The 250,951-nt window shown below is 47.8% G+C and overlaps 13 protein-coding genes and 2 long non-coding RNA genes across 33 annotated transcripts; 9 read left to right on the forward strand and 6 right to left on the reverse strand.

Moving 5' to 3' along the window:
* Positions 1-13,175: 13,175 nt before the first annotated feature.
* LOC148758586 (uncharacterized) lies at positions 13,176-39,606 on the reverse strand. Of its 6 annotated transcripts, none has more exons than XR_016020822.1 (6): positions 39,421-39,606; positions 38,034-38,258; positions 36,604-36,684; positions 21,456-21,639; positions 17,518-19,053; positions 13,176-17,343 (listed from the first exon to the last, which is right to left on the reverse strand). It is a non-coding gene; the product is annotated as an uncharacterized LOC148758586 (long non-coding RNA). The 6 variants fall into 6 exon arrangements; XR_016020821.1 differs by having other exon boundaries at positions 17,512-19,053; XR_016020820.1 differs by having other exon boundaries at positions 13,176-17,924; positions 18,916-19,053; positions 39,421-39,597.
* Positions 15,432-37,441, forward strand: LOC148758587 (myosin-7). Of its 2 annotated transcripts, XM_088796994.1 has the most exons (40): positions 15,432-15,520; positions 16,731-16,784; positions 17,218-17,426; positions 17,716-17,859; positions 18,152-18,308; positions 18,406-18,433; positions 19,040-19,148; positions 19,225-19,317; positions 19,421-19,484; positions 19,930-20,028; positions 20,250-20,353; positions 21,006-21,144; positions 21,247-21,365; positions 21,474-21,623; positions 21,912-22,082; positions 22,684-22,993; positions 23,275-23,342; positions 23,721-23,808; positions 24,441-24,558; positions 24,704-24,827; positions 25,523-25,659; positions 25,903-26,158; positions 26,816-27,058; positions 27,245-27,421; positions 28,212-28,357; positions 29,478-29,568; positions 30,308-30,697; positions 30,922-31,048; positions 31,239-31,357; positions 32,044-32,240; positions 32,787-32,970; positions 33,156-33,321; positions 33,455-33,579; positions 34,140-34,448; positions 34,662-34,865; positions 34,972-35,097; positions 35,200-35,475; positions 36,362-36,457; positions 36,583-36,717; positions 37,313-37,441. In XM_088796994.1, exons 3-40 carry the CDS (start codon positions 17,226-17,228, stop codon positions 37,328-37,330), a joined length of 5,808 nt encoding a protein of 1,935 aa, XP_088653120.1. In that variant the 5' UTR covers positions 15,432-15,520; positions 16,731-16,784; positions 17,218-17,225; the 3' UTR covers positions 37,331-37,441. The 2 variants fall into 2 exon arrangements, with proteins under 2 accessions (XP_088653120.1, XP_088653119.1); XM_088796993.1 differs by lacking the exons at positions 15,432-15,520; positions 16,731-16,784; positions 17,218-17,426 and having other exon boundaries at positions 17,491-17,859.
* On the reverse strand, positions 28,003-30,322 carry LOC148758588 (uncharacterized). Its single transcript, XR_016020823.1, has 2 exons — positions 30,184-30,322; positions 28,003-28,316 (listed from the first exon to the last, which is right to left on the reverse strand). It is a non-coding gene; the product is annotated as an uncharacterized LOC148758588 (long non-coding RNA).
* A 1,764-nt stretch (positions 39,607-41,370) lies between the features above and the next one.
* LOC148758589 (myosin-6) lies at positions 41,371-67,076 on the forward strand. Of its 3 annotated transcripts, XM_088796996.1 has the most exons (39): positions 41,371-41,690; positions 42,203-42,224; positions 42,565-42,783; positions 43,985-44,128; positions 44,290-44,446; positions 44,545-44,572; positions 44,855-44,966; positions 45,242-45,334; positions 46,027-46,090; positions 46,359-46,457; positions 46,900-47,003; positions 47,089-47,227; positions 48,674-48,942; positions 49,230-49,400; positions 50,605-50,914; positions 51,581-51,651; positions 51,939-52,026; positions 52,114-52,231; positions 52,377-52,500; positions 53,193-53,329; positions 54,640-54,895; positions 55,022-55,264; positions 55,410-55,586; positions 55,874-56,019; positions 56,247-56,337; positions 58,418-58,807; positions 59,199-59,325; positions 59,417-59,535; positions 59,882-60,078; positions 60,615-60,798; positions 60,984-61,149; positions 61,248-61,372; positions 62,299-62,607; positions 62,821-63,024; positions 63,878-64,003; positions 64,207-64,482; positions 65,674-65,769; positions 66,496-66,630; positions 67,000-67,076. In XM_088796996.1, exons 3-39 carry the CDS (start codon positions 42,583-42,585, stop codon positions 67,021-67,023), a joined length of 5,820 nt encoding a protein of 1,939 aa, XP_088653122.1. In that variant the 5' UTR covers positions 41,371-41,690; positions 42,203-42,224; positions 42,565-42,582; the 3' UTR covers positions 67,024-67,076. The 3 variants fall into 3 exon arrangements, with proteins under 3 accessions (XP_088653122.1, XP_088653123.1, XP_088653121.1); XM_088796997.1 differs by lacking the exon at positions 42,203-42,224 and having other exon boundaries at positions 41,412-41,690; XM_088796995.1 differs by having other exon boundaries at positions 41,672-42,224.
* Positions 67,077-69,270: 2,194 nt separating this feature from the next.
* CMTM5 (CKLF like MARVEL transmembrane domain containing 5) lies at positions 69,271-71,921 on the reverse strand. The gene is made up of 5 exons (XM_088797000.1): positions 71,624-71,921; positions 70,553-70,705; positions 69,904-69,996; positions 69,633-69,717; positions 69,271-69,534 (listed from the first exon to the last, which is right to left on the reverse strand). The coding sequence occupies exons 1-5, from the start codon at positions 71,747-71,749 to the stop codon at positions 69,521-69,523; spliced, it is 471 nt and encodes a 156-aa protein (XP_088653126.1). The 5' UTR covers positions 71,750-71,921; the 3' UTR covers positions 69,271-69,520.
* Positions 71,922-72,997: 1,076 nt separating this feature from the next.
* Positions 72,998-75,872, reverse strand: IL25 (interleukin 25). 2 transcript variants are annotated; one of them, XM_088796999.1, is made up of 3 exons: positions 75,745-75,872; positions 75,304-75,548; positions 72,998-73,395 (listed from the first exon to the last, which is right to left on the reverse strand). In XM_088796999.1, the coding sequence occupies exons 1-3, from the start codon at positions 75,751-75,753 to the stop codon at positions 73,140-73,142; spliced, it is 510 nt and encodes a 169-aa protein (XP_088653125.1). In that variant the 5' UTR covers positions 75,754-75,872; the 3' UTR covers positions 72,998-73,139. The 2 variants fall into 2 exon arrangements, with proteins under 2 accessions (XP_088653125.1, XP_088653124.1); XM_088796998.1 differs by having other exon boundaries at positions 75,304-75,838.
* Positions 75,873-82,795: 6,923 nt separating this feature from the next.
* On the forward strand, positions 82,796-91,586 carry EFS (embryonal Fyn-associated substrate). 3 transcript variants are annotated; one of them, XM_088797002.1, is made up of 6 exons: positions 82,796-84,249; positions 87,560-87,838; positions 88,059-88,199; positions 88,295-89,017; positions 89,345-89,434; positions 90,614-91,586. In XM_088797002.1, the coding sequence occupies exons 1-6, from the start codon at positions 84,232-84,234 to the stop codon at positions 91,046-91,048; spliced, it is 1,686 nt and encodes a 561-aa protein (XP_088653128.1). In that variant the 5' UTR covers positions 82,796-84,231; the 3' UTR covers positions 91,049-91,586. The 3 variants fall into 3 exon arrangements, with proteins under 3 accessions (XP_088653128.1, XP_088653129.1, XP_088653127.1); XM_088797003.1 differs by lacking the exon at positions 87,560-87,838 and having other exon boundaries at positions 82,797-84,249; XM_088797001.1 differs by lacking the exon at positions 82,796-84,249 and having other exon boundaries at positions 85,463-87,838.
* Positions 91,587-94,294: 2,708 nt separating this feature from the next.
* LOC148758593 (solute carrier family 22 member 17-like) lies at positions 94,295-96,175 on the forward strand. The gene is made up of 4 exons (XM_088796931.1): positions 94,295-94,311; positions 95,147-95,294; positions 95,474-95,974; positions 96,068-96,175. The coding sequence occupies exons 1-4, from the start codon at positions 94,295-94,297 to the stop codon at positions 96,173-96,175; spliced, it is 774 nt and encodes a 257-aa protein (XP_088653057.1).
* LOC148758594 (solute carrier family 22 member 17) lies at positions 95,034-101,302 on the forward strand. Of its 2 annotated transcripts, none has more exons than XM_088797004.1 (10): positions 95,034-95,294; positions 95,471-95,974; positions 96,068-96,171; positions 98,227-98,381; positions 98,958-99,123; positions 99,333-99,478; positions 99,647-99,752; positions 99,907-100,124; positions 100,414-100,525; positions 100,673-101,302. In XM_088797004.1, the coding sequence occupies exons 4-10, from the start codon at positions 98,318-98,320 to the stop codon at positions 100,959-100,961; spliced, it is 1,101 nt and encodes a 366-aa protein (XP_088653130.1). In that variant the 5' UTR covers positions 95,034-95,294; positions 95,471-95,974; positions 96,068-96,171; positions 98,227-98,317; the 3' UTR covers positions 100,962-101,302. The 2 variants fall into 2 exon arrangements, with proteins under 2 accessions (XP_088653130.1, XP_088653131.1); XM_088797005.1 differs by having other exon boundaries at positions 95,474-95,974.
* A 7,489-nt stretch (positions 101,303-108,791) lies between these two features.
* LOC148758595 (bcl-2-like protein 2) lies at positions 108,792-125,296 on the reverse strand. 5 transcript variants are annotated; one of them, XM_088797013.1, is made up of 10 exons: positions 124,768-124,896; positions 124,381-124,468; positions 123,475-123,914; positions 122,729-122,845; positions 112,683-112,797; positions 111,923-111,990; positions 111,512-111,618; positions 110,912-110,999; positions 110,669-110,820; positions 108,792-109,722 (listed from the first exon to the last, which is right to left on the reverse strand). In XM_088797013.1, the coding sequence occupies exons 3-10, from the start codon at positions 123,904-123,906 to the stop codon at positions 109,683-109,685; spliced, it is 1,119 nt and encodes a 372-aa protein (XP_088653139.1). In that variant the 5' UTR covers positions 123,907-123,914; positions 124,381-124,468; positions 124,768-124,896; the 3' UTR covers positions 108,792-109,682. The 5 variants fall into 5 exon arrangements, with proteins under 5 accessions (XP_088653139.1, XP_088653135.1, XP_088653138.1 ...); XM_088797009.1 differs by lacking the exons at positions 122,729-122,845; positions 123,475-123,914; positions 124,381-124,468; positions 124,768-124,896 and adding an exon at positions 113,139-115,165; XM_088797012.1 differs by lacking the exons at positions 122,729-122,845; positions 123,475-123,914; positions 124,381-124,468; positions 124,768-124,896 and adding an exon at positions 112,929-113,147.
* A 30-nt stretch (positions 125,297-125,326) lies between these two features.
* PPP1R3E (protein phosphatase 1 regulatory subunit 3E) lies at positions 125,327-133,841 on the forward strand. The gene is made up of 2 exons (XM_088797014.1): positions 125,327-128,995; positions 129,299-133,841. Exons 1-2 carry the CDS (start codon positions 128,579-128,581, stop codon positions 129,719-129,721), a joined length of 840 nt encoding a protein of 279 aa, XP_088653140.1. The 5' UTR covers positions 125,327-128,578; the 3' UTR covers positions 129,722-133,841.
* A 4,354-nt stretch (positions 133,842-138,195) lies between these two features.
* On the forward strand, positions 138,196-151,096 carry HOMEZ (homeobox and leucine zipper encoding). Of its 3 annotated transcripts, none has more exons than XM_088797007.1 (3): positions 138,196-138,411; positions 143,595-144,100; positions 144,425-151,096. In XM_088797007.1, exons 1-3 carry the CDS (start codon positions 138,372-138,374, stop codon positions 145,184-145,186), a joined length of 1,308 nt encoding a protein of 435 aa, XP_088653133.1. In that variant the 5' UTR covers positions 138,196-138,371; the 3' UTR covers positions 145,187-151,096. The 3 variants fall into 3 exon arrangements, with proteins under 3 accessions (XP_088653133.1, XP_088653134.1, XP_088653132.1); XM_088797008.1 differs by having other exon boundaries at positions 143,595-144,040; XM_088797006.1 differs by having other exon boundaries at positions 138,197-138,411; positions 143,595-151,096.
* RNF212B (ring finger protein 212B) lies at positions 147,208-161,586 on the reverse strand. The gene is made up of 12 exons (XM_088796932.1): positions 161,554-161,586; positions 154,463-154,578; positions 153,758-153,818; positions 153,034-153,062; positions 151,940-151,986; positions 151,678-151,720; positions 151,454-151,514; positions 151,014-151,062; positions 150,020-150,059; positions 149,633-149,733; positions 148,896-148,957; positions 147,208-147,392 (listed from the first exon to the last, which is right to left on the reverse strand). Exons 1-12 carry the CDS (start codon positions 161,584-161,586, stop codon positions 147,327-147,329), a joined length of 708 nt encoding a protein of 235 aa, XP_088653058.1. The 3' UTR covers positions 147,208-147,326.
* A 25,497-nt stretch (positions 161,587-187,083) lies between these two features.
* On the forward strand, positions 187,084-236,273 carry SLC7A8 (solute carrier family 7 member 8). The gene is made up of 11 exons (XM_088797016.1): positions 187,084-187,958; positions 200,885-201,089; positions 202,228-202,379; positions 220,736-220,861; positions 222,309-222,462; positions 223,416-223,539; positions 224,995-225,098; positions 228,630-228,726; positions 230,391-230,540; positions 233,423-233,600; positions 234,132-236,273. Exons 1-11 carry the CDS (start codon positions 187,808-187,810, stop codon positions 234,296-234,298), a joined length of 1,608 nt encoding a protein of 535 aa, XP_088653142.1. The 5' UTR covers positions 187,084-187,807; the 3' UTR covers positions 234,299-236,273.
* Positions 236,274-240,871: 4,598 nt separating this feature from the next.
* Positions 240,872-243,022, forward strand: CEBPE (CCAAT enhancer binding protein epsilon). The gene is made up of 2 exons (XM_088797017.1): positions 240,872-241,906; positions 242,491-243,022. The coding sequence occupies exons 1-2, from the start codon at positions 241,397-241,399 to the stop codon at positions 242,824-242,826; spliced, it is 846 nt and encodes a 281-aa protein (XP_088653143.1). The 5' UTR covers positions 240,872-241,396; the 3' UTR covers positions 242,827-243,022.
* Positions 243,023-250,951: the final 7,929 nt, after the last annotated feature.

Here is a 250,951-nt window from a genome sequence, read left to right on the forward strand (position 1 = left end):
ATAAAACTTCGTGTCACTTTTCCCAAGAATAACTTGTTACACTACCTATTCTTAAAATCAGATAGCATCACTTCCACCTCTAAAAACACATTAATGGCTGCCCAGTGCCTATAGGTTAAAGTCTTATACTTTAACCTACAAACTCCCTTAACTTGGTTCAGAAGGTCCTTCATGACCAGCACTCACTTGCCTTCCAGGCTTTTCTCTTGTCATACTTCTCCTGATTCCTTCCATTCTTTAGTCACACTGAATTCATTTCATTTTCTCTCAGACCTTTGGACATGCTGATCTCTCTACACAGCTCCTTCTTTTTTTGACCTATTCCAGCTCACCCTTCAAGTCTCACCTTAAGAGTCATTTCTTCCAGGGAGCCTTCCCTTACTTCCAGATTAGAGAGCTTTGCTTTGTGCTCCAGGACTTCTTCCATCATAGCACCTGGTACTTCTTCCATCAGAGTACCTATCACACTGTGCTGTCACTGCCTGTCTGCTTATCTGCCCCTCACAGTAATCTGTGAGTTCCTGAAGTCAGGGCTGTGCCTGCCACTTAGTTGGTGTTTGATCAGGACTGGTGGAGTGAGTATTCATCCCTGGGCTTTGGTGAGGCATGCTCCCATTAATATGGTTGTGCCCATGAACAGTAGCTGAACAGTCAAACTGGAAGGAGCTGGGATCTGGAATGATTAGACAGGGCCCACTGACATGGGGCAGATCCTGGAGGATGTTGTCATTGCAGCTGCTGGAAAGAAGTCCAGACCAGCCTGGCAGCAGATAAAAGGAGTTAGTCTATTAAAGCAGTCAGAATCAGGAAGATATTCTAACAAGAGGACACTGGAATAGGTTTGAAAAGCCAAGCAGGCAAGTGGCAGTAATAGTTACCACTTATTGTTCATTCACTGTGTTGGGAACTGGGTCTATAATTTCTTTGTTTTTCATCTCTATGGAGGTATATTTGATAAATAAAAATTGCATTTATTTAAGATGTACAACATCATTTTGATGTATGTATACATTGTGAAATAATTCTACCTATGATCAAAGTGATCGGGTAGTTACACTTGATCTTAGCCGAAAGGCCGAGCAGCTTATAATCAAGCTAGTTAACATATCTGTCACCTCATATAGTTACCCTTTCCTTCCTCCCTCCTTCCTTCCTTCCTTCCTCTTTCCTTCCTTCCTTTCTTTCTTTCTTTCTTTCTTTCTTTCTTTCTTTCTTTCTTTCTTTCTTTCTTTCTTTCTTTCTTTCTTTCTCTTTTGGCGAGAACAATTAAGATCTACTCTCTTAGCAAATGTCTAATACCCAATACAGCGCTGCTAACTAGTCACCATGCTGACATGAGATCACCAGAACCTATTCATGCTTCATATCTGAAACTTTGTACCCTTTGAACAACATTTCCCTCATCTCCCAGTCACTGGGAACCACCATTCTACTCTCTAAGAGTTCATCTTTTTTAGATTCCACCTATAAGTGATGTCATGCAGTATTTGTCTTTCTGTGACTGGCTTATTTCACGCAGCATAATGTCCTCCAGGTTCATCCATGTTGTCACAAATGACAAGATTCCCTTCTTTTTAAAGGCTGAATAATATTTCATTATATATGTGTGTATATATATATATATATATTTTTTTTTTCTTTACCCATTTATTTGTCAGTGGACATTTAGGTTGTTTCCATGTCTTAACTATTGTAAACAATGCTGCAGTGAACATGGGGTGTGGATATGTCTTCAAGATAGTGATTTCATTTCCATTGGATATGTACCCAGCAGTGGGATTGCTGGATCACATGTTAGTTCTATTTTTAATTTTTTGAGGAACTTTCATACTGGTTTTCTTAGTGGCTGTGCCACTTTTTAAAATAAATAACGTCATATACACAATCTTAAAGCCAAACATATGGGGTAGGCATTACCATCCACTTCTGACAGGTAAGACTCAGGTTTAATGCTGGGATTCAGAGCAAGATCTTCCAGGTTCCAGAGCCTGTGCTCTTTTCTTTACATTAGTGCTTCCCAAATTTTAAATCACCTGGATGGTCTTATTAAAATGCAGATTCTATTTCAGTAGATCTGGGTTGGGGCCTGAGATTCTGCAGCTCTAACGAGTTTCCACTGACATGGATAGATCACACTTTGTGTCACAAGACTCTGCATGATATTTCACTTTTTCTCAGAGAGGTTAAGTAACTCACCCAGGTCATTCAGCTGATCCTTTCTAGAACCAGTGTTTTTGAACACAGGTCTATTTGATGTCAGGAGCTACTCTCTTGGTCATTAAGACATGCTGTCTCCCTCTATAGGCAGAAAACAGGGCCCCCAGCCTCCATTTGGGGATTAAAGAAAAAACCTAATCCCTGGTCAATAGACAGGAGCCAGAAACACTGAGAGCGTTACCAAGACAGGGCGTCTGGCAGAGGGAACAAGACCAGGTCTCAGTTACCAGACTGGGGCACAGGGTGGGGCCCAAGTCTTGGGAACAAGATAGAAGCTGAGTTTCTAGAACAAGCAAGGGCACCGCAGCAAGGATAACTTGATGCTGAGACCCCAACTGTAGACAAGAGCTCAATCTATCCCTCCTGCCTGGGGCCTGAAATGGGGCCATATTTGGGAGCAGGAGTGACCCTACAGGTATGACGAGGCATGGGAGAGGAGAAAAAAAGTGCAGGGTGGGAGCCAGGCCACCCTTCATGCCCTCCTCCCTAGGATCCTTGGCTAGGCCTTTCTAAGACTACCAGCATCCTTTGGGGCTGCAGGCCCCATCCCCTGCATTCTCTTTTACTACCCTCTATTCTTTTGATTTCAAGCTTTCCTCCCACCGCAGTCCCCCACATGCACATTCCCTGTTTGCACGAAAGGACGGTTCCATTTTTCAGGCCCGTATCCTACTGACCTTGCTCTGTCAGGATCTATAACAATTGCCTTAGAATCTTCTTTCCTTTTTTCCATCCTGACTTGTTCCCTTTGATTGGCCAGGACATAGGTCTCTGGGAAGTGGCAGAAACCAGAAATGCTAGTATTGACTCAGTCTGGGGGTCTGCAGTGGGGAGCGGGGCACCCATGGGAGCAGCACAACGTAGGATGACAATAGGGAGCAGAGTATTTCAGATACTTCTGGGCTTATGCTCTCGCATCAGGAACCCAGCCATCCACGCTATACCAGCTGTCAGCTCAAGGGCTGCATCAGCGTCATCAACTATATTAGGAGCTTGGTCCGAACTTTTGATTGACTTTTAGCTAAAGGCCACTTCAGGACTTCCACAACAAAGGACAGGTACAAATGTGACCTAAAGGATAAGTTACAGAGCCCCAAACCAAAAAAATGACCAGTAATTTTCCGAGCATGAAAAATGTGACAATTCAGAACTGGCTTTGCAAACCAAATGATCAGGCATCATTATGTTAGTGTTACCATTGTGAGAGAAAATAAACAAACAAACAAACAAAAACCTCTTTTTCACAACAGAGACAGATAACAGCCTCTGCTATCTTACATGATTTCCCGTGATCTGAGAGCCCACCGTGTACCTACAATCGCTTCTGTCCCCAGGCAGAGTGTCTCTGTCCAAGTGACCCCTACTCCTGAAAGGAGAATGTCAAGGGGCAAAGAGAAGCTGAGACAGAAAGGGAGTGTTTGCCGCATCCTCTTACGGAGTCTTCCTCAACCTCTCTGATTCATTTTTCAACTCATTTTGGTTCATTTTTGAAAGCTGATTCCTATTCAGCCTCTCGAGATTCTGGTAAAGGAGGCAGCCTTGGAATCCTTCATGACTTGAGAAGCCTCCAAAAACTACAAATATTTCATTTTTGTATATCCCAGTAAAAAAAAAAATCCCAATATGTATTTTATACATTACATAAAAGGGTCTAGACGGGTATATTCCAGCTACTGACCGTGCTTACCTTTGCAGATTGGGACTATGAATAGTAGAAGGGGCTTCACTTCTTTTGCCTTTAGAACATTCACTGTTTGAATTTTTAAAGTAATGAACATTATGTTTTTAAAACTCATTTTTAATTATAGTTAACATACATTATATTAGTTTCAGGTGCACCACATAGTGATTCAACATTTATATACCTTATAAAGTGGTCACCACAATAAGTCTAGTAACCACCTATCAAGGTATATAATTGTTATATTATTTATTATTGACTCTATACATTACATCCCCGTGAGCATTGCTTTATAACTTGGGAGGAGGAAGGGAGAGAGGAAGGAAAGAGAAAGAGATTTGAGAAAGAGAAGAAAAGACAGAAAGACAAAAAAGCACAGAGAGGGAGGGAGGGAGCGAGGGAGGGAGGGAGGGGGAGAGAGAGAGAGAGAGAGAGAGAGGAGCTACCTCCACCCTCTCCCTGAATAAAGTCCAGGGAATCTCATCTATGTCCCATATCCTGCAGGAACAATTGGAGCCCTCATAGGAACAGAGAACAGCAGCTGTTCACGCTCTTTGGTACATTATTCATCATGTATTTTATTTAGATTTGTCAGAGTTGAAAGAGCTCAAGATAAAAATATACATAATAAATTTTGGCCATTTAAAATTTCAAAACAATGAACAATATTTAAGGAGACTAGAGGGAGGGCAGGGGGCAAACACAAAAAGAACGTATTGGGCCAGAAAGAAACAGTAGTTTCATACCAGCCTGCTTAAAAACCCTGGGGGCTGCTACTCCTTGTTTGAGCTAGTATGACAACCTTGCTTCCTTCGAGGCTGGGCCAGAAAGGTAGGCACAGAGCCTTTGTTTCCCTTATTTCCTCCAGAATGCTGACCGCACTGGCCATGGATGGGGCTGCTCGAGACCCAGCCCTTTCACAATCCACCTCTCGCTTACCTTCCACAGAAATCTCCCTAACTGCCCTTTCCCCTTCCTTGCTGCCCCGCTGTCAGTGACAGCGCCTCTGCATTCCTATATTTATATACTCAAAAATTCATTTTTTTGGTACATGTTAACTGTTTTCACTCTGGACCTGTGATCATGTTGGCCGTGTGTTCATTGATCTGAAACCTCTTTAAGGACTAAGAATCCTCGGACCTGCGTCTTTACCCCTTGCCATGTCTAGGTGCTGCCTGGTCCAAAGAGGGTGCGCAGTGACCTTCTCATCCCCTCCAGTCACCTCTCCACACTCTTCTCCAGTGACATTGCCAGAAGCCAGAAAGACCATTGTTAGCAGATGACCACGCAGGCACGTCTGTTTAATTCTAGCCAAGGTCATGGGGGAAAGGACGGAGCCTGGGGAACTGTGGCCTCTTCTCTGAAAGGACGCAGGGCTAATAATAGGAGGGAAGATTAGGGAGGGATTTGAACTGCATTGTTATCTCATAGGAATGGCTTTTGAGAGCCTTTTTTCCAAGCTCTTCCAAGAGCTGCTCCACTCCCTCCTCTGCCCTATGTCTGTAGGAGGGCTCACCGTCTTTCACCACTTCTTTCTCTTCTCTTTCCATCTGCTCTTCTCTGTTAAAGCCCATCCATTCCCTCTTCCTCCTCCTGTCCCCCTCCCCACCTTCCTCTCCAGTCTTGCTAATTCCTCATCCCTTTTTTCTTCCTATGCTCCTGTCTCCTGCACTTATTCTTCCTACTTCTCTGCCTTGCTCTGCTTCCTCCTACCACTTTCTACAGGTCCTTCCCACTTAGCCTTCTTCCCACTTATTACATCTCCCTCCTGCCACTTTGCCCCACTCCCTCTCTTCCCAGGCTCCTCACTGTCTTCAGCTTTAGGAGCCACATTTGGTTGTCAGGCTGGTGGCTTTTGTCTCCCTCTCCTAAGACATTTAGACCCGTTTCTTGTCTGCTCCTCCCTCTGCCCCGTGGCTGTGCCACCCCTCAAAGCTGAGCTGGACAAGCGCGAGTACCAGAGGCTAAGGGGCTGACAGCCTCCTCCCCTGATAACTAGCGATCATCACCACCAGACGCCAGGCATAGGCACACCTCTGAAAACAAGACCCAGGGTGTGCAGCCCATGGGAGACACCTCCCCAAGCCCAACCAGAGCTATTCTTAGGAACCTAGTACCACAAAAGGGCTTTTTGCTTTGTTTCACACCACCCCCACGGAGCTGCTCTTGACAGCCAGGGTTGTAATCTCAGAGACAAGGGGCCCAGGCACGGAGAGGCTGGGCTGGAACTTGTACCCCCTGCCCTGACTTCTCAGAGCCATGAGACTCTGCCCTTGGGGCAAGGTCACCTCCCCTCACAGCACACATAGACACACTGTACACAGCTCTGTCACTTTCTGCGGTCTTGGCCTATTCATTCCTCGGCTGAACCTTCAATCTGCCGGCCCCACTTTCTGCTCCTCTGCTGTACCTCCTGGTGTGCCCCTCTCTCCAGTTCCCCACGGACTGTTTCCTGGCTCTCCCCTTCCCCAACAAGCCAACTGCCCCACCATCTTGCTTTCTTCCCACTCTTCCTGCTCAGAATGAGTTGGGCTCTTTTTATCTAGTAAATCCAAAGCCCTTTGATAAAGGCTTTTCTTTCCTTGCTGCAGGTGGGGAAACTAAGACCCCAGCTCTGGTCCCTTGAGACACCAAGGAGCCTGACCAGCCTCGGTCCCGAGTCCAGTCCATGGTTCTGAGGCCATCGGGCAGCCAGGCTGCCTGCTGCCCCTGAGACGCTCCCACAAGAGAAAACAGCAGCCAGTTCCCCAGGATCCCCCGTTCCAAATCAGACCCAAGGAGGTCACTTTGCACCCCCTGGCTGGGAGGAGCTGCATAATGTGTGCGTCTCTGTGCATTCTTCATTAGTTTCTAATATTTGTGTAGAACTTTGGGGCACGTGTGGCAAACGACTGGATTTAAAGAGCTGCACGAACCCGGGTTTGCACACCCAGCAGCAGCAACATCAGAGAAGGGTCAGCCTTCCTGCCACCTTCTCTGCTCTTTGAACACCAGCAAGAGCCCCACTCCCAGAGACAGCAGTTAGCCCACGGCCCAGCCGTGGGTTGGGGCAGGTAGAGGCACCTGTACTGTCAACTTCAAAATACTGAGACATAAGCAAGAAGAAGGAGCCAAGTCGCTGGTGCTAACTGTGTTTCCAGTTAACTCTCCAGGGCTACTCCCTGCCCTCCAGCACTGCGTTAGTCAGTCTTCAGAATGCAGGAGGCCAAGACCTTTCTCAGGCCAGCTGAGGGCCAAAGGATAAGGGTCAGGGCTGCCCTGCCCTCTGCTCTGAGCTCCCTACATGTGTGTTGCACTCGTGTTTGTGTATTTGTATCTGGAGATGAGGAGCGAACAGGCTGAGCCTCCCATTTATAAGCGCACTTTATGGTACGGCGCTCACCTCTCCAGGCATTCCCAAACCACCCGTCAGGCTTCCAGAAAGAGAGATGGGAATAAGAAAACAGAACCAGAAAATGTAGAAGAGAATGGGGAAAAAAACAAGGGCATCTTTTATCACTCCCTCTTCATGTGTTCGGGATTGTCTGCTCTCAAAAACAAAACAAGCCATGTTACTTGGCTCTCTTCGCATTCTAGTTGCCATCTAATCTTTTTTGTTTCACTGCCAAGCTCCTCACATGCACAGTGTACACCCACTGCCTCCACTTCCTGTTCACTCATCCTTGTCTTAATACCTCACTGCAGCCTGGCTCTGCCTTCCGACTCGACAGAAGGCACTTGCTCCAAGATCATTCAAGCTCCTCTTCTCTGTCTCCCAGACACACTGTCTTTCTTCGGCCTCTGACACTACAGCCACCTGTTGTTCCTCTTGAAACACTTTTGGCTTCTAGGAAACTGCCCTTTTCTCATGCTCCTTGGCTGTCTGAGTCACCGTCTCGTTCTCAGTGGGCTTCTCTTCCTACTCCCGTCTTGGTACCATGCGTATCTCCTCAAGCTTTTCCTCTTCTCTCCAATCTTATGGCATCTTCCACTGTCCCCAAGGCAGTTGATCTCGTTTGCCAGCCCTATCTGCCAGTTTCATAATTCCAACTTCCTACAGAAATGCAAACCATCTTTTGTCAGCATGCGCAAGGAGAAGCGTCTATAGCCGCTGCGAGGTCTTCTGCAAAAAGGAGGAGGCCGGCAGCCCAGGGGGAGGGAGGGCCTAGCAGAGGAGGACACCAGGGACAGCAAGGTGGGGAAGTTCACGCCCAAGCTTCTGGGTATGTTCAAAAGCAAGCAGAGAAGCTCCTGGCCCACCAGCCCAGGCTGGGGTGCCATCACTGCCACCCGCCAGGTAGGGCACCTGGCCCTCACGCCACAGCAGTTTGGAACCTGGCTGAGCACAGCCAGAGCTCAGCTCTACTTGGGACTCAACCAGTGGACACCCTGCCTCTCGCCCCTGGCCCCTCCTCCCTTGTGGCTGCAGCCCCTCACTGCCCCATGCCTTACTCCCCCAACTCCCATCTCAATTTCTGGGCCCCCGTCTCCCCTTCTTGTGCATCTACCTCCACCATCTCTTTCGCTTCAGTTACCCTTCAAGACTTCATTCAGCTCAGGGACCCATCTCTTTTTGCCTCAGTCCCCGTTGTTTCGGGACCTGTTTCTCAGGGCTCCTGTGTCTCAGGGCTGCCCTTTGCTCACAGCCCCCTCGCTACACCATCTCTTTGCCGTCTCCTGGCAGCCCCATCCTCTCCCTCTGGGCTTCCCACTGCCTCAGGGCCTGCTGTCTCCATCTCATCTCAGGTCACTGAGGGCTCGCTACCTACCCTGCTCATCTCCTGCCTCCTGACACTTTTCTTGGTGGCCCATCCTTTCACTGTGGGGAGGGGCAGAGGACCCCTGAGGGACTTACTTAACCCAGAGGACTGAAGCTGACCTGGTCGCCTCTCCAGCAAGACCCCTGGTGAGGCGTAAGGGCACCAGGCTTCAGTGGTGGAAGATGTGTGGCCCCAGCCTCATGAAGTGTCCCCGCACACCCTGCCAGAAACCTTTGCAGCTGAAACGGGGCTGGCTGTGGAGTGCTTGGACTTGGAATAGGTGAGGGCAGAGGACTCAGCCCCCTGGTCCGAGGGGTCCTGGTGCCCCAGGAGCGCGCGTGGGCCTTACCCTGCAGGTGCCCAGCTCCATCCTGTCCTGCATTCTTTCCTCTGTCACCAATCCACAAGCTTATCTTTCTTGTATCTTTCTCACCTCCAGAGGGCAACTTTGGTTTGGAATAACACATTTGGACACCAAATACTTGGAAAGCCCCCCACCCCAGGTGCTAGAGTTGTGAAATTAGCATTTCTGCTATTTGTTCAGTTTTGTTTTGTTTTTTAAGGATAAGAAATCCCAATCACTCAGAGTGAGAAAGGGTTTAAGAAACAAGGCCCCTGAGCAAAGGCAGCAGTTCCGATTTGGGGGTCACTGTCTGGTTACCAAAGCCCCAGCCCAGGTAGGGGTGACCCCTGGGACTTTCGATCAGGTGGAAAAGGTCGTGGGAGTCCAGGGGAATGGGAGCGTTTCTTGGCCTTGATGTGCTTGCTGGCAAGTGCATTTCTGCACGGCCTGGAGCTGCTTGGAGCAGGCCGGTGCAGGCCTGGGGGTTAAGGGGAGCCCTTGCGGGAAGTGGAGAGGCCAGTGGCTGGCGCTTTTGGAGCCTCCTGTCTGCATCCCCCACATGCGGAATAAGACAGCTCCTCAAATGTGATTCTCCGCATTTTGGTATGAACAATGCTACACAAGCACAAGATAACAATGACAAACAAGACAACAAGACAATCATCTTCCGTCAGACGCCCCCTTGTTACCTCCAACTCCCCCCCGACCACGTAGTCCTTCCTCCTGCCTGCCTAACAGTTGGCGTCTTTTTGGCTCTGTCCCCGTCCGTGCCAAACATCATGTAGTCATGAGTCTTCCTTCCTCGTTTCCCGTGTCCATCTGTCAGCAAGGCATTTTATTTCTTCCTTAGAAATCCTCCCGGCTTTGCATTTTCTCCTCATCTCTGCTGGCCATGCCTCCTTCCCACCTTGCCGGCTACTCTGTCCTCCTCTCTAGTCTCCTTGCCTCCAGCCTCTTCTCCCTCAAAGCCCCAATAATAACCTTATGATGTCACATGGTCTGCGGTCACAGTGTCACAGTGATTGCCCCTGGTCCAGAGCTTTAGTCATTCTTCATTGCCTCCAGGATGCTGTCCATTTTGCTGGGCCGGGAAACATGGCAGCGTCGTAGAAAGTACCGTGTAGCAAGACAGACCTGGGCGTAAATCCCAGCACCACACTTGCTGCTTGATCTTGAACAAACATCTCAGCCTCTCTGACCCCCATTGCTCAACCATAAAATGCAACTTGGAACAGGCACATGTGGGCATGAAGGGAGAGAATGCCCGTCAAACACCAGGCGTGGGGCCTGGCAGGCACACCACGCATGAACAGCCCTTTCCCCTCTTCTACAATACGGCCCCACCTGACATCTCCAGACCCCTCACGTATCCTATGGGTCCTGACTACCTCACCATACCACCCCCTGCCATGGCTTGGGGCACGCTGTGATTCTCACCACCTAGACCACACCCCCATTCCCTCCCTCCAGGCCCCAGTTTCAGGCCCCCACCTTGAAACTTTTGACTGTCCCAGCCCACACTGAACAAGAGTTTCCCTGCCTCTGGGTTGTTCTGGACGTGAATCACACTGTTTAGCCCTGAACCTTCCTTCCTTGGTTTCCACTGTGTTCCTCGTGGTTTCCCGACCTGATTGGAATGCCTGTGAGTCAGAGGCCATGGGATCCTCCTGTGGCCCCCGCAGAGCTGGGTGTATAGCAGGGTCAGCAAGGCGTCTGAGTCAGCGACTGACAACCCAGCTGGGAGATGGAAGGAAGAATGAGATAGGTTAGAAGCTGGGAGGGAGACACTCCTGGCACGTTCATCAACCACCAGTGCTCCTTAACGTTGCTCCCACAGGTAGTTCAGACCCTGCGCCATAGGCATTGGTGCAGACATGTACGCATATACACCTATGTGTGTCCTCATCTGCATTTATGGTGGGGAGACAGGCGATGGTCCCAGGAGGCCTGCTTAAGGAAGTGGGACTTCTGACAAAAGGGATGAAGTACAGAATCCCCTCTCTCCCCCGAAAGGGAACTGCTGATTACCCAGCCCCTGGCTCCTCACTGAGCAATTACCATGCACTCCGAGTAAATCCCATGGTTACTCCATATCCGGGGCTGATCCAGGCCTAGCAGCCACAGGATGCTGCCCTTGGGTGCTGTGAGCAGAGCAGAGGTCCTCAGGTAGAGGAGCAGGGACTTGTGCTGGGGCCCTAGCTGGGGCCCCAGCATAGAGAAAGCAGTGTTCGGGGCTCCAGGTCTACACACCAGACTGTCCATCCAGGATGCCATTTTCAGTTTGTCCAATTATTTCACATGGCAATACCCTGGCCATTCTCCTTCCTAAGCCCCACTGCATCCTAAGTCTGGCTCCAGCCCAGGGGCGGCTGGGATGGCTGAAGGAACCTGGGTCATGCCCATCTCTGGGGGCCTCAGTTTCCTCTGCCTTCCCTCCACACCCCAACTCCCATCCCCTAGGGCCAGTGCAGCTCCACAGGCAGCACCACCCAGGATCCCTAAGATCTTAGGGAGGACACCCCCCCACACAAATCCAGTTAATGGTCGCCTCTAATGGCCACATAGCCTCTACCTCAGAGCCTCTGATCCTCGCAGGTGTCCTTGGCCAATGTCACCCCTTGACCTGGGCCACTCTGTGTGGGTTTCAGCTCAGCACATTGGCCTGTCATGAGGACCAGGTCATGCAGTCAGGCCTCTGGTGCCTCTCCCAGCCTCAGGGCTGGGCTCTGAGCCTAGACTGAGCCTGCGTCCTAGTCATGATGTGTCCAAGGGCAGCCACAACCTGGGTGGAAGAGACCACAGGATCGCTGGGTCTCTGATCCCCCCGGGCCCAGACCATCCCTGGAACCCAAATGGCTTTAGTGGGGCATAAGGGAGGTGTGGAGCAGAGAAGTTATGGTGGGGTAACGGCCCTACCTACCTGCAGTCGAGTCTGTGTTCCTAACGATAAAAGCTGCCACAGTGAGAACCCAGTCTGTGTGGGGGGCTGTGCTGGATGCTTACCTGTGCACACCAGTGGTCTTAACAGCCCTGGAAGGGAAATGTGACTATCCCCATGTTACAGACAACAAAACTGACTCAAAGAGTTTCTGTGACTGACTTCAACCACACAGCGGGACAACAGAGTGAATCTTTGTGACTCACCCCAAAGCTCACCAGGCTGCCCCTTGCAAGCCCTCTGAGGCCTCGAGCCCTGGATTCAAATTGGCCACACTCACAAAGCCGCCCTTTGGGTGACTTGTACCCCTCCAAACAATCCCTGATGGCAAGATCCACCTTCCCAAACACCTCAAACGGAACTGGGCCAGCCCCAGTCCCTGCCCCCCTCCGTTTTCCAGTTGTCCACTGTCTATTGTAAAGCAGAGACTCTGGACTAGGAAGGCGGGCGGGGTGCAGAAGGGGACAAAAGCTTTTAGAGCCAGGAGGAAGACAAAAGAATGACAAGGAGGAGCAGCTGTTTGTAAAGGGAAATCTGAGACAGGCACAAAGCTCAGGCGTAATCCCAGGCTCATGTGGAGGCTGGGTAGCGGTGCCCCCAAGGTCAGGGAACCTAGGGGCAGGCGGATAGGCGCACACATCCCCACTCCAGGGTGGGTCCCTTTTCTCACGTGCGCAAACTGGGACCTCATTCCTCTTCTTGGGCCAACCTCCCTGCCTCTTTCTGACCCTCTCCTGTTCCCATCACTTTGGGTTTGGGGGCTCCTTTCTGATTTCCATCTTTCTACATTGGGGTCTCCTGTAATTCGCCCTAGAGCACCCCTCCTCTCCCCATTCCTCGTAGTGATGTTAGCAATTTTTCCTCTGAACTCCCGCAGGCATGTTCATAGCAAGTGGCCTCTGTTTGGGCCTGATACTTGATCAGGGTGGTGACAGAGCCCAGACAAAGCAGGCACACGGCCGGGGAGGGGAGGGGAGAGAAGGGCCGGGGAGACAAATCACCTTCCTTCCACTCCAGGCCTTATTTGGTCTACCTTGGTGAAGCAGCCCTCCCTCCAACCCCTCTTTATTTATAGCATTTTGCTCTGCTCTCCTTTGTCTTGTCTGCTATCACTCCGTAGGGCACGCTGTGCGATCCCCACCCACCCCCACCCAGTGGGACCCTGGGCCCCTCGCTCCTCCCCACCAGGCATGTGCATGTGAGCAAAGACACTGACTATAAGCCCAGGCTTGGATTTCAATTCTGCAAACAGTTGGATAGAGCTGCCTAAAGGAGGAGTCTTTATTTTAGTCACCATTCGATCCTCATTGATTAGAGCAACGCCTGGTACTCATAGGAGCCACTCAGTAAATACTTGTTGAGTGAAGGAATCAGCACAGCTGCTCCGTCTTCAGACAATCGGGTGCAGAAGGAAGAAAATCCTGATGGAACCAAGAGCAGGTGCCAAAGGGCTGGGGAACAAGTAGGGGTCTTGAAGGACATCAGGCCCTCCAATCTGTTTCCAGATTAGATATGTGAGGCAGAGAGCCTAGAGGCAGGGAGGTGAGTTCTATTCTGCAATGGGGAGTAGAGAATAGTAACACTGTACCAGTGCCCCGCAAACCCGCCAAGAGGGAAACAAAGTATGATTGATTAATTTGTTAAAGGTAGAAAAGTCTTCCCAACTTTGCAGCCACAGAGGCTGGCCCATCGTGAAGACACTGACTTTGAAATGGCCCAGTCGTGTCCTAAGCATCGTTGGTGCCTCTCAAGTGCCTGCTTCTGTGCCCGAGCCCCGGGAAATCAGGGAGGGGCAGCAGCTTTGAGCTTGGGAAGCTGGAAAGGGTGGATGAAAAGAGGTTTTGCCCTTCATTGTGAGCCCTTGGGCCTAATTCCTCAGCACCTGGCAGGGCCCAGGAGGGACACCCAAAGTTTGTTTTGTGGGACATCTTAGCAGCTGGGCCCCAGCAGCTGTATACCACAGCACTGCAGAGCTGTGGCTGCACTGGACCAGACATCTGCATTTGTGGTCCACACCCCAGTTACCCGCACCCCCTCCACAGCTGCTCAATGCCCTCAGGCTGTGCCTTGGTTACCAAGCAGCCCCCACTGAGGCTCTCACCTGGACTTGGCCATCCCTGCTGTGCCCACCCCATTGTCAAAGTGCACCTGCTCTACCCCCATCCCTGAGGCCTGTGGCTCTCCTTCCAAGCGGACAGGACTGCTAATCAGATGGGTTAACCCACATGCACTGAAGAGCTGCGTTTGGGAAGGAGGGGGGATTTCAAACCAAACCACGCAATGGTGGCCTGGACACGGAGCCAGTGAGGCTTGCACCCCCGTCCCCCCCATTGCTAGAAGAGCGTGGCATTGGCTATGGCCTGTGCTCACAGACTGAGCCCCAGCTCCCCTTCCCCACCTCCTCTGTGGTGGCTCCTGAGGTCTGCAGGAAAGGGGGAGATCTTCCCTGTCCTTCTGCTCCACCTGCCAGAATACCAGTCGCACCAGGTCTGGACAGAGACGGCCCCACAGAACACAAGAGGGTGGGTGGCCAGCTGATGACTGTCTTGGTTACAGGTCTTCTACAAGTGCGGTGTTATCTGTGGTTCTGAGAATGTATGGCTCTGGGCTAGGTGTTTAGTACCCGTGGGCAGAGCTAGGAGGTTCCAACAGGTAGGACCAGCTGGCAGCCGGGCCCGCTCTCCGTACAAAGTGGGCCCTTGCCTCCTTACACTCCCAGCTCTCCTCCACAGACTGGGTTCCATCCCCAGTCTGCTGAGTTTTCTCCCCACCCTTGAATTGTGCTGCCCTGACTGACTACATGGCCTTAAAGAAGGCACTTCTCTTCTCCATAAAATGAAGGGCTTCGACCCATCACCATGGCCTGTCTGGCTCTGACGCTCAGTGACTCAACATATCACCTGGCGGGTCCAAGGAAATCACCAGTACCTGAGTCAGAGACCCCATCTCCAAGCTCCCTGGTTGTTGTTCTTTTCGCGTGGGTGGGAAACCTCCTTCCAGCTGCCCCAGTCTAGCCCACACCTTGTTGCCAGGTCCCAACTCTGCCCTACCCCTCTGCTGCTGACACTCAGCCCCCTCCCATCTCACAGATGGCTGCAGGACCCAAGCCAGGGAGCAGGGAGGAACCTGTGCAAGTGGGGCCAGACCAGTGCTGGGGGCAAGGGACTGAGGGACAGCAGTGTGAGGGGCCCGGAGAGCCCTGGGGAAGGGCCAGGGCCCTGCCTGCCTGAGGTTACGGTGGTCTGGTCAGTTGTGGTCAGTTCCCTCTTCTGCTAGCTGTGGAATGTGAGGCCTGGCCTGGGAGATATTTTGGCTGCACTTTGAGCCATCTCCGCCCCTGGAACTCAGACCCTGCACACTCCGTGCCATAACAATGACGACCACTTCCAATTGTTTCCTAGCTAGAGGGGGAGGGGAGCACTGTTTAGGAAAGGGGGGGAGCCTGGGGGAAATGCTTCTAGTGACAACAGCCCTTTCTAAATCCGGCTGGGGACTGGGTGCAAGTGGGGGTGGGGGCGCCCTGCTGCCCCATATATACAGCCCCTGACCAGGTCAGGCTCCACAACTCTCTCCAGCACTCTATCTGTCCTGGCTGCTCTCAGGTAGGAGTGCGGAGCTGGAGGCCTTCTCCTAGGATACGGGGGCCCCAGGTTTAGGAAGGGGCTCCTCTAGGAACAGCAAGCTGCCTGCAGGGCTTCATGCAGAGTAGTGGGTCTGGGCACTGAGCACACATGTACAGATCTAAACATGCATGTATGTGCCCCAGGAAAAAGGGGGGCGCATGTGTTACAGGGGGATATCTGTATCTGAGTATATGGGATCAGAATGCATTAGAGGGTGTGTGTGTGTGTGTGTGTGTGTGTGTGTGTGGTGTACACAGGATGCATGGTCTGAATGTATGGTGAGAGGGTATGTACCTCACTGACTAGGATATGGAAATATCGAGAGAGAGGTGTGTTTATGATCATGCCTAAGGACAAGCAGGTCCATGTGGGGGAGGAGGAGGGGATGAAGATGGCAGAGAAGAATTAGAAAGCGTGTGTGCTTAAAAGATAGTTCTGTGAGGTCTGCAGTGTGCCACTACCCATGTCCACGCACATGGAGGCATTTGTGTGCGCATCCAGAAGTCGAGACTGCCGCAGTGTGTGTACAGCCCGCAAAAGGAGCTCATGGGCACGCGGTGTGGCTGTGCCAGGTCTCTGCATACTCGACAGTGTACAGCGACGTGAGCCTGTCTCTGCTGTACACAGGTTCGACATGTGTGTCTGTTGCTGCGGTGTAATGGCACACTGGGGGGGGGGGTGCCAAGCTTTAGGAAGGAAGCAGGTCTGTGTGAGGCATGAGCAGTGTACAGCGAGGACATGTGGAATGTGTTCAGCTGTGTGATGAGTGGGTTTATGAAAGAATGCCCACAGGGTGTCCTGTCATGTCCACCAAGACTGACAATCAGAGGGGGACAGGATGGACAAGAACTGGCTTTAGAGTCATGAGACTTGGGTTCAAGTGCTGGCTCCACTGCTTACTGCTATGTGTTTTGGACAAGGAAGCCCCTTAACCTTTCATGAGATAGGTATAGGCAAGGGTGGGACCATCTCCTAGGAGGAAAGGGGATTAGGGCTCAGAAAACTGTTAGGACTAGTGCTCAGGGGGGAAAAGGGAATAGCTTGGAAAGCAAGAGAGAGGACAGGACCAGAGAAGCTGACTACCACGTCCCACCTGCTTTCAGGCCTGGGGGAGGGTGGGGTGGGTGCTGGAGGGCAGAGCCAGGCAGCAGCAGGGAGGTGGCCCTGACATAGCCTTCCCTCTCTCCAGATCTCCTGCAGGCTTGAGACACTTTCCTCTCATAGACATACTTGAGAAGCCAAGGTAAGGAAAGCCGAAGATGGGGTGTGAGGGAATTTGGGAAGATGCGGAACTCGAGTTTCTGCCTTGCCTTGGGGGAGAATGTCTCGGCAACCAGGAGTCCTTATCTGTGACTAGTGAGGGGGCCAGGGCGGGACAGGGTTGGAGATGGATACAGTCAGCTCCCTGCTTCCACAGAAGCTTAGGGCGCTCTTCCCTTTTCTAGCATAGCCCCAGGCTGAACAAATGTCTGCTTCCCCTCTGCCCAATAGATTTGCTAGGCATCTCAGGTTCAGGGATAAGCTCAAGGAACAAGGGACTTACAGGTGAGCCCTCCTGACTCCTGGGCATAGGGCTAGGCTCTGGGGTCCCCCTGAAGAGGAGAGCGCGGGGAGGAGAGCAGAGGGGAAGGAAGGTAGATGGGAGGGCAGCCAACTCCTTCTTCTGTGCACTGCAGGCACAGTCATGGGGGATGCAGAGATGGCAGCGTATGGGGCCGCCGCCCCCTTCCTGCGCAAGTCAGAGAAGGAGCGGCTGGAAGCCCAGACCAGGCCTTTTGACCTCAAGAAGGATGTCTTCGTGCCTGATGACAAAGAAGAGTTCGTCAAGGCTAAGATCGTGTCTCGAGAGGGTGGCAAAGTCACTGCTGAGACCCAGAATGGCAAGGTGAGTGGCAGGGCTGCCATAAGAGGCCATCCTGACACCCCTCAACCCTTGGGTGCAGAGTGGGATGCCACCAGAATTCACTCACACAGACCTGAAGACAGTCCAGTTTTCCCTTCCTTTGGGTAGGGATCCACACCTTCCAAAGAGGCCTTCCTGCTCCCAATATCCAGTCTATCTTCTCCGTGATCCTGGCTCCTTCTCTCTTGAACACCATTATCCTGTAACTTGCCCAACTCCTATCCCTGCTGAGGGAGGGTTGACAGGAGGGCCTGCATGTGGGCTGTTGCAGACGGTGACTGTGAAGGAGGACCAGGTGTTACAGCAGAACCCACCCAAGTTCGACAAGATCGAGGATATGGCCATGCTGACCTTCCTGAACGAGCCCGCGGTGCTCTACAACCTCAAGGAGCGCTATGCGGCCTGGATGATCTACGTGAGTGTGTCACCTGGGATATGCCTCTGAATCTGGTCGCTTCCTGGTCCCTGCATATCCACCACCTGGAGGAGACAAGAGATTCTGTTCTTTGTGCGCAGGCAGTATTGTACTCTGCCCTAGTCCCTACATCATTTGGTTTAGTTTTAATACCCGGGGGCAGGCATCACTCCGATTTTGTGCACTCATAGATTGTCCGTTCTCTTCTTCCTCTCCCAGGATCTTTTCTAACTCTGAAAACTGCCACCCCCCTCTTTATCACTGGCACCCACTGCTCCTTTTCTATACCTAGACCTACTCAGGCCTCTTCTGTGTCACCATCAACCCCTACAAGTGGCTGCCGGTGTACAACGCTGAGGTGGTGGCCGCCTACCGGGGCAAGAAGAGGAGTGAGGCGCCGCCCCACATCTTCTCCATCTCCGACAACGCCTATCAGTACATGCTGACAGGTGAGCCGAGAGCAAGGCAGCGGATGAGGGGTGGGGGGCACCAAACAAGAGCATCCTGTGTGGCTCCTGACTATTCCTCCCCATTTTCTCTCCACAGACAGAGAAAACCAGTCCATCCTCATCACGTGAGTATGGCTCCTACCCTATTTCCTCGCAGAATCTCCCTGACCCCAGCCCCCATCAGAGCCCCCAGTCTCTATGCACACCCCACTCATTACTCTCTCCAGCTTCACGCCAGCTCCTCTTTCTTCTCTGGCCTTTCCCCTTACCTTCTCTTTGCTCTTCCCCTTCCCTCTCTTATTTTTCCTCTCCCATCTCCTTCACTCACTCTCCCCCAACTCATCATTTATCCTTAAGCCTGGTATCAGCGTGTCTTCTTCACCTTTTCATGTTCTTTCATCTTTCCCTTCAGAAACCTTCCCCAGTCTTCCAGCCCCACCCATTCGTATTCAAAACAGTCCTGGCCCACATCTTCTGATTGCCTTTAACCAGCTAAGAGCAGGTTCCACGTGCCCAAATCCATCACCTTCTTGTGGCATCCTTCCTGGTTGCTACCCCTGACGCCATGGATGTCAGAATACAGCTGTGTGTTTGGGATGCATTGTACCTGCCAGCTGCCTGCATCAGGGCTCCCACTGTCCATAGGACCAGGCACTCTCTCCTGACTTGACGCTCGTTGGCTTCAAGCAGTGTTTGTGCACTGCTTAATGAGCCCCTTAATGTCCTGACAGCGGAGAATCCGGGGCTGGGAAGACAGTCAACACCAAGAGGGTCATTCAGTACTTTGCTGTTATCGCCGCCATTGGGGATCGCAGCAAGAAGGACCAGAACCCAGGCAAGGTAGGCCTGCTGTCCCTCAAGGGACCAAACTGCAAAAAGCGAGCCCTCTAACGTGGCACCTTCCCGACCTTCACAGGGCACCCTGGAGGACCAGATCATCCAGGCCAACCCCGCCCTGGAGGCCTTCGGCAACGCCAAGACCTTACGGAATGACAACTCCTCCCGCTTCGTGAGTGGTCCCTGACCTTGGACTTGGGATTTGGGCTGGTCAAGGAATGGTATCAAATATGAGCCTTCCTTCAGCTCATCACCACATTGCTCCATCTCTCCAGGGAAAATTCATTCGAATCCATTTTGGGGCAACCGGAAAGTTGGCATCTGCAGACATAGAGACCTGTGAGTGCCATGATTCTGCTAGGGCTCAGCCTGAACTCACCCTCGTTCTAACCATCTCAATCCCAACCTCTCTCTCCTCTCTCTCTGTCTCTTTTCTCTCTAGGTCTCTGGCTCTCAGTCTCTCTCCCTCTCTTTTTGTCTCTCTCTGTCTGTGTCTCTGTGTCTCTAGGTCTGTATAACATCTCTCTCTCTCTCAGACTTCCTATGGTCTTTCTCCATCTCTGTCTCTGCAGGTCTGTGTGTCTTTCTCTGAGACTATTTCTCTCCTCCTCGGTCTCAGTCTCCATCTCCACCTCTGTGTGTCTATGTATGAGTCTCCTGCTTTCTCTCTTCTTCCTCTCCCTCTGCCTTCTGCTTGCTAGCTACATTTGTGACTCATTTTCCTCTATTTCCTTGTACCTAACTCCTAACCTTTTCTTTCTCTCTTCTCCCTTACTGTTCACAGACCTTCTGGAAAAATCCAGAGTTATTTTCCAGCTGAAATCAGAGAGAGATTATCACATTTTTTACCAAATCCTGTCTAACAAAAAGCCTGAACTGCTGGGTGAGTCAGAGCTACCAACTGAGACCAACTATCTCCATGGCAACCTGGTCCCGTCTGCTCGCGGCTGATGGTCGGATGCTCTGGGTTTATGGCACTGCTGGATTCAGTTCTGGGGAATGTGGGGCCACATTAAGCCCTGTCCTGTGTCATGTGCTGTGGCAGGCAGCCCCAGTGACAACCAGGGTTTATGCCACATCCTAACCACACCTTCTCCCCGCCAGACATGCTGCTGATCACCAACAACCCCTACGATTACGCCTTCATCTCCCAAGGAGAGACCACTGTGGCCTCGATTGATGACTCTGAGGAGCTCATAGCCACTGATGTAAGTGTCTAAGGACTTAATCGAGAGGTGAGGAGAGTGGCAGTAAGGGGCAAATGGGGCCATTCCACTGGCCCAGGGGTGGAGCTGACACTGGCTGCCTGTGGTTCACAGTGGTATGGCCCCTCCCTTAGGGCCAGTATGTCCCTCTGACCAGGCTGTACTGAGGTATGGGTGTCATGAGACAAGGCTGGCAAATATTTGGTCAAACCAGAGAGGGCTGGAAGCCATGGGATAGAAAAGTAGACAAGACAAGAAATAAGGTGTCACCAAAGGAAGAAGGGAGGGGAGGACCTTCTATATCTGTCCGTGTAGACACCCTGGCCTGGGCAGGCTAGGTAAAGAACAGATATGGACAGGTATGGAAGGTCTAGGCAGCAAAGCAAGTGTAGGGCTTAGAAAAGGTGCAATAGTAGGAAACATGAGTGGGTAACCCAGAGGACCTCCAGAAAATAGCTGTGACCACTGACACTGGGGCTGAGGCAGCCTGCGCTCCACTCTTCACTCATACCTTTGTTTTGGAGTCCCCGCTGGATACGGGAGTCTCAGAACCCACAGGGATTCAGGAGATGAGCTCTCTCTACAACTGAAGAGGAAGCTCATTTTCCTGCCTTACTTCCTTTCCTATGGTCCCCAATACGGGGCCTGTCTACAGAATGCCTTTGACGTTCTGGGCTTCACTCCAGAGGAGAAGAACTCCATTTACAAGCTGACAGGCGCCATCATGCACTTTGGAAATATGAAGTTCAAACAGAAGCAGCGAGAGGAGCAGGCTGAGCCGGATGGCACTGAAGGTGGGAGTCTGGGATGCTGGGGACACATGTAGTGTCACTGAGGGCCGCATCTGCAGAGGAGTCATCTCTTTAACAACTTAGTTACCTGCCCTTTCCTTCCAGAGGCTGACAAGTCTGCCTACCTCATGGGGCTGAACTCAGCTGACCTACTGAAGGGGCTGTGCCACCCTCGGGTGAAAGTGGGCAATGAGTACGTCACCAAGGGGCAGAATGTCCAGCAGGTGGGTCATCTTCAAAAGACAAATGGTGGCGGGGAATGGCATGATGCAGTGGGAGCTCTAGAATTCACCCTACCCAAACACTCTGCTTACTTGGGTCTCTCCTTCCAGGTTTCATATGCCATCGGGGCACTGGCCAAGTCAGTGTACGAGAAGATGTTCAACTGGATGGTGACGCGGATCAACGCCACCCTGGAGACCAAGCAGCCACGCCAGTACTTCATCGGAGTCCTGGACATCGCCGGCTTCGAGATCTTTGACGTGAGTGGGCAGAGCCCTGGGAGTGGGGAGAACAACAACTCACTCGTTGGCACATGCAACAACCATTTGTTGAGTGCCAGCCATAGACTAGGCGTGGGCAATCAGTGGGGTTCAGCAGTGACAGAGGCAGTCATCATCCTGACTTCAGGGACAGCGCTCCCTTCCTGCCCTGATCAGGGAGGGGACCAGCCACACCCCTCGCTGGGCTGGACACAGCCCTGGGCTGACCCCACCGGCCACCTCGGCCGCCGGCCTAGCTGACCGGCTCCTGCCCTCACTCCTCTGCAGTTCAACAGCTTTGAGCAGCTGTGCATCAACTTCACCAACGAGAAGCTGCAGCAGTTCTTCAACCACCACATGTTCGTGCTGGAGCAGGAGGAGTACAAGAAGGAGGGCATCGAGTGGGAGTTCATTGACTTCGGCATGGACCTGCAGGCCTGCATCGACCTCATCGAGAAGGTGCTGCCCCACCACCTGAGCTTTCTACTTATACCCACATAAACTCCCAGAAAAAATGGCAGCCCCATCCCTTCTGGGGAAAAGATCTGGATAACAGAAGGATCTGAAGCCTAGTTTCCAGAGCCCTGTGTTGTCCTAGCCCCTCAGGACATGGTGGCACCTGGGAGAGTCAAGTTCCCAGGGGCTTGAAAGTGGACACACAAGGGAGCGCACATCCAGGATGGCCTCCCACACCAGTGTGTTTATCACCCCTGGTTTAGCCTTCCAAGGAACAGAAAGTCTGAGGGCAGGGTAGGGGATTGTAAGAGGGCACCTATTTTTCCACCCCAACATCTCAGGGACCCGGGTGATAGAGTGGTGTGTAAAGCACCTACAGCTTCCACATTCCCAGACTTTCAAAAAAGTCCCTCTGACATCAAACAAAGTCTTCCACCTGGGGAAGGCTTTAACAGGTGTCACTCAATAGATAACTGTAATCAGACCGGAGCCTGTTACCTTAACATCCAAAGGAGCATCTCCACAAGCAAATAGTGACCCTAGAGCAGGATCTATCTCCATTTGCATGAGGTATGCTCAGTGATGCTCTCCCTTCTACCCTCAGCCCATGGGCATCATGTCCATCCTGGAGGAGGAGTGCATGTTCCCCAAGGCCACTGACATGACCTTCAAGGCCAAGCTGTACGACAACCACCTGGGCAAGTCCAACAACTTCCAGAAGCCACGCAATGTCAAGGGGAAGCAGGAAGCCCACTTCTCCTTGATCCACTATGCCGGCACCGTGGACTACAACATCCTGGGATGGCTGCAGAAGAACAAAGACCCGCTGAATGAGACAGTGGTGGGCTTGTACCAGAAGTCTTCTCTCAAGCTGCTCAGCAACCTGTTTGCCAACTATGCTGGGGCTGATGCACGTAAGTAGAGACTGGGACCCAGGGGATTAAGGAGCAGGATTTCTGCCCTGGATCTGAAGCAGATCAATTGCTACACCCCACCATTTCCATGTCAGGCTGTGCCCAAGGGTTATAGGCTCAGTGAGATCGAATTGGGTGGAGAAACTGAGGCAACCACAACAAAGACCCTTACCTGGAGGCCAAATGCCAGCAAGGATATGAAGAGAGGCTGCGAATCTTTACCCCTACCCTAGCCTCCCCACATGCCCACTTGTGCTCCTTTTTTTGACTCTTTCCCACAGCTGTTGAGAAGGGCAAAAGCAAGGGCAAAAAAGGCTCATCCTTTCAGACCGTGTCAGCTCTACACAGGGTGAGTGTGTGACACCAGTCCCAGCCCAACATGGCTCCTTCCCTGCCTTATTCATCCTGACTCCTCCCACTACCCCCCACCCCCACCCCTCATTTCATTCATGATCCTTTCCACTCTTTGTCTTCTCATTTCTTCATCTCCATTCTCTTCACCTTCATCTGCTGGCCTCTTTCTTTATTCAGTTCCCATCTCATCTTTCTTTTCTTTCCCTCCTGCCTTCCATCGTCTATCTCTTCCTCCATGTCTTCCCCTAGCATTCCTTCATTCTCTTTAGCTCCACACATTCTCTGTATCTCTCTTTCCCTTCCTCCTTTCTTCTCTTTTTTGTTACTTCTCTTCCATTTTCTTTACTTTTCCCTTTTGTTTCTTGACCCACAGGAAAATCTGAACAAGCTGATGACCAACTTGCGCTGCACACATCCCCACTTTGTGCGCTGCATCATCCCCAATGAGACCAAGTCTCCTGGTGAGCCCCTGAACTCAGGCTCAGACCACAGCTGGAGATACACGACCCTGGGGACAGGACCTTCTAAGTCATCTCCTAACCTCTCAACGCAGTGCTTTCCAAATCACATTCTTCTCCTTCCGACCCCCATGAGGACCCACAGCCCACCCCCACCCCAGTACCTTACATTTGGAATGTGTAACTCAGGGTAATGTGTAAGGCACTTAGAAGGACATTACCTCGCAAATGCTTTACAACCCCCAATGAGATGTGTAAGGGTTGTTCATCCTTTTTTGACTGATAAGGAGATAGAGGCTCAGGGGCCTGTGTTCAAGGCTTGGCTCTGTTCTGATCAGCTTAGTGACCTTGGCCAGGTCCCTTACCAATCTGGGCTTAGTTTATTCTCTAGGAAATGGGATGTATCTGCCCTGGCTACCACCAATGATAATAGGCATAAACCATATAAAATAAGAAATGTGAAATCCTTTTGGTTACTCTTAAAAGTGGGCTAGAAAAAAAATTAAGGATCATCATTAACTGACTTGCTAATGTTACCAGCTAATAAGTGGCAGAGCCAGGATCAGAACCCGGGATTTTTTGGCTCTCAGTCCAGGGCTCTGTCCACATGCTCCTCTCCCCTCCCCCCGCCACAGGGGTGATGGACAACCCCCTGGTCATGCACCAGCTGCGCTGCAACGGCGTGCTGGAGGGCATCCGCATCTGCAGGAAGGGCTTCCCAAACCGCATCCTCTATGGGGACTTCCGGCAGAGGTGGGTACAAGGCCCCCCAGGGCTCAGGGAACAGGGGAGAACCCCAGTGGCCTTGGTAGGGAGGGAAGTCTGCAGGGGTCCCCGAGTTCTGAGGGCAGAGCAGAGGGGTGAAGAACGTGGGTGACTCCGGGAAACTCCCTCCCAGGTATCGCATCCTGAACCCAGCAGCCATCCCCGAAGGACAGTTCATTGACAGCAGGAAAGGGGCAGAGAAGCTGCTGGGCTCCCTGGACATTGACCACAACCAGTACAAGTTCGGCCACACCAAGGTGAGTCTAGAGCCCCATTGGGTGGAATTGTAGGCTGTGTGGCTGTCATGCAGAGTGTCATGCGGGGTCTCTGGTCCCGCTCCCCGCACAAGAATGCAAGACATGGTGAGGCCAAAAAGGAACACCCACGGAGCCATAGATGGTGGAGTCATACCTCTACATTCTCATTGGCGGCTGGGTTGGAGACACAGGAAGCAGGAGCCACACGATCCGCAACCTGCCGTCCGCTTCTCTGCCAACCAATCCCACTTGCTACCTGCAATCCCCCGCTCTAACTGCAATCCATGCTTGCTAGCTTAGCCACGGCAGTTATAGCAGTGGCTAATGGCTAACCAGTAACAGCTGATGGCCAACCAGTTATAGCTGATGGCCGTCTATTACCTGATCCAGCACTGTTCCACGTGAGGCCGAGAGCCTGGAAACTGCTCTCTGGGCCTCTGTCCCCACAGCGGCCATGTTGAGTGGAGCAACTGGGAGTTTGGAAGGCAGACCCTTGATTCCTGGCTTCCTGTATCAACCCAAGTGCTGGAAGCCAGGCCTTCTTTCTGTCTTGTCTGTCACATTTTGCTCCCAGGTCTAGGATGAGCAGGCGATGGGTCCCCTGGGAGCTCAGCCAGAGTCTCCCACCCTCTTCCTGCTCCCTGGATACCCTTCTCTGAGCTGTGGCCCCCTTGGCTCTTCCCCTTTGCCCACAGGTGTTCTTCAAGGCGGGGCTGCTGGGGCTGCTGGAAGAGATGCGAGACGAGAAGCTGAGCCGCATCATCACCCGTATCCAGGCCCAGTCCAGGGGTGTGCTCTCCAGAATGGAATTCAAGAAGCTTCTGGAACGCAGGTGAGAGATCTCAGGGAGGTTCCTAGTCATGAGGTACAGGCTGGTTCAAGGGCAGTGTCCGCAAAAAGCTCACTGGTTCTTCAAACAACAAGACTGGCAGGAGGGGTTCATACAGACACAGGGTGGGCCTCAGGCTCAGAGAGCGGAACAGATGAAGGAAAGGGCCACTACCTACTAGTGGGCCTCAGGACAGGAAGGAGGGAGGAGGGCGCTTTCACCACCCCTCTCACTGGGCCCCTGCAGAGACTCCCTGCTGATAATCCAGTGGAACATTCGGGCCTTCATGGGAGTCAAGAACTGGCCCTGGATGAAGCTCTACTTCAAGATCAAGCCACTGCTAAAGAGTGCAGAGACAGAGAAGGAGATGGCCAACATGAAGGAGGAGTTTGGGCGCCTCAAAGAGGCACTAGAGAAGTCCGAGGCTCGCCGCAAGGAGCTGGAGGAGAAGATGGTGTCCCTGCTGCAGGAGAAGAACGACCTACAGCTCCAAGTGCAAGCGGTGAGGCTCTGGGCCTTTGGTGGCTCTTCCACCCTGTTCTGCCTACATCTCCCACACACCCTGCTCCTCTCCACCCAGAGTCTCACAATCTTTCCCCTCACAGGCAGAGGATTCTGGGGTTAACACTTCAAAAACCTCCAAAGAGATCCTTCAAGAGAAGGAAAGGGAAGGGGGAAAAGAACTAACTTTTAAAACACAGGCTTTCCACCTGGATTCATTCTGGATCCACAGCTCAATAATTTCATGACCTTGGGCTAACCATGCATTGTCTTTGAATCTCAATGTCCTCATCTCTAGATAGGGAATAAAGCTGCCCATCTCACTAGATTATAAATATGTAAAGTTCTGGCATTCAGCAAATGTAGTTCCCTCCCTTCAATGTGAGGGGGGCGTTGGAGGGCCAGGAGCAGAGTGGAGGAGACCAGAGCAAGGGAGACAGATAGAGACTTCTGGTTTCCTTCTCCCTGCTCCTGGCCCTCCAATGCCCCCCTCACATTGCCCTAAAATTCTTCCCCTCCCCATCCTTCTGAGGTTCTTCTCAGCAGTAGATATCCTGGAGCTCGCCTCCTGTAGTGAGGACTAAGCCTCTCCCTCCCTCTACCCGCCACGCGAGGACTCCACCCATTGGACAGCCTGTCCTCTGTATCTCACCCTCAGGAACAAGACAACTTAGCTGACGCGGAGGAGCGCTGCGACCAGCTGATCAAGAACAAGATCCAGCTGGAGGCCAAGGTGAAGGAGATGAATGAGAGGCTGGAGGATGAGGAGGAGATGAATGCTGAGCTCACCGCCAAGAAGCGCAAGCTGGAAGACGAGTGCTCTGAGCTCAAAAGGGACATTGATGACCTGGAGCTGACATTGGCCAAGGTGGAGAAAGAGAAGCACGCAACAGAGAACAAGGTGAGGGCAGCTCCCTCTGGCTCCAGCCTAGGTCTCCTCGAGATTCCCAGACCACATTGACCTTACAAGACCAGGGCTCTCAGGGGATCCTGACAGCAGTGTGGTCCTTGGCATTAGAGATCTCCTTAGATGTCTCCAGGCTGGTGATCTTTGACCTTAATGGTGGTGGGGGTTCTTGGTCGGCAGGTGAAGAACCTGACAGAGGAGATGGCTGGGCTGGATGAGATCATCGTCAAGCTGACCAAGGAGAAGAAAGCTCTGCAAGAGGCCCACCAGCAGGCCCTGGATGACCTTCAGGCTGAGGAGGACAAGGTCAACACATTGACCAAGTCTAAGGTCAAGCTGGAGCAGCAGGTGGACGATGTGAGTAGATTGTCACAGGGCCTAGATATACCATGTCCACCTGTGCTTTGTGTGCGTGCGTGCGTGCATGTGTGTGTGGAGGGTGGTGTTAGAGAGTGTTCCCTTCCCTGAAACTTTTCTGTAAGAGAGTTTGGGGATAGAAAAGGGAAAGCATGATCAAATATGTATCTCATCTCACTGATATGTTCAACAGTGGAGATGGGCTTCCTTATTTCAATTTAGGTTCTAGCTTATACATCTGTCTTTAATCACAGGATTTAGAGGGTTATATCATAAAAACACATGTTTCTTGGAATTTTGTAAGGCTCCTCAAAGAGGACCTTTAGACTTTTAATATTTTAGGCAGGATCTGGTCCTCAGTGATCATTGTTCCCACAGATTGTTTTTTGTGCCTCTCTATTGAGTCACTTATCACTCTGAGTTATCATTATTGAAGTATCTGTCTCAGCCATAAGACTGAGCTTCCTTTAGGTGGAAACTTGGATTTATTCAATTTTGTGACTGCAGTGCTTAGCCTGAAACCCAGTAGGTTCTTAAAGGATGCAGAATGAATGAACACAGCTTTGGGGTTTCATCCCATAGTCATTCATTCAATCATTTATCAGCTACTGAGCATCCCTACATGCTAGGCACACTCACAGCCTCCTGGTAACATTTGGCCCACTCTGGGGAAGCTTTCCCAAGTCCTGGACATCTCTTGGGGTCCCCCAACCCTGGAGTGACTGAGCTTCCAAATCCCCAAGTCAGCATGCTTGGCCTCACGAGACGTGCTGGTCCTTCTCTCCATCAGCTGGAAGGGTCCCTAGAGCAAGAAAAGAAGGTGCGTATGGACCTGGAGCGAGCAAAGCGGAAGCTGGAGGGTGACCTAAAGTTGACTCAGGAGAGCATCATGGACCTGGAGAATGACAAGCAGCAGCTGGATGAGCGACTGAAAAAGTAGCGTATTCCCCTCGCTGTCACCTTTCCTTGTCCCTAGCCCAGCAGCCTATTCTGCCAATGGCAGTCCAAGGTGACCCAAGACATCCATCCTCAGGCAACAGCCTCATGCAGGCTCAAGAAGTGGGTACAAAACTGTGGACAAAGCCTCCAGGCAAAGGACTTTCCTCCCCCAGACACGTACATCAGGGCCAAGCAAAGAGTCTAACTTGGATCCCTCCAGTCCTTCCTTCCTGTTGGGCACTCAAAAGGGATGGAAAATAACAGCTCGCCCCCTTTATACACAAGTCCCTTTAGAGACCAGTTGCCTAACATGGAGGAAGGCTCCACACAAAACCTTTCAAGAAAGTTCTTTTAGGTCCTTTAGAGAGTGCAGAAGGCCACAGAGAAATGGGTCAGCTGTCACACTTAAGCAATGCAGGGTCTGGGCCATTTCTTTGTTCTTATAAACTTGTGGTTCTAATTCTTATTGCAAGTGCTTCCAAAATGTATAGCTCCATTTTCCAGCTTGGTAAACAGTGAACCTGCAGAACATATTTGGATAATCGAAGATATGACGGTACTTTAGGGTCAGGACTTTGAAAGGCGCTGAGGATCACCATGAGTCACATCTCCATCAGGCTGTCTGCCTGGGAGTCTTCACACTTCCCCAGGCACAATGTTTATGGAAGGAATAAATAAATATATGATCCCTTTGATCCTCAAACCATCTTTTAAAGAGGGTATTTTTAGCCTCAATTTACCGAAGAGGAAACAAAGGCTCAGAAAGGTTAACCAAATTCAAAGTAACAATGACAGAATTAAAGATCATTGGAGCTTAAAGGGACCTTTGAAACAATCTAGTTGAACCCATTCATTTTACAGACCAAAGAAGCAGAGTCCCTTAGAGCCCAGGTCTTACCACTCCACCTACAGTGTTCTTCCCATTACACTTCCTGTTGGACTTCAATCTTTCAGCACGTGGACCACCCTCTGCACACACCCCCCATTGGCCCTGGAAGCTTTTTTTTTTCTGATGAAATCCTGCTTTCCGTTTGTTTAATTATCATTTCCAACAACTGGTGGGCCTTCTTGGAACCAAAACAGCCTCCCTTGCCTCACCCTCCCTCCTTCCCCACAGGAAGGACTTTGAGGTGAATGCCTTGAATGCAAGGATTGAGGATGAGCAGGCCCTGGGCATCCAGCTGCAGAAGAAGCTAAAAGAGCTTCAGGTGAGATCTGGGATGCCCAAAGTGGGTGCTGGAGTCTCTGGGGGTGGTTCTCAGCTTCTCCAACTCCTTCCTCCAGGCTGTCCTCTCCCAGCATTATAGGTGCTCGCTGTGTGTCCATGAAGGGAGACACTGAGCTATCATAGTTCCCCTATGGAGCACCTTCAGGAGGGGCGGGGTAATCCAAGGATGGCATAGGAAGAGGCCTTGAAAAGCTCACAGGTCTGGGAGGGGCACAGAAATCTTGGCTTTCTGTCTCAGCTCTGGTTTAGCCAGTGATCATAGGGGAGCCCACTCCAGATCTCTGGGTCTCCCCTGTTACCCGGCAACTTTTAAGGTCCCTTCAGCCCTGATGATCTGTGACTTTGGTTCTTATTTCTAGAGCAGACACTGTGAGGTCTTTAGTTGTCTGGTCAGACAAACATGGCTCTCTCATTCTGACTTTTAACATTTTTTTGCCACTAAACTGCTTAAAATATCCCTAGAACACTTTGTCCCTCTTCAAGAGCAACCTTCAACCTCTTTCCTTCCAGTAAAGACAATGTGTAATGTTTTGGCCTAAAGGAAGGCTAACTTGGCTGTCTAAACCATCACCCACAAATCCTCTTATTTCCATACCTCCATTGGTAGAACTAAACTGACTTGCTGTTCCAGTCAAGCCAGGAGTCTTCTAGAGGCTGAGCAGGGGTCTCCCATGGAGGGTGCCAGGCGGTGGGTCTGAGCCCTTTGCGTCCCGGTTCAGGCTCGCATTGAGGAGCTAGAGGAGGAGCTGGAGGCCGAGCGCACCGCCCGCGCCAAGGTGGAGAAGCTGCGCTCAGACCTGTCCCGGGAGCTGGAGGAGATCAGTGAGCGGCTGGAAGAGGCTGGCGGGGCCACGTCTGTGCAGATTGAGATGAACAAGAAGCGTGAGGCCGAGTTCCAGAAGATGAGGCGGGACCTGGAGGAGGCCACACTGCAGCATGAGGCCACGGCCGCCGCCCTGCGCAAGAAGCACGCGGACAGTGTGGCTGAGCTGGGCGAGCAGATCGACAACCTGCAGCGTGTGAAGCAGAAGCTGGAGAAGGAGAAGAGTGAGTTCAAGCTGGAGCTGGATGACGTCACCTCCAACATGGAGCAGATCATCAAGGCCAAGGTGCTCAGCCTCTCCCCTCCTCCCACTGCCTCCACCCACCTCCAACATCTGCCCATGTCTCCTCTCTTCCTTGATGGTTCAGCTTCCCACTTTCTTTCTTCTACCCAGTTCTCTGATCCTCTCCTTCCTTCCATGCCTTCCCTCTTCCTTCTCATTTAATAGCACCCCTAATAACCCTTTCAGTGACCCCTACAACCATTGTATGACTCTCCTGCCTCTCTCAGGCTAACCTGGAGAAGATGTGCCGGACCCTGGAAGACCAGATGAATGAGCATCGTTGCAAAGCTGAGGAGACCCAGCGTTCTGTCAATGACCTCACCAGCCAGCGGGCCAAGCTTCAAACTGAGAATGGTGAGCCCCGGCCCAGCCTCCCCTGACTTTCTGAACCAACCCAGCCTTGGGTAGACACACACACACACACACACACACACACACACACACACACACCTCCAGACAATGGGGCTCAAGGGTTAGGAGAGGAGTTGGGGGGAGAGACGAGTGCCTGGCCTTCAAGAGTTGAGTGTGTCTTGCTCCTGTTCAGGTGAGCTGTCCCGACAGCTGGATGAGAAGGAGGCGCTGATCTCCCAGCTGACCCGAGGCAAGCTCACCTACACCCAGCAGCTGGAGGACCTCAAGAGGCAGCTGGAGGAGGAGGTTAAGGTGAGGCCTAGACTGAGGCCCCTTAGCCCACCCCAAGGAACATAGCAGCTGGCCTTTCATCCACATCATTTCCTTGAGGCTTATTGTCCATACATTATTCTCCCAGAATTCCAAAAGGAATAATAGCCTAGACCCCTCCACATGTCTCTTAAGTCTATCCCCCAGGCTGAGCCCTTTCTGTTGCCATCCCTTGAGGGGGTGGGGGATGGCATGAGCTAAGGGTGACTGTGGGCCCTGGGTTAGCAATCTGAAACTAAAAAAACTCACTGGAGCCTCTTTTTAGCATTTTGAGGGCCTCCTGAAAAAGAAAAGAATATGACTTTTAAAAAAGGTCAGGGCTCAAATCCTAATCTGCCTCTTAGAGCTTGGTGATGTTGGGGAAATCACCTAACCTCTGTGAGCCTCTGTCTCCTCCCCTCAAAATGGGGGTGAGAATGGTAATATCTGCTGCCGTGAGGAGCACAGGAGCGATGGGCCTAAAGTGTTTCATAAATAGTGTGGTGCTGTGTGGGCATTCTTTCTTACTGGTACTCAGCAGACCATTCCAGGTCTACTGGAGATTTAGAGATAGGTGAGTCTTCGGGGTGGGGGGGCGTTGCTGTTGAAAATAGGGTGAAAAGACAGGAAAGGGCTGGGGTTGCATTATGGAGAAAGCTGAGCCCACCTCCCGGTGCCCACGTCCCCAGGCGAAGAACGCCCTGGCCCATGCACTGCAGTCAGCCCGGCATGACTGTGACCTGCTGCGGGAGCAGTATGAGGAGGAGACAGAGGCCAAGGCCGAGCTGCAGCGGGTCCTGTCCAAGGCCAACTCAGAGGTGGCCCAGTGGAGGACCAAGTACGAGACAGATGCCATCCAGCGGACTGAGGAGCTCGAGGAGGCCAAGTGAGTCCCCAGTGCCCGCCTCTGGCTGAGGGCCTTTTGCAGGCAGGACGCAGCCTGCTCCCCAGTCCTCAGTCCATTGTAGATTCATGACACGAAACAGAACTCAGCTACGCTGTGACAACACAGAAGGACCCTGCCCTGGCCCCACCCCCTTCTCCTCTCAGGGAAGCTTTTTGCTCGCGTTATGTTTCTTATCCAAATATAAGACGAACAAAAGGTTTGTCTGAGGGCAGAATGCTCCCCATCTGGGGCAGGGTGCTGTGGCAGGAGGAACGGGGGTGGGCTGTAGAAGCCCATGCTCCCTCCATGTCTGCAGCCTAAAGGCTGGCTCAGAGGCTTGCCATCCAGAAGGCCCTCCTGGGTGCTGTGGGTCTTCACACCCTGCCTTCAAGACCCTCCGCCTGCCAGTTCTCAGCCACTTAGGGCCCAGGCTTCTCCCACAACGCTTCTGAGTTTTCAAGGATTGTTTTACAGAAGACTCATGTTGTTTCCCCTTGTCCAAATCCACACCCTTCATCCTCCCCACTCCCACCTTCCCCCTGGCAGGAAGAAGCTGGCCCAGCGGCTACAGGAGGCTGAGGAGGCCGTGGAGGCCGTCAATGCCAAGTGCTCATCGCTAGAGAAGACCAAGCACCGGCTGCAGAACGAGATTGAGGACCTCATGGTGGACGTGGAGCGCTCCAACGCGGCCGCTGCGGCCCTGGACAAGAAGCAGAGGAACTTCGACAAGGTGGTCCCTGGTGGGGGACACAGCCAGGGGGCAGAGCAGGGGGATTGGCATCAGTGTGAGGCCAGGGACATCATCCTTGGAGGCGGGGAGGAGGCTGAGCCCAGGCGAAGGGCCTGGACAGCCCTGCAGGTGGGGACTGGGCTGGGGCTGCGGCTGCGCAGTGAGCCCTACCCCTGTTCCCACAGATCCTGGCCGAGTGGAAGCAGAAGTATGAGGAGTCGCAGTCAGAGCTGGAGTCCTCGCAGAAGGAGGCGCGCTCCCTCAGCACCGAGCTCTTCAAGCTCAAGAACGCCTACGAGGAGTCCCTGGAGCACCTGGAGACCTTCAAGCGGGAGAACAAGAACCTTCAGGGTGCGCTGGGGCCTGAGGCCGGGAGGGGTGGGGCGAGTGCCCACTCGTGGTGCCACACAGGAGTTCCAAGAAGCATGCCCTCCCCTAATGGACCATGGCAGCCCCCAACTGAGTCACCCTGCCCCTCCCACAGAGGAGATCACTGACCTGACTGAGCAGTTGGGTTCCAGTGGAAAGAGTATACACGAGCTGGAGAAGATCCGCAAGCAGCTGGAGGCAGAGAAGCTGGAGCTGCAGTCAGCTCTTGAGGAAGCTGAGGTGTGTGTTTTGCGGGGAGGTGGAGAGGGAAGGTGAGCTCTGGGCTGTGGTCCCTATTCTCATCTCCCTTTTGTCTGATTTGTTCACTGATCCACTCTCGTAGCCTAGAACAGTGCCTGGCACATAGTGGGCACTCAACAAATATTGTGGAATGAATGAACAATTCACTCAATTCCCTTCACACAAATGTTTTACCTATTACATTTAAGACAAGATTTCCTGTTTCCACACTGCTCCCCTTTCCACCTCAGCCTCCCTCTTTGGGGTTTTTGCATTCTGTGCCTGATTGCCTGTTTCCTTGGCAACACCTTTCTGTTCATTTTCCTCTTTGTCTTCATTACTCGCTCTCCTCTTTGAGGGCCTGAATCATCTTCTATGAGGCCTATTTCTTCTTCTTTTGAATTCTCTTTTGTTCTTCCTCCTTCTGATTCTTTGAGTGAACCACTTACACCACTGTCAAACTCACTTTGTGTCCACAATTCATGGACAGACCCCTACCCCTGCCTGGTGCCCCGACTCTCCGCCTCAGACCCTCTGTCCCTGCCCTCTGCCCCCACTAGGCCTCCCTGGAGCACGAGGAGGGCAAGATCCTCCGGGCCCAGCTGGAGTTCAACCAGATCAAGGCAGAGATTGAGCGGAAGCTGGCCGAGAAGGATGAGGAGATGGAGCAGGCCAAGCGCAACCACCTGCGGGTGGTGGACTCGCTGCAGACCTCCCTGGATGCAGAGACGCGCAGCCGCAACGAAGCCCTGAGGGTGAAGAAGAAGATGGAGGGTGACCTCAACGAGATGGAGATCCAGCTCAGCCATGCCAACCGCGTGGCCGCTGAGGCCCAGAAGCAAGTCAAGAGCCTCCAGAGCTTGCTCAAGGTACATGGAGACTCTTGGATATAGGAAGGCAGCTCCCCAGACAGGGGACGTCTTCCATGTGGCCAAGTTGCCGATGGTGTCCCATCACAGCTCCAGATCCCTCCTGCCCCGGGGCCATTGCAGCGACAGCCCATGGGCTCCTCCTGAGCCACTGTGGTGGGCTTCCCGCCGGCATCCTCTTCGGTCTCTCATGCCCGTCCTCCTGATGCACAGGACACCCAGATCCATCTGGACGACGCGGTCCGGGTCAACGATGACCTGAAGGAGAACATCGCCATTGTGGAGCGGCGCAACAACCTGCTGCAGGCCGAGCTGGAGGAGCTGCGGGCCGTGGTGGAGCAGACAGAGCGGTCTCGGAAGCTGGCCGAGCAGGAGCTGATCGAGACCAGCGAGCGGGTGCAGCTGCTGCACTCCCAGGTGAGCGGCTCCCCTGGGTGTTCCTGGGGGGAAGCGCCGGCTGGAAGGAGCCAGTGGGTGAGGTTTGGGAACCACTCATGGATGCTCTGCTCACCCTGGTCCTCAGAACACCAGCCTCATCAACCAGAAGAAAAAGATGGACGCAGACCTGTCCCAGCTTCAGACTGAAGTGGAGGAGGCGGTGCAGGAGTGCAGGAACGCCGAGGAGAAGGCCAAGAAGGCCATCACAGATGTGAGTTCCCCTGCTCCACCTTCCTACTCCAGGGTCTGCTTGCCAGGCAGTGAGTGTGTGAGGACTGAGCCAGACCATATGTCACCTCTCTCCTCTCCGCAGGCCGCCATGATGGCGGAGGAGCTGAAGAAGGAGCAGGACACCAGCGCCCACCTGGAGCGCATGAAGAAGAACATGGAGCAGACCATTAAGGACCTGCAGCACCGGCTGGACGAGGCTGAGCAGATCGCCCTCAAGGGCGGCAAGAAGCAGCTGCAGAAGCTGGAGGCCCGGGTGCGGGAGCTGGAGAATGAGCTGGAGGCCGAGCAAAAGCGCAACGCTGAGTCAATCAAGGGCATGAGGAAGAGTGAGCGTCGCATCAAGGAGCTCACCTACCAGGTGTGGGCCCTGCGGCTGCTCTGGGGCTGGGCCTTCTGCACCAAGGCCTGAAGCCAGGGTGACAACCACCCAAAAGCAATGAAATGTTCTCTGTGAGCCTCTTCCAGTACAAGGGGTGGGAGTGCAACCCCTGGATGCCCATTTCCACATCGCCAAGCCCCGTCCTATCCTGATTGTCCCCTGGCTCAGAGGTCAGTCTCTGCGCCTCCTGGCTGAGAGTGCCCCCTCCGCCTTTAACCTCAGCCTGTCCCCTGGTGACACACAGAGAGCTCCAGACAGAACTCACCCTGCACAGGTTATCGGAAAGCAACTGATGTAGCCAAGCTTTGACCTGGTGACATCTCCACCAAAATACACCAAAAGTATATCAAAGCCATTCAAACAAATCTCATAACATTCCAGTTACACCGGGAGGTGTAGCCTTTAGCTCTATGGTGTTTTCTAGAATCGTATTGTCAATTAGATTTTGTTTCTGTTCTAATCCATAAAGTCCCCATCCCTCTATGCACACTTGTTCTTAACCTCAGTCAAGTCTACGTCATTTCCCTGCAGCCCAGGAGATCCCATTATACCGTGGGCTTTGTCCTTCATGGGGCTCCAGGATCTTGAAGGGCCTGCTTTCCAGGACAGTGCACACAGAATTTTGTGCACAATTTCAGGAGACCCATCAGCTCCCTAGACCCTTTTCTGATATAAAACATTAAAAATATTCATACTTTTTTTGGAGGGGGTAAAAAATTATAAGGAGAGCACAAGTGTTTGATGAAGATCAGAAAGTATAATAGAATTGGGTCAGGATGTTACATTCAGAATAAAGACAAGTGAGGGGAGGGGCATACCTCCTACAACTGTGTGGTCCTCACTCCTGACCACCCTTGACCCCCAGACGGAGGAGGACAGGAAGAACCTTCTGCGGCTGCAGGACCTGGTGGACAAGCTGCAGCTGAAAGTCAAGGCCTACAAGCGCCAGGCCGAGGAAGCCGTGAGTGACCCTGCTGGGCACTGAGGCTGGAGGAGGGACATGGGGGAGCTGGTGCTCTAGGCTGGGAGGCTGAGCACCACGGGCTCCCTCTCACCTCATTCTCTCTCCCCTCTGACCCCCCGCAGGAAGAGCAGGCCAACACCAACCTGTCCAAGTTCCGCAAGGTGCAGCATGAGCTAGATGAGGCAGAGGAGCGGGCGGACATCGCTGAGTCACAGGTCAATAAGCTGCGGGCCAAGAGCCGCGACATTGGCACCAAGGTGGGTTCCTCGCCCCCACTCCCAGGACTCTAATTGCCCCATAGCAGTGCTCCCCCCGACATCAGTGCGCTTTGGACAGAGCACCCTATACGAGGGGTGCCTCTTCTCCACTCATCCCCTACAACTGAACCACAGGCCCGAGAGGGCGAGCTGATTCAGTCCTCTGTGATTTCTACGGTTCTTCCAGCCTTTCACTTTCAATGATTTTGTGAACCCCAGCCCTAGGGTGGTCTGCAACCCTAGAAGAACCCACTTTATATACACCTAGTATGTCCCAATTTTCCGCAATCTCTAGTCTCCAGTTCTCTCCACCTAGTTTTGGCCTACAACCTTGTAACACAAACCTAAAATGGACATCCCAGAGGACCACTTGTCCTCAACCAGATAGCTGCCCTCTGACTGACCCCAGAGCCCTACACTCCAGAACTTACCCTCTACACTGATCCCTAGGACACATTTCCCACCACCATGGGGGCCCCTGTCAGGCCACACAGCAGTCCCCCACCCCACCACAGTCTCCCCTCTGTTTTCTGTGCCATCCCTGCCCAACACCCAACTATCCGGAGCTAAGTTGGACTTTGTTTCCTTTCAAAAGGGCTTGAATGAAGAGTAGCTTCGCCACATCTTCTTGATCTCCTATCCCTGAGGTGCCAACGGAGCTCCCGGCCCCGGAGCCTATTGAGCAGCCCTTTTGGAGGAAGCAGAATAAAGCAATTTTCCTCGATGTGAAAGCCTGCCCTGGACTCTTTTTCACTGCCTGCCCGCCACAGGAACACGGGGACATGGACACAGGGGGAAGGACACAGGGGTAAGGGGAGGTGGGACTCCAAAGGAGGAAGGGCAGCTTCATGGGCCAGACCAAGGAGGCCTCCCTCGGGAGTCTGTGGGGCTCTGAGCATCCCCAGTGCTGCACTGTCTGTGCTCCCCTTCACCTCCTCCTCAGCCGCAGACACCTCTTCTCCCAGCCCTCTCCCTGGCCCAGAGACACTCAGCGTTAAAGGAGATTTAGGGAAACCTTTAAGGATTACCTAGAGCATAGAGCACATCTGTTATAGACATACACCCCAGCTCTGATCAGTGCTACTCCCACCACCACCAACACTGGGACTGGACCATGAGGAGGAGGGTTAGTGTGTAGGGGTGCTCTCTGAGGTGTTATGCACTTTGGCAGTGGGGTAATGACCCCAAGGCAAGTCTTTGAGAGGGTACAAGGATTTGCAGCTGCAGCCCACTGTCCTTCCAGACACAACCACTACTGTCTCCAACCACCCCCAGAGGCCAGTGCCCCTCTCTCCACCAAACCAAGAGACATGTACCCTCAGCCCATCTTCATCTCCTCTTCATCTGCCAGGGCCTGGTTCCCTCCATCCAGGGCACTTCTTTCTTCTTCCTCATTTCTTCCCACTGTTAACTTCTGTCCCCAAGACCCTCCTCATCTGGGCTTCCTGGAAAATGGGGGATCTTTGGCCCATTGGTGGCAGGCCATCTCAAAAGGAGGCAGACAGAGGAGGGGCTGGGGAGAGTCACATGTGAGCATGACTCTGGGGAAGAGAAGGAGAGAATGGGTCACTGGAGGGCTGGGAAGAAGGAGCAAGCCCCCTCCAGCTAAATAAGCCTAGCCCCCCCCCCCCCCGGAGTCATTGCCAAACCTGGGCTGCTTAGCAAAGGCCTGAGACTGTGTGCCATAGAGGGCAGGGGCCTGGGAGGCAGTGGGACTCCTGAAGCCCTGGTTCAGCCCTGGACTGAATCTCCCCCACCCCACCACACACAGCCACTCCTAGCCAAGTTCCCGCTCCGTCCCCCACTCTGAGCTCTGAGCTCCAAATGTAGCAGCCACAGTGAGGGTCTGTCCCAGCAAGAAGGGATACCAGCGTTAGAAAACAGGAGCGGAAGGGAGAAGGAAAGGCCTGAGGAGTGTGGCAGTGGAGAGAGAGGGAGGGAGCTCAAGAAACTAGGGGACGGGGGGGGGGGGGGGGGCAGAGAAACCAACAAAGAGAAAAAATCCACAGGCCATCCCACTTTTCCCCTCACACCGTTCTCCATTCTCCCACACTAGGACCACACCTCTTCTTAGGAAGGACTTGGAGAATAATAAGGAGAACAGTAGAGAAAAGAGAGGGACACGCTTGAAAAGGGAGGTGCAGGGGACACCAGCAAATCTAAGCTCCCAGAGCAGAAGACAGTGCAGAAGATCTGGATGGTGAGAGAATGGCAGGAGCCAGTGGGTGTGAGAGAGTAAGGGCAGCTGAGTCACAAGAGAGGAGGGTGCTGAGAGGGGATGGAAGAGGAGAAAGGGAAGGCGAGTCTTGGATAGAGGAGCTGGAAGGGTTGAGGGGGGCAATCCCGGAAAGAATCCCCGGTCAGCTTCAGATGCAAGGAAATGCAGGAAAGCGAAGAACAATGAGATTAGAGAGGTGGACAAAGGCCCTAGACCAAAATGTGAGGCAGAGATGAGACAGGCAGAGGGTAAGTAGAGGTCAGGCTTAGAGAGGCAGAGACTCATGGAAATGTTGGCGTGTCAGACCCTGAGATGGGCAGAACCATGGCGCCAGGGAGAATCAGAGGCCAGGTCCTACTTTGAGAAAGGGAATCAGGCAGAGGGAAAGGGAAGGGAAACTCAGAGACAGACAGAAATACATGGAACCAGGCAAAGAGAGGCAACCTGGTGCCAAGGAGGCTGGCTCTGCCTCCTTGTCCCCTCACCTGTAGCAGGAGTCCCCATCCCGTGCCCTTGCACTCCAGGACTCCCAGCAGAATGAGGAGCTGCTTTGGAAGGCAGCTGAGAGAGGATGGAGAGCAGGTTTGGATGTGAGAGCCAGGGGAATGGAGGGGCCTAGGAAAGGAAGAGGAGGGCAAACCAGATCAGAAAGGGGGCAGAGCCCTGGAACCAAGTTAGCCCTTTCCCTCCTCCTCTTTCCATAGGGGACAGCGGGAACTGCCTGCCACCCCCCTCACCCCCCACTCCACTTACACTGAGTCTGGCCTGCTCAGAACACAGGGTTCCCTGAGGACAAAGCCTAGTCTTTGTCACCTGGACCTGACCCAGCCTGACCTGGTGTTCTCTGCCCCTTATTGTGTCCCCAAGCAATAGGAACCAAGCAGTGACGCACTGGGCCATGGGCTAACCCCCACCTTGCACACTGGGGCCTCAAGTGACCTAGAGCTGGGGACAGGTGGCCTGTATCCCATGGGGGTAACCATTTGACATTTGCACCTGCAGGAGATGGGGTGGATTCAGGTCCCCCCAAGGACACTGGGTATAGGGTATGAGTCCTCTGGAGACAGAGGTATATTCTTGAGTCCAATAATGGGGCAGCGGACGGTCCTAGGGAGTTGGAGACCTTGGGGGAGAAGCCACATATTTAATGAAAAGCTCTCTTATTCTGAGAAGCTGACCCCTGTCTGTCCTACCCACCTCCATACTCTAGAGCTATATTGAGAAGTGACAGGAGATAGGATAGGAGGGGGAACTGGGGGAATGTTCCTGGGTGTGAGGGTGTTGGGGGAAAGCCAGAGCAGGGGAGTCTGGCTTTGTTTCCTGAACACAATGTCCCCTTAGTCATAACAGGCACGGCTGCTGAAGACCTGACACCTACTGCCTCTGAGAGGTGGCATCAGTGGAGGTTGGGAAGGGGGCCCTTGAGGGCCTGGGGCACTTGGGGACACCCATGAAGAAAGGCATGTGAGCATGAGCCCCAGGAAGGTTGAGTGCGGACGCCAGAGTTCTACCTGGGCAGGGGGGAGCAGCCTGCAGAGCCCCACCCCCACCCCATGCAATGCCAGCTGAGCCTGGGGCCCAGCTGGTGTAAATCCCCAGGCCTGCCAGGACCCAGGCAGCCTCAACAGCACCTGCATCCTCTGGCAGCCCAGAGAGGCGGGAGGGAGCAGCCCCCCACTCCCAACCCTCTTCCTTCAGGCCCTGGGAATTAATGCCTCCTGCCTCTCCCCATCCCCACGCTGTCCCCCCACCAAGAGCAGAGGGTGGCAGTGGGAGGGCAAAAGCTTACATATGCAAATGTGGGTGTGCAAATGTGTGTATCAGTGTGCACAACAGCAAGTAGGAAAATCCACAAGCATAAGTGTGTAAGTAAAAACTCTGCATGTGTGTAGCTAAGAATGGGCACCAAGGTGTGGTGGTCAAGCCCGTACATGAGGGCACTAGACCGTGGGTTTGAGTGCAGATCTGCTGGGGGAACAGGAGGAACCCCGTCCCTGTTTGAGAGGCTGGCTACTGTATCAGGAGCATCAGGGGAGGGGCTGAGGGCTCCAGATGTGTCCCCAAGCCGTGCAGTCTCAAGTCCCTAGGAGGATACCTTTTGGAGACTTGGGGAACAGAAGGAAACCAGACATGCCTTTGTGCTGAGAGAGGGTAGCACAGAAATTATTTTCCTAAGAAACGGAAACGTAGTCATGCAGTAGACCCCCTCCCTGGTCATCCTAGCTCCAGTTTCCAGGCCCTAACACTGTGAGACTCCAGGGAGATGCTCCCAGCCTGAGGCTGTGTGAGGACAGACTGGAGTGGAAAGGAGAGGGTGGGGACGTCCATGGTTGGGGGGGCAGAGGACAAGCATCTGACCTGTGGGAGAAGGTGACCCTCACCCAGTGTGCTCAACTCACCCTTCAGGTTAAAAATAACCAAGGTAAGGGCCTAGCGGGGCAGGGGAGGTGGTGTGAGAAGGCCCTGTCTTCCCACTATCTGCCCATCAGTCCTTCGCGGGAGGAATGTGCCCAAGGACTAAAAAAAGGCCCTGGAGCCAGAGGGGCTAGGGCAACAGACCTTTCATGGGCAAATCTGGAGGCCCTGTTGTCCTCCTGTCACCTCCAGAGCCAAGGGATCAAGGGAGGAGGAGCTGGCAGGGGAGAGAGGTGGGAGGGAGGGTCCCTCCGGAAGGACTCCAAATTTAGGCGAGGGGAGGGCAGCTGGATATAAAAGGAGCAGACTGCAAGGACAGACAGATTGTCCTCTGAACCAGGTAAGAGGGGGTTTGGCTGGGACTCTGTGGCAGCTCTCAGAGCTGTCACCGTGAGGGACTCTGCCTGCACAGGGAATGGGCTGAGGTCTGTCGGAAGCATAAGGGTACTGCCTGAAATGCCTTTCTCCAGCCCCGGAAAGTTCCCACTGACAGAGGGGAGGGTTTTTTTTTCCTCCCATCTGCATTTGTTTCCTGCATCCGTCATTGCCCACTTTCTGTGTCCTCGGAGGGCTGTCTCCATCTTCCTCTCTCCCCTCACGACTTCCCTCTCTTTGTCTGGTTTTATTTTGCCTCTTGGTTTTTATCAACACTCGTCATCCTTCTTGTCTGTCTCTCCCCCTTGCCCTTCTTTCTTGGCTGTGTTCTAATCTTTTTGCCTCTATCTGTTTCCAACTCTGATCCCAATCCCGCCCCTCACTTCTCCCCATCGGCCTGCTTCCATTGTTCTTCGTCCTCTTTGTCTGTCCTTCTGTCTGCCTGGCTGCACCTCTGTGGCTCCACCCATGGTCCAGACTCTTCAGGATTCTCTGTGAAGTAAGTGACAACCAGGTGGAAACCACCCCAGTTTTCTCCTGGAAGCCAGGTTGCTTAAGGGTTCACTGTCTCTCCTCTGAGCAGCTCATCACCTCCCCTTAGCAAACTCCAGCGAATTCCACCCCCCGCCCCACAGACCCCTCACAGAGATGCTCCTTCAGCCTCACATCAGAGAGCAAGGGAAAGAGAAGCTGAGCAGGGAGGGCTGGACCTAGGCCAGGTGCTTCTCATGGGAGGTACAGGAAGAGAATGACAGGACCCAGGTGGTAAGGAGGTGAGGCAGGGAGAGGGGGTGCAGACGGCAGGGCCACCCACTGAAGCTTTGGCCTTCCTGTCTCAGCCCCAAAGAAGCGGCAAGATGAGCGATGCCCAGATGGCCGATTTTGGGGCTGCAGCCCAGTACCTCCGCAAGTCAGAAAAGGAGCGTCTGGAGGCCCAGACCCGGCCCTTTGACATCCGTACTGAGTGCTTCGTTCCTGATGACAAGGAAGAGTTTGTCAAGGCCAAGATCGTGTCCCGGGAGGGGGGCAAGGTCACTGCTGAGACCGAGAACGGCAAGGTGCGTGAGGCACGGGGTCAGAGGAAGGGAAGGAAAGGTCTTTTGTGGGGTGCAGGGGTGAGGCAACTTGCCGTGGGAGCTGATGGGACCTGGAGAAGAGCCAACACCAGCGGGGTTGCAGGACATGTGCCCTTGAGGCGTCCAGGATCTGAGTGAGAATTCTGACAGTGTTCAGATGGACCTGAGCAAGTACGACAGGACGCCAGCCCAGCGTTGCACACCCCTCGACAGAGAGGATGCTGGTGCAGAAACCTCAGCCGCTTTATTTTCAGAAGTGTCTTATAGATAGAGGACCCAGTCACAGCATCAAATGAATCTCCCTTCTCAAACTTGTACCTCTCCTCTCTGTGCCTCAGTTTCCTCCATAGACAAACTCTCCCAAATTCCCCTCACCCAAACCAAGAGCAAACTCTTAGACCTAGATAAATACAAACAGCAGGAACACTCGAGCTGAATGCTCAGTCCTGGGGCTGGTGACTGACACTCAGAAGCCCCCGGTCCCTGGTCCCTCACACCATCCATGAGAATTGCCATTGGTCACCAGCAGCGGCTCAGAACCATGCACCTTGCAGACGCTCTGACTGAATGCTACGTCCCATCAAGGTGTGGAAACCCCTCCACTGGAGGCTTTGATTCTGATGCCAGCTCTGCCACCAGCTAGCCACCAGGCCAGAAAATCGTTTAATTATTCAAGCCACAGCTTCCCCCACTGTAAAAAATGCTGGAATACCTGCCTGCAGGATCTTAGGGCATGGCACACTGACCAGTGCCCATCACACCACAGTGACAATGACCAATAGGGAGGTCGGGTAGATGGGCAAGATGTTCCCATAGAGGCAAAGGTTTGCCTTAAGCCTTGCCTCTAGGAGTCAGGGTAAGAGCACAGATGGCAGAGCTGCCAGTCCCTCTGAGTTTGCCCCTAGACACTTGAAGCAGGGACTGAACCATAATACTCATGAGCGGAGGGTCAGTGTACCGATAAGACACAGAGACTCTAGGATGGTCCCTAGGGTGGGAGAGACAGTGGGTGGGAAAAGTATCTGGAGAGCTCTGGGGAATGATCTGGACACTGGTCAGAGAAGAGCTGGGTTTGTGAGGCCAGGTCGTGGCCAGTGTTCTAGGAGGAGGTAAGTGAGCAAGGCCGATGACCACAGACTGGGAGTGTACACCTCCTGTCCTACTTCCCATGCTTCTTCCTCAGACGGTGACCCTGAAGGAGGACCAGGTGTTGCAGCAGAACCCACCCAAGTTTGATAAGATCGAGGATATGGCTATGCTGACCTTCCTGCACGAGCCCGCGGTACTCTTCAACCTCAAGGAGCGCTATGCGGCCTGGATGATCTACGTGAGTACATCCTGCAGGGAGAAGGTCAGAACTCTCCTGCCCTCTTCCTGCCCCTGGTCAGCTGCAGGAAGAGAGGAGCCAGCTAGGGTGACCAGGGACCCTCCTGTCTGCCACCACTTGTCTGGGCTCTCCCCTCCAGTCTGCCTTGTCTCCTCCTCCAGACCTACTCAGGCCTCTTCTGTGTCACCGTCAACCCCTACAAGTGGCTGCCGGTATATAACTCTGAGGTGGTGACCGCCTACCGGGGCAAGAAGAGGAGTGAGGCGCCGCCCCACATCTTCTCCATCTCCGACAACGCCTATCAGTACATGCTGACAGGTGAGCCTAGTGGCCCCGACCTGTGCCCCCTCAGCCCCACAGCCATGGGCCTGGACCCTCAGCCCCAACCCCATTGCCTCTCCTCTCTTCTCTTCCAGATCGGGAGAACCAGTCCATCCTCATCACGTGAGTGAACATCAGCACACTCACGTGGGGCTTGGGGGAGAGGCAGGTTGATTCCTGGGGGTACAAGGGGAGGAAAGGTTTAAGACTATGATTGCAAGGAGTGTGGGGTGCTGGGCTCTGAAAGGAGTGCCAAGGTGAGCAATGGTGGGGCAAATTCTGCAGGGAGCTGGGCACTGAGGCGGAGTGCAGATGGCCGGGACCTGAGAGAGGAGAGGGTAGTGTTGAGCTCTGAATAGAGAACAGGGGGAATCCTGAATTCTGATGGGTCCCTCTTGCCTCCAGCGGAGAATCTGGGGCAGGAAAGACTGTGAACACGAAACGTGTCATCCAGTATTTTGCCAGCATCGCAGCCATAGGTGACCGTGGCAAGAAGGACAATGCAAATGCAAACAAGGTACGGGGCGGGGCACAGGCTCAGCAGAGGGGCCTGGGGAAGACTGACTCAGGTGACCACAGCCCTGCCCTGAATGGTGGTGGCAGCACCACTGAGCCCAATACCCAAGACCTTCCTGGCAAAAGACATACACTGAGGTGCAAATTGGCCCTTGGGAGCTACAGACCCCCCAGCAGTCTACCCAGGCCTAGCCCCATTCCCCAGGACCAGAGCAGCGCCCTGCACTTCCCACCTCCGCCTAGAGGTGGCCCCCCAAGGTTCTGCTCCCTCTGCAGGGCACCCTGGAGGACCAGATCATCCAGGCCAACCCCGCCCTGGAGGCCTTCGGCAACGCCAAGACAGTGCGGAACGACAACTCCTCCCGCTTCGTGAGTGCCCTTGACCGTTGACGACTGACCTCGTTGGCCTTGACCAAAAAAAGGGGGTACTGTTTTGCCAACAGTAACCAAACCCAGTTGATTGCCCTATGTTTGGCTTTGGGATATCAACAAGTGTGCATGCGCCCACACACACACTCCAAACCCTCCCAACTCAGCCTGGCTCCATGAATTCTGGGAACTCAAGCAATTCTGTACAGAGTCACCACAGCTATTCTGTAGCCAAGCAATGGAACAGATTTGGTCACATTCTAGATTTTCCTTATAATTGTTCCCAAAGCTCTTCCACATGAGAGTAGGAAGAGCGTATAGACACTAGAGCCAATTCCAGGACTTTCCACTTGCCCAGCAAGTCCCCACACCTCTCTGAGTCCCAGTCCCTTCATCTGTAAAACAGAGGTAATAATAGTTACCCTGTAGGTAAGGGAGAGGATTACATGAGGTCATATCAGAGGTAGAAACAGGACACAATCTTTCCGTGTTCATTCCTGAACTGTTGTTTCTGTTCCAAGATCCCTGGGTGGCGTACGGGGGTGGACAACCTTTCTGTTTTACTGATACTAAACTGGGACCCCAAGTAGGTCACTTACAATTCTAGGGCATTGTAGGTTGTGTTGAGGTCCAAGATCTCCATTCTGTCGCTTCTGGCCAGTCCCCTCACTCTTTGTCCCCTCTGTCCCCAGGGGAAATTTATCAGGATCCACTTTGGGGCCACTGGAAAGCTGGCTTCTGCAGACATAGAGACCTGTGAGTACACAGGCAGCTCACCCACCCTTCCCAGTCCTTCTCCCCTGCCTTCTTTCCCAGGGGGGCGCCCCTATCTCATCATTTCCCCTCCATCTTCAGTCTGTCTACTCTGCATCTTGGCTTTAGTATTCTTCTTCCCTCAATTTGTGGCTTTTCCCCTAGCTTTCTCCATCTCGCTGTAGGAGCCCTTCTTCCCTGAACTCCACCCTTTTGCTGCATCGACTCTCTCTCCTCCCTTACCTGCCTTCCTCTCCTCGCCTCCCTTCAGATCTCCTGGAGAAGTCCCGGGTGATCTTCCAGCTCAAGGCTGAGAGGAACTACCACATCTTCTACCAGATCCTGTCCAACAAGAAGCCAGAGCTGCTGGGTGAGCCAGGCCCCATGTCCCTGCTGCCCAACTGCCCTCCTCCAGCAGGGCAGGTGCCCTCCTTCCCCTCACCCTGCCTCACCACCCAGCTCCCTCCATCTGCTCAGTGACTTTCTTTTCCTGCTTCACCTTGGGCCTGCCTGCCTTTCCTCTTGCCTCCCTTTCCACACTTTCCTTGTCATATTTTTCTCCTTTTCCTTGTTGGTTTTCTCTTTCTCCTCTTTACTTGCCTCCCCGTGTCCAAGGTGTCATTCCCCCAAAGTCCTCCCTCTCTGGGTCCCCCCACCTACTTTTTCATTTCTTTTGGAGTCTCTCCATGGTCCTTGCTGACTCTCCGCCTCTCTCCCTGCTCTCGGGCCTCTCCCATTCTCCCAACCTCTCTCTGCCCGTCCCCTGCCCTCTCCCGCCCCCTTGGCCCCTGCCCTGCCCCTTTCCTGGACAGACATGCTGCTGATCACCAACAACCCCTACGACTACGCCTTCGTGTCTCAGGGAGAGGTGACTGTGGCCTCCATCGATGACTCCGAGGAGCTCATGGCCACCGATGTGAGTGAAGAGGCAGTGCGAGGGCTCCTGAGGGCTCCTGGGCCACCCGCTCAAACCACCTACTTGTCTCGCTTGCTCTATGCAGAGCGCCTTTGACGTGCTGGGCTTCACCGCTGAGGAGAAAGTTGGCGTTTACAAGCTGACGGGCGCCATCATGCACTATGGAAACATGAAGTTCAAGCAGAAGCAGCGAGAGGAGCAGGCCGAGCCCGACGGCACCGAAGGTGTGAGGGACAGGAGGGCAGGTGCTGGGAAGGCCTGAGGTGCTGGGTATTCATCTGTCATGAGGAGACAGTCCTCTGGGAGCAGGATTGCCGAGGCTGTGTCCAAAAGTGGTGACTCTAACAATTCTTAAGGAGGTAGCGTTGTTAGGATCATGGTGGAGAAGGTGGGAGGAAACCAGAAATATGGGAAGCAGGGGGACAGAGGTAGCACTTTTTCCCAGGGGCAGGCTCTGCCTCCATCCCCTCCCCATCGGGCCCTGCCTCCAGGCTTTCTCTTCCATTACAGCTTAGCCAGGGACCTGAGGCTTATGGGGTGGATGGGTGTGGTAAGGGCTGAGGATGGGGGCAGGGACATGGGAGAGGTGGACAGACAGGGAGGCCCCCCACAATCCTGCGAACTTCTCAACCCCAGCTGCCTGGACCAGAAGTGAGTTGGGGATTTTCCCTCCTGTGCCCAAGTCTCACTGAAGCCCAGGAAATCACAGAGTCTGAGCTCTGCTCATCCCCATCACTGATGCAGTGTGTATGTGGGGAAGCCCTTGGATGAGCCCCTGGTGGGCTCTATGCCATCCTGTTTGGGAGGCAGCAGGCCAGGGGTCAGGACACAGCTCAGAGCATTGGCATGTCATCCACTTCGCTGGGCCTCAGTTTCTTCCCCAATGAAGTGGAGTGACGATCCTTCCTAGCTCCCTCCAGGGCTGTTGCAAGAATCCTTGAGAAGGTGATGTGAAGGTGTGAATCGTGCTATACAAACATCTGAGAACATTCCTCTTGGCCTGCCTTTGAGGACCTCTTCTCTGTATCTGTTCAGATCAAAATGCCAAGCCTGGGTGTCATGATAACCATGTCTCCAGTTATCACAAAGTGCTTGAAATTAAACCAAATAAATGCCCTCTAAATGGAGATGGTATGTTGGATGGCACATTGGAGAGCTGGAAGTTCAGGGAGAAGCTGTCCAATTTGCTACTAGGAACTTGAATTCCCAGCTAGTCAAGTTGGTCAATGCATGGATTGAGCAGAGTGTGCCCAGTCCTGGGCCAGTCCTGGCATGGGCACAAACGAGGCAGGGAGCAGAGCACATCTCCTGCCATCAGCCACAGTCCTTGCCCTGGAGAGATGAGGGTGTGCAATGAAGGCAGGAGACATGCAAATAGCAGTGCTGGGGAAGGGCCTGGCCCAGAGACACCCAGCAGAGATAGTCATAGGCCATCGGGGTTGCTGTGTGAGGGGAGGCTGTAGGGTGAGTGCAGGAGCCTAGACTCCAGCCTGACTCAGGCATGGACTGACTGGTTGTGTGACCCAGGCAAGCTTTGTGCCCTTCCAGGCCTCCACTTGCAGCTCTTTAATGAGAGGGGATTGGACCTGATGCTTCAGAAACGCTCTGGTCCTGGGGCAGGAAGGAAGGTCTGTTCAAAGTGCTTGCTTACTCCTTTCCTTCTCAACCAGATGCCGACAAGTCCGCCTACCTCATGGGGCTAAACTCAGCTGACCTGCTCAAGGGGCTGTGCCACCCTCGGGTGAAAGTGGGCAACGAGTACGTCACCAAGGGGCAGAGCGTGCAGCAGGTGTACTACTCCATCGGGGCACTGGCCAAGTCAGTGTACGAGAAGATGTTCAACTGGATGGTGACGCGGATCAACGCCACCCTGGAGACCAAGCAGCCGCGCCAGTACTTCATCGGAGTCCTGGACATCGCCGGCTTCGAGATCTTTGACGTGAGTGGGCAGAGCCCTGGGAGTGGGGAGAACAACAACTCACTCGTTGGCACATGCAACAACCATTTGTTGAGTGCCAGCCATAGACTAGGCGTGGGCAATCAGTGGGGTTCAGCAGTGACAGAGGCAGTCATCATCCTGACTTCAGGGACAGCGCTCCCTTCCTGCCCTGATCAGGGAGGGGACCAGCCACACCCCTCGCTGGGCTGGACACAGCCCTGGGCTGACCCCACCGACCACTCAGCCGCCGGCCTAGCTGACCGGCTCCTGCCCTCACTCCTCTGCAGTTCAACAGCTTTGAGCAGCTGTGCATCAACTTCACCAACGAGAAGCTGCAGCAGTTCTTCAACCACCACATGTTCGTGCTGGAGCAGGAGGAGTACAAGAAGGAGGGCATCGAGTGGGAGTTCATTGACTTCGGCATGGACCTGCAGGCCTGCATCGACCTCATCGAGAAGGTGCTGCCCCACCACCTGCGTCCCCTTTCCCGGCCGTCCCAGACAATATAATAGCCCCATCCCTTCTACACTCAAGAAACTAGAGTCTCCAGAATCCCAAACCTCTTTCAGGCCCAACTTCCACCCACTACGAAGTCACAGGCAAACACAGGACAAGCCCCTTCCTTCTGTCCTCAGGACCTACGACATTGTACTGTACGTTGGCCACCTCCCAGTGTCTTAAGAGGGGGCTATAGTGAAGGAAAGGACTCCTGGCCCCGCTGACACTCCATGAGATGCGTCATTCATGGAAAGATCCTAGGCTGTAACTAGAGACATTGGCTTCCCATGCCCTTCCTGTTCACTGAGAATAAGCCCATCTTCAGCCCCTCTTGTCTGTAGACTCAGGAGACAAGGACAGATCTGGTAGGAGGCTCTCAGTGCTGACTTGCTCTCAGGGCACCTCTAGGTTTTGCTGATACAGGCCAGAGTCCAGAGAAAGTGACCGTCGCCCAGCCCAGCCACTGCCCTTGAGGGAATGGGAGCTTCCCACAGGCTTTGGGTGGTTATCCAGGGTGCTGCTCTTCCAGAGGCCTTAGAATCCCCTGAAACTGTATGGGAAAGTGTGTGAGTGAGTGTGTGTGTGTGTGTGTGTGTGCGTGCGTGCGTGCGTGTGTGTGTGTACACGTTTTTCTGGGACGGCAGTCTTGGCTTCATCAAATTTTAATAAGGTTCCTACCCCAATAAAAGTCAAGAACCGCCATGCTTATGAAGAGCAGAAAGTTGTGCAAAAACTGGATCCCTCTTGCCATCCCTTGATGAATTCTCACCTGTCCTATAGACAGGGGTCTGGCCAGCCCTGCAGCCTGGCATCTCTGACATGCATCTGTCCCTGCTCTCATCCCACTCTGGGGCAGGGAGCCATCCAGGAAGGAAGGGCTGTGCTGAACGGCCTTGGGAGACTTGGGGGATGATTGGGGGTACATGGCTCTTCACTGGGTCATCTGGGCCAAAAAGAAGTTATATAATCCAGATTTGAATATTAATATAATTGGATTTAGTTTAATTCGAAGAACATTGGCTTCTTATATGGGTATAAGAAGGGCCAGCAAGCTCTCTGTGGCCTGCCAGCTATATTGGGGTTGATGCTCTGTCAAGGTGTAGGACTCTGGAAGCCTGATATGTACTCAGTGATGTTCTGTCCACCTCCCCACCCTGCGATTAGCCCATGGGCATCATGTCCATCCTGGAGGAGGAGTGCATGTTCCCCAAGGCCACTGACATGACCTTCAAGTCCAAGCTGTACGACAACCACCTGGGCAAGTCCAACAACTTCCAGAAGCCACGCAATGTCAAGGGGAAGCAGGAAGCCCACTTCTCCTTGGTCCACTATGCCGGCACCGTGGACTACAACATCCTGGGATGGCTGGAGAAGAACAAAGACCCGCTGAATGAGACGGTGGTGGGCTTGTACCAGAAGTCCTCCCTCAAGCTCATGGCCACTCTCTTCTCCTCATATGCTGCTGCTGATGCTGGTAAGAGGGCAGCCCCTGAACTGGACAAGAGCAGTTCTGGAGGTACAAGGCACGAGGGTCCTGCTGCGTCAAAGCACATGACTCTGCAGGCAGGAGGGAGCCCATGTGCCACAGGATGGGGGTCAGGAGATCCTGCAGCAAGCAGTCCATCTGCACCCCTTCTGTAAAAGTGCCACGTTCCACTTTGCGTTATGGATATCGGTGTACATGTCATGTGTCGCCTCAAGACTGTGAGCACCTGGAAGTCAGTGAGGGTGGCACACGCAGCATTGTACCGGGCCCAGCACAGGTCTCTGGAAACGTTGAGAAGATCACTAAACAAATGAGCCTCTAGGTCAGAAAAGGAAGAGGAAGGGTGTGGACTGAAATGAGGAGGATGAAATACAAGAAGAAAAGTAGAAAGTGGAAAGATGCAAGCATGAAGGGTGGGGTTAGAAAAGGGTGTGAGGAGAGCACTGATACTATTGCAGCACCGGCTAGTGACCTGCTTACATGCCGATCTTATCTAATCTTCTTCATACCTTTAGAGTAGTTACTATCCTCCACCTGGAAAAACTGAGACTAGGAGAATAAGAAGTCACTGCAGCTAGTGACACGGAGCCCTGTCCCTGCCCAAGGGCTCCTCTGTTCAAACCTCTTGCTCATTATTCCTTCTCTTGTTATTAGGGGATAGCGGTAAAGGCAAAGGAGGCAAGAAAAAGGGCTCATCCTTTCAGACAGTGTCGGCCCTCCACCGGGTAAGAAGGGTCAACGTTGCCAGGAGACCTGTGGGGGGCAGGCCCAGCCCAGAGCCTTTGGGCTGTAACTTAACCTGATGCTCTGAGTTTGGGGAGGAAAGAACCTACAGCTGCGTTTTCATTTTGGGTGTGTAAATTCTACACAAGCCTGAGTTCATGTCATAAACTATGTGTCAGCTCCCTGTCCCTTTGAGGGTTTGGGGTACAGACTGTCTGGGGCCCAGGACTCAGGTACCAAAAGGATGGTCCCTGTGGTTTCTGACTCCGCCCATCTCATCCACCCATAGGAGAATCTGAACAAGCTGATGGCGAACCTGAAGACCACCCACCCTCACTTCGTGCGCTGCATCATCCCAAATGAACGGAAGGCTCCGGGTGAGCAATGAGGAAAGGCCTAGTTTGGGGAGGGCACTTGGCATCACTTGCCCCAAGGCTGACCCCTCTCCCCTCCCCCCGCCACAGGGGTGATGGACAACCCCTTGGTCATGCACCAGCTGCGCTGCAACGGCGTGCTGGAGGGCATCCGCATCTGCAGGAAGGGCTTCCCAAACCGCATCCTCTATGGGGACTTCCGGCAGAGGTGGGTACAAGGCCCCCCAGGGCTCAGGGAGCAGGGGAGAACCCCGGTGGCCTTGGTAGGGAGGGAAGTCTGCAGGGGTCCCCGAGTTCTGAGGGCAGAGCAGAGGGGTGAAGAACGTGGGTGACTCCGGGAAACTCCCTCCCAGGTATCGCATCCTGAACCCAGCAGCCATCCCCGAAGGACAGTTCATTGACAGCAGGAAAGGGGCAGAGAAGTTGCTGGGCTCCCTGGACATTGACCACAACCAGTACAAGTTCGGCCACACCAAGGTGAGTCTAGAGCCCCATCGGGTGGAATTGCAGGCTGTGTGGCTGTCATGCAGAGTGTCATGCGGGGTCTCTGGTCCCGCTCCCCGCACAAGAATGCAAGATATGGTGAGGCCAAAAAGGAACACCCACGGAGCCATAGATGGGGGGTCATACTACATTCTCACTGGTGGCTGGGTTGGAGACATAGGAAGCAGGAGCCACACGATCCGCAACCTGTCGTCCGCTTCTCTGCCAACCAACCCCACTTGGTACCTGCAATCCGCCGCTCTAACTGCAATCCATGCTTGCTAGCTTAGCCACGGCAGTTATAGCAGTGGCTAATGGCTAACCAGTAACAGCTGATGGCCAACCAGTTATAGCTGATGGCCGTCTACTACCCGAGTCAGCACCGTTCCACGTGAGGCCGAGAGCCTGGAAACTGCTCTCTGGGCCTCTGTCCCCACAGCGGCCATGTTGAGTGGAGCAACTGGGAGTTTGGAAGGCAGACCCTTGATTCCTGGCTTCCTGTATCAACCCAAGTGCTGGAAGCCAGGCCTTCTTTCTGTCTTGTCTGTCACAGTTTGTTCCCAGGTCTAGGATGAGCAGGCGATGGGTCCCCTGGGAGCTCAGCCAGAGTCTCCCACCCTCTTCCTGCACCCTGGATACCCTTCTCTGAGTCTGTGGCCCCTTTGGCTCTTCCCCTTTGCCCACAGGTGTTCTTCAAGGCGGGGCTGCTGGGGCTGCTGGAAGAGATGCGAGACGAGAGGCTGAGCCGCATCATCACCCGTATCCAGGCCCAGTCCAGGGGCCAGCTCATGCGCATTGAGTTCAAAAAGATCGTGGAGCGCAGGTGAGGCACAAGGGAAAGGGAGAGGGGCTCCTGGAGATGTAAGAAACAGACAAGTAGTGTCCACTGGCATGGGCCAGGAGACCTGGGTTCAAATCCTGGCTCCACCATTTACCAGCTGGTTTGGGTAAGTAAGTGATTTTACCACTGTGGGTCTCATTTTGAATTCTTTTAAAAAAGAAAATTTCCATAAGGAATCACCAGTTAATATTCTGATGATGTAAAATTTTCAAACACTAGGTTGATAAACATCAAGAAGTCTGACCTACTGCTTACAGTGTGTAAATTACTGCAACCTCTTTGGGAAACAATGTGTTATCTTTTAAAAATGTAAATTTGCATACCTTTCCATTCTACCCCCGAGTACATGCCCACAGAGAAACTCCCGCACCTGTACAATACAACATGAGACAAAAAAATGAATCTTCACAACAGCATTGGTCAAAATAGCAAAGATCTGGAAACAGTAACTCAGTGTTGCATCCACTGAGGGGAATTTATCCAGGGGAATGGGTAAATAGTATACTGGTTTGGTGGAATATCACAAAGCAATGAAAAGTAGGGAACTACAACTACATGATGCAGTAAGTTTGGATCTTAAAAGTGTATTCTTGAGTAAACAAAAGAAAGTCACAGAAAGATACTACAGTGTGATACAATTTTTATAAAGCTCAGAAAGAATAAAAACAGTGGCATATTTTAAAAAAAGATATATATATATATATATATATATATATATATATACATATATATATAGTTAAAGTATTTTTGAAATAGCTAGGAAATGAGAAACACAAGATTGTGGGTAGTGGCTGCTTCTGGTGGGGGGACCAGGAAAGCAGGTAGGGAGGAATACACAGGTAGACCCACTGCTGGCAGTGCTCTAATTCTTGTTTGGATGATAAGTTCAAGGATAGTCATTTTTTTTCATGCTTCATAACTTATATATTATACATATTCTATGTGTAAAATATAATTTTAACATATTTGAGGTTCTTATAAGATTATAAGCACTGAACATAGTAGATACCCTATAAGTGGTAGGATCCACTACTCCTAATGCCCCAGTAAGGAAGATGTAAACTGTGCTTTCATTTAATTGGTAAATTAATAAATGTTTATTGAGCAGCTCCATGTTCAGTGTGGAATACCACACTGGGGTGGGGGTGCTTACCAAGGCTACAAGACAGGGATCCTGCCCATAGGTACCTACAAGCTTGCTTAGGTGGCCTGGGAGCCAAGTACAATTGGCCTCATGATTGAGAGGTGCTCTTTCATAGTTCCCCTTTTTCCGCCATGTTTTTTTTTACCAGGGATGCCCTGCTGGTAATTCAGTGGAACATTCGGGCCTTCATGGGAGTCAAGAACTGGCCCTGGATGAAGCTCTACTTCAAGATCAAGCCTCTGCTAAAGAGCGCAGAGACAGAGAAGGAGATGGCCAACATAAAGGAGGAATTTGGGCGCATCAAAGAGACACTGGATAAGTCCGAGGCTCGCCGCAAGGAGCTGGAGGAGAAGATGGTGTCCCTGCTGCAGGAGAAGAACGACCTACAGCTCCAAGTGCAGGCGGTGAGAACACGTGATAGTCTCTTCATCTCTCTCTTCTCCCCTAGATTATAACCCATCTCATCATCAGGGACCAAGGCCCTGGATCTCTCCTCCTTTTAATCACCAGCTCTCCTCTCTGTCTCTCAGGAACAAGACAACCTCAATGACGCAGAGGAGCGCTGCGACCAGCTGATCAAGAACAAGATCCAGCTGGAGGCCAAGGTGAAGGAGATGAACGAGAGGCTGGAGGATGAGGAGGAGATGAATGCTGAGCTCACCGCCAAGAAGCGCAAGCTGGAAGATGAGTGCTCTGAGCTCAAGAAGGACATTGATGACCTGGAGCTGACGTTGGCCAAGGTGGAGAAAGAGAAGCACGCAACAGAGAACAAGGTGAGGGCAGCTCCCTCTGGCTCCAGCCCAGGTCTCCTTGGGATTCCCTGAGTGTGGTCCTGGTCCTTGGTAATGGAGGTCTCTATAGATGTCTCCAGGCTGGTTACCTTTGACCTTAATGGTGGTCGGGGTTCTTGGTCGGCAGGTGAAGAACCTGACAGAGGAGATGGCTGGGCTGGATGAAATCATCGCCAAGCTGACCAAGGAGAAGAAAGCTCTGCAAGAGGCCCACCAGCAGGCCCTGGATGACCTTCAGGCTGAGGAGGACAAGGTCAACACACTGACCAAGTCTAAGGTCAAGCTGGAGCAGCAGGTGGACGATGTGAGTAGTAAGAACCATGCTCCATCTCTCTCAGGTCAGGATTTTGCAGGTGACACCAATGGCCCAGGGGTTCCTGATCCCAAGAAGTAACTTCTATGATTCCTTGGGTCCTCTTTGCTCTCTGTAGCTCCTCCCTAGGCTCAGTCTCTAAATCCTTTGTGCCTGCAGGGATTTCCCTGCTGGTTTGACTTCCGATCAACTGGACTTTGAGTTTAGGAGGGAGCAGACAAGCAGACACTGTGGATCTCAGGTTTTCTGTGCCCTGTTTGTTTTCTTCTCTCCACCAGCTGGAGGGGTCCCTGGAGCAGGAGAAGAAAGTTCGAATGGACCTGGAGCGAGCAAAGCGGAAGCTGGAGGGTGACCTGAAACTGACCCAGGAGAGCATCATGGACCTGGAGAACGACAAGTTGCAGCTGGAAGAAAAGCTCAAGAAGTAGGAGCCTACAGTGGCCAGGATGGGCTAATGGAGGGGTCTGGCCAAAGGGTTAGAGCACCTCTACTGGCCAGCACCTCTACTGGGCACAGTGAGGCTTCAATGACAGTCCTCCCTCCTATATCCTCTGGGTCAGTGGGGAGGGGACTGGTCCTGGCATGCCGAGGCAAGGGAAGAGAATGGGCACAGAGGAAGGAGACCACCTGTCACCCCCTCTTCTCCTCCAGGAAGGAGTTTGACATTAGTCAGCAGAACAGTAAGATTGAGGATGAGCAGGCACTGGCCCTTCAGCTGCAGAAGAAACTGAAGGAAAACCAGGTGAAGTTCTTCCCGGTGTAGCCAAAGGGGCGCTCAATGGCCCTGAGGTGTCTGAGGGTTCTAGACAGTATCTAGAACTCCAGGCCACCCCAAAGATCCCACCAGTCTTGATTTACAGGCACTTGGGAACACCGCCCTTCCCCCATTAGTGCAATAATGTTTTATTGCAGGAAGGCTATTGGGTGGGGCTGGGGACGGGATACAGGAGGGAATCATACCTACAGAAAGGGCTTCTCTTTCTGAGCTATGCTCTGTCTCATGGGTTTTCTGCTCTGGGACAAATGCTAGGGTTAAATTCTTCTCTAACTCTCCCTTTAGTGCTTCCCCCCCTGCATGGGTGTGTGAAGAGCCTTCATGGAGCATCTTCCCATGGGCTGCTTTGTTCATACTCTTCCCGGGCACTGACTCCAGCCACTAACCCAGGCTGAATCCCCATAGAGCACCCATAATATGGGGTCAACTCTTACAACCTTGAGCAAGTCAATTCCCCTCCCTAAGCCTCAGAGTCTCTTCTCATCTGTCAAATGGGACTTGTAACCTCTGGCTTATAGAGGGCCAGAGGAGAAAGTGTATATGAAACCACTCTGCTACTAGAAGTCAATCAGCCACTAGCAAGAAGGGGTTCTTTTAGTATTCCAATGGCCTTCTCATCCCTCTGCAGTAGGAGATTAAATTAATAGCCACAGTCTCCCTTAGCTTTAAAAATGCACCCAGAATTTTAATGTGCTTTTAGTCCTGTGTTTGTCAGGAGAGCCCCCAGAAACAAGGAAGGCAGGTACTGTCATCCCTGTTTTATTGCTGCAAAAGCTGCATGGCCAGGTCTGGACATAGTGACCCCAAAGACAACCGGCACTCAGCTACAGGGTGCTGAGAGGGCCTTATCCTCTCATTTTCTCGTCAGACAGCAGCTAGTGTACAGAGCTTATCTCCCCTCGGCATTCAGGGCCCATGGCCCAGGCTGCAAGTGACACATGAACACAATTCCACTCCTCTGGGGGCTGCTCAAGAGCTGGTCTGCCATCGTGATAATTTGTCCTCCCATCTTTTTGGGTGCTTGTTCTGGGTGGTAGTCAGAAAATCAGGATGTCCTCAGGTTCTTTTACCATGAGTCTGGGCAACTTCTTTGACTCTGGGACCCGAAACAATAGTACTGTTGTCTTCATCAGTTCTTGGCAACGGGCTGTGGCTCCTCCTTCTTCCTGCCCAAGCTCTTGCACATGATCCTACCTTTTCCATCCTGGGAGCAGAAGCATGGTGGTCCTCTCTCTCTCTTGCTCCCAGGACCCACCCACGCATGTTCCATTAACACTCTCCATAACCACACAGGAAGGGATCCCACTGATCTTCCTGGCTGCTCAGGCAACAGATCAAAATGGTGGATGGGACTTTCTCCCAATTTAGTCAAGGACAGCGCTAAGGCCAGAGGCAGAGGAAGGCACACTGCTAACAGTCAACTGGTCTAGAATGGAACAATAAAGCTGGAGCCCAGCCTTGGGCATAAATAAAACCCTGGGGAGTGAGGAATATGGTTGACTGGACTTTGTGGTCAACTCAGATTACAAAAATGTTTTATTGTTGTGAGGTATATTGTTGCAAATGTTTGTAAAATACAAGCACCTGGTTTCCTGCCTTAGGGTTAGCAGAGCAGAGCCTAGTGAGTGCATCTGTGGAATCTTTGAGATTCAGGATCTCACAGGATCTTAAGATCCACTTCCAAATACAGATTCTCAGGATTCAGGGCTGTAGATTCTCAGACTGGGTCTCAGATGCCCCTGAAAAGTACCTTGAAGCTTTGGCTTCAACCAAATTCCTACTGACGGCCTATGCATAATAGGATCTTTAGCAGCACCCCTGGCGTCTGCCCTCTAGATGCCAGTAGCAACTTCACTCCCCTCGTCATAACAATCAAAAATGTCTCCAGACATTGCTGGCTGACCCCTGGGGCACAAAATCTCCCCTGATTGAGAACCACTGCTCTATAGGACCTGAGTGCTTGAGCCAGGAGTCTTCTAGAGGCTGAGCAGGGGTCTCCATGGAGGGTGCCAGGCGGTGGGTCTGAGCCCTTTGCGTCCCGGTTCAGGCTCGCATTGAGGAGCTAGAGGAGGAGCTGGAGGCCGAGCGCACCGCCCGCGCCAAGGTGGAGAAGCTGCGCTCAGACCTGTCCCGGGAGCTGGAGGAGATCAGTGAGCGGCTGGAAGAGGCTGGTGGGGCCACGTCTGTGCAGATTGAGATGAACAAGAAGCGTGAGGCCGAGTTCCAGAAGATGAGGCGGGACCTGGAGGAGGCCACACTGCAGCATGAGGCCACGGCCGCCGCCCTGCGCAAGAAGCACGCGGACAGTGTGGCTGAGCTGGGCGAGCAGATTGACAACCTGCAGCGTGTGAAGCAGAAGCTGGAGAAGGAGAAGAGCGAGTTCAAGCTGGAGCTGGATGACGTCACCTCCAACATGGAGCAGATCATCAAGTCCAAGGTGGTCCTGTGCTCAGCCTCCCTCACCCTCTCCTCCCTTACAGCTTGCACCTTCCTTCCACGTTTGCTATCTGCTATCCCTCTTATCATTGTCGCTCTCTCCATCACCCTTTTCTCTCTGCCTCTCTCTCTCTCTCTCTCTCTCTCTCTCTCTCTCTCTCCCTGGCCCTTCCCTCACTCTCTATCCACGTCTCCGTCTCCTCTTCACGTTTCCTTTTTAATTCATGCACCCTCTTCAGATTGCTCCCCTCTAACACAGCCCCATTTCACCATCCTGCACTCTGTGCTCTCCCCGCCTTGGCCTTCCCTTCCTTCTAGTCCACCCAGCCTCTTCCCCTGACAACTCCAGCCCCTCCCACATTCACCCTTCCCATGTTCCTTACTGCCTGAAGGCAAACCTGGAGAAGGTGTCCAGGACACTGGAGGACCAGGCCAACGAGTACCGTACAAAGCTGGAAGAGGCCCAACGCTCCCTCAATGACTTCACCACCCAGCGAGCCAAGCTACATACTGAGAACGGTGGGTACCCCTAACCAGCCATGTCCCTGGCCCAGGATAAGGCATCATTTGCTCTCTTCGATGGCCCACAAACCTACATTCCCACTTCCAGGTGAACTATCCAGGCAACTGGAAGAAAAGGAGGCCCTGATCTCCCAGCTGACCCGAGGGAAGCTCTCCTACACCCAGCAAATGGAGGACCTTAAGAGGCAGCTGGAGGAAGAGATTAAGGTGAGGCTTGATGGCAGCCCTGGGGCAATTAATATCAACACCAGAACTGGCGCCTGGAGAGTGGAATGAGGCCTCTGTAATGGAAAGACCTCCAGTCTAGTTTCTTCTATTCTTCACCTAAGTCATACCCAACATCATCAAATGCCTCTTTTCTTATTTGTAAGGGGGTGGGGTGGGCAAACTGGAATGCTACTTCAGGACATCGAGATTCCACACCAGCCCTCACCCTGAACGAGGCTGAGGCTTAGTTGAAGTTCATAGGTATGAAAAGGTATGGAGAATGGGGGGAGGGCTTCCTCCCACCTTCTTCGGAGGTGAACTCACCTCCAGGTGCCCACGTCCCCAGGCGAAGAACGCCCTGGCCCACGCACTGCAGTCGGCCCGGCATGACTGTGACCTGCTGCGGGAGCAGTATGAGGAGGAGACAGAGGCCAAGGCAGAGCTGCAGCGGGTCCTGTCCAAGGCCAACTCAGAGGTGGCCCAGTGGAGGACCAAGTACGAGACAGATGCCATCCAGCGGACTGAGGAGCTTGAGGAGGCCAAGTGAGTCCTGGGCGGTCCCTCACCCTGAATCTAAGAGGTGAGGGAGTCCGAGGATATGGGGTAAGGCAGGTAGAGTGGGAAGGAGATTTGAGGTGGGAGAGACAGGAGGCTGGGGGAAATGTGGTGGACAGCAGAAGTGCTCGGAAGGGAGCCTGTATCCTGCACTCTGAGTGAACCTTACCTGGCCCTGACTTACTTCCTGTGACGGGCGAGCTTTTGGCCCGGGTTATACCTGATGCTCACGTATAAGACGAGCAAAAAGCTTGTTGGTCAAAGGAGCTACCATCGATCAGCCTGGCATGGGGATAGGTGTGGGCTGCCACCAAAATGCCACTGCATGTGAAGAGACTATTCTAGGCACCCGTAGCCTTGGCACCCTTAAGGCTGGGGTCCCGGAGCCTAAAGGGGCTGCTCATCGTCCCAAAGAGCAATGGGGACAGGGTGGTTCCTCCTCAAGTGGCAGTCCAGAGGAGGGGGTGGTCCCAAGGACCTGCTGTTCTTGGTAGAGTCATACACACACCCAACCAACCTGGCAGGAAGAAGCTGGCCCAGCGGCTACAAGATGCTGAGGAGGCCGTGGAGGCCGTCAATGCCAAGTGCTCATCGCTAGAGAAGACCAAGCACCGGTTGCAGAACGAGATTGAGGACCTCATGGTGGACGTGGAGCGCTCCAACGCGGCCGCTGCGGCCCTGGACAAGAAGCAGAGGAACTTCGACAAGGTGGTCCCTGGTGGGGGACACAGCCAGGGGGCAGAGCAGGGGGACTGGCATCAGTGTGAGGCCAGGGACATCGTCCTTGGAGGCGGGGAGGAGGCTGAGCCCAGGCGAAGGGCCTGGACAACCCTGCAGGTGGGGACTGGGCTGGGGCTGCGGCTGCGCAGTGAGCCCTACCCCTATTCCCACAGATCCTGGCCGAGTGGAAGCAGAAGTATGAGGAGTCGCAGTCAGAGCTGGAGTCCTCGCAGAAGGAGGCGCGCTCCCTCAGCACCGAGCTCTTCAAGCTCAAGAACGCCTACGAGGAGTCCCTGGAGCACCTGGAGACCTTCAAGCGGGAGAACAAGAACCTTCAGGGTGCGCTGGGGCCTGAGGCCGGGAGGGGTAGGGTCACAGTGGGCCACTCTGGAGCAGGAGAATACAGGGTTCAAGCTTTCTGGCGCTCTGACCCCCAGAGGAAATCTCCGACCTGACTGAGCAGCTGGGAGAAGGAGGAAAGAATGTACATGAGCTGGAGAAGGTCCGAAAGCAGCTGGAGGTGGAGAAGCTGGAGCTACAGTCAGCCCTGGAGGAGGCCGAAGTGAGGGCCTGGCTCTGCCTGCACCCCTGCCTTGGACCCTTCCATGATCCTCCCAACCCTACCATCTCTGGCTCCCCAAGTCTTCCTCACCTGGGGGTGACCCTGATTCCAAAAGAAAGCTATTAGCTCCTTATTCTTAGGTTGTCTACCCACTAGCTATGACGACCTCCAAAGCCAAAGTCTGCACAAAGGAAATGTCACACTCTGATCTTAGGCCGTAAGGTTTGGTTTCCCATCGGGTTTATAAAGTTGAAGCCTCGTCATCATAATAACACCTCAGACAGTGGGTGGAAGCATGAGCTGCAGAGTCAAACAGACTTGAGTTTGAAGGTTGGCTTCAGGACCTCCAGTGTGTTGTTGGGCAAGTTCCTTAACTTCTCTGTACCTCAGTTTTCTTACCTGTAAAATGAAATTAATTGTATATACCTCGTAACATTTATGCATGATTATTATGAAGATTAAATGAGGTAACACACTTAAGCATGTAATATATATTAGCTATTGTTACTGTTCATTTTTAAGAACCTAGGGATAACCCTGAGTTTTTGAGTTACTAACTTTTTTCACTAAAGGGCTCGGGGCCTGGGAAACAAAGGTAAAGGTTTGAATTTGAGGTTATAAATTTTTTTTCTTTTTCTATGATATTTTAGATAAGTCAGGATCATATAGTGTTGGTGCTGGGGGGGGTCTTGGCAATCGCGAGGTCTAAACACCTTGTGAGAAGAAGCCCAGGGCATCCTGCACCTCCTTTCCCAGAGTACCCAGGTGGCCTGGGAGGCAGGTCCCACCTCCCTCTCTTCCAAACTCTTCCTCTCTGGTCCGTAGTCCTGGCTGATACCCATATCCTCTCATCCTCCCTCCCTACCCCGTGCTATACCCTCACTCTCTGCCTCAGACCCTCCGTCCCTGCCCTCTGCCCCCACTAGGCCTCCCTGGAGCATGAGGAGGGCAAGATCCTCCGAGCCCAGCTGGAGTTCAACCAGATCAAGGCAGATATTGAGCGGAAGCTGGCCGAGAAGGATGAGGAGATGGAGCAGGCCAAGCGCAACCACCTGCGGGTGGTGGACTCGCTGCAGACCTCCCTGGATGCAGAGACGCGCAGCCGCAACGAAGCCCTGAGGGTGAAGAAGAAGATGGAGGGTGACCTCAATGAGATGGAGATCCAGCTCAGCCATGCCAACCGCATGGCCGCTGAGGCCCAGAAGCAAGTCAAGAGCCTCCAGAGCTTGCTCAAGGTACATGGAGACTCTTGGATATAGGAAGGCAGCTCCCCAGACAGGGGACGTCTTCCATGTGGCCAAGTTGCCGATGGTGTCCCATCACAGCTCCAGATCCCTCCTGCCCCGGGGCCGTTGCAGCGACAGCCCATGGGCTCCTCCTGAGCCACTGTGGTGGGCTTCCCGCCGGCATCCTCTTCCGTCTCTCATGTCCATCCTCCTGATGCACAGGACACCCAGATCCAGCTGGATGATGCGGTCCGGGCCAACGATGACCTGAAGGAGAACATCGCCATCGTGGAGCGGCGCAACAACCTGCTGCAGGCCGAGCTGGAGGAGCTGCGGGCCGTGGTGGAGCAGACGGAGCGGTCTCGGAAGCTGGCCGAGCAGGAGCTGATCGAGACCAGCGAGCGGGTGCAGCTGCTGCACTCCCAGGTGAGGAGGTCAGGGGCTGCCAGGGGGGAACCTGCTGAGTGGCAGAGCCCAGGACACTATAGATGTTCTAAACCAGAAGCTGTAAGTGAGCATGTCCAACCAGAATCACAAATTATTTCATCTCTTGGGCCAAGTCTCATCTGTTAGTCATGCCTGCAGAACCACGAGGACTAGAAGAGGGCTGGACTTAAAAGCTAAGAGTGTCATGATTGATTGGTGATGCCTGCCCAAGTCATAAATCTGAGAGTAGTGGAATGCATGCTGTTATTTGATATCCTTGATCTAGAAGACACCTCCATCCTGTTCTGTAAAGATGGGACTTTGGACTTTAAAGCAGCATACTGCATCTACATGCAAACCAATTCTTGACAGAACACCATTTTTCTGCAGTCTTATACAAACTGTTTTCAGTTATACTCTTCATTTTATTGTAGTGCTCTGTGGAGCTTTGTTTTGTCATCTAGTATGTGTGGGAATGACATCGTGCACTGGCCTTGTCCTCTCTCCCTTACCCTATTACATTCTTTCTATAACTGTAATTATTTCCAGGATATTGTCCTGGTAACAAAGTTATTTCCATTTTCCTTGGAATATTTTCATGCTTTTGCATAGACATGTTACTGAAGAGCTCAGGAGTAGAACTGCAGACCCTTTGCTGAAGTCTTTCTTCAGAGCTGGTAATTTTAGATATAACATCTAGAACAAATGTATATTCATAGGAAAAGGGAAAGAGGTAAAAACAAGGAATATACTAAAGGCAAGACATATGTTTTTACAATGACCAGTTTTAATTCTCTCTGGATAAAGATGTAGAATCAGTATCCATTCAACAGTTTTCTCTGCCCATATCTAGAACACCAGCCTCATCAACCAGAAGAAGAAGATGGAGTCGGATCTGACCCAGCTGCAGTCAGAAGTGGAGGAGGCAGTGCAGGAGTGCAGGAACGCTGAGGAGAAGGCCAAGAAGGCCATCACCGATGTGAGTGACCCCTCACCTCCTCACCTCCCCCAAGGACATAACAAGGGCTCCAGGTCCAGGCCAGGCCTCTGCTATAACAACTTGACTCTGCAGTTCCATGGGTTTGAGGGCCTCAGGGAGCAAGCACCAGGAAAAAAAGAGGTGATCCTTGAGGGGTGAGAGAACTGGGCCCCGATTCTTTTACACCTCTCTCCTCTCCGCAGGCCGCCATGATGGCGGAGGAGCTGAAGAAGGAGCAGGACACCAGCGCCCACCTGGAGCGCATGAAGAAGAACATGGAGCAGACCATTAAGGACCTGCAGCACCGGCTGGACGAGGCTGAGCAGATCGCCCTCAAGGGCGGCAAGAAGCAGCTGCAGAAGCTGGAGGCCCGGGTGCGGGAGCTGGAGAATGAGCTGGAGGCCGAGCAGAAACGCAACGTGGAGTCTGTCAAGGGCATGAGGAAGAGTGAGCGTCGCATCAAGGAGCTCACCTACCAGGTGTGGGCCCTGCGGCTGCTCTGGGGCTGGGCCACCAGGAGTGGATGTGGAAGCACTTTCCTAGCCCCACCTCCTGGCCTCTCAAGCAGAGCCACTGTCCAGGAATTCCACCTGGCCTTCCTGGCACCTACTCTTTGAGAAGCTGTCTTCAAATTAATTTTCTTTCACATTCTCCAGAGTTGGTTTGGATTAAGTCCATGAATTTTTCTAGCAAATAGAGGAAAATCTACTTCTGCTTCCTGAAAGCTCTTTAACCAGCATTTCCCCAGGTTTTTATAAAACCTGAAGGTCTACACTGAAGGCTTCAATATAGTGCAAGGAATCTTTCCATTTTCTACTGGCCTGAGTGGGAGGGACATTGTCTGGCACTTTAGGGATAAAAGTTGGAGAATGGGATAAGGCTCAGATCTTCCATGGAGCTTCAGGGACAACAGATAGAAGGCCTTAGAGAAAGAAGATCCCAGAATGTTCTCAGAGCTCTGAGCTATCTGCATAGCTCAGAGCTTTTGCCCTTGACCTGGTATTTTCACAGTGTGCCTAGGAATGAAAGACAGAGAAAGGGGTATTAGTCTATTCGACAACTAGAGATGAGGCACAGAAAGACATATAGATGTAGAACTGCAAGTATATAGTAGACATAAGTGGATATGTCTGCGTAACACATACAAGGATGTAGCGATAGGAAGGATCGAGTGACATTGGAGTCAGCGATCTTTACGTCCAAAATCTGGCCCAGTACATTATATTAGAATATTGGGTTATGATAGATTGGAATAATCCGGACTACGATAATACCCCTTTCTTTCTGCATTCCTCATTATTCCTTTCTGATCACTCTAGAACCACTGGCCCAGCGCATCTAGGGTAGAACTGATAGGTTAGAGCTGAAACAGCCCCAATGTCACCATATTATCAGATGAAGAAATTGTTTTGTTCTGAGCCCCTGCCCCCACTTCCAGCGGTAAGGCCACAGGCCTCTCTGCTTTTTGGATCCTGAACTGAGGACCTTGCCTTGGCCATTTGACCTACAAGTAGCGTCAAAAATGGACTCTCCCTACTACCTCTTTGACCTTGCCCATTGGAGGGAGGGGCAACTAAAGCATGGGGAGATGAGTGGAACGGTGAGGGAGGGAAAGATGACTGCACTTGTTCCTCCCCCAAAACTGACTTATCCTGTCCATCCACCCCCAGACGGAGGAGGACAGGAAGAACGTGCTGCGGCTGCAGGACCTGGTGGACAAGCTGCAGCTGAAGGTCAAGGCCTACAAGCGCCAGGCCGAGGAAGCAGTGAGTTCATGGTTTTCTCCACTCTTTCAACACACCTCCCATGTGTGAGAACCAATGAGTGTCCACCCCAGCATGGGGCCTGGACAAAGGGTTTGCTGTTCACTTTAACTCTCAAACATTTGTTACATGTGTCCCGTGTGCTCAGAGTTGTGTCAGGCCTTCTGATTTAACAAGAGCAATGCTTATTTGACCCAGGACCTGCCCACAACTGCTTATCATCCATATACCAGTAAGCCCAAGAGAAGGCAGTGTAGCTTCTAATGCAGGGCGGAGGCCAGATAGTGCTGGAGGCTGGAAGGTGGCAGTGGAATTGAGCATGGAAGGGGACCTGACCCTGCATAGCACAGTGAGGAAGACATCTGGGTGGGCAGAAAAGTGCGGCTGTGAGGTGTTGATGAGCATGCGTGTGCAGCAAACCCCCAGTCGGGGAGCATCTTTCAGAGTCACAGTTGGATAGGTACAGTAAAGCTGGATTTGAGCGGGGACAGACCAGGCAGCATGGGATTCCTCTTGGGCCATGGGTAGCCATGAAGGGTTCTGAGTGCTGGACAACTTTGAGGAGGGTGCCGAGCCAGGAGCAGGATGCCCTTGGCAAGACTGTGGCAGAAACATGGATGAGGGGTGAGAGCACTGAACCCAGCTCAGGGATTGGCAGTCCCCCAGACTAGGAGGCTGAGCACCGGGCTCCCTCTCACCTCATTCTCTCTCCCCTCTGACCCCCCGCAGGAAGAGCAGGCCAACACCAACCTATCCAAGTTCCGCAAGGTGCAGCATGAGTTAGATGAGGCAGAGGAGCGGGCGGACATCGCTGAGTCACAGGTCAACAAGCTGCGGGCCAAGAGCCGCGACATTGGCAACAAGGTAGGTCCCTCCCATGGGCCTGGCTAGTCGCCCCCACAGCAGTGTACCCTCCCTCATCAGTGCCCCTCTGAGTAGGCACTCCTCACCCTATGTTAGGATAGTTCTAAGGTTCTCATAGCACCTGTACCTGAGAACCCCCTCCTGCTCAGAGCACCTCTACAGATTGGAGCCTTTACAGACTAGAACCTCTACAGAAAGCCCAGTTATATGCTCCACAAGGACCCCTAAATGGGACCCCAAGATCCCTGAGGTCCAAACCCCTCCCTCTAAGGGGATCTCCCTTAGGCACCTGGAAACCTTAGAGATTCCTCCCCATACTTTTCCTCCCTCTGGCCAACTGCCCCCTCACACCGTTTATTCTTCTCTCAGCAAAAAATGCACGACGAGGAGTGATGCTGCCTTCGGGACCTTGCCCTTGCTAACCTGTAATAAATGTGAGTGCCAGACTCTGCCTGAGCCCCTGTCCTTTCTATCTGACGCTCCTGGGAGGAGGGCGGCCACATCCTGTCTGAGCTGTGGGAGCCAAGGTTTCCCATATCTATAGGGGAGGAAACTGAGGCCATGAGAAGTGAAGTGTCCGCCCTGAGGTGGCAGAGCCCTGAGTCCCAGTTCTGCTCAGTCAACCAGATAAGGGACAAGAGGGAAAAATTTCAAAAATGGAGAAAACAAGAGTGAGCCAATTCTAGACACTAGGAGACAGAACTTTAGTGCTGAAGCTGAAACCATCTTCCACCTACCCCACCTCTGAGGCCACGGGGGTTAAAAGAGTCCTAGGATACCCGTTTCCTCCAAAATGAATTTCCCACTGATGCCAGGAGAGACTCAGAGTTGGCTGGGGATGGAGAAGCAGATAAAGAGGTTGGGACAGGTCCCATTGTGGTCAGAAGCCCCTTAGAAGTAACACACAGGGTGTCCCTCTCCCCATCATCCCCAGGGACAGTCAGCTGGAGCCCAGGGCAGACCCCAGCCTCTATGGGTCACGGCCTCACCATGAGGGCAGCCTGAGGCTAGGGTCAGCAGATGCTAAGTCTGAACTGATACTCAGTGTGGACCAAACCTGGGTACTGCTTTTCTCATTTTGACCTCTCATAGAGACACAGATGCAGATGAGCATGGGTGCACAGGCAAGTACACACTGTAGACGGCACTTCTGCTCTCTCTGAACTCCCACCAGGGATAATTTGGCCCAGGTCACATAGCTGCTCAGGGGACAGGGCTGGTCCTGACCCCTTTCTGCTCCTAGCAAATCTCTGCTTCCTGCTGGCCTTTATGGCCAGGCTTTCCTGACCACCTTCTCATCACCTCACGTTGGCATCCCATCTCCTGGACTCTCCTGGCTAAGCCCCTGCTATGCCTGCTCTGCGGCCTTTACACCCCCCCCCACCCTTGCCTGCCAAGATGGGTCACCAGTCTTGAGAATAGGCTATGCATAAAGCCCTGAGAACTGTGAGCAGAGACCAGAGAAACACAAAAATGTTGGTTCCACCTCTGGTGAGGAGCTGGGACATGAAGCTAGAAGAACAGGAAGCAGGAGGCAGGAGAAATCAGACCAAGAGAGATTCGTGGCTATCATCAAGGGGAGCAGAACACCTCTACCAGAGTTCCAGGATCCAGGCAGGGCTCGGGGTCTGGGGCCTGCAACTGGAAGTAGTACCCCAGAAAAAGGAGGCATTTCAGGACTGGAGCAAACAAGCATTAGAGAGAGCAGATAGCAAGTCAGCTTGGATAAGCTGGGCTCTGTAGGGCTGGTCAGGGCAGCCTGTCATGGGCCAGACAAGGCTAATTCTGGGCTGTGTCAGTACCTGCTCCAAATTCCCCCTGAGCTGAGCTCTCCCAGAGCATTCATTGTGGGGAATGATGACTGTCCTTCACTAGCCTGTGAGACCTCAAGGAGGGGCCTGCCTACCACCTCTGAATCCCTGGGGCCGAGCCCAGGGTCTGAACACAACAGGAGATGCTCAGGAAATGTTTGGGAGTGCTGGCAAGCTGGAATGGTAAACCTCCTGGAGGAGAGAGCTCAAGGTGAGGCTGGGCCTTTTTTTCTGAGCTATGAGGGGGCTCTGTACAGTACGTAGAACACTGTTTGAGGTGTTAGGAACACTGGGTTCTAGTTCCAGCTCTGTCACAAATAAGAATGTCACTTCTAACTGGGCCTGTTTTCTCTTATGTGGAATGAGTGCATTGGACCAGCTGATATTTAAGGGCTCTTCCAGTGCCTGCCTTTTGGGAACCTCTGCCCTCATCTGATGCCACAGGTTGACCTTTCCCCTGCTGCCTGCAAGCCACATCCTCCCCACACCACAAGGGGGAGTGCTACACAAGCCTCAGGCAAGCACCTCACCGCAAACCCACTAACAAACCTGTGTGCGTAGGAGTGGCGGGTGGATACCTGCTCACATCTGCAGGCTGTGCCTTCTCAGAAACAGAACTCCAGGTGCCTAGCCATCAGGCACACCACAAAGTAGCCTTGCACCCAGAGAGCTGTGGCATGGAAGTTTTGAGTTGAAGGATGTCTACTCCCCACTTCCTCATTGCTCAGACCTGGTCTCAGAGAAGGGACCATGACCTACCTGCTCAAGGAAACATTTCTGTGAATACTCCTTGGATTCCTCATTTCTGGAGAAGAAAAAGACTGACCAGTAGGATTCAAATCTTTTAATTTGAGAACAGCCAGCTTCCTCCCGCCCCTCCTCCCTCCAAAATGTCCCTCCCCAGCTCAGCTTTGTCAAGAGCCAGGTCTCAGAGCACCAAGCCCACAGACACATCTCCATGATTTCTCAGGAGAGGCTCCATCTCTGTAGACCAGGGTGGGAGACGGTGCACTGGGGCACTAGTGAATCCAAGAGAGATGTGTCTCCACTGTCCCCTTTGTCTGGCTGTAGCCCTGGGGTCACTGCTGGTCCCCTATGAAGATGGAGCCAGGCAGGGAAGGGCATGTCAGGCTGGGGCAGCTGGGGCGGCTGCCGGAAAAGCGTCTCCCCTCCCAGAGCACAGGCACTCACCCTGGGTAGCCCTGGGCGCCATCTCAGTCCGGTAGATCTTGAAGGCATCATAGGCAAAGACAGAAACCAAGATGATACCAAAAACCTGTGGAGCAGGAGTGGGGATGGCACCACAAAGGCCATCGGTGTTGGGGAAGGGGAGATAGGTGTACAGGCAAGGGGTTAGCCAGAGCCCCACACACTGACTTGGGCTGGGGCAGAGGCACAGGAAGTGGGTGGCCACCAGCCAGAGGACCTTGGGAGCTGGAAAGCTCTAGGGGTCTGGACTCACAAAAGCAGCAATGGCAGCTCCATCTCGGGAGGTCACGGCCGCAATGGAGACCACCAGGAAGATGATGATGGCGCTGACACAGCGAAGGAAGTCCTGGGGGGCAGGGTGTAGGGTCAAAGGGGAGTCACAGGGCAGGGGCATCCCCCTGAAGTGTTCCAGGCTAGTGGGCACTTGGCCCTCTGGCCCTGAATCCCTGCATGGAGATACCCCTGGACACTATTATATAAATCACTTAGAGAGAAAGAGGGAAGGAGGGAGCTCATGCTCTGTCCAGGGAAGGGATGCAGGTGAATGCAGAATGACCAGGACAGGAGGCCAGGGGCCTCGGGGTGGGGTTGACCCAGTCTCAGCAGCTGAGGCCGAGGGCCACTGCTGCGGCTGAGGCTGGGACTGGGGCGAGACCTTGGGTGAGTGGGAGAACAGGTCTAAAGGTTGTGCACCCCTGTTGTCGTGACCCAGCAGCTGTGAATCAGTGTGGGTCAAAGCAGTTTTTGAGTGCAGGGCACAGCTTGGGGCAAAGCCCAGCTGGGGTTGGGGGCCAGACCCCAACTGACCCAGGAAAAAGACAGAGGCTGGGAGAGGAAAGGAATACTGAGTTCAGAGGAGAAGAAAGGGACCAGAATGGGGTGGGAGAGGCAGGGTCCCTCACCAGACAGGGCCAATTCAGCCGATCGAAGCGCTGGTAGTACTGAGTGGCGTAGAGGAAGAGGAAGGCGAGTGTAATGAAGAACTCAAGCAGCGCCGCAGCCATGTAGGCGGAGATGGAGGCCGTGAAGCAGATGAAGATGATGAAGGCCAGGGCCTGCAGGACCGAGTATGTGGACTCACCAGGAAGGGGACACAGGCATGGCCCGGCCCTGGCCTTCCCCTCCTGGGGAGCTCCCCAGGACCAGCCCCCACCACATATCTTTGGAAATCTCCCCATTCCTGTTGGCAGGAGCCACGTTCCAGGGCGTTTGCCCATGGAGGGCAGTTTCAGCCTCCCACCTCTGCCAGCCCAGGAAGGTTTGAGTCTTTTAATTTGGGGATGACCAGCTGCCCCCTGCCCCAGCATCCCAGCAGCCCGAGGAGTTTGGTGTCCTGCTGTGGCACAGAGCACAGTGTGAATGCAGCCTCTGCAGCAGCCTGCACCCCAGGAGGCACACCATACCCCACCATCTTTTCCCCACTCCAGGATGCCACTCATCTAACAAAGCCCAGAGCCCGCGGCTCCATGGCAAAAGACAAGGTTTAGAAGACAGATGTCCCATGGTGGATTTTGGGGGGGTCCTTTCAGCTCTAACACTGGAAGATAGCATATTGCAGAAGACTTGCCTTGTTAAGTGACTAGGGGAAGAGCATTTCCTGAGAACAGACAACAGATACAGCGGGGCTGCAGGAAGTCTGCCCTTTTTGATAGTTAGACTTCTTGGACATGCCAAGAAGTGGTCATCTTAGAGCTCGGGAAGACAGGCTGGAGTCACCGTTGCCCCATCCCTGTGCCTTGCACTCCTTCAATGCCCCAGTAAGCTGTCCTGTCTAACTTCAGTCCTTCCTGCCTCCACTGAAACCTGCTGTAACTGCCTCCAGATGCAGAGGCAGCAGGAAGGCAGGGAGATGAGGGAGGGGCAGCTGGGGGTAGGAGGGGTGTCCAGAAAGCCTGGGAAGGGGGGCGGGGGGCGGGGCAGGGGGGCCAGGGCTAGGAGACATGGAGATGCCAGGTTGGGGTGGCTGCTGTTACCAGCTCAGTTTCCAGCAGGATGCCTTTGAGGGAGGAGAGGAAGGTCTTGTCCACAGCGAAGCCCTGGAGCCCTGCAGCTGCCCCCTCTTGAGGGGGCTGGTCCCGGCGATCCAGAGCACTGAGCATCTCCTCGGGACTCACTGGGTACAACCCCTCACTGCCACCAGCCCAGGAAGGGAAACAGGAAGGCCAAAATGTGGCAGGATGGGGAAGCAGATCGGAGAAAAAAACGTACTGCAAGAAACCTGAAAGTGAAGCGTTCAGGCCTGCTGTGGGGTCCTAGGAGAAGGCGGCCACCAGGGGAGGCCTGCCCAGCTGCCCAGAGTAGCCCTGCTGGTGGCTGCACCGCCCCCCAGGAGGCACATGGGGAGGGGAGGGGAGGGGAGGGGCTGAGGAGGAGTGGCCAACCCTCCCCTTACTTGGAGAAGGGAGGAGGGGGTAAGGAGGAGGTCCATGGAGACGTGAGGAGACTGGAGGGGAGCCAAGAAACGGGCTGGAGTAGGAGCCCCCAAGAACCTAAACCTAGAGGCGTTTGTGCCCCTTCCTCTAACCTTAACCCTCTTCCTTGGCCCATCCTTTCTCCTTTTTCCTTTTAGGGAGGGTGGGAGCTGGAGCCGGCAGGGCAGCTCCCCCAGGATCCAGCTGTAGCAGCCAAGACGGAGGACAAAGGCAGATTGTTGGGGGACAAGGGGGCGCTGTGTGCCTTCTGCGGTGCCTCAATGGGCCTCTGTCTCTCCGCACACCAGAAGGGTGGCCTGACCCCCACCCTGGTGTTCAGGGCTGGGCCAGGGAGCCAGAGAAGGGGAAGGCTAAGAGGCCACAGCGGAAGCTCTGGAAGGCAGAGGGAGAGGGCTGCCTGTGGGGCAGAGCAGGGACCCGGCTGGGGACCACAGGGATGTTCAGGCACCAGGATGCCAATGACAAATGAGGCCACTTCAGAATACAGATCATTTATTTGGATCGGTTTCTCCAAACTAAATGACAGCCTCTTCCTCAGAGTGACCCGTGTCAGAAAACTTGTAACTACACCAGGATGTGTGCAAAATAGATGCTCACTGAGTGTTTGATGAATGAATGAATGAATGAATGAATGAATGAATGAATGAATGAACAAAGAAATGGAATGAGGGGCTCTCTGCTGGCAAGGGGTAAAATGTCAAGAAAGTGCCTATGCCGCACCAGGTCAGCTGGGGCTGGGAGGAAAGGAAGAGGCAGAGCGGTGGCCTCCAACAATGGGCAGAGCTTTGAAGACGTTTCTGAGAGGAAGTGCCAGCACACCAGCTTCCATCGGCCACAAGCAGCTGCTGCTCCCTTCACTTTGTCCTGCATGTTCTGTCCACTCCCAAAAGTGCAAAGTGCAGACCCCCCCAAAGGCCCCATCCTGTCCCACAGCCCTGCTGCTCCGGGTGCTGCTCTGGAGGGGCTGAGCACTCGGCGTCCTGCTTCACTGCGGCAGGTAGTTAGTTGGACACCCAGCTCCAGTGTTCTGACAGGGGACCAGCCATGAGCAGCATGACTAGGCCATCACACGGGGCCGCACACACACACAAGCCAAGGAGACGCGGTAGAGCCTGGGTTCTAGGCAGTAGCCACCTTGGGTGCCCTGTTCTCCCTGGCACGGTCGCCGGTAGAAGACGGTCTGGTTGTGGTAGATCAGCTCTGAATTGCCCCGGGGGTCCATGTGGGAGCCTGTGTGTAGGCTGACACAGTGTGGACACAGGCAGCGGGCGTGGTACAGGTCCTGGGGGAGCCGGTTCAAGTCCCTGTCCAACCTGTGGGGGTGGCACATGTTAGTCAGGCCCTGGAAGGGGAGGCTGGCTGGGCAGACGGGCCGGGCCAGAAGCAGGGAGTGCCCAGGGTGGGTGGAAATGCCAGAGGAAGGAAATGGTGTGGTCAGGAGACCTGGCTTCTTGCCCTAGCTCTGGCACCCACTTGCCGGGTGACTTTGAACAAGTCAACCGTGAGGGTCAGGATGGAAAGGTGGCTTTCCAACTGGTCCTGAAACCCTTAGGGAGGCAGGGGGAGGTGAGCAAGCTCCTGCCTCAGTCTCCACCAGACCAGCTCCATTTCCATCTGATATACACTGGACTCTGGTATAAGGTTTCTCTTTATAATTGTTATTACATTTTTAGGGTTTTTCTTAATTATTATTATAAATGTAAAAACTGCTTTTACATAAAAAAGTATAAAATGAAGACTAACATTCTGTCTCCCCACCAGTCCCACTCCCCAGAGGGCGCCACTGTCAACCACTGCCTGCAAGTCCTCCAGACACCGTCTGTGAATATATTATAAGCACATCTAAGATGACGCAGTGAGACGTATTTAGTTATTCTGAAAGGATCTCATGGCCAAAAAAAGACTTGAAAAGTAGGTGTTCCAAAGGTCTGGGACTCCAGAAATCTAGCAGGAGACAGCTGCTAGGTTGTAAGACCATTCTCCACGCAGACAAGCCCTTGCCAGCTGGGGCTCAGCTAGCACAGCATATTGCAAAGTGGATTCCCTAATAAGTACCCTGTAAGAGAGGGGTCGGTGGCCAAATGATTTTAATGGTTTCTTTTCTGTGGATTTCTTGCAGACTCTAATGTGCTGAGCACATTAAAGGGGTCGGGGCTGGAGCAACTTTTCCCACACTTACTTAATCTTATCACCTTTTTCTGAGTAGTAGCTTGTGGGATGACTATTACAAAGAACCCATTTTGGGGAAAACCAGTTGAGTGGTTATCAGGACTTCACAGCCTCCCAATGAGGGCCTGGACCCCCGCTGAGTCAGCCATCTGGCACCCAGCCTCCCCAAAGGGGTTCTCACCCTTCACATTTAGCCCAGGACCTGACCAGCTCCTGAGACCACGTCAAAAAATGGTGACCTGAAGTCTCCAGCCTGGATCTAGTCTCAATCAGAGCTGACCCTCTCCCTACTCACTGAACTTCTCCATCCATCTCCAAAGCCAAGGCTAAGCCAGAACTAGACGTACGGAGAGGGGGAACAGACACCCCATGAGGACAACACAGAAGGAGAAATATGTTTGGGACCCTAAAGTCCTAATTTTTAATATTTTGCTTCATTGCCCCTATTTCAGGGCTTCTTAATATTTTTCACATCATGGCACAAATCGAGAATTACAGTATTTGTGTGGCACACTGAATGAGAGACTAAGACTGTTCATGATCCAAAGTAGGTAGCTTGGGGCTCCAGCCACGACCCAGCTGCTTCCTGAGTTGAGGGTTTCATTATCCTGGAATATTTATAACCCAGGGCAGAGCATTTGGTATCGGGATGCTTCACGCCTGTATCATACAACGATTCCCTGATATTCTAGTTAGAAAAGCATGGCCATTGTAGGAATGAAAGAGAAGGGAGAGGAGGCGAAAAGGAGAGACATTTCATGTACTAAGAATAGATTTTACATAAGTTATTTCATATGATCTGCACGTTACCCTATGCAATATTATCTCATTTTGCAGATGAAAAAATAACTTGAGCTTTGAACCCTTGAGTAATTGGCCCGGGGTCGCCCAATAAGAGTCAGAACTAGGACCCAAACTAGGCCTTGCCTAACACCCAAACCTTTATGACCTCTCTGAAATCATAGGCTGGAACTGGGTAGAACTCCCTTGACCCATTACCCACACCCTGCCTGGCACACATGCAAGCATTCGGGAGGAGACAGCAGACTCACTCGTATCTCCAGGGGGAGATGGACCTGCTGTTGAGGGGTCCATCTTCGCTGGCCCTGCAGGATTCTGGGTGATGGGTGAGGCTAGCGGTCTCTGGGGGAGGCATGAACTCAGTGTTCGACTTCAGCCACTCCTCAGCGGGGTCCTGAATTTTGTTGGGGCAGCAGCTGGGCCGGTGGGTGCAGTCGTTCTGAAGCGGCAAACTGACGGTGTGGGTTCCCATGACTATTGCTAAGAAGGCAACCACCTGTAGGAAAAGGCCAGTGAGAGAAGTGCTCCTATCTAGTCTGGGTGCCCCTCCCCCAGCCGTTCCCTGAGATCTGGTTTGTAGCTCCACCTGACCCTCAGCCCCAAACCTGGGATCCCAGCCTCCCTTCACCCCCAGCCACATCTCTGCCCCTTTCCTGCTCAGCGATGTCCCAGCCAAGCCTCTGTCCACTCACCTGGTACATGCCGGATGCCAGATGCTGCTCGCCCAGCCGAGGTGCTGTACAGGCTGACAGGCAATGCCCTGTGGAAGTAGGCTGGCTGGAGCAGTTTAGGAGTCCTGGTTTTATTTTCAGCAAACCTGTTTTGTTTATTCAAATTTATTTCCACTACCTTTTGAAGGGAGTGACCTGAGATTAAAAAACAAAACAAAACAAAACAAAAGAAAACCTGACAGTGTTTCCAAAAGCTGCTTAAAATGCTGTACTCATGGAAGTTGTGATAAACATGTTTGTAAGCCTGGAAGCCGATTGGGTAAACTTTGTTTTTTGCATGTCTCTAGGCATGGGATCAAAGCAGTAGTATTCTACTCTGAGCCTCTGAGAACTGGCATTATGGGAAGTTCCCTGGTTGGGTTGGTACCCAACGTTAGGGAACGTCATCTGGCCTCTCTTCAGGAGGCCTCATTTCCATTATCTCTTCTGCTCCCACCCAGGGTCTTGTCTCCACCATTCCCTTTCTTCTTGGAAATACTCCTGATCACCCCCATCTTAGTGAATATATCCTCTCTAGCTCCTGTTCTATCTCCTATTGTTCTCTGGCCCCTTCCTCATCTTTAATGACCCCAATTTCTATGACCCCCATCATCTATGACTCCTCCCCATTGTCCATTACACACTCCCTGACTTCTCCCGGTCCCCTCCAGTGGCCACTCAAACTCCTAGCCCTGCCCTTTCTCTAACTTCCTCTGGGCTCTCCCTAATTCCACAGAACTGCCAGGAAGGCCCCTACTCCATTAGTTTGTTGGCTGAATGTGCAAGGTCTGATGGAAGGAGCTGTGGGTGACTGTTCCCATTGCATAAATGAGAAGGTAAAGCCAGGAAGAGGAGGGGCCTGGTAATAGCCTCACCTAAGACCCAACAGGAGGTTCCAGGGACCAGCCTGCCTCCCACCCCCACTCACAGGGCAGTGGGGACAAGGTCATGGCAGGGGTAGCTGAAACTCTCAGGCTGTGAGGTGAACCCACCCAGCCTCAGTGTCCCCAGATGCATGGGCCTCTGTCAGCTGGGTGTGTGCAGGCGGTATGTGTGTTCCACGATGGCTCAAGCTGGGCCTGACCCCGAAGACACAGGTCAGCCAGGGGCCACCCTGCCTGAGAGGCACCATTCTGGGAGCAGGCCAGCGCCTACTTCCCTCCAGGACTTTCTCTTCATTCTTGCCGACACCCACACCACGACCCCCCACCTCCACCCCCAACACACACCATACACTAACATTGTCTCTAGACTAAGGTTTCCTGATTTGCATGTGCTTTCCCTTAGAAAATACTCCTCTGGTAACCAAGGACTCCGGGACTAAACAAAGGGAACCAGGAATAACTTTACCTGCACAGTAAGGAGGAATCCCTCAAACGCTTTAAGGCAAAGCAGTCCAAAGCAGAGGCATGACGAGGTCAGGGGACATTCTAGAAGACTGAGAGAGGGTGCTCTGGTGAGGACCGTGAATCTGGGGGTGGGGCAGGGCGTAGGGGAAACAAGTGATGGCCGGGAGAGCAGGGGCACTTAGGGAGAGCACTGAGGCAGGAGTCCACCACCCTGCTCCCACTGCCCTGCTCTCTGGCCCTGTGCGTTCAGACACTCTCACTTCCACATTCCACTGGCCTCAGCTCCTGTGCATCAGCTCATCTTAACCTTTCGATAAAACCACAAGTGGAAGCTATTATCCCTATTAGCTCATATTAAGATGAGGAAACTGAGACCCGAAGAAATTTAGTAACCTCCCCAAGGTCACATAAGTAGGAAGGGACAGCGCTGGTTTTCCACTCCAGCCCGGACCAACTCCAAATCTAAGCGCCTTGCATGGAGGTGCTGACTGAGCCCTGGTTGGCAAAGGGAAGGGGTCTCGCAGTAAGTGCTTTCCTGCTCACCTGGGCTTGGGCGGGGACAGGTCCCAACTGAACGTGGCTGAGGCCACAGGGCATTCCTGCCCACTCAGGCATTCATTCCTGTTGGCTGGGACCCACGGCTCCCACTTCTTATTCCCCAGCCTTTGGTCTGGCACGTGGCCCCCAGTGTGGTTCTTGGTGTTCCTGAGCAAACGCCAACCCTAGGAAAGCCTTGGAAGGGCAGTGCTCTTCCAGAAGAGCTAGACCCCTATGGGTCTAGACCAAACTAATCAGAGCCTGAGCCTGACCTTGGCCCAGACAGACCTTCTGATCTTGCCCCTACCCCACCCCCATCCAGGAGGGGGTGCTGGAAAGATCTGAAGTGATCCTAGCAACCTGTTTTACTTGCTGATGCTGCAAAGGACCCACATTGACTTTCAGGAAAGGCCTCGGGAGGGATCCTTGCCTGTACCAGGACCTCCTCTGAGGAAAGCCCTGATAGGCAGCGGGAGGACCCCTCCAAGCACAGTGCCCCCCAGTGCTGCTCAGGAATGACAGAACCTGTGCTCTGAGCCACACGCCCCCGCTCCGCTCTGGCTTGCTCAGCCTGTGACCTTGTCTCACTAGCATCTCGGTGGTACTCCTTAGGGTGACTGCCTGTCATGAGAAATATTTTCCAGAGGGTTCTCCTCCTGGGTGACTAGTTTTGGAATCCCTGAGTCACTTCAGCTTCCAGGGAATCCTTGGAGGTGTGGGGAGATGGGGGTGGCAATGGGGAGAATGCTGGAGGTGGGACCAAAGGAAAGTTTGCCCAGCACCTAACATCAAGGGTGCCTCCCAATGTGCCTTCACCTGCCAAGGCCTGACCTGGCAGCCAGAGGGGACCTGCTGGGAGTCCCACCCCTGTGCCCCTGGGAAGAGAGATCACATCTGACAGGAAAGGGAAGGGAAGAGGTGACGGCATACATCCTCACCCTTGGCCAAGAAATGCTCTTGGGGTTTGCAGAAGGCTAGACCATGGCTGTCCTGCCCTTCCTCAGAAAGACATTCAAATCCTCACCTGCTGCCTTGAAGTCCTGACCCTGCCTTTGATCAGCTCGTGACCTTGGGCCCTCTCTGGTTCTTTCTCCTTCTTTGTAGAAGCGTGCATGTGTTGGGGGTGGGGGGCAGAGGGAGGTTAACCTGGATGGCCACAAAAGTGCCAACCAGCTTAGCTGCTCTAGACCTCAGCTCCTGGAATAGTGCTGAAACCACAGGATTCAGCAGAGTTCGCTGAAGCTCATCTGCTCTCACCTGATGTGAGGTGAGGGCACTGGTGGTTAAAATGTTGAAATACCTCTGCCCTTGCTGGTAAGTAGATGATATCCTAAGCCCTGGGGCACCCCTATCACAACCTCCCTGTGATCCCACAACTAAAGGCCTGCTCAGATAGGGGCCTCCAGAACACAGCTCCCATGTCCTGATTGGTAGGTGAGAATGATACTGGTTGCTAATAATTTTTAGTGTCACCTTTCATTACTAAAATGCTTAGGGTCAGGGGCATGCCTTCACAGAGAGCCCAGTCTAGCTTGGGAGACAACACTGGGGAATCAGAGCGCACAGGACTAGAAACTCCATAACTCCCTCCTCAGCCCAGTGCTGGTGGCTCCCCACAGAGGTCCCATGGCTTACTCAGCTTTGTCCTACAGTCATGGCTGCCCCTGTTCATTAATCCATTTGCCAAATATTTATTGAGCACCTATTATACACCAGGCACTCTTCTAAATGCTAGGAATGCAGAGAAGGACAAGTCAGATAAGGGCCCTCCCTCATGAAGCTTCTGTCGTAGAAGACAGATGATAAACAAGGAAACGAGATAATTTCTGGTAATAATAATAAGTGCTATGAAGAAAATGAAACAGTGTTATGAGATAGGGAGTTATGGGGAGTGGGGAGCTGCTTTAACTTGGAAAGTCAGGGAAGGCCTTTCTGAGCATTCAGAATTTGGCATAATGATGGGAAGGATCTGGGGGATGAGTGGTCCAGGCAATGGAAGGCAGACGTGCAAAATCCTAGAGGTGGGAAAGAGCTGGGCATATTTGAGGAACAGAAAAGACAGGGTGGATGGAAAACAAAGGATGAGGGAAAGAGTGGGATGTGATGAGGTGGAAGAGGTGGGCAGAGACCAGATCACATAGGGTTCCATCCCACAGGCTGTGGTGAAGCATTTGGATTTTATTTCAAGGTCTGTGGGGAGGCATCAACTGGATTCAGACAATATCTTCTTGATGTGAGTTTCCCAAGGATGAGTACCTTGTCCTTGATATTATGCTACCTCTAGGGCTGGCATCAAATAAGAGTTGCTTTTATCCGACATTTACACACCATGGGCCAGGACTATCCTCAGGATTCTTTTAATCCTCACAACAAGCTGATGCTATCAGTTCCATTATTATCTCACTGCACCAACAGTAAACCAGAGGCTCCAAGATGTCATGTAGCTTGCCAAGGTCACTAGCTAGTGTTGGAACCAGGATTAGAACCCAGGCAATCTGGATGCTGAGGGGTTCCAAAGGGAGAACTGGAAGAATTTGTGAGCACCTGAGAAGTTTTGAGTAGCAGGAGAAACAAGAATAGGTCAAGAAAGTCATGGGGAGGGGATGAGGAAGAGACCAGCTGGTTTGCGTTGCTGGGAAGGCGAGAGAAGACTGAGACCCAGAAAGCCCGATGGAGAGATTCCTTCCTTTTATACTCCTGAATATAGCAAAGGCAAGCCACAAAGCTGAGGGTCTGGCTGCCTGAGGCATTACCCACCCCTCACCCAGGGTCTTAGCTGCTCACCTAACCTGGGCTTCCTCCAACCTTACCTGGAGCCCACAGCTCTCCCTGAACAAGTTAGAGTCACCTTAAACCTCTGCAAAGGAGAGGGCAGGGATGAGGCATAATAGCAGGGAAAAGGCTCCTCCTGCCCTCAGCAAAAACAAACAAACAAACAAACAAACAAACAAACAAAAACCCTTTCAGCTTTCGTAAAAGCACAAATTGTCGAGGGAGCCAAGGTGAAGAGGAAAAGTGTAGGGAGATTGCTGTGCTGGGCACTTTGCACATATTCACTCTTCACCAATGTCACTGTTACAGATGAGGAACCTCAGAGATGTTATGTAACCTGACCACGGTCACACAGCTTAATAAACCAGGATTCACTCCTGAGTCTTTCTCCATTCAGTGCCCGGGCATTCCAGAAATAGTCTTACTTTCAGGCAGGTTTGCACTCCGCTGCCCTCACCTACATTTCCCCAGGCACTGAACCCCATGACCTACTTCCCAAACAACCGTTTTGCCTGGTCCTAGAGCTTTCTTCCTGCTTAGCCTTTTCTGGCCTTCATCTATTTCCCCTGTGCCATTCAGAGCATTCATCTGTGGGAACTGGGTGTCCTAATCACCTCCTTCATGGGCCCCAGTTTGCCTTGGGAGTCCCTTGGCCTGAGACCATATTGTCACTCTCCTGAGTGTCTGTGTTCTAGACAGCCAGGTCCCCCCAGGCCTGGGAGCTGTTGGAAGTTGGACCAGGGTGGAGCGGGGATGGGGGAGCTTTTCCTTCAGATACATCTGAAAATTTAAAAGTTCCCCTACCATCCTGTTCAGGATTCCCAGCCCCACTCCCAGGTCTGCACTCCATCTCTGAGCCAAGACCCAGCACCAATATTGTCCATCCCCACGTTTACCCCAGAATCTCTCCCTTATCCACCTGTAGGTTCCACTCCTCCCCTCTGCAGAGGGTTCTTCATTGGTGCCCGGGCGATAGGGATGGGAAGGAGCCAAAGCAGGTATTCTCACCTCCTCACCTCCTGGGAAATGCTTGGATGCGTGGGCCTGTGGAATGTGGAGGGGGGAGCATCTATCTGTCCCAGGCCTCAAGTCCACAAAGGGCCTTAAATTAGACTTTTGATGTTATTCTCAACTGAAGTTATACATAGAGTCTATTTTTTTGTGTGGACAAAAGAGGTTTATGTACAAGTTCAGTGAACGAAAATAGTCTCACGTGGTGATCTGATCATAAATTCCTAACTGGGCAGATCATGGTGGGTGGTCACGCCCCAGGCATACAACTTTTTTAGTGAAAGGTTTATCTTTGCCGTAAGCAAGCCCTGTCCATTGTTCTTGTGCATCTAGGTTAACATACCTTTGAAACACCAGAAGTAATCATCTTTCCCAGACCCCTGGAAGGCGTAAGCACCCTCAAGGGAGCATATAATCTTGTTAATTATCCTATACCTTGCTTTCTTCTACCTTCATGTAATCTGCCTTAACTTCTCTCCTTAGTTCCAAATGTATAGAAGAAACTGCAAAACTGTCATTCTCTGGAGCATTTGAGATCTTGTTTCCCAATATTGTCCTCAGTTTGGCTCAAACAAACTCATAAAAATTCTCTACAGGTTTGGACGTTTCTTACATTGACAGTTTAAAGTGTTAATTAGTTAAATGTAAATATTGAAAATAGACTACAGCTTTTCAATCCTTTTTGGCACCTCACTTTTTAAATACCAGGAACCTCAAAAACGGAAGAAGGAAGGCTTCCCTCCAGGCTCTGTCAGGCCTTGATGTGTGCCCCAAAAGGAAGAACCAGGAGAGGGGGGTAACGAGGGAGACAGTGCACACACTAAGGAGTAGTTAGTTGTATGGCAGGAGAAGGGTGGAAACCCCAAAGCCCGACCTCTCAGCTGAAACTCCTGGGAGGCCAGATCGCAGCTTTTCTGAAAGCTGGCCCTTTTGTGCCTGAACTCCTCGGTCCTGCCCTTCGTGGCAGCAGGATTGTGCCAGGGCAAGGGCCAGGGACAGGCCCAGACTGGCAGAAGAGTGTAAGAGGCGGCACAACTCGCCCTTCTGCAGCTCTGGGACCAGACGCTTAGGCTTCACGTTCTCTCGCCAGGGCCAGAATACACGTCCAGCCCCAGACAGACCCCCGACTCCAGTCCAGCCCCGCTTCCCCGCAGGAACCGCGGCTAGCCTTGCCACCCCTGCAAAGGCAACGCCAAGAGAGAAGAGAGCCTCTGCTGAGGACCCAAGCAAGGCGGAAGGAGCGCCCTCCCTCCCACGGGAAAGACAGATGTAGGGCTAATGAAAGGGAGGCAGAGAGAGGCACGGGGCTGGCGGGGGAGAGCGGGGGCGTGGCGGGGAAAGGCAAGCTCCGAGGAGGGAGCGGACCAGACCACCCGGAGGGCCACCGCGGCGTCGGGAAGAGGGAGCCAGGGAGAGGGGCCGGGAGGGGGCGTGCAGTTTGGCCCGAGGGTCCTGAGCTGAAACTCAACACCCGCCTTTGGAGGGATCGTCCTCCTTTCTCCTCCGCCCCTTCCCTTTCCCTCCCTTTTCCCCTCCCTCCTTTCTCTTAATCCCCAGGACCGAGCCCCGAGCCGGAGCGGAGAGGGCCTGAGGGGAGGAGAAAGGAACTGCCCTGAAAGGGGTCCGGGAGCCTGGGAAGGGGAGGGAAAGGGAGCCGCGAGCGGGGGTGAGCCTGAAGGCCACGCGCGACCCCCGGAGGCTTCCCGGCTCTCTTAGTGTCCACCCCACCACCAGGCGAGTCCCCAGGCCCCTGCCCTTCCTTCTCCTCTTTGCTCCTTTTGCTTTGTGGCCTTTCTCTGCGTTCCCAGAGATACCTGGGTACTGCCTCGAGCTCTGGGAGCGCCGAGGGGCCCTGCCCGGGGTGCGCGTGAGAGGGGCGGCACGCTTGCGCCGGGTGCTGGGGACCAAGGGTGGGAGCTGGAGCGGGTGGCCCTGCGCGCTGCGGCCGAGGAGCGGAGGAGGGCGGGTGGGCCCCTCTGCGGCTGTGGAAGGCCGTCCCGCCCCTTCGAGTCTTGCCGCGTGTTATCGCGGCGCCCCCAGACCGCGGAGGTGCTGAGAGCGAGTGTGAGTGCGAACCGCCTCATCCTGAAGTTGCGAGTGTCTGGGAGGAAAGCAGCCACTCGGGCAACGCAGCCCCACAGTCACGCTCTCGCAGGCCTTTGGTGTAGCCTGGCCTCCTTTCGCCAAGATGGGAGAGTTTGAAGGGGGAGCGATGGCTCAGTTCTAGCTCTCTCCCTCCCCGGCAGCGGGGCCGCTACAGCACCCGGATCGCCCCGAACACAGTCCTGGATCCCCGCTCTTCGGCCCCGGGTGGGGTTGGGTTGGTCCCTAAACTCGCTTGTCCAGCCTAACCGCCCAGGCGGCTTCTCCCAGCCCTCAGGGCTGAGCGGCCTGTTGAGTAGTCGAGCGCAGCCTTAGCGTCCGCCTCCCCGCCTGCCCCGGCCCTAGAAGGGAACTTTAGGTCCATGCGGACCTGGGGTGCCTCGGCGGCCTAGGGCAGGCATCTCCGGGGGCCTGGCCAAACCGGCGGCCCCCGGGAGGCTGTGGGGACAGTGCAGAGCTCGCGCCCTTGGATGAGGTCCCGCAGCGACGCCCCGGCCCGCCCTGCTCCTCCTCCTGCCCGACCAAGCTGCCTCCCATTTGGGGAGTTTTGTGGGTTTTCTTTCTCCTCCTCCAACGTCCTCGGAGGCCACGACTCAGGCGCCGCAGCCGTGGGCCGCCTCCATGGTGCGGGGCAGCCGCTGCTGAAGTCAGCGAAACCGAGCCTGGCCTGGAGCAGGCCGCACGGAAGGCCAAGGCCATGGCCGTAGCCACGTCGGTGAGTCCACCAGGGAAAGGAGGCTGTGGGGCAGAGACCTTCACAGCTGCCCTGCACTCCTGTCACTTTTATTTCTGCCTTCTCTTTGTCTCTCTCCTTGGTCCCTTTCTTCTCCAGGAGGCTGTGTCCCTTTCCTCTCACTTCTGTTTCCCTTTCTCCTCACTGCTCATCCCTAGCTCCTTGTGGGTCTAGGTTCCCCTTTCTCCCTCCTCTCCCCATTCTTCCCCTTTTCTTTCTAGAGGCTGCCCAGGGATGGAGGGAAGGGGGCAAGTCTAGCCCGAGTTTTATCTGCTCTTTTATGGGCAGAACAGATGGCCACTGGTGGCTGGCAGGGGCTTGTGATTGGGAGGCAAGTAAAAGGTTGGGAGGGGGCTGAAAGAATGGAGGTGGCTCCAGGAAAATAGGAGAGGCTGGAGGGCCCAAGGAGGCCCTTCTCTGGAGGAGGGATGGTGGAAAGGGGGGAAACGAAGCAAAAGCGGGAGATCAGGCAGGGAGAAAGAGAAAATAGAGGGAGGAAGGGAGGTGATGTCAGCCAGCCTCTGGCCACTTTCTGGGGACTGGGGACAAAGGGAGGAGACAGCTGGCATGATGGGACAGTGGGAGGAGGCTTCCCGGAGTGTGCGTGGCCCGCTGCCACCCCCCATTAAGTCAGCCCCTCCCTCACTAGTTAGCCAGGTCCCTGAGGAGGGGGTAGAGGTGGCTACACCCATCATCAATCAGGTTATCAGCAGCTCTGGCCTGGGTTCCCACAATTGCAAGGCCCAGAGGTTTGGCCCCATTGGACAGAATTCAAACCTAGCACTGGGAGGAGCTCTCCTCAGCCCCGCCTCTGCTTTCTGTCTTGCACTCCGTGTAGTCCGAATCCAAGCAACTCTGTCCCCTTTTCCACCTTCCCTCGGCCCTAGGATTCCCAGGGAAAGCCAGGCCGCCACCTGCTTTCTGGTCCCCTCTGAATGGGTACTCTGGGCAGGAGGATTGTGAGGCTGGAAAGAGAAGCACGGTTCTTTATGTCCTCCCATATCCTTCTAGGATAAGTTCAAGTTTCACTGTTCAAACCAAATTCCTTTTAGTTCCTCCATCTGTATGATGGTGAGAAAAACCATCATAGTTTTCAGAGCCAGGAGAGGGGAGGGAGGCAGCTGGTCAACTATGTAGTCCCAGGAGGAAGATTTTTTCTTTTTACCCAGAGGTGTGTGGGGTGGGGAGGGAGGGCTGGTATTTACGATCATCACACTTAACAGGATCCTGATAACAGCTATTATTTATTGAACATTTACTGGCCCTAAGCTTTGTCTGGGTTTGTCCTGCTTGTTTGACACATTATCTCATCCAACCTTCACAACATTCCTGTGAAGATAGTACTATTTTATCCAAAAATAGATATTTGGATATGGATATAAAATTCTACAAAGGAGGAAACTGAGGCTCAGAAAGGTTTGACAACCTGCCCATAGCCACCCAGGTAGAAAGGGATAGAGCCAAGGCTCAAACCCAGTTCTGTCTGCCTCAGACCTGTGCTCTTAACCCTTGGCGAAATCCAAAACACCAATTTAAAATTTATAATTAGAAAAGTGCCACGCTAACCAGGAATTTGTATCACCTGGTTAGCATGTTTTCTTTCTATGGGACAACATCCTGTAGAAACCAACATAATCAGAAAATGGTTTGGTAAGTTTGGAATCAGGCAAGAGAAGTCAGTTTGCTGTTGAAATCACCCAGCGATGAAGGGCTGACAACCTCTCCACCTGAGGGAAATACCAGCCAAGAGAAACATGCACTCATGCCGGCTGAGCAGGGCATCCTTCTCCCCATGGCCTGGGGGCCAAATACAACCTGCCAGAGATCTTTAGCTTGAGATTTTCTACTGAATTAGCCCCGATGGATTACCTGCTCAGTAATGCTTAACTACCTTTCTCCACCACCACGATGCGAGCCACCATCGCCTGGGACCCTGCCTGCAGGTGCAGTCATTTAGCAAACATAACTGAAGCAGAATATATTTTGATATCGCGAGTGGTTTAAGCTTGATTCTACCAAAGGACATTGTGGAACCAGAGCGCTATGAAGGGTGACTAGCAAAGGGAAATTGGGTATAATGAAGACTTTATATGCGTTTGGGTCATGGACCTTCTTGACTTACCCAGTGCTCCGAGTATAAGAAGGAAAAGGTAGATCCGTGTGTTTGTGATTACGGAGAGGCAGTAGAGGAGTGATGGAGAGTGCAGGCTCTAGAATCAAGCAGCCAGGAGTTCACATATGCTCCCAGCTGCACCAGTTGTATGTCGTTGGGCAATGTACTAGGCTCTCTGTTCCAGTTTCCTTTCCAGATGGAGACAATGATGGTTCCTCCCTCCTAAGGTCGCTGTGAGGATTAAATGAGATGAGATGATTAGAGCAAAAACTTTCAAAGTGTCTGGATACATAATTTGCACTTAGTATCTGTGACTTATACCTGAGTGTGTGGATCTTCAAAGAAAAAGTTTAGGTGTCCCACCAGACAGGACTGGAAACAGGCTGATAAATGCTTGCTCTTGGTTGGTCCACCAGCCCCTTACACACACACACACACACACACACACACACACACACACACACACACGAGTGTATACTTTTTCCATTTCTCCATGGTAACCTCAGCCTCTTCTGAGAACCTTATTTGCTCAAACTGAGAACAAAACAATTGCTTCGGTTTCCGTTTTCCTCCTTTTTATGCTTAGGCACTGTCTGGGCTGAGCCAATCCCAGTCCCTCTCAGAACGAGGGGTCTCTGCAGCTGCTTCATCTAACCTTTTGTTTGTGGGGGATGTTGATGGGAAACGGGAGATAAAGGACATTCTGTGAGAGATCTTAGCAGGACTTCCTTGTGTACGCAAGGCTTTGGAGGAAATTCATTCAGCATATGTTTACTGAGGACTGATTCCAGGTCAGGCCTTATTGCAGAGGCTAAGGAATATAGGGGTCCCTGTTCTCACAGGGCTTACAGTATAAGGGAAGAAATCGATAATAAAAATAAATAGACAAATATTATAACGTATTATGAAGGAAACAATGAGTGGACACAGACACAGAATGGGGTAGGAAAAAAGTGAAGAAAAGACCTCTTAACAGCAAGTGCAAAGGCTCTGAGGTGGAAGAGGGAAGTCCAGGGGCTGAAGCTGGAGACAAGGCCGAGCCCAGTCAGGAAGGTCTGAGGCAGGAGGTCAGATTCTTAGCTTGCAGGAAATGGGAGCTCTAAAGGGTTTTGAGCAGGAGGTAACATGACCTGGTATGTGTATGAAGACCCCTCTCCCCACTCCCACCTCACCCACCAGGCCCAGCTGGCCCGGGCACTCTACGACAACACCGCCGAGTCCCCCCAGGAGCTGTCCTTCCGCCGAGGGGATGTTCTACGGGTACTGCAGAGGGAGGGCGCTGGTGGGCTGGACGGCTGGTGCCTCTGCTCCCTGCACGGCCAGCAGGGCATAGTGCCCGCCAACAGAGTGAAGCTCCTTCCTCCTGGCCCAGCACCCAAGCCCAGCCTCTCCCAGGTGCCCCCAGCCGAGCCTGGCTCACCATATCCAGCCCCAGAGCACAGCAATGAGGACCAGGAGGTGAGAGCTGGAGCCCTACCAACCCCGGGGCAGGGAGAGCCCTGAGACCACACACAGTTCTGCAGGGCTCTGCTCTAAGAAGCCTGTCAACCCTTTCTGGGTTCTATTTCCCCGTGGGACAGGGAGGAGGTTGGAAAGTGTCTACACTCCTCCAAGGCACACACGTGACCTGATTCCCTGGGCCCCACTCCTGACCCACCCACCCGTCTTGATCCCCCAGGTGTATGTGGTGCCACCCCCAGCTCGTCCCTGTCTGACCTCAGGATCTCCAGGTGGACCCTGCCCACCCTCCCCTGACCCCATCTACAAAGTTCCCAGAGGCGGTGGGACTCAACTGGCTGCCTCTGGAGATGCCTTGGAGGTGAGCGCTAGAGGTCTGTGTATGTCGGGCAGGGAATAGACAGCTGTGGGGGGAGGCAGTCAATTGCTGAGAGTAACTAGCCGCTCCCTCTCCAGGTCTATGACGTGCCCCCCGCTGCCCTCCGAGTTCCTTCCAGTGGCCCTTATGACTCCCCTGCCTCCTATTCCCGCCCTCTGGCCCGGGTGGCCCCACAGCCCCCTGGAGAAGATGAAACTCCCTATGACGTGCCTCTGGCCCCGAAGCCACCATCAGAGCTGGAGCCAGATCTGGAGTGGGAGGGGGGCCGAGAACCAGGTCCCCCCCTCTACGCTGCCCCTTCCAACCTGAAACGGGCATCAGCCCTGCTCAACCTGTATGAAGCACCTGAGGAACTGCAAGCAGACGGGGAAGGTGGGGACACTGACGAAGGCATCTACGACGTGCCCCTGCTGGGGCCAGAGACACCCCCTTCTCCAGAACCCCTGGGAGCCTTGGCCTCCAATGACCCGGACACCCTGGCCCTGCTCTTGGCCAGAAGTCCTCCACCCTCACACCGGCCCCGGTTGCCCTCTGCTGAGAGCCTGTCCCGCCGCCCTCTGCCTGCCCTGCCTATCGCTGAGGCCCCCAGCCCTTCCCCGGCTCCCTCTCCTGCTCCAGGCCGGAAGGGCAGCATCCAGGACAGGCCTCTGCCCCCGCCCCCACCCCGCCTGTCTGGCTATGGGAGCCCTAAGGTTGAGGGGGATTCAGAGGGCGGAGAGTTGGAGGACGACCCAGCAGGACACCACAATGAGTATGAGGGCATCCCGATGTCTGAGGAGTACGACTATGTCCACCTGAAGGTGAGCTCACCTCCAGCCAGCCCCACCCAAGATGCCCCCTGGAGAACTGGGGGGCAGTGAGGAGGCCTGGGCCCACACATGGACTCTCCTTCCCTCCCTTCCTCTGGCCTGGGACTCGTGCTTGGCCATACTTGTACCATTACCACATCCCCCTAAACCCGGGCTGGGGTCCCTGAGCCCTCTGACCGGCCACCAGAGCTCTCCCAGACCTGGAGTCCAGGAACTGCAACCTCTGATGGCAGGAGAGACCTCAGGGAGGAAGGGGCAGTGGGGAGGGCCAGGAAGGCTACCCAACCCCTGCACTGAGACTCTGACCCCTTCTTGCAGGGCATGGATAAAACTCAGGGATCTAGGCCCTTGGATAAGGCCTTCCCAGGGGGTCCTGAACTGCTGGAGAGTGGGCCACCAGAGCAGCAGGTAACCCTGTGGTAGGGGTACTAGAGAAGGGGGACCGGGGAAGGAGGAGCAGGAACGTGGAAGAGAGTATTAACTGAACCATCAAGGGAACTAGATTAGGATGGGGTGAAAGTTCAGTGAAATGGAACAGTTGGAGTAGACAGGAGTTAAAATTCAACAGGAAGGAGCTGGAATTTAGAAAAGGATATCAGGAATTCAGAAAGAGGGGAAAGAATGTATTGGAGAGAAATCAAAAACTGAGCATTGAGGAGCAGAAAGTTTCCGGGCTGTGGGTTAGAGCTGGGCCAGGTTACTTCTGGGGCTCCTTCCAACTGATTTCCTGGGTTTTAAGAGACCTGGTTCCTAATCCTGGCTCCATCATGAAAAAACCAGGGGCTCTAAAGTGGCCAGTTCATCTCTCTGGGCCTCAGGAAAGTGAGATGGTCTCCTCGACTCTGGTTTTAATCACAATCGCTACCATTTATCAGGTATTTACCAAGAGACAGACTCTGTGCTAAGCACATTGCGTGCGTCAACGCTAATCCTAGCCAGTTAGTCCTACGGGGCTTAGTGTGCAATGCTCTGTTCTGAGCCCTTTCTATATAGCAACTCATCTTCACCACAGCCTTAGGAGGCAGATACTAGACGTGCGCTAGCCGATGTGGTAACCACTAGCCAGACACATGTGGCAATCGAGCACTTGAAACGTGGCTGGTCTGAACTGAAATGTGCTGTAATATAAAATGCATACCAGACTTTCTAGACTTAGTATGAAAAAACATCTCAATAATTTTTATATTGATTACATGTTGAAATTACAACATTTTTATGTTTGGGATTTTAAAATAGACCAGTTTCTTTTTACTTTTCTTGACGTGACTACTAGAAATGTTAAAATCACACGTGTGATTTGCATTGTTAATATTGAACAGCGCAGTACTAGATTCCCCAGTGTAGAGATACGGAAAGAAGTTCAGAGACTGGAGTGAGGTTGTTTGAATCCAGATGTAGCTGACACCAGCTCTGAGCACTTTCCTGCCACTCACTATGAGGATCTAAATGTTCTGATGGGCAAAGATAAGAGCTAAAGGGATTGAAGTAGGAAGAAAGGACTGAGGAACAAAGAGGGGAGGAGAAAGGAAGTGAGAGCAGGAGTGACACTAACAGAGCATTCCCACTGACCACTCCTTTTGCCCTCAGGACGCCCTGTCCCCAGGGGAGCCGCTGGTTCTGCCCACCGGAGACCTACAGCTCCTGCACTTCTACGCAGGGCAGTGCCAGAGCCATTACTCAGCACTGCAGGCAGCCGTGGCAGCCCTGATGTCCAGCACCAGGGCCAACCAGCCCCCACGCCTTTTCGTGCCCCATGGCAAGCGGGTGGTGGTGGCCGCTCACCGCCTGGTATTTGTTGGGGATACCCTGAACCGGCTGGCAGCCTCCACCCCTCTCCGAGCTCAGGTTGGAGCTGCAGGTACAGCGTTGGGCCAGGCATTACGGGCCACGGTGCTGGCTGTCAAGGCAGCTGCCCTGGGCTACCCATCCAGCCCTGCGACTGAAGAGATGGCACAGTGTGTGGCAGAGCTGGCAGGGCACGCCCTGCAATTCACCAACCTGCTCACAAGCCTCGCTCCCTGAGGGTTCCAATCTGCCCCTCCCCTCCCTGCCAGAGACACCCCTCCAGAACTTGGGCAACTGGAAGGCTCTCTTTTAGGGACTAGGAGAGGTGGGGATCCCCATCCCCCCCTTCTGTCATCTCAGTCTCTCACAGAGGCGTCTCCACCCCCTACCCTGCAGCTTTTTGTACAAGCCATTTTGTATAAATTATTTTTATTTAATATTATTCCCTGTTTTGTCAGGGGCAAGTGCCAGGTCCTCTGGAGCAGGAGGACTCTTCCTCTTTCCTCAGCCTGGGGTGGAGGGTCTTGTCACTACACTGCCACCCACCTCTGGAAGCCCGGCCCCACAGAGAATCAGGTGGCTGAAACCGGGCCATCTGCATGTCCTGTTTCTTGGCTCTAGAACATCAGCGCCTCACTGTTGGTTAGACTGAGGGCAGGACAATGACCACTCAGAATATGTAGGTCTGGGAGAGGCCCGAGGGCTCCTCCACAGGAAGTGGGAGAGCTGGGCCTCAGGCACTGGGCACGCACCTCAATAAACTGTACTGTCTGGCTCCATGACTCTGCTTCTTAGGAGCCTGGGGTTGGGTCTGGTGCCCCTTGGCCAAACCTATGGGACACACACTATGGACAGCATGGATGCCTTTAGGATTTGGGGTGAAATTTTGCTGTGTCGTCAACAACTATTCATTCTGAGGGTTAGCTCCCATGATGTGCCAGGCACGTACATTGTGGGTGGAATGGACATAAACAAGTCAGTTGCTGATAATGGAAATAAGCAGGGTGATACGAAGGACTAACCCAATGAGAGGAGAAGCCATGGAAGGAGACTAGACAGGATGGTTGGAAGGTCATATCTGAGCTGAGACCCCAAGGATGAGAGAACCAGCATTCCAGGAAGACAGACACTGACTACTGACTTGTGGCCTCCAAGACCTCATTGTCTAATGATGTCATTAGAAAGGAGACATGTGGAGAGGCTGGCCACACGAGAACCTTAAAGGTTGCTGTGCTGAAGAGGTCACCCCAATTATCCTCAGCTTTGTGCTGCAGGCTAGCTCTGGCCAGCTGGAGAGTGCTGCTGGCTGGCCATGGTGCTCACTTCCTTAGGTTAACCCAAGAGGGTCTGACCCATTACACTCCCCTTCCCAGGCTTCCTGCTGAGCCTCCTTCTGGACACAGCATCTTTTAGAGATGCTGACGGGCAGATGATGTGTGTTAGAAGTCCATAGTCTCCAGGGCTTGGGTGAAATAGATGAGCCATGGCTTGGATGGGGAATCGCTCCAGCCATTTGCGATGAGGGAAGAAGTCCGAGCCACAAATCCGTTTCCCAAGATGACGCCCTGGCTCAGTGACTGGATTGGAGGCACCGCAAACGTCAATCACAATCCTAGTGTCTTGGCACCCACTATGCCTTTGCCTCCGTTATGGGTTTCTTGTTCCTCATTTCACTCTCAAAAGAAAACTCATTTCCAGAATCTGGGGCCACCAAAATTCACCCCTATGTGTTCAAGACATAACGGGCCATCCCCCATCATTTTCCAGAAAGAATTTAAGAGGTCAGCCTGGAATTAGAGTCAGGTCTCAGTGCAAGTCCCAGAATCACATGTACCTTTGTGTCTGTGGGTAAATCCTGTCAGTCCCTCTGAATCCCACTTTCGTCTGTGATATGAGGATGATCATAATGGTCTCACAGGGTTGTGAGGACCTCACAAGACACCGTATATCAACAGCACATAAAGTCAAGGGACTGTCCCACATAAAGTCAAGGGACTGTCCCACATAAAGTCATGTCCCACATAAAGTCAAGGGACTATAATTCCAGGACAGACACAAAGACACAGACAAATCCCCAAGGAATGTTGGCTATGACAACACTGAAGTAAATCCTGAAGGGGTGCTGATATGAGCTGGGGGAGGGGAAGTGATGGGAGGCTGCTAAATGCTTTAGAAGAGTTTCCATATTTGGGAAATTTTTCAACAGGAGACAAATGAGAAGCATGTTTCAGTGGAGAGAAGAGGGAATGGGTTTCCTGGCTGGGACTGACAGGACACTCCTTTCCAGTCCTTGCCTGAGATTGGAGAATAAAGTATCTGTTAGGTATCGAATCTCTTAGAGAAGAGAAGTGGTTCTCTAACTTTAATGTACTACACCTGGGGATCTGGTGAAAAGGCCTGCAATGCTACATTTCTAATAAGCTCCCAGGCGAAGTGGGTGTTGCTGGTCTGTAACTCACACTTTGAGTAGCAATTCTAGGAGTTAGGGAAGGCTTCTCTGAGACAAATGTGCTCGAGCTGACAGCTGAAGGATGAGAACTAAGGAGGAGGAGAAGACGTATAAAGACCAGCTTATGCAAGGGTACTATGGCATGGAAAAAAGGAAAAAGGCCAGCATAGCTGCAGTGCAGAGTTTGAGAAGTGAGATGGAGCTGCAGAGCGCGTGGGGCCAGGCATGCAGGGCCATGTGTGAGGTGTCTAGAGAATATTACTCTCTCTACCCTGATGGTGAGGAGAAGCCATTGAAGGCTGTTAGGCATGAGAGAGACATGAACAGATCTGCATTTTGAAAAGATCACTCCATCTGCACTGTACATAACAGATGGGGGAAAGGGATGGAAACACAGAGTACCAGTTAGGAATTAGGAAGCTAAAGCAGTTTGTGCAACAAGTGGCTTGACTAATGGTAGAGATGGAGAGAAGGGGAATGTCAGAGAACTGTATAGGAAGTAAAGTGGACAGGATTTTGTAAAGGATTGACGGGGGTGGGGAGAAGAAGGCACGCTAAGGGCTGTCACCTGAGCATTTGGCCACAATTGGATGATGAGGTTGCCATTCACTGAGGAAAGAAGCACTAGAAGACAACCAGGTTACAGGGGGAAGAGCATGAGTTTGATCTTGGACACACTGAGTTTGAGATCCCTATGAGTCATCCAAGGTAAGAGGTCAAAGAAGAGGTGGCTACAAGAGTCTGGCGCTCAGAAGAGAGATGACAGCTGGAGATGTAAATCTGGGGACCAGGGGTGGCCAGTTGGCTCAGTTGGTTACAGTGTGGTGCTCATAACACCAAGGTTGCCGGTTCGATTCCCACATGGGCCCAGTGAGCTGCTCCCTCTACAACTAGAGTGAAAACAAGAACTTGACTTGGAACTGATGGGTCCTGGAAAAAATACACTGTTCCCCAATTTAAAAAAAACATTTTTTTTTTAAAACAAAACAATAAATCTATTGGTTCGTGTTGTTTATACTGAGGAAGCCTTAGGCATGGATGAGATCCCCCGGTGCAGAGAACAGTGTGAGATGAGAGGAGGACCTAGTACTAAGCCTCTGAAGTTCGCAGACACTGAGTGATGCTGAGGAAGAGAAGGATGAGCCTGCAGTGGACAAAAGAGGAGCAAAAAGAAACCAGGGGAGTGTGGGACTTAGCCAAGGAAGAAAGTATCTAGAGGAAGGGGTGGCCAACAATGCCAAATGCTGTTGAGAAATGATGGAGACTCAACCAGAGTGGGGCTGGTGACGCCTAGAGAAGTGGCCTGGTAGAGGAGTGCAGCCAGGGCTGAGTACAGTGCGGAACCCAGCCCTCCACATCGCTTGCCCTGGACTGCAATTGCCAGGATACAGTCTGTCTCCCCAGCAAGCTACTCCAAGGTGGGTCTTGTCCATCCTATTATTCCCAAAGCCTGGCACAAGGCCAGGCACGGAGTACAGGCTTCATAAATTTTACTGATGAATGAATGAGTGGTTGGATGGACGGGTGGGTGGATGGATGAGGAAGAATTGGAAGCAAAGGAGGAATCTCGTATCGGCCTGAGCTACTAGCTACTATCCTTCAGCTTTTTTCCCCTTTTTACCGCAATGGCCCTCAGACCCAGCGAACAGAGAGAGACAGAACCCCATCTCCTGTCTCCCCTGGGGCCCTGGCCCCCCTTCCTCTCCCTGACGAGGAGTCTGGACCAAAGGATCTGCTGACGTGGGAAGGGGAGGAGAGTCTGGAGGAAGGGGAGGGGAAAGCAGTGCAAAGATCGCAGAGACCTAGGAGGCGCCCGCAGCTGCATAGCTGCAGAGCGGGGTCTCTCCGGCCTCTGTGTCCCGGCACCCGCCGCGCCACTGGGCCAGAGGGCAGCGCATCCTTTCGGTGAGGCCCGGCAGGGCCCCTGCGGTCGGCAAGCTGGCTCCCCGGGTGGCCACCGGGACCTCTGAGCCCAATGGCGGGGGCAGCAGCAAAATCGACAACACTGTAGAGATCACCCCCAGCCCCAACGGAGTAAGTGCCTGCGCCCTGGAGGCTACGCCATCACCTCCCCGCCAAACCCCTGGCGTTTCCCCCCCGCACATCCCGCGTCGGACTGCCTTCCTCGCGCGCGCGCCCGCCCTCTTCCCTTGGTCTGCGTGTTTCTCCGATTCACCCTTCTCCTGCCATCACCCCACCACCACCACCAGCAGGTCGGGACCCTCGGAGATGAGGCGCCCACGGAGCAGCTGCAGGGTGAGCGCGAGCGCGAGCGGGAGGGGGAGGGCGACGCGGGTGGCGACGGTCTGGGCAGCAGCCTGTCGCTAGCCGTGCCCCCCGGCCCCCTCAGCTTCGAGGCGCTGCTCGCCCAGGTGGGGGCGCTGGGCGGGGGCCAGCAGCTGCAGCTCGGCCTCTGCTGTTTGCCGGTGCTCTTCGTGGCGCTGGGCCTGGCCTCAGACCCCATCTTCACGCTGGCGCCCCCACTGCATTGCCACTACGGCGGCTTCGCCCCCAACGCCTCTGGCTGGGAGCAGTCCCCCAACGCCAGCGGCGTGGGCGTCGCCAGCGCTGCCCTAGCAGCCAGCGCCGCTAGCCGCGTCTCCACCAGTACGGACCCCTCGTGCAGCGGCTTTGCCCCCCCGGACTTCAACCACTGCCTCAAGGACTGGGACTATAACGGCCTGCCTGTGCTCACCACCAACGCCATCGGCCAGGTGAGGCGCCCGGGTGGGCCGCGCCGGTCTGGGGCGGGCGGGGAACCACCAGCGCCGAGCCTCACAGCCGCTCCATCCCTCTCACATCTCCAGTGGGATCTGGTGTGTGACCTGGGCTGGCAGGTGATCCTGGAGCAGATCCTCTTCATCTTGGGCTTCGCCTCCGGCTACTTGTTCCTGGGCTACCCCGCGGACAGGTGAGGGCTGCCAGGGACAGGGCGAGCAGAGAGGAGGGGGCACTAGGGAGCCTGGCCCAGGCAGCTGGCCTTGGCAAGCGGCGGAAGAGCAGTCGCTGGACTCTGCAGCCTTCTCTGAACTTCTGCTGTTCCATGACATGCAGCCCACCCCTGTCTCAGCTGCGCTCCCCATCAAGAACTATTCCTTCCACACCTCTTCTGCGCAGGGGAATAACTCCACCCCCAGTCCACGTTCCCCAAGTCCACGGATCAACGGCTTCATCTCCAAAGATAATAGCCCATCGCCACTGACCAAAAACGCTATTTCTACAGATCAAAGTCCTAGCTCCCGTATTGTCCCACTCACCACTGACCACCTCCCTGACCAGCTTCATGTTAATAGGCACTTCCTCACTAACAGCCACACCCACGTGGACTGTTAGCTCTGTGGCCTCATTCCTAAGGATCATTATGTTCCTTCATTCCTATTGACAGCCCCATTCCCGTTGACCAACAGTTCAACTCTACAAATGACTCCACGCTCGTGGGTCAATAGGCCAGCCCCATGGATCCATGATCACAATAGCACCCTCCCCGACCCAGTCCCCTCCTCCTGGATCTTCAGTGCTCTCAGATCCTCTCAGATCAAAAGCCCCATTTCTATGAATCAGTGGTCTCATCTCGAAGAGCAACAGCTCATCCCCACCAGCCGGTCACTTTCCCCACGGATCAAAACTCCCCTCTCTGATTCTTGACACCATCGCCACTAACCAGGTGCTCCCTCTCCACTGACCGTCCCCATTGATTATTAGACTCATCTTCACTGAGTTAGAGTGCCGTCCAAATGGATTAATAGCTCAGCTCCCATGGATGAAAGGCAACCCAACATTCAATAATCTAATTCCCTAAAATCAATCTCTATCCTCACTGCCCAGTAGTCACGCATCCCTGTCGGCAAATGATCCTAAAGCCACAGCTTAATAACCCATCTGCATGCATTCGTGGCCTCATTCCCACAGGCCAGCAGCATCCTTCCTATGGAATCAGTGTCATCCCCTAGGACCAATAATTCGTCTCCTAGATTCAGTAGCCTTAGTCTCGTTAACCAATTACTTCATCCTCGTGGAAATAAGGCCCCGTTCTATTGGGTCAATAACTTCACTCTCAGGGATCAGAGCCCCCTTCTTAATGGCCAGTGATCCCAGTCTTCATCTTCATAAGTTAGTGATCTTATCCCCAAGATCACTTGCCCTGTCCTCACTGACCGGTAGTCTCATTTCTCCTGCTCTGTGACCCCTTCCTTACTGATTGTCCCCATGGATTAATAGATTCATCCCCACTGACCAATGGCCCCATCGATATGGACTAACATACCCAACCCATGAATCGATGGCTCTATCCCCAAAGAACAATTGTCCGGTCTTCAAGATTAGGGATTATCCCCACTGATCTTTAGTCCTATCCCACCCATGGATTAATAGCTCCATTTCCATGGATCGGTGGCTCTGTCTTCTGGCCAGTGGCCCCAATCCCATGGGACAATGGTCTCATCCCCCCAAATCAGTTACTCAGTCCCCTGAACTCAATAGGTCCATCTTCACTGACCAATACTATCCCTGTGCACAGTGGCCAATGGCCCCGCCTCCATAGATCAGTAGCTCCAACCCCCTATATCAATGAACCCATCTCCTCTGATCAGTCTGAGCAAGACAAGTCCATCCCCACTGACCTCTATCCCCCAAGAATCAATGGTTCCAAGTCCCCTACACAATATTGCATCCCCTCTGATGGTTGGTCTCATTAACATGGAGAAACGCCCTCACCTCTGACACATAGCCCCATTCCCAAGAGTCAGTGGTCCTATCCCCACAGAACATAGCCATGCCCCAGTGCCTAGTTGCCAGATGTCACTTACCCATGGTCCCCCATCCTTTCCTACCTTCTGTAACCTCAGTCGAATTCTTGCTCCCAAGGCCTCATCCTCATGCCTTCAGTTTTGAAGTGGGCAGCTGGGCCCCACCCAGCCATAACTCCCCCAGGGAGTCTGGGTGACCAGAGATCCTCCCCGCTTTCCAGGTTTGGCCGTCGTGGGATTGTGCTGCTGACCTTGGGACTGGTGGGCCCCTGCGGAGTGGGAGGGGCTGCTGCAGGCTCCTCCACGGGTGTCATGGCCCTGCGATTCCTCCTGGGCTTTCTGCTGGCCGGAGTTGACCTTGGTGTATACCTAATGCGTGAGTAGTAGCTTCCATGAGGTCCTTCCCTTGGGGCTCACCTGTGCCTGTCTGCATTCCCCAGGTCATTCTCACTCCCCCGTAGGGTCCTCTCAGTCCCTTCTTCAGCCCCAAATTTCAGTAGTCTTTCTGCCCAGGCCTTTGAAGGATCCAGGGGTGTTGCTTCTCTCTATGCTCTTCTCCCTTCACTGATTTTAAAACCTTCCTTGCCCTAAACTTAACTGCTGTCAGGGAATAAAGTCTTATTTAAAAAAATGAATTCCTGATTAGCTGTGTGACCTTGAACAAGGGTTGATATGAAGGTCAAAGTCAGATGTGAAAGAGCCTGTAAATTGGGAATGCTGAACACCCCCCAAGGACTCCTTGAGCCCTTCCAGGTTTGAGCAGGAGAGGAGAGAGGACTGTACGAACAATCTCTCCACTCTTTGCCATTCAGAGGTTAATATGTGGGAGGCCACAGCCACAGCCTCCACTCAGGGTCTGACCTTGCTCTCTGTCCTCCTCCCTCCCTCCCCTCTTCTTTCCCACACCTCCTTCCTCCCTGACCTCTCCTCCCTGTCCCTGCTGTATCTCCAGGCCTGGAGCTGTGCGACCCAACCCAGAGGCTCCGGGTGGCCCTAGCAGGGGAGTTGGTGGGGGTGGGGGGGCACTTCCTGTTCCTGGGCCTGGCCCTTGTCTCTAAGGACTGGCGATTTCTGCAGCGAATGATCACCGCTCCCTGCATCCTCTTCCTGTTTTATGGGTCAGTATCACCCTTCATCTGCCGTCTGGCCATTCCCGTCTCTCCCTCTAGCCTAGCTCTAGCCTGGAGACCCCCCCTCTTCTCCACTGCCCCTTGTCCGGGCCTGTCCCAGCTTTAGCCCCTCAGAGGAGGTAGTTTCCCATCCCTGGGTCGGGAGATGGGAGGGCTCACAATGTACCTCTGCCGCCCCCCACACCCCCCACACCCAGCTGGCCTGGTCTGTTTCTGGAGTCTGCACGGTGGCTGATAGTGAAACGACAGATTGAGGAGGCCCAATCGGTGCTGAGGATCCTGGCTGAGAGGAACCGGCCCCACGGGCAGGTGCTGGGAGAGGAGGCCCAGGAGGCCCTGCAGGGTAAGAGATGGGTCCCTGCAGGCGAGCCCTCACATGCACATATGACGGTGCCCTCTGTATGGTTGTAGCTATGCCACCTTCTCCCAGGGTTCCCACCACCCATGTGGGAGGACCCTGGGATCTCAGCTGCTCCTTCTAACAGACAGCTCCTCCCTCTCTCTCCCAAAGACCTGGAGAACACCTGCCCTCTCCCTGCAACATCCTCCTTTTCCTTCACGTCCCTCCTCAACTACCGCAACATCTGGAAACATCTGCTTATCCTGGGCTTCACCAAGTGAGCCTGAGTGTCTGAGCTAAGCGCCAGGCCAGTCGCTGGGATAGGGGCTGGCTGGGTGGGGAAGGCCTGAGACCCCCGCAGAGAGGGGGTTGTGGAAGGCTGCGGATGCGGATGCAGACACCTTTCTTTGCTTTTCCACCCCTTCTCACAGCTTTATTGCCCACGCCATTCGCCACTGCTACCAGCCTGTGGGAGGAGGAGGGAGCCCATCAGACTTCTACCTGTGCTCCCTACTGGCCAGCGGCACAGCGGCCCTGGCCTGTGTCTTCCTGGGGGTCACTGTGGACCGATTTGGCCGCCGGGGCATCCTGCTTCTCTTGATGACCCTCACTGGCATTGCATCCCTGGTCCTGCTGGGCCTGTGGGCCTGTGAGTACCCTCCCTGCCCCACCATGTGGGCTCAGCAAAGGAACTCCAGCAGAAGGGCTTCAGACAGGCTCAGCCACTGCTTCTGGCACAGGCTTCCCAAGATCAGCCCCTGCCGAGACATCTCCACAATCCTCCTGACCACACACCCTGTCTGTTCTCCCCATCAATCAGTGAATGCCCAGGGACCCCCCAGCTAGAGCAGTAGGATCAGAGAGCAAGGGTATGAAGCCAGGGACTAGGCCAAGCATGACCTCCCGCCTCCATTCACACCTCCCTCCTGGTCCTCCAGATCTGAACGAGGCCGCCATCACCACCTTCTCTGTCCTCGGCCTCTTCTCCTCCCAAGCTGCTGGCATCCTCAGCACCCTGCTTGCTGCTGAAGTCATCCCTACCACTGTCCGGTGAGAGCAGGGGTGCTGCCAGGAGCAGGGCCAGGCCTCCCAGCCTCCTGCCCAGGACAGGGTCTGAGGGATGAAGGAGGGAAGGCTGCTGGAGGATTGGGGTGAGGCCCACAACTAGAGGCTAAGTGCCTCCTCTATCTCTCCCAGGGGCCGAGGCCTAGGCCTGATCATGGCGCTGGGGGCACTCGGAGGTCTGAGTGGCCCAGCCCAGCGCCTCCACATGGGCCATGGAGCCTTCCTGCAGCATGTGGTGCTGGCGGCCTGTGCTCTCCTCTGCATCCTCAGCATCATGCTTCTGCCGGAGACCAAGCGCAAGCCCCTGCCTGAGGTGCTCCGGGACGGGGAGCTGTGCCGCCGGCCTTCCCTGCTGCGGCAGCCACCCCCTAACCGCTGTGACCATGTCCCACTGCTTGCCACCCCCAACCCTGCCCTCTGAGTGGCCTCTGAGCACCTCTGCAGGAGGCTGGCCCGTACCGAAAGGTGACATTAGGCCCTGGCAGTGAGTGAGATCAGGAGGATTGAGTGAGGGAAGGCAGGGCTGCCCAGAAAGTTCAGGCACCTCACGCCAGCCATTGAGGAGCTCAGAGGGCTGTCCCTACCCCCACGTGCTCTCTGCCGATCTGTGTTCATGTCCTTGGCAAGAGTCTGGACAGGGAGAGAGCTCCGCACTGTAACCCTTGGTCTGGGCTCCATCCTGTGCCCAGGCGTCCTCCCGGACCTCATTCTTGCTGTCATTCTGTTTCAATAAAGACATTTTGAATAAATGAGCATACCATAGCCTGGACTCCCCTTCCCTTCTGTTTTCCTTATGGTTATCTCTTGGGGGAAGGCTTCTCAGTGGAACCAAAGCCAGTAACAATCTCCCTCCCCTCCCTATGCTCTGCCCCCCCCATCTCCCCGCTTCCCCTCAGTGTTAACTTACAACTACCACCCGTTACTGACTGCTTGCTATGCTGCTAGAACTGGGCTAGGCAATTTACAAACTTCATTTAATCATTTAATCCTTACAACACTGCAAGGTAGGTGTCTTGATCAAGTTTTTTGTTGTTGTAAGCAATGAACACTGACTGACTCTAATGAACTTAAACAAAAAAGAAATTGATTAGCGGGAAGCTGTGGGGCAGGTTGTGGTAGGAAGCTAAGAGAATGGAAGGAGAAGCAGAACTAGTCAAAAAAGAGCAGGAACCAGTCATTTTGTCGGGGCTTCACCTGGATCAATGAACTCCAGTGGGATTCAGTCTTTGGGTCACCCCACTGAAAATTCATCTCCAGAGACCAAGTGACTGGCTAGCCTAAGTAACATGCCACCCCCAGCCATATTACTGACAACTAGGGAGAGGGAAAGCAATACCCAAGGGCTGTTAGCAAAAGTAAGACTGGATGTTGTACCAGTAAAAACAATGGATGCCCACAACCCTGTTTCCCTGAAAATAAGACCTAGCCGGACAATCAGCTCTAATGCGTCTTTTGGAGCAAAAATTATAAAATTAACATAAGACCAGAGCTGATTGTCTGGCTAGGTCTCATTTTCAGGGAAACACGGTATTCTTCTCTTACCGATGAGAAAACTGGAGCTCAGACTCAGTAACTTGCCCGAGGTTACAAAGCTAATGAGTGACAGCTGGGATATGATTAGATCCAAGAGCTGTAGCTCGTGGGTGATGCACACCATGGCCACCTTCCCAGCTCCTTCCAATCTTGGGCACTACCCTTGGAAATGAGGGGTGAATCTCTAGGCACTCTGGGAGGTGGCAGGAGACTAGGACTTCCACCTCTGCGTGTGCCTCAGACCAACCCTGGCCTGGCTTTACCACTTTGGGCAAATCTATTAACCTCCAGCTTCCTTCAAGGGTTGCTGTGAGAATTAAACAAGATAATGTAAATGCCTCTTAATTCACTAGAAAGAAAGCTCCTTGAGGGCAAGAACTTTGTCTTACTCAACTTTGAAACACCCCAGTCTGGTACATGATGGGTGTTCAAAAAGTTAATATTTGTTCATTCTTTCAGCAAATGTTCCTGTGGCTGATTTACAGACCAGTGCCAGTGCCATCCTGGCTATTTAGGGCATAGGCCATCCTTCAAGGAACTTAAAATCTGTCTAACACTAAGCATATTGAGGAGGAAGAGGCCAGTGGTTTTGAGCACCAAAAGGCTGTATCCCAGAGGAGGTGAGATTTCAGAGGCACGAAGCCGTCAGGCAAGGAAGGGCCTGGGAGACAATAGGTACACTGCTCTCAACTCAAAGGATATAGGGAGAGCAAAGGCCTGGAGGCAGGAAAGGGTGAGGTGGTCCTGGAGGGATTCTTAGGGAAATCAAAATCTTGAGGCCATTATCCAGATTCCCACAGCACCAGTATTCCTATCTCCTTCCAGCCACTCCAAGTCTGAGTCCCAAAGCTCTATGAAGTAAGCCATGCTACTGGGCTCAGTAGTCACCATGTCACTGCAGAACTCCTAAGAACCTTTCTCATTTGATCTTCACAGCCCTCTGAAATAGGTATTATTATTTTTTTCCTGTTTAACTACTGTGAAAGTGGAAATGAACGAAATTGAGGGATCTGACATTAAGTGGCATAGCTGAGGACTCAAATCTGGGCCTCTGGCTCCTCTTTCTATACCACAGTTCCTTCACATTTCACACTCTGCATCACACATTCTGCAGAACAATGTCTGTGGGGTTTTAACTGACTCCAGGGTTAACTTTTAACTTTAGATGGCTGGTGATCAAACAAGAGCTCATAGCCATCACCGTCTCCCATGACTCTGTTAGAATCAAACAGGATGGGAGATAAGAAAGCACTTGCACTTTTTGGAAAAGCCCATGTAAAGCCAAGGAGTTATGATAATGACACTGTCCAATACACAGCGAAGAATGGTGTTAAAGGAGCGTTTCAATGAACCCATTCTTTGCACACTGCTGGAAAAAAGTCCAGGGAAAGTAAAAACACTCAGAAAGCTAGAGCAGCTCCTGTAGGTGGCTAGTTGGAAGACAGCAAGTTTCTCTCACTTTGACCGAAGAGGTGAAGGCAAAGAACATCAACAAAGCATAGAAATGGACTCTCGTCCCCAAGCAATTCAGTCTAAGTGGAAAGGGTCAAAGGGCATAGCTAAGACAACTAAGATCTTGTCAATTGCTCTAAAACTCACCAACCACATGATCTCATTGGATCCTCATCAATACGCCAAGAGAAAATGATGAGCACTTTTTAGGCTGTTACTGAGGTTTGGAGAGGTAACTTAGTCAAGATCATGTGACTGATTAGTAATTAGACTAACCAGATCTTGAGAACTGAGAGCCTGTAGTGTCTTTATTGAATCTCAAATAGGAAATATGTCTAAGCACCATAAAAGAAAGTATAACTTATCCTGTAATATTAAGTTTAGAAGGTACTCCAGGAACTTGGAGACTTTTCAGGCAAATAAGGACCTGACTACTCTCCTTGGAGAGGTACTGACTGAAACATGAACAGATTTTAGAAATGTTTGTTGGATGCACCACTAAGAGCCATAATGGATTGAGAAAAACATTAAAAGGATATACAGGGTACATTTCTAACCTTAAAAAGTTACATGAAGTGACATGAAGGCCACTCCCATTCCCCGGTCTTCCTAGCCTGGCCACCACGCAGTCAGTTTGTACTGATTACCCACTATGGTCTGGTGCTGCCTTAGGGATATGGTCCTTGGCTGCAAGAGCTCAGAAAGCTGAGACAAATCATTACAATCCTGTGTGGGAAAGGTAGAGAAATGTAAAAAGTGCTGCAGCAGCTCTGAGGAAGGAAGGATATACTCTTTTGGAGACAGTCAAGGAAAGCATCTCAGAGATTTGGATTGAACCTCAGAGGCAACGGCTTGAGTTTGCCACGGACAGAAAGGAGGAAGAAACAGTGCAAAACCTAGAGGCATGACAGAACGTGGGGTGCACTGAGAACAGCAAGTGCTTATTTTAAACATCTATGGAATAAAATGCATCTGTGAAAAACCCACAGCTAACATCTTATTTATCAGTGAAAGGCTGAAAGCTAGTCTAAGATCAGGAACAAGGCAAGGATGTCTGCTCTCACCACTTCTATTCAACACTGTACTGGGGGGTCTAGCCAGAAAAATGAGGCAAGAAAATGAAATAAAATGCACCCAGAGTGGAAAAGACAATATAAAACTCTGTTTGCAGATGACATGATCTTGCATACAGAGAACCCAAAGGAATCCACCAAAAAAACCATTAGAACTAAATAAACAAGTTCAGCAAGGTTACTAAACTGCAACTGAACTTGCAGGATACAAGATCAATATATAAAAGTCAATTGTATCTCTACAATAGCAATAAACAATCTGAAAACAATTCCGTTTAAAATAGCAAAACCAAAATACTTAGGAATAAATTTAATAAGTGCAAGATTCATACACTGAAAACTACAAAATGTTGAAAGAAATTAAAATACATACTGTGTTTATGGATTGGAAGACAATATTATTAAGATGGAAATCCTCTCCCAAATTGATCTACAGATTTAATGTAATCCCTATTCAAATCCCAGGTATTTTTCTTTTTTTGCAGAAATTGACAAGCTGATTCTAAAATTCACATGGAAATGTAAAAGACCCAGAATAGCTAAACAATCTTGAAAAAGAGCAAAATTGGAGGACTCAATACTTCTCATTTTCAATTCTTATTAAAAAGCTACAGTAATGAAGACAGTGTAGTACTGGTACAAGGACATACAGGTCAATGGAATAAACTTGAGACTCCAGAAAGAAACCCATACAATCATGGTCAATTGATTTTCAACAAGGGCGCCAAGACCTTTCAATGGGGAAAGAATAGCCTTTTGATCAAATGGTGCTGGATGAATGCATATCCGTACGCAGAAGAATGAAATTGGACCTCTACTTCACACCATACACAAAAATCAATTCAAAATGGATTAAAGACCTAAACGTAAGAGCAAAACTATAAAACTCTTAGGATAAAACAGGTGTAAATCTTCATGACTTTTGTGTTTCAAAGGACACTATGAAGAAAGTGAAAAAAACAACGCACAAAATGGGAAAAAATATTTGCAAATCGTATATATCTGATAAGGGTCTAGTATTTATAATACATAAAGAACTCTTACAACTCAACGATAAAAAGACAAATGACCCAATTTAAAAATGGGTGAAGATCTGAATAGAGGTGTCTTCAAATAAGACATAAAAATGGCCAATAAACACATGAAAAGATGCTCAACATTGTTGTCATTAGGGAAATGCAAATTGAAAACACGAGATACCACTTCATACCCACTAGTACGGCTATAATAAAAAAGATGGACAATAACAAGTTTGGTGAGGACATAGAGAAATTAAAAACTTCATGTCATGCTGGTTGAAATGTAAAATGATGCAGCTGCATTGGAAAAGTCTGGCAGCTTTTCAAAAGGTAGAAACATAGTTACCTTATGACCTAGCAACTCCACTCCTAAATATACCCTTTTCCCCGAAAATAAGACCTAGCCGGACCATCAGCTCTAATGCGTCTATTAATTTTTGCTCCAAAAGACGCATTAGAGCTGATGGCCTGGCTAGGTCTTATTTTCGGGGAAACACGATATACCCAAGAGAAACTAAAAGGTACGTTCACACAAAAACTTGTACAGATGTTTATAGCAGCACTATTCTTAATAATCAAAAAATGGAAACCCAGATGTCTATCAACTGATGAATGGATAAACAAAACGTGGTGTATCTACACGAAATATTCAGTCCTAAAAAGGAACGAAGTACTAATATATACCACAACGTGGATGAATCTTGAGAACATTATGCTAAGTGAAAGCTAGACACAAAAGGCCATACACTGTATGATTCCATTTATATGAAATACCCAGAATAAGCAAATCCAGAGACAAAGATAAATTAGTGGTTGCTAGGGGCTGGGATGAGGAGTGGAATTGGGAGTGCTTGCTAATGGGTACAAGGTTTCTTTTTGGGGTAAAAATGTTCCAAAATTCGCTAGTGGTGATGGTTACTACACACACACACACACACACACACACACACACACACACACTAAATGCCACTAAATGGTACTTAAAAGGTAGATTTTATGGTATGTGAACTATATCTCAACAGAAAAAAATCGATAGGTTTCTGGTGAGAAGCAAGTCAGACATGGCAAATTGACACATTCTTCAGCAAATAAAATTTTCTTACTAAGTTAACTCTTTTCTGTAACAAATTCTAGCACCTAAAACACTTAAATACGCAGTACTTAAATAAGCCTAGCACTTAAATACGCAGTAAATGTCCCCCCCGCCAGTAAACGTATGTTGAACAAATAATTACCATAGGCATAAAAAGGGGGAGAGGCATGAGAAATTAGAGTTGCAAGACATTTTTAAATTAGGTCATGATTTGAGAAAGGCTACTCATTTAAGCCACATATATAAAAGCAAGGAAAGCTGTATAACTGAAAAAAACCCAGTAACTTTTTCTCTATTGCTGGTATCAGGTAAGGCAAACCAAGCCTGAAAATGCACTGGGTTGTCTTCATTTATTTTGTATCACCTTGAGACCCTCACTCTAGAGAAATTTGGTAGATAGGCTCCCTGAATGTCTCTTCCTTGAAGACACTTCACTCCTACAAAATCCCAATGAGACTAGACTCATTCCTGTCCTGTGGTTAACAGGGAGCTTATCAACAGTGATTGACAGAAAACCAACCAATCTTTCCCAAGGAAAGCAACTTGCTTTCCATGCCACTTCCTCTAAAATCAGAGAATATAGGAAAAAAACACCAGGTTAAATAGGAAATCTTGATTCTTACTAGATACCAGTAGGTTCAGGATAAAGGGGCCTCTCACCCTCGCATTATCTTCTAAGCACCTACTAAGTGGTAGGCACTGAGCTCATACAAAGGAACAATCCATGCCCTTAAGGAGCTTGCAGTCTAGTGGGGAACAGTAACGTTATTTATTTTAATTATAAAATCATTAAGTTCTAGAGCTAGGAGCGGTTTGCACCGAGGGCATTAAGTGATTCTTTTTGACTAGGAAATCAAGATTTCCTAACTATGGTACTTGGTTTGTCTTGATTCTAGCAGATGGTTTGGGCACAGCAGGCTGGAGGAATGGCATAGGCAACACATGAAAGTAAAACTCCCTGGAATGCATAGTGCATCAGTTGTAGGGCAGGCTATGGCAGGGAAATTTAATCAGGACCAAACTGGAAAAGGACCACACTTGAGTTTACACTTACTGGTGGTAGCATAGAGGTTTTCTGGCAACATGAACAGCTTGAAGCCAGAGACACCTGCCAGGAGCCCACCGCAATGGAGTCGGGCAGGTTGCTCAAGCAGTTCAAGTAGAATGGAGAGGATGTTGAGAATTGACTGAACGTACAAAATTAAAAACAAAGGACCCAAAAATTGACATCCTCCAAAATCCAAGAATTTATAGGGATTTTTGATAGCCACTTACTGTCCCCTGGTGGATAGAGACCTTCCCAGCACTGACAGAATTAAGCCACTTAGGATGTTTCACATTATGGTAAAAATATTGAACTTTAGCCAGCCTCTTGCTAATCAGCCCCTGCATAAGTCTCCACACTCAATTACAAGGTGTTATTCTAGTTGAATCTAGTTAAAGACAGACCTTCCAAATGCCTAATAAATCACACAATAGGAGCTAGTACACAATAAATGGCCAAATGCTAAATTGATCAATACTGACCTGAGAATTCAGAACACAAAGCCATTGAAGAAGTGAGTTAAGGCTTCATGCATATACAAGGGTCATTTAACCTCACATTACTGAAGAGAGCATCTATGTCAGAGGCAATCATGAACATCCTGAAAACAGGAGCGAATGGCACATACAGAGGTTTAAAAATCTGAAACCCTGTTAAGTAATGGAGTGGAGGTAATGCCCAATCTGACAGAATATAAAATGGATAAATTATTAACACGACCAAGTAACTAAACTACTAAACTTAAGGATACTAAAACAATGAAAATCAGTTTTGAAGTTCTTACTGATCACTCTAATCTGGCCATTCTTTTACTTTCCCAGGCTCATTTCATTTACCTCTCAAATGCCAATCAGGGCTCCACGCTGTCCAGAAAAACCCATCATCCTCAACTAAATACATAATGTTACTGTTCTAATTTTAACTCCTACTTAATTCATAACTGAGAACTTTCCTTCCACAACACCAGCACTTCCACAAAGGACAATTAACAGCCATCTGCGATCTAAGAGAGAATAGGAAGATAGATAAATAATCCTTACACCCAAAAGGCCAAACAATTTTTATTTTCAAAAACAACTTTATTCATGACACATATTAAAAAAAACTCCCACCCCCTGGAAATGAGCTAAAAAAATAAACAAAATCCACCTCCCACCTCCCTGTTCCCACTTCCTCCCATTCCCTCCAAATAAAAGGGAAAAAAAGGCAAAGGAAAAAAACAAAACAAAAAACTGAAAAACAAAAAACGCCCCCAAATCCCCCCAAAACAAAGTAGTGCATTTCCCCAAGGGGAAGGGGAATTTACACTGGAGCCGCTGGGAGCGGAACGGAGATCTTCCGGCTACAGAAACCTGCAAAGAAAGACACTCAAAACAGAAAAAGAAACACAAAAGGAAACAAAACAGATCACCAGGCAATCTGCAGGGGCAGGGAGGTGGAAAAGAGGGGTGGGGAGGGTGGTAGATCTGGCAGGACAGGAGCAGGCAGGGACTGTGAAAGTTAGGGAGAAGATGGAGGGAAGGTAACAAGCAGAACAGTTTGGTGTCCTTCCAGAGCCCTGGGTAAAAAAAAACCCCTACCATCCATGCCCACCTACCCTTGAGCAGCCCCCAAGGGGGTGAAGTGGGGACAGGGAAACAAGGGGAGCAGCTTGCGCAGTTGACACGTGTCCATGGAGAATCCCCAGAATGAATGAGCAGCCCCCTGCCCCACTCCCTGGGCCTTCCCCTACTCCCCAGAGCAGGTCCCTCCTCAGCAGTTAGTTATGGGATTCTCCCCCCTTCCACAGTATATCTTTTTTTTTTTTTTTTAATTTTTTTTTTCCATCAAGGTCATCTTCTGTTTTTCTTTTTTTTTTTTTTAATTCTTTTTTTTTTTTCCTTCTTTCCTCTTTTTTTCCTCTCTCTCCTCCTAATACACACTTTTTTTAGTAAGGGGAATACCATGAAGTCGCTCTAGCCCGGCCCCTGGAAGAAAGAAGGAGAGTTAGGTGTTAACATCATCACTAGATAGTTCAGTCAAGCCCCTCCCCGTGGGCCCTTGCCCCAGTTACCGTGAAGGGAAGGGGGGAAAGAAGTTTCCAAGTGTCCTAAAAATGACCCCACAATCCCAGAAATAGTGACACAGCTGGCAAATGGGAGGGGGGATTGACAGAATACTTCTCCAAACAGTGGCAATAGAGAAGTGCATCTGAGACACAGGGGCAAGAAAAAGGACTCATTGTGTATCCAGTTTTCAATTCTCCACAGCTCTTAAACCCTAGGCTTTCACCAACAGATCCTCGCTAACTCCTGGGAGCAGACAGGTAAGTATTATGAAAAGCCCAGGTCTACTATATGTCTAACTTATCTATTTAAATGAACAGACAGAAGTAAAGCAAAGTAAGGTGGGCACCACACTGGGACCAGTAAGAAAATTAACCTTGAAAAAGACTGACTCAGTTGAAGAGTAAATATCGCAATATCCTCCTACATAGCTGTTGAGGAGGAATAACTAGCCTCTGGTATTCCGCCAAGAGACATTTAAGCTTCAACACCTCCCTAATTCTGGGAAAAGTAGCAAATGTCCAAGCAGTGCTTTCACTGACTGCTCTGAGGCCCTGCTCTTCCCCGCCTTCTGTGTAAACATTTTCACTGCCACCAACTCTCAAGGAAAAAAGCAGGGGGGAAAAAGCATCTCTCTGAACAAAGTGGAGAGATCCAGCCCTTATCACCAATTCCTGTTCCAGAAAAAGATGATGAGACTGGCCTCCTGGCCTGGCCTGCAACTACCTTCCTCACCCTGCACAGGCAGGAGACCAAGTCCCTGGAGGCTGAGGGGAGGGTAAGGGAGGGAGGTTCCTCAGATCAGGAAAGAAGGAAGCATACAGGGCTCATGGGAGGCGGGGGAGAGGAGCAGCCCATCTATCCTGACCTGTAGACGCGACCCCGGGGCCTGCTGTTGAAACCACTGTAGAATCGAGAGCGGGAACTGTTGTAGTTGGTGGTCCGGGCACGGTATCGGGCTCTTGGGAAACCCCGGTCTGTTGTGCTGATGCCTGGTCTGTTGGTTCGTTTTGGGATCACCTGAGAGTGAGGGATGTACAACAGAGAGCCTTAGAGTCAACCTGGAGACCTTACAACATAGAACCAGAACAGCAATGAGCACGGGGCTTACCTTGATTTGTCTTCCTCTAAACAGGGACTCATCTAAGGCCAGGGAAGTCCTCACTGACTCTTTGTCTGAGAACTCTATATATGCAAACCTGCAAAGAGTAATTATCACTTCAGCTATCTAAGGTTGCAAATAGCTGCTCAGAGACCAAATCCAACATGCAGGCATGCTTTGTTTGGGTACAAGGTATTCACACTGTTACTTACTGGTCAAAAAAATTTTAAACGGAAGATTTTAATCAAAATTTCCAGTTACTCTTGGAAAGTTATAAAATAGGACACACAGGGCCCGATTTCCATATGGCGGAACCAGCTGGGGCCAAACAGAATCTGGCCCATACCTACCGTGTTTCCCCAAAAATAAGACCTAGCCGGACGATCAGCTCTAATGCGTCTTTTGGAGCTAAAATTAAGTAGCTTTCATCTGTTTTCTGTCTGGCCTCTGAAGGCATTTATGTGCAATCCAATATATACCAACATTAATGCCATATCTTAAAAGACAAAGACCACTTGTTTTAACAGCAAGTTAACTTCGTGCTCAATATAAAACATAATTCCTTTTTAAACTGTGGCTAAAATTACCTCAACTTACTTTCATACTTACCCTTTGGGGTGGCCACTAAATTTGTCACAGAGTATGGTAACACGGTTGACTGAGCCACAACCATGAAAGTGTGCTTCCAGCTCTTCTGCTGTTGCACCATAGTCCACCTGTGGAGTGAGGGTAGGTACATTAAACAGGTACTGGACAATCTCCTGTCTCAACAGGTACCTTGCTAGCCTTTGGGCTGGGCATCCATATACAGTAAGGCACATGAAATCTGACTCTAAGGAACTAATCTCTTTTCTTTCCAACACTGAGCCTCTGCTGATTGCCATTACGTTTTACCTCCTCCCAACCCTCTCTCTGCTCCCTAAATCCACCAACTATCCTGGAAATGTTCCTTTCAAGACTATTAAATAACTCCCCAAAACAAGAGCTTCCCCCAAACTCAACCAGGGCCCTAGTACATACATTGCCAACATAGATGGAACGGGCATCAGCCTCCATCTTCTCCTCAATAGACATAATCACTGGGCCAGCTTTGAAGAAAAACAAACAAACAAAAAACACTTGTTTTCTGCTTGACCAATATATGCCGCCACCACCACCACCACTAGCAAACACAAAGATTTTTGTCTGCTCTTTGCTATACCCATTACCTAGAATAGTACATATCACACAGTAGATACTCACTAAATATTTGACAAATTAAGAAATAGATTAATACATTCTTAAAATCAAAGAACAGTACAGGAATCCTCTGCAACCCCCAAATTAAGTCCCTCCTGAATAGGCTTGGTTGAAACGATTTGAAAAGTGAACAAAATTATGTGGGATTTGACATTTCTAAATTAAAGGGGTAGCCCCTGAAGCTGAGCAGTCTCTCTTAGGACTCCCAAACTAAAGTCTCTCCAACTTAAGAAAGAACTATTAGACTTGAAGGTCAAATGCCAGCTGGCAACCTCCACAAAAGATAGAGGTAGACTAAGAACAAAGAGAAACACATTTGTAACAAGGACAAAGGGAGGCACAAGTCAATCATCACAAAAACATAGCTTCTGTCTCATAAAGGTCAGAGGAACACACAATGGACTATGACCGCGGTTCCTGACCAGTAATTGCTCGGACAAGCAGCTCCAAGGTCCCCAGCATCTAATCCCATAGAAACCGTGCTCCCACAACCCTTCCAATCCGAGGACCTCGGCTCTGCGTGTAACCGACAGTTACTCACCATTGCCTGGAGGTGGACTCATATTCATCTGCTTCTCTACCTCGTTCTGTAGCTCCTTTAGCTTTTCAGCTTCTTCCTCCATCTCCCTGACTCGCGCTTTAATCGCTTCCAGCTCCTACAATGAGTGGGGAGGATATGGAGAAGAGCTTAAGAGGAACCAACGCAGGGGCTCTGCCCTGCTGCCCCAGCCATGCTCAGCCATTTCCCTCGCCTCACGCGAGGGTCATGAAAAGAAAAGCACGCTACCTTCTCTAGAACACCACTAGGTACCCATGACGCCCGAATCAACCCAGTTGGGCCTCTTCTGGCGGTCGAGGATCCGTCGCCGGCCCGGCCTCAGCCACGTTATTCTCCGCCCACCCCCCCACCCCCCGCCTGCCTCCCGCTAGCAGCTCTGGGCCTCCCGTGATCCCGCCGGCCAGTTGCCGGCCAGCTCACTCGCCCTCCTTCCCTCACCGGGTCCTCAATGGCGCCGTCCCCCGGGTCACTCTCCACCAGTCCCGGCTCCTCCTCCTCCTCCTGGTTGCCGGGGGCTCCCGAGCCAGGCCCAGGGCCCGGAGCTCCCGGGGGGGCGCGGGGCCGGGGAGGCTCCTCTTCGGGCTCGGGCTCGGGCTCCGGCTCCAGCAGCAACTCCCCAGGCTCCAGTTCCTCAGACTCCAGGCCGTTCCCGTAGTCCCCTGCGCCCCCCGGGGCCCCCTCCCCGGCCTCCCCACCGGCCCCGGGCACAAGATGGCGTCGCCGCCCCGGCCCGGAGCCCCGACCGCCCGCAGCCCCCGCTGCCGCTGTCGCCGCCGCCGCCGCCGCCGCCATCGCCGCTCAGACTGGGGCCCGCCGCCCAGCGATTGGAGAGGGGCGCCGGCCACGCCGAGGACTCATTAGTCAAGCGGCCTGCCCGTCACCACGAGCTAGGACTCCATTGGGGAATATTACTTGGCAATCAAATAAGACCCCACCTCCAAGGCGGGGTATTACGCCAAACTCTCAAATCCCGGTAGGGGAAATCAGTCTGTCAATCAACACACACTCCCACTTCCTCTCAAGTCCTTAGGTAACAATACCGCCACGCTGTGACGACATTCTTGCTTCTCCCGCCTACTGGCGGGTCCGCGAAATATATGACGCTCCATGATTGGCCGCTGGCAAGGCGAGTGGAAAGGACCAATCTTCCGCTTGCCTCGCCGCAGTGGCCCAGTCTCGATGTCGATTGGCTCGCGAGATTTGAAGGGCTGACACGTTTTTGTGACAGGTGAACCTTGCCCCGAACGGACTTGCCGGGCTTACAGCAAGGGAAACCCGAGGTCACATGACTAGTCATTAGGGGGCCGCCATCTTGATACGATTGGCTGTCAACTAGTGAGCCGTTGGAAGGTAGAGGCCAGAAACATGCGGCGGTTTCTAGAAACTGGCGTCCTAACCAGGAAAGCAGCAATAAATTGTATAATATCTTGTTGGAAATGGAAGGTACTGAACAGAGCTTCCCAGGAAGGAGCTTACTTTTCCCATCCGGGTTATTGGCACCACCATCCACCAGGTCTCTGAAACTAGAGAAATCCTCACTCCAGAACTGCTATGCACGAGTCCTGTCCGTTCTGTCTTCCTGCACAGGCATGTTTTCCAAGCCCTCTGCGCATGCCCCAGTTTCAGTCTGTTCCATCTCTTGGACTGCTTTGCTACAACCCCCTAATGGGTCTCAGCTTCTAGTGCCACCTCTCCAATCGGCACCATGCCCAGACTGAGCTGGCTCCCCTTCGCTGTCCAAGTAATCTCAAAACTCCCTACTGTGGCATTAGAGACCGCAGGACTAGGCTACTTCGCAAATGTTATTTCCACACTCCTCTTTCCAGGGGGTGTACCTGCACCACCCAAGTCAGTGCCTCTACATGCAGTCTCTCTCTTCTACAAGACCACTGCAAACCCCACCATCACCTCTCCAGAGAAGCCTTCCACTAGCCTCCCTTGCTCTCCCATGACAAGTGGGCCTACCTCCACTGTACGGGTAATCATTTCGTGCTGCTTTTCCTAACTAGATTGTGAGAGCTTGGAGATGACGCTGGCTTCTAATTATAGTTGCATCTCCACCTTGGGGCAATATGCCTAGCACATGGTAGGTGTCTGACTACGCTCGTTGACTGAAGGATGCGTTGATCGGATACCTGGGTACCACCCTTCATCTTCATAACTTTCCCAGCCCCCAAAACCTTCCTTCAGACCCCAGAGGAATTTCTCAGATCAGGTTCCTACTACACCGTTGCATTCTGAGACACCAGAGGCCTAGCGGTGGAAAGCAGAGTTGCCCTATTTTAGCAGTGATGCTATGTATTAAAAAGGAAGGAACGGGGATGCTAAGTCTCCAAGAGGGATATTTGTAGCCAGACCAAGCTACAGCTTGAGAGCCAGATTAACACAAGCCCAACCAAATAGTTAAACAACCCTAACAAGATGCTCATGGCTAGAGTAGGGGGATTTAGAGTAGAGGAAATCCCTATTAGCAAAACCAAAAGTCAAAACCTTCTCAGTATACCCCCCTCCTTCCCCTCACACTCACTTTTTCTCACAAATCCTTACCTCAGGCACAGGGGAACTTGGAGCAGAGTCACAGTTGCTTAAAATTTCATTGAAAATTACTTCATCAGCCATCTCAGCTTCAGTGGTCTGGGAGAACTAAGTTGAACACCGAAGATAAACTCTAAAAGATTGTCAGTTCACTGGAAGAAAAAAACCTTTTCTACTGATCCTAATCTAATTAAGATCTAGATGTTTTATTGGCACCTAATTTAATCTAAGGAAGCCAATTAAGGGAAATGTGATATATTTTTTTTTAGGCCTTGAATCCTAATTTTGTTGAGCATTTGATTTTGTAATAGGCACTATCCTAGGTTCCTTATCATCTCATTGAATTCTCACAACAACCATAACCTTTTTTAGGGACGAGGAAAGAGTGAAGTAACTCGCCCAAGTCATGGAACTAATTGTAAGTGAGCAGGGAATTCAAAGTCAGCTTTCAAAGCTCAGATCAAAATTACTGTAAGGTCTGCTTTAATACACAAAGATTACATTATGTATGATATTGAAATTGGGAAAAAAACTAAGTTCAAACAATAGACAAATGTTTAGGCAAACTATAATTACATCCAAATATTATTATGCACCTATGAAAAGATTTGCACACAGTGTGTGGTAACATGAAAAAATAATTTTTGTTCATTCAAAGAAGTAGGATGTAAAACTGTACATTAAATTACAATTTTAAAACTAACTTACTGAAAAAAAACAAACAAACAAACTTGGGCATTGGGGGTTAAAGGAACAAGAACCAGTACAGTCTTTTCTTTGGCAGTGTGTACCAAAAGTTTTAAAATGTTGAAATTCTTAACCCAATAATTGTATTTCTTATAATCTGTTCTAAAGAAATAATCTAAAAACTGGAAAAACATTTGAGAATAAAGATGTTCATCAAAATGAAAAAATGTAAACAACTTGAATGTTCAAGTGGGCACTTTCAGGAAAATCATTGTACAAACATAGACATAATTTTATAAAGTTATTATGCCTTCAAAACATTTTTAACGACAAGGAAAAATGCTTGCAATAATGCTAAGCAGGACTGTTTGAAGTATAAAAAATTATACATACAGTATGATCATAAAATATAAGCACAGATAAAATATGGGAAAAAATATGCCAAAATGTTAATAGTGGTTCTCTCTTAGTAGGATTATGACCGATCTTCTTTATAATTTTCTATGTTCTATGATTTTCCCACAATATCATATATTTATTTAAAATAAAAAAAATACTCTGACTTCCAAACTTATTCTAGTAAGTAGGATAACTTTTACAAACACACACATTTAAAAAGATATTTGAATAATGACTTGTAAAGATAATTCCCTATTAGACTAAAAACTGTAAAAGGCATGGACACCGTCTTACTGATATTTGTATTCTCATTGCCTATCACTGTGTGTGCAATAAATGTTAACTGAAGAAATGCTCTTCTGTAATATGATTTAATATTTTGCATGTTATTATTGCATAGAGAACATCAAAGAGATAGGTTTCCCTCTGAGAATGAATTTTTTTAAAAATTAGTATGTAATAATGTGAGATTCACCTGTTATAATAGAGGGCCATGGAGTTTTGGGGAAAGTTAAACTCAGTGATGTTGTGTCCTAGAAGAAGGAAAAATGCGTTAATAGAAGAGAGTGGCAGTGGAGTTGAAAAAAGGAGAATTAAATCAGTAAAAATGGATGAGGGCATCTCCAGTTCTGTCCGGAAGGGACAAGTTTTCTCACTAAACATAAACACTTGGATTCTTGGTAGTTTTATGCCTATTTTCAACTCCTGCTTTGAAATTTTTACCAGCTACAATCATTCTCTATAATCTAGAACTATATTATTTAATATGGTAGCCACTAGTCACTCATGGCTACTGAGCACTTTAAACATTAGCAGTCCAAACTGAGATGTGCTGGAAGTGTCAAATATACACCAAATTTCAAAGATTTAGTGTGTAAAAGGGACTGTAAAATAATTTGTTTAATATTAATTACAGGATGAAATTATAATCATTTTTACATACTGGGTTAAATGAAATATTAAAATTAGTTTCACCTGTTTCTTTTTGCTTTTTTAATGAGGCTGGAAAATGTAAAACTACATACGTGGCTTGCATCATATTTCTATTGGACAGTATTGGTAACAGAACTTTAGAGCCTTGATCATTTACTTACCTCTCTTTTGGAGCAGACTCCAAATCTTTTCTAATCAAAGTCTGGCCCCACCAATGTTAACAACCTAGGTCTGCCCTGGTATGGAAGTGGGGTGGCTATTTAAATGAGGAGGAGCTGTTGGGCTGCTTAATTTCCATTCTGCTTGGTTAACTTTTTAAAAACTTTGTACTTGAAAAACTTGTTTTAATATACTGCAACAGAAATGTGTCCCTTATCAAGAAATGAGAAAATAGTGAAAGCAAAAAGAACAAAATAAAATCACCCATAAAATCCACCACCCAGAGATAATCACTAATGATATTTTGGTATATAACATTTCTGACATTTTCAATACACAATTACATATAAAGGCGTGCATGCACACAAAGTATGTATGTATGTATGTATGTATGTATGTATGTATGTATGTATTTAATGGGATCATACTGCACATATTATTTTCTAACCTATTTTTCACCCAATAAGATACAGAAACACCTTTCAATATCAATAAAAATATTTTTCCAATTCATTTTTCATGACTTTACTCAAAAGTCTCCTTAGAAATGAGGCCTTCCCTGACCACTCTATTTAACATTGAAATCTATACATACACACACACCTTCCAGTCCCACCCTAATAATATCATTTTTCTTCACAGCATTTGTCACCTAACATGAACTGTTATGTTAATGAATACTGTGAAACTTATTTAGTTTTTGTTTTTTTCTCTTACTAGAATATAAGTATCATGAAAGCAGAAATTTGTGCTGTTTGTTCACTTCCTATCTCAATGTCTAGAACTGTGCACTTAGCACACAGAAGATGCTTGAATGTTTGATGCATGAATGAATGATTGAATGAAGAACTATAAAGCATTCCACTATACTATGTTTTCTGGTTGATTTTAAAAATGTTGTTAATTTATTTATATCTCGCCTGTATGCACATTTAAGGCAGCTTTTAAAATTTTCAAAGAATCTGATCTCAAGTAAAAATAGTATCTCTAATCCATCCATTGGCTAAAAATTGTAACTAAATGTTGCTTAACTTTTATGAAAAGTGCCATATGGAGAAATAACATTCACAGAAAACTATCTGAAGGATAAACAATCCATCTGTCCATTTACATAGTCTGAAATTAGCCCTATATTAAACTAGAGCATCACAGAGCTATTTGGGCTAAATTGTGATGAGCTCGATAAAACAAGTGTAGGACCTACTAAATAAGTCCTCATTTGGTGTTTCTATAAGAAACAACGGAGCAAAACTCAACATCTTATTTGCTGCCAGCTGTTATAGAGGGTGGTGTCCTCTGTTACTCAGTGTCTTCTTGGAAGAGCCACAAAACTTTTTGTCTATCTTGGGAACTGATAGGCTTTTATAAATCCTAAGAGGAATGTGAATCTCATTAAGTTTTCCAATTTGTTTTAGCTGCCAAGAAGCTCAGAGCTGAATTCACAACCTAGCTTTAGTATTCAGGAAAACTGCTTATAGAATGCTTTTCTGTGCATTAATTTTCCTTTTGCTTTCATTTTATTGTAATATTTTCAATTTTCCCTTTACCCCTACTTTAAAAATCTGTATTTTCATATTGTTTTGTCTTTTGTGTATTCTAGTAAGATGTTGCAAATGCTTATTGGAACTAGGCAAATATAAACCAATCAATCATTAAATCAGTCACATTGCAGTGGAGACATAAATGTACTATCATAGCCTGATGATATCACTATTAAGAGCATCTAATTCCCTTTCCCCTAGGGCCATGTTCATCAAGCTACTCTCAGATTTTAATATGGCTTGCCCTGTGGATTGTTCTAGAGAGAGAATGGAAATGCAACACTGGATTCCTATAAGCAGTATATTTCTCCTACAATTTAACACAAACCCAAACAATATTTTATTGTACTGGATTATAGAAAGACTAGAATTTCCTTTTTGTAATTTAAAATTAGGATCACTATCTCTGTCAGACATGATTTTGATGTCCTAGACCAGAAGTACAGCGAGATGGGCTGAGTAACTCCTGTAGTTTCCATCCAACTTAGAAATTTGCATTAAATTTCTTGAAACCAAATGTCTCAGGGGACCAGGAAAGGAAGGAGGGGCTCTGTTTTTGCCAGACTTTCTTTTAAGTCTGAAGTAGGCAGCAGGGTATTGTGGAAAGAGAAATGCTCGTGATCACACACTCCTGATTAGAGGTTGAACCGCAACTGGGGACTTGATTACCATCACACAAAGATTTTTGGTAGGTTTTCTTTTGTTTTTTGTTTGTGGCCATCCCAAAGTACCATATACACACACCCTCTTAAGGCTTGGGCTGGCACAGATGGAGTTCTTGGCTTTGGGCATTTGACCGGGGTGGGGGATAGGGGAACAACTCTGATTTTCTTTTTTACTTTTTTTTTTTGTCTCAACACTTTCCAAAATCTCTGTTACTCTAATTCTTGCCTTTAACAAGGTCATGAAGAGATGATTGGATCAAGAAATGTCCTGACCCCAGGCTCTATACAGTGTAGAAGTCACAAACCCTGCTCAGTCCTTCTCATTAAACTTCTGGGCTTTATTTATTTTTTAATACGACCATTACATATTACACAAAAATAAAAGTCAAATGAACTTGGTATTTATAAATTATTAAATAAAAATACAGGAATATATATTTATATTTATAGAGCTTTTTCTTTTCTTCTAAACTAACCAAATCTGTTCTCCCGCCATTTTATGATTTAAAAAAGTAAAATAGTGTATGCCCTAGAATAAGTGGGGGATGGGATTAATAATTGCAGGACCCAGTTGCCCTACTTCTGTTCCTTCCTTGGCCTAAGCAAGTCCTTATTTGTCCCTTTGGGCTCTGGAGAGCAAGAAACACCCTCTCCACCTATTTAATCTCTGAAAATGACAATTAGATTTATTTCCCTTATTTAAAAAAATGAAATAGATTTAAAAATTGGGAGCCATACTCAGCCTTCCTGGCCAAGAGCTAATCCCAAGGAACTATATGGCTCTAGACAGTCTCTACTTTTCCCTGACAGAAGAGTCTCTGGGGTTTCCATTGCCCCTCTAGCTAAGAAGGGAAGGATAGTTCAAAACAGCCCACTGTGGTCCCATCCAAGCTATGCTTCTGGGAATTCAGACCATGCCCTTTATACTTTCAGAAAACAGCCTCTCCTTCCACCCTGGTGTGAAGGCCTCAGAGCAGGGCATTTTGGTAACCATGGGCCCTGCTGCCTGTTTGCTAAAGGCCCCCCGAAAAGAGCAACAGGGATAGGCGTCCTGTGGTAGAGGGTAGGGTGATGAGTCTGCCCCAAACCTGGGGGAACACAGGCTCCGATAGGAGCTGATGGTCTAGTCAGTGGTTTTCCAACTTGTTTTCAGCAGCAAACCCCCTAATGCAAATAAAATCTTACCCTGAACCCCGATATGTAAGACAGCTACAAGGGGAGCTGTTCTGTTTGAGGGCAAGTAGCCCAGCCTGCTCACCTCCCCCACCTTCATCTCCCCGAAGGACTCCTGAGGCAACCCCTAGGAAACTTCGGGGCTCTGCCAAGCAGTTTGAAAACCACTGGCCTAGTTTGTCCTGAGCAAGTCAGAGACCCCCCCACCCCAACTGCGTGCCACAGAGCAGCTCTGAGTTTCTGGTATCAGCATACTCACAACAGACCAAGTGGCACATGCAGCCTACCACCTCCCCCATAAATACCATTAAAAAGTGCAGCCCTCTCTCAAAAGCAAAAGTCTGGGCTAAACACCTGAGGCCAATTTTGGTCCCACATTCTAGTGAGTACAACTATGTTGCCACCTTCTGGGACCAAGTGAAAATCTCCAAGAAGAGTCAACCATGGTCCAGCTAAGCTGATCAGTGCTCAGGATCAAGGGCAGGGTTCTGGAGCACTGTGTCTGAAGGAGTCCGCATCGGAGAGCAGCAATTTTAGCACCTTGGAAAGTGCAGCAGTGAGGTCTGGCTCAGGGCATGCATCTGGAGTGAAATCATTTCCTTCTCAAAAGAAAAAGCTATAATCTGAATCTGTTCTAGAGGACTGTGAGCTCTCAAATTAACATCCTCAGACTCTGAGGTACAGACACGTAACACCCATGCAAACAGCGTGGCTCCAAAGAAAATATAAATGCTTCCAGATCATGGCACGTACTCTAGAACCCATACACCTGGCCCTTGATAAAGCAGCACCAAAGCCCACCACACAGAACAGGTCACAGAGTATACGTCACCCTCATACCCATGGGGTTCAGAGCTGGAATGTTCCTCTCAAGGCATCTACAGTCTCACTGAGACACAGTGCAGGACCCAGAATGTATTCTAGATCAGCATTTATGTCACACACTCAAAAGGAAAATTAATTAGAGCCCCAATTTAGAGTTTAAGTTTGGGTATAAAAGGTCCCAGAGATAGGGAACACTTTAGGCACCAGTGTGCCCCAGTGGGAGAGGAGGGCAGCAGGCAGGTCCCCCTACCAAAGCCTCTACCCACTGCAGGCTCCGCAGCCCTGCCTTTCTGTCAGAGCCCAGGAGGCAGCAGCACGTGCGTGATGCACATGGAAAGGGGACCGTGAAGGAACAAGGCCAGCTACAGAACCGCTTTTCTCTCCAAAGCCCTGCTAACGACTTTCCGCAGAGAAGTGCCCAAAGCCCTAGTCTCACTACAGTGTTTCTCCCTCAGCCTTGAGGCACCAGGACAAAGGGAGGAGGGGAGGGGGGGGGGCGGGAAGGGGGAAGAGAACTGCCCCTTGTTCTTGCCACTGTGAGAGGGAATGTTTTCTCCTTGATGTATCCCACTGCCACCAGATTAGACAAGCAGCCCAGCATGCACATGCACACGTGTGTCCAAGCAGCCCACTGTCACAGCCACCTCTCCCTATCACCTGAGAAACCGAGCTTCCATTCAAAGGCATGTGCCTTCTGTGTTTTCCCCAAGTCCCACTCATCCAATGGAGACGCCAGCCCCTCCTGCAAGCCCACCTTCCTCAGGGCTGCAAGCCCAGCTCCCTCCAGTTCTAGCTGCCCGTGCCTCCACCTACAGGCCTGACCATCCCCACCTCCCCCAAACCCCAGGATGACTCCATCTCCTGGCCTCCTGACTTGCCAGATACATTCCCCAAGATCTCCAGCTCACTCTTCCAACCATCTGCCTGGCACACTCAGCTCCCTCACACACTACCCTGCCCATTCCCATCCCCGTGCCATGCCTATCTAGTCACCCCACTTCTTTCCAGGGCATTTCTCTGTTCTGTTCCTGCTCTCCTGTCCCCCAGCCAGACAAAGCCCCACCGGCCCTGGACTTCCTCACTTGCTAGCAAAAAAGGCCCCTACGGTTACCAGGGCCCCCAGTGCCACGGCCCCCGTCAGCACTGTCCTCACTGACGCCCAGTTCCCCTCCCGCAGACGCCGCGCCTCCTCCAGGGCCCCGTCCCCGTATAGAGCTGTGAACTCCGCCTGTGGGAGAGAAGGGAAGTAGGAGAGAAAGAAGGAGAAAGGGATATCAGGAGAGGAAAGAGTGGAGAAAAGAGGAGAGGAAGAGTTCCAGTTCCATCCACTGCAAGCACTACCCCACACCCAGCTCCTCTCCAGCCAAAGCTCCACTGCTTGCAATCCCCAGTGAGTGACTGGCTCATCTGCCCTCCCTGCCACAAGTGAATCCCAGACTTTCCTTGGCCAAAAAGTCTGCTCAGAACAGGTGTCATTTGCCAAGGCTTGCCTGACCACCACCCATCCGATTCCTGCCCCCATGCGACACGTACTCAGGTGTAAAATGTTCCTGACGACTGGATGCCATTTCCCTGCAGGCACTCCCCTGAGTACTGTGTATTCTGTCCTCTGCTTTGGACCATGAGCCCATCCAGTGACTGCATGAGCCCATCCCATGACTGCATGGCAGCCCTGGAGTGCAGAGCCCAACATGATGCCCAGGGTGAGGGCATCTGATTCCACCCAAATAGGGAGACTCAGCAGCCCCCAGGCCTCATTCCCAGCACAGCGGGGCCCCAGCCTCCAGCCAGGGCCACCCTCCCTTCCCCCCCTCTTTACGGAGGAATATGCAGAGCAACAATTGAGAAGTTTCTTACCCAGCCCCCACTGCTGTGGATCCAGTCAGCTAGCCGTGTCTCCAGGTAGGCCACCATCCACTCCTGCACTTGTCCCACAAGTGGCTCCATCTCCTTGTTGACACTCTCAGCACACAGTGCAGCTCCAAAGACAAAGAAGGCCACAAGGCGGCCCCAGTTGGGACCCCCTTGGAAGAGTTCATCAGAGACCTGGGTGAAGCGTTGCTGAGCTGAGCCCGGGGTCACATGCAGCTGAGCCGCCAGATCAGAGAAGGTGCGACGGAAGCGGGTCTCGAACTCATCTCCAGCTGCCCGCATGGCCTGGTGCAGCGGATCAGCTGCTGGGCCCTCCCCGGGCCCAGCTCCACACACATAACCCTTCTGCCTCAGCTTATAGCCTACAAAGTCTGCCACTAGAGCCCGTGTGTCTGGGGCTGAGGCTGGGGTCGCCATCCGGGCGGCTGTAACAGTCAAGGATGAAAGACTGGAATGAATATATGGTCGGAGACCCAGAATGGCGCATTTCATGTTTGGTGAACCCAGTGGGACAGGGAGGGAGGTGGCAGGAAATGCTCAGAGACCACTGGTCAGGGAGAGGCAAGAACAAGGAAATTAGGTCGTGGTGAGGGGCCAGAGCAGGAGGGGCTGGCCATTAACTTTGTAATAAGCCAAGTTAAATATAAACAAGTAAATTTTATTTTAAAAATATTTTAGATTCTTTCCATAATAACACCAGCTCTGTGACACCCCTACAAACCTCTTCTCCACAGTATACACCTTTTGGCTAGAGAAGAGGCTGAGGACCTCCCCAGAGGTAAGATGTGAAGATGCTGGTAAAGGCACAAGATGGGGGAAGAGACAGGGGCTGAAGGGAAAGGTGGGAGAAGCAAAGGGTTGCCTGGGACAGAGAAGGAAGGGGACACTCACCCAGCCTGGATGGCAGCTCTTAGGACCCAGCGCTGGTGGCAAGGAGCCCCCAGCTGGGGCCTTTCATCCTCCTGGCCAGCGTGGAGCCCTGGGAAGGGGAGGGCGACATCAGAGCTAGGTGGGGAAGGCCAAGGATCAGGGTCTAGGCTGAGAAGGGCTGGGGTTGCAGCTCCCAGAACTGGGCCCCAGCCCCCATCGCTCTACCAGCTGTGTGGCCGAATCCATGTTTAATGACTGTCCTCCCGGGAAACCCAGGGCCAAGGGCTTCCTGCCGACACCATCTCTACTCCAGGCTCCCCCCAGAGCAGCCCAAAGGCCCAGCTCCTCCCTCACCCCCACCCTCAGCCTGTCTCCAACCCCGCCTGCCAGCCAGGTTAGGGATCTCACGGGTCAGGCCGCTGCCGGGATCCGGGCTGTTTCCTGGTGCAGGAGCTGGGAGGGAGGGAGAGAGGGAGGAAGGGAGGGAAGGAAGGAGGGAGGAGAAAGGGGGGGTGGGAGGGAGGGCCCGGCGCCGGGTGATGATGGGGCCCAGAGATGCGTCCAGAGAGAGGGGCGGGGCTGGGACGCAAGCTTGGGAAGGGCCACAAGTCAGGAAGAGAGAGGGCTGCAGGAGGCCAAGAAGAGCAGGGCCGAGGGCCAGGCCGGGCTCCTGAGCCTGGAGGCTGCCCAGAGAAGCTGGCTGGGCCTCAGGAACCTTGGAGCATATTCAGCATTTGCAGAAGATCTCTGATGTTCCACGCACTTGTTGAACTTTTCCGACCCTGGAGAGGGTGCCTGGAAAGGAGCAGTTCCCAAACTGGTGGGAACTGTCTGCCAGGTGACTTGCCCTGTGGAACTGGCAAACAAGACCTGAACACCAAACATTTCACTTCCTCTTTTCTCTAGGACCTTTAGCCCAGTGGTCCCTTCGTGGGCTGGGGCTTTAGCCAGGCACCAAGGAGCCAGGACTTGGATAGCAAGCAGTTTCTGCAGGTAACTTTTCATCTTCTTTTCTCCTTCTTTTGTAATCAGGTTGGTTTTGTTTTTAATTCTTTTTAGCCAATACATGAGCTCATTCTCATTATGAAAAAGTCAAACAATAAAGAGGTATAGAGAAAAAAATACAAGTCCTCCATCTCCCTCGCTCTGCCCCTCCCACAATTTTGCCTCCCTTTCTGGAGGTTGCCAGTGTCAATCAAGGTTGACATTTATCCCTTCAGATTACATATATATATATATACATATATATATATGCACATATGTGTATGTCTATTATTTATACTCGTACATGGCAGTACATTTACACAGGGCAGTTCACAGGGTATGAAGCTGTCTGACCACAGCTGATCCACACGAGGGCACTCTCAGGCATTCTGACAGGCCCACCAGCTCTTGCAGTTGTCACTTCCTTTCAGCTCCATTTGGAAGGATCTCCAACCAAAGGCTAGAAAGAGGTAACCTAGTTCTCCTTTCCTGCTGGTTCCCTTTGCTTCTACCTTCAGTCCAAGCCTTGGTATTCCCATCTGCCCCTATGGGCACTGGACAAGCAAAGTCTTTTCTGTAACAATAATAGTAACAACTAACATATTTTGAAGACGTATTAGGTGTTAAGTGCTTTCTTTACATGCATGATATTTTTTCCTCACACCAGTCCTTACGTTGCTCTATCCTCATTCGATGGATAAGTGAAGCTTGGAGAGGTTAAGTGTTTTGCTCAAAGCCACTTACTGAGAAGCTGGACTCAATCTAATTCTGACTTGAAAACTTTGTCTTAACACCGTATTGCTTCGAGGTCCCGCTTTGCTTCAGGTCATCAGTGTTGTTATGCTATTTACAAGTCCAAACTGAATCCATGCCATTTACAAGCACAAACTCAGTTCTCCTTTGAATTCTGAATGCACAGCCTATTCCACTCTTTTATGACTGTATCCTTTCAACCATCCTCATTTCTTCTTTGCTCTTAGGCTGATCATTCCTGCTTCTACCAGCAAGGTTGCTGCCTTTTTTTGAGAATAACTTAGTCTAGTTCTTCATTTGCAGTATTTCTTCTAAGACATTTAATTGAAATAAAAATATTTTTAAGTCTCAGGGTCCAAATATATTTCTGTCTGCCCACCAAGTATTTACAAGCTCTGTGAGAGCAGGAACTGAATTTTATTCACTTTTATGTCCTCAAGTCCTAACAGAGAACTTCAGTAAATGTTGACTGAATGAATCACTCAATGCCTCTGGCCAGTTATTGAGCAGGCCCAGTCAGATGTTTGAAGATAACTGCAGTGGCTGTTTAAGAAACAAAGACTGATTGGGAATAAAGGTTTAATGTCAGTCTGAGCTGCCAGGAGAACAAGGTGCTGGACCAACACAAATTAGATCAGGTCCAAAGCTGTGTACCTCAAGGATCTTCTCAGACCAACACCACAGAGCCAAGGAATGGCAGCTCAACAGTAGACAAGGCAACAGAGTTTTTACCAGAAAACTTCACACCACATAGGCTAACCTTGAACCTTATCTATTTCGTTAATGACATATTTTACCAGAGCAAGGAAGACAGTTTTAAACTGCTTGACTGTAAAACAAATTAGTGTAACATTATTTTATACCCTAAGATATAAAAAGAATATTCCATGGGTTATATACATACATATTAAATAAGAAAATAAAACTGAATCACTTTAAAAATCAGTCCTGGCTTGATAGTATTGTTAGAGTTAATACTAAAGTTAAAATGCAAACAGGAATGAATTCTACAATAATAAGGTAGTATACATCTCCCTGTTTATTTCCAACTTAGTCACTTGTTACAGTTAAACTCTCCTGCTGTTTTAAATTTAGAGATTCCATTTCTATTCTAAGACTCCCCATTTCAATACTCTGAAGATGTTAACTATTACCATTAACTGTTTTAATCTTATATAAACAAGTAAATAAGAGAGTGGACTCCAGAGGTGGACTGCTGAGGTTCTAATCCCAACTCCCTAATTATTATCTTATGTGACCTTGGGCAAGAGTCTTAGCCCCTCTCTCCATCAATTTTTTCATCTGTAAAAATAGCCATAATAAGACTCCCTGCTCCTATGATGCAGGCTGCACTGTATGAATTAATGTTTGTAAAACTATTACAAACATATCTAGCACACTGTAAGTGCTATATAAGATCAGTAGAGAAGTAGGAAAAAAACTAAACAAAACTTCACATGCTCTTTTCACTAAAGTAGGAAAAAATGAAGAAAAACACTGGCCCTGTGCCCTTCTTGGAACCTCCCACTGGAACTAGAACCCTACAGTCCCAGCTCCAAGAGTGTGGTGTGTTCATTCATTCGATAATTTAAAGGACCACTATGTGATGAACTATCAGACATATCCTCTGTCCCCAAAAGGCTTAGTCAGGTTAGAGATCAGAATTCGAACCCATTTTTTACAGATGAGAAAACTGAGGTTACAGAGAAGTTGTGCCTTGCTCAAGGTTACACCGCTAAGTAGCACCAGAAGTGAGACCAGAAGCTTTGTCTTTCCACGACTTTTAGTTCAGAACTTTTTCCAATGGGCCACCCACCCTTGTGGGCCGCGTCTCAGTTTTTATTTGGGATTCTGCCTAGTTTTCATGACCTTCCCTTCTTTGCAACCCCCCGCCCCACCAAAACCTGTAAACTAGAGTTTAGACAACAGTGAACCCTGAAGATAAAGTCACACACTGAGCGTTTTGAACCTTCCCCTGCAAGAAAAGGAAATGTTACTCTACATCCTTCATTAACTCATCCCATTGCCAGAAAGGTTGAGGTCGTTAAAAAAAATTTTTAAAGGGCCGAGTGGTCACACGCAGGACCGAAAGGGTGGAGTCCCCGCCCCCTAGTGCAGCAACGAAGACAGATGGGAGCCACCTGTCAGAGGGCTGTGGGCGGGGGCCTGGGCCGCGACGGCCGCGAGACCCGAGGATGTGTGCTGCTGAGCGCACGCTCAGAGCCGACAGCTACCAGGAGACAGGAGGTGATCGTCTAAGGCCCTGGAAGCTGACGGCAAGAGGGAAGGAAAGGTAGTCACCAAGGCAAAGCAGAACTACGGGAGGTGGAGGATCCTGGAGGCGATAGCAAGGAGAGTACGCAACTGCGAGGGGCGGTTGAAGCGGGCCGGCGGCTTCTGCGTGGACGCAGGCGAGTGGGCCATTGGGAGCGAGGTCAGAGAGGCGGCGCTGCGGGCGGGCCCTGCCGGGGCGGGGGATGCTATGTCTCGAGAGCGGCCCGCCCGCACCGACATCCCCCGCAACCTGAGCTTCATCGCTGCGCTGACTGAGCGCGCCTACTACCGCAGCCTGCGGCCCAGCCTCGAGGAGGAGCCGGAGGAGGAGCCAGGCGAGGGCGGGACGCGCCTCGGGGCCAGATCGCGCGCTCACATTCCGAGTCGGGGCCGCCGGGCTCGCTCCGCACCCGCCGGAGGCGGCGGTGCCCGGGCGCCTCGCAGCCGCAGCCCCGATACCCGCAAAAGAGTGCGTTTCGCCGACGCGTTGGGGCTGGAGCTGGCCGCCGTGCGCCGCTTCCGCCCTGGAGAGCTGCCCCGGGTGCCCCGCCACGTGCAGATCCAGCTGCAGAGGGACGCCCTTCGCCACTTCGCACCGTGCCAGCCCCGCGCCCGCGGCCTCCAGGTAGGCGGCAGGTGCACGCACGCCCCTTCCCTGGACCTCCCCATTTCGACCGCGGCGGGCATGGGGGAGTGGATTAATCAAGGAATACCCATCTCCACCTCCAACCCCGGGATTGCTCTTGCACGTCCCTTTTGGGGCTCCCATTGGCGAGGGGCTATCGGCCACTCTCGCAGCTTGGCCGCACTCTGAGGGCCCGGACTTCGGGGTCGGCGTCGGATTGGTCCAATTACTCGCTATGACCCCGTCCCTCTCTGCCCTCACTTCGCCAGGGCTCGGTGCTCCCTCTCCCTCTTTCGTCCCCAGGAGGCGCGCGCCGCCCTGGAGCCGGCCAGCGAGCCCGGCTTCGCCGCCCGCTTGCAGGCGCAGCGTATCTGCCTGGAACGCGCCGAGGCGGGCCCGCTGGGCGTGGCCGGGAGCGCGCGCGTGCTGGACCTGGCCTACGAGAAGCGCGTGAGCGTGCGCTGGAGCGCCGACGGGTGGCGGAGCCAACGCGAGGCGCCCGCGGCCTACGCCGGCCCGGCTCCGCCCCCTCCACGCGCGGACCGCTTCGCCTTTCGCCTGCCCGCGCCGCCCGTTGGGGGCGCCCTGCTTTTCGCCTTGCGCTACTGCGTGACAGGCCACGAGTTCTGGGACAACAACGGCGGCCGTGACTATGCTCTACGTGGGCCCGAGCACCCGGGCAGTGTTGGAACCCCGGAGCCTCAGGGCTGGATTCACTTTATCTGAGACGCCTGCGGCCAACGGTGAAAAAAACAAAGGCACTTGGGGGCTAGGGGTGCCCAAAGATTTGGCGGGCTGCTGTCCGAGAGAGTCAAGTGCGGGAGGCATCAAAGGGGTTTGGGGAGTGGATGGAATCAGCGAAGGTCGGGGAGATAGGGGTGAAAAACACCGATTAGATGTGAGTAGAAGGAACCCAAGGTACCGGAGAAAGGAGACCGGAAAGGGCGCTAGGAGGATTCGAAAAAAGCAAAAAATAAGGAGTATGGTGACGTTCTCTTCCGTGAGCGGGCACTGGGAGAAAGTTCGGCAGGCCTAGGCAGTGGACGGTTAGGGCACCTCTTTGGGGCTGAGTTGGTGTGTGGTGTGAAGTAGCAGCCCCCTCAGTTGAAGTCATTTAGATTGCTGGCTCTTTCCCTTTTCTTATCTACCTTTGCCATCTCAGGTCCCCCAACCCTGTCCATCCTAGCTTTAACTCAGCTATAGTTGCCTTGCTGAAATCCCAGAAACTGGCCATTGCTCCCCAATCCCTGGCATTATGACAGGATTCCCCTGTCACCCCTGACAGTCCCTGGCTTGGGTCTTGGAGAACTGGATGGGGAGTGATGGGAGGTAGTAGTCAGAGCTCCTTCCTGCAGCCTTTTTGCAGTCCTGGGGGTGTGTAAATGAAGACAAAACCAACTCCAGACTTGTGCTTGTAGCCAAATAACGTGGCGGCTAATGGGTTGCTACACTCAGGGGCTTCCAGAAAAATGCCAGCCTTATCGTTCTGGGGTGCCTTCTAATGACCTCTAAGCACTTTATGGACTGTATTTATCAAGGGACTGTGAATCACAAGAATCACTATTCTCATTCTGCCTCAAGACTAGGAAGTCACTGACTAGCTGTATAATTTTGGGCAAGTTCCTTTACCTTCCTGGGCCCCCGTTTCCTTCTGGGTAAATTGGATTTGGTTTAGGTGATCTCTTTTGGCCCTTTCTTGCTTTGACATTTTATGATCTGTGAGTGGCAGAGTGTAGATTAGAAGCCACATTCTCCAACCTACAGTTGGAGTGCTACAGTTCAGAATGCACAGCACCCCGAGTGTTTGGTTGGGGCTGAGGATGGGTCCTCCAGTTTTTGACACAAATGTTCCAAGGCCGGGAAGCATCCCCAAACCAGCCTGCAGCCTCTGGGTATTAAGGCTTCTTTCAAACCACAGCTCATCTTCTGCCTCTTGCTTTTTGCTCTGGCCCTCACAGACTTCCAGCCTGGATGCTCTGAGACAGCTTTGGGAAGGTCTCTTGGGGGAAATGATGATTGGGAGTCCCAAAGATGAAAGGAAACAATGTTGGGGAACTTGTGAGGATAAGGGATTACGTGTATAAGAAATAGAAAACACTTCAAGAATCAAAACAACTTGAAAATTAAATGGCACCAGAAGATGGCAGTGTGCTCCATATCCTGAGCAAGTGAAATGGGAAAGCTGGACTCTTACCCCCACACATTCATGCCATATGTCTCTCCTGGTTAACCTCTGCTAGTTGTTGGGTTTTTTTCCCCCTCTTATCCTGTTCCTAAGCTCTGCTTTTTTCTTGTCCCTCTCTTTTCACTTCCATTTTTCTCTTAGCATAATAGAGTACTTACCTTCATTTTCTCTATTTCCAATTGCCTCCCTCTCATTTTTGTTGATCTGTGCTATTCCTTCTCCCTCCAGAAGGGGTGGAGAACCTACTTGCTTTTCTCCAAGACCATGGTAGATCCACCTTCCTCCTTCAGGCTCCTCCTTAACAGTCTTCTAGAAGGGAGAAGAGGGAAAAGAAGCAGTTCCTGATGCAAATGAACAAGGAGCTCCCAGGTAACCAGCTCCCCACCCCTTTATATCTGTTACTGATTTCTCAAAGAAAAATTTCTGGATCCCCTTCTTCCTTACCAGTAAGTGAGAGAGTGTATCACGTGTACCTGTACATGCATTCGGAATAGAGTATGGGGTTTGTTACCATGCCCATCCTACCTAAAGCCTTAATCCTTTGAAGAAAGATGCCTGAAAAAGAGGAACCCGAGTCATTCCTCAAACAAAGGGCCATTTAAACATCATCCTTATCTGGTGAAAACAATTTCATACATCTTATGGATCACCTTCGGGTCAAAGTTCCAGCAGAGTGAAGAATGAAACTGTATTGGAAGCCACCAAGCAATGTACTTAGTTATCAGTGAAGAGCCCAAGGGAGGATAATGGAGAGGGAGACTGGGTCAAGGCTCAGTGTGTAGTAATCTTGCTTAATGTGTATGCATTACTGTTATGTTGTATTAACAATCATAATAGCTCACATTTACTTACCCACTAAATCTGGTATCTTGCTTGCATTATAATCTTCAAAATAACCCCCAGGAGTTGAGTAATATCATCCCTGTTTTAGACATGAGGGAACAGCTCAGAAAAACTCAGTAGTTTGTTCAAGATCATACAGCTAGTAAAGGCAGAGCTAGGATTGTGAACCCAAAAAATCTCCAGAGCTCCAGTGCATAACCATGATGTTACATATTTTTTCCATTAAAAATCTTGCCATATATCATCTCTTATTAGGAAAGTAACACAGTTTCTAATAGTGCTCTGTCTTCCCATCCTCCCAGTCTCCCGAACTGGCTTGGAGAAGACAATACACTGAGGGTCCCAAACTTCATCTGCCCCTTCTGGAGCTTGCTTCTCCTATGCCAGTGTCCCAGATCTGCAGAATCAGCAAGGGACTAACTCTCCTGCCTGCTAGAGAACCTGGAACCCATTTGAACTATAGCCTTTCCATACAGTGGGATTCTCCCCTGGCCTTAGTCAACCCTCCAACCTATTGGTGTGCCGCCCCTCTTCCCATACCCACCTGTTCACTAGCCTTGAACAGGCCAATTGCCTAAACTTTCTCCTAGAAAGCTCCCCAACTAGGACTGGATGCTCTGTGCTCTGGCCCTGTCTGAGAGCCCTGGTATTACTGAATGGATAAATACAAGCTGGTTGAAAGCAGGGAACCAAGGATAATCCATTGTTCCCTGAGCTCTAAGAAATACTGTGGCTTACTCAATGCCCCGTTCTCAGCTTTACAGACCCAACACATAAGTCTTCTGGTTCTCATATAGTGCTGCTCCAGGGCCTGGGGATGAGCTGCTAGCCTAATCTGATAAGGTAAACAATAGGAATTTGGAGGAATCTTTAGGGATGTGTTGTGTTAGGCATTGTGGTAGGGACTTGCCTCTAAAGGCTGATGACTGGATGAACGGGAGCAATTTAGGGTATAACGTGAGCTGTGGAGTCGGAAGTGCCATAAGAGAAACCATTACCGTGGTCAGGGGCTTGGGTCCTTGAAGCAACACAGCAGGAGCACTGCTGCCCTTTCCTCTCATCCAGACCTCAGATGTCTGATAGCCTTCCTTCATTTCTCTTTATGAATGTAGTTCATCATTTCTCTTCATCATAACCCCTAACGCCTCAATTTTCCAATCTAACTCCCACATTCCTTGCTACTAACTCCTGTGTTTCTCTGGAGCTCCTCTGGATTCTTGTAATCCACACGTCATAGAATCAGAGACCTGGAAAGGCTTGTCTTTAGAGATCACTGGATCCTCCACAAATAAGGACACAGATCCAAAGATGAGAAGTGACTCCAACAGGATCAGATGGTTTTTCAGTGCAGCTTGAGATGGGGCTTACCCCAGGCCTCCTGACTACATCCCACTTCCAGGGTACAAAATAGGGCCTTGCACAGTTAGATCCACCCATTTTTCGTGGCAAGGGATAACATCAGAAATGTTTCATTTTTTGCTAGTAGTTTCCATTCCCTTCCCCATCTAGGCATAAGGAAAAACAAAAGGGCCTGGTAGTTTTTTCTGTGTCCCCAGCCGTGGCACTTTGGTGATATTGCTAAAGAAAAATGAAGTCGCTGAAAACACTGACTAATCCACCCCTTGAATAGCAGACCTGGAGAACTCAGGCCCTCCCAGAGCTTCCTCACCCCTTCATAGTGCAGCCCTGTTCACTGGGCCCCAAACCCACTAGTACTGTGCCTCACTTCAGCTGCCTTATGTACCTGCTCTCCCTTCTGGATAAAACACCTCATGTTTGAAATAAAGTTGAAATATAAAAAGAGTGTATATCATTGGATATTGAGAAGTATTGTTTGTTTTGGGCTGAGGGTGGCAAAAGACCCAGCAACAAGGTTCTTCCCTCGCATCCCCCATTTTTTGGTCATTTCATTTCTTAAAGGTCCTATTCCCTGTTACTGGCTATGCAAAAGTTGAGTGGGAAGGAAACATGGAGGAGTTGGGCAGCCCTGGTATAAGACACTCCACAAGATCCCACCACCATTTGGGGTAATGGTAGGGAAAGTTACCAGGGCCCTGCAATTTAGTTCCCTGGCACCCAGCACCAGTTGCTGGTGCGGTTAAAGTGAAGAGCTTGGGTAGAAGCCCCTAGTCCCCTTTGGTGGGGGTTCTTCCTTAAGGGGGCCATCTAAGTTACATTATGCTCCTTAAGCACTGGAGAGAAGAGCAAAGCCGCCCCCCCCCCAAAGCCAAGGATGAGAAATATGACAGAGGAAAAGGAAAAGCAAGGACCTCTGTCTAATCCAGAATGGAGCAATAGAAATAGGTATTAAAGGGAGGCATCCCTGAAAAAGATAAAGTTCTAACATAGTATTGACTCCTGCATCACCTGAATGATGAAAGAATCCAATTACCTGTAAAGTAATGAGACATTTCTAGTAGGGAAGCGCTAGCCCCAGAATAATCAGATGCCTCCCCATTACATCATAATGGCCAAATAGTGATGTCACTGCAGAGTACCCACTCTTTGAAATATGTTGTAAGTGAAACCAGATACACTGAAGAGTAGAGTCAGAATGATGATCAGACACCCAAGGAGAGGTAAGTGGGGGCTTTCCAGGGGTTCTCACTATGGCTTATTGCCTAGGGTCCCTCTTTGGCCCTAATGTCTTTCCAGACTTCGTACATCTTAGTTTGGCAGTAGGTGTGTCTGAAATCTTCCACAAACTCCTTCATTGCAGCTTTTGCTATCCCAAATTCTCCATACTTGCAGTTCTCATGGGTCAGCCCTCAGCTTTGGTATTTCTTAGGAGATAGAGAACAGGGTTCTCCTAAATAGGGCAGAAACTCACCATATCTATTTGGTTAGTCCCAGCGTAGATCCAACTTTTGGGTACCTTAATCATACCTTTTTAAAGAAAAATACATTAGTCACAAAAGTGAATATATTTTAGAATGAGAAAAGATATGAACAAATTACAATTTAAAAAAAGATAACTACCACAATATCACAAATTCAAAAATAAATTTTAAAACTTATCTACCTGGTAAACCTATATATCTTTCCCCACAATTCTGTTTTTGGCTGCATGCTCTTTGATAGCCTTTTCAAATGATGATTATATATATTTTCTATAAAGAGTGTAGGAAGGTACTTCACTCTATTAGATGGTTACTTTTGTAAATTCTTGATAATTTAGGAACTTACCACCTTCACACCTTGTATGTGATAATGTCACATAATTTTCTAGAATTTTTGTCAAACTTGGAAAAACTCAAATTTCTTTGGTATATGTGGTATAAGATTTTGGAGCATTTCAAATTTGCAATTACTAATGTCATATACAATAAGTCTTCATTTAATATGTTGATAGGTTCTGCAACTTCAAGCGAAACAATGTATAATAAAACCAATTTTACCATAGGCTAATTGATTTAAATAAGAGTTAAGTTCCTATGGCTTGTCAACGTTACAATGAGATGACATTGAATAACATGTTATTCGAGGACCTATTATATGCTGAATTGTTGACATTAGGAATACTCTGGAAGCTATATGTATTAGTTTTCTAGAGCTTCCATAAACTACTACAGAGTAGTTTAGGTGGCTTAAACAACAGAAGTTCTCTCATAGTTCTAGAGGCTAGAAGCCTGAGATCAAGGTGTCAGTAGGGTTGATTTCATTCTGAGGTTCCTCTCTCCTTGGCTTACAGGTAGCCGTTTTCTTACTATAGCTTCACATGGTCTTTCTTAGGTGCATGTCTGTGTCAACATTTTATCATAAGGCCACCAGTCATAATTGATTAGGACTGGCTTTAAAGACCTCAGTTTAATTATCTTTTATAGACCTTATCTCTAAATACAGTTACATTTTGAGGTACCGGAAGTTAGGACTTTTAACATATGAATTTGGGGTAGGGACACAGTTCAACCCATAACACTATACCTATTATTTAACTATTCACAGAAGTAACTGCAAACCACAAAGCCCAAACTAAATGTATCCCTAACTCAACTTTCTTAGCCACTCCCAAAATGCCCAAGGCCCCACCATTTATACCTGACAAAAGAGAAAGTGTGATAAAATGGAAGACAGAAAGGAAAGAGACATCAATCTTAATGAATTACAGTTTAAATATTTTTTCCAAATTTTACCAAAGCCTATGACCATGTTAACATTGCTGGGGCCCCTCCAGTGCTTTGGAAGAGGTCTGTGCAAGGAGGTGCCCTGTAACTTCAGCTTCCTTTGCTATAGGGTAAATGTTCCTGTGGTCAGTCCTAATATTTGAGCCATGCAAACAGAGGATTTTTACCAATGATGGGGGATTAACATTTCTACACTGAGGATGACATGACGAGCCCGCTTCTTCAGTACTACTCTCTGGAAGAGCTGGGAGGATTATTGTCTTGCTAAAGGAGGGATTGTCAGCCTCTTCCACTCCCTCACTCAGTCCACTCCATCTTCTAAAGCTTTAGGGTGAAACCCACATAAAAGTGGGAGATGTCAGCCTACAGTCCAGAACTGGGGCAGAGGAGTTTCTTCTTTCCTGTTTCTTCTCCTAAATCTGTCTTTGATTCTGCTCCCTACTCTTGACTCTCAGGAGTGTCTTTCTGAAACAAGAAAGGTGGCTGAGTTCCCCACTGTCATAATCCCAAGCCCGTGATCAGGGATGCCCAGAGTGATTTATTGAACCCTCCAGGGTCGGGCACTGAATTCCTACAGACAGTTCCTGCCTGGCTTTCCAGCCAAACAAGCACAAGTCTAGTCTCACTGTTTGGATCATGAAAAAATGACCTCTCCGCTAAAATCTGAGGGCTGCTGCTGCCTAGTGTTTCACTTTTCCCTTCCTTCATTACATACAAACCATCGGGGTATTGTAATAGTCATGGTTTAGAAGTTGTATACACCACCAGCCCTGGCTTAAACCCTGAAGGATCAAAAGCTTCTAGCTCTAAAGCTGAGTATGAATGTCTTCATTACTTACTCCTGTTTTTTGCTACTAGTTTGAAGGACGTGGGGCTGGCTCTTAGTTGAGATTGTCACAAAATATAATGAGGGAGAAGGGGGAGGCAGGGGCAAATACAGAGCCAGCAACAGAAAATAGGGCTCCACACTGAAAAGATATATATCTCTGATGTCTGGCAACCCTGAAGAGCTCTAGATCTTAGAGTGGAACAATGAAGAATCAAGTAACAGTTATGGTGGTTGGCTTTTGGGGGATACAAGTGTAGGGGTGAGGTCTGCATAATACATGGCAAAGTCTGAAATTGTTTTATAAATTATTGTGGCTTATAAAAGCTACTAAATGACCTGAATAGGCAAGAGACTTTTTCAAAGACCAGCATAAGAACAGAAGAGTTACTTCAGAAAGTATGTTCCCAAATTTTAGTTAGAAGACAGAATCCTAACTATACACACTTTTGGCCCACAACTTCGGTGTATGGAATACTGCTTTGGTGGAAAGTCCATTTCATGGTTATCCCTTGTTTGACGGCGAAAACCAAGGTCCCTAAATATGAGGCAGTGCGCCAAGTCCTCTTTACGAAGTGCAGGGATGGAGACCTGGGGGTCTGATCGGTCCCAATAAGGTGACCCCTCCAATACTTTGGGAACACCTATGCGGTGCCAGCTGGCCCCGGGAAGCGGCCGAAGGTGCCACGCTCCTAGTATCCTTGTCTTTCTGGGTAGCAAGACATTTGATCCATCTCGAGAACAAGTTCCTGGTTGCTCCAGCCGCTTGGTTTACAGTGACCCTGCTGACAGCGGTTGGCCCCTTTGCTGGGAAGGAACCGCTCGTGTGAAAGGCTGCCAAGCGAATGCTGAAAAGGTCTTCCCTCAGGAGGAAACAAATGGGAAGTAGTTGGCAGTCTGGACACTTCAGCAAGTGCTGTGAACTCCTTGGGGAATTCCGGGAGGAACATGGCCCCCTGTACTTCGAAGGTCCGGCGTCGCTAGGTCGAGGGTGGGGGAAGGTACCATTCACTGCACCCTGGCCCCGGAGGACATCTTCCCTGCCCCACGCACCCAATAGCCACCCCGGCTGAGGCCCACGCAGCCAATAACCGACTTCAGCCGAGACACACGCAGCCAATGGCCAGCCCAGTGCGTTTCGCCGGTGCCCGCCTGCCTGCGTCCACCAATCGGGACTCGGGCTACCTTGGCACCGCCCTTGGGGCCCGCCCCACCCATCCGCCCCGCCTCCAACTCGCTCGAGCAGGGCTGGGCTACACGGGCGCGTTCTCGGGGGCGGGAGGGGTAGTCCCGGTCCCGGCTCTCCGCGCGGGTGGGCTCGAAGCAGGCCGCACCGGGCGGGAATCCCACTCCCACCCCGGAGGCCCCCTGCCCTTTCTCCCCCTTTTCCCCCGGCCCATGGTGCAAGGCTGGGAGCCGCCGCCCGGGCCGGACCGCGGTGAGTGATCCCCAGCCCCTTCGACTTACCTTCCCTGCCCCTGTGCGATCTCCGACCTCCGGGAGCCCTTATCCCCGCGCTGGGGGGAGGAGAATTCGAGTTTTGAACTACCCCGGTTCTCTTCTCTCCTCCAGACTTTTCGATTCCCTGTTGTAACTGGGGGAGGGTGAGTGGGTGTGTAGGGAGGGAGGGGAAGGCTGGTTTGGGACGCCCTTGGCGAGGGGAGGATTGAGATTCGCCTGCTCCCTGGGGCTCATCGCCCCAAGTGTAGCAACTTTTGTTCTCTGACCCAGTTTGGAGCCTTCTAGACTGCCTGTGAAATGGAGGATAGGAGAAACGTTTCCTTCCCAGGCCTGCCTCCTCCTCCCCATGACTACCTCCTGGCGACCTCAACACACGTACAGAAACCTGGCCTTACTTCTGGGGAGCAGTGGACTTGGGAATGAAAGGTTTGGGAGATGCAGTCCCTTCTGACCTCCTACCCAGCCATACTCAGCAAACCAACCAGGAAAGTAAGAACCCGAATCCTAGAGGTTCCTGGTGTTGCGTCTTAATCTGAGACTTCTAAACTGAAAGAACACTCAGCTGAGACCTGTTTGATAATGTGGGCCCGGATCAGGAGATCTTTTATCATATGAACGATACATTTGAAGCCCTTTTATATGATATAATTAGGATAGGCAGATGGCAGTAGAAAAACAAAGAATCCAGTTAGAGTTGGGAATTTAGAAAACGATGGGTACATGTCTTAAACATTGCCATTAAAAGTATATTCATTTCACCAATCTTTTGGGGTAGTGTCCAGGCGTTTTCTTTTTGTAAGTCTGCTGATTAGAGTTCCCAATTGTCTTTCTAGAATAAACTACACAAACAAATCTCAAATCTGAGAACTGTTTAAACTAGTGATGCCTGGGCCCCAGTCCAGACTTACTAAGTCAGAATGAGGAGTGTGCCCTGCTTTAAGTTTCCCAGGTAATTCTAGTGTGTAGTCTGAGATGGGAGCCACTGCCTGTCGTCATCTATGATTTATTTTCAGGTTTGGTTTCTTTAAAGTGGAGTGATGACTTTAACACTTGTGAAGCAATCTGAATGCAGAACCCTTTTGAGATATTTAAGTCCCTTGCCCCTCCAATCTTTTATACTTGTCTTGCCTACTCCCAACTGAGCAACTTTTACTTATTTTTATTTATTTTTTTAAGGAGGGCTAGCTCACGGTGGCCCACGCGGGGATCGAACCAGCAACCTTGGTGCTATCAGCACCACACTCTAACCAACTGAGCTAACCAGCCACCCCTGAACTGAGCAATTTTTAAAAATTTTCCACAGCATTTGTCTTTGTTTTCGTAGGAACCATTTTTAATACACAAATTTTTCATAGGTTTATGTGATTTTAAGTACATTATTATATAAATACAGAAGAACAGTGGGCACAATAAGTAGGTAGGTTTGAAATCACACACAACTGACCCAAGTACACAGGGCAGCTGAAGGAAGCAGATGATTTTGGCACACGAAACAGCAGCCTACCAGCCTCTAGTATCCAGTGTACTGTGGGTATTGATCATGTCCAGTGGGTCAGTGAAGCCAGGCTCTTGGCCCAGTTGAACACCCCTCCCTTCTACTCTCTCCAGCTGATATCACCAAAACCAACTTATTTAAGTTCTCTTGAGTCTGCCATCCATGCTTTCCATTCATCCACATCAAGCTGTTTGTTCCTCTTTAAGCCGTTACCACCATTGCCTTTATTAAGTTGGGAGAACATAAGACAGAGGTTCTCAAGCTGGGCTTCTGAGCAGCCAGTGAACTCCCTGAGATTACATACATAATGTGTAAGTGTGAATGCTCATTTGGGGGTGGAGGAGTAGTCATTGCTTTCTGAGGGTCCGTAACTTTTATCTGATTCACAAAGAGGTTCATGATCCACAATGTTGAGAAGCACATAAGTTGAATATCACTAAAAGTCCTAGGCCCTTAAAAGTGTATCACCAAAACACATTTCAGGCGGTACTTCAATTCTTCTCTGAATAAAGATGTAGGGAATTGAGCGGGATCATATCTAGTCTCTCACTTGAACTGCCTCCTGCTTTAACCATAAGCCTAGGCTCAAGCCTGAAGTTTTGAACACTTTTTTCCCTACGATTGTGTGTGTAAACACCTAGCCTGGAAGTTTAAGGCAGCCCATTCTTTTCTGCCCAGGGGTATGGAAAGAAAGCCCAAAGGAAAAGAGGGCATTGTTCTGACTCTTTTTTTATTAGTGACTTAAAGTAGCAGTAGAGCACATGTGGCACATTCAATAAGGATACGGATTTAGTAATTGTTCTGAATTGATAATCCCACTGCCACCTCTGCCTGTAGGAGTCATTCCTGCAGCTTTGATTTCCTTCTTTTTCTACCCTCCCAAATAGAGGCCCAAGAACACAAGACACTGTAGTGTCTTTACTGTGGTTTGGATCACTCTAAGGTCTGCCCTACTTGTTATAATTCTCATGAGCCACTCTGATTATAGTTTCTTCCTATTTCAAAGCCAGATTCTTCCAGGGAGGTACCAGCTGTACAGCTGTGCCTTGATTTAAGCCACGATTCTGTATTAGGACATCTTCCATAACTTGTGTTTTGTATAATTGGAACACTGGATGTGTACAGTACACCAAATACGGAATTTGCATTACTGCATGCTATATTGAAATATCAAGTTGATGCCATGTGAATCCAAAGGCTAGCAAACCCCATGAATGAGCATAATGTTTCCTCCTAGGCTTATAACGGTGCCTGCTTTATTGCCTGTCTGGCAGTCTTCACCTTATACTGGGCTGCTTTAGCCCTTATGCTACATTCTTCTCATATCCAAAGTGTTATTGTGTCCTTAAAGAACAGGACACAAATAAGGTTAAGTAGACATCAAGGGCTGCAATCATAAAGTATCCCTAGTTTAGGTTTGTCGTGTTCCTGCTGGGCCATGGTTTCTAAATGGTGGTTTAGCACCTGGCTGTGCAAGCAGTTTCTCACTGGCCGGTGAGCTGTGTCTAGGCTGAACCTGAAGGGGAAAGGTAGAGCTACGACACTGGCAGTTCACCTGGCAATCAAAAAGGGTTTATTTTCAAATTATGGATTTAATTCAGTGATTTTCATACTTTTTTAAAGCAGCAAAATCCTTTCTGGAATTATATCCAACTTCTAAAATATAAGAAGTATAAAATCACAGACACCCTGGTTTCCTCCAGTGCTCGTTAGAAATAGCACTATGCAAAAACATTGAAAATAGTGATTTTAAATAGTCTTTGTGTCACTTCCCACATTGTCTAGGAGAAGCAGTACCTTATATCAATTACCCCATGAGCTGAAGTAATGATAAAAGCTATTTATTGAGCCTTTACTTTGTTCTAGGCATAATGTCAAATGTATTTTTTTCATTTAGTCATAAACTTGTGAGGTAGGTGCTGTTATGACCTCCCCTTTTTCTGATGGGAAACTAAGACTTAGAGAGGTTAGATAACTTGCCCAAGGACAAGCAGCACTCTAGGACACGGTGGAGCTTCGATTAATCTCAAATCTACTTCCCCCCACACCTCTACCTCTAACAGCTGCTCTAAGCCCTGCCTATACATGCCACCTAGTACATAGTAGGTGCTTAGTAAAATAACTTCACACTCAGGACTGTCTTCATTTTGTACATATGAGGAAACTAAGGCTCATGTAAGGTCAGTAACTTTTGCCCACATTGCTAGCTGGTGGCAGAACTGGGGTCCAAACTGCAGGTTGGCCTTACCCAAGAATCATATTTCTACCCACTGTGCCGTGCTGCCTCCATTTACCTTCTTAAGGTTCTCTTCACGCTGTATTGCCTTTAGGATCTGCATGTCCTTCGGTTAAGATTTGCTTGTTGCATGGTGACACACATTATAATAATTCTGAATTTTTCTAATCATTATGTAAAATCCCTGATATTATTTGTAACTTTCTAGACTTGAGATTTTTCTCAATTCATCATGTAGCATTTACATAGGAATCCTGTCCCATCCTTAACATATCAGAACTAATTATAAACTCGGATGGGATTCCTCTAAGAGTAAAGGGTGACAGATGTGTTAAAAGTTTCTAATAAAGCCCACACAAGGAGCTGAGTTAAAATTCGGTTAACAGGATTATTCTAGGAAGTAACTTGAGCAGGTATTTCTGGAATGAAGGTGGTCAGGGGCTATCCCTGCAGTCCCAGAACCAGTGCTGCTGCTGGGTAGCTTGCAGGACCTGGTTACAATTTACAATGAATCTGCCCACCTGGGCTGAGAAGAAAGCTGGCCTGAAGAGATAAGCACTGCCGGCCTTCCGCCCTGTGTGTGGGGGGCTGCTAAAGTCTGAGGGAGCTCTTTAGGCTCCCTAGAGAGAGACTGAGCAGTTGGAAGAGACAAAGGCTGGCGGGGGAGGGGATAACCTTTGTTCTGAGGATGACTTGGGGGAGGAAACATTCCCCTCTACCCACCGGGACCCAAACCCTGGGAGAAGTAAGCCCCATTTATCCCAGATAGCTGACCTATCTTTCATCCTACTGAGAGAAAACTAAAGCTATCAGGTTTGGGCTTAAGGTTTAAAGGTCCTATCCGTTCCCCTCCCCCCTCCCCCCAGCTTCTACCACCAAGAAGGGAAAGAAAAGGGGGCTGGGTTCTGGGCAGAGGAACAATGCTGTCCTACCTTCTAGATTCTCATGCGTTGTATTCCCATCCTATCTCCATATTTTAGAGATAATAATAAATTGTTAGGAGCTAAAGCATTTGTAACAGTTCGGAAATTACTGCTCCTCTTGTTTTTGTTGTTGAGTCTTCATTTTGTGACTCTTGTTCCATGAACTTGGTGAAATGAGTTTGAATTGGAAAGGTAAAGGCTATATAAGGATGTTTTCCTTCTTCTAAAGACAGAGTTTTGTCTTGGTGACAACACTCACTAGTCATGTGACGGGTTAATATAACTTCTATGGACTTTGGTTTTCTCATACAATGGGAATTTTAGCAGACTGGTGACTCATAAGGTTATGAAAACTAAATGAGAAATTGTTAAAAACACTTTAAAAGCAAAACAGCACAGTACACGTAGAAAGTTGACTGTTTTGGAGGGCAACATTTTGTTTGGTAGAAATTGAACAATGGGCCAAAAGAGGAACGCCAATGATTGAGCTGTGTTTCTTATTACAGCTATCTCTGAAGGGCACAAATCAGAAAGCATCATGCCTCCTAATAAAGAGGCCAGCAGTCTTAATACCTCCCCTGCGGGGCTCATCTGCCTCCCTCCAATCTCCGAGGAGCTCCAGCTTGTGTGGACCCAAGCAGCCCAGACCAGTGAGCTGGATGGCAATGAACACCTGCTACAAACCTTCAGCTACTTTCCCTATCCCAGTCTAGCAGACATTGCCCTTCTCTGCCTACGCTATGGGCTGCAGATGGAGAAAGTCAAGACTTGGTTCATGGCCCAGCGCCTCCGCTGTGGCATTAGCTGGTCATCTGAAGAAATAGAAGAGACTCGAGCCCGGGTGGTCTATCACAGGGACCAACTCCATTTCAAATCCCTTCTCTCTTTTACTCATCATGCAGGGCGGCCCCCAGAGGAGGTGCCTCCTTCTCCAGTGCCGCCTCCAGAACAAGTTAGTCTTGGAATCGTGCCCTTGACTCTTACTGAGCCCACCCAGGTGAAAGGATTGAAGGTAGAGCCCAAGGAATCCCCAGAGCCATTGAGTCACCACAAAGCAAAGGAGACCCTGATGGCACCTGGCAGTGGGGCATTCTCCCACCAATCAGAATTTTGGCAGGATCTTCAAAGCAGTGGCTTCTCTAAGGAGCAGGCAGGCAGGTGTCCTGGCCAGTCACATGGCCTAGGTACTGCTTCCTGGAACCACTCCACAGCTGCCCACCAGCCACGTGCTCGGGATAAGCCCCCGCCAGTCTCATTACTTGCCAGTAGTTGTAAGCCGGGGTCAGCATCTAATGTGACTCCTTCTTCTTCCTCTACCTCTTCTTCCTCTTTCCAGGTACTGGCTAATGGAGCTACAGCCACCTCTAAACCCATCCAGCCACTGGGCTGTATCCCACAGCCACGGTCACCCACTGAACAGGCACTACCCCCATATGTGGAGCCAGTCTCGCCCCAGAGGCTAAGGCATAACTCAGTACTAGGTAGGGTTGGCCCTGCAGAGTACCTTTCCCCAGATACACGCCAGCGAAAGACCAAGCGCAAAACCAAAGAGCAGCTGGCTATCCTCAAATCGTTTTTTTTACAGTGCCAGTGGGCACGGCGTGAGGATTACCATAAATTAGAACAGATCACTGGTCTACCCCGGCCTGAGATCATTCAGTGGTTTGGTGACACACGCTATGCCTTGAAGCACGGGCAACTAAAATGGTTTCGGGACAATGCAGTACCTGGTACCCCTAGTTTCCAGGACCCAGCAATGCCCACACCACCGCCTTCAACCCGCTCCTTGAATGAATGGGCTGAGACACCACCTCTGCCGATACCGCCACCTGCACCAGATATACGTCCCTTGGAGAAGTACTGGGCAGCCCACCAACAGCTCTGGGAAAGTGATATCCCTCAACTGAGTCAGGCATCAAGGCTTAGCACCCAGCAGGTACTGGATTGGTTTGATTCTCGATTACCTGAGCCAGCTGAGGTGGTGGTTTGTCTAGACGAAGACGAGGAAGAGGAGGAGGAAGAACTGCCAGATGATGAGGATGAAGAAGAGGAGGAGGAGGAAGATGACAGCGATGAAGATGTGATCATACAGGACTGAATGGGGGGCTATGGGAGGGGAGGTCTGTTACTAAAAGATGAACCAACTTAGTAACTGTTTAAACAAACCACATTTTAAAAATTATCTTGTGACAAAGAACTTGAAAAGCTTTGTGTTCTTGAGGTTGGGGGACAGAGATGTAGCAAGGGTGGACCAGGGAGGATGAGCGTAGGGCACAAAGTGAGGTAGGGAATTGAATGGGCAGAAATCCAGACCTCTAGCCTCAGTGAAGAGAGTGCTAAGGCTCTGGTCCAAATTGGGGGCTGGGTAAAGGCTCTTGCTGTCCTCATATCTGCCGTCCTTTTCCCTTAGTGTACTACAGAGCGGCCATATCCATGGGAGGATTGGAAAGAATTCTGATTTAACTGATGATTTCAGTGCATCCCCTAGTCCCACTGTCTTCCCTGGAATATAAGGCTGCCTTGCTCCCCTCCTTTTCTCTCAGCACAAGTCCATGCATGATGCAGCTAAGAATATCAGTCTGCCCCAGTCTCACAAATATTTCCTCTTCCTCATACCACCTTGATTTGATATATTTTACCTGCTTCATTACTGAGTTACACAGGAAGCAGAATGTTTTCATTTCTGATACTGGGACCACTTTGCCTTGTACCTTTTTATCTCTTTCCAAAATTCCCATTCTGTTCACTATGTCTCAGGGTAAATCTTCCCCCATGGAGCTTGTGAAAAAGTTTAATAACTGGGTGGAGAATTATTTAGACTGGATATTTATTGGAGGTGGGAATTAGAGGAGATGTCCTTTTAAAAAAAGTAGAATTAGGTTACAGAGGGATAGAGGAGAGGGAATGGTTTCTACTGGTCAGGGGACTGCAGGTAGGCTCCAGGTTTGGTTTTACAAGCCTGACACTCCCGCCTGCCTAGCTTGACAGACAGATTTTTCAATTTGTTGGTGTTGGTTCAATTTGTATCCAGAAGAGAGACCTCTCTATAGGATCTGTCTTGAGGACAGAGGGACCAGGTCTTGAACTGAACTTATTGATGTTTTAGAATGGTTTTCATCGGGGTCAGATATAAAGATATCAATGGATTACCCATCTAGACACAAGAGTGGAAGCCCCAAATTGCTAAAATAATAATAAAAAGGCCAAAAACAAAATTGTTTCTCCTCCACTTTGCCACTTCTATGGTTTAGAGATTAATGGAGCCAGATCCATTAACATTCTGATATAGTATACTTTTTATTTTTGAAGCCTTGGGATATATTGAGATAAACTAGAGGCACACAATCTTTGAAAGGCAGTAGATCAGTATCTCTCACTATGCAGATTGTTTCCTGCACCTGCTACAGCACAGGCTCTTGCTCAGAATAGGTGTGTCTAGAAATGCCTTTAAAAATAAATTCAGAGTTCCAGAAAGGGTAATGAGTTCAGCTACGAGGTCACTCCCAAGACCTAATTTATTTCTGGCAGATGCTATCTTTACATTTTCCTAATATTTTTGCTTAAGGTCTGCCTGTCAGCAGTCCACTCATTTAATTTCTCATTTCTACCCCTTAGTAGCCAAAGAAGAATAAATACTTGACGTCAGTGGCAGTGTTCTTTGCCCATCCCACCATTCTAGAACTTGTAATACCAGTAGAGTTGCAGTAGCAATAAAAGGGCATCCTTTATTATTTATGGTAAGCTGGAAGTCTGTGTCTCCAATTATTATCAGACAGAAAGGGAAATCAACATATTTAATAATAACTAGGCATAGAGAAAACAATAGGCAAATAGAAAAAAGTATAATTTTTGACAAGGAACAATTGTTAATTGTTAACACTGGCAATGGAAGAATATATTTGAAGATAAAAAATGAAATCCATAAATAAAACATAGTTAATGAGTATATTGCCCCTCACCCCAAAGATGTCAAGAATTGTTTTTACAATCTTTGTTTCAAATTGTAGGAAATGAAAGCTATATATGTCTTGTGGGATAAATATAAGCATCTTCCTGCGACAGTATCCTTATATAAAATCCTGACCACTTCGAGGAGGTGTATATGGTAAAGACTGAAAGTACAGAGTGAAACCAGGAAACCTGGCAGGGTACATTTTCCAAGGCCAACATGCCTAATGGGTATTGGATGCTACAGTCCGTCCTTCAGGGGTATGTATAGATCAGACCTTGAAGATGGTCTATCTGGGAGTGGTCCACGCTTCTCTCTCCCTGGCTAATCCCATCTGCCTTTGTTGGTAGAGAGTCTGCAGCAGAGGACAAGCAGATAACGGATGTTTATAACCGAAAGGGCAAGTCAGGCCCTCTCTCAAGCCATTTTATGAAGTTTATCAGGACAGCAAACCACCACTGTTGCTTCCTCATAGTTTTTGCCATTGCATGATAACTTTTCCAAACTAAGATTTGCTATATCTAGTGTGACATAGGTTTTGTTGTTACTTATGAAACTGTAATATTTCAGTGGTTTCTGGTGTTAATCAGAATACTGGAAAATCAAACTATTTAGGAAGACCTGGAATATTAATACCACACCCAGAGATGATTACCAGGGAGGCAGAATTCTTATGCCTCTGGGGAGGTAGCATTTCAGTAACATTTTTAAAAAACTTTATTAGGGAAATTTTTTAAAAATACAAAAGTAGAGTAGTATAATGAACTCACATGTACCCATCACCCAACTTCAATAACTCATGGCCAATTTTTCATTTTTACTCACTGCCCCTCTCCACTAGATTATACTAAAGCAAAACCCAGACAATCATTTAACTTCCTATCCATAAACATCTTAGTACTTATCTCCAAAAGATAAAGACTTTATAAAAATGTAACCACAATAGCATTATACCTACAAAAAAACTATTAACGATGCTTAATATCAAATGTCCAACAGGTATTCAATTTTCATCAACTTGCTCACAAATAGATTTTTAGTTTGTTTCAATCATGATCCAATTAGGGCCCTATATATTTGTAGATAGTTTCTATCTCTCTTAAATCTTTCTCATCTTTAGGTGAATTCTTCCATTTGTGAGAATCTTAGAGAGGGACATTATTTCCCCAGTTGCCTCTTAGGGCATAGACCCTAATTTCTTGCTGATGGAAATAAAGAGAATATTGGATATGAAAACAAAATATCTCAGTATGGCCCTGGGATCACCTAGGAGCTTAGCATGGAAAAAGGGCTTAAATATCCTCAAAATCTAAGCCATAAAAGTTAACTTAAAAGGAAAGACTGAACTTTTCATTGAATAGAGCTCATTACAAACCTCTTCTCGTTCCCATGCCCTTTTCCTCTTTTTGTCTGGATTAGAATCATAGTCCCATAAATTTATAAAGCATTCTAGCTATTTCAGGAGAAATAAACCAAAAAAAAAAGGTTTTCCTAGTTCAAGCAGTACCTCTACACAAAAGACATATTCCATTAAGAATACTTTTTTGTGAAATTTGGGAATGCCAATTGTGCCATATACTTAGTTCACCTTGGCCAAGACCTCTTAGTTTAAAGCCTTTCACTACTATGTTACCTAATTTAAAAATCCCAAACCAGGAAGCTAATCTGGGACAGAATCTTTGAAACTGAGACCATTCTGGAAAATTGAGTAGATATGGTTACCACACTTGAAATCCATGTCATTCTCCACTGGTTACACTCTGCCACCTTAACAGGAGACCAGAAAGAGGCATGTAGTGTACAGGCCTAACCATGGGAGTTTCTCATACGCAGACAATTTAGAGTAGCCAGGGCTTACCTGCAGGACCGGTAACTGGAAACCTGGAAGACTCTCCAGTGGGCTTCTGCTGTCCCTCTGACCTGAAGGATAGAATGGAATGGTGAAAGATAACTTCCTTGGGCAGTTCTTTGGTCGTGTTACTCGCAGATCAGGGTAAATAGATAGTTCTTAATCTGTGGAACACTCCTCAGAAGGGAAAAGACTGTTAGCTAAGCAATTTAAGAGGTGGGTTATAAAGTCTGTTCTTTTCCTGTGAAGATGGGAAGAGATCTGAGATTTGAGTTTATGAATAGAAAAATGTAGCAACAATATAAAGATATTGATGAGCTATGGAAGATGACAGCCCCTTGTCAAAAGGACTGGTGGTAGCTGAGGTACCTTTTCGAAAAAGGTGGGGAGAAAATAGGATACTAGTTTTATTCTCATTCAGAACTGAGTTCCTAACAATGTTCAAACAGGGATCTCAAACAAACAAACAAAAAAAGCCCAGTTTAATTCTACAGGTCAACGTTCTGCCTAAATAGCAGGACTCAACTAGTGACTGGATGAGTGCTATTTATGCAAAATCTTAAACCTCACTTCACTGTGAAGGAAATGCGATAACTTAAAGGATTATTAAGGAGTCAAACTGAAGATAATGCTTTTTTGGCGGGGTGGGGGCAAATCCCAACTTCCTTTTTACCTCAAAAGTATTCATTTTAGTATATCTGTCCATGGTTGAAGCTACCATCCTTTGGGAATGTTACTTAACTTACCTGAATTATTGGGAGTGAGGACGCTTGTGTGGCCTGAATCCCCACCATTTAGGGATGGTCTGAAAGAAAAAATGCCCAGTCCAGAGGAGGCAGATGAAGGTCTAAGGAGGAGAAATGAAAGCATCAGCAGACAAAAGGAAAGATAAAGGTAAAAAGCATATGTAAAGGAAGAGCCTATACATTTAGGCTAGAGAACCTGTTTGGAAGTGAGAATAATGTAATTCCAATGTATATTAGACACAGTTCTAGTCAGCCTTCTCTTTTGTTTACAAGGTAGATTATAAACTTCAGTGGTACAGGCCAGTGGAGAAGTAACCCCAGGGGTGCTGGCAGAGTGTCAGTGTGAACAGATTCCAAGTGAAAGGAAGCATACATGGTGTTACTCACCTATAAGATAGGCTGAGAGTGGAAGCTGGTGAAGGGGTTTCTGGAAAGCATAAAAATGAGCCTGTGAGATAATCCATGAACTGGAGAAGAGATTCAGGTATACTTGGGGTCAGTGCAAAAGAACTGGGAATCAAAGATTTTCAGTATATGTGTCAAAGAACCAACTTTTGGTTTTGATTTTCTCTATTTTTCTATTTTCAAGTTCATTAATTTCTGCTATAATCTTTATTTCTGCTCTAATCTTTGGTTCTTTGAAATGATCAACAAAATGGACTAATATTTAGCCATGCTGTCAAAAAAACCAGAAGGAAGCCTCAAATAACTAAAATCAAGAATGAAAAAGGGAACATTACTACTATCCTAACAAATAAATTGGCTAGCACATCTACATTCTCAAGGGGGTGAATATGAAAGAATTTGAGGGAGACTATTACGTGAATTTCAAAAATGGTTATCCAGAAAGATTTGCAAATTTCAAAATTGCCTCTTTGGAAAGAAAGGGAAATCTTCTCTGATAAGTATTCTCTATGGACTGGCTAATGCCCTTTAAAATAGTTAACAGTAATAGTTCTAAGGGGCAAGAGACAAGAAATTAAGTGAAACCAAAATATTTCTTCACTGGAATATTTTTATGTTTAATACATTACCCTTTAGGCTAACATAATGGGCATCTAGTTAACCTTCCTTTTAAACCTAATTTCTACTGCCATCTTGTGGCAATTTTAAAAATCGAAGTCAATTATTTTGAGTCAAGTTACCCATCTGACTAGAAATTTTCAGTGACTTTCTATCCCTCAGATTTTTATTTTCCTCTTGTAAGTTTGAGGACAGAAATATCATTATTTGAAAAGCAGTAACATATGTCCAGATAACTGGAATCATTGGAAAAAACAAAGTAAAAATGCATTATATTATGCACAGAAAACCAGAAATCTGATGGTGTATGCACAGAATATGTTGGTTTCTGACACCTAACTCCTCTCTCTCCCCTCACCAGTATAAGAGTCTCTGGGAGTGCTCCTTCCCTGAAGGCCTCTGGCTCCCTGAGGGACAAATAATAAACATCAATTAAAAATATATCCTGGTTTTCTGGCGTCTATATTCCTTGCTATTTCTGTATATCTACACATTGAAGCATATTTTGTTCTCCTGAAGTGGGTATGCCAGTCCAAGAAGGATCCACACTTTACTACTTCCCAAATGAACATGATGACACTGTTCATTTAGTCCTTGAACGCTTCCACTGTTCCACCCCTGTTCATTCTCTGTCAGCTTCTAACATCAGGTCTGCATTGCCAAAAGAAAAGAGAGTCCAGGCATGGCATCGGGTAATTTATGCTAAAGCCAACATAAATTTAATATTCTCGCTTTAAATCTTTGCTTTCATTTAGCATTAGAAATCTCAATCGGGAAAGAGAAAGTAACTATACTTACTTGTCCCACGCTACCAAAGCCAGCCACTCTATAAGGGATAGACTCCACTGAGGAGGATCTACTGTATAAGGTGAGACAAAAAGAAAAAACACAAAAACCTGGTGTTAAACTTTTATACAGACCTAAAGTCTCCTCAGTCCCTATCTCAGCCACATCTAGGTATTTCTTTCATCTTCCAACTTTTGCCAACAGTTTTAATGTTGCTATGTAGGTTTCCTACTCACCTGACCACTTGGCTGCTATGCTGAGAACTAGGTCGTGGAGTAACTGAAAAAGAATAAAGGGCACAATGAAAAGCTGCCATCAATAGTATGCTCTGCCTTGCCTAGCCAATCAACTGTAAGTGGGTATCTGATTGTACGATCTTTTCATATCATACAGAAGATTAGGAAAATTACATTCTAGTTTCTGAGAGGAAGCCATTTTCCATGTGGGAAGAGGATATTTAATCATCTCACACAGATATTTGGCAAAAATGTTCTCTACCTAACTGTGATGGGGAAGTAATGCCCACTGGTCGAGGTGTGGTTGACCTGCAAGGAAAAAGAAGAGTCAGCTCTAATATCTTGAAGTAGAAGTTAAGTGCCATGTCAGAGGATAAGTCAGATCATTGTTTTTAGAAATAATAGCTACCCCTGTGAGCACAAATTTCTTACTATTATGTATTAACAGGTATTACCCCAAAATATGGAAGCAGTTTTCATATGAGACTCCTTGGCTTTCTAATTCCCTAAGTGAAACCTTCTCCCCTTCTTTATTGCCCGTAATAGAAGTTTTGAAGTCCTTTTTTCCCTCAGCACCTTACCAAGTACTCTCAACTTTACATATATCTATCTGTCCATCCATTACTACATCTACCATTCCCTCACTCTCCATCCCCTCATCCATCTAGCGAACAAGCACTTATTGACTGCTTATACGTCACAGATACTGAGATTACAAAGATAACTAGATTATAATTCCTATCTCTGAGAGGCTCATAGGCTAACGGGAGAGAGAGAAAATAAATAAAGCAATGTTTAAGTGTTATAATGGGTATATCAGAAGTACGGAAGTATGAAAGAACACTAGACTGTAACTTCTGTGAGTGCAGGGACCAGGTCTTTTTCAATCCACCAATACAAGGCTGATATTAAAAACATTTAGCAATTACCAATTAGAATAACTAATGATGTACACCCAACACCTGATAAACAGTAGTCAAGGCTATTAAAAATATTTAACATTACCGATTAGAGTAACTAGTGATGTACACCCAGCACCTGATAAATAGTAGTCACTTAATGAATATTTATTGAATAAATAGACCATCTAACTCTGCCTAATGAAGTCTTCATAGAAGAAATGACATGTGAACTGAATTTTGAAGGATGATAGTATTTCATAAGGTGGTGGTCAAGAGTGAGCATTATATTCAAGATTTTACTTTACCACTTTTCAGTAAGTAACTCTTGGAAAAGTGAAAGATAAGTTCATCAACCATTTCCTCCATCTCATAGCCCACACAGAAGTTATAGCCAAGAGTTAAGAAAGAACAGAAATTTTCAAAGAGGGCTAGTATGGAGCCTGATAAAACTGACCTGCTTCCTTGGTACCAACTTGGAGACTCCTGTAGGTGAAAAAAACAGGACTGAAGCAAGCTGCAGCTGAAGGGTCCTAATCAATGGACCTTACTTGTTAGATAACTAAGCTGCAATGGACGCTCGTTGTGATTTCCAATAGGAGAAAAAATAGCAGCAGTGTTTCCTTAGGAAATTTTTAGCTTTGGGGGAATAAAATTTTAGTTCCTCTTCATAAAAATACATTGGGAATCCTGCAGACTGATATATGTGGGGAAATAGAGGGAGAGAAAGAAAAATGACAGGATCACAATGTGCTAGAATAGTTATAGGAGTAGGATCAATAGGAACATTATATAAAATACAAAGAACATTTTTAGGAAGAGAGACATGTCTAGGAAATAGAGTTTGAGGGAGAGGAAGGATGCTGAGGTGCTGTGGGATTCTTGAAAAGAAATTTTAAGTCACAACAGATGCCTTTTCTATAAGAGAGATTCCCAAATGGTATGTGGTGACTCACTGATGTTTGAGAATGGGCTACCAGTGTCCTAGATATTGATCCTTTCAGTCCTCCAAGGTCTTCTGTGGTCTCATCCATTTATTATACTGTGCTTATGGTACAAATATTATCAGTTGTATGTGCCATGATGTGAAAAAGGTTAGGAAACACTATTCCATTCAGTCTGCTAGATAGATGGGAAAAGTAGGAGACAAAATAATAGGAAGGAAAATTCATTTCATTCACCTTCAGGATGGCTAGAAATTTCTTCAGTTCTCCATTCTCCTTCCTTAGGACTGACAGCTCTCTAGGCAAAAGATGGAAACAATCAATTCCAGCAGGTCAGTGGGATAAAAATCCTGATTTTTATTATTATCAACATCTAGTTAATGTTTGTGGAGAGATGCTGAGATGCAGAGTGTTTCTGTCAGAGATCTAGTGATTTAGAGAGACAATAGCAGGGTTTTGATGGTGAGAAGAATCAGATGGACAAAATAAGCAGTCACTTGGTATGATTTCAGAGGAGTTTATATAGAATTCCATTTCCTCTCCACACACAGCCCTGGCCTGCTAATGTCTGAAAATTTCCATCAAGGATTCCATCTTTTAGCTTAAGATTTCCAAAATATACCTTCTTACAGATAACATTTTAAATGCTGTCTCTTGTCTTTATCACTGAAAAAGCTATGTCTGATTTCTCTGAAGAAGCAGTTTTTGATTGGGGGAAATAGAAGAGGAAAGCTATAAAGTGAGGAGGGCCCCTTGAAAGAAGAAAGATAAAAATAAAATGGAGATTGAGGGGACCAAGAATTCTGTACCTGATTTTGTCCAAAACAAACATAAACATACATGGAGCAATTTACAGGCTTTGCAACCATAAGGAATTAAAGGCAACAGCTTCTCTGAAAGAAAAAAAAAAAAACAACTCTGGTGATTTGATTTGTTACTTACTTTTCCTGGCTGGTCACTGTTTGCTGTGCCTCCAGCACAACTGCTTCTAACTTTGTAATTCTATGCTTGTAAAAGGCGATGAGGAGATCTATTTGTTTCTTCTGGAAACTCCACACCTACTCAGGAAAAACAGACCTTTGATAAATAACCCTGTAACTCCTTTCCCCTTCTGGCACAAAGGGAAATCCACCAATTTATACTTTATTACAGATTATTTTCTTCTGGAACATCTGGCCTAATTCATGACTTTCCAAAAATACAGGATTCAATGCTAGGGAAAGCCAAAGCTTTTCATTTCCAGACAATGATTTCCTAATATTCTAATGGGAATATTCTGACATAGTAGAAGGGCCATTTAAAAATATAATCTTTCATCTTGAAGAAGAGTGACACCCAAAAAACTTTTTCAAGCTTAGAATTGGTTCTGATCTAATTTATCAGATTAGTATGAAATTGTCTTATTAGTTTGGACTCAGCTTCCACATTCCAGAGCACTAGTAACCAATTTACTTTCCCTAAAATATCCACACAGAGGCACTTACAGGCTGTTTATGCTGCTACAGTAATGGGCAGAGAGGCACAGAAGGGGATTACCTATTTCTGAATTTTATTTCTGGGCATGGACAAATAATTTGATCTTTTGTTTTACCATTTGATGTACTGATGTGCCTATCATGGGAATACTGAATGAGATCAAAAGTTAATAATTAGAAAGGGTTTCAGCCTTGTCGGGCTCTACTTTTGAATACACAGCAGTATTTATGTCTCATCTGCTTCCTTCCTACTCAAGACTATAAACCTTTTGTCTAAGGTCCTTCCTTAGATCTTGGTATTCTTGTCATAAATGTTTGTTCTCACTTACTTTGCAAGTTGTTTTTGTCACTTTACCACAGAATTGTACTTAAGAGTTTATATAGCCTCTAGCCTCTTTTCTTTCTACTTAAGGCAAACTAAACTAATTCTAGGTAAATAATTCATTGTAGTCTATTTTTTTTAAGTTGTTTTCAATATGTTCATTTCAGAAAATATAAACAGTGCAGAAGCAGAAAAAAGTCACTCAGAATCCTGAGAGTTACCTAAAATGGTGGTGGTGGTGGGGAAACAATAGATATTACAGACAGATGTAATATGTAGCCAAGAGACAGTACCCGAAACATCCTAATCTCCCATTAGGATCAGTTTGCGGTGAAACTAAGTTAGTATCAGGCTAGGGCCAAGAAAAGCCAAATCCTGCCCTAGACTGGGTCTCCCTCTGAGACTACCAAGGGTCATACATGCACAGGAAACAGACCCCGCTGTGGAACTCCAGGGAGCCAGACTGGAGTGCTGAAGGGCCTTTTGCCTAGGCCTAAGCAGGCCTACTTTGCCTACTTAGCCCCAAAAAACTCAAACCCAAATCTCAGATCTGATCATTCCAAGAAAAAGTAAGGTGGATCCAAAAAACCACCACCAACAAAAAGTGTTAGAGGACAGGAACAAGTGGTTTGGCCTGATGCTAGAGTACAAATGTTTAGCCTAGTTCAAATACATCTACCAAAGAAGATTCTAAAACTTAACTCAGTAATGAATCTTAATATTTAAAAAAATCTTAATTGTTAGCACACTCATTAATTTTGCTCACTTTTTTTTGTTTCGTTTTTTAAGTTGCGATTATTTTGTTAATAACATAGAGCAGATAATAAAAGTAGTTCTGTTGGTAACACTAAACACTGTCTGGATATCTCCAAGTGTTAAATATTGTCTATTTTATTGGAACAATGCATGAAACTACCAACTTCTAGACCCAGATTTCTCTCCTATATCTCTATACTAGGACCAGGTAAGGGTATCCTGGTCGTCATTAGGATTCCCAATCATTTCAGAATTGATAACATGGAACATAAATTTTATTTTATTTACTGAAGAGAGTATTTTAAAACTTCAATTCTGAATTAGGCCCAGTAATGGCAAGAGGCTGGAGAAAGTAATTGAGAGAGGCATCATAATAAAAGCAAAGGGGGAGCTCAGTAGTTTATTATGGTAAGACATAAGATATTTGGTCCAACATGGGGTGTGCATTTTACTGCTTTATTTTTAAAAAGTGGTTTTGTTTATTTATAAAAGTAATATATATTTTGGAAATTAATATTAGCTTGACCGACTGTATTTTTTGTACTAAAGAATGGCTTTCCTAATTCTTATTTTTAAATGTCAGAGTTTTTATTTTATATTTTTATAAATTTTATTGGGGAATATTGGGGAACAGTGTGTTTCTCCAGGGCCCATCAGCTCTAAGTAGTTGTCCTTCAATCTAGTCGTGGAGGGCGCAGCTCAGCTCCAAGTCCAGTCACCATTTTCAATCTTTAGTTGCAGGGGTTGCAGCCCACCATCCCATGCCGGAATGGAACTGGCAACCTTGTTGTTGAGAGCTCGCGCTTTAACCAACTGAGCCATCAGGCCGCCAAGAGTTAATTTTTTTAGTTGAAGATGTATATTCCCATGAAATGTTAATGTTTTGAACATTTGTTAGGTTGGTGTAAAAGTAATTGCGGTTTAAAAGGTTAAAAAAAATTGCAAAAACTGCAATTACTTTTGCAGCAACCTAATATAAAGGAGTTGCTAAGTTTTAGAAATTTACTTTAAAGGGACTGGTAAGTTCACCACCTCCCATTGACATTTAAAACCTATTAGTTTGCCTTACATATCTGTTGTGAAGCTGACTCTTTTATTCCATAATATCTAAAGGTCTTAGTACTTTTAAATTATTTCTCAAGTTAATCATACAGTTGAGAAAAGGAAATTTCTCTTTATAGACATATTCCAGCTAAAAACAAAAATGAGAAAGGAATGACAAAATTAAAATATCAGCATTTTGCAACTCCTAATGACTTATAGATCAATGTAAAGTTCATCAATGGCTACAAAACAAGAGACAGAAGACCATTACATAATGCTTGGTGGAATACAACACTGCTATAAAGTATTCTTGCCTCCCATCCCCTCAGTCAAATGATTCTGATTAAGCCTAAATCTGTTAACTTACCGGAAACACAGAGCACAGATGAACATATTAAATGATGCCATGGGAATATAATGAACAAAATCTACAGGGCTGTGAACAGCTCAACAGAACAAAAGACCATTTTCTTAAAAAATAATAAGAAATGAGAGGAAACATATAGTTTAAAAGAAACTTAAACGATATAACCAACTGAACTATATAGACCTTATTGAAACCCAATTCAAACAAAGTTTTAAAATAATCATGAGACCACTGGGGAGATTGATGAGTTGATATTAGGGAATTGTTATTTTAGCATGACATTGTTATATTTAAGAAAAGAGTCCCCATCTTTTAAAGACACACTCTAAAATGTTTGTAGATTGAAATGATACCTAGTTTTGGCTTCAGAATAATCGGGATGAGGTGGCAGTAGGTATAAAGGAAGACCAGCCATGAGCTGATAACTGGAGAAGCAGGGTGATGGATACATAGAACTGGAAATACTATGATGAATAGTATGGGTCGTTGTCCTTTGATAGCTCATCACCAAATAGTAGAAGAGACATTCAGACATGTGAACCAATAAATAAAACACAGGTGATATGCAGAACCGAAGTGTGTATAAAGTAAGAAGTAATGATTAAGAGACATCGGAGTGTGGAAGTCAGGCATTCCAGGCACAGGGTTATGAAACTACATGGTATATAAAAGAACTGCAAAGAACTAGGTCTACTTTATAGATTAGGTAATAAATAACCTACCTAAGAACTGTTCTCCTTGGAACTTTCTTCCCCATGGGGCTGGGGTTACTTTACACTTAATAAACACTGTTTGACACCCCGCCTCGTCCCAAAAGCGAGTTCTTAGCAGAATCTGGAGTAGTTATTATCCATTCTTTTTTATATTCTTGGTTGTGCGCATATTCATCTTTTAACCATATTATATCCTCACAGATCCTGGTTATTTTGTGTTATCTCAGTTTATGACCATTAGTATTGTAAATAAACACTTCCTAGCTTCTGGGGGTAAAAAAAGAAGATATACAAATGGCCAATAATCACATGAAAAGATGCTCAGCATCATTAGTTGTCAGAAAAATGCAAATCAAAACCACAATGAGATGCCACTTCACAACCACTAGGATGGTTATAATGAAAAAGATGGTTAAAAACAAGTATTGGAGAGGATATGGAGAAATCAAAACCTTTATACGCTGCAGGTAAGAATGTAAAATGACGCAGGCACTTGGGGAAAACAGTGTGGCAGTTCCTCATAAAGTTAAACATAGAGTTACTATTTGAGACAGTAATTCAACTCCTAAGTATGTATCCAGGAGCAACTCCTATTGACAATTACGTTTGCGAACTTGCCACTGTGTGTTTAGATAGGCAGCGCTGTACAAACAGCTCAGTAAGGTTTCATTACATTAGTATATCAGTGTCTCACAGCTGTGTTCGTGTTGATGGATGGCAGTGTCTTGCTGAGTGGCGTTCATTATTGTTGTTGTATGTTTTTGTGTGCCATTGCAAGAATGTCTGAGCTTGAATTAGAGCAACGAACAAACATTAAATTTGTTAAATGTTCTTGTTAAACTTGGCAAGAGTGGAAATGAAATCAGGGACATGTTAGTCCAAGTTTCTGGGAATAATGCCATGAAGAAAACAGTAGTGGATTAAACGTTTTTCTGAGGGAAGAGAACGCGTCACTGATGAAGAGAGGTCAGGGCGTCCAGTAACAAGCAGAACTGACAAAAACATTGTAAAAATTAATGGAATTGTATGTCAGAATCATCGGCTGAATACGGGAAGCATAGCAGACCAAGTAAACATCGATAGAGAGACGGGAAAATCTTATGTGAAAATCTTGGCATGAGAAAGATGTGTGCAAAAATGGTTCTGAAGGAGCTCACTGATAACAAAAGAAAAGGAGAGTCGAAGTTTGCCAAGACCTGTTGGAGAGGCAAGACGGTGTTTTGTGCCATGTTATCACTGGTGATGAAACATGGGTGTACCAATATGAGCCTGAAACAAAGCGTCAAAGTGCACAATGGAAGCCAGCCAATTCTCCACGACCAAAAAAGTTTTTCGTCAGTCCAAATCAATTCGAAACAATGTTACTAACTTTTTTTTGATATCAGAGGGATTATTCATTATAAATTTTACCAACTGGACAGTTAATCAAGTTTAGTATTCAGAAGTGCTCAAAAGACTGCATGAAAAAGTTAGACAATCTGAACTTTTCACCAACAATTCATGGCTCTTGCATCATGACAATATACGGCACTGTCTGTGAGGGAGTTTTTAGCCAGGAAACAAATAACTGTATTGGAACACCCTCCCTACTCACCTGATCTGGCTCCCAATGACTTCTTTCTTTACCTGAAGATAAAGGAAAAATTGAAAGGAAGACATTTGGATGACATTCAGGACATCAAGGGTAATACGACGACAGTTCTGATGGCCACTCCAGAAGAAAAAGAGTTTCAAAATTGCTTTGAAGGGTGGACTAGGGGCTGGCATCGGTGCATAGCTTCCCAAGGGGAGTATTTTGAAGGTGACCATAGTGGTATTCAGCAATGAGGTATGTAACACTTTTTCTAGAATGAGTTCGCGAACTTAATTGCCAAACTTCGTATTGACAGAGTAATTAATGGAATATTAATTATTCTGCCATAAAAAAGAATGAAATCTTACCATTTGCAACATCATGAATGGACCTAGAGGGTATTATGCTAAGTGAAATAAGTCAGAGAAAGACAAATACCATATGATCTCACTTATATGTGGAATCTAAAGAACAAAATAAATGAACAAACAAAACAGAAACAGATTCATAGATACAGAGAACAAACTGATGGTTGCCAGATGGGAGGTGGGTTGGGGGGCTGGATGTAAAAGGTGAAGGGATTAAGAAATACAAATTAGTAGTTACAAAATAGTCATGGGGATGTAAAGTACAGCATTGGGAATATAGTGAATAATATTGTAATCACCATGTATAGTACCAGGTGAGTACTAGACTAACTGGGGGATCCTTTGTAAATTATATGTCTAACCACTATGCTGTACACCTGAAACTAATATAAAATAATATTGAATGTCAACTGTAATTGAAAAAAATAATAATAATAATTTTAAAATAAATCAAGAATGACTCTAGATTTGGTTTGGTCATTATGTGGATGGTGGTCATCATTCACCATGATAAAAACAGGAAGAATAACCTGTTTTCCTGTGTTTATGTGGGGGGTAGTCATGGTGGCGGGTTGTTCTGAATAATGAGTTAAGTTTGGGACATATTGAATTAGTGAAGATATTAAGTCAGCAAAAGGATATATGGCTCTGAAGAGAGAGAGAGAGAGAGGGAGGGAGAAAGAGAGAGAGAGAGAGCGAGCTCTCAGTCATTCAGCAAAGATTTACTGAATGCCTCCTATGTAGCAAAACTAATCATTGCAGGGGATACAACAATGAACAAAACAAAGTTGGTCCTTGCCTCTCTATGAAGCTTACAGTCTATGAAGCATATAATAAATAACACTAAAAAATTGTGTATTATCCAAGTGTTATTAAGGAAACAAAAAGGTTGCTATGACAGAGAGTAAAGAGAAGACCTAACTTAGTGATCAATGAAGGCTTCTCTGAGGTGACATTTAAGCTTAGATCTTTACTGGCAATAATAGGTTTGGAAGTCATCCATATGTCGACAATAACTGAAGCATGGTAGTAAATGAAATTATCCATGTAGAATATAAAAAATAAGGAAAATATATATTATAGAACTCTGAGAAATATAACTAAGAGATAGACAGAGGAAGAGGAACACAAAAAGAAAACAGAAGTTGATTACAGTAGCCAAAGAAAGACTATTTTAAGGAGGAGAAAGTGGGCCTCAAATGTTGCTGAGAAATTGCAGTAAAAACCAAAAATAAGTATCCACTGGATTTGATAACAAGGAGGCTGTTACTGTCCTTGCAAGAGCAGTTTCAGTGAGACAGTCTGAAGCCAGACTGCAGCGGGTTGAGGAGAGGCTTGGGAGGCGAAGTAGACAGTATAGACACACACCCATCATTGCACTCGAGTGCAGTTCTCTTTCTCAAGACTCTACTCACCATGTGTTTGTGAGGGTCACCACCAATCCTCATGTTGCCAAATCCAGTCAACCTTCCTTTGCCCTCATCTTCATCTCTTAGTAGTATTTGACTCAGCTGGTTATTTCTTCTTTCCTGAAACATTTTCCTTTCCCAGTTTCTGTGACACCACACTCTCCTTATTTTTACCTGTCTCTTTGTGGCTCTTTGCTAACATTTCTTCTCCTGTACCTAATCACTAGATATTGAAGCCACTCTTTCTCTGGGTGATCTTATCTAGTCCCAAACTATCTATACCCTGATGAGCTTTAAAAACTATCTATACCCTGATGAGTTCCATACTTATCTCTCTATCCTTGACCTGTGTCCTAAGCTCCACAACGGTAAATTTTTCAGCCTTTTATGATTGCTCCTCGTGGATGTCTAACAAGCATTTATAACCTAATATGTTAAAAATGGTATTTTCCCTCAAAATGGTTTTTTCGGTCTTGGTAAAGTGTACAATTATCCCTCTTAGCTGTTCAAGACAAAAACCCAGATGTCTTCTTTGATTCCTCTCTTTTTCTCATCCTCCACATCCAAATCAATAGCAGTTCTACTAGTTCCTCCTAGAAAACATATCTCAGATTTAACTACCCCTCTCCATTTCTATTGCCAGCACTTTAGCCCAAACAGTCTTGCTTAGATTCCTCCCATAGCCTCCTAACTGGTCTCCCTGCTTCTACTCTTAACTTCTCTATGGTTCATTCTCTACTCAGCAGCCAACTTCTCTTTGAAAATTATGTGTCAGACAATGCCAATTCCTTGCTTAAAACATTTCAATGGTGTCCCACTGCACTTAGAAGAAAATCTAAATTCCTTACCTTGGCCTACAAGTACCTATACTATCAAGCCTCTCTCTCTGACTTTACCTTGAATTATTCCTCTCTTCCTCCCAACTTTAATGTGCATTCATTCATTTAACAAACATTTCTTAATGCAGCTAATTTGTGCCAGGTACCTAGTTAGGTATTGGGCAATACAAAGATGATACCTGACTTTCAAAAGCCTCAGTTTAGTGAAACAGACATATGAACAAATAAATTAAAAACACTTTTGCAGAGTTAGGTATTATACTTTTGCATAGTTAAGAGCAAGGTGGGATTGGAGTACAAAGGACAGAGCAAAACTCTACCTACAGGAACCAGAGAAGGCTTTACCAAAGAAGGAACAATTACTGCATGCATGTGAAAGATGCTAGTTGTGGATAAGGGTGCATGTAGTCTATGACCCGGGAACAGAGGAAAGCTAACAGGTCCAAATGCGGCTTTCCAATCCTCAAAGACAGATAGTTTTATCTAGAGGTGAGTAAAAATTTCAAAACAAGGGGCAGCCGGTTAGCTCAGTTGGTTAGAATGTGGTGCTCTTAACAAGGTTGCCGGTTCGGTCCCCCCATGAGCTACTGTGAGCTGCGCCCTCCATAACCAGATTGAAACAACTACTTGACTTGGAGCTGATGGGTCCTGGAAAAACACACTTAAAAAATAAATAAAAGTTTAAAAAAAAGAAGAATTCAAAACAGGCAGCTTGATCAACTATTGGCCATAGAGCAGTACAGCAGAAAAATGCCCTTGTCAGGTCATTGAAGAGATTGGGGATGATTAAAACACAAGTGGACATTTAGATCAACATTCCATTCATTCATTCATTCAACAATTTTTTGAGTGTCCAATATACATTAAGAACTATCTGAAGAGCTTGGTATACAACCATAAACAAAACCAACCAAATCTCTGCCTTCATGGAGCTTACTACATTCTAGTGCAGGATTCAGACAGTAAACAAATATATAATGTTACAGATAAGAGCTATGATGAAAAATAAAGCAGGGTGAGGCATAGAGAGTGTTGGGCCTACTATTTCAGATATTAGAATCAGTAAAGGTCTGACTGAGAAAGGAAAATTTAAGCAAAAGCCTGAATGAGGCAATCTAGACATTACTTGGATCAGTTATTCAACATCACAAATTAGGAAAACACATTTTCAGACATTGCTGACTTCACCAAACTGACCCTTCACTAAAGTGATGATTAACTGACGCTTTTCCATTTATTTTATCTTGATTATTTGACCATGTGTAATTGGTCCCATGATAGGTAGGTGAAGACTCAGACTACATATAATTTCTCTACTAATCATTAACCAATCCTGGGTTTAGTTATTAACCAAAGGTCTGCTCTTTCTCTTGTTCATGTGACCTTGTTTACATTTCTCCTTCAGTCTCAGCTGGATTTTATCTCCCCATAATGTTAAATAGTATCTAAAACATGATGGTTCACTCAAGCAGCTAAAAGCAGGATGCAGCCAAAGCCTCAATTCCCCTTCTTCTATCTTGAGAGTTAGAATCGAGGAGTGAGACACCAAAGAAAAATTAAACCTATTATCTTCAGCCAGAAAATGACTAAGGCTCCTTTTCATATTTAGAAAAGAGACATTCTCCTAAGAATGAGAAGAGTAAAAAAATAGTGATAAAATCTCAAGAAACACACCAAGATAGGAATCCCATTAGACTGAAATAATTCCAGTGAAGAATTGGAGAGTATGAGGGAAAATCCAAAGCTTTTACAATTTCGGAACTCTCTCAAACAGTTGTCCTGCCTTCTCTCTAGCTTCTACATTCCTATTGCTCCTGACCAAGTAAATGGTATGCCAACATATGATGTATCAGGAAAAGAAAAATATTTTCTAAAATTCAGGCAACCAATTAGGAACACTAAATGAAGAATTAAATATATATGCATTACTAAGAAAGGTTATTGAAAAGTGAGAATGGGAAACAAGAAGTCCATTCTTGAACTTAGATCTATAAGCAAAAGGTTGAGAGTTAGACCACTAAATCCAATGTTTGCAGGGTCAGGCCTATCTAATCAAGTACATTTTCAAAAGATGCATTAATCTGCACAGAAAAATTATAAATCTCCCTAGAACCTTCTTTATTCTTGAAAATTACTTAATAGAACTAGGAAGTACAAGGCAAGATGTCAGCTACATAGTGGTTTTTACAGCCTATCACAGATTCTGGGTCAGTAAAAAGTTAACTGTTGAGATTTGTATCATCAGTGAAGAAAGCAAACAGCAGCCAATTTCTCTCCACTGTGTACAAATGGAGAGGAAGTTTAAAGAGAACCTTTGGGGGCGGCCAGATGGCTCAGTTGGTTAGAGCGCAAGTTCTAATCAATGGGGTTACCTGTTCAATTCCCACATGGGATAGTGGACTGCACCCCTTCCAACTAAAGATTGAAAATGGTGACTGGACTTGGAGCTGAGCTGTGCCCTCCACAAGTAGACTGAAGACAACAAGCTGCCACTGAGCTTCCGGAGGGGCGGCCGGATGGCTCAGTTGGTTAGAACGCAAGCTCTCAACAACAAGGTTGCCAGTTGAATCGATAGACGCTGGAGAAACACACTGTTCCCCAATATTCCCCAATTAAAAAAAGAAAGTTTTAAAAGAGAACCTTTGATAACGAAATAAGATGCATTAAGAACTAGCCTGGAAAATCAGATTTTTTTTTACCTTTGTTTCTCATACCTGAGAGATGTGACTAAAATGCTGCAAAGCTGTCTCCACAGGGCTTTTGAAGTACATCTTCTCCTGAGGTTTCAGCTATGAAGAGAGTAAGACAAACATTGAGTATATCCACAAAGAAATCAAATAAAATTCTGGTAGATACGGCAAAGGATGTACTACCCCGTCTAAAGCACCTGGTATTATTTCACTGAGCTAAGTGAAAGGGCAATCACCACTGCTCCAGGAGATGTAGACTATATGTGCTAATTCTCCTTACCCTGTGTTTCTGTAACAGCAGCCACAAATAATTCTCCTATCTGTTGTTTACCACCCCCGCTTTTTTCTTTTTACAATTACTATCAGCGAGTTTTGCTTGTTTCTTTTCTTTCTTTTTTAAAAATTTCAGTGATTAGTCCCTCATCAACTATACTCTTTGTATACTTCCTACACACCAGGAATGGGATAAGATGCTTTGTAGGAGGGGAAGAAAAACTTACATTATCAGAAAGAGCCAGATGCTTGCAGGCAGCTCCACAAACAGAACATTTTTCTAGGGGGGAAAGGGAAAAAAATGTTTGGTTCTCATGGACATGAGGTAAGATTTTCCTCAAGTACACGGTAACAGTCAAGTAGGCTAGCAAAAAAAGAAAAGAGGGTTCTTGCTGAATTTAGAATACCATTTGTTACAAAAGGACATCTACTTGAGCTCTGTTCTCTACATCAGTATTTCCAAACTTGTATATCGATGACATGTAAGACTTTCACACTGTGCCTCTACCCATTTTCCTCTTTATAAATCCCCAATTATCTTCTGTGGGTGCGGGACAGATCTAACGCCCCAGCAGGAAGTACTAGAGTACATTTTTATAAGAGTACTGGGAAAAGTACAAAAGTACCATTGATCTCAATTTTAAGTTACTCTTTTTCATTCCATCTACCTCACACTTAGCACACATTACTATAAAAAACTCCCCAATTTTTTCTGCCCTGTCCTAACTTTGCTAATATTCCTGGATCTCGTTCTGAAGCTCTCCTACTCTCCTATCTAATTAACCCATTCTGAAAGATGAGAAAATTGAAATTCCTAATCTTTCCTTGTAAGTTGAAATTTTAGTAGTGTTGCTGGTTATTGATTAAGATAAATGCCATGTCAGGAGAAAACATCACATGACATAAGCTTCACTGAGACAAACAGCTCCAAGGTGAGCTGCTCTTACCAGTCAACAGCTTCGTTAACATTAGCAGACAACTTAAAAGGGTCATGAGATTCATGAGGTTAAGTAGCTTCTCCAGAGGCTACCTAACCTGGCTCTTCTTTCATTGGGGGCTAAAGCTGTTTCCCAGACTTCCCTCCAAATTATTGCCAGAGTGAGCTAGCAAATGCAAATCATGCTTCTATTTAAGAAAAACACAAAGCAAACTTCCACAGCTCTCCATCACCTGCAGGATAAAGTTCAGTTCTTTAGCCTGGCATACAGAGCTTTCCATCATCTGGCCACTGCCCTATCTCTTTAGCCTCATCTCTCACCATTTCTTATCTTGTTTTCCATGCTCTAAAAATCTCAACCATGTGTAGTCCCCTGCACTATGGTTTTATGATGTGGTGTGCCATTATACATGCTGTTCTCTTAAACTAGAATGATCTTTCCTGCTGTCCACTTGGCAAACTCCAGTTTATTATTCGGAACTCTACTGAAGCAACACCTCTTCTGTGAAATCTTCCTTGATCAAAGTATCCTATCCTAAGTCCCTCTTCTGGGCTATTTACATACTGCATAAGTATTTTAGCATTAAAAAACACAAACAAACAAAAAAACCCCACCATCTTGAATTCAAGTCTCACTTCTAAGACTTAATAGCTCCAAGAACTTGGTCAAATCACTTATCTTATCTGAACCAGTTCCTCATTAGTAAAGTGGGTGTACTAATAATTACCTCCTGGGATTGTGGTGAAAATATATAAAATCGGTACACGTGGAAACTTTTTAAATTGTGAAGGTATCACCACCACCACCACATCATCATCATTTCTAATCAAATTGGCCTTAGAGGCTAGACCACTTCCCATTAGAAATGGCTCTTGTTACCAAACGAACTTTCACCCATTCTATTTGTTATTCCTATTTTTTTCTTTCCTCTAATCAGCCTGATAATCTTGTGGCTTTCCCTGCCGCGGGCTTCAAAACACTGCCAAGTACCTTTGATTACTCAAGTAATGCACATTCCATTTGCTAAATCATTCTTTATTAATGGATTTCTGCGATTTCCATAATTAACAGTTTCCTACCGTATCTCTACCACCTTTGGCCTACTAAGTGATTTTTATCCCAAGTCACACAGATAAATGACTAATCATTATTTCTAGGTTAAAAACATTTTTGCCTGAAAACAATTAAGTCACTCACCCACAGTCATACACTTTTTACAGAAAATATGGCCACAGCTGGTGACAAAGAAATGGTCCCCATCTTTTCGGAAACACCAGTTGCAGTGAAACCAATCCATTCTGGAGCAGATAAAGAGGAAGAGGAAGAATAACCTGGGGCATAAAAGAATTGTAGCTGGTCAAAAAATCTATGTAACAATGTTATTGGGATGTGGGCATATTATTGTGGGTATTCCAACCAGTTGTAAGGAAATACATATATCTATGAAGTGAGAAAAGCAGATTTCAGACTATGTTATACGATTAAAAAAAAAATATATATATATATATATATATATATATACATATACATATACATATACATATATATATATAATAAGACTATGATGGGACTCTTTTTAAATGGTGTGAATGTGTGTGTGTGTGTTGCCTTTACAGTACCCCCCCCCAAGTTTTCTGGATTAATTCATGTACCAATTTGCAATTAATCTTTAAAAAAAGAACCATCCATTTCTTTCCTAATAGTTGCCTATGATACCATGAGATGAAACCAGGAACAATGGGCCAAATAATAGCCACTTGGGACACGTTTTAACTAAGGGAAACATGGTCGTGAATGATAACGTTGTCTCAGCTTGTACACTTTCCCTTCTATTCTACAGAAACTCAGAATCATAGATCTGGAAGGGGTCTTGAAAATCATTTAACATTTTATCCAAGCCCATCATTTTTCAAAAGAGGTACCTGATGTTCACCGAAATTCAATGACTTGTCCTAAGTTCCGGCTTTAGTTAGTGGCAGCTCTGGGATTAGAACCCAAGTCTCTTTATTCCGTGTCAAGTTCTTGCTACCATGTTAAATAAGCCTTTGTGTTATACATAGCAACCATACACCCTATATTTTCTGCTAATACTAATTACATATAATTTGTTAAGTACGTAAGTATATAAATGAGACTTTGTAAGATTTTTAAATGAAGAAATTGACATGTCAAAAATACAGAACTGAGCTGATACATACTGAGCTGTAATTAGTTCATATGGTCAATGAATTCATGTTTAATTTCATTAATATTCTATTTAAGAATATAATATCTGTTAGTTTGATTTCTTTTGAAATTGGGAAAATAATTTAAAGAGAAAGTAATTTTTCCTCCCACCAAAGTCTTCTCTTTTAAAAAAGCTTTTAAATGGTTTATGGAGAAGTTTGCTGAAAGAATGATGGCTAGTTTGTGCCGCATTCTAACATTTTTATGACATAAAGCAAGATTCATGATATAAACTTACTGAATAAACAGTTCAATGCAAAGCAATTAGGCAGTCTGAGCCATGAGCTTCAGAGTTCTATTTGTTGCTCACGATACACTAACTTCTACCAAGAAGTTGGTCTACAGAACTACTGAAAACGTCCCACTATACACACCCTGGTTTCTTTAGGGGCAGCAACAACAACTGTGGTCAAATGGGTTGGCCAGATGAACCCCTATAAGAAGGGGAGTTAACAGGGTTTGTGAGGGCAAGACTTCCCAGGCTTCTACGGGCGGTGGGGCTTCAGCGGAGTTTCAAATTTAGCAGGAGTCCCTTCCCTACCCACTCGGCCGCCGTGATCCCAAAACGCCTCTGATCTTACTGAAATCATCCAGTTCTCCTCAGGAAGAGCTGGAAATGGCGGGAAAATATACAGCGAGCCTCGCAGTAGCGAAAGGCGAGAAGCAGGGCGTGGCCCGCGACGGCGTGCGTGCGCGAGGCGTGGGCGGGGCCGGCGCGCTGTGCTAAGTGCGTGCGCACGGCCGGCGGCTGCGCAGTGTAGGATAGAGGGGCTCACGGTGGTCGGCAAGAGGCATGGTTGCTTTTAGATAGGAAAATCTGCTTCGTTAAGCTTGGGGACAGATAAGGAATGTGACCTAATCCCGTACATGTTACTGTGAAAACAACAAGGTGAAAATACAGTAAACCTCAGTAACACACTAGAAAAATATGATCATAAAGCAGATGAAAACGTCAACCTAATACGTTTAAATGAAATAAAGAAAAGAATAGATCCTTTGAAAGAACAGTATAAATCAGAATTAGAAAAGCTAAAAGGTGACATGGATGGAGAACAGTCGGGTATTAAATGAGAACTAAGAAATCTCGGGGTGAAAATCTAAACTTTTTTCAGAAATGAAAAATGGGAAAAAAGCACAATTAGGGCTGAAAGGAGACTGTAACAAAAGAAAGAAAAAAGTTTTCAAGAGAAAGTGATAGATACAGAAAACAAGCAAAAAAGATTTTACACACACCCATACACACATATTTATTCCCCCAAGGAAAACCAGAGCAATGTGTCAGAACATAATTAAAACCATTTTTGAGACAATTTTCCTGAAATAAAATAAGAGCTAAGTCTACGTATTGAAAGGGCATACAATATGTAGGATAAAACTGACCCAGAACAGTCAAAATCAAGACATTTTGTAGTGAAACTATTGGTCTTTAAAGAAAAGGAAAACACCCCTTTGAGCAGCCAGACAAAAAGTACTAGTCACTTACAAGGAAAAGAAAGTTAGACTGGCATCAGACTTCTAGAATAGCAGCATTTTTTGCTAGAAACAATGAAATAGCATTTTCAAGATTTTCAAAAAGAAAATCTGATCCCAAAATGTTATATTCCCTATACTTGTTCAGGTATAAAGGTCATTGACAAAAATGTGAACATGAACTTTTTCCTGAGGAATCCACAAAATAGTGGTTCTCAAACTTTTTGGTCTCAGAAGTCCTTTACCTGTTAAAAATTATTAAAGACTCTCTCCCCAAAGAGCTTTTGTTTATGTGGATTATATCTATTAATATTTACCATTTTAGCTATTCAAACTGAGAAATTTGAAAATATTTATTTACTAATTCATTTGAAAACAATAAGAAGGTTCACTGAGTTATGCACATTGACACATTTCATTACACAAAATTAAAAACTGACACATTTCATTATACAATATTTAAATTCAGTTTCATTAATATCACTACCTATTTCATTGGAAAAGTCTTTGAGTATTGGGAAGCTGTCATTCCCACAGCTGCAGATACAAGTTTTCCAAAATTCTAATTTTCATCTGAAAGTTTGAATTTTATCATTGACAACAAATACTGTCACTTGTTTTCTTTGACGTGACAAGCTCGTTTTGTTTGTTTTGGACAAAATGTCTGCCAAGTACCCAAGTCTGAATAACTATAGTTTGTTAATTGTTCTTTCAAGTAAAAATGATGTTCTATATAAAAAAAAAAAAGTGATTAGTTAAGCTCACAACTCAAACCATTGAATAAATGGTTTTTCTAAATATAATCTTAGTTCTATCTAAATATTCTGGGTCATAGAAAAAGGAAAAAAATTCCAAAAAATTTGATGAATGAACTTAACGTTGATATCAAAAAATAATAAATATCGTACAGATGCAATAAAACAAACCTACAGAACAGTCTCGCTTGTGAATATTGATGCAAAAATCTCAAATAAGCTATTGGCAAATAGAATTTAACAACACATTTAAAAATTTTTTTTTATTGGAGAATATTGGGGAACAGTGTGTCCTTCCAGGACCCACCAGCTCCATGTCAAGTCGTTTTTCTCAATCTAGTTGTGTGTGTGTGTATGTTTGGAGGTGGGGGGCGCAGTTTAGCTCCAAGTCAAGTTGTTGCCTTCAATCTAGTTGTGGAAGGCACAGCTCACTGGTCCATGTGGGAATCGAACCTACAACCTTGGTGTTATGAGCACTGATCTCTAACCACTGAGCAAACCAGCCAGCCACAGGCAGCTCAACTCCAAGCTTAAGCCATTGTTTCTCACTGGCCCATGTAGGAATCGAACTAGCGACCTTGGAGCTATGAGCACTGCGCTCCAAACACTGATCCCACCAGACACCCTAACAACATATTTTTAAAACTACACATTATGACGAAGTGATGTTCATTACAGGAATGAAAGGATGGTTCAAAATTAGCAAATCCATTGACGTAATTTATTATAGTAATATTCCTAAAAAGAAATATGTGATAATTTCCACAATTGCCAATAAAGCATTTGTCATAATTCACATCCATTTCTGATTTAAAATCTCAATGAAGTAGCAATCAATAGATGTTTCTCTAACATAATTAAAAGGTGTGTGTGTAAAAATCAACATTTTAAAAATAGGAAACACTAGAGACATTCTTGCTGGTCAGGAATGAGACAAGAATGCTAGTACACTTAACATAGTATCATAACATTAATTTAAAAGAATAAGATAAAAACATCTCTTTTAGCAGATTATATCATTGTATATCTGAAGAATCAATGGGAAACTACAGTAAATAATAAAGTTAGGCAAAGTAACAGATTATAAAAGTAACAAAGAGAAGCACAGTAACTTTTCCATATTCAAATAATGACCAGTTGGAAGATAAAATGGGTGAGAAGACTATTTAAAATAGCAACAAAGAAGATAAAATGCTTAGGCAATACAGAAATATGCAAATATATATGAAGAAAACTTTGAAACATAACTGAAACAGACAAAAGTTAACATAAAGAAATGGATCTTGACATGATCCCAGTAAAAAATACCAACAGTTTGCCTTTCTGTAATAAAACTAATTGATTATAAAGTTCATGTGGAAAACAATCAAATGAACAAACAAGAATATCTAGGAAAACCCTAAAAATTTTTAGTGTCATGTGGGTGGAAAGCTGGCTACATCCAATATTACAACATATTATAAAGCCTCTATAATTTAAAAAGTGTGATATTGGTAAAAGAATAAACATACAAACCAATAACATAGAACGTCCAGAAACAGAATCATGTATGTTTGGAAAATTGAATTTACGATAAAGGTGGCGAATTCAATGGAGGGGAGGAGTTGAATTTTTTAATGAATTAGAGTTGGGACAACTGGATAGCCATTTGGAAAAATGCAAAATTGGGTCTGTATCTCACATTATTCCCTAGGATAAATTTCAAATGGGTCAAAAATCTAAATATAAAAATGAAACATGTGAGTACTAGAAGAAGACATGGGTGAATACTTATAACCTAGGAGGAGGGAGAAAAATCTTCCTATGAGACTTTTATCAAATGTATGCTCAGTCTGTGGCTTATCTTTTCAATCTCTTAATAGTGGTTTTTAAAAAGCAGGTTTTACTTTTGATAAAATCCAATTTACCAGTTTGTTCTTTTTGGAGCTTGAGTGTGTGTGTGTGTGTGTGTGTGTGTGTGTGTGTGTGTGTCATAGCTAAGAAATGTTTGTCTAATCCAAGGTCAAAAGATTTTTTTACCCCATGTTTTCTTCTAGAAATTCTAGAAATCTAGACTTATGGTTTTTTATTTACAGTTAGGAATACGATTTATTTTGAGTTAGTTTTTCTATATTGTATGAGGTATAGATTAAAGTTCTTTCCTTTGTATGTGTTTGTTATTTTGTTTTTGTTTACTGCATATGGATATTCAATTGTTCCAACACCATTCATTGAAAAGATTGTCTATTCTTAACTAAATTGCCTTTGTCAAAAAAATTGGTTGTCCATGTGGCGGCCGGATGGCTCAGTTGGTTATAGTGTGAGCTCTTATCTACAGGGTTGCGGGTTCGATTCCCACATGGGCCAGGGAGCTGTGCCCTCCACAACTAGATTGAAGACAACAAGCTGCCACTGGGCTTCCGGAGGGGTGGCTGGATGGCTCAACATATTAGAGTGCAAGCTCTTAACAACAAGGCTGCCAATTCAATTCCTGCATGGGATGGTGGGCTGCGCCCCCTGCAACTAAAGATTGAAAATGGCAACTGGACTTGGAGCTGAGCTGCGCCCACCACAACTAGATTGAAGGACGACTTGACTTGGATCTGATGGGCCCTGGAAAAACACACTTTTCGCCAATATTCCTAAGTAAATAAACAAACAAATCAGTTGTCCATAAGAACACAATTCCAATTATAATAGCATCAAAAAGAATAAAACACTTAGGAATAAATTTAACAAAAGAAGTGCAAGACTTATACATGGGAAACTACTTAATATTGTTGACAATACTACCCTAAGTGATTTACAGATTCAGTGTAATCCCTAATAAAATCTCAATGGTGTTTTTTGCACAAACTGAAAAACCCATCGTAAAATGCATGTGGAATTTCAAGGAACCCAGAATAGCCAAAACAATCTTGAAAAAGAAGAATAAAGTTGGAGGACTCACATTTCCTAATTTCAAAACTTACTAAGAAGCTACCATAGTTAAAACAGTGTGGTGCTGGCATTAAGATAGACAAATGGACCAATGGAATAGAATTGAGAATCCAGAAATAAACACTTACATCTATGGTCAATTGCTTTTCAACAATCATGCCAAAACCATTCAATGGGGGAAGAAATAGTCTCTTTGATAAATAGTGCTGGAGAAACTGGATATCCACATGAAAAAATGAATAAAGTTGGGCCCTTACTACAGATATAAAAATTAACTAAAAATGGATCAGAGCTAAAAGTAATAACAAATACTATGAAAAAATATAGGAGCAAATCTTCATGACCTTGGATTTGAGAATGGTTTCTAAATATGACAAAGAACAGGCACAAAAAAGAAAGAAAGAAAAAATGGGTATATAGAACTTTATTAAAATTAAAAACTTTGTGCATCAAAGCACATTATCAAGACAGCAAAAAGGCAATCTACAGAATGGGAGAAAATATTTGCAAATCATATATGTCGTAAGGGTTTAATTACCAGAATATATAAAGAACACCAACAACTCAACAACAAAAACAAACAAACAACTCAGTTGAAAAATGGGCAAAAGAATTGAATAGACATTTCTGCATAGAAAACACAGATGGCCAATAGACACATAGAAAGTTGATCACTATTATTAGTCAGCAGGGAAATGCAAATCAATACCACAATGAGATACCATTTTATACCTATTAGGATGGTTGTAATTTTTTTAAAAGGAAAACTACAAGTGTTAGGGAGGATGTGGGGAAATTGAAACGTTCATATACTGCTGGTGGGAATGTAGAATGGTGTTTTTGCTGGATAATTGGTGGTTCCTCAAAAAGTTAAACGTAGAAATACCCTACCATATGACCCAGCAATTGTGCTCCTAAATGTGTACCCAAAAGTATTGAAAACAGGGACTCAAACAGATACCTATCCACTAATATTCACAATATTGATGCAGCACTATTCACAATAGCCAAAAGGTGGCAACAATCCAAGTGTCCATCAAAGATGAATGGATAAACAATGTGATATATACATGCAATAGGATATTATTCAGCCATAAAAAGGAATGCAGTTCTGATACATGCCACAGAATGAATGAACCTTGGAAACATTATGTTAAGTGAAATAAGCCAGACACAAAACAACAAATATTGTATGATTCCACTTAAATGAATAGTCAAATTCGTAGAGACAAAAAATAGATTAGAAGTTAGCAGGGACTGGGAAAAGTAGAAAATGAGGAGTTATTGCTTAAAGAGTTTCTGTTTGAGTTGATGAAAAACGTTAGAACTAGAGGTGATGCCACAATTTAAAAAAGAGGTGAAGTGCCCTTCTCATCACATCATATCAGGAGGTTCATGATATTCGCATGACAAACTGGTGATGTTACTCTTGATCACTTAGTTAAGGTAGTGTTTTCTAGGTTCGTCCACTTTAAAGTTAATATTTTTTTCATTCTATATTTTTTGGAAGAAAGACTACAAATCTAGCCTACCCTCAAAATAAGGGAGAAGTGTTTAAGCACCAATTCATATAATGAAGAGTATTTATGTACATTATTTGAAATTCTTCTGTAAAAAAGATTTGTTTCTACTCCACCATTCAGTTTATTTTTTCAATCATATATTTACATCAGTATGGATGCATGTATTTTTATTTTATATTTTGGATTATAATCTAATACTACATTATTTATATTCTTGCTCAAATTATTTCACTTGGCTATTGGGAAGCTCTCTCGGGTTAACTCCTCCAACCCTTTGAAATTTTAAACATTTCTTTCCTTTCTGGTATTTCAAGATGCTCCAGACTTATTTTGTATTTTCCTTGCCCCACCTCTAAAAGCCGATATTTCTCCAAGGATCCTTGGTTGCTTTCATTGGAGAATGGTATTTTAAAACCAAAATCTAGGCACAAGGTGTGCTCCTTGCTACGGCGATGTCATTGCTTCTAGGTCCTCTCGGTGGACAGCACTAGATAATATATGTATGTATACTAATTCATGTACTCGTATACACACATATCTATCATTGCTTCTGTCTCTTTATCTGTATATATATTAAGCTAAACATGACTTCATACTGATCTCTCCAACTGTATTCCAGTACCAAAGGGTTCATTCTAGGCTTCCCTTATTAGTTGTCTTTCTGACAGTGATAATTCTGATTCCCAAGATCCATTATACATTTACTTATTTAATCAACCCCAGTATACATGTAAAGCAGTTTCAGAATTGTTAACCCATACACCACGAGAAATAAATTTACCAGCGAGAGTACAGTGCCTATGTACAGTATGTGGACCTTTTTTGACACTTGAAGAACTTTGATTTTGTACTGGATATTAGTTGATACCAAAAAATTATTGTTAATTTTGTTAGGTGTGATAATGACCTTGTGGTTATGTAAGAAAATGTCCTTATTTTAAAGAGATGCTTACTGAGATATGTAGGGATGGAATGATGTCTGGAATTTTCTTGAAAGTGCCTCAGCAAAGAAGACAAGAAAAATGGGGAGGAGATAGATAAAGCTATGTGGCAAAATCTTGGTAACTGTAGAATCTGGGTAATGATTCTGGGATATGAGTTCATTGTACTCCTCCCTACTTTTAAGTATTTTGAAATTCTTCATTATACAAAATGTTTTATTATTTTAAGTTATGTTTATTTTTGAAGGGCAAATTATTTACATGGTGAAAATTCAAAGGTATCAAAGGACATACAATGAAAAATTAGTCGTCCTTTTTCTCCTGTTCCCAGCCACCAAATTCTCATTTCCAAAGGCTATTAATGTGTTAGTTCTTGTGTACCTTTCCACAGATCATTTATATATTTACAAATATATGCATATATATATACACATATATTTCATTTTCACACACACACAAGTAGTAGCTTACTTTATATTCCGTTTTTGACCTTTTTAAAAAACATTTAATTTTATAATTTCAAACTTATAGAAAAGTGCAAATATAGAAGAATTTCTGTTTACTTTAATCCAGATTCCCCAAATGTAACATTTTACCAAATTTGCTTTGTTATTCTATTATTATTTTTTTCTGTTCAACTTGAGAATAAGTTGCAGATATAATGTCCTATCACTCCTAACTATTTCAGTGTATATTTCCCATAAACAAGGACAGTCTCTTACATAAACATAATGCCATTATCAAAATCAAGAATTAACACTGATGTGATACTATTATCTAACCTAGAAACCTTGTTCAGATTTCACCAATTGCCCCACAAGTGTCCTTTATAGAAAGAGAGAAAAAATGTTTTTCCTACCCAGGATCATATGTTGTATTTAGTTGTCCATTAAAAAAAAAATTAAAACACAACTTTATAAATTGGAAAGTGAAAGCCCATCACCCTTGATCCTATTCTCCAAAGACAAACATGGTTTACAACCTTTATATAAATCCTTCCAGAATTTCTTTCAATGAGTATACCAACACACAACACACATGTATGTCACACACATTTAAACAAAAATGTGATAGTATACATAACATCTACAATTTGTTTTTAGTTACTATTCCATTTTTATCTTTATACATGATTCATTTAAAGGCTCTTTAAATATCATAAATTATACCTTAATTTAATTATACCTTAATTTAGTTAATCAATCCCATATTGATGGGCCTATAGAGTGTTCCGATTTTTAACCATTGCAAAAATATGCTGTAATAAACATCTTTATTCATTTATCTTTGAGCACCCATGCAGTTATTTCTAAAAGTATTTTTTTAGACATAGAAGTATTTGATTATGTACATTTAATAAGTATGTCTTGAATCCATCGTCTTTCCATTTTTACCGCTCATTTTCTTTTTCAGTCCCTCTTGATTCCCTGCTTTGAGTACTGTAATTGCCTTCTAAGTGCTCCCTGCCTCTAGATTTGCCCAACTCCATTGCATCCTACCTCTGCTGCCAGATCCAATTACTGTTCTGCATAAAACTGCCCAACACTTTCAAGACAATTTACTGAGCATGGCAGTCAAGATCTTCGTGATCTATGCTTCTTTTTGCATTTCTTAATGTAGGTCAAAAGCACCGTGCACGTCAGTCTCATTGAATTTAAATCACACTCTCTCCCCTGTGTCTCTGTGCAAACTGTTTCCTTTGCTTGGCATAGCCTCCTGATTAACTTTTATTCATCCTCCCAGACTCAGTTCAGAAATCACTGTCTTCAGATGCTTCCTCTGTCCTGCTCACTGAGGGCCCTCCCAGGGCATCCTTTGCATATCTGTATCAGGGCCCTGTTTCACCATGTTATAATTGCTCTTTCTCTCTCTCTTTCTAACCAGATGGGGACTATTATCTTCTCTTTGGAATTGCTGGTCTCTCCATAGTGTCTGATATGTTGTAGGTGCTCAGTAAATATTTGATAAATCATGGAATAAGAAAGGAAATTATCAGGGAGGATCTTACCTTGCTTCCAGACCCACTTCAGCATACTCAAAAAGAAAATACATCTCAATGGGAAAAGAGAAATTTAGGGCTAAAATGAAGAAGATTGGTGGTTATATAAAGTTGCCACCACTAGGTACTATAGGAGAAGGATCCATTTGACAATTAAATCATTCTTCAACAAATATTTCCTGAGCAAATGCCACAAATCAAGCATAATTTTAGCCACTGGGATTATTATAGCAAGGAAGAAGATGCAGTCTTGGTTCTGTGGAGTTTGCATTCCCCTGGGGCTGTAGCAGGGCAATTTTATCTAAGCTCCTACTATATCCCATGCACAGAGCTAGGTGGGGGTAGGGATGGGGTACAAAGACATAAGAAATATTATCTATCCCTTCAAAAAGCCAATGACCTAATGGGGAATCCAAAAGTATATACAAGTACACACACTACAAAGCAGAATATGTGATCAATTCAGAAACGTTTTCACTCAGTCAACAAACAGTATTGAGCTTCTGTATTACATAACAGCTGTACATGACAACAAATATGGCTCTTGCCTACAAGGTACTTCCAGTATAAGAGAAAAAGACATATTTTAAAAATCTCATAAATAAATATGTATTAAGTACATTAAGTACTGACATAACAGACAAAATACCAGGAACTATGACAGTGGATAATTTGGGAAATCTTTCCTGAGGAAGTACGGAATGCTGCGAGAACACAGAGACAAGAAAGACCAGGTTAATTTAGGCTAGTTTCCTAGAGGAATGGGTATTTGAATGAGCCTTAAATAATACAGAGGTGGAGGGGAGGGGCATGCCCGGCAAAGGGAAAGCATCAGTAAAGGCATCAATGTGGGAAAGTACAAGGTGGTCCCGTGTGACTGAGGAAAGAGTGACTAGGGCATCAAAAGGGACGGTGAGGAAAAGATGTTAAGGGAAAAGCGCCGAGAGATAGACTGAAGCCGCTATACATGAGTTTAGATTTTATTTTCTAAGTTAGTGATTCCCCTAAGCAATAGGCAGATCCACTGATTTAGAATCTCAGAGGGAATTTTGTGGGTAAAACGAAGATGGGCCATTGCATGGAGTTGCCACCAGAGGGTACCACAGGAGAAGGTCAATCTGAGAAATTATTGAGCACATCCCCCTGTACCAACTATATATTTTAAAAGTTCTTCAGGCGATTATGATGTTTACTCAGTCAGTCTTAGGGGCCACTGCTCTACTCGTATACAATGGAGATCCATCAGAGGCTTTTGAGCGGGATAGAAACATGATCAACCCCATATTTTAGAAAATATAACTCTGGGTACAGAATGGAAAGGGTAGAAGGTCACATACAGGGAAATTTCAGTAGGCTATTGCAATAGGACAGGATAGAGATGAGTAGTCATGGAATAGGGCACCCACTATGGGGTAAAAGAAGACAACCATGAGATAATTTTCAGAGGCAGAACCAACAGTACTTGGTGACCAACTGAATATGGGACTACAAGAGAAAAGGGAGGGAAAATATGAAGATCTTAGGCCTGGGTGACTAACAACATGATAATATGATAGAATGATATTATAGCCACCGCCAGGAATGGGGAACACAGGAGAAAGAACAGCTTTGTCTGGGGAACTAAGAGAAGTTTGGTTTTGAACCCAATGACTGGTGTGACCTAACACGGCTAATACCGGGGCTCAGAACTGGCTCCTGTATTCTTTTCACTTTAAGCACCTTTTCTGAGTATATGAATTGTAATTTTTAAGAAGTTTTTCTTCTGCTCCTTGCATCATCTATGTCTGTTATTGTCTATGGCTTTTCATGCTGAAGCTTTCCTTGATTGTCCAGGGATCTTTTGTTGTAGAGTCCAGGTAACTAAGCTGAACCTGGGCTTTAAGAGGTAAGAGAACGATCTAAAGTGTCTGTATCTAAGATCCTTGCATTAGTAAGGTTTCTTGAAAGAAACAAAACCAGTAGAAGATAGATAGACAGACAGATAGATAGGTAAGGATATATCTATATCAATATCTGTATATCTATATCTATATCTATATCTATATCTATATCTATATCTATATCTATATCTATATCTATATCTATGAAGAGAGAAACAGACTTACTATGACAAATTGGCTCATGTGGTTATGGAGCCTGAAAAGTCCCATTATCTACCATCTACCATCTGGATGGTAGAGACCCAGGCAAGTTGGTAGTGTCATTCGGTCCTAGTCCAAAGGCCTGAGAAGCAGGGGAGCCAATGGTTTAAATCCCAGTCCTACGGCTAGAGAAGATGAGATGAGATGTCCCCACTCAAGCAGGCAGGCAGGAAGCAAAAAAGGGAGAATTCCTCCTTCTCTGCCTTTTGTCTCATTCAGACCCTCAAAGGATACCCACTCATGCAGAGAAATCCTCTGTGAGGAGGCGACCTTTGCTAAGGGACATGTATAAAGTGAGGAAACAAGGCACGTGACTATCTGGAGGAAGAGTGGTCCTGACAGAGGCTCCATCTAGTGCAAAGGCCTGAGGCAGAGCTCAGTGTTCAAAGAAGAGTAAGGAGGCTACGAGTCTGGGAGGACAACGAAGTCTGACAATTAAGTTTGCAAACTCATCCTAGAAAAAGTGCTACATACCTCATTGCTGAGTATCACTATGGTCACCTTCGAAGTACTCCCCTTGGGAAGCTATGCGCCACCGATGCCAGTGCCTAGTCCACCCTTCAAAGCAACTTTGGAACTCTTTTTCTGGAATGGACATCAGAGCTGTCATCGTATTACCCTTGATGTCCTGAATGTCATCAAAATGTCTTCCTTTCAATTTTCCCTTTCTCTTCGGGTAAGACAGAAGTCACTGGGGTAGTAGGAGGGTGTTCCAATACAGTGATTTGTTTACTGGCTAAAAACTCCCTCACAGACAGTGCCATGTGAGCTGGTATATTGTCATGATACAAGAGCCATGAATTGTTGGCGAAAAGTTCAGGTCGTCTAACTTTTTCACGCAGCCTTTTCAGCACTTCCAAGTAGTAAACTTGGTTAACTGTTTGTCCAGTTGGTACAAATTCATAATGAATAATCCCTCTGATATCAAAAAAGGTTAGCAATATGATTGCAACAAAGTTCATGATCTTAATTGTCAGAACTGGTAAGTGGAAGGAAGAGCAGAAGGATTTAATTCTGGAGTGGTCACTGGGGCCATGATAGAGATGATATCAAATTTGATTCTAATTAGGTGTAATTCGCAGCCCTTGAAGGGTTTTGAGCAGAGGAGTGACATGATCTGACTTATGATTATAAAGGATCATTCTGGCTGCTGTGTTGAGAATAGTGTATAGGAGGCTATTTGTAGGAGAACAAGTGTGGAAAGAGGGAGGCCAATCAGAAAGCAATTTAAATAGTCCAGGTGAGAGCTGACGGTGAGGTGGTGACAAACTAGGGTAGAAGCAGTGGAAGTGGTAAGAAGTGATTCATTTCTAGATAAATTTAAATCTACAGCTAACAGGATTGGCTGACAAACTGAATGTAGGGTATGTGAGAGGAAGGTAAGTCAAGATTGACTTCTAAGATATTTGGTCTGACAACTAGTGCCATTTACTAAAGCGGGGAATAGTGGAAGAAGAGTAGGCATGGAGGGGTATGCAGGAACTGGACATATTAAGTTTGATGCCCATTAAACATCCAAATGGACATCGATTAGACAGATAGCTAACGAGAGTTTATGGGCGAAATGAGAGCTGGGTCTATAAATTTGGGAAATACCTGTGTACAGATGCTGTTGAAAGTCATAGGAGTAGATGAGATCACCCAGTTAGTGAGGAAGGATAGCGAAGAGGAGAGATTGGGAAGAGAAAAAGATCCAGCTGAGGAACCTGAGAAGAGGCCAGTGAAGAAGGGGAAAGCCAAGAGAGTGGATACCTAGGACCAGGCTGCTGTGGGGTCAGTAAGATGAAGACTGAGAAATGACCATGAGATGAGACTGTGGTCGTCACTGATGACTTCAACAAGAATGGATTCAGTGGAGTGATGAGGATTAAAGCTTCAATGTAGTAGATTCAAGCAGCAATGGAAGTGATGAAGTGAAAACGGGAGCAGAGAAGTTGGGTGGCAGCAGTGAAAGAATGTTGAGTCAAGGAAAGTTCTGTTCAGGTTTTTTTGTTTGTTTTAAATGGGAGCTATTCTAGTATGTTTGTGTGCTGACAAGAAGAATCCCCTAACAAGTGAAAAACTGATGGTGCAGGAGAGAGAGGAATAATTGCAGGAGCAAAGTCCCTAAGAGAGGACAAGGAAGCTCCTGGGCAAGTCAGGGAGATACACAGGAGCACAAACAGCACCTCCATTTCTATGGGAGGGGAGGCAGGTTATGCTGTAAAGCTACAGGAAGGTTGACAGATTTAGTGGTTGGAAGGTGTGGGCATTGTCTTTCTGCCTATTTCTATTTTCTCCATGAAACAATAGGCAAGGAGGTCAACCTGAAGTGAGGATTTTGGGGATGGTGTTGATTTGGAGAGAAGGTAAGTGGAAGGATTAGTTGACTCCAGGACTGTAGGAGGGCTGGGCAGTGGTGAGGGCCTGCTTGAGATTTTTGCTATATGTGAAATGATCTTCAAAGTCAAACCTTTGATCATGTTTTTCTCCTCTTTCTACAATCCAGCCCCTCTCCAGGACCGAGGGCAACATCTTACTACAATTAGTCAACACATCAGTCTGCCCATTATTAATTAATTTATAATGCATTAACATACATTACCATTCACTCATTCATTTCATCATGTTTATTGAGTGCCAGGCACCATTTTAGACACTGGGGTGACAGAAGTGAACAGAACAAAATCTCTGACCTCGGGGAACTTATCTTCCATATCCTAAAAGATATAAGCCCTCCTACAGTATCAGGATTTGTTAAGAAAAAAAAATTCCATGGACATTTAGATATAGCATTACTGTTTTATAGGCCCCAAAGCAAAAGGTTTTCATTAACTATGAGGACAGTTTATTATTTTTTGGTGTATTGGCCACAATCACTTATAATTTTCATTCTGTATAATTTTATCTCTCTAATAGATTTTGAAAAAGGCATTTATTGAGTGCCTAGCTGCTTTTGTATTGTGTTAGATTTAAGAGCAGCTGTGCTTTCTCAATATGTATTGCATTGTCAGAAGCAACAGCACATTATTTTTTGAGCTTTCAATGATGATTCCTCATTTTACTCTTTCCATTATACATTTTTAAAATTGATTTTAAAAAGATATGAGCCCTCATCTTTGGTAAAGAAAAAATCCTCAGTGAAAACCAATTAGGATGTAGAAGTTTCCATATTTAAGTACCCAGACCTGGAATCACTTAAATCCTTAGAAACAATACCAAGGCCCCACAAGAGATTGGGCGCAGCATAGGAGTTACGGATGTGAAACCTGCCTCAGGGAAGGTTTCTTTCTGCGTCTTTCTTTCTTTCCCACTAGTGTGCTGGGCTGGCTCCATGGAATCCAGCCAAGTGCAGCAGATAGAAGAGTAATTTGCTGGAATTTTTGTTTGTAGTGTCAGAGCAAGGATTCATCATTATATCTAGAAGAGCATGAATTAATTGACAATCATAACAAAACAAGGTCATTCCATCCAAATTCTCAGGACTGCATTAACCCTAGAAGATACAACTTCCTTTGAACTTATGAATATATCCAAAGGCAAATAGAGCATATACTAAAAGGGCTTATTAACTGACTGCATCTCCTCATTTCTCTTCCTTTCTTTCTTTCGGATCTGTTTTGGCCTTTTCTTTTTTTATTTCCTTCTCTTTGTTCACTAACTTTCATCTGCTTTCCATTTTTAACGAAATAAAGTCTCCTAGAACCACTGGTTCAGGAAGCCACTGTTTGATAGTAACCAGTGGTCACTGGGACTCTAGGAAGAAAGCTGGCTTTAATTGAAATCAGGTTTCCTTCTGACTCTGGACATGTAGGTGCAAGAAGAAGAGTGGAGTGGGAGCATGAACTGTGAGGTTCCTACTGGAAGAGATTTGGGGCCTCTATTAGTGACCTCAGACTTCATAGCTCTATTACAAAGAACGAGAACAGAGCGCTTACCTACGGTCCGAGTGGGGTGGGAATCAAGAATGGAGTGAATGAGCTTTGCATTCTATTTCTTTGCATTAACAGATACTTCTTACCTATTGTTTCAAACAGGGCATATATTGGAACATGACAGTTGTTTTAGTTTAACTATTATACAAGTAGCATGTTCCCATGCCATATCCCTCTTTGTGCGGTAGGTGTCAGCCTCACACAGCCTTTCTCATCCTAAATCCCTATTCATAAGAAAATGACCCTCTTACTTACCCTTTCTCTGGCTAAAAGAATCAATTTCTTCCCATCTTAAGCATCCAAAACAACAGGAAACAGTCACCCAGATATTGGAAATAGTTGTAGTAAAGTATTTGGAAAATGACCAAACTGGGAACTGTGTGAAGGGGTGGCAAATGTTGGAAGTGGTGTGAAGGGCAGATTAAGTCCTATGGGTCTCACTGAACAGATATTAAGTGTTGGTTTCAAGGTGGGTCTCTAAAAGACACAGTTATGACTCCAACTCAAGAAGAGGTGGAAGTGGCCTTATCAAAGGAGTCTTCTGTTTCTTTCAGACAAAGGAAGTCGAGGCATCAGCAAGTAGCTATAGTGTCCTGGGGAAAGCTGTCAATGTAAACCGTTGATATCTTGCTTGTCCATGAATAGGGTAAGTGTCAGGTCTTTGACCTCAGGTAAGACACTTCTCTGAGCCTCTGCTTTCTAATCTTTACGACAAAAAAATATAACTGCCTTATCTACCCAAGATGTTTAGTGAGAAGGAAAAAAATTAGGATGTTGTGCATAAAACAGTTTGTAAATGGCAAAGCATTGTTTAAATGTAGAAAGTAGAATGAAAGCTATAAAAGCAAATGTAGAATAGTAAAACCGAATTCAGTGCTCAAAGTTTAAGAAACTTCAGTTAATAATTCCTACAGATTTTTTTCAACATGTTACACCAAGACTTTTCTTTCTCTTCTGTGTTCAACATTAGTTATGTGGAATTTTGACACACTTACGGTTTATTTCACAAAAAGATCCCAACCTGAAAAGAGCCATATAATATGAATAAATGGTCCTGTTGAAGGAAGGGAGAGTCCTTTCCTAGCTTTTACTTTGTACCATTAATAGACAGTCATAATCCACTTGCAAAACTCCAAGTGCTAAAGAAATAGAAATACTAATCTTCAACACCTTTCCTTTTCAATTTGTTATGTTTAGTACCACTACATCCCAAGAATGTATTTGATCCCATAACCCTCTGTAGCTTCTTAATTCATAAATTGAGATGGCTAAAGCTTACCATATTGTAGTCGGTTTCCACTGGTTTGGGCAAGAGACTTCAAATTCATCCCATTCATGTTCTATCTCATATTAAATCTACATAATTTAAATTAGAAATACAAATATTACTGAAAGAACTTATGTTTGAAAAGCAGAAAGATTATTTGTTTTATACTTCGATGATGAAATTTGAGAAGTCTTCAAATTAGATTATTTAAAAATTAATCCATCAATTTTTCCATCATTGCTTTCTAATGTTGTCAGGAAAGGCCAGGGGCAATTCAAAATATTTCATTTCCCATGACTCATCCCCTCCCATGGAGTTTTGTGCTATATTCCTTGCCTTGTCTTTTTTTTTTTTTTTTTTTTTTTTTTTTGCTGAGGCTTTCAATTTACAGTATCTTGAACTGGAAGACAAGAAAGGGTTGAACTTTCACTCTTTGAAATCTCTTAATTGCTGAGTGGTCAAGGAGCAAAGTGGAAAAGACTGCTGATTGGACTTTACCCCCATTTGGAAAAACCTTTACTACAATAGCTCAACCACCCCCGTTTTAAGAAATCAAGTATTTATTTTCCTTAAAATCCAAAATCTTTTGGAATATTTTCTAAAAACATTGAGGTCTAACCTTCTGTACGTAGTGGTCAGCTTGGGGAACTTTATTTTTTAGACTTGCTTTAAAATCAAGTACTTTTACATAGTATACTTAATACAGATTCAAAATACTTTTATTTTAGATTTATAGTGCTGTCTGCTATATTGTTTCTTGCTGATTTTTCAAAATACTTTGCAATTATAAATAGACATCATTACTCTGATGCTTAAGGCAGCAGTTTCTGGGTGAAATTCTTCAGGGAAGCCGATATCAATATGGTCATAAGTAAATCATCTCTTAACATCAACAATCTGCTTCATGATCAGAGAGATGCTGATAACTCCCCATCCCTTCCTGGTCTGCCTTTCCAATAATTTATAGATGCAGAAAACGTCAGGAGCTGGGAAAGGCCCCATTCCACCCCATGGTGTCTTTCTTTCCTGGGACCAGGGTGAGAGTCATTTTGTTCCTGATTCAGCTAACACTAAATAAGAGCTGTGAACAGTGAGACTTCCACCTCTTCCTAGTGATTTTGTTCCCACTATACTCCACAGCTCAGGATTATATTAAATGAACCTCTTTTCCATTTTTCTTAATTCTTTCCGTCGCGCATCTCCACCGGTGGATCTCCTCCTTTCAGAAACTTGAAGATAATGTCCCTTCAACCTTCTCTCCGGTATCCTCAAATGATCCAGACATAAATATTTTAGTACAGTCACTGGTGTCCTTCTGATGGTATAAAACCATCTACACAACTTGTCCCTTATTTATAAAGCTCACAAATGCCGTATGACCTGTAAGGCTATACTAGCTAATGAACTCTCCGGGAACAGTTGACAGGGAAGGATTTTACTTCCACTTCTTCCAAGAAGATGGAGAAAAAGAGACGATTACAAAGAGAAATATTTTAACGCATCTTCTCAGTGATCTTTGGGGGCTGGGTGGTAATATTTAAATTGAAGAGGCGGGAGGAGACGGAGTGAGGATGGAGAGGAATGGACGGAGTGAGGGCGGAGCTAGCTCAGCACATATAAAGCACACGCGAAAAGGGAAGCACGTTCGTGTTTGCCAGAGCCACTCTCCTGCAACCAAGATAGATGCGGCAGTCTGTGCGGTGAGCACGGAGATTGGAAGAGGAAAACAAGGACAAGAAGACAAGCGAGACAAGATATCTGGAAAAACCGGAAGGCAGAAGATAGGGAGAGGAAAAGAAACCCACAGCAGGTGGAAACAAGATCCTGAGCAAACCGGTTGGGTCCACAGTTGTTTTCCTGCAAGAGAAGGAAAGTAGCGGAGGATTGCCTTTTTACCCTTCAGTTAATGAAAAGTACTTTTATCCTCGTAAAAGAAAAGGCTAAAAGGGACGTGAAAATCTGTTTTCTTAGAGGAAGAGCTAGGGAAAATCCAGATGATCTCTTTTTGAAGTATCTGAAATAAGCCACTGCCTGGTACATATTGCAGAACCATCCTGTTTTCTGAAGCTCTACATCCCTTCCAGGAGAATTCCAGCCGGAATAGCTGGTACAGTTTTATTTTTCTATTTAAGTATCTAGTTCTTTCCCTCCCCTTTAACACTTTCCTTGTTTGTAAGCACAAGTGACAAGAAAGTGTCAATACAGAAATATTTTCAGCTTTTACTTTCTTGTGTATTTTTTAAAAGGGTGGAGAGTGCTCCTTATTTTGGAAAGGACATTTTAATTTGAAAGGCTCTCTCTCTAAACACCCGTGCACATTTAGAAATAGAGATACATTTCAGAGGTTGAAATCCTACTGAGAAAGATGGAAAAAGGAGCCAGGCACCGAAACAACGCTGAAAAGAATCACCCAGGTGGGAGCCAGTCGGAGACCAGCCCTGATACTGGGTCCGGAGGAGGCGGAGTAGCCCTGAAGAAAGAAATTGGATTGGTCAGTGCTTGTGGTATCATTGTAGGTGAGTCCAATGCCTTTCCCCACCGACCACTCCTTTCCACCTCTGGTGGTCCTCTTGTGGAACCTTAATCCCTCTAAAATACTATTTGTGCTCCCTACTCCCTTAGAAAAGGATTGTCAGTCACTTGTGCTATAACCTACCCCTGCTGGTCAAGTTTAAGAGGTATGAGGAGTGGTTGGTGTATGTTATACATCTCTTCCTCCAAACCAGGCTGAACAGTTCTGTCCAGTGTTCATAGAATGGAGCAAATAGGGATCACACACCTGACTGATGGAAACATTGCCTGGGAGCTTGTGGAAAAAAATACAGGTCTCCTGGCACCCCACTTGAAGATTCGGCTTCAGTAGGCTCAAGGTAGGGCTAAGGAGCCTGAAGTTTTAACAAGCTCGTAGGCAACCATCTCCTCAGCAGGCTCTGGACTAGCTTTTGAGACATATTTAGTAAATATTTTGTTATTTTATGTTATATGGAAAGAAACGATGGGACTAGGGGATATGTAATAAAAATAGCTACAACTGTGATAATAATACCTTGCCTTTTTATAGCTTTTCCACTTTATGCAGCACTTTGTGAAGTAGATGTGACAGGGCTCTTATTCCCATTTTACAGATGAGGAGATAAGGAAGAAAAGAAGAGATGGATTGTGCCTTTCTGTAAATGTATAATTTGTAGTTTCTCCAGTTGCCTAGTGAAGTCCACCTATCTCCAAACGTGCAAAGAAAACCCTGTGAGGTTCTTGAAGGGAACTGGGAGTAACTAGAATGTGGAGTCAAGGAGGAACTGCTGGGTAAATGTGTCCCAGCTGGGAAGTTTGAAGCTGGGGAGCCTAGGTGTCCCTGAGAGTGCCATTGCAGGCCACTCCAACCCCCTAACTCTACTCCACACAGCAAGGGATCCCAAATATGGCTCCATCCCCAGAAACACATCCTTCTCTTTCCAGAGAGGCCCTGGAGATGAGTTGGCAATGACACATACTATCCTCACTTGAGAGGGTGAGAGTTTCTCCTGTTGTCTTTGGCAGAGGGCTTTACCTTCTCCCCATAGTAAGGGGAGCAGGACGGTCAGGCTGGATATGCTTGCGTCATCTCTTCAGAGTTCTTTTTGAAAGTTTATTGTGTCCTACTGCCCACAAACCAGTTTCTCTGGATGACCCCATGGTCCATGTGGTAGCACAGGGACATTTCTGGCACCTGTGCAATAGTGACACTGGAGAACACCCTTGAAATCAAATAAAATCAGTACAGTATTCAGATAATCCTCTTCACCTCTACACCCAGACTTCAGTGATAATGTTATCTCAACTCGGTTTTTAAAATAGAATCCCATTTCATCTAATTCTCTGACTCTGGGAGGTTCTCTAAGCATCTACAGTTTTAAGAAAGGTAATGTTATTTTTAAAAATTATAGTTGTGATCTGAATCTCTCATTACCTTTTTTTTTTTTTTTTGCCTCTCTTTCATTTCAATTGCTTTTAAAAAATGAGATCAGCAAAGTACTCAATATGTACAGCACATGCCAATTTAAGGTCTATAAATAGCCCAGAGCCTGTTACCTCTTTCGCTAGTTTGACGAGAGGATTAAGCATTTTCCTCCCTTTGGGAAGATTCTGATTCATACACAGATGCACAACCCACATACACACAAGCACAACCTCCTTCTTCCTTGCTCACCTACCCCTACATATGTGCAGGTTTTCAAGGGTAGAGGATATTTTCCTATATACTGAGGTTGTTTTGTCTCTTCAACATTTTTCTAAGACTAAGAAGAAATGGGAGGTATAAAAAGTACTACATTTCGTAGAAGCTCATAAAATTTATTCACAATCATCATTGATGATCTAAAGTAGACATAACAGGTGCTGCAGGAATATAAAATGAACTAATAGAAGACTTATGCCCTCGAGTTACTTATAATCTGACTGGGGAGATGAGATTCATATGCATTAAACAGAGAACATTGAAAATGAATGATGTGGTGAGTTGTGTAAGAGGTAAAGGAGGGCAAATTTAGGGAAGCACTAAGAGGGAGAGGTTCTCACCCAGAACTAGATTAAGAAGCGTCTTGAAGGATGTGGAGAAAGACAGAGTAGAGAAGATGATTTGGGGAGATTTTGTGGGTAACAGGACAATGACTAAACTGTTATTTGCTTGAGCAAAAAAAAAAAAAAAAAAAAAAATGTGTCTTATACATCTCTGAGTCTTTAGTGTTTAGCAGTCTGCCTGACACAGAACAATCACTGAAATGATTGTTGAATTTTATTGACTCTTGAACAAAAATCTGAAGACAGTAGTACTAAGAAGTATTTATCTGAAGGGCTGTTGGGTACCTGGCTTGAAAATCGTTAAGCTAGGAATAACTTCATCAACCTGGACCATTAGGTTGTTCCATTCTCTGTTTCTTTCTTCTTCTTTTTTTCTTTTCTTGTTAAGGGCTGCACTTTTATTAAAAATCAAGCAAACATCTTCAACATATCAAATGCTTTCATTTACCCTTCTGTCTGTAGGCAATGACCACAACTATACAGACCCAACACAACAAAAGCAGTTAACACAGGGTCATTTAGTTGTAGGTATATATTAATAGTTAAGTGGCCAGAGAGAGAACCTGTGACGCCGCTGGCTGCCTAGTCGAGCCCCACAAGTGTCCTCAACACTGGATTCAGAGAGCTGATTCAGTTAGTTCACCTGCAGTGTTGATCCGGGCCAAAGACCCAGGGGTCTTTAAACGTGTATAAAACAGAATTACAGATCAGAATGCCAATTTACCTGCAGGGCTCCCGTTTTCATTTTTTAACATCACCTTTGCTCTAATCTAAATAGGCTATTGCGCTCCATGTACTTGGCTAAGGAAACCTGTTGGCAACAGACGAACTTAGATTTCTCCATGAATGTGGAGTTCTTCCTCCTACCTCCAAACCTAAAGAGAGTGTGAAGGAGCAGCAAAATCCATTTATTAATGATTCCAAAGCTACTGTTAATAGTCATCAGTATGAAACTTTTATTGTTTGGCAGACGTCCTATTACCTAACATGCAATATCTTATTTATCCCTCACAATAACCCCGTGTAGTAGACACTTATTAACCCTTCCTCCAGATAAGGAAATAGAGGCTCAGAGGGATAAGCAACATGGTGAAGGTCACACAGCTGAAAAGTTTTGAAGTCAAGATTCAAACCTAGAGCTTGTCTGAATCCTGAATCGAATTCTTAAGCATTATTTGCTGCTCTATTTTTATGTCCTGAAAGGGGTGTTTTCCTTTAGACCCGGGGCAGAGGTCTTTATTCGTTTTTATAGATGAAGCAGTTAGCGTTGTATTCCTGGAGGAAGTGTCCCAGTGTAACGGGGAGTTGGGCAAGCAGCTGGGGTGGAAGAAGGTAATGTTCCTGGTGCAACTTCTGGAAGACTTGCAGGGGAGCCTGAGGTATGTCAGCTCAGCTACTACAGGATCTGGCCAGCACAGACCATGTTCCCATTAACTCGCCCACATGCACACCTTTCCTTTAGGGATCAGTGGTCTTCCCAGCCATGGAAGAGGGGCCAGAGTTCCTGGCTGTTTAGGTTATTTTATACCAGTTAAATATTTAGGTACATACCCAGAATCTAGATCTGAAGGCACCAGGCTGGCTGCAGAGCCTAAGAAAAATATTCATAATATGTCAGACCATTTTGTTTTTAGCACAATGTGTGTTCATGGGGAAACTTGCTTTATTTGTTGCAGAGCCATACTTGATACAGGTCTAGCTACTAGACCACACTATCTCAACTAAAAAAATGTTTAAAAACAGTATTTATTGAGCGCTAACTAAATGCCAGTTTCTGTGCTATATACAATATAAACTCCTTATATATAGTATTTTATTTAATCCTGACCCAATCCCATGGAAGTAGATATTATAACTATCACTATCTGTATTTTAAACATCACAGAGATGGTAGGTAATTTGCCCAGGGTCACACAACTGATTAGTGAGGTGGTCCTGACTCCATGGCCAAAACAATTAGCCATTCCCCACTTCTAATTGGTAACCAGGAGAGGAGGGAAAGACACTGGTGTACATTGTGTAGTGGGGAAGTGGCCATGGAGGGCCATCATCCTGAGGTTGGAGTCTGGAAAGACCATGGATATCTGATACTGAAAAATTTGGGGGAAAACTTTTTTTAGGGCTATTTGTCAACAAAGAAGTGTGGCTATAGTTATAACCATATTGAAATGACAGTGGCTGATTTGGAAAATTTTCAAGTCCAATAGATTTTCAGATCCATGTGTTTTACACCACTTTAGAAGATTTTGCATTTTAGTGTCTAATATGATATATTAGCTTTCTAATCCCCTAAATGTCTATTGACTGTTAACCGAGGGATAGACTGTGAAAATTGCTTCTTGAGTTTATACTTCAATTATTGTTTTTAATACATGGAGAGATTAGGATTTGGTTCATTCAGGATGAAAACACGTTTAAAACTCTCATTATTCTTAAAGAAAACTCTGAGACACAGGCCAACTGGGAGGCTTGTGAAAACAAATACATCTTGGTGAATAGAGAAAGGCTATACCCAGCAGTGTAATAAAAACAATAAGTAGATACCACTTACTGAACAGTACTATGCGCCAAATACATTGTACCTGATCAGTGCTTCATGAATATTCTCATCTAATCCCATGAAATAAGTACTGTTATTAAAAGGAAGGATTTGAATGAATAAGTAACTGGGCAATGGCAAAGCCAGGATTCTACCCAAGTCGTTAAACTCTGAAGCCACTGGGCTTAATCAAAATGCTCCACAGCATGGAGCTCAGAGCGGCTGGGACCAGGGATCCTGTCGCATGCTTCCTACACCAGGGACCAGGGAGCTCAAGGAGCAATCTGGTTGAGCCTGCAACTGACAGGGCTACAGTATGTTCTCTCAAAGAGCAGAGTTATGCAGAATGAGTGACTAGCGGGAGATGCATAGGGTTAGGGAAAGAAAATAGGAATCCAGCAGGTAAAAAATTCTGTCCAAGAAACAGAACCAAACAACGCATTTTATTTAGAACAACAACAACAAAACACCCTGTACCCAGATCAGATGCCTTCTCAGAGAGTCTGGCACCATAGAGTATATAACTTTTCTGAATTAAATTGGCATCTTGAAGCTCCTGGAGGTATCGGACAGACTAGTCGGACTTTTCAAGTTGCCTGACTACCAAGGTTTTCTGCTTTCCTCTGAGGATTATCCAGCAGCACAAATGCCGACCAAAAAATGCCTCAGGAATTTCTGGCTGTTGCCCTTGTTGTTGTTATTGTTTGGAGTGGTGAGGGAGTGTTAAAAAAGCAGGTATGGCCAAATAATCCCGAGAATATATTCTGAGCTACGGAAAACAACAACCATTCAGGAGCCAGGGAACTAAGAACAATTCCATTCTTTTTTTTTTTTTTTTTTAAAGATTTTATTGGGGAAGGGGAACAGGACTTTTTATTGGGGAATAGTGTGTACTTCCAGGACTTTTTTCCAAGTCAAGTTGTTGTCCTTTCAATCTTAGTTGTGGAGGGTGCCGTTCAGCTTCAAGTTGTTGTCCTTGGGAGTCGAACTGGCAACCTTGTGGTTGAGAGGACGCGCTCCAACCAACTGAGCCTTCCGGGAGGCAGCTCAGCTCAAGGTGCCGTGTTCAATCTTAGTTGCAGGGGGCAGAGCCCACCATCCCTTGCGGAACTTGAGGAATTGAACTGGCAACCTTGTGGTTGAGAGCCCACTGGCCCATGTGGGAATCGAACCGGCAGCCTTCGAAGTTAGGAGCATGGAGCTCTAACCTCCTGAGCCACCGGGCCGGCCCCTCCATACTAATTTTTAACTCCTGGATGAGCAAACAGAGCAAGGAGCATGTCTTGTTCCCCTTGTGCCTACAGAGAAGGCCTCTGTAGTTTCACATTTAACAAATACTCGTTGAGTATCTTATATACTAGGTAGGCCTTGTGCTGAGCAATGGTGACTTTTATTTCTGAGAAGCAAAATTATCCCTTAAGTCTATTTTAAGATGTTTTATTTATAGAAGGAAATAAAGTTTGAGTCAAAAAGCTTTATTGATCACATTTTGTCCCTCATCTTTTGTCACAGTCACAAGTATTCCCACTGGTTTGCTCCCTGCTTTAACTCTCCTCAGCATTAGCAGTGACTTGTGGGGAGAGGGTTTCAGAATATGCCTTAAGATGTTCAGGGCAACCTTACACTAAGTTTCACGTTGTGAAGGCGGATTACCCAGAGAGAGTACCTTCACTGCAGAAATATTACTGTACTTTTCACATCTATATGTAGATTTTAAAGGTGCCTGTACATCTATGAAATGCATAAATGCTTTAGCTGCTTCTTTAAAGTACAATTCTGCATAGGGTGTTTAGTAAGCAGCTGATATAGACAGGTCAGGTTGCTTTAGGGAAAACTGGGTGGGCTCTGATGCTGGAAGTAGAAAACATATAATGAATTTTTCCATGATTTGCATCCAGGTATTGTGGAAAGGGAGGAACCATCAAAAATACAGCTGAGAAGGAAGGGTTTTGGAGAGAGTATTGGGTTTGCAAACTGCTTCCCTATTTACTCGCTTGTAATCTGGTCTAATTACCAGTTTACTTATCTGTGAAATGGAAGTTTCTTGTGGAGTATTTGAGATCTTGCTGCCTGGCATGTGTTACCACATACACTCATAAAAAATTCTCAGAAAATAAAATAAAATATAGCTGGCATCTTATGGTATTTGTTCAATAAATATTAGTTTTCTTCTTTCCTTAAGCTCATTCTCCACCACCACCCCTCACTTCTTCTCCTACCTCAACCCAAACACACACACACACACACACACACACACACACACACACTCACACACACTAATTCTGGTTCAGAAATTTTCATTGGACTGATCTGGTGATGAAAACTGGCCAACTCAGCCCAAGTCTGACCTGCTTATTGACCAACCAATGCCTTTCCTTTTCTCTTTGTTGATTTGAGTCAGCTTACTTGTCAGAATCCGTCTTGTATTTCCCCTCTTCCAGGAAGCTTACTCTGACGAGCCCGTGCCAATGACCTTTTCCATCCCTAATACAATATCTTGTCATATCTTGCAATAGCACTCATGCAACTTCCACTGTACCTGGTGTTGTCAGCGCTGTGTTCATGTCCAGGTCTTCGCTCTGCCTCACAATTCCTGGAGGGCAGGCACTGAGTCTTACTCATTTTCACATCCCTGCGTGTTCAGTCTGGCATGTGGTGAGTGCTTAGAAAGTATTTGTTGAATAATAGCAGTCAGTCAAAAACAAATCATCCACTGGGGGATCTGTTTCCTAACAATGTGAATATACTTAATGCTACTGAACTGTACATTTAAAAATGGTTAAGATGGTACATTTAATATTATGTTTTTTACCAGAATAAAAAATATTTTAGCTTAAAAACGAGTTATTCCCATGAACAATAAATTTGTGTGCTTGGATTAAAAAAACAAACAAAGAAAGAAACACCCAAATCATCGAAGTTCAAATTTGAAAAGGACTTTAGAGATTATCCAGGTGATGATCTTGAGGCTTGAAGGTAGAGCAGGGTTTCTCAACCTCAACACTACTACCTTTTGGGCCAGATGCTTCTTTGTCTTGGGGGGCTGTCCTGTGCACTGTAAGCTGTTTAACAGCATCCCTGACCTCCAACCACTAGATTCCAGTAGCGACAACCAAGTGTCTCCAGACATTGCCAACTGTCCTCTGGGGGTGGGAGAATGGGGCAAAATTGCTGCTGGATGAGAACCACTGCAATAGACAAAGCCTCTCACTAATGGTGCTTGGTTCCCCAGCCAGACAGGGAGACGCTAGAGGCCAGATGTGAACCTTGAATCGCATATTTGAGGGCTCAGCACTCTTAGCCCCTCAGGCCACGGTGCATGTCTTTCAGTGGCTGGTGGGTGGTGGCTGGCTCCCTCTATTTCATTAAAAGTCCGTGTGTGAACAAGTGCTTCCCAATTACCTTCTAAAGCAAGCACGTACAGAGTGGGTGCTCAATAAATACTCCTTGAGATGCAATTACCTGTTGGCCGCCCACCTGCGGCATCTAAAAATTACACCTAGACAAGCAGACAAATGATTCAGAGAATACTTCATAGTCCTGCCTCTACAGAGCTGTTTTGGAGCAAAGCCTCACATTCTTCTAGGGATGGTCTCTATTCCTACTGCTATAAATTCTAGCAATTCCTTATATTTGCCAGCATTTCACAGACTATAAAGTCTGTGAAGATCACACATATGTGATCTCCTTTGATCCCCACAACAACCCTCTCAGGTAGACAGGGCAGGAACAATGATGCCCATTTAGCAGATGAAGGAAGGAGTCCTCAGAAAAATTAGGTCACATGTGAGTGACAAAGCAAGGACTCAACTCAATGGCTCCTCCCACTCTAAGTCTAGAGCCGTTTTCACTTTTCAGTACGGAATCCAAAACAGTAGAGTCTTGTAGCACTTTCCACGTTCTGTGTTCTACAGGAGATGCTCTGTGGAGACACGGCATGTGTCAGAGTCTTCACTGGCTCTCACCCTGAGGCAGCTGTTCGTACAGTCCTGATAGGAAAGTGTATACAGGGTGAGAGGCATGGTGAACTTCCAGGCTTGCCATGAGGATCAAAACCCAGCCTTTACTAGACCCTGCTTCCACACTGTTCCCTCAGTCCTGAAAATCCTGAGATCCTCCTAGACATTTTATGGGAAAAGCATAAAGAAGGTTCACCTAGGCTTTCTCTGGATATTGTAGAAATGGACAGACCCTACAAGCCGCAGGAGGGCCTCTGGCTATATTTCAGGACTAGCATGAGTTAGTAAGGAAGGCCAAAGCCTTTTGGATCTAAGGGTCTGTTGGGCGTAAGAAGTCTGTAATTCCATGCTCTAGGAAATTCTTTAATGGCTACAGCATTCCAGTGTGGACAGGCCTAGATGTGAGTAAAGCCTTTAATAGGAGTCACATGGGTATTGGCCCACAGGTCGGGAAGTTAATGATTATTCATGGAAAATGTAGGTTTTCTCAATCCCAACAATTTTTCTAGTGAAGGCTTGCCCGCCAATACAACTTGGTCCCTTTTTAATGGAGTGGTTTGCTTGGCTTTACTTTGACAGAACAAGCCAAGCTTGAACTCATTGTCCAGGCATCCTAAGACCCATTTTTCACTAAAGAAGATCTGTATAATAAAATGATTATTTTATTAATTGGGGTGGATGAAAGGGAGGGTTGAAACACCGACCTCCAGTACCTTGTCTATATCAGATGGGTGAGCATCTCATTCTTGAATGGCTTTATAGACAATGAGTCTAAGAATAAAACAATGGAGGAAAAAAATCCCACTCTAATCAACTTTCTTCCAACCTTCCATCAACAAACGTTCAAAATCAAGGTGGAAGCTTTTTCTCAGTTCTCCTTTTCCAAAGCCACTCCAGAAAAGTCTCATTTGGACAGTATCCAAGTTTATGTCGTGCAGCTAAAATGTGTGTTGTGCAGTTTCTACAGAAGAAGCAGCATGGGGTAGCGGAGGAAATCATGGGCCAGGAGTCCAAGGTCTTGGCCTCTCGTCCAGGCTTTGCTACCTACTCAGTATGTGACTTAGGTCAAGTCTCCTCACACCTCTGAACTTCAGTCTTTGCAAAGGTAAATAAGAATGATAGTACCTGACCTATGCACCTAAGGACATAATTATGAGAATCAAGTAAGGTAATGGATGTGAGTATTTCGTAAACCACCATTGAAGCTGGAATTGAAATAGAAGGAAGGAATCAGATCTGTGTTCCAGTTCTTTAATAAGCATCTTCTGTGAACCATTCTCATTGCTTACAGAATGGAGCATATGAAACTGATTATTTTCAGGGAAAAGCTTGAGGCTATGACAGAAGATTTAAGTTCTAATCCAGTTGCTACTAACTTACCCTATGATTTAGGTAAATAACTACCTCTCTGGGTCTCAGTTTCTTTATCCATAAAATAGGGATAATGATAACTCCCTCGTTTTCCTCATTTGGAAAATGGGAATGATAGTTGTCTTACTTTCCTCTCCTCTAAATTGGGAATGATAGTAATAGCCAGTCTACTCTCCTCAACTGTGAAATAACTGGGTTGCCTTACTCATTGCCTACAATATACGCTTGACATATTTCACAGGATTTGGCGATTCCAAAGAAACAGGTATATTAAAGTTCTAGATTGATGTCAGATATCTTTCATTCAGTAAATATTTATGGAATGTCAACTACGTGATACTTCACAGGCCAGAGGAGGCAATACAGTTCATATTCTCATAGACTTGCAGTCTAGTGGGGGGAGATAAATATTAATCAAGGAATTACACTAAAGACTGTATATAGTAGGCATTACTTTTGGGTAAATGTAATGTGAATGTTCTTTCAGTTCCAGAACAGAGCTGTGCTGTGAGTGACATTCCTCCCCCCACAGAAGCTCCAGAGGCCACTAAGGTGGAGGAAATGTTAACTGATTCTGGTTTTCTAGGTCGCAGCTTCCTAGAATCAGAAAGAGGCATTCCTCTCCTTCCTGTTCTCTAGCATAATTCAAATTTGTTTTTAGATTTTATCTTTATATTTTTAATTTGGTCAAAATTAATATTATTGGGGGGAAGGGGAGAACCAATTTTTGTGATAAGATGACTCTTGTCTCAGTGCCAACCTCTTGCAACTTTTACCATCACTTCAGCAGCTCCATGGACCGACATGCTATCCAAGAATACTGTAAGTGGAGGCAGGAAGTGGTCAGATCCCGAAATGGGCTGTTGGTGTTGCCCATCCCACCTTCCTCGGCTCCCTCCACCTGAAATGAGGGAGGCAGCATACACTCTGGAAATGTCAGAATGTCAGCCAGAGAACAGAAGTGCTTACTGATTCCCATTGCAAAATTTGTTTTCCAAGAACTCTTAGTGGAACATTAACACTCTTCATTCCTGAGAAAATGGGATCTTTTCAGTAACATCCATCCTCACTCTCCACCTTGTGACAGCCATTCCTGGCTCTGAGAAACACCTCACTGTTACCCAACTACTCTTTCAGCACCTTAAAGACCAAAGTCAAACTTTGTTTTTCTCCTGTATTGATTGCTTTTCTAACTCCTTGAGCTAGTTTTATAACCCTCATTGTATTGCTCTCTTCTTGGCTGGCTTTGAAATGCCCTACAGATCACTCTTCTGATAAAGACATGCTAGGCAAGGAATTTAGTACCATCTTTCAGTGCAAGTTCTCAGCTCCCAGCAGCACGTTTGTTTGGGCAGTTGAAGGGTCACTTGACAGGGTGACCATGTCCTAAATCTTGGGCCTTTTAGTCTCTACTAACCCAACATTCGTGCACACATGGGGACTGTGTAGACCCCTTCCCTCCCCCATTAGTCCTCTCATGTTACAATTGTTTAGTTTGAAAAGGGGCAGCTTATTCTGCATCCCAGAGGAATAGGGAGTTATTGCTTTTAGAATGTAAATATTATCTTCTCTTCCCCTTTGGCTGAAATAACTGGATGCATGGCCTGGGATTAAAAATTAAATTTTGGTTTAGAAGTGAGTTTCAAGACTGGATTGAGGTTGAGTTATGGCTGAGATCTGTAAGTCCGGTTTTGAAAGCTGAGGGTAAAATCCTGTACTGTGCATCTTGTTCAGCCCAGCACTAGTTCCAAACCACTAAAGAGACTATGGTGGGAATTTGAGATGTCCTCAGAACTCTGTCAAATCCAGCTGGCCTCATAGTGCTCCATCCAGCTGTGCATTTCTCCCCAGATCCATCTAGCTTCTGCTTCATGCCTCAGGCCTTTAGTGGTGCAGCTGGGTGGGGCTGGAAGAGTTTTCAAAGCACCTGTCCAATGGACCCTGATCACCATCTTTAATCATAAGAAGTACAAAAAGGAAAGCTTGGGGAGGAACGTGTCAGGAGCTGCCCTTAGAACCCTGCTCCTCCCCTGCCCAACACTCACAGCCCAGTAGCCAACCGTTCAGTCCTTGCTGCCGGCCTCACCTGTCAGGAGAAATCCAGCCTCTTGCATACAGAAGCAGAAGTGGATTAGAGCTCTGGATTAAACATCAGGAGACTGACATTTTGATCCAATTTTACTCATCAGTAGCTGTGGAATTTGGAGAAAGCCACTTAACCCCTCCGTGTCTTAGTTTGTAAAAAAGAGAAAAACCTGCCCTTCTTCTTCTACCTGAGTTTCATGAGGTTGTTTTGAGGAGAGGGAATGACCTTTGGAGGAACACAGTGCTGAGGCTTTGCACAGATTGCTCCTACAAACCACTTCTAAATGACTAGGATTGCTTTTATAGGATTATTTCATGTTTCTCACCAAGGGTGGGGCTGTCGTGTCTGGGGTGGAGGCCAACCTCCAGGAGTGCTATCCATGCTTATGGGTCTCAAAACCCCCAGGCATGGGGTGTGACCACTGTCTGTCCCTTTGGCTCACTTTTGAAGCTAATTGGCAGCTGGTCTCTGAGAACAGCCCACTTTTCCAGCCCTGCTATTTCTAGGCAGTCTTAAGACGTTTGTCACTTCGGATGGACCATGTGCAGCCCAGTCAGAGGGTCCTGAGGTTCAATACCTGTGCCTGCACTTATTACTGTGTGGCTGGGTAATGCACTTCGTATCTCTGAGACTGAGATTCCTCCTGAATCTCAGGAGGAAAAATGATATCTGACTCCATAGTTTTGTCCTGAGGATTAAAGGAGACATGTAGAGTACCTGCCCACGTTCTTGGTCTCTACGTGCCTGTTATATGCTCCTTCTCCCCTGCTTCTAAGGAGAATTCTTGCTAAACATACCTGCCTAAAGGTGATTCACGCAACACAAAGGCATTTAGGAACCAGATCAGAGACGAGACCGCCTCAGCAAATGCCAGTCCTGCCAACTGTGCTGACGCCACTCTCTCCCCCATACCTTTGCTGCCTCGTGCAGGGAACATCATCGGCTCTGGAATCTTCGTCTCGCCGAAGGGCGTGTTGGAGAACGCTGGCTCCGTGGGCCTCGCTCTTATCATCTGGATCGTGACAGGTCTCATCACAGCTGTCGGAGCCCTGTGCTATGCTGAGCTCGGGGTCACCATCCCCAAATCTGGAGGTGACTACTCCTATGTCAAGGACATCTTTGGAGGACTGGCTGGGTAAGAGGCTCTGCAGGGGACTGAGTGGTTTAGGGAGCCAAAGCCAGGGGTTTCCAAGGTGCTGAGGGGAGCTAGAAAATGGGGTGCCTCTTTTGCCTCCATGTCATGGTGGCGAGTGAGGCCTTGTGTCCCCTTGATGCTCCTGAGAGTGGCAGAGGAACCAGGTTGTAGTTTTAATCTCTGTTGACCTTAGTGGACAAGATTCTATGATAGAACTATGTGACACCTCTGACTGGAGATTCCCTGGGAGAGCACCTCACAAAACAAAGCCCCTTTCACTTGGTAAATGAGCGTCACCACCTAAGAGATGAGGTACCCTTCTCACATTATCAAGGATAATGGCTTCCCTCTAGAGCCAGGCCCTGATCTTGAATTCCTCAGCTTCTTCAGCCCTGCTACTGAGGAGCTCAATCCTCACCAAGGAGCGCAAGGTGTGGAGGTCACTTCCCTCACGATACCCGCTCAGTGCCTCCCCAGGCACGTGCTTAAGTAGCCACACCCTTAGCATGTCCTGGCTGGCAAAATTCTGGGATTGCAAATTTTATTTGCCACCACTGGAGGCTGGGGGCCAGAGTGGTAGGAAAGAGATGATTAAAGGAGAGGGGAGTGTGTAAGAGTGCCAAGATGTGTGTTAGTACTACCGTGTTTCCCCGAAAATAAGACCTAGCCAGACCATAAGCTCTAATGCGTCTTTTGGAGCAAAAATTAATATAAGACCCAGTCTTATTTTAATATAATATAAGATAGGGTCTTTATAACATAACATAATGTAATGTAATATAATGTAATATAATGTAATGTATTACCGGGTCTTATATTAATTTTTGCTCCAAAAGACGTATTAGAGCTGATTGTCTGGCTAGGTCTTATTTTCGGGGAAACAGGGTAGTTGAAACTTAGCTCTTCATCTTTAAACTATTTTATTGTCATGGCAGAGGGTTGGGTGTCTCTTTTGAGGGGGGACTGCGTTCCTCAGCATCTTGAAAACAGAAAGGAAACCCACCTGCTTCTCCTCACACCGCCCAGTGACCTGTCCAGCCTTCCTTTGATGACTTCTGAATCCCTGCCATGCCTTTGGTGGGGGCGGGGGAGTCTCCATTGCTATCTTGGGTCAAGTCCCATCCTGTGTCCCCTTCAGGTTCCTAAGGCTATGGATTGCTGTGCTGGTGATCTACCCAACCAACCAGGCTGTCATTGCCCTCACCTTCTCCAACTATGTGCTACAGCCGCTCTTCCCCACCTGCTTCCCTCCTGAGTCTGGACTCCGACTCCTGGCTGCCATCTGCCTACGTAAGTGTTCTCTGGGCCTTGCTCTCAGGGCAGCCTCTTAGCCTTTCTGGTGGTCTCCATGTCTCTGCTACCCCTTCCTCTCCCTCTTTCTTTCCTTCCCTCATTTTATTTTTTTCCCCCATTACTTTTCTTTCCATTTCCTACATGTGTGCTTTGAACAAACGGACTCTGCATGTAATTACCTGGTGTTAAAAAAGAAGAAACTTGACTTGCTGCTCAGAGCCACAGTAATTTTTATTGGCAAGGTTCTTTACATTATACAAAGCCCTTTGACTCCCGTGATCTGATAGGAGCAAATGGCAAATCCAGAAGCTAAGCTGGGCAGAATTATCATTTTTCCTAGTGCTGATAAGGGAAATGGAGCCAAGCAGTGACTTACCCAAGGTGGCAGGCCCTGAGTGGACGCCGGTCTCCTGATTTCTTCTCATCCCAGCCCACACACTGCACTGGAGGCCCTGCTACTCGTAGGAAGGTTTTTCTGGCCTTGTCCACCTCTACCTTAACCTGCCAATCTTACAACGTCTTAATTGGAGAGTTGGATGGAGAGTTTAGAAATGTAAGTTGGAGGGAAATATATGCATTGTCTGTCCACAGTTCCTTGATAAGTTTTCTGTCTAACTGGGGAGAAAAGCCATATAGACAGATTTTGTGGTTAGGATTCAATTGCAGTAAGAATTCAAAGGAGGAAAGAACTCTGTGAGCTAGAACAGGTTAGAGAGGCTTTATAGAGAAGTTCTGCAACCTCTATTTCTAAGAAGTCTCAACACTTAGTCGCTGATATCAGGGATCTCAATGGATGTGGGAATTTTGCATCTTTCAACCAAAAACTAATTTCCAAAGTAAATACTTGGATCTTTCAGAGGCTCCACTTCTAGAGTTAGCTCTGTCTCTACCTTCCCATACCTTCCAACACACATACACTTAGCTGGGGGTAGTGACCATCCTGGCCACACTCTTTCCCAGGTTTTGACACTTTCCTTCTGTCAGCTGGTAGGATGGTGAGGGAGGGGTCACTCGCCCATCCCAAAGCCTCTGACAGGACAGCCAGCTGGACCCCAAGGCGTGGTCTCCTGGGCAAGCATGCCCTCTTCGACAGTGATATTCAGCCCTGGGATAGACCCCCACCATCCAGGCAGGTGGTACTGTGGAGCCAAGACACTTATTTGGGGTGTATTGCCTGTGCTTGGTTAGGCCTGCTCATGGATCTAAAGAAGGATGTGTGTTCCAGAACCAGATGGGTGGAGGCCACATCTCCACACCACCTTCTAACTGCTGTGAGTGCTTGGCAAAGTAACCCGCCCCTCCCTGCTGCGAGATGGGAACTGGAATCCTGCCTGCCCAGGAGGTCGTGATTGCAAGGACTGTAAGAGATAACGAATGTTCTTAGCACTGCGTCAGGCGCCTTGTGGTGCTATTAGTCAGTGAGGGTGGTCAATGAGGGTAGTCACTTGATTCTTGCTCGCTAGCTGGATCTAGAGCTGGGGGAGGCGGGTAGGGGAAGAGGGTGTGGGAATGCAGGAAGAGTTGCTATGTCTGCCATTAGACAGGCTTATGGGGGTTGGAAGGGGGACCACATGAGTGCTGGCCAGTGCTATTTCAGCATCTCGTGCACACAGACAGGGCTTCCTCTTTTCTGGTGATTCTGCTGAAGTGTTTCAGACACCCTTACCCTCCAAGTAGAAATCGAGAATCCCGAGGCTGCTCAGTCCATCCTCTAGGAGAGAAACCAAGCCACAGAGGATAGTTCCCTGGGCAGCTGGACCCCACAGCTTCTTTTGCATTCCCCAAACCCACCAAGGATTGGTGACCTATTGAGCAAAGACTCTCGGCAGTAGTGTAGCCTTGTAGATATCCCCTCAGGCCAGAGAGGTGCAAACCCTCCCAAGAGATAAGGACCGCTCCTGCCTGTAGCCCAGCTCCAGAAAGACAGGTTGTACGCCATCCCTTCTGTAGTCCACACCTCACCTGGACATTGCTAGCACCAAACCAAGAACATTTAGGAACTCTAACAACAAAAAACAAGATCCTCCCCTCTCCCAATTCCTGAGGTTAAAGGTTTCATAAAGCTTATCTGGCCTGTTCTCTGCCTTCTAAATAGAACTACAAAGAAATTGTGACCAACTTTAGTCAATTTTGCTCTCCAGAGGTAGGAATTTTTCAATGCCCTTGAGACATGTGTTCAAGTATTTTTCCACCTTCACAAGCAGGAAAATCTTCTTCAACCTAAGTTTATTTCTCCTTATTTCCTTGGGGGAATAGAAGACAGCTTCTCACCTCACCCTCTGAGCTACCCCTGTCCTCCCAGATGTGAAGGCCATATGGAGCCTCCAATTTCTCTCCCCACAGGAGTGTACACGTGAACATAGCCACGAACCTATACTTCCCCACCAGGCACTTCCAGGTACTTTGAGAACGTATGAAAAGGTTCTGTTTTCTGGTTTGTTGAATTTTTGTTTGTTTGTTTGTTTGTTTGTTTGTTTGTTTTGAGCCCACTTTTAGAGGCCCCTCAAATCGTCCCTTAAGATATCCAGTAAAATAGGATCCAGGCTGTCAGGAAGTATTGGTGGATGCTCTTTCATTAAGTGCTGATGTCTGTTATTCCAGCACCCCTCCCACCATCATCTACCTGCACCCCTTCCTTTTAGCATTAGCTGGGCAAACTGCCCATGTAGAACAGGCCCAGTGTTTTTTGGCAGTAGAGCCAAGAGTGGCCCAGTTGAGCCATATTCTTGCGAGAAGCAGTAGAGAGCTTGGCGATGATCTGAACGTATTTGATATAAGAAGCTCTGCTTTCTGCTGTGTCATTTTGGCATGCTGCTGACAGGCTGGATCCACAGTGGAAATGAGTTTTTGAGGGAGAGGCCAGCATCTGTGGAGAGGTCGCTGGTATGTAATGGAGGGCATCTCAGTTGAAGGAGCTGGAGGACAGGGCAAGAGCCCAGAGTGGAGAACCAGTGTGGCAAAGCCCCTGGCTGGGGTTCATTGTGGGAGGGAGGAGATGAGGTCAAGTCTGGTTCCATGGGGTTGTTTTGGAACAGATCCGATGAGAAATGATGGTGGGAGGAGCCGGATGGGGGTGGAGAGGTAGAAAGAACCTGCTGTAACTGGCTTGCTTGCACGGACTTTGGAGGGGGAAGGGAGGAGCGGAGAGGGAATGAGAGTAGGAACTGCAGATTTAGATCACACTTATGCAACTGCAGCTGCCACTTCGCGTTATTTTATGATTTAGGTCAAAGCTGATTATTCACTGCTGAGTTGGCAGAATATTCCTAGCCACCAGGCAGTGAAAAAAGAAATTATTTTATGTTTTAATTAAATGAAAATCCTTTCTCCTTTCTCCAGAGCAAGCATATTAGTGGGAGGAAGGAGTTAGAAAGGAGGGGAACAGGAGGTGTTAAAACTTGGTTTTGGTGCCTTCTTTTATGATTTGCTTGAGTCTTTCTTTCTCTCTCTTCCTCCCTCTTTCCTTCTTTCTTTCTCTCTCTCTCTCTCTCTCTCTCTCTCTCTCTCTCTCTCTCTCTCTCCCCCCCCCTCTCTCTTTTCCTTCTTTTTGTTTGTTTGTTTGTGTTTTAGCATTTCATAGGTAAATGACTGTATTCTCTAAGTAAAAGATGTTCCCCTTATCTTCACCCCTCTCTCCTGCCCAGTAGCCCTGGTAACAGTGGACAGGTATCATTTCAGTTCTAAATAAAATACATCTATCGATGTATGTATCTGGGTATATAGACATACATGTTGATAGGTTATTTCTGCAACTTGCTCTTTTATCATTTAGCTGCATTTACCTGAGTTTCTGCTTATAAAAATCAGTGGTCCCAGTGACACAGAAGGAGCACCAGGTGTTCTGGGGTCTCGCATTTGTGCTTCTTGCTTCCTAACTCTGGGTTTTCCTTTGGGATCTGTTTGTCCACCCTCTTTTGGAGACCAGGCAACCTTTCACACAGGCAGCTCCTGGCTTCTTTCCTTTCTTTTGGGGCTGGGGTCATGTCTAGTATCGGAAGTCGATTTTTTTCTTCTCATTCAGGTCCCCCTCTTGTCTCTGAATGCCTTGTACTAAAGAAGCTCCTGTTCCTTTCTCACCCTGAGGAGAAACGAGTATTCTGCAAGCATTTCACAAGTGAAAAATGCTTATCTTGTATTCTGTCTATCTCCTGAGATTCCTAAGAGGCTGGTTTTCCAGGACTTCAGATTTCTTCTTCTTAAGGACTTCACTGTATGTATTTCTTCTTCTCTCTTTTTGTTTTTAACTTTTTTAAATTTTATTTTAAGTGTGTTTTTTCAGGACCCATTAACTCCAATTCAAGTAGTTGTTTCAATCTAGTTGTGGAGGGTGCAGCTCACAGTGGCCCATGCGGGGATCAAATTGGCAACCCTGGTGCTAGGAGCACTGCTCTCACCTACGGAGCTAACGGGCCGCCCCCTGCATTTCTTTTAACCGAGTTGTTCTGCAATTCATCCACAGAAAATTTCCAGCTACTTGATGTAAGGTGCTGTGATAGAGAGATTTGTGTGTGTTGTCCTGCACATCTCTTGCAAATTAATCCCTTGATATCAGAGGATTCAACAGCCTTTCCTAGCATCTAAATCCTTTAATCTCAGTTCATTTTCCTTTAAGGCTATTCTTGAGCCCCAAACTTCTCATCTCTGGGCACTAAACATATTGCCACAGATACCTGGGCAGCCTTCTTGCCCTTCCCTTGTCCCCAAAGAGTTATTTGGCTGTCTCATCAGCCTTGTATATGGATATGAATCCAGACAAATATAGACTGGCCTAGATTTGACTCCCGTATATCTAAGTCCCCCTTTTTTAATGTACATCTTCTAACTAACCAACATTTAAAATCTACATGTATTAAGAAATCTCTTGGTTTTTACACAATGGTCGATTTGACTTAAATCCCATTTTTCATTTTTATAATGCATTAAGACGAAAATTACTTTGTAAATGAATTTTCTAGAAAAAAAGAAACTACGAATCCATCAGTCAATTACCATATTGAGCTCCTACACTGAGTGAGGACAAAGCATTATTTATATAGTCTTGGAAGACATTAAAGGCTAGTGAATTGAGTGGTGTACAAATAATTACAATACAGTGCAATGACAAACGGTGTTTTAAAGTTGGGAGAGGAGTGCTAGGGAAGGCTCCCAGGTTGAAAGGCAAGTAGGTAGGCTCCAGAGGGGTATAAAAGAACGGCCAGGTAGAGGGAAGGACACGGGCAAGACTTGGGGTCAAGAGAGAAAGGACCAGTTGGAGAGAAGTAAGTACTTTTGAGTAGGTGGAGCCTAGGAGAGTGACAGGAGATGAGGCTGAACAGGTGAGCAGGAGCCAGACCTTGAAGGATCTTGCAGATCACGCAGAAAATAGCAGACTTCGTCCAAGGGATGCGGAACCGCTGAAGAATTATGAGCAGAGGAGTGATATCATTAGGTTCACATTTGAGTGAAGAAAAGATCATGACCCTTGAAGCAGGGAGACAGGTTAGCAGGCTAAGCATTTGTCCAGGCCAGGGAGGCAGTGGCCCAAAATAAAAACAAAGCTACAAGGTGACAAAACAAGAAAGACTTAGGGGTTGAATCAGCTGCCCATATTAATGGATTGACTGTTAAGAGGAAGGAATCTAGTACAAATCAAAATGAAATATGTTTCAACTTAACTGTCTCCAGCATTTGTGATGAGCCGTTATTTATGTGTTCCCTGTGTTTCTGCTTTCCATGTCCTCTCCAAAGCCCTGAGGAGCACTGAGCATGTCTGTGGTTGGAAGTCTTCCTCAGGTGGTTACCCCAGGATGCTATAAGGCCTGAGAGCATGTAACTTAGACTCTTGGGAAGCATTATATAAACAAGAATCACAATACTTTGTTCATTCAACAAACATTTATCGAGGGCCCAGGATGTGCTAGATACTTTTCTTGGCACATGGGATACAGTAATGAGCCAGAAAATCCTTATTCTCATTGGTGGCAGCAGCAGCAGCAGCAGCAGCAGCAGAAAATTAAGCCTTCTCTCTTAAGTATTTATTGAGTCCACTTGTGTGTCCTCTATTGGTACAGGGTACAGAATCGTTCAATTATTATCAAATATTCAAGTGTCTGTTCTGCTCCAGGCACTGTGTCAGGCATGAGGATACTTAGTTCCTGTATTAAGGAACCCACAGTCCAATGGATGATTTTGACAAGCACACAGGGAATTTCAGTTCCAACTGGTAATCTCCCTAAAGGACAACATTTAGGGAGCTAGATGTAACAGACATGGGGGCCCTGTGGGGGCGCTCCAGGTGGTTCAGTATAGCCACAGCATAGACTAGGAGGTAGGAAATGTAGATAGAAGTGGAGACCCAGCCATGAACGGCCCCAGGGGCCATGCTAGAGAGACTGAGCTTTACTCTGAGAGCAATAGGAAGGCAGTAAAGGGTTTCAAACAGAGGATTGACATTATCATATTTATATTTTAGAAGAATCATGGCTGCAACAACTAAGGATGGAGGAGAAGAAAGTAAGGTCAGAGGCAGGGAGAGCAGTCACAGTGTGGTTACAGGAAGCCAGGTTAGAGATAACGACGATGCGGATCAGAGATGGGGCAGTGGGCCTGGAGAGTAGATACACAGTCGGCCCTTGAACAACATAGGTTTGAACTGCGTGGGTCCACATATACACAGATTTTTTTCAATAAATATACAATTGGCCCTCCATAGCCCTGGGTTTCTCATCCATGGATTCAACCAACCTGGGATTGAAAACAGTAGTTTTGTTCCATGGTTTGTGAATCTGTGGATGCAGATCTGTGTGCATTGTTTTATGCCATTTTATATAAGGGACTTGAGCATCCATGGATTTTGGTATGGGTGGGGGGTGGGTTTCTAGAATCAATCCCTCTCAGATACCAAAGGAGGACTGTAGTTAAGTTTCTGGGGAGTCAAAAGTTATGTGCGAATTTTCAATGTGTGTAGGGGGTTGGCACCCCTAACCCCCACATTGTTCAAGGGTCAACTGTGTTTGGCATCAACTGTGTTTGGTAGAATTGGTAGGACTTGGTGATTCAGGATGAGGGAGTCAAGGATGACACATTCTTTTTGGAAGACAGGAGAAATAGAACAAGGACAACACTGGATTATGTTTTAATGTCTTCTCATTGGTGTGGTTCAGACTGCATTGAGTTGGCCCCCTCTGTCTTTGCTACTCATCCTGTTCACTCTCCAATACTTACAGTCTGTCACAGGCACTTGAGGAAGGCATCCCCTCTGCTTTTGGATGCCATGCTGATAACAGCAGAGTAAATGCCCATTCTTTAGTGGTATTGCACCTCCTCCCTGCCCTATACAGCTTCTGGAGTATTCCTTGTGCCTATCCTGGAAATGAAGGTATCTCCGTTCCCCTCATCTTACGTTTTTGTTAAGAGCAATTTAGTCTTTACCTCTAATAAGATGAACAACTATTGGTACAGTGCTTTATAGTTTATGTATCATAGTAAGCAATTACAAAGGTCACAGAATTCAAGAATGGAGGTCTCCTTCCCTAGAGATCCATTGGTGTTGGACACCTCTATCCATTAGTCTCTTCTCAGATTGGGCTTTAGCCACAGGCCACCTGAGAAGTCAGGGTCTTCTTTTTAGTTTCAATGAGCTTCAATTTATGGTCCAGATCACCTCCACTTTCCTAGCTTCCTTGTCTCTTCTGGTCTCCAGCTTGTTCTCTCAGACTGGAGTCCTGCTGTTCAAAGTGTGTACATAGCTCAACTCCTAGAAATTGGGAAGTGAGAAGCTTATTCCTGGGAATGTGTCCACCCCTGCTTGGGAGAATAATGAATGGGATTGAGGCTCTCTGAAACAGGGAGTTTTACTGGGGTTCAGCTTCCACCAGTTTGGAAACAACTTACTGACTTTCTCAAACCAGCCTAGAAGCTTAAATTCTCCATTGGCCTTTTGTCACTGACTCTTAAGGATCACATACCCTCCCCCGCCCCGCCGCCAGAGGAGCCAGCACCTGTGGTTTAGGAAGTCACCCAGTCATCCATTCATTGTGTCTGGTAAACTTTTAAGGGTTAATGTGACACACCAAATTTATATTACATACCAAGGAACATAAAATCATAAGACTGATGGTAGTGAAGCCTAGTAGTACTGGGAGCTTGGGGGAAGAAGAGAGAACAAGATTTGTTTTGAGAGTTTAGCAAGTTTGAACACGAGCTGCCTTTAGAATTGGGTTATAACTGTAGAATGTCCAAACCTGTAGAGAACTTTTATAAAAAATTTATTTAAGTCAAACAGAGGATATACCTGGAAGCACAATCTCAACAGACTGAAATAATGAGAATAATGGTTTGCATTTCTTTTATGCATTTGAGATTAAGGAGTAAATGTAAGGAAGATCACAAGAAGGTGAGAGAAAGCAAGGCTGGGATTGGATCGCAAGATAGTTAAGATTATGTGCTCACATTTTAGAAGCACATTTTGAAAGGGGGCATTTCAACGGTGTATTAACCTAGATGCATAGAAACAATGGACAGGGCTTGCGTAAGGCAAAGATAAGCCTTTTACTAAGGAAGTTATATGCCTGGGTTGTGACTACCCACCACGACCTACCCAGTTAGGAATTTAGGATCAGATCATTCTGTGAGGTTACCTTTTGTAGAACCCCTTTTTCGTCCACACTGACCAGTCTTGGGAGTTTTGCAGCCTGAGTTCAGGCTTATAGTCCTTGGTGGATACTAACAGAGCCCACAAGTCTTCCAGTCCAGGAACCAACCAGACCTCCCAGGACCTATACCCTTTCGCCCAAGGCTGAGGATGATGGAGAGTCAGGCTAGCCATCCCAAGCTCTGTGCAGACCCCTTGGAACCCGTGCCATCCCCCTTACTCTGAGTCTGGGAGACATCAGCCCTGAGAATTGGGGCATGAAATAACAAGAATTCTTTAGGCCCAGGCTGGAACAGTAATGAGTAAGATTAAAACAGGACTCCCCAAGGTGGCGTGATGCACTATTTGTCTCCCCTACTTTCCGGGTGTCCATTTTTCTCTTCTTCCCTACCAGAGCTCAGGAGCCATGCTTAGCTGATGCCAGAGAGAGAACTACTCAGCTCTTGGAAAATGCTGAGCTGGGTGTTTCGGCTTCTTGGCTGAACTAAGTACTGGATGGTGATTCAGCAGAAACTCCTGGTCTGGCAACTGGCACTTGCCACGGAGGCATCAGGATAAGAAGGAAGGGGAAGAGAGAGCCAGGCAGGGAAGTGGCAAGGGTGAGGCAGCATGGGCTGGGCCTTAGCTGAAGGTGTCCAGGGAAAGCTGTGTGATTCAGGACCTCCAGAAGCTCCACAGTCTGCACCCTTCCTCCGCTGCTTGTTTGTCCATGGCAGAGAGAGCCCCTTCCAGAAGGTTCAGCACACCTCCTCCTCTTAGAGGGGCTTCTGAGATTTCTCAAACCGTGTCAGTTCTTCCAGACAAAAAGGGCTGGAGAAGGGCAAAATGTTACTGTAGTGTGGTAGGCAAGATCTATTTCAAAGCCTATTTATGAACCTAACAGAAGCTAGGATCAAAGCTTAGTTTATAAGGACTGGCTGCTTTGATATTTTTTTTTCTTTTTGGTCGCTGTTGCTTTGTTTTGATGTTTTGTCTTCCACCAGTCAAGTTATTTACACGTACAATAATACCAACCTTTGTTTTGCATTGGCAGAGACTTGAGACTATTATGGGGCGCCTCACCCCATATGAAAAATGTATTGGCCCTGAGTTAGCAGAGTAGGATTCCAGGAACCTGTCTCTGTGTGTCCTCACTTCTACCCCAATTTCCCCCAGCCTCTCTGAGGTCTATGAGGAGGAAAAATAGCTGAGGCTGGCCTGCATGGGCAGAACTGGAACCTTATCAGAGCCTTGAATTGCATGAGTTAGAAATCAAATACGGCTCCGTGTTTTCTTTGCCTATCAGTGTCTTTTGGCAGCTGGCACTGGTTACCTCCTACTTCTGGAAACGATCAGGCAGGCTAACTCGGAGCAGCCGGTCCACAATTAGAAACACGTGCCCAGTTCCTTCCACTAGCAGGGTAGGCCGCCAAGGAGCCCCGTCCAGCCTATCACAGAGCTGAGCGTCGCCACACCCTCTCCCAGAAGGCTGGCCGATCACCCGCAGTTCAGCGTGGGCACCCGAGGGCTGGTCTGAGGGGCATCATCTCGCCCCTTTTGCTCCAGGTCCAGAGGGAGGGAGTCAGGGGAAGTTGGCCAGAGAGTTGCAGAAGGCAGAGCCGTGCATGCCCAAGGAAAGGTGAGACAGAAACCTACGAGGCGCATGACCAGGTGAAATTTACAGCTGCTTCAGAGGGCTGGAGAGTTCCAGCCCAGAAAGGTGCTTATTTTGAAGTTCGGGAGAGGAACAGGGTGTTCTGATTTCTACAAAGCGGCGTCACTAGCTTCCCTTCCCTGTTCAGCAGCTGTCTGCTTAGTACATTCCCTCTCCTTTTTTCTGTCCTGGCCTCTCTCTATTCTGTTCCTCAAGTGCTCTCTCTCTCTCTCTCTCTGTCTCTCCCCCCCCCCCCCCATGTGTATTGTTTCTCTTCCTCCTTCTTCCCCTGTTGTTTCTCATGCTCATTCTTCCCCTGTCTTCTTCACTACCTGTCTTTATGGACTTGAGCAAGTCTAGGCTTTTTTTTTCTCCCCTTTCTACTCCCTGTTTTCTCTTATTTGAAAACATAGGAGAGGCCTAGTTCTGAAATGCTAAAGGAAAACAAGGCTTTCCAAGCTGCCTCTGGCCCACACCTGAGAAATTATTTTCTAAAGCCCTGGGTGTGATGGACACACTGTTGGTTTCTGAGGAGTAGCCATCTTAGTCTTTCCCTTTTTGCTGCATTGACACCTTACATCCTGCTGCCCAGAAAGCAACCTGGCCAGTGTCTTCAAGTGACAGACTCAGTGCCCCAAGTGGCACTCTCAGCAGTGATCGTGGGTACCATTGACAGGAGCAGGAGAGAAAGAATGTGGGAATGGGTGAAGGGAAAGAAGAGTGCTGTGTATGTGATAAAAGAAAGGCAGGAGTAGTGGCAGAAGAAGCAACTGGGAATTGGGGAGCAAAGGGACAGTCCTGTCTTTGGCACTAGTTAGCTGGGGTCTTACTTCACTCACATATAGTATGAGGTTCTGGGTCTCAGGTCATTCCTGGCTCTGATTGCCCCTGAGGCTGGAAACTACCTCTGGGTAGTAGAGTTCAGGCCTCAAACATCTCCCTCCAGTGCCAAGAGCTGTCTACAAGGAGAGTACCAACTGTTTTATGCTTCTGAGCACTGTTATAACAATCAATCCAGCCCCCTATCCGTATGGGCCCAACCCAACTTTCACCCCATCTCACCAGAACAGTATAGTTCATGGAGCCAAAGCTGGCTCGACAAAAGGAATGAGATTAGTTTGGGGATCCACATGGGAAAGTGTTTATTGACCCTCCGATGAAGACACAAAATGGCTCTTTGACAACCCAGCTCAGGAAGAGGCCAGATTTCTGTATCTAGAAGCCAGAGAGCACCCAAAGACAGTCATCCAATGGTCCCTGGGGATAACCTGTGTTTTGTGAGCTTTCTTAAGAGAAGGAGAAGCGGCCACCAGATGTGCCTTCCTCTGGCATCACAGACACTTGCCTGCCCTGCTTTATGAGGCTGTCCCATGACATTTACCCTGACATTTACTTCCTAGAGAAGCACAGTGGCTCCAATACACCCTCCCTGTACAGATGTATCCATCTATCCATCCTCCATTCAGTAAGCATTAGTACCTACCATGTGCCAAACAGTGTTACAGGATCTCAAGGTCACACTGACTAACAGGGTGATGTTTATGGCTGTGTGTGCCCTGCTGGCTACAAGAGAACAGGGAAGTTTCATTCTCCTCTGGGCCTGAGTAGAGCAGCAGCAACAGAGTTCCTTGGATTTCTGTAGGGCATTCCTTCCTAGCAATGATTTCTAAGGAGTAGTGTCATTTTCTTCACTTGTGGAAACCAAGGCATAGGGACATGCTTGAACGTCTAGATTCCAGTCAGTGTCTCAGCCTTATTCTTACCAGGCCCACAATACCCTAATACACCTTTGTGCTTGTGACCCCACACTTTCAGACAGCTTGGATTGAGGGACCCCAGAACAGGTAATTTGTGTACAGGCATCCTCCTGAGAAAAAGGTGAAACATGAGAAATTGAGGAGCAGGGTCAGGCGTAGAGGAAGAAGCCACGAGGAGAGGCAATGTCACAGTGCAGGATATGGCCTGATGTGTGATACAGCTTCTCCAAAACCCTCCAAACCAGCCCCTTCCCAGTCCACTCTGCTTTGCCTCTGATCGTCGGTATTATCCTGAGCAAATCATGCCTTCTTTTTGAGTTTTAGTTTCTTAGTTTATGAACAATAAGAATGACCACTTAACATTTTATACAGCAATACACAGGTTACAGAGCCATCCTCATGGGACTAAAATGGACCACACCTGCATTTTACAGAGAGGAAAGTGAGGCTCAAACAGTTTGACCAGCCAGTCCAGGCTCCCTGAGAGTCAGTGATCAAGCTGGGAATGGCACCATGGCCATTGGGTTCTTCAAGTTCTAAAGTTCTGTGATTCTTAGAGTCAGCCCTGGCTGCCAGGTCCCTCTGAGGGAGACATCTCTGCCTCCGTCCCTTTAAGCTACTCATCCCCCACCCCCATTCTTACCACTTCATTCCCTACACAAACTACTCTGAGCCCTCTTACCAGTTCTGCACTCAAAAAAGACACCAGAAACCCGCATGGTGCTTCACGCACCAGGCTTACTAGGCGGAGCTGAGGGGAACAGTGATAAAGTCACAGCTGTGGCTCTGTGCTGGTTGCAGGGACTTCAAACTAGCCCCACAATTCCTTAATCCATTCTTAAAATTTTCTAAATGAAGATTTATGTATTTGCTTATGCTAATGATTCACTGATGTTATGTTTAAAATGGACTAGAAATAATCATTTTAAATTACCTTTTATCTATAGTCTATAATATATTAACTTAAGGTTAAAGTTCCCCAAACATGTTGTTCCTAGTCTCCCCTTCTAAAAATTTGTAATCCTTTAACCCCATGTGCCGTACCTCCTACTGAGACAGGTTGGGTTGGCTACACCTAGGTCTGCCAAAGATTTATTATCTTACAGTTCTGGGGATCAGAAGTTCTAAATTCAAGGTGTCAACAAAGCTATGTTCCTTCTAGAAGCACTGGGGAGAATTGTTTCCTTCCCTTTTCCAGCTTCTAGAGGCCCCTACATTCTTTGGCTCATGACCCCTTTTTCCATCTTCAAAGCCAGCAGGATGATATCTTCAAATCTTTCTTGCTCTTTGATCTGTTTCGGTCATCATTATCTCCTTTTCTAACTCTGACCCTCCTGCCTCCCTCTTAAAGGACTCTTGTGATTACATTGGGCCCATTCAGATAATCCAAAATGATCTCCCATCTGAAGATCCTTAACTTAGTCACGTTTGCAGAATTCCTTATATCATGTAAGGTAACATATTCATAAGATTAAGATGTTGACATTTTTAGGATGCCATTCTTCAGCCTACCCCATGGGTTCTGATGTTATTGTCTGAGGGAGGAAGTGAAGGCTTCTGTGACTCCCCAGGGATCGGGGCTGGGAAGGGGGCTGGGGGACACCATCTCTGCCGGAAGCAGGAACTTGCCCCTCCCCTCTACAGAGGACACATTCCAGGTCAGTGACAGGATCTGGACTGTCATTGATCTGAGAAGGACTCTGCATTTCTCTGCCAGTCCTGAAGCTTTCCCACAGGCAGGAAGCATTGAGCCCACCTCTCCTACTTGGCAGTTGGAAAGCCCTGGGCACTAGGCAGGGCACGAGATTACTGGGGCTAATCTTACCTGCCTCATTTTTTGTATTCCTCCTGTCACCTTGACATTAGGCTTTTAAAACTGGGCGGATTAGGTAACCCCTGACAACCCCTGACTTCCGCATGTTCTTGAAGTCTTGTCTTCTTGATAGTTTTTTCACCTTTTTTTTGTGTTGTTGTTAACCTGGGAAGCAAAAGAAAAAGAAAGCAGAAAAGGCCCAAGAAATACAGATAAGCCTGGACTTCCATAGAGGCCTCTAGAGAAGCGACAACCAACCCCACAGCCAGAGTACAATGGACAAGAACCAGAGTTGTATGCCTTTTTATTTATTTTGTTCAGCTAGGCCAAAACTATAAATGTTTCCCTGGTGTTAGGGTCTCCCCCTCCTATAAGAAGCATCTCTGGTTCCCCTGGGCTGAGTTAGGGGATCCTCCTGGATGCCCGCTGGCTTCCATGAAGAGCTCTGCTATCACCACATTGTTTTATGATCATCTTTTAGCTCACCCACCTCCCCTCTTACGGTGTCAACTTCTTGGGGGCAGGGATTTGTGTCTTATTTATAACTTCCCCACCTACCAAAGTGCCTAGTATGTGTAGGCCCTTTGTAGATGACAGCTGCATGGATGGATGGATGGATGGATGGATGGATGGATGGATGGATAGATGGAAACCGTCATATTTCAAGCTGCCGTGGCCACTGGTCCCCACCTACACGTGGCTTCCCTGAGGTCACTGTATCTCAAGCATGCAGAATTCATAGTCTGGCTGGGAAGAGAGGGCGGACATCGCTGTCAGCAACAGAAAGGGGTGCTGGATAGCAGACGGGTAGAGGCGGGCCACCTAACAGGACAGGACAGGGGCTTGGCAAGCACTTAACAAGTGTTGCCTTCACTCACTGACCTTTCCTCTCTGGATGGAGGCTCAGGTTTCAGCCTGCTGTGAAGGAAGCTGCCCTGTGGTACCAGGAGACTGAAAGTGCCTTCTTTCCCCTCAGTCACATGCTGTGATCACCCAACTGCAGGGTGAAAGGTCAGATGTGGCCTGCAGCCATTGTTCCAAGGAGATTAGTGTCACAGGCAGCCTGTCTCCCTACCTCATTCTCAGGATTTCTCTTTATTTTTGAAAGACCCTTGTAAAGGGGAAAGGTTAAATATTAGTCAAGGACTGGGTTCTTGTGAAGGTGCAGAGATAAGCTCAGGCAGGACAGAAGACACCCACCACAAGTTTATTTGACAATGTCTCTCCTTCAAACATCTCCGATTCCACCAGTATACTGTGGAGCCGACCTCTTGAAAGGAGTCTTCCTGGCTGCCTTGACAAGGTCTCTCTTGACAAGAAGATGATTTTGTGTTTTCTGTCCCAGTACATGGGGAGGTGGCCACATTGCCCCTCCTGTTTGGTCGTCCTGCTCTGCCCTTACTTCCCTTCAAGCACTTTCTTATCAGCTCCCTGCCCTCCCTCTCCTCCCCTTAGTGGAGGATAATTTTCTTCTCTGCTCCTTGTTCTATAATCCTTACCTAGCCCTGACTCACATGAGTTTTGTGTCCTAATCTTCCTTCCTTTAATAAATAAATCTCCTTTATTTTTTTCCTTTATTTATTTATTATTATTTTATTTTAAGATTTTTATTAGGGAAGGGGAACAGAACTTTATTGGGGAACAGTATGTACTTCCAGGACTTTTTCCAAGTCAAGTTGTTGTCCTTTCAATCTTAGTTGTGGAGGGTGCAGCTCAGCTCCAGGTCCAGTTGCCATTGTTAGTAGTAGGGGGCGCAGCCCACCATCCCTTGCGGGAGTCGAACCGGCAACCTTGTGGTTGAGAGCCCACTGGCCTATGTGGGAATGGGCAGCCTTTGGCGTTAGGAGCATGGAGCTCCAACCACCTGAGCCACCGGGCCTTCCCAAGCTCCTTTATTTTTTACACATTATTGGTTGTGTCTGCCTGAACTGCTGGGACCCAGTGGGCCAGCTCATCCCTAGCATGCCCCAGGGCCCAGGGGAGAAGCCCAGATCACAGGCCCAGTTGCTTAGAGTACTTTGGGTTGGATTGTCACCAGGCATGTGATCTTAAAATCCTTATTGAATTGAGTAAAATAAACTAAATGTGTATTTATCATGACATCTCAGTCCATCTGGAACATTTGAGTATTTACAAAATGTTCTCCCTGTTCAGGCACTTAAAATCCTTCCTCCGACAACTTGTTTTGGTTCTCCTTATATGACACCATCTTGGATAACAGCCTCTCCATGAGGAGTCAAGCATTTCTACTCTTGAAGTCAAGCTTCCTATTGCTCTTTTGGCTCTGTGAAACCAACTGAGGATCATGTCTCCTTTTGATGAGTTTCCTGGAGAGCAGGGGGATTGGTGTGCATTGTGAAACGTGTAGACTGAGAAGAGATTGGAGGGCTAAGGAACTGGGGCATTTTCTTGATCCAAGTATTAAATGTTTGCTGAGCAGCTGCTATTTGCAGGCACCAGTGATATGCCCTGGGATTAAAAACATGAAAAAGTCACAGTCCCTGCCCTCCTTGTCTACAAGGAGACAGAGAAAAAGAAACAGATCATTATAATACAAAGAAATAAGTGCCATAGTTAGATATAAACAAAGTGGTCTGGGAAGAGAAAGGAGGGACAAACTGTTCCTTGTCTATAAAATGTGGCTGATACATCTTACCTGGTAGGCACATTATCAGGAATAAGTAAAATAATAACGACTTACAGAACAGGAGACATTTGAGCTGGATCTTGAAAGATGAGAAGGAATTTGCCAGGTAGAGACGGCCCAGGGAGGAAGGTTACAGACGGATAATGTCAGGTGCTTACCCTGCCAAAATGTTCTCAGAATCAAGGACGGTTGAAAACTACTTGGAAAGTAAATGCACAGTTTCAGGATAAGGTATTGATAGAACTTGATCAGCTGTTCAAGTGAAGTCAGAGTCCTGGTTAGAGGCTTGAGGAGAGAGAAAAAGTCCCATGCTTTGACATGCATGACTTGTCCCCTTGGAAGACTAGGGGTCATCCGGTCACTGTTTCAGAGGACAGGGAAGCAAGAGAATTTTAACTGTTCCTCCTTTATTCTCAAGCATTTCTTAACAACCAGGAGATTGAGAGTCCCGTTCCTACAGCACAGGGCCCCCGTGGGTTACTTAGAAGTGTGGCAGTGAAACGGAGAACCCCTCCAGCCTGGCGTTCAGCCTCTGAGCTCGCCTCCAGCCCTGGAGGTTTCGTGTTATTGAGATCTCTGTGACTCCTAGGAAAAGAGGCAGGTTAGAAGCTCCCCCATGCCCCCCAAGAAGAGACGGCGGAAATAAGCAGATAAAAGCATGGTCAACATCATTAGTCACTAGGGAAATTCAAAGCAAAGCCTCAATGAAATACCACTTCACACCTATTAGAATAGCCAGACTTTTGAAGCCTACAGTAGCAAATGCTGACAAAGATGCAGAGCAACAAGATCTCACGCACGTTGCTGGTGGGAACACAAAATCATACAGCCACTTTAGAAAACAGTTTGGCAGTTTCTTATAAAGTTTAACTTACATTTACCATATGACCTAGAATCCTACTCCTAGGTATTTACTCAAGAGAAATTAAAACCCCATTCAAAGACCTCTACAGTCTACTTAAAGATATCTGTGCAATTGTTTTAACAGCTTTATTTGTAATAGCCTAAAACTGGGAGCAACCCAAATGTCCAGCAGCCAGGGAATGGAAAAATAAACTGATACATTCATATAACGGACTACTACTTGACACTAAAAAGGAACAAACTGCTGATATATGCAGCAACTAGAATGGATCTCAAAGGTGTCATGTTAAGGGAAAGGAGCCCAGACACAAAAGGCTACATGTTGTGTAATTCCATTTATGTGACATTCTGGATAAGGCAACACTATAGTGACAGAAATCAAATTAATGGTTGCCAGAGGTGGGGGAAGGGGATCGACGTCAAAGGAACACAACATACAAGAGAATGTGTTGGAGTGTTGGAAATGTTCTGTATAGAGATTGTGGTAGTGATTAAACACCTAAATGCATTTGTCAAATCTCATCAAATTGTACACTTAGAAAAATGAATTTTACTCTGTATTATACCTTGATAAACCTAAGTAACAAAAGATTCCCCTAAACCTCTGTTGCCCCAAAACCACACTAGGAAAAGAACATCCAGGATCCCACAGGCTGCTCAGGGCACCCCTTACACATACAATGACTTGAAAACATAAACCACACTAGTGCCCTGACCAGCAGCTGACTCCCCCCCGCACCCCGCAAAGCCAGTCCATGCCTACTTCTGGCTTCCAGCCCTGGGCAGGGCATGTTCTGACCAAGTTCTAATTTGTGGCACGTAATCCCCATCTGAAACTCATTAACCTAGCCAAAGTTTCTGTACACTGGGCCTGAGCATGCGGGATATTTGGTTCATCTGCTACAATCCCATCATCAGGAACAAGGAGCATTTCTGCTCCTGTGCAGAGGGTGTCCTTCAGCCCTATTGTGGCCCCTCAGGGTATGTTTGGGGGTCTGTCATTTCAGTGCTCCTCACATGGGTCAACTGTTCCAGTGTGCGGTGGGCCACTCGGGTTCAAGACATTTTCACAGCGGGGAAGCTCCTAGCCCTGGCCCTGATCATCATCATGGGGGTTGTACAGATCTGCAAAGGTGAGTATCACTGGAACCGTGGGCCCTGCCCAACTTGCCACCCCTCGCATGCACCGCCCCCCCTTCACACTCTCTTGGGATGTGTGCACTCCCTGAGATTTCCCGGTTCTGGTCTTAAATGACTTCTCTTCCTGACTTGTTTGACAAAGAGGAAGAGAAACCATCTTCCCAGGAAGTAGGGCATGTCTTGCCTGTTAGCAGATTTAGTTCTCCCGTGGATCTGAAGAACCCAGATCTCCGGACTCCTATTGCCCACTTGCCCCAACCTAATGGAAGCTCTCTGCATCTTACACTGTATCTTGTCCATATCTTAAAATGGGGGGTGGAGGAGGAGATTTTATGTTTTAAAATTACTCATAATTTCTACAAGAGAGAGTTCTACATTCCTGGGGCTCCTGCCAACATTCCCCACTGGATTTGGTCCTTTCCAAGCCCTAGTCTATATTTGGTTTCCATGGGACCCGTAGCACCCTGAGGCCCTGCCCAGTGTCATTGCCTCTTGGAGAGAAAGTCAGATGACAAGCAGGAGACCTCCCACCTGCCCACAAGCCCTGAAGGCAGTGTGGGGTGCCTGGATTTTGACTCCAAGAAACATAATTAAGATTCTGCTATATAAAATGTCTGTGATTATTTTAATCCGCTGGATTAAGTTCTTTAGCAGGTTATATTGTTTTCAGGAATTAGATTTAAGAAAATCACTGTGCTGTCTTTTCAAAGTAGTGAGTCCCTCCTCACGTGGTCCCAATGCTTTCTCCTGCCCACTCTAATCTCCTTATTTACTGTCCCAATGCTGAATTACAGGTGAGTAAGTATGGGCAGTTACTCTGTGTCTCATTATAACCTCAGTCAACGTCCTTTCTTGAGGACCCTTTGTGTTGAAGGATCCCTGTCCTCAGGGAATCTATACCATGAAAAGGGAGACCAAACACACACCTTAGAAAGAGACAGGAGGAGAGTGGCAAAGAAAGCAGAACAAGCCTGAACTAATATAGCATTATGGAAGCTTATGTTTGAGTGTTTGTTGTTTCTGATGCTTTCTTCATGAAAATGTACAAACTTAAATATCAGGGAAGGTAGTCAGGAGACTGCCAGGGGCTCTAAGCCTCCAAGTCCCAGCGAGCCAGCTCCAATTTGTCCTGCTAGCCCCCCAAGTTACCCTCCCCTCCCCAGTCACGTTCCCCTGGCCTTTCCTTCCAAGTAACTTTGCCTTTTAAAAAAGAACATTCAGAACTATGCTTAGAACTGGAGCCCCATCGGACTCATGGTTATCATACCCTGGGAGGTCCTGGACCCGTGTTTCCCGCTCCTTTTAGTCCCACTTCTCCAATACATGGGATTCACTGGAGATAAGACAGAGGTGGGTCATCACCACAGGGAGGTACGACACGGGACCATCCAGGCCTCTGACTGGTCCCTCTGAGCAGTCTCCTGCCCCTTGTGTCCACAGGAGAATACTTCTGGCTGGAGCCAAAGAACGCATTTGAGAATTTCCAGGAACCCAACATCGGCCTCATTGCACTGGCTTTCCTTCAGGGCTCCTTTGCCTATGGAGGCTGGAACTTTCTTAATTACGTGACTGAGGAACTGGTTGATCCCTACAAGTGAGTGGAAATAGCCCAGCTCTGCCTCACTCCCTAGAAAGACCTAGGCACCTGCTGCTGGGAAGAGGGAGCCCACTTCTCCCCCCAGCCCCCATCCTGACCATGACCTGATCTATCCTGAAGAAATAGTTCATTTCCCAGGAACTTAATTTAACCATTTGCCATCCACCCTGGCAGGAGAAGAAAAATGACCCAGTGACTGTCCCAGAGCAGGTTAAAAGCTAAAAAACGGGCCGGCCCAGTGGCTCAGGTGGTTGGAGTGCCGTGCTCCTAACACCAAAGGTTGCCGGTCGATTCCCACATGGGCCAGTGAGCTTCACCCTCTACAGCTAAGATTGTGAACAGCTCTCCCTGGAGCTGCCGTGGGCTACGTGGGCTACCGTGTGCTGCCGTAAGTGACCAGCAGCCAGCGAGAGCTGCTATGAGCAGCAGATTGCCTCAGCCCTGGGGGGGTGGGGGTGGGGGTGGGGATAGGAGCTCATAATACCAGCATGGGCCAGGGAGCTGTGTCTTACACAACTAGACTGAGAAACAACGGCTTGAACTGGATTGGGGGTGGGGGGAGGAGGAAGAAAGGGGAAAAATAAAAAAAGCTAAAAATGGTGCTGAGATAACACCATTGCCTTAGAGAGTAACATGTGCCCTGAGAGTTTTCTAAGCACCTTACTTGCCTGTTTCAGGACAGGCAGATCTTTGTGTCTTGAGGCAGGGGATGGGGTGCATTGTGGACTTTCTGGTCAGGAAGAAACCAACAGGTGTGGAACGTATTTCCAAAAGACATGTTTCATTTCCTTTAAATTATTCTGCCCATATTGAGACAAAAATCCACCACCACCACCCCTCCAGGGAGACGGAGCATCACAGAAGGCTGCAAGGTCAGCTTCATGCAGAGAGACAGAGGCAGGTGGTCCAAGGTGCCCGGCCTTCCCATCTCACCTCCTCTCCCTCTACAGGAACCTTCCCAGAGCCATCTTCATCTCCATCCCACTGGTCACATTTGTGTATGTCTTTGCCAATGTCGCTTATGTCACTGCAATGTCCCCCCAGGAGCTGCTGGCATCAAACGCAGTCGCTGTGGTAAGAAATCAAACTTGCAGTCCCTCAAGCCAGGAATGTTGCCATAGTCTTGCCTGCGTAGCCCCCTCACTTTCCCCTGATCCATGGATTTGTGGAATTGGAAGTCCTCCCAAGTCTTTAGGGCAGAAATCACATCTTCAAGTGCCCTGGAGCCAACTGACAGCCGTGCTGTACGTAGAACAGTCACAATGGCAGAGCTGAGGAGTTGCCACAGAGACTGTATGGCCCATAAAACCGAAATATTTACTCTCTGACCCTTTAAAGAACAAGTTTGCCAACTCCTGAACTAGGGCACTTTAAACTCTAAATATAATGATTGTATAAAGGAGACAGGCACCTCCCCAGGAAAACATAATCTTGCACAAGACGTGCCATTTCTCTCTGCCTCCATTTCCTCCTTTGGAAATCGTGCAATCTGACTCATTCCCTCATCAAGGAAAAGTATGTGCCAGTAAACAATTTGAAAGTAGGAGTGGGTTGTGCTCTTTGGGGAAGGAGATCATGCTGGTCCAACGCATAGGGGTCCTTGACATGTGGGAAAGACCTGGGAGCCACGCTGTTCCCTCCCCTGGCTTCACCTGGGCCACAACTTCACCCTGCCAAACAGTGTCATCACTTGTCTTATCTTAAGACTAAAGAAAGAGGCCCTCCAGTATCCTGGAGGGACAACCTGCTCCATGATCGCTAGCCTTCCCCAACAGGACAGCTATTCGAAATAATCCCTCCACCATAATATGCTATAAATCAAGTGTGCACTTGGCTCAGAGAGTATGGAAAAGCTGGTCCCTTAACAGTTTATATTACTTCAATACACGAAGACTAGTCTATAGTTTCACTGCCTTTTCTTCCTCAACCTGTGTAGTAGCCTCTTATCATTTCCTCCCACAGTATCATTTGTTTCTATGAATTTAGAAATTCTCATCCTATGAGTTAGGATTCATCTCTGTTTTACAGATGAGAAAGTGAGGCTCAAAAATTAAGAACCTTGCTCAAGGTCTCACAGCTCCTAAATGTTGGGCTGAGATTGGAGCCCAACCTGCCTGACTCACTAGTGTACAATGTACCAGTAGTGAGGTCTAGACTCACACAGCTTGTTTCCAGTCCTGGCCCTGCCACTTCCTGGGTATGTGATCTTAGGCAAGCTACTGAATTGCTTTGTGCCTCAGTTTCTTCGTCCATGAATCACAAATGTTAGTTCATTATTAGCAGTATTAATATTATTACCGTACACTGTCTCCTTCAGTTCGCTCAAGACACTGACTCCCAGCTCTATAGTGGTCACTATGGGAAGTGGTGGTGTGGGGAGAGGGTCAGGGCACAGAAGTCATCTGTCCTCTTAGGAGCTTAGCTACAAACCCCACAAGTTGGGCCTGGGAGGAAGCATTCCCAGCAGTGACCCACAGGTGCGAGGTTGTAACCTCTCCTTTTCCACTCACCCCTTGTTTTGTCTCACAGACTTTTGGAGAGAAGCTCCTTGGGGTCATGGCCTGGATCATGCCTATTTCCGTTGCCCTGTCTACATTTGGAGGAGTCAATGGGTCTCTCTTTACCTCCTCCCGGTGAGTGCTCTCCAGGCCCTTTCTGAGCCTAGGCCACTCTGCTGTGCATATTGCTCTGTGTATGTGTGCGGGGCTTGTCTCCGTCAGCGGGGGTCTGTGTGGGCACCTGGGTGGTGACCTTGCAGGAGGTGATTGCTCACATGAGGGCATGCGTGTATCAGTATGGATGTAGAGGGGTGTGTGCTGCTCACGTGGTTACCTACGATGTGTGTGGCTTTACCTGTAGTGGTGAGAAGCCCTATCCCACTTCATTTGGGCAGTTGCCTGACGCAGTCCCAGCTCAGGGGCTATGGTTGGCAGCAGGACCGTCTCGGCTGTAGCCCCCAAGCTCCCTCTCCACTCTCCTGGAAACAGGTTGTGCTGGCTAGAAAGGAATCCCACTTTGAAAGGCATCAGGAGGACCCTGTGCCTGGGGCCTCTGGGCTGGCCTTCCAGGAAAGCTCTGGGACAGACTTCGAGTGGGACGGGATCATCTCTGAGCACCCTGTGGGTGCAGGCTCCTCTCTACTCAACAGACAGGCAGCTGTGGGAGGTCTTCACGTGGCCACCCATAAGACTCAGGTGGAGCATGTGAAGTGAGAGGGCTCGGAAGAGAGGAAGGAAAGCATTTGTCCAAAGCCACGTCCCCTACCCTAAAACTCTCAGGGAAGCTAGAAGCTCCAGTGGGCCCAGGAGCCCCTGGCTCCTGCCTGCACACATTCAGGAATCTGACCTCTTTGGTGCCCATTTTTGCTATCTCCAGAATGGCCTATTGAGGCCAACAGATGCTGGTGTGGTTCACGGGGTCCTCCCAGGGCTCGTAGAAAGCCCCTCTGTGCCCAGGGCACAGTCCTACTCAAAAGATACAACAAAAGAAGTTAAGTCCCTGAATTCAGCTGCTTCCAAAGCCACCCATCACATCAGAGAGGAGCTCCCGTGAAATGACAAAGGAGTGCTATGTTTTCAGGACCCAGGGCAGGAAAGAGGGAGGTGGGCGTCCCCTGTTCCCCAGGACCCTATAACACTCATCCACAGCAACCTCGTGTGCGTGTTACACAGGAGCAGTGACCACCTGGAGGCCCCAGCCGAGGGCGAGCGGTGGAAGAGCAGTGACCCATGAGGCTCTCGGGGATCTATTGGAGGAGAGTGACTGGCTACAGTCACTTTAGAGTGGGGTTTGTCCCTCAGACAGGCCAAGTAGCGGCCTGCATGCATGTGGTAGCTGTGTGTGCATGCAGGAGATGCGGCCCGGGGTACTCAGCCTCTGATGCCGAGGCGCGGCTCACCCACCAGGCCGCTTCAGTTCATCTTCCGGTTCCTTCCTTCCTTTCTTCCTCCTCCTCCCCTCCTTCTCTCTTTCTCTCTCTCATTCTGTCATGTTTTGGGATATGGAGAGGATGATCCTTCCTGAGGAGTGGGAGTGTGTGTGGGTGTGTGTCATGCTTACCGTCCATGTCTCCTCCGTTGTCAGCTAGCTGGGCAAGGATTGTCTCTTGTGAACTTGACACTTGCAAATGCTGTTGGACCTGGACAATTCCACTTGACCCTGGCTGCTTGTGGAGGAGGGCTGGGATTGCGTGACCCTGGCTATGTGCATGATGAAGGCCACCGAACACCTGGGGCGCCGCTGGCTGCATGAGGCTGCACTATAGAAGGGCAATGCCATGTGGCTGCATGAAACTAGTGATACTGGCCTAATTTGCTGAGGGCAACTGATGGTGTGCATATGTGTACTGGGGGCCATAATCAACTCCCACACTTTGGATGCGTTGCGGCTGTTAGCGCCACTCTCTCCTTACACAAATTACAAAGTGACAGTTCTCGTCAGAACACCCAGCATGTTGGTTCTGTGCCTTTCTGTCCCCATCACACCATCTCCTTCCTTTTAGCCCTTAGGTGCTCCTTTCCCTACAAAATCCAAGTAAAAGAAAAAGTGGTCTAATTCACACCAACATGTAAATGACTCCTAACAGTTTATATTATTCTCTTTTCTCTTGGGAGAGGAAAGGGGAAGAAGGCATGCTTTTTATGTTAAAATTTCTCTTTTTAAAAATAACTCTTAAACATCAACATCCTCGTCATAATATCATACGATAGTTTTGTAATGTTACCAATGGGAGAAATTGGGTAAAGGATACATAGCATCACCCTGTTATTTCTTACAACTGCATGTGAACCCACAATTATCTCAAAATTAAAATTTTTAATATTTTTAAAGTTAAAAAATAATTTTTATTCTGATTGATTGCAAATTTAATGTCTATTTTAGAATACTGAAATTTTTTCTTAATGTCTAAGGAGAAAATTTAAATTACTCATAATCCTACCACCCAGAAATAATCAGTTGGTATTTTAATACATGTTTTTACATGCACTGTAAATAATTTTTTAATTAATTGGAACATATTGTAAGGAATCAATACAGTTTTCTATCTTGTTTTTTTCATTTACCATTATATTGTGAGCATGGTCTCAAGTAATAGGTTTTTTCCTAGAACATCATTATGACTGCATAATATTCCATCTATGGATATACCATAATTTATGTAATCAATTTCTTACTTTAGGCATTTAAGATATTTCCAATCTTTTTATCATCAAAATATCTTTGTATATATACTTATCACTAACTCTGTATTCCCTAGGATGGTTTTTTGGGAGTAGAATAAGTAGCTTAAAGATAGAAATTTTTGGGTGGCCGGTTAGCTCAGTTGGTAAGAGCGTGGTGCTAATAACACCAAGGTTGCTGGTTTGATCCCTGCATGGGCCACTGTGAGCTGCGCCCTCCTTAAAAAAAAGAAAAAAAGATATAAATTTTTAGGTATAATTTTTTTTTAATTTTTATGAGTTTATTTGAGCCAAACTGATGACATATGCTGAGGAGCAAGATCTCAAATGCTCCCTTAGGTACAATTTACATACAATAAAATATACATCGTAAATGTTCAGATTGATGCGTTTCAATAATTGTAGACAGGAATGTAACCACAACCCACAAGATACAGGACATTTCCACATATCCTCCAAGTTCCCACGGGTCCCTTTCTGGTCCACCATGCATTCCCCACTCCCCAGAGGTAACTACTTTCTGATTAGGATATGAATGCTTTCAAGGCTTTCCTTGTACAGTTCAGTTCCTGTGTATTCTTTGAGGATAGGGAAGGCACATTTTTTAAAAAGGGATTAAGGCCTTAGGCGAAGGAGAGAGGCTGCTTCTGCAGCAGCACTCCAGGCATTAAGAGAGACCCACAGAGTGACAGTATAATCATCAGCAACCCCAAGCCATCCAGGCTACACTCAGGGTCTCCTCATACCTGGGATCCATCCACTTATCCACTGCCTGCCTCTGTTTTGCCTGCACCTGCATTTGTGATTGTGGGTCCTGTGACTAGTGGTCTGGAAGGTGTGCATGAGAAGGCGAGTACCTGGTTGGAGGGGGATGCTCCTGGGTGGGCAGAAGGAGGGCATGGATGAGGTAGCCCCGGCTGGGGAGGGAGCGTCCTTGGGTGGTCCATGGGCCATCCTAGGCTGACCTGCTTTTCTCTCTGCCAGGCTGTTCTTTGCTGGAGCCAGGGAGGGCCACCTTCCCAGCGTGCTGGCCATGATCCATGTGAAGCGCTGCACCCCCATCCCAGCCTTGCTCTTCACGGTAAGGGCCCCTCCTTTGGCCAGTCCTATACATACCCTCCATCTTGTGCTTGCTCTGAGCTTGGAGTTCACACGTCCCATACATATCCCTGTCACCCTTCTGGTCTGCAACTAGGTTTCATCGGGTCCTAGATAATCTGGCAAATGGTATATACATAGGCTTTATAAATATGAAGAGATATAGCAAGAGATAGGAGTCCTGAAACACCTTAAGGCTCTCAGGTCAGGTCATTTCCATTCTCCCATTCTTTTGGATCAGACTGAAATGACTTCCTCAAGACTCTATAACCTCACAAAGAAACCTCTCCTTTCTTGGCTCCCTTCTGCACCTGTTGCCCACGGGATTGCAGCTTTGGGCCTCTGCTCCCGGCTGATCACTGCATATCCTCTCCTCTCCCCATTGATCTTCTTGCTCCAGGAGGCTCTGCCAGTTTCTTAGGAACATCACTGAAACAAATTCAGTGTTAAGGGTACACCAAATAAGAAAAATACAAAGAAAGGAAGACTGGTACACTGAAAATGGAGAAAAGGAAACTTGGGATCAGGAAACTATAGGTGTAAAATAATTCCAGAGTGGAATCATTTAGAGAGAGCAAAAAGAAGGAACAAAGAGTTGTCCCCATTAAGTCTTTTAAGTTATTTTTTTTTTTCCTTCTGGATCCTGAATAAAACATTGAAAATGACTTTGGTCCACCAGAGGAGCAGTTAGACCAGGACACTAGAGATCTCAGAAGTCAAGGGCATTTGTTGTACAACATTAGGGAGCATTTCAGAATGTTCAGATGGAGGGTGAAGGTCATCGTGATTGCTTAGTTGTGAAAGGTGACTGCAGAAAACTCAATACTCCCAACAGGCCACAAACTTTTTTCAGTTTGAGCCATTGGTGCAGCACTATGACTACAAGAGAAGTACTGTAAGAACCTGGCTTATTCATCGGTTAAAATCTTCTCGATTATTTTTACCATCAGATCTCACAGGAAAACAGAACCTTCTATTAGCCTTAACACATGAGCAGAGGGAAAGAACATGGTTCCGTGAAAATCACTGAGATCATTTTGAAGGTGGAAAGTGGACTCTATCAAGAAAACTTCACAGGGATGTTATGAGGGTTAAATGAGTTAATATTTGTAGAATGCAAAGAATAGAGCCTCGCACGTAGTGCGTGCTATAACTATTTATGATATATTTAAAAAAAAAACAAAAAAGAGAAGGAAGGAAAATAAATTTTAGATGACTCAGACAAGAGACGAGGATGAAGGCAAGATAAAGCCTTAATCTGAAGTTAACAATCTTCTCTAAGGGATAAAAAATGAAATTAATTTGAGCTATAACCAAGGGAGAAATGTAAATGAGACTAGGGTGAACATAGAGCCAGGTGTCACCAGTATTTAAGGCCAAAATCTTTTCTGAGTAGTTAGTGCCCATGCCACACCAGTGATTAAATATTTTGATTATCACCCCTGCAATCGGGAAGAACTTCCTGGTAATGACTATGTTAGCAATGGCCTGGGTTTCTAGGGGGAGGTTGTCAAGTCTCCATTTTGAGACATCCTTTATGAAATGGCACCATTTTCTTGAGGAAGGGGCACAGTCCCTGACCTGTAAACACTTCTATCTACAAATACCCTTGTGATCACTGATGCGCTTCTCCCCACCCCCACCTAGTGCCTCTCCACCCTGCTGATGCTCGTCACCAGCGACATGTACACGCTCATCAACTACGTGGGCTTCATCAACTACCTCTTCTATGGGGTCACAGTTGCTGGACAGATAGTTCTTCGCTGGAAGAAGCCTGACATCCCCCGCCCCATCAAGGTACAGAACCTCCCCATGGGGTCCCCTCCCCCTCCCCCTACTGGTTCTAGTGGCAGCTCAGATTTTTCAATCACCTTTTTCTCAGCTGCTGACCACAGATCATCTCTATGGTGGTAGCAGACTATTTGGGAAGCAAGGACCTTGTAGGAATGGGGCAGCCATTTATTTTCATTCTCTGCTGGGGATAGGACCAGAGCAAATTGCAGCTGGAGCGATAAGTTAGATGAAATGATACTTTCATCATGTCATTCCTTTGTAAACTCCAGCTGATTGTTCAAGGCTCCTTTCTGTCTCCAATATTTCCCTGGACCCTTTAGTCTCGCTAGTCTCTTCCTTGTCCCTCCAGATAGCTGGGTCCACTTGTGCTATGTTTCTATCCCAGAATGAGTCTCCTCCTCCCATCTTCCTATCCTAACCATTCCTACATAAGCTTCAAGCACCTCCTCTTCTTTGAAGCTTCCCAGTCCACTCCAGCCATCCAAGACCCTCCCTTTTTAAATTACTCTGATTACTGTGGCCCTACATGCAGCAGGGTACCCAGTGAACCTACTGATTCTGTGACAAATAACTTTGTGATGGAAATAATGGGATTGCTCAGAACAAAATATGCAAGAGTGCTACCTATTTTACCGGATATAATACACTCCTGTGTATAATATGCACCCACGTTTTTGGCCCAGACTTCCAGGGAAAATAATCTTTCATTTTAATTTTTAATTCAAATTTTTATTTGTTTACATTTAGGTACTTGTTTTTTTTGTACTGTAAAGCCCAGACTTCCAGGGAAAATAATCTTTCATTTTATTTTTTTTCCCTTTTTTATTAAATAAAAAAGGCATGAACTGGTGGTCATCAACTACTGACCAACTGATGCCAAAAAATTGGCATCAACTGATGGGTCATTGGTGCCAATTTAACAGGAATCCCCAGTTTGGGGTGTAGTCAAGAAGGAAAATTTATTTAGTGCAAACAGCTTAATTGTGCTAGAGCAGGGCTATGCAACAGCTCAGTACTATTACAAGTCAACCATAAAATAGCAAGAACACCAGGCAACTCTTTGGTGCTCTCATTTTAATTTTTAATTCAAATTTTTATTTGTTTACATTTAGGTACTTGTTTTTTGTACTATAAAGGAATTTCAGTATTTATTTTAACATATTATGGTGCAAGAAATTTTATGTAACATATAATTACAAAACACAAGGTACAAGAAATTTTATGTAGTGGTAACAAATTTATGATATTTACACATTCTAGAAGGCCAAGAACTCTTTATCATTGCAAGTTTGTCAACAAAACCGATGTCATGCAGGGTGTCATGCGGGGTCTCAGCTCCCGCTCCCCACCTAAGAACGCAGGATATGGGGAGGCCAAAAAGGAGCACCAACGGAACTATAGATAGGGGAGTCATACCATTATATTCTTGCTGGTGGCTGGGTTGGAGACACAGGAAGCAGGAGCCACACTATCCGCAATCTGCCGTCCACTTCTCTGCAATCCACAATCCACACTCCGCAGCCTGCCCTTGCCAGCCACCATTCGCTTGCTAACCCCCGTTTTCTGCTAGCGTAGCCACGGCAGTTATATCAGTGGCTAATAACTAACCAACCAGTAACAGCTGATGGCCAACTAGTCACAGCTGATGACCATCTACTACCCAAGCCAGCACCTTTCCACATGAGGCCGAGAGCCTGGAAACTGCTCTCCTGGCTCTGTCCCCACAACCAATTATCGTATTCCAGGATATTATTTTTCATACAAATATCATTATTGATTTCTAGAATTACACTTTAACTCATAAGTATAAATAAAATAATTAAAAACATTCATATAGATACGGAATTAGTACTACCCATGTATAATGCACATCCTTATTTTTCCCTCACAAATTTGGGCAAAAAAGTGCACAATATACATGGCAAAATACGGTATTTTCCTGCAAATTAGAAGAATAGAGTATAGCCCTAAATTATTTGAAAAATTCTATTTTGGAAACAGAGGGAGACTGGATGCTTCTAGAAGATTCTTCCAGCTGAGAAATTGAGGGCTCTCTCCAAAGCTCTGTTTTCCACTGCCACTTTCCTACCACTCTTAGAATGCCTGCTAGAGGGCAGAGGAGGTAGGAGAAGCCCGTCTCCCCACCACATGCACACTCTCTGAGAGGAGAGGACATGGAGGAGAAAGGCAGCTGAATCTAGAGGCATGATGAGGACTCTACTGGGAACTCCCACCTGTGGTCAACAACAAGGAATGAAGCCCAGAGAGAGACACTTCTTTCTGAATAAAGTCAAGGCCCCAGATTGCCTTGTACTTGCTAGGTTTCCTGATTTCTCGGGTCTTGACAGATGTATCTTCTCAAATTGCTTGAGAGAGACAAACTGGGACTGATCCGATGAGAGGGATGGCCGTTTGCCACGGGCCTAGATGAGGGTCCTGCTTAGAAGTGGGCAAAGGGCAGGGAGCCTGATTGACGCAGGTTGTTGCTTTCTTGCCCCTCATTTCTCCACCTCTCCTCCACCCTACGACCTCAGCAAGCGTATACCAATGTACCAGCAAGCTTACCATTCCCCACGGGCTGCTCTGGCTGCCATAAGCACATGGCATGGATAACAAGGACTTGTTTGATCCCACCCAGGAGGGAGGACATGGGCAATGAGCATCGTTCCCTCCCTGGGTACCCCCCTTCTTGGCCCTCTGCCCAAGTTCACCAACATTCGTTGACTGAGCACTTGCCCTATCAGGGCTCAGGATGTGACAGCCACAGAACTGAATAAAGCCCAGCCTTTACACTCAGAGATGCTCCCTGAGGGTGAAGAAGAGGGAAGGGGCCCTGATCCTGGGGCCATGGGGGCCACACAGCTAACAGCACCTCTTCTCCACAGATCAACCTGCTGTTTCCCATCATCTACTTGCTGTTCTGGGCCTTCCTGTTGGTCTTTAGCCTGTGGTCGGAACCGGTGGTGTGTGGCATCGGCCTGGCCATCATGCTGACAGGAGTGCCTGTCTATTTCCTGGGTGTTTACTGGCAACACAAGCCCAAGTGTTTCAATAACTTCATCAGTGAGTTGTTGGAGGCTCTGGGTGGCTAGAGGGCCTCCTGATCTGGGATAGAGTGGTCATGGGCTGGCAGGGGCGCCCCACCAGAATCAAGAGGCTTAGGCTGGGCCCCAGAGCTCTTGGGAAGGATTTGGGGGTGAGGAAAGGGCGGGTACCTTCCCAGGGTCCTCTAAGGAGAGAGCAGCTAATGTTTCCACATAGACTTTAGACCTGTAGGTATAGGCAACTTGACAGCTATCCTGCAGGAGCTGCCCTGGGCTGGGTAGAGACCAGTGGAGACCCTGGAATTGGTGGTCATTGGGCGTAGGCACAGTGGAAAACTGGAGCCTTGATGAGCAAGGGGCAGCCGGCAAACGTGCTGCCCACAGATACAGGAGACAGGTGAAGAGGCATCTCCTGGAGGAGGTGTCTCCTGAAGGTACTGGTGGCTCTGCTGAGGCTGAACCCAGGGCAGGAGAGTGGGGAAGGGCGTGACCCACCAGGCTGGTAGGACACTGGGCACTGACCTGGTTCCCGTGTGACCTTCTTCCACAGAGTGGCTAACCCTGGTGAGCCAGAAGATGTGTGTGGTTGTGTACCCCGAAATGGATGGGAGCTCGGGGACAGAGATGATAAATGAGGACATGGAAGAGCAGCGGCAGCCCATCAACCAACCCATTGCCTCCAAGGCCAAGGACTCAGTGGAACAGTCCCAGCCCTGAGGACCACCATCCCCACTCAGCTGCGTCCTCCCTTCTTCACCTCCTTTTTGCTCTCTTTCCCTTCCTGGGTCCCCCCAACACACACACACACACACACACACACACACACACACACACACACACACCCTCTGCTTCTGTCAAGCAGGGGCAGGAACTGGGAGTGGGTAGTGAGAAACTATAAACAAAAACACTAATATTTGTAGCCAAAGAACGAGAACTTCACCCCCAGGACCTGTGTCCGAAGCCCAAAGCCAGGGCTGCCCGTGCTCCGAGCTGTTAGAGGAGAGTGGAGCTGCAGTAGTCCCCACAGGGCCCTCCCTCCTGGGCCCACACCCTTGTTGCCTCCTCAGGAGCCTGAGCTCAGTACTGCCTTCCTTCCCCATTCCTGAGACCAAGGGAGGCCTCAGCTCCTTGAGAAGAGGCAGCAACAAGCAAGAGTGAGCCATTGGGGAGGGACAGACTCAAGCAAATCTGTCACTATTAAAGGTTGCCTGGAGAGACCAGTGTCCCCTCCCTTCATTAGGGACCCAAGAAATCAGAGGCAGTACTTCCCTCTTCCCAACCCCTCTGCACTGTGCCTCCACCCTCCCCAGCATGGGCTCCCCGTCCAGAGTTAGATTCCTGTCAGGACAACCCCCGACTGAGCTAAGGACCAACAAAGCAAAATAACTGCCCCTCCCCTGACGCCCAGCCAGCCTGTGGAACAGATTGGGAAAGGCTCAGATTGCAGAAACCCAGCCCTGCCCCTGCCCCTGCATCCTGCCCCCAACTGGGTGCCAAAGCTTCCTGAAACCAGAAAGATGTCTCCTAATGACAAAGCAGCTCAGCTCCTCCTCGCTCCCCACCCCCATGGGAAGGAGCAAGCACCCTGTCACTCTGCAGCTATGCTCCCAACATACCCCCACGCAGCCAGCACTGCCTGTGCGACCATCAGGCCCTTTTCCTCCTCTCTGGACTTTGGCTCCAGGACCTAGGACTGGGTGTGAAGGCTCCCCAAGCTCTTCAGGCCTGAAACCCGAGCCAAATCAGCCTTAAGTCACCTTCCATCCAAGAACTGGACCTAAAAATACTCCCTTATTTCTAACCTTCAGGGCAGACTTGGTATGAAAAGCTTTTCCAGGAGGAAGGGTGCTTTCCCATCTCCCTGGAAGTACCCATCCCATAACCTCCGAGACTGGGGAGAAAGTATATTCTGAAGGCCAATTTCTCGCTCCTCCCCCAACTCAGATAACCCCACCCTCTTTTCCGGTTCCACCACTGTCCTGTCTTTGGACAGCCTCCAGGGTTAGGTGAGAGGGGAGTAGCAGAAGGCACCCACTTTGGAGCCCCTTGGAAAGCCTGTTATCCATGGTATATGGACTCTGGCAGAGGCTGCCTTGTGCTCCAAAGGAAGGAGGCAGTGTTTGCCCTGGGCCTTGAGCCTTCCCCACCATACCTGTTATGCGGACTAGGATCCTTTTATCCCAAAGCAGGAGTTCCTCCATTCCCCCAACTCCCCAGCCCATCTGCTTAAACTGGAATACTCTGGGAGCCCTCCTGGCCTGCTCAGGTCTCCCAGCTTCTGGCCCAGCCCTCCTGACCCTGCACTGGTGAGCTGCCAGGTTTGGTATGAGCTATGGCCCCTTCAGAGTGGACTTCAGGTGGGCTAGGGCTGGCCCCTGGAGGGTTAGGGGACCATCCTCTTTTTCCCCCTTCTCATTCCTCCAACCTCATTTCCCCCTTCAATTATTGTTGTGGGTTTTTTTGTGTGCGTAAAGTGGATGCCTTACTTTTTGGATAAATATTTTTGAAGCTGGTATTTCTATTTCTTTTGGATTTTTTTAATGTAAGATTGGGGGAGCAGGGAGTCAGTTATACCTGAATAATAATCTTCTGTCTTTGAGTTGGTTTAGGTTTTAGAGGGTTTGTTTGTTTTGTGAAGGGTTTGGGGGGGAGGCTTTTCTTTTGATGTAATAAAATGTAAACTGGAAATGAAGTCGGTGGTATGCTAATTCAATGACCTTCTGAGACAGAGTCGCCAGGTATTTCCTATCTTGTTAGGAGATCTTTGATTGCCAGATTCCTTCCAGGATGGCATTCCTAAAAGCCCTCGCTCTGTCCCAGCAACCCAGTGCCAGCACTTTCAAACAGCTACCTCTTGTTTTGAACCAAAACTTGCTCTCATTTCTTCCGTGAAGTCACAGTGTTATTACGTGCCTGCCGTGTGCCGTGCTGAGAGCTTGCAGACTAGCAGGCTGGGAAGAACCTCATCACTACCCGAGGTGGGCACCAGGTGAGTGGAGGCAAAGGCAGAGGTGGTCCCCAAGGCCTGGTGGTCAGCAAAGTCTCCTGGCTCCAGGACGGCCAGAGCCGAATGGCAAAGGAAGGGACAGCCTGAGTTTGTGCAGAGACACAGGGGGGAACTTGGAGAGCACCCAGCTGGGCCCAAGAGCTTGAGGGGAGGGCCTGAGAGGTGACGTGGGGTCTACTTCGCTGGGGTCTACTTCCGCAAAATAGGAAGATTTCTAGGTGGAAGACTAAGGACTGTTGCACTAGCACAAATGAAGAAGTGGTTAAGGTAGGGACTAGGGCCTCCCGATGCTTTGGGCTAATTGCTAGAGGAAGTTGACAGGATTAGACCCTGTCATTGCTTGGAGTCCCTCCTTTGTGGGCATCCCTCCTAGCTGCCTATCCTGGGACAGCATCATTGCAGAGTCAGCACTGCTGGAAGACATGGGCAGGAGGGGCCCCAGGGGTGGAGGGATGTTAAGACATCACCCTTCACCACCTGGGACACTGTGAGGACACAAGCAGGCAAGATGCCTCCACTCATGTCCTCCCGACCCCAACACTCCTACTTTGTGGTTGACGTTCTAGACTAAGGTTGGAGGCTCACCATTCACAGGGGCACAGACTTGGCTCTGAATCCCAGGTCAGCCACCACACAGCTGTGTGTCCTTGGGCATGTCAACCAGTTTAGCACTTTTAGAGAGCAGGGGGAAGAGCATTGAACCTAATTTCAAAGTGTTCCTCAATCTCCCAGCCCAAGGTTGTCCCAAAAGCGTGAGGGCAAAACTAGGCAGAGGCCAGTCTTATGCAAGAGACCCTTCTCTAAGCCTCATGGCCACCCTTTGGGATCACCTCTTCCCCAACAAACACTTTTCCTTTCCCTGGGCTGCACGAGGTCTCCTCTATGTCACCCCATTCCGGCAAGGCCAGCAAGTCTCCAATCTCCTCTCCATAGAGACACTTGTCCCTGGGGGCCGTTCTCTCTCTCTCTCTCTCTCTCTCTCTCTCTCTCTCTCTCTCTCTCTCTCTCTCTGTAAGGTGACACTTGCTGATCTTTTCAACCTGGTCAAATGTGCAAATGTGGGTCTCCGCCTGAGCAACATGCATTTATTTTTAACCTGGGCCTTTCCCCTGCCTTAATCCTGTCAGTCGCTTTAATGCTAGGAACTCAGATGCTCAGACCTCAGGGAACTTGGGAGCCTTTTGGAGGTCACTGAAATCATAGCTGCTTAAGTATTCATTAATTAATACAGTCACACAACAAATCTTTTTATAACCATTGTTTCCAGGGATTTTGCTATATGCTGTGGAACAGCAAACTTACTCTTGAATTTTTCAACTCAGCACAGACTTCAAATATTTTGTTTCATTTTCCACGTAAGAATATTCATACATGTCAAACCACCTGTCCCTAATTTTAATTCGAGCATACGGTCACTACAGCTAAAAAGGTCCAAAAGATGTATCTGACCCTACCCTCAAGGAGCAGATAATCTCCAGGGGAAGAAGGCAAGAATGAACATGGCACAGATATGCGTCCTTACCGCGTCACTCACTGGGCACTCCTGCTAGACCCGAGCTGGACCCAGGGGCTGAAGCTGCCAGATCCCTAGTGCCTGCGTAGGGCCTGGTACCTAAGTGTTCAAAAACGCTTGTCAAATTGAGGCATCAGATGAGGCTGCAGACAGTGTATCAGCTTAGGAGACACAGGTAAACCACAACAGGTGGTCAGAGGAAAGGCAGAAAGAGACTGAACATTGCTTTATGTACATTATCTTATGAAAGTTTAATTAAACAACCTGATGAAGTAGGCACAACTACTGCCGTTTTACAAGATTAAGTAACTTGCCCAAGGTCACCGAGATGATGACAAAGGCAGAATTTGAGCGCAGTTCTCTCTGACACTACACAGTCATTCTCAGCCACCTCCCTGTTGGAAAGACATGGTGAAAAGGATGGCCTTTGAACTGAGGCCAGTGACAAAGTAAGATAATACACATGCATTGCTTCAATTAATGCAAACAGGTAGCAACTGCAGGGGCAAGATCTGGCTGACCAGGGAGGCTTTCTTTCTGCTCCTGAGCGACTATGCAGAACCGAAGAATCCCCCAGCGCTTGACTGGGACTGCCCTCCCCAACACCCTTCCTACCCAGCAGCCCCTTCTCCCCTGCCCAGACATCAGAGCTTCTCCTGCCCAGCCAAACCCCTCGGTTACTGGGAAGCACTGATGTCAGTGTGCCAGCAACGTCAGCCACCAGCCTGGGAGGTGAGGGACGGAGATCACTTATCTCCCCATGGCCGGAGCTGCCTGATTTTCTCATTTCCTGCCAGCTCTGTTTGCACACTTCCCTGCTTCCTCCAGCGCTGGTTCACTCATTACTGACGCAGTCTCCCTCTCCCCCAGCGTGGCTGACTGAGAGCAAAGAAGGCTCTCTGAATCACACAGCTCTCCCTTTCTTATCCCTTCTTGCCTTGGGGTTTCAAGAACTAGCTGTTGCCCTTTCCCCCAAGATCAGTGCTGTATCCTTGTATGACCTTGGGCTTCAGCCTCTCTGCCTTGTTTTCCTCATTTATAAGGCACAGATAAAAATACCGTCTGTCTTGCTTACCTTCCTACTTAACTCACAGGGAAACTGTCAGCATGGAAAAGTGTATGTTTCAACGATTCAAAGCATAACACCAGAAAATGCCAGGCTTTCGCCATCATCACCAATATTTCAAAGTTGGGGAGGGATAGGATTTGTCACTGAGACAAGGCCCTGGCCCCAGTCTTCTCAGCCTGCCCACTCTCTCTGTAACTGCACTGCAAGCCCTCATCCCAGCCATATTTCCTCTTCCTCCTTCCCTACAGACTCTTAGCCTGTCTTGTGGGTGCCAGGGCTGTGGGAGGCTGCCCTCTGTTGTCCACCTGACTCCTGGCCACAGCAGCCCCGCAAGTCCTGAATTTTGGGCCAATATTGTCACCTGGTGGTCAACAGAGGCACTGCTGCCAAACTGAAGTAACTTGGCTGTGGTACCTGTCTGCCCCAGGGTCCTTAGAAATCAGGAGAAGGCGGAAGAAATCTCCCCACCTGGTTCCTGAGAGCTGTCTCTGGGATGCACACAGATCTTCCCATGCCAAGTCAGGGCTTTCAGAGAAAGTACCTCAAGCCCTGCACAGAAAGCTCCTGGGGTAGTGTGGGAGTGAGGAGGGAGGGAGGAAGAGGATACTAATTAGAGGGGTAACTTGCCTAACTTGTAGGCAGCCCTGTCTACATTTGCATACTTTCTTTTAGTGTTCAATGCTACACATATCCCCTCTGCATTTGCCCCGCTGTGGCCTGGCCGTTGGTGTGCCTACCTTATAAACCTTCCACCTCCCTACAGGGTACCCACAACAGTTGCTAGTGACAAAAGAGCCAGTGATATATTTCTGTGTGTCCTTTCCTTGTCACTGGACATATAGTTCCTTTTATAGTAGATGAAATCCGACAAGTGAAAGCAGGGTCACAGCCAGTGCCTCTGACAGAAGGGAGTGGGGAGTTCCCAGAGAAAAAGAAAAGGGAAGGAAGAGGGAACCCAGCATGAGACTAAAAGTGCAGAGAACAAGCCCTGGGATTCTCCTGAAGACCCTGAAACAGACCCAGGAAGAGGTGATGACAAAAGACAAGGCTTCTCAAGCCTCACAAGAGGAAGTGGACCCAAGAGACACATCAAGGTCAGAGAACGGCCATGAAGAAGGAAAGACAGCAAACTGAGCTATAGCGAGTGCCTGAGCCCTGCGGCCAGGGCACAGGAAACTGGGCAGAGCCCCAGGACCAGAGCAGGGCAGTGCGCCAGCCTGAGGCTCTGGCAGCACAGCACAGCTGGAAGAGAAAGGCACTGGAGCCACCGGAGGAATGCAATTGTCGGTTCCTGGGGCAGCAGCCTGCCTGGGCCTGGGGCACAGAGCCCAAGTCCTGCCCAAGGGCTTCAGCCAAGCTAGGCACTCAGGGACAGTGCCAGGCTGCTAGAGCCAGCCAGTGCTGGCAACACATGAGGGTTTGGGCTATTGCACAGATCTTGTGCAAAATCTAGCAAATAAGCATGCTGTACGCCACAACACATGCCCCATGTATGGCTTGGTCCCAGAACTTATCACTACTTCCTAGACCCCTTAAACTCCCCCTGGCCTGCACCCAGGAGGATGACCTGGGAGGTGGGGCTACAAAAGGAACTGACAGCCCCTGGGTGAGTGGGGGGGTGGAGCCCTTGGGGGTACGGAGAGAGAGGCGTGTCAAGGGAGGAGCTCAGCCCAGGCTGGGGGTCGGCACTGTAGGAGGGTGTTCTCGGTTCATTCTGACTTGCCACCTCATTCTGCAAAGAACTTTCTGGAAGTCGGAGGGAGGAGGATATTCGGAGGGAGGTGTTGCCCTCCGCGAGAACTCTGGAATCCCCTGGACTCAACAGGGACTGGAGAGGCGTTCCCAGAAGCATCAGCTCTTGGGAGGCTCAGAACTCTGGCTTGGACCCTGACCAAAGAGTGCCCCAACCGCTGAATAGTCCGGGGCCCCATTTCTCTAAGGCCTGCATCCTTCCCTCGGGGTGCGCCCTGCCCCTCCCTGAGTCACCCCAGGGAGAGAGGGGGGAAAAAACGGAAGAGAAAAGAGGCATTGACTACAGAGGAAGGAAAAGGAAACGGCAGAGGAGGGAGGAGAGAGGCCACACAGGAGTGGGTGACAGAGGAGACCGAGAGGGCAGATCTAGGGCAGATCTAGGGCAGGGGGAGATAGAGAGAGGGCAGGCCAAGCATCCCACGGGTGCCCCAAGAGCAGGGCTCAGGGGCGGGGAGCCCAGGGGGCGGGCCGGCCATGTCCCACGGGACCTACTACGAGTGTGAGCCCCGGGCTGGCCAGCAGCCACTCGAGTTCTCAGGGGGCCGCGCGGGGCCCGGGGAGCTGGGGGACATGTGTGAGCATGAGGCCTCCATCGACCTCTCGGCCTACATCGAGTCTGGGGAGGAGCAGCTCCTCTCCGACCTCTTCTCTATGAAGCCGGCACCAGAGACCCGAGGCCTCAAGGGCCCTGGAAACCCTGCCTTCCCCCACTACCTGCCGCCTGACCCACGGCCCTTCGCCTACCCTCCACATACCTTCGGCCCCGACAGGAAAGCCTTGGGGCCTGGCATCTACAGCAGCCCAGGGAGCTACGACCCCAGGCCCGTGGCTGTGAAGGAGGAGCCTCGGGGGGCCGAGGGTAGCCGAGGGGCCAGCCGAAGTGGCTACAATCCTCTGCAGTACCAAGTGGCACATTGTGGGCAGACAGCCATGCACTTGCCCCCGACCCTGGCAGCACCCAGCCAGCCCCTGCGCGTCCTCAAGGTAAGAGCAGGTCAATTCTCCTCGCCTTCCAGGGGCTGGAGAACCGTGTGGATGGGGGACCTCTGAGTTTCCTGCTTTAATTCTTAACGGGTCTGTGTTTGGTGTTGCTCTGTGAAAATGACCCACCCCGAAACCCTCTGTGCCCACCACCCAAACATGACCCTGCTTTGCTTCTCTGTGAATTCGCTCCCACCCTGAACCCTACTGTGTCCTGCACTCCCTGTGAACAGCTGACCTACTCAGACCTCAGCCCCCCCACCCCATCAGCTTCTCTGCTGCCCACCAGCCCCCTCCTCTTGTTTCTCTAACTCCGGCTTCTAGAAGGGGAAATGCCTGCTGATCATAGAACAGGAGACTGAAGTGTCCTCAGAGAGCGTGGGAACACGAAAGAGAGTTTTGGTCAGAGCAGGGACCCCATGCATCTGGTAAAGCAATGGCTGCTTTGACTGGGAGCCAGGAGCTGGCTGTAGATCCCATGTCCCTTTGATGCCCAAGGGAGCTCTGGCTTCAGGCATTCCTGCCCTGTCTCCACTCCGCTTCCTGGCCAGCCCTCACCTCTTGTGCTTCTGTACCTTCTCCTCCAGGCCCCTTTGGCCGCTGCCGCACCACCCTGCAGCCCCCTTCTCAAGGCGCCCTCCCCAGCTGGCTCCTCACACAAGGGCAAGAAGGCGGTGAACAAAGACAGCCTGGAGTACCGGCTGAGGCGGGAGCGCAACAACATCGCTGTGCGCAAGAGTCGGGACAAGGCCAAGAGGCGCATCCTGGAGACGCAGCAGAAGGTGCTGGAGTACATGGCGGAGAACGAGCGCCTCCGCAGCCGCGTGGAGCAGCTGACCCAGGAGCTGGACACCCTTCGCAACCTCTTTCGCCAGATCCCGGAGGCCGCCAACCTCATCAAGGGCGTGGGCAGCTGCAGCTGAGCCCAGCCGGCGGACTGTGGGCACCAGCCCCCTGGCCTAGCCTGACTCTGGGGATCCCCACCCAGCTGGGGTCCCAGAGCCTCTCACAGGCAGAGCCTGAGACATAGACCATGGACAAATGGCAGCGGGTGGCAAGGGAGGAGGGCAGGCCTCAGCATTGTGATTCTGTGGCTGAATAAAATTGCACTATGACTCAGTGCTGGGGCTGTACAGTGTGTGTGTGTGTGTGTGTGTGTGTGTGTGTGTGTGTGTTTCCTTGAGTGCCATGGGGGACTCCAAGGGCATGCATGTAGCTAGGTCTGCCTACCTCTTGATTCCATGCCCAATAAATATTTGGGAGTATTCCCAAATATTCAGCAGACTTGCTACCCACAGATCTGCCCCCAAGAAATCCCCTGGCCAGGCTGTGAGCCCGTCACTCTGTTCTTCTCTTCTCCCCTGACCCCACTGACTCTGTTCTCTGGACACTGAGGGCACCTCTACCCCACCCCACAGGACCTGGAGCAGCCTCTGATCACTGTCCTAACAGAGCTCTGGCTTGGAGGGAGATCCAGCACCACCCAGGCCCTTCTGCCCAGGCCTGCTGACGCCAGCCTCTCTCTCACCTTGAGGTATCAGTCTGGGAGCTCCTGTCCCAGGTGACCAAGGGAAAATTCCACATGGCTCTGCCGTATTTGTGGTCCCTTAGCTCTTGATCCAGCCTCAATCCCTTTTCTTCAGGTCCCCAGCTTCAGTCTACCAGACTGACATGCCTCTGTGGCTCCTTCCCACCCACTCCCATTTTTGTCCCTTATCCCCTGGGACTCAGGTGCCATAAAGCATGAGGATCTGGGTGCTTGTGGATGAATCCGTTGGGAAAGGCCTTGAGTCCTGTTTGCATACGAGAAAATTGATGACAAGGAGGATGACACCCACCTGTGCCCCATGTTGAAAGTGTTTGCTTTTTCACAGAACTCTCGCCTAAGAAGCAAAATAGTACAATGCTTGACAGCCGCAGTTTGAAACTCACTCTGCTATTTATTAGCTGTGTGACCTCAAGCCAGTTACGTCTCTGTGTGCCTCAATTTCCTCATCTGCAAAATGGGAGTATTGCTAGCCCCCACCTCATAATGCTATTATGTTTACAGATCAACAGAGCCTGACACAGGGTCAGCATGAATAATTGTTATTATTCCATTTTGCTAGATGTGAAAGGATCTCAGAGATCTCATCTAAACTTCTCATTTTGCAGGTGAGGAAAGTGAGGCCTCAGAGAGGGGAAGGGATTAACCGGAGTCATGAAATTGGTTAGAAGCAGAACAAAACTAGCTCCATAAAATCACAGATCTCAAGAGGTGCTGGAAAAGACCTCAAGAGATCATCCGGTGGGCTTTACCCTCAGACATGCAAGATAGTGTGAGCCACATTTTGTAGATAAAGCAGTTGAGGGCCAGAGGGGATAAGAGATGGTCTCCTGAAGCTCACTCAGTCCCTTTGCTGTCAGCACAGGGCACCTGTCTTTCTCCTCGGCTCTCACACCTCCCCTCAGAGGTGTACAGCACACAGTGGGTCACCTGAATCCCATTCCTACGTTATCGGGAAAGCCAGACAGAGACAAGGCAAGAGGCACAATACAGGCTAGTGACAGTCTCTCCTAGGTCACTAATGACTTGTGGGCCACTGCTGAGAAAGCCTGAGTTAAACAACAAGGAATAATTTTCTGAGAGACAGAGAGCCTGGGGCTGGGGCCTCCCTGTTCTCTCTCTCCACATTCCCAGTGTGAGCATGTTCCCATATCCCCAGGCATCTGTGTGCACCATGCCTGCCTTACACAGGACTCAGTCGCTTTACTGCCTTTACCTCTGTGTCTCTCAGGCACCATCTCTCCTATATTTGTGCCCTGGATCCCCCGCCCCACGTCTGGTTTGGGCAGACAGATCTGAACCTCCCTAGGTGATTTATTCCCCCACTTGCCAGGGGCCGCCTGAGTTTAGAAGGGGGAGGTGCCGGTCTCTGTGGATGGCTGGGAGAATCCTGCACCTTCCTTTCAGCCCAGGGGGATAGGTTGCACAAGGGGGCTTTGTACAGAATACGCTGAGTGACTCAACCTCCGGATTTCCTCCTCTCAGCTCAAGACCACTGCCCCTTGACTTATTTTCAACCCCACGCTTCTTTCCCACAGCTCTGAAGTGTGTCTCCTCCCAGCCCCCACCGCCCCATTGGCTCCTCGGGACAGGTGGTTGGCACCAGCACTGGAGAAGAGCCACAGCCCAACTGGCAGAGAAGGACACGCCTGGCCCCAGTGGGACATGGAGTGACAGGCACACCTCAATCCTCTGTGGCAGATCATATCCCGGGGAGATGACAGGCAGCCAGAAGCCACACTTTCGGAATGAGGCTTTGAACCTGACCTAAACTGGTTTGAGCCAAAGTAACTTATTCAACAAGTATTTGTGGAGCATCTTTCCCTCAACAGACCCTTGCAAAGTATCCAGAGCACTGCAGTAACCAAGAGAAACCCAGCTCTTAGCTGAAGGGGCAGGAAGAAAAAGGCAACAAACAAGTGTGCGGAATGCCTCCCTCTGCACCTCCGTGGTCATACTGCCGTCTTCCAGGTGGGACAGGAGAGTGAAGTTTAGTGTTTGTGCCCACCCCTCCCGGACAGGACAGGACTCTCCACAGCTCCCCGCGGCCCCACTCCACCACTCCTTGATGCCTTCCCTTAATCCGGTTCTGTCACATCTCTATATAGCACCTTCATTAAACTCACTAATTACTCCATTTGAATATGCCCATTAGGGAAAACACATCAACGAGCAAGTAAGGAGGCTATTTTAGCTGGAGTGGTCAAGGAAGGCCTCTCTGAGGAGGTGACTTTTAAGCTGAAACCTAAAAAACTTCAAGAAGGAGGTAGATGTGCCAAATTGAAGGGAACATGAGCAGAGGGGACAGCAAATGCTAAGGCCCTAAGGTATATGGGTGGCGGTGGGAGGGGAGCGAGAAAAAGAAGGAAAGCCCAGGGTAGGCGGGCAGGATGGAAAGGAGCAAAGGGATAAGCAAGTTGCGAAACTCTGCTCATTCCTTCTGCTGGGGAGAACAGTCCCTAAGAAGTTGGGGTGGGATGAACAGGCAGGCGTATCTCTGCTCCCACCAAAGGCAAAGCAGATGGCAGAAAGGAGTCCCCAGGAAGGGAGGGCAGTTAGCCCCACCTCTGCCTGGGGAAAGGCTGGAGGCCTGGGGACTTGATAACTTGGGAAAATCAGCCAATCAAGGTGCAAACAGCACACACATGCATTCCTATTGCTTTAAAATTCACAGCTTGGGCCCGTTTTTCCTTCATGAGCAAACCTGGGCACCAGGATGAGAGTCCTGAGCTGACAGATAGGATCATAGGCCCCAGGAAAGCATCGAAGGAAGAAAGGCTATTTGGAGATACCATGAAAAGGGAGGAAGCTGCCCAAGGTGAGCCTGCCAAGGTCAGTCCGTGGTGGAGGCTGCTTGTGAAAGCTGCTCTCCCTGCTCCGTGCACACCTCCCCACCGCACCCCACCCCCATGGATTGCCACATGCCCGGGCCCCCAGGGCCCCCATCCCAGTGTTGCAAGATCCCGGTTGGGGTTGTGAGGGTGGAAAGGGGCCTCTTCACCTCCACCCCCTACCCTGCCCCAAGCCAGTGAGGGGACTACAGGATGGAAGGGGCAGTAGAGGAGATGCTGAGGCAACAAGAGCCAAGGATGTCTGTGGGCCTATGCACCTCCTCTTCCACAGGCCGGTCACTTCCCATTACCCTCACCTGCCCCTAGCAGGCAGACCTCTCTCTCCTCTCAGGACTCAGCTTGGGCTGCTCCAAAGTGGGAACGGTCCAACCTGGATAGGACTCCTGGCTGGCCTTTGTCAGCTGCTCCCATAAGCAGGTCTGACCTGGCCTTAGAAAAACTCCAGTGGCACATAAGAAATTCTCCAGAGCTACCCAGGGGGAGATGGTGGGTATTTTTAAAGGAAAATGGCTGGAACTGGCCACCAATTCTGACTTCAGGGACCAGCGGGAGGGTCCTGGGACTTGGGGAAAAAAAGGCTTCCTAATAGGGAGAGACCCACCTCCAAAGCTGTAGCCTCTTCTCTTGTAGAAACAGAGATCTGAGGTAGGTAAGGCAAGCCATACATAGATTGGATCCATCCCCCATGTCCCACGAGCCAAGCTTTACCCTTAACCAAGCCCCAAACTGTTCAAACCCTGTTGCCCCCACACCTAGCACTGTCCCCCTGGCCAGGCCATCCAACCCTGCTGCAATCGGGACGGTTTGCAAAACGCCTGCTAGCTCCCGCTTTGTCACCATCTGAGGTTAGGACTGTACTTGGGAGATAAGCCCAGGCCCCACCCGCCTGTCCCGAGTGAGACTGCCGGCCTGCTGCAATCGGGACGGTTTGCAAAACCCCTGCTGGCTCCAGCTCTGTCACCATCTGAGGTTAGGGCTGCACCCCAAGATAAAGCCTAGCCCCGCCTACCAGCTCTGCCTTCAAACCTCACAAGCAGCAAGCAGCATGACCAAGAGACAGAACTCCTGGGAAGCCCACTTAGGGTCTGGAAGCCTTACTCAGGCCCAGTGAAGAGCCCTGGTCCTCTCCTCACCTCTTCTCCCCTTCATCCCTAGCCTCACCTTTGCACACGGTCCCCGTCACTGTCCTCTCGCCTCACTCTCCATCTACTCACCTTTCCTCCTGCCTCAGCTCCCTCCTGCCTGCCTTCCTTCGTTCATTCTTTGGCTTAAAAAATACTTCCCGCCTACACCTGCTCCAGGCCAGGGACTTTGCTTGTTAAGGAGGATGGTCCCGGCCCTTGGGCTTACCAATTCGTGAGGGAGGAGGGGCTGGGGGGGGGGGGACAGACAAATGGAATCTCACAAATAAATATATAATTCTAAACTGCGGGCAGTGCTGTGTGGCAAAAGTAAAAAGATGACTGTGACAGATATTAACAAAGGCACTTGATTTAAACGTGTGAAGAAAGGCTTCTTTGAGGAAGTAACATATAAGCAGGTATCTAAAAGGCGAATAGGAATCAGTCTGGCAAAAAGTGGAGTTCCCAGCAGAGAGAAGTGTGTGCAAAGGCCCGCAGCTGCAGGTCCTTCCCAGTCACAGAGGCTGGGGAGGTACAGGCAGACTAGGCCGAAAAGGGGCTGAGGGCACCTCTCGCTTGATGGGATCTCTGTCATCAGAGGGAGGAACCACCTTCCAAAGAAAGAGGACATTCCTCTCCCAACAGGAAAGAAGGGATGGCAGCAGACACACACCGACGCAGACAGGTTTGCAGCAGGCTGAGGATGGCTTCTATTTCACCGTGAAAGAGGTGACTGCAAGTGACTGAGCCGCAGGCTCAGAGAAGGAGGCTTGAAGTTCTGAAATCCTAGGTGGTGAGAGTGGAAGAGGGAGCTGATTGCTGAGATTTCTGACTTGGGAGCACCCAGCTGAAGACAATTTTAGGGTGACAACAATCTGTCCTCTGGGGGGATTTCCTTCAGTGGTCCTTTGCTGCTCGGGAGCAAGTGGGGCTTCCCCAGGGAGATGAGACAGACAGGACAGACTGGGAAGGGGAGCTGAGGGCACTTACAGAAGAGGGATTTAGTGGTGAACCTGGGACCTAAGGCAAACAGGGAGAGATGAAAAGACAGGAAGGGCCAGTGGTTATTCATTGAGCTCGTAGAACAGCTTCAGTGAGAAGACTTGAGCAAACAAACCATAAGGAAAGGAGATCATATCAGAGAGGGGGATGTTTGATTCAGTTATTTCATAGGTGCTGCAGTTTCTGGTGATGATAAGGCTCTGGGCATGACTCCGGGAGTGGCTTGCTAAGGTGGAGTGGAGAACAATGTGAGAGATGAAAGAGTGAAGGAACTGAGAGGTCAGCATGGATGACTGGAGCGGCCATAAGGCTGACTCTCCTCAGCCCCTTCTTCTCTCCACCTCCCACCTCCTACCTCCTCTTTCACCTCCATGGCTTCCTCATCAACATCCTCTTTCCTTATCCCTCTCTGACTTCCTGTCTTCATGCCCATTCACACCTTCATCCCTGTCCTCTCTCACTTCCATCCTCCTGTCCAACCCCACCCTCTCTTATCACCTCATCCTCTCCTTACCCATTATCTCTCCTTGTCTCCACCTTTTCTCCTCACCCTCATCTTTCTCATCCTGTTCCTCTCATCACAGCTTTCTTTCTCCTCCACGCTGTGCACTTGAGACTCACTCTTGCACGGTGAATTCAAGCCTGTGCTCCGGAACCTAACTCTGTGGATTCGAAGCCCACGTTTACCACTACCCGCAATGACTAATTTTGCTGTGCCTCAATTGTGAAATGGAGGCAATAATAACACCTGTCTTGTAAGGGGGCAGACAAGATTACATCAGTCTAACGTGCTTGAAACGACGTCTGGGCACAAAGGAAATGCTCAATAGAATGATTATTATTCTCACCCTCTCTCCTTATGTCCTTGCTCTACCCTCTTTTTCATCTCTCACCTCCACCATCCCTCTGCACCTACTCATCTACTTCATGCCTCTTCAAAGAGGCAGAGATTAATCAGACTAGCCCCTGCCCACAGTCTAGCAGGGACACGAGCACAAAATTAAATGTAAGGAGAGTATAAGTGCTACTTCAAAGATGTGAAAGAAATGCTATAGGAAAACAGGATATGTAAACTAACTTGGCCTGGGAAAGAGTCTCAACAGGCAGATAACCTCTCAGCTGGATCTTGAAAGATGAAGAATTTGCCAGGCAAAGGCAGAAGGGGGGTATTCCGGCAGAAGGGGGTATTCCAGCAGAAGAAACACGAGGTGTTTCTTGTGTTTTCTCTGCTAGAAGGCATGAAGTTCTACAAAGGGTGTGTCTAGTTAGGATGAACCCCAGCCCTGGCGGGGCATGCCCTCTTCGGTATGACCACAAGGGGGCAGCAAAGCATTAGGAGCGGCTGCAGGCGGCGGAAAAGAAAACCTGCAGAGCTACAGACCTTGGGTCCATCAGGCAAAGCCTGACCAGGAGATTTTGTTCCCAGATGGCCTGGCTCAGCCAGGAGAGAAAAGAAAAAAGAAAAAGGCTTCCAACACTTGGAGAAAAAGACTAGGTTTGTCTAAGAGATAGAAAGAGTCCCCTAAAGGTTTATTACACATGTTAATAAGAACAGAATAGTTTTCCACTGAGTTCAAGTGTCTGTAGAACATGCACTCTTTACTTAGTTTTTACTGAGCCTGACACTGTTCTTGGCACTTTACAAATCTTACTCCTCATAACGACCCTATCAGGCAAGTACAATCATCCCCATTTTTTTTGCAAATGGAAAAACTGAGGCACTTGGCCAAAGTTACATAGACAGAAAGTGGCAGAGTTGGTTTGACTCCAGAGTTTGGATGCCTCCCTTGTAATGGGTCGTACCAGCCACAGCTCTGGAATGTGAAAGTATAAAATTCAGCCTCCCTAGCCTTGTCAGTCACTAATTAGCTATGTTGCCTTACGTCACTTCCCCCCATCTGCTCCTTCAAAAGTTAAATAATAGGGTGAGGTTCTGTTCCTTCGTCCACAAACTGAAGACTAGGCCCTCTGGGCTGTGGGTACAAAAGCGGCCAGGAAGCAGGCTCACCTTAAAGGAGTGCGGGACGTGGAGGGAGAGCCATGAAGCCAACAATTGTAATAGAAGATGACAAGCGGTCTGTTAGGAGTGAGGAGGAGAGGTGCCCCTCCCCCTCTGGCAGGTGTGGAATTTAGATTGAAGGTGTTCAGAAAGGCTTCCCAGAGTAATTACAGGGAAGGTAGGAATTAGCCAAGCAGGCAGGAAAGCAGGGGTATCCAGGCAGCGGCAACGCTGTGAAAGCACAGCGTGAGCAAAGACAACAAAGGGAGTTCCAAGAGTTCCGTAAGAACATCTTTGAACATCTTCCTTTTCTGTCCATTTTAAGAGTCTGCTTGGGGTGGCCGATTAGCTCAGTTAGTTAGAGTGGTGGTGCTAATAACACCAAGGTTGCCAGTTCGAACCCTGCATGGGTCACTGTGAGCTGCGCCCTCCTTAAAAAAAAAAAAAAAAAAAAAAAGGTTTGCTTTCCCTCCCTGGCATGCCTATAATGGCTTCTGTGAAGCCTCACAGAGCTGACACACTCTCATT

Source organism: Rhinolophus sinicus, chromosome 3, assembly GCF_057876585.1.
Source record: "Rhinolophus sinicus isolate RSI-liver-muscle chromosome 3, RSI-T2T, whole genome shotgun sequence".
Taxonomy (NCBI): domain Eukaryota; kingdom Metazoa; phylum Chordata; class Mammalia; order Chiroptera; family Rhinolophidae; genus Rhinolophus; species Rhinolophus sinicus.

Coding starts and splice junctions, on each gene's coding strand:
- LOC148758587 (XM_088796993.1), top strand. CDS start 17,491: ATGCCACCAGAATTCACTCACACAGACCTGAAGACAGTCCAGTTTTCC. Junction 17,860..18,151: donor ATGCGGCCTGGATGATCTAC/GTGAGTGTGTCA, acceptor TTCTATACCTAG/ACCTACTCAGGCCTCTTCTG. Junction 26,159..26,815: donor TACAGCTCCAAGTGCAAGCG/GTGAGGCTCTGG, acceptor TCTCACCCTCAG/GAACAAGACAACTTAGCTGA.
- LOC148758589 (XM_088796996.1), top strand. CDS start 42,583: ATGAGCGATGCCCAGATGGCCGATTTTGGGGCTGCAGCCCAGTACCTC. Junction 52,501..53,192: donor ACAAGTTCGGCCACACCAAG/GTGAGTCTAGAG, acceptor CTTTGCCCACAG/GTGTTCTTCAAGGCGGGGCT. Junction 54,896..55,021: donor TACAGCTCCAAGTGCAGGCG/GTGAGAACACGT, acceptor TCTGTCTCTCAG/GAACAAGACAACCTCAATGA.
- CMTM5 (XM_088797000.1), bottom strand. CDS start 71,749: ATGCTCAGTGCTCTGGATCGCCGGGACCAGCCCCCTCAAGAGGGGGCA. Junction 69,997..70,552: donor GGCTGAATTGGCCCTGTCTG/GTGAGGGACCCT, acceptor CCTGCCCCCCAG/GACTTCCTTCGCTGTGTCAG. Junction 69,718..69,903: donor GAGCTGCCATTGCTGCTTTT/GTGAGTCCAGAC, acceptor CCTGCTCCACAG/GTTTTTGGTATCATCTTGGT.
- IL25 (XM_088796998.1), bottom strand. CDS start 75,692: ATGTGGCTGGGGGTGAAGGGAGGCTGGGATCCCAGGTTTGGGGCTGAG. Junction 73,396..75,303: donor ATCTCCCCCTGGAGATACGA/GTGAGTCTGCTG, acceptor CCACCCCCACAG/GTTGGACAGGGACTTGAACC.
- EFS (XM_088797001.1), top strand. CDS start 87,506: ATGACCTGGTATGTGTATGAAGACCCCTCTCCCCACTCCCACCTCACC. Junction 87,839..88,058: donor ACAGCAATGAGGACCAGGAG/GTGAGAGCTGGA, acceptor TTGATCCCCCAG/GTGTATGTGGTGCCACCCCC. Junction 89,018..89,344: donor ACGACTATGTCCACCTGAAG/GTGAGCTCACCT, acceptor CCCTTCTTGCAG/GGCATGGATAAAACTCAGGG.
- LOC148758593 (XM_088796931.1), top strand. Junction 95,295..95,473: donor TCACCCCCAGCCCCAACGGA/GTAAGTGCCTGC, acceptor CACCACCAGCAG/GTCGGGACCCTCGGAGATGA. Junction 95,975..96,067: donor CCACCAACGCCATCGGCCAG/GTGAGGCGCCCG, acceptor TCACATCTCCAG/TGGGATCTGGTGTGTGACCT.
- LOC148758594 (XM_088797004.1), top strand. CDS start 98,318: ATGGCCCTGCGATTCCTCCTGGGCTTTCTGCTGGCCGGAGTTGACCTT. Junction 100,125..100,413: donor CCTGCTGGGCCTGTGGGCCT/GTGAGTACCCTC, acceptor CTGGTCCTCCAG/ATCTGAACGAGGCCGCCATC. Junction 100,526..100,672: donor GTCATCCCTACCACTGTCCG/GTGAGAGCAGGG, acceptor TATCTCTCCCAG/GGGCCGAGGCCTAGGCCTGA.
- LOC148758595 (XM_088797013.1), bottom strand. CDS start 123,906: ATGGCGACCCCAGCCTCAGCCCCAGACACACGGGCTCTAGTGGCAGAC. Junction 111,991..112,682: donor GAGTCCACCTCCAGGCAATG/GTGAGTAACTGT, acceptor TTTTCTTCAAAG/CTGGCCCAGTGATTATGTCT. Junction 111,000..111,511: donor TTTAGTGGCCACCCCAAAGG/GTAAGTATGAAA, acceptor TACTCTTTGCAG/GTTTGCATATATAGAGTTCT.
- PPP1R3E (XM_088797014.1), top strand. CDS start 128,579: ATGTCTCGAGAGCGGCCCGCCCGCACCGACATCCCCCGCAACCTGAGC. Junction 128,996..129,298: donor CCCGCGCCCGCGGCCTCCAG/GTAGGCGGCAGG, acceptor TTTCGTCCCCAG/GAGGCGCGCGCCGCCCTGGA.
- HOMEZ (XM_088797006.1), top strand. CDS start 138,372: ATGGTGCAAGGCTGGGAGCCGCCGCCCGGGCCGGACCGCG. Junction 138,412..143,594: donor GCCGCCCGGGCCGGACCGCG/GTGAGTGATCCC, acceptor TTCTTATTACAG/CTATCTCTGAAGGGCACAAA.
- RNF212B (XM_088796932.1), bottom strand. CDS start 161,586: ATGAGGATTGGTGGTGACCCTCACAAACACATG. Junction 151,063..151,453: donor GCTTTGGTAGCGTGGGACAA/GTAAGTATAGTT, acceptor TTTGTCCCTCAG/GGAGCCAGAGGCCTTCAGGG. Junction 147,393..148,895: donor TCCAGTTACCGGTCCTGCAG/GTAAGCCCTGGC, acceptor CCTCTGCTGCAG/ACTCTCTACCAACAAAGGCA.
- SLC7A8 (XM_088797016.1), top strand. CDS start 187,808: ATGGAAAAAGGAGCCAGGCACCGAAACAACGCTGAAAAGAATCACCCA. Junction 187,959..200,884: donor TGCTTGTGGTATCATTGTAG/GTGAGTCCAATG, acceptor TGCCTCGTGCAG/GGAACATCATCGGCTCTGGA. Junction 233,601..234,131: donor GTGTTTCAATAACTTCATCA/GTGAGTTGTTGG, acceptor CTTCTTCCACAG/AGTGGCTAACCCTGGTGAGC.
- CEBPE (XM_088797017.1), top strand. CDS start 241,397: ATGTCCCACGGGACCTACTACGAGTGTGAGCCCCGGGCTGGCCAGCAG. Junction 241,907..242,490: donor AGCCCCTGCGCGTCCTCAAG/GTAAGAGCAGGT, acceptor CTTCTCCTCCAG/GCCCCTTTGGCCGCTGCCGC.